The following is a 288,358-nucleotide window of genomic DNA, read 5'->3' as shown; positions in this document are numbered from 1 at the left end:
GCATACTTTTGGCCACAACTTTATTTTCATACAAATTGAGAGTGGTTGCTTAGGCATTGGTTATGACTATCTGTCCCCCCCGCCTTGGGGACAGCGCTGACTCCCGTGAGTCAGCGTGTGGAGGAACAAGACCAGGGACAGCTGGGACTGCGACACAGACCCTCAGCTATTCCCTGCTTGTTCCTTGGGAACTTACACGGCCCGCACCCTGCTCCAAGGGTTTGGACGAAGGGATGGTAAGCCCCAGAATTCCTTTAACGGAATACCCATCAGCAGCAGCATTGGAGGGGCAGGCACAGCCAATCCATACCCCTCCACCAACCAATTTAACCAATGCCTAACCGCCAACCTTACAAGTTGTGACGATTTGCTAAGCAGTAGGCAAAACCCAAAAGGCACACACTAATCAGCCAATTGGAAAAATTCCTACTGGGCCCCCGCACCAAGGCGAACGACCCCATGACAGGCAGAGCAAGGTCAAGGCGCAAGCCCAAGCAAGGGAGGGCGGGCGGGAGATCCGATGTCCACAGCGAAAGAGAAAGAGAAAGCTGTGGACCTTGCTTAAATAACCACTGATCCCACCCCTAAATTGGCAACATCAAATTTACCCCAGTAACACCATCCTCCAATCTGCTCCAGGCCCCTTGAATCTAATACTGCCTGGCAACCAAGTGGAGTTTTGTTCGGCCCCATCCGCAACACGTGCTCTCTTTTAGTGAGAACACGCTTTGCGTGCTGTGGTCCCCCAAAACCCCTACCCCAATAACTCACACATCACACATAATTTTTGTTTAAGGTTTTTGGCATACTTTTGGCCACAACTTTATTTTCATACAAATTGAGAGTGGTTGCTTAGGCATTGGTTATGACTATCTGTCCCCCCCGCCTTGGGGACAGCGCTGACTCCCGTGAGTCAGCGTGTGGAGGAACAAGACCAGGGACAGCTGGGACTGCGACACAGACCCTCAGCTATTCCCTGCTTGTTCCTTGGGAACTTACACGGCCCGCACCCTGCTCCAAGGGTTTGGACGAAGGGATGGTAAGCCCCAGAATTCCTTTAACGGAATACCCATCAGCAGCAGCATTGGAGGGGCAGGCACAGCCAATCCATACCCCTCCACCAACCAATTTAACCAATGCCTAACCGCCACAGAGCCTTAGCTCACCGCCAAACCACTCACAAATGCAACCCTTCCTTCAATCCCAAAGCAACCATAGCCAACCAGGTGTCGTTCCCTATAGGGGAAATATTCACCCTAAAGCTGGCAGCAGCCTTGAAGGTAATCACAGGGTGCAAAATCATGGAACCACCTGAAGCAAAGCCTATTTTACTTTATTATTTTTATTTTATTTTATTATTTTATTTTATTTTATTTTACACTTCCTTATTAACATGCTTCCCGGCCTCTTTGGTGGTAGTTTGTCTAGGCACTGGTTCCTGACTAGCTGCACCTGACCTCAGCAGGGCAGCACTGACGACTGGGCCCCACCATATCGTCAGTACCAGCAACATTGTGGGGGAGCAATGAATCCCAAGGCAATTGCATCCCGCCAGGTGTCGTTCCCCATAGGGGAAAGATGCAGCCCCCATCTGCCCCAAAGAGGGGAACAGTCTTGAAGAAAATAGCAGGGTGCAATATCACAGAATCACCTAAAGCAAGGACCTATTTTATTTTATTTGTTATTTTATTTTATATGTTATTTATTTGATTTGATTTACTTTATTTATTTTATTTTCCACCGCCATATTAACATGCTTTCTGGCCTGCTCGGTGGTAGTTTGTCTAGGCATTGGTTCCCGACTAGCTGCACCTGACCTCAGCAGGGCAGCACTGACGACTGGGCCCCACCATATCGTCAGTACAAGTAAACGGCGTGGGGGAGCAATGAACCAGGATCAGACTCAAGCTCACCCCAAATGCTCCCAGGGACTCTTGCGTGGCCCTACCCCTCAAAAGGGGTTGACAAAGCATGGCAAATCCTTGGTTTCCTTTAATGGAATATATTTGCGCATTGGAGGGGACAGGTGCTCCAACCCCCCCTCCAGACCACCTTGAACCAAATGCCTTAAATTATTTTGAGTCCAGGGAGAGCTGCCATCAACTCAATCCAAGCCCTCTTGCATGCAGGAATGCAAACTTATGCTGGAGGAAGACAGCAAATCATTCTTGCCCAGCTGTACCACCAGCCCTGCGGGAGGACCTGCACAGGTCACACTCGACCGCACCAAAGGAAGGACCTCCTCCCAAGCATTCCCCATCTGGACATCCAGTATATGTCCACATGGGCAGGAAGACTGAGATGGCGCCCCAGTCCAGACTTGTCAGCGCGCTTGCCAGCCCAGTGTACAATGCTGTGGCCCAAATGTGCACCGCTGCTCCTATGAGAAAAGGAAATAACAGACAAGCATCAGCACAGACATCATTGTGACACTTCCTGATATAACCCTTGTCAGCGTCAGACTTCCAATGACCCGTATTCACAATCCTGTCTACAGACAGGCCCTCAGTGTGCAGCCGTTGCAGCAGCCCTATTCGGAAGGAATGAGGCGTGTTCAGTGGTAGGCAAGCCGCAGGCCGTAATAACTGGTGCACGGCGTAAGCACATTAATGCCTGGCTAACGGGAACCCATTTTCATGCACTAGGAGTGGGCCAGCCCCCAGGGGAATGAAAAGCCAATTTTTTCTGGTATCCATAACCGTGCAAGGGCCCTCCTCATCTGTAATGGGAAGCCTGATTGTGGCACTCCTGCCCACTAAGTCTGTTTTAGAGTTCCCAACTCTAATGACAAGCTCCAAAGCAGATAAGGAAAAGTCCTGAAGCAATAAGCCTCCAGACTCTCAGCCCTGTGCTGGCTCCAACAACCATTTCCCCAACCCTCAGTGCCCAAAATGCAATGGAATACTGAAAGGAGTCTCGCCTTGATCTTTTACCAGCAGAAAAGTTTTAACTTGTTGCAGATCCTGCATAGGTAAAATTGACCGACTTCCTGCCCACTGTCCTATGAGGTTGGAGCCTATTCCAACCTTCCAAGGCCCTGCACATTACAAACTTTATGCAAGGGTCTCTGAAAAATAAAGCTTCAGTATAACAGACATTGCAGCGGACTGAATTCTTATAGTTATAACAGGACGCCCAATCTGCGGCAGGTGGACCAAATACTGCAGGATCTGCTCAGAGGATGGGGGCCAGTTCATCTGAATGGCCGAGGACTGCCAGCTTAAGGCTAAGAAATCCATCCAGGCCTTCCCATAAGAGCTAAAAGCAAAAGGGGAAATGGAAGCTGCTGCTCTCTGTAATTACTAATTGTTGTCAAAATGCCACAGGTGGTCTGGAAAAGTCTGGCAATAGCTGAGTCTGGAGCCCAGGATCTGAAGCGCTCCATCTGAAAATGGGATAGAGTGTCAGAGACATCATTAGAGGATCCCGTAATCAGGAGAGCAGAAAGCACAATATTAAACCTTAAGCGGTGCAGCTCAAAAGCATGAGCGGAGGGGCGGAGACTCTGCTGGAGCGTGAGGACTGTTTAGCCAAGACGCTCACCACTACCTGGTTATCAGACCAAAAGCAGATCCGATGGTCACTGAACTCCTCGGGCCACATGTGAACTGCTACTACAATGGGGAAAACTCAAAAGTTAGGTCACATGATTGCCTCACCATACCGGGCTTGAGGCCATGGCTTTGCACACCAGCAGCCCCTGAAATAAAAAACCAAAGGGCAAAGATCCAGCAGCATCAGCATGAACCTGAAAAATCCCTGTGCAAGTATCCTGCCATGGCCAACTACTATTGCATACATATAGGAATTGCAACCGTTGCATGAGATCCCATTGCATGAGAAAGGTAAGGGGACCTCAGGCCGCAGGCAGCCTGGCCTAGTGGGAAGGGAAGGGGCGGCCTGGGGCAACCACTCTGCATGCAAGATTAATTAAGTGACCCAGCAAGATCGGATCTGATGAAGCATCACTTGCTACAGAGGAAGTATTACAAAATAACTTCCTTCAAGGCAGACAGCTTCTCCATAGGCAAGTGGTATGTTTTAGCAACGATATCCAACTGGATCCCTAAATACAATGGGAATATGGGCAAAAAGTATTGAGGTATTGCTTGCCAGCTTCCAGCCCCGCTTGGGCAGGGGGCATCTTGTGCTGCCATCATAATACGTAAATTTACAGGGCCGACGCTGGCCAGAACCGCTAAAAAAAAGTCCCGACAAAACTGCCGCCGAGCCAGCTTCCTTTTCAGACATACACTGTGCAATGCAAAAACACACTCCGTGCAGTGCTCACACAGTCCATGCAATGCAACTATACTCCGTGCGATGCAGCTACACACTCCGTTCAATGCAACTACACACTCAGTGCAAAAACGCACTCTGTGCAATGCAAAAACGCACTCTATGCAATGCAACTACCCTCCATGCAATGCAACTACCCACTCTGTGCAATGCAACTACACACTCCATGCAATGCAACTACACACTCCATGCAATGCAACTACACACTCCGTTCAATGCAACTACACACTCCGTGCAATGCAAAAACGCACTCCGTGCAATGCAACTACCCTCCATGCAATGCAACTACACACTCCGTGCACTGCACACACCCTCTGTTCAATGCAACTACACACTCCGTGCAATGCACTCTCTGTGCAATGCAAAAAAAAAACAAAAACAAAAAACCACACACACTCTGTGCAAATGCCACTACACCCTCCGTGCAATGCACACACACTCTGTGCAATGCACACACACCCTCTGTGCAATGCACTCACACCCTCTGTGCAATGCGCACAACCTCTGTGCAATGCAAATGCAAATCTCTCACGCAATGCAATGCAAATGCAGCCCGTGCAGCGCTGTGCCCTGCAACGCACAGAGCAAACTGCAGTGCGGGCACACAAAGGTGCTTTCTCCCGCTTGCATATTGCAAACGTGGCGCCTGTTACATCCCTCGCAGTGAGGGAACCACCAAAAGGCCCTCGACACTGGACCTAAGTGTCCAGGTAGAGCAATGGGGGAGCATGCAGCTGTCCCATATAGGGACCAATCCTGCAACCTAGGCATTACCGGCACTATGCGCTGACCAGCTGAGCTATCCAGGATGATCCCTAAAGACCCGGGACAGCCTCACCCTGACCCCTGTAGAGGTCCAAGGTGATGTCTGAATCATGATCCCTGCTCCTCTTTGCCCTCCTCCTGGATTGCAGCCTTCGAAGATGCTTCCTTCTGGAAGAAGACACCTGGGGCGTCCACAAGTCATCCCCTGCAGGAGAGGCAAGCTCTTGAAGCATTTGCAAAAGCCCAGTCATAGTCCACAAAAACTAAACAATGTAAGGAACTGGTGAAACCAATGCTTCATGGACCACATGGGGACACTATTCAGGCCGGAAACGCTTCCAGGCCATCGAATTCTAGGGCAAAGCCCTAGGATCACCTGCCAGGCCAGGCATAAATGTTTCCAATGAAATAGCAGAGTTGAGGCAGCCCACAGCTTGTCCAGGTACCCCTGCTTGCCCTTTTAGAGGGAAGCACCCCTTCAAGAAACCCAAAGTTCTTTTATCACAAATGGGCCGAACTACCCAGCAACAGAATAGCCCAAAAGGAGCAGTTTGTTTTGTTTTGTTATAACAATGGCTAAGAGGGGGATATGAACCCTGTCTCCCAGGTCCTAGTCCTACACTTTAGCCACTAAATCACAATGGCTCGCCTCTAAAATGGCAGTCGCCACTATCAGGGCAAAACAAACTTAAAGAAAATAAACTTGTTCAGAAACAGCATAGTTCAAGAGCATATACAGAGTGCTCATAGTCATTGGAGGCACACAGAGCCTCTGCCGCCCTCTGACTGCCTCAGATATACATTAGCAGCAGCTGAGCCTGGAAGCAGGTACATTCTTATAGAGAGGTCAGAGACTTAACAATTAACTGCTACCTGTAGCATACTTAGGCTCGGAAGTTATGCCCAGGCCGAATAGGGCTCCATGCCTCTGCTCTTGAGAATCTTAGTCTCATAGCAATATTAAAGGAACTCAAAATAGTGCTCCCGCCCAAGGCTAGATTAAAATTTGGCCAACAGCGCTGCACACACTCAAATAAAGCCAACCTTCGGGGGTGCTATAAACGAAAGTGATTCCAGCTAAGCTGGGAACAGCCCTGACTAGCCCCACAATTTACAACAGGAGAAATGGGGGAAACCTTTTTGCGAAAGAAAGGCAAGCCACAGATACAGGGAGAATCTTCCCACAGGGCAGGGTAAGGGGTGGGGTGGGAAATTGAACAGGAAAAAGGGGAATTAAATTATTTAAGGGACTAAAGAGGATTAAAAGAAGGGGGAAATAAAGAAATGTAACCAGACAATGAGAAGTTTGCATCACTGTCCTCCAGACAGTCCAAGTGCTCCATGTGATCCGATGTCCACAGCGAAAGAGAAAGAGAAAGCTGTGGACCTTGCTTAAATAACCACTGATCCCACCCCTAAATTGGCAACATCAAATTTACCCCAGTAACACCATCCTCCAATCTGCTCCAGGCCCCTTGAATCTAATACTGCCTGGCAACCAAGTGGAGTTTTGTTCGGCCCCATCCGCAACACGTGCTCTCTTTTAGTGAGAACACGCTTCCTCCAAAGAATTCTCTTTGGCATCCTCAACTTCACTTAATCTGCTTCAGCAACTTTTACTAAAGTAAAACAGACACATCAGATGGCTCCTTGAAACTACTATTTCAAAGTAATCATTAATATGCGATACAATGGTTTCCAAGTACTGTAAATTGTTTTTTGGATTTCCACAGGAGGTGCATGGATTTATCTTGTCAGTGGCACTGGCAGTGGTTTGTGATTGGTAGCTGATAACCAGCCATGGATTAGAAAATCCTCTACTATAGTTATAACAAGAAGAGGACTTTGCATAAGGCAAAGGCACTAATTTAGTTTGTTTAACCCTGAGTGTTTTGTCAAAGGCAAAAAGGGTTCTTTGTTAAGGGTCTCTGATGCAAACTCAAAACACAAATAGTGAAGGAAGTCTGGAATTTATTGAGCAGCAGATTTCTCATACACAAGGATACGTAATCCCTCCTTTGCTCAAGAATAGGCACAAGAATACCAGGCCCTGCTTTACACAAGGATACCAGGCAAACAACAAAGCCTCTTTTACACATGGATACAATGCCTCCTTTACACAAGGATACTAGGCAAACAAATGTCTCATTTACACAAAGATAGAATACTAACCCAATCCCACTGCTGCCACACCGCTGCCAAGCAATTTCTGTTTTCATCCTGAAGCAAAGTTCTTAACCCGAGGTACTATTTCTGGGTTAGCGGTGTCTGTAACCTAAAGCGTCAGTAACCTGAAGAGTCTGTAACCTGAGGTACCACTGTATTCTTGTTGATTTCTGCTGCCACATGCATGATTGTACTACTGAAGACAGGAGAACACTATATCTACCCCCTGCCCTTTAATGTGGATATGACCTTTGAAAAGAACCCATTTTCTGGCATCTTAAAAAAAACAACAACCTGTTGCTGCTTATATAAATATGAAAAGCTTCTCTGTGAATTCTTCCTCTTTGTCTTCAAGAGCATCTCAGAGACACAAAATGAAAGATGTTAAGGCCTCAGCTTTCAAGTGTTTGCTTTGCTCAAACGTCTTATACGAGGTTGGAGTATTATGTTGCTGAAACTTTCCTGCAGCCCTATGGGAAAATCTTCTAACAATGCATTTCAATTAGACAATCTAAATGAGGCCAAGTATCTTTCAGAAGTGTCCTCCCAAAGGAAAGGAAGTGAAATCCTACCATCATTGTATTGTATTTTATTGTATGAGTATTAGCATGGAAAGGGCTGGGGGATAACACAGTAGAGACACTGTGTGTGTGTGTGTGTGTGTGTGTGTGTGTGCGCGCGCGCGCGCACGTGCGCACGGGCGCAAGAGACAGAAAGAACTTGGTTGACACTGAACATAAATGTGTTTGCACTGCATTGAGCTCAAGAAATGTCTAAGGCAGGTTTGGGGAGCCTGGTGCCCATCACATGTTCTGGACTTCAGCTCCTGTCATCCCTGACCACTGAACTTGCTGGCTGGAGCTGATGGGGGTTGCAGTCCACGGCATCTGGAGGGCTACCCTGAACTACAAAGGTCCATATTGTTAAAGTTATGGTTTTCCCAGTAGTGATGTATGGAAGTGAGAGCTGGACCATAAGGAAGGCTGATTGCCGAAGAATTGATGCTTTTGAATTATGGTGCTGGAGGAGACTCTTGAGAGTCCCATGGACTGCAAGAAGATCAAACCTATCCATTTTTAAGGAAATTAGCCCTGAGTGCTCACTGGAAGGACAGATCCTGAAGCTGAGACTCCAATACTTTGGCCACATCATGAGAAGAGAAGACTCCCTGGAAAAGACCCTGATGTTGGGACGACAGAGGACGAGATGGCTGGACAGTGTTCTCAAAGCTACCAACATGAGTTTGACCAAACTGCGGGAGGCAGTGTAAGACAGGAGTGCCTGGCGTGCTCTGGTCCATCGGGTCACGAAGAGTTGGACATGACTAAACAACTAAACAACAATGGCATAATCACCCAGCCAAATTTAAAGCTTTTAAAGCTCTGGTTTCAGTGAGATTGTTTTAAGGTAGCCTATACAATGATGCATGAAAAAAAAGCTTTGTATGAATTGTGTGGATAATATAGATTCTGAAGGTTTAAAGAGCCCTTCTGGGCCATTTTCACTCCATTTTAAAATGCATTATTGATTCAGATGCATCATTCCTTTCACTCTTAGAAACATTTTTTTAAAAAAATAAAATAAAGCTGTCCATCGTTGAAATCATTAAAGCAGATTGTGGCTCATTCGAAAGCTTTCTATGGAAGTAACAGTCTTCCTTTTTGAAGAAGGTTTCAATAACATTCTGTAAAACTTAATATTGATCTGTTTTGTTCATTTTCTCATAGATTGCTTCTTTTGGTCTCCCAGTGGAATTTTTATTTTTTACTCTTCCTAATTGAATATTGAGGAAAAGTTTTATTCTTCAGATTTCCTAGATTTTCCGCCTCCTCCCTGTTTTGGACATATCAACGTATTTCTATTGCTTTAAAATAGCCATGTGTGTGTTGAAACTTATGTGCTCCTATTTAACCAGATACGTACAATTTTGTGGAGGGATAGCCACCCCTCCAAAAAAAAAATCTTTGGTCAAATGACCAAAGCTACAACATCAGTTCATAGTGATTCTGGAAGATCTGCTCCTTCTTGAAGTCTACCAGTTCTGATTCCATATTAATTTGTAAATAAAACAAGTATTTAAAAAGCAGCTTGGGGAAGCGTTGCATCTGGGGGAAACCCAGCCAGATGGGCGTGGTATATTATTATTGTTATTGTTATTGTTATTGTTATTGTCAATCTGAACCACAGCTGGAGGAGCAGAGTCCCCATCTATTGTGTTTTGAATGCTACTCACTTCCCTGAAGCTGTTGTTGTTTAGTCGTTTAGTCGTGTCCGACTCTTCGTGACCCCATGGACCAGAGCACGCCAGGCACCCCTGTCCTCCACCGCCTCCCGCAGCTTGGTCAAACTCATGCTGGTAGCCTCAAGAACACCGCCCAACCATCTCGTCCTCTGTCATCCCCTTCTCCTTGTGCTCTCTATCCCTGAAGCTAGGTAAAGGTAAAGGTACCCCTGCCCGTCCTGCCAGTCGTGTCCGACTCTAGGGTTGTGCACCCATCTCACTTAAGAGGCCGGGGGCCAGCGCTGTCCGGAGACACTTCCGGGTCACGTGGCCAGCGTGACAAAGCTGCTCTGGCGAGCCAGCACCAGCGCAGCCGTTTACCTTCCCGCTAGAAAGCGGTACCTATTTATCTACTTGCACCTAGGGGTGCTTTTGAACTGCTAGGTGGGCAGGAGCTGGGACCGAAAGACGGGAGCTCACTCCACCATGGGGATTTGAACCGCCGACCATACAATCGGCAAGTCCTAGGCACTGAGGTTTTACCCACAGCGCCACTCGCGTCCCATCCCTGAAGCTACTTACATGTTAATCAATTTCTAAAAGGCAAAAGCTAATACTCTTAACATGCCTACCTTTTCAAACTCTAGAAAAATAAATAATAACAAGTATTCTGTGGCCAAATAGGTTGTGGCTTCTTCACTTGTAAGTATCATAAAAATGTGAACATTGTTGTATATTTTTCCCACTTCTTCTTAAGCATTCTACCACCTGATATACAAATACAGAGCCTGATACAAAGAATGTGTAAATCTAACCCAGAACTTATTAACATTCAGAAAAAGCTTTTTGATTCTACAATAATACATTAAGCTGCTTTGGTTCCTCTCATTTGAAAGGCCAGACAGTTTAATTTAGTTGGAAATAGGGAAATAAAAAGCAGTATCTCATTTAATTTTGAAAACCAAAATCCTTGTTTGTTTTTCCTTTAGTTAAACTAATACTAATATGCTGTGTTTCTTTGGCATTAATGCAAAAGCATAACAAACAAGGATTTACAGTTATTTTCATGAATGTATATATTTACAGTTCATCAGTTTAACCAGCAAAATGTAAATTATGTTGACAACATTTATTACATAGCTTTTCAACAATCGATGCTTGTAGGCAGCGTGCCGGAGCGGGGGGAGACTCTGCACCAACCATTCCTAATATTATACAAATGTTAGCCTGGTTCAGATCATGTACAATATGAAGTCTCCATTTGCGGATCACATAACCACAGAAGGGATAGCTGTAGCTTGAGAAATTCTACTAATCACAACTTTTCCTGTAAAGTATGCCAACTGCACACTCCTACTGCTCCTACACCTATTCCTGCAATTTCTCAAAAAAAGGAAGAAAACCTTCATACTATTATTGCTCCATAATATTGTTGCCCCAGAAAGGAAGCAAATGAAATGAGGAAAAATTGATGGTGGATTGAAGAAGACTGAACACGTGTTACACTCGCTAGAGGGCAATGACTTGTTCTCTAATGCTGATTGTGTGTGTGTGTGTGTGTGTGTGTGTGTGTGTGTGTGTGTGTGTAAAGTAGGAAATTGCCCAGAAATCTAACATAATCACACATAATTTTGAAAGAACACACAGCTTTTTAAAAAAGGAAGATGAGATATATCAAAAAGAAATTGAACAGGCATGTTATGAAGGCCAAATTTCCATGCATGGGTAGTATGGTATGTATCATACAGAATTCCAAAGAGCATAACTGGCCCTAAAAATGGAATTCTTTATTTATTTATGTAATTAAAAAGAATACATCTAAAGGTAAAGGGACCCCTGACCATTAGGTCTAGTCATGGCCAACTCTGGGGTTGCGGCGCTCATCTTGCTTTATTGGCCAAGGGAGCCGGCATACAGCTTTTGGGTCATGTGGCCAGCATGACTAAGCCATTTCTGGTGAACCAGAGCAGCGAACGGAAACGCCATTTACCTTCCTGCTGGAGTAATACCTATTTATTTACTTGCACTTTGACGTGCTTTCAAACTGCTAGGTTGGCAGAAGCTGGGACCGAACAATGGGAGCTCACCCCATTGCAGGGATTCGAACCACTAATGAAAAGTAGGCCCAAATTCAAGGTCCAGAAATGTGGCAAGCAAAGCTGAAGCCACCAGACCAATAATGCTGGGTAATCACCACCCTGACAACCAATAAGCAGGGGTGGGAAATCAGCTGATTTCAAAGTTCTCACCATATGTGGATAAAACAAAGCAGAGAAGGCAACACCACAAGATGTTATCCCATGCTCTGCTCCAGAAAAAATCACCACCTCAACAATGGAGCCTCTTCTGTTCCAAGAAGGCTGAAGCAGAGTCCAGGTAAGCAGCACAAACTGGTGTGATGAGATAATGGGTAGTGGAGGGATCTATTTTTTATGATGCTGCTTTTCAAATGCATCAGTTGTCCTTAACCTTCTGCTGTAAAAGAAAGTGAGATACTCATGAATGCACTTTGCTGTGGAAATTGAATTTTTTCATGCTGTTAGCAGTGTCCTTAACATTAGCCATGAGTCCTGGTTAATTTAGCACACATAAAAGACTGCAGTCCTTTCTTTCATATCTAGCCTTTTAAACCTGCAATTGAATTTGAAGTTTATTTACAACTGGAAGGAAGTATCCCAGGAACACATTTCAGTTTTCGTAGCCTAATGAAAGCAACTTGCTTTGATTAATCAAACCACAGGTGAGCAAGCTGTGGCCCCCAGTCTCATTTTGTGTGTGTGTTTCTCTACCACTCCTGCCTTGTTCTTCTTTTCCACCAGAGTTCGTTCCTTCCTTCCTTCCTTCCTTCCTTCCTTCCTTCCTTCCTTCCTTCCTTCCTTCCTTTTCATTTCCTCTTCATTCTTCCTGCTGGCCTGGGCTCTTATGTTCTGATGGACTCAAAGTAGTGAAAACTGTTGCAGGGAGGTCCAGATCAGTTAATCCATAGCAACCTTTGTCATCAGTCCTGGTTTCAACCACAGTCACCATATGCTGCCCTCTCAAAGGAATGCAGCCATCAACAGGTAAAAAAGGTTTATCACTCCTGCATTAGACCAATGAGAAAGCATGCTGCCTCCGTAACAACAGACAAATATCTGAAACCACTCAATCTATTCTAATTAGTTTCCAGTTCAGCGACCGTAATCCTGAAATTTGGACAGGTGGAAGTTTTGTATTTCAGAAAGTCAAATGCACATTGATTTTTCATGATGCACTTAGAGTCTCTCCTATGCATACAAAATAACAAGAAGCTCCTTTGCATTCAAAGAATGCATATTATAGTCGCTGGATTTCAGCTAGCAAATTTTCAGTTCCACTTAGCTCCTATATATTTTTCTACTATTATTCATTTTCATACAACGTGGTTCCAGTATAAATTAATTGCTATAAAATACCTCGTTTCTTCAGGAACCTCTTGGATAACAGAGCACATCCTCCTCCTCTTTCCTTAATGCACTGCCATAACATTAGTGAAAAGGAACTGAATTTGTTCAATTCCACCCTCTTATACATTTCCTAAATTTAATCCTTAAAAAGCCGCAACCTAGAACTGCACTCTCCACTGTAATGCTTAAATCTCACACACTCTATATCATTTTTATTATTATTAATTTGACATTAGTCACTTTTCTTTTAGAAAAGGTAACACAAATAGTGTAAAGATCTAATTCTAAAACAAAAGCAGACTAAAAACCTAACAGTCATACATATCAATGAAAGGTCTGACACATCCCACCCACTGAAAGAAGCCACAAATTTCTAAAACCTTCCAAACAAAGACCAAAATCCTGAGCAAAGAGAAACATTGTTGCCTGGCACCTAAAAGTAGATAGTGATGATGCCAAGTGTACCTACCTCCTTGAAGGGAGCATTGCATTATCAGGGAGCCATTACAAAAAGGCCCCTTCTCATGCTGCCACCCACCAAACTTCCCTCGGCGGAGTCACATGGAGAAGGACCTCGGGTGCCAAACACAGGTTCCAGATGCAGGGAGAAACAGTCCTTGAGGTATTGGGGTCCTGACCTGCATAAGAACTGATAGGTCAAAACAAGCGCCTTGAAAACTACTGCATTTGCCCGAATCTAATGCACCATCAAATCTAATGTGCACCTCAATTTTCAGAACCTTGAAACCAAAAAAGTATTTGCTAGGTCAGTGGTGTTTTTCAAGTTTGCAGATGAATCTTATGCACCATCAAATCTATTACGTGTTGAGGTCCCCAAGACACCCCTACACCAATAACTCACACATCACACAGAATTTTTGTTTAAGGTTTTTGGCATAATTTTGGCCACAACTTTATTAACATACATGGATATGAGTGGTTGCTTAGGCATTGGTTAGGACTATCTGTCCCCCCGCCTTGGGGACAGAACTGACTTCTGGATTCCAGCGAAAGTCAGTGAGGGGAAACAATATTAGGGAGAACTGGAGCTGCGACACAGGCCCTCAGCTTCTCCCCGCATGCTCCCAGGGGCTTACGCGGCCCAAACCCGATTCCAGGGGTTTGGACGAAAGGATGGCAAGCCCCTGAATTCCTTTAACAGAATTCCCTTGCAGCAGCAGCAGCATTGGAGGGGCATGCCCAGCCAATCCTTACCCCTCCTCCAACCAATTTTATCCAATGCCTAACCGCAACCGCAACGATTTGCTACACAGTAGGCAAAAATCAAATGGCACCAGCCAATCAACCAAATGGACAAAATTCCTACCAGGCCCCTGCCCCAATGGCAGACGACCCCATGGCAGGCATAGCAAGGTCAACGCATAAGACCCAAATCAAGGGAGGGTGGGCGCACACAGCGAAACAGAAAGCAGATCGCTATGTGCACTGCTTAAAAAACCTCTGTTCCCACCCCCAAATTGGCAACATCAAAATTACCCCAGCAACTCAGGCTATCAATCCCTGCCAGGGCCAACCATCTCAAACATGCCTAGCAACAGTGGGGTGTCTTGTCTGGCCCCCTCCGCAACGCGTGCTCTCTTTTAATGAGAACACACTATGTGCACCCTAAATTTCATGACATAATTTGGCCAAAAAAGGTGTGCATTACATTCAAGTGAATACGGTAATTGGTAGTCAGTGCAGTCTTGCCAGAATTGGTTTTATATGCTCAGACCATCTTTTCTTGGTCGCAATCTGACTGCTGAATTCTAAACTGGCTGCAGTTTCTGAACTGTTTTCAGAGGCAGCCCCACTTACAACACATTGCAGTAATCTAGCCTGGTGGTAACCACAGCATAGATGACAGGTGTCAGGCTGATCAGATGCCTCAAAACATGGATAAGTCAAGGGGTTTATCCTTCTCTGCAGCTGAGACCAGAAGTGTTCCCTTCATAACACTACCCATTATACTGTCATCTCCTTCAATGCCTAACTATGGTTGCCTCCCTAGCAGATCTTCACTTGCAGTGCTTGAGTCTTCAAGGTGCACTTGTCCATAAGAGTGCTCACTCTTTCTCCATGGATTCGCCCCCCGCCTCCATTTGACAAATCCCTTCCCACTCTTCAGTTCTGTGATTCTATGACTCTAGCAGGGACTCATACAGAGAGGCAGCATAGTGTTTTGTTTTTCTGGGGCACGATGGTCCAGAAGGTTGGTGATTCAAGCCCACTCAGGGATGGCTGTGGGCAGGATTCCTGCATTGCAGCGGGGTCAGACTAGATAACTCTCAGGGTCCCTTCCAACTCTATATTTCTATGATTCTAATACCTATACATCTATGCAAAAGGTTGCTAGATGACTATTAACCTTTCTCCTGTATATGAATCTTCATTTCGTCAAACGTCTTTGTACTCAGAACACAGTTTACAAAAACAAACCAGACCACCTGCATGCAGCTTGACTCTCAATAACTTTCAACACTGGATGGATATAGGCAACAATTTCCTATGTGAGGTGCAGAACTGAGGGGCAAAAACTGCTGCCAATTTGTCCCTGGGGCAGTGAGAAGCCCTGCTTTCAAAATAGTGCAAACCTATGGCTGCTTGTATGCATAGTTCTTCCCTGTATGGCTGTGTCCCTTCCTTGGAACCCGGCTCATTAATTTTTATTACCATTGTTAAGTGCAACTTTCTTTTTAGGCACAAACATCTACATTTGCTTTTATTGCAGTATCTGCAGCAAGGCTGTGATTGCATGTCTGCGACTCGCTTTTTCGCTTTCTGCCAAACACGTTCTGACAGTCTGGTCCATCTTTCTTCATTAGATTTTTATTAGAAGCTTGAAAATATTCCTCCTACCAAGCCTTCCTTCTCCAGCTGATGAGAAGTGATGTCCTGCTCTTCTTTCTGTGAGTTCAGTGTTAAAAAGAGGGTTTTTATAAACTTTTTTTAAAAAAAATCAGTCGTAGCGTTAACTCTCTTTAACATATTTTAATTGTGAAAAGAAAAGAAAAATCAAAGAAGAAAAACATCAAATCAGTATGAGAGAAGCAAAGGCCAAGAAATGTACTTTACTGAGATTTGGGAGAAAGAACAGATGTGTATTCCTTTATTTATTTTGATTTGTTGTCTACCCTTTATTTCTAAAGTACTGAGGGCAAGTTGGAGGAGAAAAATACAGTCTTGTTCTTAAAGGGCTCACAATCCAATTAATGGTAGAATGAAGGGCAAACCAAAAGAGGTAATTTATATTATTTATTTATAATCATTGCCTGATTTATGAACCACCTTTACATGCATCTCGAGGTGATTTACAAACACTCCATAAAAAGCTACAGAAAGAGTTTTAAAAACTGTACAAAATAAGTACAATTTTTAAAGCAATAGAAAACGAACACCTAATGCAGAGACTTCTTCACCTACCTAGCTGGAAAAGCTACTTGAAGCAAAGATGTCTCCAGCTGTTTCCAGAAAGTACGGATTAGGAGATACCTGTCAGATCTCAATGGTAATTCTCTTGTTTCCACAAAACAGAAAAGCCACACTGAAATCTCTGCTCTGACTTACCATGGGGCAGGAGTCTAATGCTTTGGGGACTGTTCTGGTATTTTCGGGACCTGAGGAAGAAACCCCTCCAATACAGAAATATGGAAGGAAAACAAATCCATCTGTTAGCCACCTACCTACATTTTATCCCTGCTTTTATTGTGAGGATAAGGAGGTATATGCAGAGGTGGTTTTCATTGGCCACCTCTGAGATGCTGTGGACTCTGGTTTGATCCAGTATGGCATGTTCTTCTTATGTTTATTTACTTCTTTAAAAAAATAGACTTTGAGTTTTAAACATAAGTTAAGCCTCCAAAGTATAAAATCTCAAGAATTTAAAATCTAAAATAATAATAATAATGTTGATCTTCCAGTTTTCTTAATCCTTTTCTCCAAGAATTGGTAATGCTATTGAAAATGCTTTCTTTTTTTCCTTTCAAATACATCCAGAATTTGTTAATCTCAAATATATTTCATCAATCTATTTGAGGAACCAACTTCAAGCAGTTGAAACTTTGGTTCAAGCCAATTATAGCTGTGCCATGCAAAGGAGTACAATCATTCAGCAGTTTTAAATCATTAGCAGTTCTGATTATGTTAAATAAACAGACACTGCGGGGAGAGAAAGTACTGCATTTTGAGATAAATGATAGATGTGAGTAGTGAGGGTTCATTATCTTTAATAAGATAAAGAAAATCTTCTCACCCACAGCCACCTTAGATCAGACACACACAAAAATATCTTTTGTTGGAAAAGACCATTTCAGTCAGAGCTATTGAACTGACTTGAAAAACAGTCTAGATACCAATTAGTGTTCAATTCCTACATTAACAGTAGTGAGAATCACTCATTTCCCATTATCTGATAATTAGGCCTGTAAGGTAGCTATAACTAACTTGCTATAAAAGACATTACTGTGCAATGCCCTTGTTACAGAAAGCACTGTAAACTTCGCTAATGAGTCCCATGTTTTATCAGGTTAAGGATTGTAAGCAGGTAATTTACTGTATTTAATATTTGTACCCAGGAAGAAAAATGCAGGCCCTGCGTACTACTCACATTACCATTTCAAAATTATTTCAGAGCCTGCCATCAAAAGACAATGAGAGAAAGAATTGAGATACTTTGTCTAGCCATTAGTCTGCTATTAGCTACTACTTCAGTGCTGTTGTATTGCAGGCCAGAGCCAATTTTTGGATCATGTCACAATGCTGTTGTATGGCACTACGTCTAATTGTTGTAAACTGATCTGAATTTTTAATGCATAGCACTATATAAATATTTTTTATAAATAAACAAGATGCCAACATTTTACCACATCTCCTCTTGAAAACCTTTTTTTAAAAAATCTATTTTTATTACTTGCAGACAGCTATGCCTAATTATTTGTCGTTGGTGCTGCTCATTTCTCTTGAGCAATATTGATGTGGTTGTTCTTTTAATATAATGGGTTCTCAATTGAAGTTGTCAGCTGCTTTGGGTGACTCTATTGTGGAGCTGAAATGAAAGACAGACATGTTTCTTTAAATTTATGAATTATAAATAAACACCATTAGCACTGGGTGCATTATTTAAAATGTTGTTTATTATTATGGAAAACTAATGTTCTTTTATTCAAAGACACTTCTCATTTGTGTATTTTGTGGCTTACTTAAGCCACAGTTCTTCTGATCCTGGTAAATAAATGAAGACCCAGTTTTTAACACACAAACCCTCTCTCTGCATATGTTCTAGTCTTTCTTCTTCTCTGTTTCCCTCAGGACATGGAATGGTGAGAAGCCTGCTCTTGGTCTTTCAGAGCTATGCCATCTACTACAAATCGCCAGTCAAATTGCAGGCTGGCTGAGCAACAAGAATAACCCATCACATGCCAGTTCTTGAGGCGCTTTTGCCAGTAGCTACCTCTTGAGGTAAATATGTTTCCTGTTACTTTGCTCTCTGAAAATGCCCCCAATTAGTAAACTTCAAAGTCAAAATGTATACCCTGACAGTTCAGATCACTTCCTAGGCATTTATGAGCTGGTCAATACACCTTGGGTTTTCTTCACAAAGTTGTTCTTTTTGGCATTTTCAAATCCCCATAAACAACCATATTGTCAACAAAGCATACAATTTTTGAGAATTTACCTCTTCCATTCAAGTCCCTATGATTTGCAACCAGCTCAGGATCTGAATTTATTGCTGTACACAGAGTGATTTTCAGCAGAACTATAAAACATCTAGCTTAAAGCACAACAGGAAAATGGTCATTCATTTAAAGGAATCAAATTGAGAAAGCATACTTGAAGACTTGTCACATGGCAGAGGACAAAGATTTGTTCTAATAGACTTAAGTTACAGGAAGGCAGAGTTTGGTTGAAGATTGGGGGGGGGGGAATGACACATTTTTTTACCAATAAGAGCAGTTTGATAAGGGAACCAAGTACCTAAAGGAGCGGAGACTGACAAGCCAGGGTTAGCAGCAGCTATGCCCAGCCAGGATTTTAAGGGCCTTTGGCTGTGGCCCTCCACTCAGCCATGAAACAAACCTAGGAATTTGTCTGACAGTTGCCCTGGGTCTGGCACAAACCTTCTCATTCCCAAGCAAGGTGGGGAGTGGTCCCAGGCCATAGCACAGTGGTAAAGTGCTTTCTTTGCATGCAGAAGGTACTAGATTCACTCCCCCAACATCTCCAAATAGGGTTGGAAAAGACCACTGCCCCAAACTCCTGAGATATGCTCTCAAACAGTGAGGTCAGTTCTGAGGTAGATAGAATAAGTTGGGACACTTTCAAGGCACTTCCAAGGCAGCTTTCTTGTTCCTGTATTCCCATTCATTCCTGTGTTTCTTTGAGATCATTGCCCACTACTAAGGCTTCAAGGTTTCACATATTTACCGTGTCGGTACCTTCCAAGAAGACGATGCGTCCAAAATTCAGGGTTGGGGGGGGGGCGTTGGAGGAAGCCACCCCATTCTCATTCCAGAACCAGATAGGAGGAAAGAGCTCTCCCCTCCTCAGAAGTGGGCACCACAGTCAGGACTAACCTGGGCAGTACAGCTATCCTGCAGACCTTGCTTCAATTCCCTGAGAGGACAGGGCAGATGGCTATGGCTAGGACTCAAAACCCCATACTTCCAGGTGTTGAGGTGGCAAGAAAATGACAGTTGTGGTCTGGTCACAATCATTCTCCTGTTCCCTGGGAAGTGACCTTTGTGTCTACTGCACAATTTCTTGTCATAGTTCCCTATGCAAATTCAATAAATATTGTGGTAGTAGTAATAATAAGAATAACCAGGAAACCCTTAATCTTGGCATGACCTCTCACACTTCTAGTCTTTGTTACTTCCTTTCTTCCTAGTTGTAAACAAGAACCAGAATGGATAAAATAAAGACTTGGGGCAATATCTATACTCAGAGTATAGTCTAGTCTGAAAAAGTCAATGAACTTTTCTCAGATACATATACTGTATTAATTTCTGAAATGGAATTTTGCCCCTTATAGCAAAGTACAGTGAAATGTAGACAAAGGGCTAGGGCAAAATTCTCAGGACTTTATATGAAATATTCATGCATGCATTTTTTATTTGTCTGAGTTATACAAATAGGACATATTTTGTATGTTGCATAGAGGAAACTATTGTACTAGCAGCATTGCTCGTAATCTTCTGTTGTAGGAATTGCAACAGTATTTAATGTGGTAGCTTCCAGCTGTGGCCATGAAAGCAGTGCAGTAAAACTATGGCAACCTCTAAAGTTGGTGTTACAGCAGCACATACACTGTCAAAATATAAGACATCTGATTGTTTGCATTTTCCTTCTCAAATGCATCCTGCTGGCAACCATCTTTTGAACAGATATTGCCAACATCATCCTGGTGCTGCTATTGTCAGCAGCTGAGCCATCAGTAGAGAACCTGGGGTAGTGCCTTTAGTGGTGGGTGGTGGAGTGGATAACGTAAGCCAAACTGAAGCAAAGTACTTTCATCCTGTTTCTCTACATGGTTCAAAGCTGCTAATTAGCAACAGATATGTTCCAGATGAAAGCAACATAGAGGGCACTTGGATAACATGGCAATGATCACTTTTTAATTCCTAGGGACAGACAGCTGATCCACTGGTTCAAATTATGTATTCACATTTCCACTACATAGTCTCTTTTTCTGTACCACAGTGAAAATCTCAGACTAAATTAAGGTTAGGAGTTATTGGGGGAGGGACCCTGTTCTGAGTCTATTTGAGGGATGTGAAACAGCCCTCAGAATTGGCAGTCGGGGTTTCTTTGGGGTGCCATTTGAGCAGATGTTGGAACCCCTCTTACAATCCTTCAAGTATGCTACTTTGCAGCCAGTTTTGCTAATGAGAAGAAAACAGCAGTGTGGCATTCTAGCAGTAGAATTTATATACCACATAATGCCAAAATAGGCTTCTAAGCCGTTTTATGCCTTGTTAAAACCAGTTACATAAACAATGGAAGATAAACGGCCATAACTAAAATACACTAGAAAACAATCCCATTAAAACAGGAGAATTGGGTCAAGCGAATGCCAGTATAAACAGATGTGTCATCAAAAGTTTGTGAACTACCACTACAGATGATATCTGAAGATGGACTACCAATACAGATGATATCTGGTATCTGAAGAAGTGTGCATGCACATGAAAGCTCATACCAAGAACAAACTTAGTTGGTCTCTAAGGTGCTACTGGACAAATATATATATATTTCTACTGCATCAGATCAACACGGCTACCTGAATCTAGTACCAATACAGATGAGCCTCTTCATGGGTGAAGGAGGCATGACATACTACAGATTGTCATCAGTGTGCTTCTTGATCCCTTCAGAGATCTAGTCTTATTGATAAGTTATGTTTGTTGTTTCTGCTTATATTGCTAACTCTGTTTCAAAATAGAATTGCACAAGAGGTAAGCAGGGAATTGGCATCAACTGATTAACGCCCTTGAGAAGGTGAGAGCCCAAGGTGAGGTGCAGCTTAGCAGAGAGAAGAGTATATGGGCTTAGACGCTCGGAGGCCCACAGACTTATTCTGTTGTCTAGGGCTTCTAAGTTATTCCTCTTTCCAAGCCATCCCCAGAGGCTTCTTCCATGCACCATCCTAGCAGAGAAGACTCCTCTCTGTGATCTATTATTTATTTTAAAAAATATTCTATATTATAATCTAGACGCTAATGATTTGGTAATATCTCATTTGATGTCTTGGATCCAAATGCAAAGAACTCGCAAGAGAACAACTTTCACTGAAGGCTATCAGCCACTGACTCCTTACAGAAACAGGAGCATGAATACACTTCTCAGTGTTTCCACACTTGCATTCCTGTTCAGGAACAGTTTGCCAAGTTCTACCACTGAAGTGAATGCAGAAATTTACACAAGGAACCTTTCGGATGGTATCAAATCCTGCATGGAAATAGAGCCAGTGTGGTGTAGTGGTTAAGAGCGGTAGACTCATAATCTGGGGAACCGGGTTCGCGTCTCCGCTCCTCCACATGCAGCTGCTGGGTGACCTTGGGCCAGTCACACTTCTTTGAAGTCTCTCAGCCCCACTCACCTCACAGAGTGTTTGTTGTGGGGGGAGGAAGGGAAAGGAGAATGTTAGCCGCATTGAGGCTCCTTTGGGTAGTGATAAAGTGGGATATCAAATCCAAACTCTTCTCTTCTTCTTCTGGAAAGATTTAGAGCACAGTCCAGACAGAGCAAGAGTAATTTGATGCTCATAGTACTGGAGGGGAAAAGAAGGTGTGGGATTATCACAAGGGACGTGCCCACTGGCTTCCCCTTCTAGATATTGGCCAGTGTGCTGTGATCCACCTGTGTCTGAGGAGGGTTAGGAAGGAAAATAATCATTTGCCTTATCATAACCCAACCACTCCATGGGCATCCCTTGATTATTATATTTATTAATTTCACATGAGCAAGTTTAAAAATACCATTTTTAATATTGTGTATTCTTTTTTCCTATAGGACCAAAAAAATGTTTATTTTGTAGGACACACCATAGCATAATACTCTTTTGTATTAAAGTTACATCAGAGAATTATTTTACAAACTCAAATAAGAAGCATTGAGATAAAGTTGAAAAACCCTATAGTGTTAAAATGCATCTTTCCCTATTTAAGCTACTTCAAAAGCAGTTAATAATTCTTTAACCTCTAAGGAAACTATCACATCCTAAGTTCCTCTGTCCCAAGATGCAAGTGTATTCTGTTCCTTATGGAAAGAGAAAGACCCACCTTCTAATATCAATTCAGCTGTTACCAATTATGCTTTAATTAGATAATAGACCTAAGGATTTTATGTTATAATCATACCCTAGGGATACTTAGTACTAAAAGCAAGAGTGTTGCTATCTCATTTTAATGGGAATTATCAGGTGCTTTTCTATTTGATACTCAAAAGTATCTATTAGCATGGCATTTATTCTGCTGTTCTAGAAGCACGGAGGGGGGGGGGAGTGAAGATCAAAACATGCACATTTAGGATGTTTCCCTTTTGACCACTTATTCATAGCAAGGTACCACAGCAGAAATCTGTTCGGGCAGCTGCTTTGTCAGTGCAAGCTGCAAAGGAACTCCCTCCAGCTAAACAGGAACAGATGTGGTTCACTCCAATTGACTAAACACACACACAAACAATTTTCTCTATTTCTTTTTAAAGATAGCTACAGTCTTAAAGAGAGCATTTCCTGTAAAGAGGGAATGGACAGATTCCTTTTAATTTGCCTTACTGACGGTCTAGTGCAAATGTTACACTCCCAGCAGAGAATCCTTTCTATTCAGGAAGATTTCTGCAAAGTTGGGGCCACCACAGACTGGGCCAATTTTATTAGCCGCATTAGCGCATGTGCGTGCTCCAAGCACAAAATGTTTTGATGCCAGTTGTTGGGAATGCTGTTCCCCAGAATTATTCATTTATTTTAGGGCATCTGCTAGCGTGCCCAGTCAACAAAGTCCTCTGGGCAGTTCACATAGAGTTGGAGCAATATGCAATTTAAATACTAAAATATTAAAACATCAATGGAAATAACTTTAAATACGAATCGTTCAGTTTCCTGCCTGAAAGCCAGTGCAAGGGGCATAATAGCATTTAAACCACAGCATTGCTCTAGGGACAAAAATTATTATTCTAAGAAGCCTGGGAAAATAAACAGATCTTCATCTGATGCCAAAAGGCTCTTAATGTCCAGTTTGTTTGGGAGAGCATTCTATAGTCGGGGCGCCACCACTAAAAAGATCCTCTCCTCACCTCTTTAAGAGCCATTGTGGGGATCCCATCCCTCCTCCAATACTATTTACTTACTTAGCCTTTCTGGAGGGGTGTCTTCCACTTTACTGTATTCTTAAAGGATACTATATTTGTATTTTTACATATACAATAACCTCTTGCTCCTTTTTCAAGTCCTTTTGCCACACCAACCCTGTACAGTGGAACCTCAGGTTGCAGACGTAATCCGTGACTGAGGCACGTCCACAACCCGCAGTGTTCTCATCTTGAAGCGCCGCGTCTGCGCAGGTGCGATTCGGCACTTCTGCGCATGCACAAAGTGCAATTTAGTGCTTCTGTGCATGCGTGAGCGGCGAAACCCGGAAGTTAACCTGTTCTGGTACTTCCGGGTTTCCCGCAGCCCGTAACCCGAAAACACGTAACCTGAAGCATCCGTAACATGAGGTATGACTGTATCTAAATACCAGATCAATTTTATGCTTCAGTTTCCCTACAAGGAGGTATGGCTAACTGAGACAAAGCAGCACAGACTCAACTTCAAAGTGAAAAGCATAGTGAATTACATTTTATTTTACAGTATCATAAAACAGTGATGTTCACTTATGTGGTTACTATATGTTGAACTTCACTTGGTTACTGTTTCTTTGACTCAGAATGGTTACAATTTATTTAAGAAGACAGTTTCAAAGGATTCAGTTTATTCTCCTGTACATCTATTGCCATCTTCCCTAAACTACTCCTACCCAGGTAACTCTCATCCAGCTGACACACCAAGGTGTTGTGACACAGTGCTTGGAAAGCTCTGAGCTAGGGACTGAGGGCCACACTTGTATTCTTTTCTCAGTTATAGTCTGACCTCTTCCCTCTGCAAACTGCCAGGCTTCTATCAGGACCTCTGCTGCCTCAAGCACTCAGGAACCACGCTTACTCCTGATTGCTAAGCTCAAAGGTTCTTGTAAGCCTCCTCAGCTTCAGCCAATGATTTCAGTTCTGCAGTGCCTCAATACCATCTGTTTGGCTCCAGCTGTTCCTTCAGCTGACTATTTCCTCCTCCTCCCATCCTCTTCTTCATGCACTGACCAATACACACTACTGCCTGTGGAGCCTCTATTTCCAAACAATTACAGTAGTACCTCTGGTTGCAAATGGGATCCGTTCCAGAGGCCCATTCACAACATGAGCAGAACGCAACCCACGTCTGTGCGTCTGTGCATGCGTGGGTCGCGATTCGCCACTTCTTCACATGCACGTGATGTCATTTTGCGAGTCTGTGCATGTGCGAGCAGTGAAACCCGGAAGTAACCCTTTCCGGTACTTCCGGGTCGCCGTGGGATGCAATCTGAAAACGCTCAACCTGAAGCAAACACAACACGAGGTATGACTGTATGTATCTTGGAATGCTCTGGGCTGCTACAGAAGCTCTGTGTGGACCACAGTGGAATAATAAGACAGCAAAACACATGGTCAAGTAGATAAGTCAACTCTATAAACTCGAAAAAGCACTGTGCTCATTCTGCAAGCCCTTGCAGAATTGTGCCTTTCCCACTATGTGCAGAAAAGTCAATGAAGGTGTGGGGGTCAGAAGCAAAGTCTACTGCAATGATCCTGCCCAACCACAGTCTTTCCTGTTTCATTTGGTGAAAAGGGCAACCATCTCCAAGAGATGCCTCTTAACATAACATAATGCTCTTACAATGAGAAACAAGTTTGGTTTCTTTAGAAATAACTATAGATATATTGTGTCTTTGGGGCAAAATAACTTGTTTTAAAATGCTGATTTTATATGCTTTTTGGGAAAGCATTTACCTTGAGGGTAGAAATTTCACTGTTCTAGTTAATGCTATAAAGTGATTAATTAACATTTTGCTCTGAGCAATTAGCAAGACCCAGAAAACATCATTATATAAACAAATTTAAACCATAATTGCGTGCTTCGAATTATTTTGGGGCTCATTATTTTCTTCAGTTGTCTACTTTTCGTCCTATGTACCTCTCAAATAGTATTCCAGCACTGATCTGTCAGCCTGAGAAAGACTAATGCTCAGCTTCACATTACCCACAAAAATAGTTAAAGTTGACAGGTTTTGTGTTTGATCATCACATCCCAAGTTAGGAAAATGCAAAACAGCCATCAATTATAGTTTTCAGCTTGTGGCTAATGTACAGAAAACCTTATATATAGCGTATAATAACAGTATAAATTACTACCCTTAGAATATGTGAACAAATTCATTATTAAAGTCATCAAAAATCTTATGACCCAGAATTAGGTGTCCTGACAATTTTTTTTTTTGCAAAAAGACAAATTCATGACATGTACGTAAGACATGAAGCAGGCCCCCAGACCAGAGAGGATGAGTAAGGCTATGATCCTCAGCTTACAGAGTTGGAAGGAAATCTTTTGAAATCTGTAGGAATTGCTTCCAAAAGCATGCATTTAGAATCAGGTTGAGCATATTGACATGACAGTTAATGCCATTGAAATTAATGGCCTTGGGTTTATTTCTCACAAAGAGCAGGTGCAGCCTTTGTATGAGCTGTACCATATAAGATTGTCAGAGAGAGAGAGAGAGAGAGAGAGAGAGAGAGAGAGAGAGAGAGCACTGCAGAGACTGTCTTGGGGGGTGGAGGGGCTATCTTTTTCTAGATGTATTTAAACATAGAGATGAATGGTCATCTATCATGTTGCAGTTGCAAGATTTCTCCCGGGGTTTGTTGTTGTTCTCCATCAGTGAAGGAAAAAAGAAATTGTATTAGAAAATTATTAAAGGGGAGAGGATTTTTTGGTGAAGGGTTCTGTGGTTGCCAAGGAGTGTTTGTGAAAGCCCTTGGTTTCATTCTACCAATCATCTAACTAGCAATGTGTATGCAAATACACACATTCATATCTTTAATACAAATTAAAGGGTTAAATACTGAGATTCCAAGATCACAACAGTAGGTCATTCCACCCTTTATTATAGCTAGTGGGTTAGTGCTCCCCACCCCAACCCCCCCAAAAATCTATCTTGAGGAAGCCCTAATAAACTTCTGAAGAACCTATACTTGCCCAGGAAACCTTTCGAAAACTGTTTACATATCTTAATTGACAAGGCTTAATATTTGTAGTATTTAATATCTGACAGTAATTAATAAATAACACCCAACAGTCTTTGGCATGTGACAAGTTTTTGATAGGTAACATACAATGCTATTTAGTATTTTACAATAACCTTTTGAAAATTCATATTTCAAGTTTTGATTCTGGTAATCTTTCCATGAAAGCATTCAAATTTCAGCTATTTTGAAATAAAACATTTGCACTCAAACTATGAATGTGAAACTTGTTCAAAACTATAATCCAGGGTTTTTTGGTTGTTTGTTTCAAGTCCCACTTTAACTTCCCCCTGCCCAGCCTGCAATGAATATGCATTAAACTGGACTATTACACAGACATCAGTCTAGCCCCCAGCAGGAGGCAGATTTAAGATACCTTTACTGAGTCCTTAAGGTTTAATTTCACCATTAAAAGTAACTTTCTATAAAGGTATCCCCCTCCTATTTTAAATCAGTAGAGTAGAAAATTGTAAGCGCTTAAACTTTTATGAGTAAAGATGTAGGGTCCCTATGGTTTCATAAAATATTCATGGCATGCAACATATTGTTTTAAACTCTCCTTATAGTGCCCACTGTGCTTTGTTCAAGGACAGCAGAAGTACTTATTTTTGCACAGGAGAAAATACTTTATCATATATGTAACCATGCCATGCTTGCATAAGACACACACCCCTGTGAAAACCTGAATCAATTTCTGTGTTCAAAAGATAACTCCTTGGGAATGTCTAGGGTGTGTTGTCTTCCTCCTCTGTTCTCAACCCTAATCCTGTTACTGCCAGTTCTGAGATCTGAACTAGAAATTAGCATGAATTGCAAATTAGCTAAGTGAGAATAAGACTAGGTCTTTGATCTGGATATTGGAGCATCTTCATAGGATTCTGAAGAAGGCAAAGAAGGCCCATGACTTCAAATGGCTTTCTGGGTTATCTCAGAAGATGGAGGAGATTGGGGTGGCAATAGGCTCCAGCCAAAGTCAGTTGGGTAGTTGTACCTAAGTGAGAAAGAGAAACAGTGGACATAACATAAGAAGAGCTCTGCTGGAACAGGCCAAAGGCCCTTCTAATCCAGTCATCCATTTTGACAGTAGCCTACAAGCAGGACCTGAATGCAACAGTATTTTCCACATTTGTGACACCTAGCAACCAGTATACAGTGACATACTGTCTTCAGCTGTGAAGATAGAACATAGCATCATAGTTTCCAGTCATATCCTTCACCAGTGTTGCAATAGGAGTGGGTCTTGGGGGCAAATCCAGGGCCCCACACCTGACCACCCAGAGAGTGGCAGATGATGAGGACAGTAATAAACAAGTCTCACATCAGCACCTGGACCAACATGGACATGTTAGGGCTTACTAGAAATGATGGTGTTGTCTTGAAACCTTCATCCAAATATTTTATAGTTAAGGTGGCAGCTTCCAGGCATATACATGGTTACACCTGCTCATTTTATTGTTTTCACTTTACAAACACATCATCTTTCCCCCCCAACAAAATACTTATTTTAAAGTAAATGTGTTTAGCATCAGGGCAACAGATGCAAACTCCTTTTTATTTGTATAGATCTGATGGAGTTGAGATCATTTTAGTGATTTTAAAATGTGAAACTCCACATACATAAGTATTTCTTTTTTAAAAAATACTGGTGGCAAGCTGGTTTTGGTTTGCTGTTTTGCTCTGTGTTAGGAATTCAGAAGTTGTAAAACATGCATTTTGCAATTGGGCAGGCAGGGAGAGAGAAAGAAGAGAGAAGAAATGTTGATTTTGTGTTTCACATCGGAGGCAAAACACATGACTATCTAAAGGGAGGCCCCTGTAAGACAATTAAGTCCAGGTTCTATAATTACTTAGCTGCATCAGTGGAGAGAAGGGGTTTTATTGCCTGTCATTTATCTGCTAAGACAATTAAAGCAAGGGACAGGGAGAGAAATTGTCAGTGGCAGGATAAAGATTGAAAGTGATGGGGAAGCCAGGCAGTTCCAGAGCTTTTTGCTGGGCAACAACATATGTAGCATAGCTGTAAGGGTCAGCATCAAAGCCACTGGCTTCAAGCAACAAGGCAGGCAGAGGGTCTGCCTAGGACTACTCCCAGAAAGTACACACAACAGTCCAGAAAAAGAGGGGAACCAGGCACTCCTATGCAGCAACATAGGTTCTGTTGGGCAGAACCAAGAGGATCAAGATGCCAAACAAGAGTCAGGCTAGGTGCTTCAAAAGAGAGTTGTGAGCAATGTCGATGCCAGCAGGGTCATACTTCAAAAAGCACTCTGCCTGAAGGTGCACTGAGTTCAGGGGTCCAAAAGTAATTGTTGTATTAGGAAACAGAAGCTAGGGTGGAAATGTTATGGCCAGCTTCTAAAAGAGGGGCAATAGTTGCTGAACTGGTAGGTTTTGTTTGTTTGCTTGCTTGCTTGCTTGCTTGCTTCCTTTTTTTTTTTTTTTTTTGGTGCAAAATCACAAAGGCATTCAAGGCTGTTGATGCTGTCAATCAAAGAGTGGTAGATGGTGTCCCCTGGACCATGCAGGATTGTTAGGAAGTCATGGAGATATGGCCAATGAGGCTGAAGAAATTCTAACCTAAGGTTGCCAGATTTTTTTCAATGAATCCGGGGACACTTTTCAACTTCAATGGATTTTGTATGAAGACTCATTTGTAAATCCAGGGACTGTCCCCAGGAAACGGGGGCATCTGGTAACCTTAGTCTAACCATTCAGAGGCATCCTTGCAGCCTCAGCTGTTTCTCTGCTCAGATAAAAGTTGTGTGGCCTCCCCCTGTTCTGAGTCTTTCCCTATCCTCTCCCTTTGCAAAGAAACAGTGGACACCTTCAACACTGCAGGTGTCTAAATACTTAACACCTGACCTCAGCTGAGATTTGCTGTCACAATTTCTCGGGAGTGTTCCTGCCAAATAAACTTTCACACACACACACACATGATAAAATGTCAATATACAACATGTTAGAAATACTATTTTTAAATAGCTATTTTTTTAAAAAGGTGGAAGCAACAGAAACGCTAGCAAAATTTCATGCTATAACTATGCTAAGAAAATATTTAGGATAGTTAAACAGTATTACCTGTGCTAGAAGATTCACCATGGGGCAGGGCAGAGGAGAAGACTAGGACTTCTTTGATATGTGTAAACATCTGCTACAGCAGCCTAATGAGGTAATTTAATATAAGTTGCATCTCAGCCCCTGAATTAAATGTCTAATCATTTCATTGATTTTCACGGATTGCTGATAGAACTCTAGGTGAGATTTTGTAATATTATGCAAGCACCTGGAATGAAGGGTATTAATTCATCATGGTAGCAAGGTCATTGCAGATCAGTGTCTTATATCAATCAAATGTGTGGTTTTTGAAAGCAAGAATAAAGGGCTTTTTGGTACACCGAAACATCAAAGGTATTTAAAAGCAAAAACCTTTCTCCTCTTGTTCCTTCATGGTGCAGAAAGTATCTTTTCCATGCTAATTTAATTCCACCCTCATAGGCAAATAAAATTTTGTGCTGCTCATTCTAACACATTTATCAGTGTAGGGAAGCAAAAATCCCACTATAATCAGTATTCAGCACAGTAACAAATGGGGTCCTTTGTAGGCTTGGAAAGATGATTGGGCTCAGGAGTGGACTGGTTCTTGGTGATGCTGCCAGAGTGATCATGTTTCAGTCAAACTAGAAAGAGATGCTCATAGCTTGTTCGGTCTGAAAAAAATATTACTCATTGATAAGGTTATTTTCAGCTCTAAATCAAGTGCCACCCCAACCCTTCGCAGCAGATTTTACAGGGTGGGGAAAGCAGGAAAACTGGAGGTAGAAGACAAGACATAAATGAAAATTCTGATCATATGAGCTGAACATAGTCCCATTCCAAAAAAAATGTTTGTGTCCAAGTAGGATTTATGTTTCTACTGTTGGGGGTTGCCTTCACGGTATTTGGTATTTTAACTTATGTAAGCTTGGACCCAAAGCCTTGTTTTCGGCCACTCTGACCTAAGGATTTTGGAAGGAGATTATATGTGTGTGTGAGAGAGAGAGTCTACACAATAATGGAGAAAAACTGGCAATCTTTTGCAGACTTGGTAAAGAATTTCATATATCATCCAGGCAAAGCCACACTTCTGTTGTACTCCTGCATCCTAGAGTCTCATACCACAAATAACAACATATTGTCATCGATTAAGATTATTCTTTTATATAACAGTTATCTCATTGGTTTATGTGCTATGTTAATTTATTTTATTTGACTGTCCCACTTTTCAGTTGATATATTTTCAAACTGCCTAGCCAACTAAATTAAGGTTACCAGATATTTTTCAATGAATCCAGGAACACTTTTCACCTTCAATGGATTTTGTATGGGGACTGATTTGTAAATCCTGGGGACTGTCCCCGGGAAACGGGGACATCTGGTAACCTTAAACTAAACACTCTTATTACTTGCCTCTTATAGTGTGATTTGTTTTATTTTCTAAGTTTTGGAGTGGGCAGTGACTGTGCTCTGCATGTTTAAACTTCCTTTTAAAAATGTGGAGATGACCTTAAATAGTTTTTGAACTATGTCTTGAAGTTTCATATCATACTTAAATGTTGCAGGATATTTCCAACAAAAAGGATATTTCCTGCCAAACAGGTTGTTTCAACCAACAAGCTAGAAACAATAGCATTCTGGAGGAGCCATGGATTTCTATTGAATGCTCTGATCATGAATAATCTCTTTCCATTTCTTGATCAATTTGTGGTGTATTTATAACATTAAGCTGAACATATGAAATATCAGGAATTGTCATTGAAGAAATGGCAGCTCTTCTTCAAAGAAGCATGTGGCAATATAGTTGGATATAAATGCAACATTTGTTCTGGAACATTATATTCTTCTGTAACATTTCCCCAAAGAAACTATTTCCATATTCACCCAACACACATAGAAAGTATAAATAGTACTGTTCATTTTCTCTCTTCATTATTGCAAAGCTTTCCAACGTTTATTTTATTAATTTCTTTATGACTAGCGGCTTGGTATAAATTTCTGCTTTTCCATCACCACTTTCTTTGCTATAACAATTTACAGTCATCATCCCTATTAATCCAAGGAATGTGAACTTTAGGCAGATTTTGTATTTCTTACTGCAGACAAGAGTCCTTGTTCCTTGACCTCCCAACCTTGTATTGGAAGAACATGCAAAGTTGTTGTTTTTTTTTAAGAGTATCCAATTCTGGCACAGAGTTTGCTGAATTTCCAACTAAGTCTTGAATAGCAATGCTAAATGGTCTTATTCCTGTTAATGATGCTGTCAGTGCAGAAGCTAGGGGCAATGAATATTGCTGAGACAAGGACAATTGCGACACTTAGCAAATTATGTCAAACAGTGATCTGCCTTTCTGTTTCAGCTCTATGCTGAAACAGTGGTGCACCGACTTGGTTGTTACATGCTGGCTGATGGTGATTATAATGATGGTGGTGGTGATAGAACACATATAACCTTACATCAGAATGGCTTTTCTACTGGCACACAGTGCACAGAGAGGGAGCCATGAGGAAGCAATAACAGTGGTTGAATGTGCGCTAAACATAGCCACAACATTAATTGATTACAGATTGGGGTTTAGGCGAGGATCCATCCACTCTAGCCTGATATCTATTTTTAAAATAATATTTATTAAAAGTTTAAAGATTACAGAAAGAAGTAAAAAAAGAGAAAAAGTAAACAATACAAATCAATATATTACAATACATAAAAAAACAAAAGACACAATACATCAAAACAAAAACAAAAGCAAAAACAATTAAAAACACATCCAATATTTCCGTATCTTTGTCTTTCATTAACTTGTTTCATCGACCTCCTCACACCTCCCTTTTTTGTATTCTAGTTATTAATTATTTCAGCAAATCCTTTCCATCTTTCACTGTTTTCTGTCATTTAATTGTCTTGATTTATTTTAACCTTATCTTACCATTAAAACCCTAAAACTTATTGAAACTTAACTCCTTATAACGTTTCTACTAAAGCCATGTAATTTCATTCCAACATTTTTCTAACACTCATTAATTTTACAATATTTCTCTAAATAAATTTTAAACTTTTTTCCAATCTTCTTTCACCGTCTCTTCTCCCTGGTCTCAGATTCTGTCAGTCCTTTCTATCAATTCCATATGGTCCATCAACCTGGTGATCTTCTGTCTGAGGCTCTTAACTCTTTTCCATGTCCCTTCTGCAGATCTTCTTCATATTTATACATGCACTTATCTTCTGCTGATCTTGTTCTTAATTTCCTTCCTTTGGCGCTGAGGAGTAGATCTCAGGGAAACTCCAACCTAACAATGTCTTTATTCCTTCTCGACAGGTCAGCCCATTCTCCATAGTCAAAACTAAAGTCCATAAGATATTTCAGAGCGTGTTTCAAAATCCCTCCGAAGCTAAAGGCCCCCACAACTCCAATCTCCCCCTGACCCAAATCCAGATCCCAAAAGCCAGAGCATCCCTGCATAAGGGGATCTATCCAACTTTCCTTCTCCAATCCAAGCAGGACTCCATCCCTCCAAATCTGGCTTTCTCTAAATTCAATCGTAGAAGGCAACAGCTTATATTCATCAAATTGCCTCTGAACGGCTGGGGCTCTCTCCACTTGTATTACTTGAGGTTCAACAACAGCTTTCTCCCTCGTCTTCTCCACAACTTGCCATGTCAAAGTGGATTCCTGAATCGATTCCTGAGTAGTTTCTGTATAGGTATTCACTTTTTGTCCCAAATCAGTCATTTTTTGTCCCAAATTATCAATTTTAGTAGTCATCACATCCGTCTTCTCATGAAGCTGTTCCAATAAAGCACTTATTTTGCAAAATGCAATCACTAAGGCTTCTTCTGTCGACATTCTTGTCCAAGGTCAATCTCTGATTCTCACGGTCTTTAATCTCTGCAGCTGGAAAATTCCCCAAATCCACTCCTGCAACAGTTTTAAAAGCTCCCTCTAGATGAAACAATTTCTATTTGTATCCGTCCTTTTAAACGCAGATCCAGCAACAAAATTAGTTTCAATTTTCAGCTACTTTTGCTCCTTTTTAAGTGCAAAAGGAAACAATGGAAACAATATATTTCTCTTATTTAACTGTCTGTCAACATACGTTTTATTCACAGTCAATGAACTTTCCCAAAACGTCGATCTTACTGGCAGCCCGTTCCCAGGTTCAAAACAGTGGTAATTTATCTTTCTTCACTCTCTCTCCTGCAGGCTTAGGCAATCTAAAATTTCCCCCCTCTTCTCCTGCTTCCAAGGGGGGGTTAGTAGTTTTAACCGATGGAAATTTAATCCTTTAGAAGAGGCTTTCCAAGACTTTAGCTTGCAGCGCCTTTGCTTCAATCTATTTACAAAAGAGGAACTTCCTGTTTGAAACCTTCCCGTTTCGGTGCCAAATTAAGATGTTTAAAGATCCGATTTTTCATTCTACTCACGGGTAGTTGTTTAAAGTCCAATTGTCCACAGGAAAAAGTCAGCGCTCTCTGGCAACAGCAATGCGGCTTCACTCCGTGAAAGAAGCAGTCGATTCGAAGCACCGCGTCGCTCACCCCACGTCACTCCGGATCCCCGAAACCAGGTTTCCCCGCGAGTAGGGGAGGCGCAAAAGGTGCCAGCCGAATCCCACGTCCACAGGCTTCTCCCACCTGTGGTTTTTAGTGGGTCTCCGCCTCGCCGTGGCGGTCCAGACCCAGATTTCCACAGAGCGGATTCCTCCCAATCAGAGGAAATCCGCCATTGCCGGAGGCGCTAACCCAGAAGTCCTCCACTCTAGCCTGATATCTAGACCCAGCTGATCTACTGAGTAAGCTGAATAAATTGTGAACAAGAAGCTCCCATGATAGTACAGGCTACTCTGGTGGGTCCTGAAGCAATCTGGGTATGAGGCATCTCGTCCTCTGAACTAAGACTTACCATGCTCAACCCAATACATTTTATGAGGATCCACTCTAATGGATGTCTTCCCTGGCAAAGGGGCAAAAGGGGGGGGGGGAGAGAACTGTCATATAAATCCAGCCTTGCTATGAGGGAGGCAAGGACCTCATTGTCCCAGGCTAGTTTGGACCATGAGTAAAAATCTTTTTCTGGTCCCATTAACAAGCAACCGTCACCCATCCACAGCAAAGGTGAAACTAAACTTTGTTGGCTGTTTGGCTTGCCATTGGGGGTTTCAGTCATTTTGGAAGGGCAATACCAAATAATACAAAAAGGCTAGCTACAATATTCCTTTTCCTAGACAAAATTCACCAGTTAACTTCCCCTCTTTCCCCCCAATTGATTCCTACAGAGGTTCACCAGTCTTAGTAGGTCTAAATAGCTTGTAAATCATCCACATCCCTGGGGATGCATGTGCTATTAATGTTCCACTGAGACCAAATCAAACTCAAGAGTCAGATAAACATCAGAGTGGGCAGTAATCAATGACTGAAAATATTCTACAGCAGTTCTTGATTTTCAGCAGTAACTGCCGATATGAGAGACTAAACTTTATGAGACTGTGTATTTTTGTTTTGTTTTGCATGGTTTTTTGGTTTGTTTGTTTTTAAAAAAATCTAAGTGTCATTAAATCACTTTTACAAAACCCACATTAATTGAATTACTGTCACCTTTAAATGTCAGTCCTTATTAGCTGTAATTGGGCTTAGGTGGGTTTTCTTCAAGATGTCATCATTAAGTGGATTTCCTGATAAAGTACTTTACCATTAAGATGAACAGAGTGCACTTTAACATTCTCTCCTCTCCACAAAAAGAAAAGAAAGAAAACAAAAGAAAGCCTCATATTTCAGGCAGGAGGAAAAGTGGAGCCAAGCTCTTTTGCTCTTGCATTTTTTTCTGGGGTTATTTCGCCCTCCCACTCAAAACAATGAAAGAAGGAAATAAACTACACCAGCACCTGGGCTCATATAGTCTCCTTCCCAATTTGGGGTGTGTGGGTGTTGACACTGGGAAAAGCATTGGACACACCCTTTACGTACCCCTAGCTCACACACACTCATCTGACCATAATAGACACCTTTTTGGCTCTTCTGGCTTCGGTGCTCCATCATTGGTAGGGCAAGACTGCTGAAGTTTTCGTGGTAGGAAGGAAGAATCTGATATTTGATACCTGTCTCCAATCTGTTGCATCCTTTGGTCCCAGGCTGGGGATGTCAGAAGCCACCAGTTTTCATTCTGACCCTTGTTTGTTGCATGCAGTGCTGTTTCCAGTCTGCTGCAGTTCATCCACTGCGGTGGAAGTTTACATAATAAATTAATTAGGTCATTATTACCTTATTCCACCTCCCTTATTTAGTGCAAAGGTAACATCACGCAAACAGAAATTACTGAAAACCAAAGCAGTGAATACAGATTGCTGATGTCTACTTATTCATTCCATGCCTAGAGTGCAATCTCCACACCCCTTTCCATTTCCACTGGAATTCTCCAGCAACTGAAGGTTTCGGATCGCAAAGTACATAAGGAAACTACTGGTGTCTGAATGCTGCTTTTAAAATGAATAATTTTAGGACATTATTGTGGCAGGAATTTAATCTCAGAAGGCAAATGGGAAGGGATTGAAAAGCAACATATACAAAGCACCAAAGGGAAATTCATTATTTCTAAACTGCCTTGGGGAATATGTGCTTAATAATGCTAATATTTTCATGGGAGTCATTCAGCTATGAAAATTTGCCAATCCCCACAGTCCTCCTTAAATGACAAATGAATGTTTTATTAAATCTGCAAAGGCTGCTCCAGTTTTGGAAGGGATTAACTGATCTATCAGGTAAACGATTTGCGCTTTTTTGTTGTTGCTCATGATCTAAGAATAAACAAACAACAAGCAGCTCCAGCTTATTAAAATCAAGAAAATCAGAACAGGTAAAAATAATCCTGGAGTTTTAGATTGCTGCCTTCTAATGCATTATTTGAAAAGTTATTCTAATGCTTCTATAAAGTAATAAGGAATTGGTTCTAGTTCAAGACATTGTGTGAATTATTTCTTTCAGGGCACCTTATTTGGTTGCCCATGGCAGTTTTAGCTTAAGAAATAGCTGTGATGAGCCAAAAAAACAAACAACTTTGCTGTTTTTATGTATTTATTAATTATATATTATTTATATAATGTGGTTTTTTTCCCTTTTAAAGTGGTTTTTAGTATTTCCAATACTGTTTTTAATAGTTACTTATTTTACTGGTTTTAATATTTATATTGATAGTGTGTTTTAGCTTTGTTTGCCTTAATTCCTGCTGTGAGCCTCCTTGGGTCCTGACTTGGAGAAAGGCGGGATATAATATAAAATAATTAAATAAGCCAAGATATATAAATAAATAAGCCCTTTATCTGTCATCTCCTTAGGTTGCTAATAGCCCCTTTTCTATCATCTCCTTAGGTTACTAAGCATGCTCTAGTAATATATGCAGCAAACTAAACTTTCTATCTCCCTTGTTACTGTATATTCGCATATACATATGTAAACACATATATGGATGGGGGGAGAGAAGTAGAAAAATCACAGACAGTTCATGCCATTTTCACCCAGCTTTTTCCTTCCTTGATGGCTGTCTAATACTAGTATCTCAGTCTTTTAGCACATTCTACCACAACAGCTTGGGGGATGCGGGTGGTGCTGTGAGTTAAACCACAGAGCCTAGGACTTGCCAATCAGAAGGTCGGTGGTTCAAATCCTCGCAACGGGGTGAGCTCCCATTGCTCGGTCCCTGCTCCTGCCAACCTAGCAGTTCGAAAGCACATCAAAGTGCAAGTAGATAAATAGGTACCACTCTGGCGGGAAGGTAAACGGCGTTTCTGTGCGCTGCTCTGGTTCGCCAGAAGTGGCTTAGTCATGCTGGCCAAATGACCCGGAAGCTGTACGCCGGCTCCCTCAGCCAATAAAGCGAGACGAGCGCCACAACCCCAGAGTCGGTCACAACTGGACCTAATGGTCAGGGGTCCCTTTACCTTTACCACAACAGCTACCACCGCTTCTCATATAAATGGGAAAGTGTGTAGAAGCCCGACTGGGATTCCTTTGCAGAGCACCATGCTTACCTTGTGTGTCATCTGGAGCAATTACTCAGCTGGTGATCACAGCATCGTTTATATCCCTTTTGCAATTCATCATGGCCAAGTTAGCATGTAACTGTGGAATGGTAGATAGCAGTGAATGAAGGCAGAAGCTTAATCAAACAATAAAATAGACTGGAGGTCAACGAACCTTTCTGCATGTCTGCCTATAAATCACTGTGCTGTATTGGACTTGGATAAAGAGATAATTGATGTGGTTATTGCGCTGGTGTTAATTCACTGCTAGCTAACTTATGTATACCACAGAAATTGCAAACAGGTTGCTGTGCTTTTTGTATCCCTTTCAACCCAGCAAAAACGCTGGCAGTGCACACCCAGGGAGTCCAGATGGTGTCAAGTAGTACAATCCTATGCAACTCTACTCAGAAGTAAATCTAATTGAATGGCAGAGGTCTTGGGAAACCAGTGCAATTTACAGTGGTGTAAATTCCAAACTCTAAATGCACATTTAAAAACAGAGTTCGACTTACACCAAACCTTTTTGTCAGTGTAACTTCCGCTGGGTTGCTAGATCACGTGACTGAGAAGAACAAAATATGGAACAGGAGTCAGTCTTCCTCTGCCTCTTCCCACCCCTGCCATGACACACCATGCTCCTTTCCCAAACTCCACTCATCCCACAGATCATGGGTTTGGATTGCTCCTTAAGTGTGTGTAAGATGTGAGTCTAACTTCACAATGTTATACATGCCTAATCAGAAGTAAGTCCCCCCTAACTGAATTCAACTGGCCTTAAGTAAAAGGTAAAGGTAAAGGACCCCTGGACGGTTATGTCCAGTCAAAGGCAGCTATGGGGTTGCAGCGCTCATCTCACTTTCAGAGCGAGGGAGCCGGCAGGGGCGAACAAAGGTTAACCCACACCTTGGGTGGGGCAAACCGCCAGCTGCGCATGCGTGGCACCACTACGTACAATGCATGTGCGGCAGCACTACGTATGACACGTGCCTTACGCAGCGATGCCGCACATGTGCCGTACATAGTGGTTTGCTGCTGGCGCCGCTCAAGCGCCGTACGGACGGTGGCAGAATCCTCTGCTCACAGCTGCAGCGATGGTGGAGGAATCCTCCGCTTGCGGCTGTAGTGGCACCAGTAGATCCCACTACTGTCCGTATGGCGCTTGAGTGGCACCGGCGGCAAACAGTGCATGTGCGACGTTGCTATGTACACCTCATACGTGCAACACCGCACGTGCGTTGTACATAGCAGTTTGCCGCCCGCGCTGCTTGAGCGCCATGTGGACGGTGGCAGGATCCTCTGCTTGCAGTTGCAGCTGTGAACAGAGGTTCCTCCACATGCGGCTGCAGCGGCGCAATGGCTACTCGTGCTGCCGCACCCAGGAACAGCGGGATGAGTACTCCATGGGGTGCCTTCTTGCCACCACCCCCAGACATGTCACCCAGGGCACACACACCGCACACCCCCTGTGATGCCACTGGGAGCTGGCATCTGTCCACAGACAGCTGTCCGGGACATGTGGCCAGCATGACTAAACCGCTTCTGGCAGGACACCATAATGGAAACCAGAGCGCACGGAAATGCTGTTTACCTTCCCACTGCAGCAGTACCTATTTATCTACTTGCACTGGCATGCTTTTGAACTGCTAAGTTGGCAGGAGCTGGGACGGAGCAATGGGAGCTCACCCCGTCCTGGAGATTCGAACCGCCGACCTTCTGATCGGCAAGCCCAAGAGGCTCAGTGGTTTAGACCACAGTGCCCTTACTCCTGTGTTGATATGTATAGGAATTTCAGCCTTATTCCTACTGAATTGCTAAACACTTGTCAATGAAACCCAGCTGGTCAATATTTCTATTATGTTTGCATTACAAATAATGCTGTTGTGCACTTGGGGACAGATTAGTGTAAAATCAAACACTGGTTATGGAAGATGCAGCCCTATGATGAGCAAATCATAAAAAAGTGTCCCCAAACATCCTGATTCGAATCTTAAAGAGTGTAGTGTTTTATCTTTAAAATAGCACTGAAGGCTAAATCCATACGATAGCTTTGATATATTTACTAGAATTTCATCAGGGATTAATTTAGCCTTATGGCTGTGCCTTCTTTTTCCGCTCACTGTAGAAAATGTGAAAATACAAATACATTTTGAAAAGCAAATAAGAGTTAAAAGAGAGGTTCCCATTGTGCACCTTTTCAAGGTCTTATCAATTATGCTAAAAAGCGGGTGGCGGAAGGAGGGGGCTAATTAAACATTCTCCCATGAAGACTCTGGGATAGATAAATTTGTATGAAATGCAAATTATCAAATGAAGTGCTAAGTTAACAAGAAACCAAATAGCCGACAGATTTTGATTGTTAAGATAAAATGTAACATGTTGCAGTCACAAGCATCATGTAACTATTGACATTCCTTCCAGCGATTCTAATATTCCTTCCACATCTGGCTTTTTAAAAAACTTCATCGGAAGTTAAAGATGTTTAATAATTTAGAATACCAGTTCAAGCATTAGATGCCAGCAACAAATCTAATAGTAGTAGCCTAATCTCACAGGATATAACATAAACTAGGGGAGGGATAGTAGTCTGCTGTTGCTGCAACTGCTCCATGGGATAACTGCCTAGCCGTTAGATTAGTATGCATAAGTTTCCAGAGTTATACAAGTGACTGTAAGTGTTATCTGTGAGGATAAATACTTAACTATCTGCTGTGTGCATTCCTTTGGCTGGGAAACGCCCTTGACATTCGCATAGAAACAAGGCGATCTTTCAAAGAGGCTTTGAAGTCACTCTCCCTTAGAGTTACATAATATTGATATTCGGGCTTCAGCCCACATTCAATGCAAATGAGTCTCTTGATCTGGGCTTGATATTTTCCCCTCAGATCTAAAGTCTTTGCTGGCTAGTTTAGATTATTAGTGATTTTACCGAATTGCTTCAGGTCACTTTCAAACATTTCCCACAGTTTAGAATTACATATGGTTTGGTCACAACAATTGGTTGCTTATGGCTGAGACACAAAAGAGCTGTTTTATTCATATATCTATCTGATATATCCCACCTTTCTAGGATAAAACCACATGGTGACTAACAAATAAAAATATAAATCACAATAAAACAGTTTTTAAAAGTAGGCAGGCCCAATAGCACAGTCATGGAATTATATTTATCCTTTAAAACAAGAAATTCAGGACCTTTCGCCTGTATGAAAAAATGCTTTTGAAACTCCTCATTACATAAATCCCACCATGTTCAATAGGGCTTAGTCCCTAATAACTTGGTTTAGAATGGCAGCAGAATCCTACAGATGTCTACTGAGAAGTAAATCTCATTGAGTTGTATGCAGTACTGCAAGGCTGGGAAACCTTTCTTAGCCTGCGGTTAATGCTCCTCCTTAATTTTTAGCTGAAACAATCATATAGGCCTAAGTGATCTGGTTATTAGACACCCCCCAAAAAAACACACTGGAGCTGGGGGGGGGTTGCTTAAGTTGATATAGAAAATTCTCTCCTTTCAACCTGCCTGCAGTCCATTTATAGTCAATTGCTGCACAACGATCAATCAAGTTCTGTTTTTGAAGGAAGCCTGTTTGAACCAATTTTCTGCACAAGCATCAATTTTTGACAGCATGAAAGCTGTGGCAGCCTCCTTTTGTGATTGGTCTGTAACTCAGACGTCTGTCAAGATAAATCTTCCTGTGTCCTGGCAAGTGCCTTTAAATAATGGAGTAAAGAAACCATGGTGTGAAAAGTGCCAAAAAGGCCAACAATGCTTGAATGTAGTCATGACAAAACAACACTATTGCAAAATGATATTACACCTCAGAAATAGCAAATGAAGAGTGAGTCTCAGCTTCAGTTGCTCACAGATCTATAGTTGTAGTGATGGTCATTCTCTTACACAGCTTTTAAAAGCCAGGATGGAGGAACCTATGGTCCCTCCAGATGCTGTTGAACTGGAATTGCCATCTTCCCTGGGTGAGGCTGATGGAAGTTGAACCCCAGCAACATTTCAAGGCCCATTGGTTCCCCATCGCTCATTTAAAACACAAGTCTATGCGGAAAAGAGTTGGAAGCGACCTCAAGGATCATCTGGTCCAACTCCCTGAAAGGTCTGTCCATGGTTATTTGGCATGATAATTAAATGGAACATCCATGTTTAGGAGTGGAATATCTCCAGATACCAATGCTGAAGACATAGAACAGAGTTGGGATGTTGCCTTCTTATTATGCTAAGGCCAAAATCAAACCATACATATAAAGCACTATGATACCACTTTAAACAGTCCTAACGTCTCTGAAAGAACTTTGGGAACTGTTATTTGTGGGGAGGCCCCTATTCTCCTCATTGAGCAACAACTTCCAGAGTTCCCCAGGAGGAGAGATTGATTGTTAAACCCCTCCCAGAATTCCTAGGAGAAAGCCCTTTTTCAAGTGGTACCTTGGTGCTGTAAAGGTAGGTATGAAAGTGGCCAGAGTGCGGAAATAGTGGCACCCTTGGTTTGCTCTCATAGGAGTAGAGCTCCTTGTGTCTTGTTTTTCTTCAGGTAAAGCCATCAGTCTAAGGTTCAATACTGACCCTCTGCATGTCACATTTGCAGCAGATATGGTTTGTGAGCAGGGGATAAGTAACAATGTGTGCATGTGTAATCTCGCTTTATTTTTCCACAGGAAAAAAATAATGTGAAAGAAAATAAAACAACTATGCACATTTATATTAGAAGAGAAGAAGAGGAGTTTGGATTTGATATCCCGCCTTTCACTCCCCTTCAGGAGTCTCAAAGCGGCTAACATTCTCCTTTCCCTTCCTCCCCCACAACAGACACTCTGTGAGGTGAGTGGGGCTGAGAGACTTCAGAGAAGTGTGACTGGCCCAAGGTCACCCAGCAGCTGCATGTGGAGGAGCGGAGACACGAACCCGGTTTCCCAGATTACGTGACTACCGCTCTTAACCACTAGAGCACGGAGCAGAAACACACCATCTTGTTTTTCTTTAAAATCCCCAGTCTCAGTACTTACTCACTCATCTTCATATGGAAGGGCTGTGTGTGCAGCACATGCATTGCATCCTAATGGTCCCAGGTTGAGTCTCTGGCATCTCCAGGTAGGTTGGAAAATATCCCCGTCCGGAAGCTTGCAGAGCTGCTGCCCAGCATAGACAACCTGAATTAGATGGACCCAATGGCCTGACTCAGAATGAAGTGGGTCTCTTTGCTCCAGTTTTCAGAATGCTAATATGTTAAGTGATAAGAAGCTGTTTCCTAGTTCGAGTAGCTGGAAATGGTGCACCTAAGCACATCAAAGGCTCACTGTCGCTCAGAGGCAGTCAGTGTTTGTTTATTGGCATCCATCCTGAAAACTGAAGACAATGTTGCTTGTGGATGAATGTACATGGACTTGGCTAATAATAATAATATTACTTATACCCCACCCATCTGGCTGGGTTTCCCCAGCCGCTCTGGGCAGCTCCCAACAGAATACGATAAAACATCAAACATTAAGAACTTCCTTAAACAGGGCTGCCTTCAGATGTCTTCTAAAAGCAGATAGTTGTTTATTTCCTTGGCGTTTGATGGGAAGGTGTTCCACAGGGCGGGCGCCACTACCGAGAAGGCCCTCTGCCTGGTTCCCTGTAGCTTTATGTCTCACAGTGAGGGAACTGCCCTGTAGCTTTATGTCTCACAGTGAGGGAACTGCCCTCCGAGCTGGACCTCAGTGTCTGAGCTGAATGATGGGGGTGGAGACACTCCTTCAGGTATACTGGGCTGAGACCACTTAGGGCTTTAAAGGCACACACACAAACACTTCCTTGATTTCACTGAGAGTTTTGTCAGTGAAAGAATCAAAGCTATTAAACTGAGTGTGGACTGATTTTAGTAATTTCATAATGCATCTCCTTTTTGTTCAAACTACTTCAGCTGGGTTATTTCATAGGGTTCCTGAAGTTTTTAATGCTTTAACTGCAGGGAAAAACACACACACAAATGGATTCCATTAACCATAACAATAAATTTCTGCTATTTGTTGTGACTGCGGCATGCTGTGTTACAAGGGAAAATGTGAAATTTGGAGCAAAGCTCTACTCATAGCAGAAGCATACAGGCGCTCAAAACTATTTCTGTTTTCTTCCACAAACAAATTACCCTTCTTTTCCTGGGTGAGATTACATGTCACTGTTGCTCTAAAGAGGATTCTAATCTCCAGCATGGAAGTTTTGGCTCCCAGCACATTTCCACTTGACTATTTTTCTTACCGACAACATCTACAAAACACATTTCCTGGTTTCTATGCATAGGATTTGCTTGCATCTCTTTCTGATATTGCTATGCCTGTCCTAAGTAAAAAAAATAAAATAAATGAAAGTGCCAAGGAGAGCAGTTTCCCTTAGCTTGAAATAAATAAACTATTTCTCCCCTAAAGCTTTTCGGCGATACAGTCTCTGGCCTAGTATAGATATCGATCAAGTACTCAAGAACATCATTATATTTGTAGAGTTTGCAGCTGTCAGAATGGGAGCAGTTTGTTTCTAAAAATGGAAACAGGCGCTTTGGTCTACAGTAACTGCTACAACAACAAGAACAACAAATGGACAAAAGTCTTTGCTATTGCTTTTTCTAAGCATTTTTAACATTCGCTCCATCTCATTTAGCTTTAGAGGTGGCCTTGGGGGAGAGCTGCTGAGAAGGCAGCAGATTCGGCCTCCGAGGAGTGCGCCACAGCCTTCACTGCCATGGCAGCAGCGGCAGAAGGCAAGGCATTCCTTGAAGGCGAGATTGATGCCCCTGTGGATCTTGCTGCCAGAAGTGGTTCCCTCACCTTGCCTCATGAGTGGGCCATCCCTGGTCATTAAGAACTGAACATTATCTCACACATTTCAGTGGGCTCTTCTTCTTTGTTTAAGTACTAAGCTTCTAGATCTCATGGTTGCAAGAAAAACAATATTTCAAATGTGTTCCATTTTTGGATGGTGGGATATTCTACTCTTGTGGTTTTTTATTCCACCCCAACAAGTTCCACAGTTTGGACATCATATCCTTGTTAGGTTCTAAATTTTGTCATATGGATCACTTAACAGCAAGAAAAAAATTGTGCCAGATTTTTATATCAGGTCATTCTAAAGGATAGTTGCTGAAGGGGAAAGCTTTCCATGGGTAAGAGATAATTTCTGGCTTGACATCTATTAAAATTATGTTTTTGACAGAAATAAGGAAAGGAGCTATGTGCAGAATGGCTGGCTATGCCCTTGCAAATGTCACCCAATGCATTACACTGGTCAACAACAAATTTGTTGTCTGCGTTTTTTCAGTTGATTTGGGACGAATCTGATGCACTGAATCCAAAAATCACATTGGTTTTGCTCAATCAGATCAAGTTTTTGAGCTATGGCCACATGTCGTTTTTTTACGTTTTTGTTCACATGTACGCTTGTGTGGAGCATTTTAGAAGAAGTTGGTGGGGGTAAAATGCCATGTCAAATAATTGTTTTGATTGAAAATGATTATTTTAATGACAAGAAGTATTCAGGTCCGATAGTTCTGGGTGATTATGTCGAAAAGGGATCAGTTTGAAGTCATAAAACCTCGAAATCTTCCATAAATTGGTGTGGCAAAGCATAAAGTTGCTTACCATGCTTATTTGGTATTAAACTTGGTGACCAGGATAAAGCTTGGGCACCACACATGGTGTGCAAGCCATGCACCGAGACTCTACGTGGGTGGACCAATGGCAAGAGGAATCTGAACTTTGGAATTCCCATGGTTTGGAGGGAGCCGACAAACCACGTCACTGACTGCTACTTCTGCGCTGTTGATGTGACTGGGATCAACAGAAAGAACCGGAGCAGCCTCAAGTATCCTGATCTTCAATCAGCACGTTGTCCTGTAGCTCATTGTGATGAAATTCCAGTGCCTATCTTCGGAGAACTTCCTGACATTAGTGATGAAGATGCCTCCAGTGTTGAAGGACATGAAGAAGAAGAAGTGGTTCTTGAAGATGATGCTCCACATCCATTTCCCCAAAAGGAGTTGAATGATCTAGTTCGCGACCTCAGCTTGTCAAAGGACTCTGCTGAACTGTTGGCATCCAGATTGAAGGGAAAAAACCTCCTCTCTGACAGTGCTCGCATCAGCTTCTTCCGCAACAGGCATCAAGAATACCTCTGTTTTTTCTCGGAAGAGAAGGACTTGGTGTACTGTGCAGATATTGCGCAGCTTCTGCTCAAGCTTGGAGTGCCACAGTACGAACCCAAAGATTGGAGACTGTTCATTGACAGCAGCAAGCGATCATTGAAATGTGTTCTGCTACACAATGGCAACCAGTTTGCCTCTATACCCCTGGCTCACTCGACTACACTGAAGGAGAACTATGAAGTGGTGAAGTATGTGCTGGAGAAAATTGGTTATGATCAGCATAAGTGGTTTATTTGTATTGACCTGAAGATGGTAAACTTTTTGTTGGGACAACAGTCTGGCTTCACCAAGTACCCATGTTTTCTGTGCATGTGGGATAGTAGGGACCGTGCTCAGCATTATACGAAGAAGGACTGGCCTGTGTGGGAGGAATTGGTGCCTTGCAACGAAAGGAACGTCATCAACGACCCTCTGGTGGACAGAGACAGAATACTCTTCCCACCGCTGCATATCAAGCTCGGCTTAATCAAGCAGTTCACCAAGGCTCTGGACAAGGATGGTGACTGCTTCACTTACTTGTGCCAGGCTTTTCCAGGATTGACCATGGAGAAGTTGAAAGCTGGCATCTTTGATGGTCCTCAGATCCGTCAGCTCATCAGAGATCCAGAGTTCGGAAACTCAATGAAGAAGTGGAACTGGAAGCATGGAAGGCATTTGTTCTGGTAGTGAAGAACTTTCTTGGCAACAATAAGGCCAGAAACTACGCAGAACTTGTCAACAACATGCTGACTGCTTTCAGAAACCTGGGCTGCAACATGAGCGTCAAGATACACTACCTATTTTCACATATGGACCGGTTTCCTGAGAACCTGGGTTCAATGAGTGACGAGCAGGGGGAGAGATTCCATCAGGACATGAAAGAGATGACGACCAGGTATCAGGGTCGCTGGGACGCAGTCATGATGGCTGACTACTGTTGGACTCTGAAGAGAGACCTCCCTGCCGCTAAGCGTTCCAGGAGTTCCAAGAAACAGAAGTTCAAGCCCTGAAGTTTGAAAAATGGTGAAGCAACATGCAATTTACGTGTACTTACCTTTATCAATGCCCACCATTCAGTTTACAGTAATCAATGTTTCTATCAGGTAATCAATATATGTTGTTGGAAAAACAATTTTTTCTCTTAAAAACATATTTAGGATGATATGTGTTGACAAAAATCAGCTGATAATGCCACAAAAATGTAATCGATTTTGTCACAAGATCTGATTTTTTTCAAATCAACATAGCACAAAAACCTGAGCTGATGGAGAGAAACAGATGCCATTTCCTGATTCAGCAGTGCAAAAATACCCTAAATCAGTTGTAGAAATCTAGACAACATTCAAAAAGTAAAAAATTGTTGCCCAGTGTTATCAAAGTGCTACTGAGGGTCAGAAGTAAAGCCATGAATTTCTGCTTTGCGATCAGAGAGTTACTTTACTCCTTTCCGTGAACTTATTGTGTTGCTATGTGTGTTGTTGTTGTTGTTGTCTGCATTTTTAAATCTATTTCAGAAATAAAATTAAATTCTGGGAAAAACCATAATATCATTTTCTCTCAAACATCAAACGAAAGGATTGCTCATAGACCAAACATCAATGTAAATGTTGGTCTGGTGGACAAACCAGTATATTTAACGTCTAGCAATATCTATAGAGCCTGCTATGACCTAAAGCTGTTTGTGGACAAATGCCAGCTCCCTCAGCCTGAAAGCAAGATGAGCCCCACACCCCATAGTCGCCTTTGACTGGACATAACCGTCCAGGGGTCCTTTACCTTACCTTTTTATCTTAAAGCTAGGCCAACAGGAAAGCCCTGTCCTGATTCATTCAGGTTTATTTTCTATAACATACAGGAAGAAACTAATAATCATAGTAATCCTAATTGTATTGGATGTTACTTGATTTGGCTATGCAGTTTTCAAATGCTCATCAAGGTATTTGCTCATTATTTTAGTGCTAAGCTGCATGCTTTAAAACAGGGGTGGGGAATCTGGCTCTCTGAATGTTGCTGGACTACAGTTCCCATCATCCCTCACCATTGACCATGCTGGCTGGTACCAATGGGAGCTGGAGTCCAACAACATGAACACTTCCTCCCACGATTGCCTTATGAACTATGTAGCAGAAGAAAGCAAACAACAAGATGAATACTTCACTGTTGAAAATTCATCATCCTTAAGCTTGTAATTGTTTTTTTCTTGACATCTGTGAGCTGGTTCATAACATCCGTTATATCAGACATATTCCTGCAGATGTTATTGATTGATAGCCCCTTCACACAACCAAGAACACCAGAATTTATTTCACATTTTTAGTGATAAACAGTGCCATTCTGTACACGTCTGCTCAGAAGTAAGTTCCATTGAAGTGGGTATAAGATTGCAGCCTAACAGAAGGAAGTCTCACTGAACTCAATGGAATTTACTTCTGAGTAGACATGTCTAGAATTATGCTGTTAATCAGCTATTTCTAAGAGAAGAATCTTGACTGCCATCCTTGACTTGTCACTGCTAGCACAGATCTTCCTGTGCTCATTTGTCATCTGGTGGAATAGGGGAAACATGGTACATCTAAGATTAGGAAGAGAGCAGACAGGAATTTAAGAATGAAAGAGATGGCAATAAAGCCTTTGTTCTCTTGATGAGCTGCTTGTGCTGTTCGTTTTTGAAAAAATATACTTCAAGACTTTGCTGTTAATGTACATATGTTTCTCTCTTCATTAGTTGCATTAAATGTTCATCATCATAGAGTTGGAAAGGACCCTGAGGATCATCTAGTCCAACCCCCTGCAAGGCAGAAATATGCAGCTGTCCCATACGGGGATTGAACCTGAAACCTTGGCATTATCAGCACCACACACAAACTAATTGCTTTTTAAAAATGTTTGTTGTTCTCATACTCCTGTTAATATTGTAGGTCTTTATACGATACTCAGGGGCATAGGAAAGGGGGGCAGGGCAGTCCACCCTGGGTGCCCTCACTGAGGGGGGTGACATTCGGTGCACTGCCTTCCCATGACTCCCAAGCCTACCCCAAGCCATCGGCGTAAGGGGGGAGCTGTGCCACGTTGCTGGTGGTATTCCCACCCCCTTCCCCCTTTGTTTTGACAGCCTGGCATAGGCTTGGAAGTCACGGGCATGCAGCGTGCCAAATGTCCACCATTGGCAGCTTGCTCCGCCCCCATGAGCAGCTCACTCCGTCCCTGTGGGCATGTGTGCCACTCTGGGCACCTGATTGGCTATCCCGTGCCTGGGAGGGCACACTCCATGCCACGCCCCCCCCTTGGGAGCGCGCCCGCCCTGGGCAGCGCGGGCATATGCTCCGCCACTGACGATACTACAGTGGTACCTCAGGTTACAGACGCTTCAGGTTACAGACTCCACTAACCCAGAAATAGTGCTTCAGGTTAAGAACTTTGCTTCAGGATGAGAACAGAAATCATGCAGCGGCAGCGCGGCAGCAGCAGGAGGCCCCATTAGCTAAAGTGGTGCTTCAAGTTAAGAACAGTTTCAGGTTAAGAACGGACCTCCGGAACGAATTAAGTACTTAACCCGAGGTACCACTGTATATGGTTTTATGATTGTGCTGAATAGTGCTCTGGATATTTTTAGTAGAAGAGGATAGTATAAATCATTTATGTATTCATCTATTACAGATCTATCTCATTTCCAGTCGATTTCCCACTCCACCCAGCACCCCCCATCCTACAATAACTATTGTAGGATGACCTCTTCTAGCCTTGCCAAAAAATAGGGATGGTTACATTCGGTTTCTTAATTAGAGTTGATCCCAGTATTCACAAGAGCACATCGTGTGGTCCTTCAGATGGGCATGTTGGTGAAAAACCCTTAATCTCAGGGTCGTGGGTTCAAGCCCCACATTGGGCAAAAGAGTCCTGCACTGCAGAGGGTTGGACCAGATGAACCTCATGGTCTCTTTCACCTCTACAACTCTATGATTCTATTAATCATATCTGTTGATCTACTCACTTTTGCCTTTGGCCCTACCCACCACTCACATGTGGTTCCCTGGGAGGCTGCCCATGAAGTCTTGTGGTCCTCTAGCTAAAAAAAATTCCCCTTTCACCCAGTGTATACAATTGCAGCCTAAATTTGAACATTTTCAGGTTAAATATTTCATCAGCTGCAGTTTGTATGAATTAAGGGTAAAAATTAAATTTTCATACCTTCCAACATTTCTCTGATGAAAATAGGGACGTCCTATTCTATTATTATTATTGTTATTATTATTATTGTTATTATTATTATTATTACGTGCCCATCTGACTGCATTCCCACAGCCACTCTAGGTGGCTTCCAACATATATAAAAGCATAATAAAACAATAAACATTGAAAATCTCCCTATACAAGACTGCTTTCAGATGGCTCAGGGGTCGAATAACTCCGTACCCTCCAACATTTCTCCGATGAAAATAGGGACATCCTACCATACCCTCCACCATTTCTCCAATGAAGATATATATGTTCTAAGGGAAAGTGGGACATTCTGGGGTCAAATCAGAAACTGGGATGGCTTCTGTAAATCTGTTACATTGTATACCCGCCCCACAAAATTTGTATGAACAAGTCAGAATGAATGCTCAGAAAAAGGTCATCAAGAAGGGAATAGTATTTTCAAAATTATATTCTTTCAAGCAAGCCATTATTATCTATAAATCTTTTAGATATATTCAATCCACTTCTGTTAGTTCTTTTAGGAAAAAGACTTGGTGATAGTTTGCTATAGGTTCTTCATTGCCTTATGGGTCTTTCAAGAAAGAACTACTTGACATGATTGTCTCCAACAAATTGCTATGTAAGAAAGACTGTCACTGACATCAAACTTTACTTGAAGAAAGTGATCGATAGTAGACACTGGAAGGAAAATTCTCCTTATGCATGTGTTTGCCTATAAATATAATGCAGAAAGCTGAGTGACTATACAGAAATTATTTTAATAGGGGGAAATGCTTATAAATTTAAAGTTTATATTTAGTTTCACATACCACTCTGTTGTGAAGTCCTAACGTAAGAATATACTATAGGTCAGAGTCCCAGCTGATACATGATCCTGTCAAAACATTCCCTGATAATGGCAATTCTAAACTATGATGTTCTGAACATTAGCCAGAAATGTTATAAATATGTATGACTCGAAGATCTAATACCATTTGAAATTTTGTTTACATATCTCTCAGAACCAGAGAGAGTAAATTAGCACTGCATACTTTATATATTATATGTCTGAGAGTCAAGACATTATAAAACACATGGGAAAGAAGATACAGAAAACACAGTGACAGGAAACTATTTTATTTAGTTGAAAGCGGCAGTTACATTCTTATCTTTTCACTCTTTGGAAGAGCAATTGTTAGAGAGTTGATTAAAATGGAAGAAAAATCTATTTCAAGGTAAGTAGGCTTTAAGTGGTGACTAGCTGAACTTCCAGTCAGCAAATAATTTTGCTAGTTTAAAATGACTTGTTTTCTTTCTCCTGCAAACATTATTCTCCAGTGAGATGTTAGTAGAAGAGAACTGCAAATTTGGTTTCTGAGTAGGTCTGAAGCTAACTGAATACTGCTTCAATATTAGATTTCAATTCCAGGAGGCAATTGTTCTGTTCAGCTCATTTAAAAGAAAACAGGTGGGTCCTGAAGGCAGAAACAGTCAGGTGTAGAGATGAGAAAATTGAGAAAGACAAAGAGGTAGAGTCAGAGGAAGGATGGAGAAGTAAGGAAACAAGATAACCAATTCTGCTCTGTCTCAAAATTGCCATGTCAAATTACCAGTCCATACCAAGGTACCATAAAGAAAAAGGAAGCAAGAATTGGTTGTGCAATATAGTTACTTAAACATTTTAATCTATGAACTCTCAAGACAGCTAATTTTAGTTGACAGGTTTAGATAGAGCTGCAACAAATGTATTTAAGGAAGTGAACAATTTTTGAGAAGGACTTTCTGGACAGGGCAAAATGTTCACCTAGTTTCTTCCTCCTTGTGGTCCCCCCCCTTTGTTGCCTGTTTGCTTCTCTGAGCAATTATGTTTTTAAGAAGCAAAGCAATATAAAATTGTTGCTGAAATAAATGGTCCCAGCCAATCAGGATGCATGTTGTGAATGTTGCCATGTAGCCCTTCAGATTTGTCTTGCATCTGAGTAGAATATCTAACCTAACCATTTTCCTCCCTTGTTTGCAAATTTCAAAAAACAACAACAAACAAGCTACTTGAAGGAAAACAAGATAACACTTCAATTTTCCCTCTTTCCTCATTTGTGCCCCTCTTAATGTTAGACACAAACAGCTGAAGATATCAAAGATTAGTACAACCCTGCTTATTCATAGCAGATTCATGCTCGCCAATCACAAATGCCTAACCATTTGTACTTATTTCCCAATCATTCCTTTCATCCACATTTCTAAATACTTCTCAGAGCGAAAACTTCTCTATAGTACAGTTATATTGCAAGTGGGGTGAAAGTGTGGTGGGAATGTGGACTATGCAGCAGTGCTAAAGGCCCCCAAAATGGGATTGGGTCCCACTCGAGGATAAGTAGATTTCCTATACCAACCTCGCAGTGCCTGTGTAAGATTGAGTTGCAAAATAATAATAATAAATAATATATCGGTCCAGTATATCTGAAGGAGCGTCTCCTCCCCCATCGTTCTGCCCAGACACTGAGGTCCAGCTCCGAGGGCCTTCTGGCTGTTCCCTCACTGCGAGAGGCCAAGTTACAGGGAACCAGGCAAAGGGCCTTCTCGGTAGTGGCGCCCGCCCTGTGGAACGCCCTCCCATCAGATGTCAAAGCGATAAACATCTACCTGACATTCAGAAGACACCTGAAGGCAGCCCTGTTCAGGGAAGTTTTTAATATGTGACATTTTAGTGTATCTTTCATCTTTGTTGGAAGCCGCCCAGAGTGGCTGGGGAAACCCAGCCAGATGGGCGGGGTACAAATAAATTATTATTATTATTATTATTATTAGTAGTAGTAGTAGTAGTATTGTTATATCTAATATGCTGCCATATAGAGACTCTGAGATGCCAATGGTTAAGTAAGAAAAGAATATAAAAGATATTTACAGATGGAATTCATTTCCTGTGTTTGTGTGAAATAATAGCAGGCTCTGCTAAAAATAGGGTAGTGGGTGGAAGGCTTATTATTGACTAGGATGTCTAACATAAGCCAGAAAATGAACACATGGACATTTCTCACCTTGAAAGGGCCTTTCAAAACTGGAGTGTATTATTTAAATGTTGGTCTTTTGTAACCTCTACATTCATTTTAATTGCTCTTCTTAGGGAGTCAATCATTCCTCTTGTACAGCATGGCAGAGACGCATGCTATGAAACAACCATCTGAGGGACTCACAAGTAATATGGACACTGATGTGTGCTACATATATCATTGACAGAAGCCTAGGGAAATGAGAGGAGAGAGAATGAGCAGAGAATGAGCTTATATTGGAATGATGACTTGCATAGGATGATATGGGAAATGTACAAGTTTCAAAGCTGACATTTAGTTCCAACTAAATCATAGTCTCAGCATGTGATGTAGAAGAAAGACATTTTGCAAGAAAGTGGAATTTTACCAGTGGTGGTGTTCTTTCAGGGAAGAAAACTTCACAGTCCCTAGAAAAGCACATTTACCGTATTTTTTGCTCTATAAGATGCACCAAACCACAAGACGCACCTAGTTTTTGGAGGAGGGAAACAAGAAAAAAAAATCTGAATTTCAGAACCCAGAACAGCAAGAGGGATCGCTGCACAGTGAAAGCAGCAATCCCTCTTGCTGTTCTGGCTTCTGGGATAGCTGCGCAGCCTGCATTCGCTCCATAATACACACACACATTTCCCCTTACTTTTTAGGAGGGAAAAAGTGAGTCTTATAGAGCAAAAAATACGGTAATAATGGTAAGTGAACTACATCACAGCCCTCTTCTTGACACCATGTTGATGGTCTCATGCTCCTTACCCCAGAAGTGTTGGACCTATGACCGAGTTAAATACAGATCCTATGAGCCTCATTATATAAAAGACAGCCTCTTGACTTGGCAAAAGGCTGGCAATAGGTGAAATTGGAAATGGCAATTGGAAAGATGGCAGTAGTGTATGATGATCATATGGAATGATGATTTCAGAAGTGCCTTTGGCATGTGGGAGAGAGCAGTCTTTGAGCAAGTTGGGCAGGTACAAAAGATAAAAAGTGCTGAAATCTACCAGTGGGGAACCTGCAAGCAGGACCTGAATGCAACAGAAGTCTCCCATCTTGCAGTTTGCAGCAACTGCTGTTCAGCAGTGTCTAGACAATGCAGCGTTGTGATGTTGACCACAATCCTTGCAGAAATGCATAATGCTAGTGCAGGGAGGGAAGTTAGGGCTAAGGAGATGCATAAAAACAGTAGCAAAATATGCCATGTTATTCTTATGCCCCATGGCGCTCATGAAAACTACTCAAGTTCTATCTATAGAGAAATATGTTTGCTGTATATATTAGTGCAGAACAAAATAAAGGCCTCATGGTACCCAGCAATCCACAAGCTATTTACCATTCCTAAAATATATATTTTTAAGTTTTCATCTAGAAAGTTCTGTTCCATTAAAACAAGTAAGCAAAACTACTTTTCTTCCCCAGCATTTCTCATGTTTACAGGCTACTGACGCAAACATAACCTCCTTTGCCCTTATCTCTAGCAAATGTATAACCTCTAGACCTGTTACAGAACGTGAACAAGGTTATAAAACCAGAACGCATGAAACGGTCCATCAATCTCTGTCTCGCTGCTTGCTCTGTACATGCCCCCTTTCCAATCCAAAATAACTATTGCTCACCTAAAAACAGTTGTCAGAATATAGAAATGGGAATTAGACAGAGGCAAGTGATACTGAACAATGACAGAATGTGGATTAGCAGTAATGCATACCAGACATGCTTGAAGCCCATCTGCTTCAATGAAACTTAAGCAGCCTCTTTGAGACTGCAGCCTTAATACTACCTGCATTATTAGAAGTTAAGGGTGGGATTCACCCAACAAGCACCATCAGCCGAAACCTTGTGCAAGGACTTTCATTTGCACAATATTGCTTTGCCCCCCCCCCGTCCTTTTCCTGCATGCTCCCATGGCCCCCTTCATGGGGAAGGTCAGAGGAACCCCCAGAACAGTGCATAGGGGGATCATTGCATTTAGTGAGCTGTTCATCTTAGAGCAATGTTGAATTTCATTCTAAGTAGATTTGTGCTTGTGTCTTACCCTTATAGGTTAGCAGCTCATAGGCACAGGCATGTGATCAGCCCTGCCATGATAAACTTTGTCCACAAATCCCATTCACTGCAATAGGGTTTGACTGGGAGATCATCCCGGTGGCTTGCGCCCATTGCTTATGTTCTTTGCCTGTGTCATAAGTGTGGGGAGGGAAGTGTATAATTGACAGTGAGGTACAATCCCTTGTTCTGTATGGCCTCATTAGGTTAATAGCAAAATGCACTTTCTCCAGGGTGATCGCAGACATGGCTCAGCCAGTCGCTACTTTCTCATTATAGCTCAGATTAATAACAATTTGACTGATGCCTTTGGGTGATTATAAATGGGTTTGTTATCTCACAGTTTCTTTTTCAAGGATGAAGACATCTGGGACATTTAATAATTCCCTGGGGTGGCTGTGGTTCAGGAGCTAGGTGGGGAAAGGAATTAGTCTGTATGTATTCAACTCAAGGGCCAAAACAGTGAATATGAAGAGTGCCTGGTCTACAGATTCTTTAGTAAGCTGCTGAAGCAGAACTACACACTTGGCAAGGAGAATCAGGAAGCTCCTGTGACCAACTTTGCATTCTTAGGGATGGGGAAGAAATCCAGTTTGATTCACATTTTGATACAAGACTCCCTAATTCACATTTCTGGAACCAATGCCTGTACTGAAATGTAGCTTTCCTTCAAAATTCACACTTCTCTAAATTTTGTAATGCAGTCCTCCAACCAATTTTTTTAAACAAAAATGTGTATATTAGGGGAAAGTGTGCATTAAAATGCATCTATTACTGAAAATAACAAACAAAAATACAGTATACCTACAAAATTGCCTGGAAAAATTGTATAAGTATCAAACAAATGCATACAAAATGTGCATATTAGAAGAAATTCATTCTGAAATGCGGATGAATTTTTGTGAGGACTTTTTAGAAAACCAGTGCAAATATTTGTAGACATACAGGGAACTAAACTTAAAATTGCAACTGTGGGAAACAGAGAGAAACTGAAATTGCTGGATTTGTCTATCTCTAAGTACAATTAAGTTGTAATGCACAGAGGCATACATATGAGCCACAATTCAGCTTCACTTTTATGCAGGTGAAAGTGCAAGCCATTTTTAGTTCTTCCAAAGACACAGAATTGAATGAATTTGCCCAAAGCACTGACCTTTCTCAACCTTGACCGATCCCTTATGAATAGAAAGACTTTGAGAAATAGATACAGAGGCTGATACATAGCATCTAACAAAAATGCCCTTAACAGATCCAAGAAATCTAGCTGCATAACAACAAACTCTATTGTGAATCAGGAATCTCAGCCTTCTATTCATAAAGTTTTTCTTTCACCATGGTCAACAATCTCTATAGCTAAAAGAAAGAGGTTTCTGAAATTATACAAAATTCTGCAGAATCGTTTACCAGGGACAAAAGTGAATCAACATACCTGTAGCAATTCTTCTTCGAAATCAGCCTCGACTCTCTTGGTACTGCATGGGTGGGGAAGCTATTGTCTGACCACAGCTTAGCGCAGAATCTTAGGCCCAACCAGATGATGTATTCATGCCACAACCCTACACACTCTTACCACGGAATAACCCTCCATTGAAAATAATAGGACATACTTCTGAATTGACATAAAAGGATCAGAAGCAGCCTGAGCTATTTCAAACCCCGACGTGAAATGCTGTGGGACAGCAAAGCTAGGTGGCAGAACACCTCCCCTCTCACTGACTTGATGTGTTCTTCAGTGCTTTGCCACCCATCCCTCTCTGTCCCAATGAGTGGAAGAGAAGCTGTGCAGTGGAACGCTCTGCTGCTACCGCTGCCCCCCTTGTTTGACTTGCTGTGGCAGCTGTGGTGGGGCAGGCAGCTCACCCTTGGGGACACCACCTCTTTTGTTCCTGCTGCCTGAGGCAGCTGCTTCACCTTGCCTCATGGGGGTGCCGGATCTGGATAGGATTGTGCTGTGAATGCATAGAACATATCTCACGGATGTTACTTACAGTGCAATCCTAACCACAGGTTGTATCCAGCCCTGCTGTTCTGCTCACAGAGCATACTTCCACTTGTGCATCAATTCCCCTACGTCCCCTCCCGATGCCACCCCATGTGCCCTCAAAATTTAATCCAGAGGACTGGTGGACCCTCTGGAGAAGGTTTTTGGGGCACATGATGGTGGGGGAGAGGAAGGGGATGCAGCAATGGCTACGTGCCTTTCTCTACTCAGATACAAGTCTCAGAGAATTCAGTGGGGAGCACTCCCAGGTATGTGGGGCTGGGAGTGCAACCTTATACAGCAGAATCGGGACAACAATGTATGGCTGAAACCTCTCCCATGTGCTGTAGTCCTTACAAAAACCTCCCCTTATATAGTATTTGCCCCAGGAAAGAAGCTAAAACTAGCACCAATTGCAGTCATCATTCCATTGGAAATAGCAGCTTTGAGGGGGGTTTTGGGGGGAGGGGATTGCCGCATCCAGTACAGACAGTAAATCTCCCTCCCCAAGCAGTGTTCTGCAAGTTTTCTTCCCTTGTGCTGCATCCAGTACCCAAAGCATTTCCTTCAGCAGAAAAGGTTTACTTTGATGAAACTAGCAAAGACCATGAATTTTCATTTCTTTAGTACATGTCTCTCCCACCTTTTCCCATCAGGGAACTCATACATGGCATACATGGTAGTTCCCAGTTGGTCTCCTATCTAACCACTGGCCAGACTCAGACCTCTTTTCAAATGTAACTCATGCACTGAAGAAGTGAAATTTATTCATCCCCAGAACTCTGTGATCTGCTAGTGGTACAGTACATAGAGTTTTATTTCATGACCAATATGTTTCTTCTGTTGCATATTAATAGGCTTTTTAATGCAAGATATCAGCATTATTGATGCTGAGATGGCTTCTGTGTAACTGTGTCCTATTAACAATCCCATAGGAGACAATTAGCATTGTTATGGCACTGCATAATAAGCCAATAAAATTTACTGACGACGTAAGATACCATGATTGACTTTTTTTTTTAATGCTCAGCTATTTAAGCAGCCTGTGCATATTTTTCTTGCTGTTAACTCATATTTCAAACCATACCATGCTATCATGCTAGAGGTATATAGGATTTGCAGAAGAAACAGAACTGCGGAGTGCCTGTTCGCTAATGACCATACACACATCACAATTCCAGGATCAGGGGAAGTCTATGTGTGTTGAGGTCTATGGAGATGCCTTCAGGTGCCTATGCTACTGTGAGGACAGTAGGGCTGGAGTGTGGACAGGGCGCTGAGCATCACTGAGGGGCCTGCAGCATCTTTCAACTCCACATTGTCCATTCATGAAAGAAATGTATGAAAAGGGATTCACCAGGTTGTTGTAAAGACTGAATTGGGTGCTGAAGGAGAATCCTGAGACCCTTGGAGGTCTAAATGAAATAATTTATTTATTTCTCTCTCTTTTTGTTGGCTGTTCAGTATCTAAAGATTCTGTCTCTATCTCTGTTTCTATTTTCCTCCAATTCAGCAGCAGTATGAAATACACAAGAAAACCCCTACAGACAAATGTTTGGTTCTGCTTCTTGCCAATAATGAATTCTCATGAGAATACGCAAATGCTTACTGACAGTGGTTTGCAGGAGCTGCACACAAACAGTTCAGTTAAAAAATTCTCTCCAGTTTAGATGGGATAAAAGAAAACCCACAGAGCCTTTACACCAATCTACTGTGCACAAAGTCATAAAAGTATATTCCACCAATGCACTAGCTGACCCTGGATGCTGTTAAAAGATGCTTAATCCCAGCAAGAGATCTCCAGGTACTTGAACAATCTGCACCTGCCAGCTCCAATGTGAATGGGGTGTTGAGAGTTGGATCCTAAACTGGTCGTTGGATATACACAACTAGCTGGCAGGGAGCAAGAAGGATTTACATGTGATCCGTGTCTCTCCACCCCACCTTAATAGATATTAGATACAGTGGTACCTCGGGTTACATACGCTTCAGGTTACAGACTCTGTTAACCCAGAAATAGTGCTTCAGGTTAAGCACTTTGCTTCAGGATGAGAACAGAGATCATGCTCTGGCGGCACGGCAGCAGCAGGAGGCCCCATTAGCTAAAGTGGTGCTTCAGGTTAAGAACAGTTTCAGGTTAAGTACAGCCATCCGGAATGAATTAAGTACTTAACCTGAGGTACCACTGTATTCCATCACGTTCATATGAATGGGCCCTATATTTTGGAGAACATCAATCCCCCAGCTAGCTTTATTAAAAATGGAGTTGTTCTTGACTGGCACACATTGGAATACATTTCTTATTGGAACCTGTCACTGAGTAGCACACAACAGTCTTTCAGCCTGATTCCCTATGCTACTAAATAATACTGTATGAGCAGGAACCTTCTTTTGACACTTTAGGGCTCTGTATAAACCTGTGAATGGTGGCAGCCAGTGGCAGCTTTTCTCCCCATCATTCCTACATTAAAGTAAACTTCTGTAACCTGCACCCACCTGTACAAATATCCAGTGTGCAGGCCAGGCTTCAGACAGTCAAGAACCCCCTCAAAATCAGATGTCCCCAAAGCACAGGCACATTGCAAGCCTGTGTTTCATTGTACAGAGAGTAGAACCTACCATTGCCCATCGTCTGCGTATTCATTTTTCATTTGGAAATGATTCCTAAGAGGTGAGGAGGCTTTATGCTTCTGCTTATAGAAATGGCATCCTTGTAGCAACCTCAACACACACACACACCCTGTTAGAATTCCTGATCCATGATTGCAGTCATGGGACTGTTGTCTATCACGTGACGCTATATGTTTTGACTCCACAGAGTGGGAAGTGACAAAGACAGGATGATTGTGTTACTGTGTTCCATGGAGTGGAACTATTGTCCTTTGTTATTTTTCTCTTTGCTGTCAGATGCTAGAGAGAGAGGGAGCCATGTTGCAGTGCTCCATGTGTGTTTATATGTAAATAAAGTAGATTAGCCAAAATGCTGAGTTGCTGAGGTCTGTCACACGAGATGCGAAAACTCTGCCAATCCCTAAGTGTGCTGGTGTCGGTTGGATTCGGTTGCTGTGATGTTCGGGCTGAAGAAAGCTTATGAAGCTCCCGAACGACTGACCAGAAGGAGAGAACATGCCAGTCTAGCATGTGTCTCTTCTGGGGTCCTACTCGAGTGTAGGCTGAGCTCCTGGCACACCCCTCATCCTGGAATACCAATCACTTAGATTTGCAGGAACTGGGAAAGTTATGTGCATGGGTTGTGGGGCCAAGTAGCATCATATGTGGTCAGGATCAGACCAGAGGAACAGCCAGACAACACCTTTGTACCCATGCTGCCACTTTAGGCACTGGAGCAAATGCCCCAAGATCACTCAGTGAGCTCCCCAATTCCAATCCAATAGTCACCACTGCAGCACACCAAAAGAATATCTGAAAGCTCTCTGCAAATATGGAGGATAGCAACACCATGGCACTTACTGAGCACCTCAGCTCACATGCCCTGTGCTGCCAAAATGTTATGAGTCTGGCAGGCATTATAATTGGGATAATTTTTAAAGATTTTTTAAACTTTTTTTAAAAAAATAAATGAATGGCAAGCTCAATCAATACAGCTGTGTGAAAGCCCTGATGAGAATTGCACTAATTCGATAAGCAGTCTTTTCACTTACTGTAGTTCAAAATATTTGTTTCAAATCTTACTGTAGGCAAAATTTGTCTGCAGCTCTACCAAATGCCTTTCAGGCTATCAATAAAGGCCACCCTTCCAGGAAAAAATTGTTACAGCGATCACAAAAAAGTGGAAAAAATAACAATCCAATTGATTTTTCTCCCTCCAGCATACCAAAAAAAGCCACATTATGATTCTCTTACCTATAATGATGGTCAAACGCATTTAATTTAAATAATACTTATTTTCACTGAAGGTTCTGAAGATCAGATGCCTCTCTTTGGGGAACCAAGAAAAATGACGCGCAAACAAATAGTGTCTCCTAGCAACTAGAATTGATTGGCAGTTTCTTTTCTATCCTTTTTTTCAGTTTCTTCAAGAAGCATTTGTTCCTTGATTTTAAGATGTTTCCCACAGACACAAACAAAAATAAATGTGTAAAACATGTATAAAGGCAAAGGTAAAGGTACCCCTGCCCATACGGGCCAGTTGTGACCGACTCTAGGGTTGCGCGCTCATCTCGCTCAAGAGGCCGGGAGCCAGCGCTGTCCGGAGACACTTCTGGGTCACGTGGCCAGCGTGACGAAGCTGCTCTGGCGTTCCAGCACCAGTGCCACACACGGAAACACCGTTTACCTTCCCACTATAAAGCGGTACCTATTTATCTACTTGCACTTAGGGGTGCTTTTGAACTGCTAGGTGGGCAGGAGCTGGGACCGAAAGACGGGAGCTCACCCTGCCGTGGGGATTCGAACCGCCGGCCTTACGATCAGCAAGTCCTAGGCACTGATATTTTACCCACAGCGCCACCCGCGTCCCAAAAACATGTATAGTATGCTTTAAAACTTCATTTATAAAGTATTAAAACACCAAAATAAACATGGATTCAGATTATTACACTTTAAAAGCAGTGGAAATGAAACACTATCTGCAGAATAATAGGAATATTATTCATTTATTGGCAATATGGCCACCATTTAGAAATTCTGACATATGTACACAGAAAGTATTCCCATGTTTAACAGAAGCCAGAGTTTCACAAGTCTTTGTACAACAGTGCAAAGAAAGGTGGATTTTCTGTGTCTGTAATAATTGTGCCAGGGCTGTCAACCAACTAGGAGGAAATGGTCTATTTAGGCTGTTGCAGAGTATTTGAAGAAAAGCACCAGTAGTGCCCAGGGTCATCATCAAGCAAGGTACTCTGATCTCTTAGGAGTGCAGATCATCTGACACTTCTGTTTTTGTTTAAAAATACAAAAATGAAAGATATCTAGCATACTGGGCACTACAACTGACAAGGGAGGACTGTTAGGTGGCTGCTGGGTGCTCTCTGGTTGGCACTGACCTATGAAAGGGCCTTCTCACTCCTACTTAAATATATCTCTTCCAAGTCATGCCTGTTTTCCCCCTCACTTAAAGTAATGTTGAAAGAATAAGGTGATTGCTTTTTATTTAATTAGTATTATTCTTATTATTTATCCATCTATGGTCATTTTCAGAGTTCTGTAAATAAATAATAGGTAAGAACTTAAAACACACATGACTGCCAGTTGAAATAAATATGGAGTTCTATAAAATTCTATATTAATATTTACTCAAATACATAGAGGAAATTATTTCTGTATCCATAACGTATGGATGTTCCTTTCACTGCATCCTTGTCTGCTTTTAGCTACAGAAGGTTTGAACAGGGCAGTTCCAATGTACGTTTTCCAGTATTATAAAAAACAAAAAACCAACAGCATATTTCTCCTGACAAATCTCCTACGGCAATATACACGCTGATTATATGTTGTAGAAATCATTACTTTTGTTAGTTCTAAAAATTGCGGTCCTGTAATTTGCTTTAAAAGAATTGCTCAGAAAAGCCATCAGCCAAAGTAATGTAACCGATACCAGCAGGAGCCTCAACGGAGAACAAAGAAGTGGAAAAAAGACTCCTGGCTTTAGAGAACCGCAAGTGCAGCAGAACGTTTTGTATCTATTGGTGCACGTACAGAACCCCCTTTTGGGAGGGGCTGTGGCTCTGTGATAGAGCACATGGCTTACATGCAAAAGCACATGGCTTACATGCAAAAGGAACCTAGCATCTCCAGGTAGTGATGGGAAAGGCTGCTGCCTGAAGCCTAGAGAGGCACTGTAGTGGATGGCCAATCAAGGCCAGACCAAGACATTTAGCCATCTGATGCAAGGGACAAGGTGGCACCCACACATCCTTAGTCCATAAGTCAACAAGACTGCCCATTTACTTATTTCTTTTGGTTATTTGTTTCATTTATGTGTCACTTCCCTCAGGACAGATTCCAAAACAATTGTTCATTTAAAAATCATAAGCAATAAAAGCCCATGTGAAAACCATTTCAAATTCAGATACATAGTAGGATAAGAATCCCCACTTACATGGCCTATTGAAGAAAGAAGGTCCTCAGTAGGCACCAAAAAGACAATAGTTCAAACAGCACTGATTTGTAATGGGTGGAAGTTCCAAAGAGTATACACAGTCATGCTAAAGACCCAATCCATGCATCATAAGACCTCCTATTGAGAAGGTGTCTGCAGGTAGCCCTCTCCAGTGGACTATGGTAATTGGTTGAGTATATAATGGGTAAGGCTATTACCATTACCCCCCAATGAGCCTCTCCATGAATCAAGGCCAGTTTTGCTTGCATTTTAGAGTTATGCAGAACACAAACTACTGCTATATGTCATGACTTCTGACATCATTTGTACTTGAAGTCAGCAGTTCACCATGATTCATAATTTTTGCATGGCAAACATCTTCTAAAACATACCTTGCAGCACGCTGTATGCCCACGATATCAGACTTGTTTCTGATATATTTTGGTGAGAGTCATTGCCTTGTAATGATATTTTGAAACCTGAGAGGGACATGATGTTAATGCAGATATATGGCTCTAATCTGGGAAAGTGAGTAACTTCTAGTAATGAAAGTGACTAACTGGAAACCAGTGGTGTGGAATGTGTGAGATGAAAAAATATTTGCTAGTCATGTGAAGCTTTAGAAACCTTATCCTCATTGCTGTGAAGGTAGTGACATGATTACAAGTGCATGAACACTTCAGAGTCAATCAAATACGGCTGCTGCTTTTCCATTTTCTTCTACATTTTCCTGAGTGCTAAAGTCATTTTTGCAAGGTACAAAAATCAAAGAACCAGCACCTAAATGCATAAGGTGTAATAGTAAACAAAAAGTGAGTGGTTACAATCACTAGGCTGGCAGTAACATTCACAAAGACGAATGTAGAAAGCACTGTGATCCTTGCAAATATATTTGAGAAATTATTTGTATTTGTTGCTGCACTCAAGCTCTAGGGCATTAAGGCCTGGAATAAATAAGCAGAAGGCATAACAACAGCAGCAGCAGCAATAATAATTTTATTATTTATACCCCACCCATCTGGCCTGGCTTCCCCAGCCACTCTGGGCGGCTTACAACATAGCTAAAAACATAATACAGTGGTACCTCGGGTTAAGTACTTAATTTGTTCCGGAGGTCCGTTCTTAACCTGAAACTGTTCTTAACCTGAAGCACCACTTTAGCTAATGGGGCCTCCTGCTGCTGCCGCGCCGCCGGAGCCCGATTTCTGTTCTTATCCTGAAGCAAAGTTCTTAACCTGAAGCACTATTTCTGGATTAGCGGAGTGTGTAACCTGAAGCATATGTAACCTGAAGCGTTTGTAACCCGAGGTACCACTGTAAAAGCATCATTCCTTAAAAACTTCCCTAAACAGGGCTGCCTTCAGATGTCTTCTGAAAGTAAGATAGTTGTTTATTTCCTTGACATCTGAAGGGTCTGACATTTCACAGGGAGGGAGCTACTACCTAGAAGGCCCACTGCCTGGTTCCTGTAACTTCGCTTCTCACAGTGAGGGAACCAACAGAATACCCTCGGAGGAGGACCTCAGTGTCCAGGCTGAGCGATGGGGGTAGAGACACTCCTTCACCTCCTTCAACTGGGCCAAGGCCATTTAGGGCTTTAAAGATCAGCACCAACACTTTGAATTGTGCTCGGAAACATACTGGCAATGGTGGGGGGAGGGGGGCGGTACACCCCGGGTGCCATCCCTGAGGTGGGGTGACATCACCATGCTGCCCCCCAATGTTTGCCACCACCCCGGACGCTTGCCATGCTGGCAGCTAGCAGCGCCCCCCCCCAATTCTCGCTGCATGAGCGGCAGATGGCTAGGGACACTCACCGCACAGACAGCTAGGAGTGCCCCCATGCTAGGCCCCCCCACGCCAGCCCCAGCCCCATGCCACTCCAGGTGCTGGAGCAGGTAGCTCTGCCTCTGCATACCGGGAGCCAATGTAGGTCTTTCAGGACCGCTGTTATATGGTCTCAGCAGCCACTCCCAGTCACCAGTCTAGCTGCCACATTCTGGATTAGTCTCAGTTTCTGGGTCACTTTCAAAGGTAGCCCCACGCAGAGCACATTGCAGTAGTCCGAGTGGGAGAAAACTAGAGCATGCACCACTCTGGCGAGACAGTCCACAGGCAGGTAGGGTCTCAGCCTGCGTAACAGATGGAGATAGTAGACAGCTGTCCTACAGAATTGACCTGCGCCTCCATGGACAGCTGTGAGTCCAAAATGACTTCCAGGTTGTGCACCTGGTCCTTCAGGGGCAGAGTTACCCCATTCAGGACCAAGGAGTCCCCCCACACCCACCCGGCCCCTGTCCCCAAAGAACAGTATTTCTGTCTTGTCAGGATTCAACCTCAATCTGTTAGCCACCATCCATCCACCAACCGCCTCCAGACACTCACACTGGACCTTTACCACCCTCACTGGTTCTGATTTGAAGGAGAGGTAGAGGTGCATACTGGTGGACACCCAGCCCAATAACCATGATCATTGATTGGTGGCAAGGATTTTGACCAAAAATTCATTTGTTATAAACTTCTCTACCCATGCGCAGAAACTCTTTCTTTTTCTTGCAAGCTGGAGAGCACTCACAGTGATAATTGCTCCCTTGCATTTGAGGTCAGTATTATGAAATGCCAAGATTCATATTTCTAAGTTGGGATATGCAAAGCTCAGTGACATCTTTAAATAGCATACTTCTCTGAAAGCAAAAAGGAGGTGAGAACTGGTAAAGAAGGAAGTTTTCTCCCTAACTTTCATGAACACCATGCTCCAGCTTCTGACAAAGAGACAAACCAATGTGTATCTAGCCAACACATCAACATGAACTTTGAATTTGTGTTTGCTCCTTTTGTGAGATGTTTTGGGCTTCATTCATCTCTCTGATGTTCAACTTTGGTCTGGATATGTGAGATTGGGACTTTTGCTCCAATATGAATCACTTTACACTTTCTTACATTAAACTGCATTTGCCATTTGTGTGCCATTTGAATTAGAGTTTTCCACCCAAAGCTGTTTGCTATCCCATTTTGGTTTTGCCAATCTAAATACTGTATTTTTCGCTCTATAAGACACACTTTCCCCCTCCTAAAAAGTAAGGGGAGATGTGTGTGCGTCTTATGGAGTGAATGCTCAGCGCTCCCTTTAAAGAGCTGCGTGGAGCATGTGTGCGGCTCTTTAAAGGAAGCGTGGCTCTTGGGGGAGCCTTAGCCGTGTGCAGCCTCTCCTGGGCAAGGGATGAAGGCTCTCCTTGCCAGGGAGAGGCTGTGCGCAGCTATCCCATAAGCCACGACAGCCAGCGGGATCACAGCGATCCCTACTTGCTTAGCTGCACAGCCTCCCCGGCCGGGAGAGTCTGCATGCAGCTATCCCATAAGCCAGGACAGCAAGCGGAATCGCTGTGCAACGATCCCGCTTGCTGTCCTGGCTTCTGGGATTCAGAAAATCCCAGAAATATCTTTTTTCTTGATTTCCTCTTCCAAAAACTAAGTGCGTCTTATGGTCTGGTGCGTCTTATAGGGCGAAAAATACGGTACTTTGATGTCAGGAAATCTGACCAGCTCACTGATCACCCCTATCAATCCTTCTTCACAGGAAACACTGAGAATTGTAGCTCTTTGAGGAGAATGTCCCCTAACAACTTTCAGCACTCCCAGGATTACTGGGGGGAAGTCATTACTGTTTATAGTGGTACTGCTTAAATGTATAGTACAGATGTTGTTGTTGTTGTTGATGTTGTTGTTTATTTATACCCCAGCCACTCTGGGTGGCTTACAGCACATAAAAAATTGTAAAACATTAGACATTAAAAACTTCCCTAAACAGAGCTGCCTTCAGATGTCTTCTAAAAGTCAGGTAGTTGTTTATTTCCTTGACATATGATGGAAGGGCATTCCACAGGGTGAGCGCCAATACCGAGAAGGCCTTCTGCCTGGTTCCCTGTAACCTCACCTCTCACAGCGAAGGAACCACCAGAAGGCCCTCGAAGCTGGATCTCAGTATCTAGCTGAGATCAGTGCTAGCTCCACAAGCCACAGAGCTCTATTCCTTTCTACACTTCCATCAGTCCCAGAGGAGTAATACCAACGGGAGTGCAGGAAGTTGTGAGAATGTTAGGAACCAAGTTACATTTTTCATATTAACTGATTATAACTGTGGAGATTGAATAAGAAAGAAAGAATCACACTCAGAAAGATATTACCTTTTTGTACCTTATCTGTTAATATTTGTTTCCTTGTTTATATTTGGGTTGTTGAGGGGAAATGGCAAACTATGTTTCATTCACATAAAGAAAAATAATAATGTAAGAACCATTCCTATTGTCAAAAATAAATAAATATGGCACTCCGTTCCTATCAGCTAGTTTGATTATTCTGGACATTTTTCAAAAAGAACTTTTCTGATTGCTGAACAATTGCTTTAAGTAAATATCACCATCAAGATATTTTCTTTGAATATGGAACATGATGTGTGCCAAGAAGCTCAGCTCTAGCAGGTAAGATTCATTCTTGGCTCTCTCCCTTGACCCAACTACACTATGTAAATACTATTTTCTCATTATGGAATTTTAACTAAACACAGACTGGCACCTTGGCCAGTCAGTGGTGGATCCTGGAATGTTGGCATAATGGTCCTGAAACAGCTATTTAACATTATGATCCAAGGGCTGAAAGGTTTTAGTCATGAAAATCAGAAAGAAAAGCACAAGGTGTTGAAAGAAATGTGCAGAAGAAAACAGGCTCTGCTTGGTGCTCAAAAATACCACTGGGACAGGTGAATCCATTTACACTGGATGTGACACCATGTGCCCTGACTAGGTGGGATCCCAGGATGTCACTTAATCCATTCAACACACTCTGTGTAAGCATACTACAGCAGTACCTAGGGTTACAAACACCTTGGGTTACAAATGCTTCGGGTTACAGACTCCGCTAACACGGAAGCAGTACCTTGGGTTAAGAACTTTACCTCAGGATGAGAACAGAAATTGTGCAGCGATGGTGTGGCAGCAGTGGGAGGCCCCATTAGCTAAAGTGGTACCTCAGGTTAAGAACAGTTTCAGGTTAAGAACGGACCTCCGGAATGGATTAAGTTCATAACTAGAGGTACCACTGTACTAAGTAGCCAACTGAAACAGTAGGTCTTATATACATGCATGCATACATGCATGCATACACAGTCATCCCAAAAACTATTTATCCTGTCCACTGAATATGATAACATTTGGATGGAAAATGCCTCCAGGTCCCTTTATTCAACATGAACAAACATAAAGAAAAAACATCTCATTCATCAACACTGGTTGAGCAATAATAGTCGAAAAGCACATTCTTGTCCGGCAAAATGCTCAAGGAGGGCAGGGCACTCAGTGAAGTAGGACTTGAGAGGGACATAGCTGAAGGGAAGCGAGGCCCCAAATGGCCACTGGAAAGTGCGCCCACCCAGTCACCTGTGTGAGGAGGAGCCCTGCCAATGTCTTCCCCACCAGCTCTGCCTGCCCAGAAGTGTGGCATAAGGATAGAGGTCTGAAATAGCTGATAAATAAATATTTTCTGGTCATTCTCATAAATAACACAATAAAATAATACATAAAAATGTTTTCAACTGTCCTCCACCACCACAAAGAAAACTCTTAAGGCAAGCAAACCAAATCAACGAAAAGTACAGGCAGGTGAAGAATTTATCTAATTCTGGTAGGCAAGCATCTCTCAAGACCCCTGGGCTTGTGATACAGGCACAGGCTATGGCTCTCCAGTAAAGGAAGGGGAGGAAATTACTCTCTCCTTGCTAGATGAGCCTTTGTTATGAACCCAACACACACACACCAAGGCCCCAAATGCATTCAACCAAAATGTGCATGCCATGCCTAAAGGGAACCCCTGCAAGTCCCACTGTGGTACAGATCCCTAATGGGTGTCCTTAACCCAATAATGCCTCAGTACCTAAAGTTGCTCTCCTCAACTTCCTCACTTGTCTGGGCTCAATACCTCAAAGAGCAACTCAACCAATCCACTCAAAAATGCAAATCTAATTTAATCCAACAGTGTGAAGTAGGAAGGGCTTATACAGCCAATTAAGACCTCTCTCAAGAAACAGTCCTACTCAGCCCCTTCTAACAGGCAACTAGCAAGGAGGGGAGAGTACAGCAAAAAAGCACATGTAAGAAAGAAGAGCTCAGCGGAGGAGCAGGCTTACAAAGCCGCACTCTTCCCACCAGCCATCAGGCCCCCCACATTGTCCTTCTCTCCACCTCTCCCTCTAAGATTTGAACTCCTGAATCTTCTTACACGAAATGTGCTCCTGCTACGAGAATGGGAACAATAGTATCTCGTCATTGTATTTATAATAATCTGTGCTACAATGGATGACATGGTATTATCTATCCAATAATAATAATAATAATAATAATAATAATAATAATAATAATAATAATAATTTATTATTTGTACCCCGCCCATCTGGCTGGCTTTCAACAGCCACTCTGGGCAGCTTCCAACAAAAATTAAAAATACATTAAAATGTCAGACGTTAAAAACTTCCCTAAACAGGGCTGCCTTCAGATGTCTTCTAAATGTCAGGTAGTTGTTTATCTCTTTGACACCTGAAGAGAGGGCGTTCCACAGGGCGGGTGCCACTACCGAGAAGGCCCTTTGCCTGGTTCCCTGTAGCTTTGCTTCTCGCAGTGAGAAAACTGCCAGAAGGCCCTTGGAGCTGGACCTCAGTGTCCAGGCTGAACGGTGGGGGTGGTAGAGCTCCTTCAGGTATACTGGGCCGAGGCCGTTTAGGGCTTTAAAGGTCAGCACCAAAACTTTGAATTGTGCTCGGAAACGTACTGGGAGCCAATGTAGGTGCACCACTCTGGCAAGACAGTCCGAGGGCAGGTAGGGTCTCAGCCTGCGTACCAGGTGGAGCTGGTACAGCCTGCGGACCTGGATACAGAATTGACCTGCACCTCCATGGACAGCTGTGAGTCCAAAATGACTCCCAGGCTGTGTACCTGGTCCTTCAGGGGCACAGTTACCCCATTCAGAACCAGGGAGTTCTCCACACCAGCCCGCCCCCTGTCTCCCAAGAACAGTACTTCTGTCTTGTCAGGATTCAATCGCAATCCATTAACCACCATCCATCTTCCAACCGCCTCCAGGCACTCACAAAGGACATTCACTGCCTTCACTGGTTCTGATTTAAAAGAGAGGTAGAGCTGGGTATCATCAGCATATTGATGGACACCCAGCCCAAACCCGCTGATGATCTCTCCCAGCGGCTTCATGTAGATGTTAAAAAGCATGTGGGAGAGGACGGAACCCCACAAGTGAGAGCCCAGGGGTCTGAATACTCATCCCCCACCACCACTTTCTGGACACGTCCCAGGAGGAAGGAGCAGAACCACTGTATAACAGTGCCCCCAGCTCCTAGCTCCTGCAGATGGTCCAGAAGGATGTTATGGTCGATTGCAGACAACATGTGTTCAGTAAATTGAGTAGCATTTCTAATTACCAAAATTATTTTGCTTTCTGCCCTCCCCCCACTATAAAATGAAAGTTTGTTTTATAATCCAGTGTTCTTTATTTGTTCCTTGAAATGCTAACACTTAACTTTGAATGTCATGTAATGTGCACCGTTGAGCTTAATGAATTGCCTTTATTGCACTCACACCCACACACTCACAAAAAGCCTCTGCAAAAAAAAACACATTAAATTTTATAGGAACATATGTTGGCTTCAAACGTTCTTTTCTTCTATTTGATTTGCTTTCAGTTTTCAGTCAACTCTTTATGGCATCCCAAGGATGCTGTTAAGCTGTAGTTACCAGTTGTATAATCATTGCTTTCAAACTCTGTAAAGTGACTTGAGTGAAATGAGGATCCTGTTCAAATACAGGAATAAGTGTGTACATATCTGTTGATGGCTGAGGTATGTATATAATAGCACATGATGGACATGCATAAAAATATGTATTTCTGCATCAGTGGATGGTGAAAGATAAGAAAGACTTGTAAAAAAAATAAATCTATTGTAATGGAACAGAAAATACCAGGAATGAAATTGCAAATAAATGTCAGGATGGATTGAGGCAAGTTTGTCCATCATATAGTGTTAAACCATTCATGAAACTAACTCACACCTATATCAGAAAAGTTGGTTCTGACTCATACATATGTTGAAGTTCTTTTGACCTACTGAAGCAATCTGCTGCAGTCTAGCCTTTTTGGCAAAAGTGCTGTGGAATTACAGATTGTGTTTGTTTTCTAAAGCCAGCAAGATATATGTAGGTAATGAATCCTTCATCTTGACATAGATGAATGTAAATCTTCACACTGAAGCTCCATGGATAGTTCAATGCTGCTCAATTTTTCTTTAGTGACAAGTACATTGTTTTGTGTGGAATGCATAATATTCTTGTCAAACACAATGTGGAACTGCACATACATTGTGCAAAAGCTTCCCTACTTTGAAAGTTAATGTGGAAGAAGGCAAAGGAAAGTCTGTGCTCTTTTACACTTCAGATAAGTAGCATATCAAAATGATATGCTGGTGCCATTATTGTTATGGCACATTGTCTATCATCTTCACAATTCGTTACGCCATATAGCAGGAAATGTTTATGTTTATTTTTCTCATACAACACAACTGGTAAAGTTGATGAAGAGAGATATTACTCAGTTTCTCAATGCAGCAGTTATGGTCCAAAACTAATGTGAACACACAGACTCAGTTCAGGCAGCACCTCAGGCCACAGTTAACAAAGATTCACTATGGTTTAGTGTGGGGCCTCAACAAATATTGACATGAAATCAGTCAGCAAACCAGATCTAGGTACACTGTATTGAAGCAGGGTTGTAAACCATGGTTTAGCATAATGTCTGAATTGACAAATAATCAAGTCCAGTGTTCCACTTCCAGTGGCCACCACTCTTAGATACTGGAGTGGTGAGCAGATGGGAAATTAACAAGCAGCTTTTAGCAATGGTTTGCTTGTATATTTGGAAATTCAAACCAAGGCTGGAGATCTAAACTATGGAGAATGCAAACCACACCTTACAATTAGGTTAAACGACTGGTTGGTGTAGCTAGCTGGAGATGATGGCAGTTATAGTCAAACATCTGGAGACTCAAGACTGAAGAATCCTGACTGGCACAATGACTGGCAGTGTATTTCCTGGGTTTCAGACAGTGGATGTTTCCAGCCTCACCAGCAGCTCATTGAACCTGAAACCTCTGCATCCGAAGCATGTGCTCTATTCCTGAGCTGTGGTCCTTCCTAATGCTGCACAATAGAGGAAGAAAGAGTAGACATGTCTTCCAGGTTCCACCATGGTTCTGTCCTCCTGGATACTGTTGATTCCTTCTAATCTGACCTGACTAGAAAGGTGAAGGCTTGGTCCTGGTCAACAGTCACTTTTCAGCTTTGTGTAGCTTCCTAGTCTTCCTGTCTTCATTCTGTCCCTTTCTTCCTGCCTGCCTACCTTCCAGCTTGCTACTTCCTTCATCCCTTTCCAGGCTACCTTGGCTTGGACCCTGACCTGTATGACCAATTGCCTCCAGATTGCCTCTGTTTTTGAGCCACTGATCTACAGGATCTGTCCCAATGGTCCACCTCCATCTGAAATCCACTCCCAATCCTGCTGAGATGCATGCTTTGAGCTGTCCACCACCCAGTGCTGATGCTTGGTCAAAATACATTGATGTAAACTTCCCTAACATTTGGTAATGACCTTTTAAATTCAGATTACAACTGATAGGCAGAATAGCATTGTGGATTTCCCAAGCATGCAGTGCCCAGCTATGCATGATTACAACAAAAGGGATCCATAGGATCCAGATGTGGGGTTTGGAATTGTAAACTGCCTGAAGCAAAGTCATTTTGACTGATAATGAGCCAACTAATATCTGTGTTGTCTCCTCTCTGGCCAGGTAAATTGCAGCCTCTTTCAAACATTTCACTAGATGGCTTATTATTCTGCAAAGAGAAGCATATTGTATGCATTATTCATAAGAGATGGCAAATCTTCCATGTAACCACAGAGTATGCACTATCAAGCTCTACTTAAAATTCTTTGCCTCCTTCCTCCATTTCTGCTAACTTCAGCTAAGGTTTAATCTCCATGTATAATGTAAAATCTCTGTCTAATCTCCGTCTAAATCAGGTATTGCTATGCAGAAGGAAAAAGACGCGATCTATCTTGCAACAACTGTGAAGAGATAAGTTTTTTTTATTTCCATGTTTGCATTTTAAGTACATGCCTGTGTCTTTTTGCTGAACATGTTACTGATATGCTTTGTTTTTGACAGGCACTTCTGATTTCTCAAATCTCAGGCTGTCTCCAATACTTATTTAAATGTATGTGTTTCATATCTCTAATTAGCTAGCGTGTGAAACTCCAGGAACATTTGAAAGTTTCCTTTGTTCCCTCTTTCTAATACAAATGCAGGTTGAGATCTCTTTACAAGATGACATGTATCATTTATATCCTGCCTTTCATCACAGGACTCCAGGGAAGGATACAGCAAGTAAAATGCAGAACACATAAACTAGTTAAAAGTTAAAAACACAATCCACAGTTCAGTAAAAACCATTCCATCTGGGCAATTTCCCCAAAATATTCAAAAGGGCTAGGCAGAGCACTGAGTGGAGTGCTCCTTGTGAGCCATCTTTAATTATTCAACTCTGAAGACTAGGGGAATCCAACTGGCTGCCAGCCTTACTATTATCACCAGTATGATAAATCAATGGAATAAAAATGTTTCTCAAAGTCTTGACAAAGTTTCACCTAGATGCCACCTCTACCCAGTAATGACTTCTTAGTTTTCTCTATGACTCTGATATACGGATGAAGTTGCAGGTAAGGATGAGGTAGAAATTTGATTCAGTTTGCACTGAGGGGCAAACCTGTCAAATTCACACTTTTTGAAACATTATGTGAACTAAAACACAGCTATCCTTCAAAATTCTCAATTCTTTTCATTTTGCAATGCAGTTCTCTAGCCAAGTGATGTGTGCAAAAATGCATATACAGTATAAGCAAAATTATATTACATATGGGAAAATTACATGTTCATCCGTTGAAATTACATACTGAAATGTTTATTGGGAGAAATTTGCACCAAAATGCTGACAATTTTTCATTAAGATTTTTTTTAATGCAAATAACCCCATTATCATGGAAAACTGAGACACTTAGAGAACCAAAATGGTCAAATTTGTACATTCCCTAGTCACAGGGAAGTTATCTGGAGTGCAGGTGGGAGCAATTGGGGCAAATCTTGTTGAGCAGAGCTTAGGACAGAGATTGGAAACCTGTGACCCTCAAGATGTTGATGGACTACAGCTCTCATCACCCTTGACCACTGGTCATGCTGACTGGAACTGATGAGGTTCCAACAACTGAAGGTTGCCCATCCCTGGCTGAGGGGAAGGGCATGTGTATTGCATGCAGAAATTCCCAGGTCCAATCCCTGCCGTCTCCATATAGGGTTGGAAATGATTCCTGTCAGAAACTCTGGAGTCAATGGAGGTTATACGGATCTAGATGCACCAATGGTTTGATTTGGTTTTCAAAATGTCATGGTTTGTTCAGTTGTAAAATTTGTAAGATTGCCAGTATAGAAGTTGTCACCAGAATTTCAGTCCCAAGAATTACTTGGGAAAATGATAGTCATACCAGCTTCATGACTCATTAATACCAATAAAATGCACTGTGCAAGCCAATATTCAGTTCCTCGGTGAAAAGAAAATCCATATCCCAAGTAATTAAAAATATAATAATGCAGTATTCTAAAGTCATTCAAGTAAAACAAAAATATTGACTTGTCAAAGGCTTGAACAAAGTGAACATAAACTAATGTCAGTTTTGTCTGTAGCTTACACAAAAAAAGTCAAGAAACCCGGAGACGTTATCAAATATGAAGCTGTAGATCTGATGAAATTGACCTCAGTGGCTCATAATAAGTCTCAATTCAGCTCAGTCGTCTTGCTAGCAGAAGCAAGGACTCCTACTAGTGTAAGGGGATTTCCCCCATCTTCTCCCCCTGCATGTCCACTATGCCTTCCCCAAATCCACTCTGGAGAGCAGACGGAATGGCTTCAACAGTATGCAGGGGGTGGGGAGAGAGAGTTTCACCTGGCAAGCAGAAATGCTGGTGCACGTGGAATGAGCATCATAGTGTGGACATTGAATTCCACCTTATAACTAATCAGGCCAGTGGTCCATCTTGCTCAATATGGTCTTCACTGATTGGCAGCAGTTCTCTGGACTTGCAGACAGATGGCATTCCCAACTCTTCCTGCAGTTGCCAGGGATTGAACCCGGGACCTCTGCATGCAAAGCAGATACCCTACCACTAAGCTATTGCCCTTCTCCATAGAACCAGCTCCCGTCCATTGCACATTAGTCAGTAGTAGAAATACAAGAGTAAGCCAAAGACAAGTCTTGCCTAATGTCAGTTTGTGAACTGAACACATTTGCTGCTCTCATTCAGCAGATACATTTAGCAAGAAACTCTTGTGAGCCTCTTTAGATCCCATTATAAAGTTAATTGCCTCAGAGATGAACCAGGCATTAAATCAATCTTCAGGTCCAGTTGTTGTTGTTTTTTAAGAATAAATTAAAAACCCTGAATAAATTTGTCCATTCTACCCCTGGCCCATTCATGCTATTGAAATCTTCCCCAAGAAATTGTTGTTGTTTCCCCCCACTTCCAGAGTTTGGGACTTTCTATTTATATAGTTAATGGGAGGGGTCTGTGGGAAAGTAGAGTTCAGAAACAAAATCCATGGGGTGGTGGAGGCGGGAGTCAGGATCACAGATGCAAAGGGCCTCCACCTAGTCTCAGAAAGATACCTGCCAACCTGCCCCCAACCTGGTGCCCACCACGGCCTGGGGATGATGGGAGGTTGTAGCCCAAAACATTTGGAGGTGGGAACTGCATTACAGTATATCTTTTTTCCAGAACTCTGCATTTAAATATATTCACCCCTTACTTTTTGTTGAAATGTAGATCACTGCATGAGACAGGATCAAGGGTGAAAACACACAATAAGGAAGGTGTCCAAGCGTATTGTGAATTTCAATCTCCTTGCAGGCCCCCTAACTTCACATGACATAAAAAGGCCACTCCTCAAATTGAGTTCTGTCAGCATTCTGTCAGCATAAGACCTTTAGTACTATATCTAAGAAGAACAAGGCACAGTTCAGCATTTGTTCCATTAGGATCATGTTACATTCATTGCATTTCTACTATTTTTTGTCTCTTTGCATTCATTTTTTTAAGATTACAGTGGCACCTCGGGTTAAGAACTTAATTCGTTCTGGAGATGCATAACTTCAAGCTCTCCTGAACAGGGCTCAGGAACTCCGAATTGGGTGGAGACAGAGTCACATGTTTGCCTCCCTCTAAGAAAAGGGTGAGATTGTGAATTCTACACAGCTGAGTAGTGACTTGGATCACCCAGTTCACAAGTATTGTGATCATACAGTGGTACCTTGGGTTAAGAACTTAATTCGTTCCGGAGGTCCGTTCTTAACCTGAAACTGTTCTTAACCTGAGGTACCACTTTAGCTAATGGGGCCTCCTGCTGCCACCACACCGCTGGCGTGCGATTTCTGTTCTCATCTTGAAGCAAAGTTCTTAACCCGAGGTACTATTTCTGGGTTAGTGGAGTCTGTAACCTGAAGCATATGTAACCTGAAGTGTCTGTAACCTGAGGTACCACTGTATATGTGATAATATCCTCAAGGCCTCATACAATCTACTCCTGGCATGTCATAGCAAGTGGCTCCCTTAATGTGAATTTTCATGGCCTTCAAAGTCAGTAGAGGCTCCACTCACAAACACCCTGGGTGATTGAAGAGGCTCTAAACAAATAATATTCTTAAAGACCATCTTTATTTTTCTTTAAATCTGTTACTAAGTCATTGATTTTATTGCGAGCTAAGTATACGAGATACTTCATAACTGACTGAAGCAAATGGTGCATATGAAAGAGTCTTGTGAATTACATAAAAGCATGCCAGACAAGAGAGGATAGAAAACTGTCAGATAAAAAAAGCTAAAGGTGATGTAAGTTTCCAGCACAGTTTTTTTTTAAAAAAGGCTGTTTTATCAAGGTATTTAAAAATGCAAAAATATGCACTCTGAAAAAATAAGATTACAAAATGATCCGCTCTAAAAGGACAAAACGCCAAAAATAATAAACTATATCTCATAATCTGTACAATATTCAACCATTGTGGGTGTGGCTATATTTAATCACATCACAGTCATAACTTAAAAGTTGGAGCTGTTACTAGGTGTCTTGAAATTCAGCTTAGGTCAAAACAGCTGAGTTAATGGAGAACTTATGTCCTGTTGGGATGGTTATATATTAGTTTGCTTAGCTGAGTTGAAAAAGAAGCTGTTTCAAAGATTAATTTAAAGAATCATTGGCAAGATCCAACTGGGGGCCAACTTTGGTAATATGGCGTGCTGAGCGAGGTCAAAATTGTCCTATTATACAAGCTTCTTTTGTGCCAGTGGGCAGACATAATTGAATATGATATCTCACCCATTAGGTGTAGTTAGTGTTATCATAAAAGTGGGAAAACCTGCTATCTACCACTATTTGAAACATAGCAATCCATGGAAAACCCAATTGCCATTTGTTCTGATTAAGTGGTAAACAGTGGATTTTCCCAAAGAAAGTGGTAGGATAAAACAGCAGCAGCAGCAACACTGAGACACAGACCTCAAAAGCCCAGACCTGTGCCTGAAAGCGTGGATGTCTGGTTGAGCCCTTAAGAAGTTAGCTACCCTAGCCACTTCTTCACAATCCCTAAAACAAGAAAAGAACATTTTTCTTTTAAAAAACCAACTTTCCAAATTGACTATTCCAGCAGTTGCAAGGTAGATGGCTGAACTCTGAAGTACATTGAATAAATTTTATATCCTTCTTGTTCTCAGAAAAGGGCATATGCATTTATAAAATGTCAAACCACTTACATATTAATTGTGCAAAATCAAAGGTAAGTCTGGGCTAATATCTGATAAATATTACATCTTGCTTAATACTAGATAAGAACACACTAGAGTCATGACAAAGGCAGTATTTTGTTATCCCCCTTTGTTTAAAAGTAAGTGGAAGCTGAAGCGGTAATAGCATACTTTTTCCAACCTGAACTACATCAGTGTGTGGATACCTTCAGATTGAATTTTCTAAGTGGCTTTCTACAGTGGGCATAAGTCAGTTTTAGAAAGCTGTATTTTTTATTCATGCACAAATGCATACTGTCTCCTGAGCTGTTATGTTATGGGTGCAAAATGAATGAAGGTCTGCAGCAAATTTAATACATGTTCCGCTTTTGCCCTGTTCAATCCTATGGCGATGAGGTGCATTTGTATGGCTGTACACATGGCCTTATTTTAACTCCACAAGCATAAATAGTGATAAATTGCCATAATAGGCAACTCACAATCGAGAATCATCTTCAGTGTCAATCACTGCATGATGATCCATCTATTTTATTTGACACAATACCTGAATGTCATCGAGCGTAGAAATAAGGTAGAGCAAATACAGGGAGGAAGATCCAGTCAGCTGTGGGGACAGAAGCCATACATGGAGGATTCCCATAGGCTCAACAGAGCCCTAGATACCCTTCACTCAGTTATAAATAATTCACCAGAGGGACAAGCCCCTAGTAGCCATTGGAGGTCTATGCATATTTCCTATGTCCCCATTCTCCCTTCTCTGTCACCCCAGTACAAACAGGCAGGACAGACAGACAACATGGTTCTATTCTAGATAGGGGAGTAAACACCACATGCACCCACCTCTCTACTGTTGTCTGATTGGTCATCCAGATTGGTTCATGTGATGCTAATCACTCTTCTATTGCATCAAATGGATTGTATATACAGGGATGCGGGTGGCGCTGTCGTCTAAACCACTGAGCCTCTTGGGTTTGCCGATCGGAAGTTGGTTCGAATCCATGCGACAGGGTAAGCTCCTGTTGCTCTGTCCCAGCTTCTGCCAACCTAGCAGTTTGAAAGCACACCAGTGCAAGTAGATAAACAGGTATCACTGCAGTGGGAAGGTAAGCAACATTTCCGTGCACTCTGGCTTCCATCACGGTGTTCCATTGTGCCAGAAGTGGTTTAGTCATGCTGGCCACATGACCCACAAAGCTGTCTGTGGACAAACGGTGGCTCCCTCGCCTGAAAAGCAAAATGAGTGCTGCACCCTATAGTCACCTTTGACTGGACTTAATCATTCAAGGATCCCTGCACGATATACAGTAGTTGGGGCGGAGAGAGAAGGAGGTTGGTAGATAAAGAATAAGGTACTCATATATACTCATATTTTGATAAAAGTGTCATGGGTGCCAGAACAAAATGGCTGCCAGGGAACAGCAACAACTCTCCTCCTCCTCCTCATTCCTGCCCATAGCAGTGAGTACTGTCACACACAGAAATGGCCCTGACAGTACAGTAGATGGGTAGGGGATGTGCAAGTGAGATGGGGAAAGAGGCACACCTGTGATGATATTCTATAGATGATGGTGGCTACATGCAAACATTCTACTCATGTGCCACTAGGCTTGGCAGTGGGAATCAATTTATTGGGTTCAGATTATTAGAATAATAAATTGGATTTCTTAGGAATGTTGCAAGTCAATGCATATTACAATTAGAAGATGATTTTCTTTTTTTAAAAAAAAGTAACTGGGGAGAGGGAGAGAGTGCATAGAGGAAGGTGCATGATTAAAAGCTCACTGGGCAATGGAAAGGATTAAGCATCAGTATGGGCAAAATGATGGTGAAGTGAAAAGAAAATTAGATGAAAGCATTTAAATGAAATAACCTCCGCTGGAATATATTTATAACTTTAAGACTATACAGTGGTAGTTTCTAGCCCACCTACTGACTGAACGTGTACAACTGTATGAATAGCTCTGCTCCGAGCTCTGGGGTAGATGTTCTTTCATTAATGGAAGTTTTGATGAAGAGCTTTTCATTGCTTAGTTAACTAGGGCTCTGAATAGAACCCCACACTGCAGCCGTTACAGTCAGAGGTAATGTTCCATAATTTTATAGCACAAGATTAAGCAGAATGTGGCAGAAAGTATAGACTTAATTAAGCCACACTTGACAAATAAGCAAACATGGTGATGTATAAATTATATACTCCTTGCATCTAACTGTTCATTAGTGTCTCAGAGAGTCTGAAAATTTGCAGAACAATATCTTTGATGGAGTTTCCTGCCAGAATGCTTTGCTTCCTAGACACTTTGCATGAGCAAACACTTAACTGTGCACAGAGATATATGCCGCACTCAGCACTGGAGAAACTGCATCATGGTGCTAATCGGGGGGGAAAGAAATCAGGTTATTGTTTTGCATAAACAGTGCAAAAGAATGGGACATGCTATGAATTTATGTCAATTGGTTGTCAAATAATGTATATTGATCAGGTTAATGAATGCACTGTATGGAAACTTACTTGTGATGACATTTGGCCCAACAGCAGGACCTTCAACAAATATTTCAAAAGATCTATCACATTAATGTTAGACAAACTGCACAAAGCCAATACATTCATCAACCTTAACCAAGTCTCTCTTCTAATGGCTACTAGATATCATTGTTGTGCCTTCTGAAGGAGTCTTTGCACAACTTGTTTCCTAACTCTGAGGGCCAAACTAAATGTGACCTCATTTATTAAATTAGCAGTTCCATGGGGAGGGATTAGTTTTTAACTGTAAACCTTCTAATCTCTGCCACCAAATATCTACACTTTGCTGTTTACTAATTTAGTGGCTGTTGTAGTACTTTAAACATGGCACAAAAACAGCCAGACACATATTATAAGTAATTAAAAATAACAACATGTTCTTTATTATTAACTATAAAGGTAAAATGAGGTTAATATTATCCTTAAATTTGTTACTGTTTCATTAGGATTTATGCTTGCTTTTATAAGATTATTGGGTTTTTTATTTACTTATTTTCCTACCATATTTCTAGTTTTCCTTTCACCCAAATATCACAGGGCAGAGATATATGCAATTAAAAGCAAAGTTATACATGAATATTCAGACAGGCCCACATAAATTCCATTCTGAGAGTTACCATCTTTCAGAATGGTCAAATGAAGCATTTATCAACAAATAAGTTATAAGATTATTGTTATTATAAATGGCAATTGCTACCAAATACAGTAACTTAAATACATAACACTGTAAAGTGTAAAAAATAGTCCAGTAGCACCTTTTTAAATTTTTTATTTCGACTGTGTCGACCAATACGACTACCTACCTGACTGTAAAGCGTAGTTCATATTCCATATTTATATGCCACTTATTATTAGCCATTGCAGGGTAGCAGTGGAGGAAGAGGCGGAATGGGGTTTTGGGTGCCATTTTCTGTTTTGCCTTAGGTGGCAAAATGTCTTGGGCCAGCCTGCCCTTCATCCAATCAGATTTGAGTGGTATATAATTCTCCTCCATCACTCTGCTTTCTCCATCCAATGAGTGACCAAGAATTGCTATCCAGCAACCCAACTGGAAGTGAAATTTTACACTCCTCTAACTTAGTATAAAAATAACCCAGTTTTTCCCTGACCAGTCTTATGCAACTAAGTAACAGCCAATTGCCAGCCAGCAAGGGATACTTAGTATTTTCAGCTTAACATTTTACATAACCCCACATACACAGTTAACTCTCATAAACTGTATACAAAGCAAACATTTTAAAAGCTGATTCCTCCGTAATCTTAGGGTGAGTGGAGCTGAAACAAAAAGATAAAGTAGAAGATTCAGACCTAAATAAGACACAGGGTAAGACTCCTGGAGAAGAGTTGTATCTGAATGGACAAAGCTATGCTGTGCCTTGAGCTGGTCTCATTCAGTTCAAAAGGATTTGCTCAAGAGAACTTAGGTTTTCCCTTGCTTTCTTCATACAGAAGCTCAAAGAACAAGTACATTCCTTACTTTGCCACTGTAAGACACACACAAACGCATAAACAAATAGTAGAATTTATTGCTGTTTCAGACACATGAAAGCTTTGCAATAAAGTAAAAAACAAACTAATAAGTAGTGATCGATTCACCATCTCACTGTGCCCAAGGCCAAAAGATACATCAACAACAACAGCTCCAAACTCATAATTTTTAGTTCAGGAGAGCATGGTATAAAATGTTTTATTAAAATTTCTTTTCGATTAGATCTCCTGAAGTTATATTTGGATGTGTGGGTGTGTGGGTATGTGGGTGTGATATTTAGGGAGAAGAATCTTCAAACATATTAGAAAAAGTATATAATCATTACTGGATGTTATCTAACTAACATTTATAATGTGACTCTACAGCCACATACCCAGGAATAAGCCCTATTGAACTTAATGGGACTCACTTCTGAGTAGATATGTCATCTTAGGTACTTCACTTTTCACACTGAATCAGGTCAAAAGATGATCCAGTCCAGTATTATGTTTTCAACACTGGAAGCAGATGCCCCTGAAAGCACGAAAGTGATAGCTATGATTCATTATATGTATTACCAATATCATTTATGCCATTTCTAACTTTCCCTTCCTTTCAAAGAAACAAGGCAATGCAATTAAAAATAAAACCATTCCATCCATCTCTTTGCTATTTTATTGGAACCTCCCTTCTAGAACTGCGGTAAAACATGCAAAAAAAAAACAAAACCCCATTAAGAACATTTAAAAGCAGCTGCATATCTTCACATCTAATAATTTTGAAGTTGCTGGGAACAGTATCTTTCAGTCATCAAATTCATATTGTGATTGCCAAAAGCTACCAGAGCAGCCCTCTCTTTGCATTAAACGTTCAAGGACCACCTCTCCCCATATGAACTGACCTAGACCCTGCAATCATTAAATGACACTCTTCTTTGTGTGCCTTCTCTATGAGAGGGCAGTAACACAACAGTAGGCCTTTTCTGCAGTGACTCCCCGCTGCTGCAATGCTCTCCACAGGGACGTTACTTACCTTAAGGTGCCAGGTGAAACATTCCTCTCCTCCCAGGCCTTTTAAACTGTGGGTGGGTTATTGATTTTGTTTGTTTCTATACTATGTATTTTGGGGTTTTTTGATTGTAAACTGCCTTGTGATCCTTGGATGAAAGGCAGTATAGAAATTCAATTCATAAAAATAATTAAAATTAAATTAAGATGTAAACAAAGATTCGGGGTGGGGAGTAACATGCTAACTCCATCCATGTCATCATTTCCATCACCATTACATTCTTTTTTTTAAAAAAATATTTTTATTAAGTTTATTTTACAATGCATACACACACACTCTTAAAACTAAACATAAAAGTAATAATACACAATCAAAAAACAAAAAACAAAGAAATACAAATAAAACATAATAACATACGGAAACTTACACAGATCAAATAGTCAACAATATATATATATATATATATATATATATATATATATATATATATATGCTTTCGTAGATTTTCACGGGTACAGGAATGCAGGTTTTGGTGTCTTCGGGTGTCTTCCCGTGTAAGAGTTGGGGTGTCTAGGCGACGTTTCGACGAGGTCTCACTCGTCATCTTCAGGCTGGTGCTTTCGGCTTCTTGTTACTGGAACAGAGCAGGATCTCAGTGTTTGAGTTCCTATAAATACTGTTGAGGGGGTGTGGTGTATAGCCTCCAACGTTCTGGGCAGAGAGGAAGTTCCCAGGTTAGTGTGTCTTTTCTTCTTTTGTTCATTAATTACTTGAGGGATGTCTTGAGTGATTTCTTGAGTGATATTCTGAGTACCACTTAGGAGGGTCATTAGGTGTGGATTAGTTGCTAAAGCTTTCGTGTCTTGACCTCTTGAGCTAGTGAAGAGTTTTTTCTGAGAAGATGGCTGTACTGCACTTAGTTGTGCTCTGGCTTGGCTTCGTGTATAGGGGCGAGCTGTGGTTTTGTGCCCTGTGCCAGCCAGATCTGTGTAGGGATTGCAGGGGGGTGCAGCATCCGGAGGTGCCACTATGGTTTGGCTGCTGGATGGTGTCTGTAATTTATCTGTGGAGAGGGTCTGGGTTTGGGTCTGGTGTGGTTGATTGGAGATGGCGTTCTGTGTGCCTCTGGTTCTGGTGTCGGTTTTTGTGGGGAGGGCTATTTTCCAGATGTCTGGCAGGCGGGACGTATCGTCACGCTTGTTCATGTTGTGAGGGTGTTTCTCTATCTCGATGGCTTCCATGATTATTCTCTTGTGGTGGTGTTCCATGTTAAAGAGCAATTTGGAATCTGAAAAATTAATTTCGTGTCCTGTTTCTTTCATGTGTTGGTAAAGAGAGGAAGTTTTTTCTTCTTTTTTGACGGCATTCTTGTGTTCTGCGATACGTGCATTTATTCGTCTGTTTGTTTGTCCAATGTACGTGGCTGGGCAGACTTTGCAGGGTATTTCATAGACCCCTTGGTTTTCTAACTGGATTTTATCTTTGGGGTTTCTGAGGATATTGGCTATTTTTTGGTTGGTGCAAAAGGCTGTTTTGATATTGTGTTTATGGAGGATTTTGCTAATTTTATCAGATTGTGATAAATTGCTAATTTTATAGATTGTGATTTTGCTAATTTTATCAGATTTATTGTGTTTATGGAGGATTTTGCTAATTTTATCAGATAAAATTAGCAAAATCCTCCATAAACACAATATCAAAACAGCCTTTTGCACCAACCAAAAAATAGCCAATATCCTCAGAAACCCCAAAGATAAAATCCAGTTAGAAAACCAAGGGGTCTATGAAATACCCTGCAAAGTCTGCCCAGCCACGTACATTGGACAAACAAACAGACGAATAAATGCACGTATCGCAGAACACAAGAATGCCGTCAAAAAAGAAGAAAAAACTTCCTCTCTTTACCAACACATGAAAGAAACAGGACACGAAATTAATTTTTCAGATTCCAAATTGCTCTTTAACATGGAACACCACCACAAGAGAATAATCATGGAAGCCATCGAGATAGAGAAACACCCTCACAACATGAACAAGCGTGACGATACGTCCCGCCTGCCAGACATCTGGAAAATAGCCCTCCCCACAAAAACCGACACCAGAACCAGAGGCACACAGAACGCCATCTCCAATCAACCACACCAGACCCAAACCCAGACCCTCTCCACAGATAAATTACAGACACCATCCAGCAGCCAAACCATAGTGGCACCTCCGGATGCTGCACCCCCCTGCAATCCCTACACAGATCTGGCTGGCACAGGGCACAAAACCACAGCTCGCCCCTATACACGAAGCCAAGCCAGAGCACAACTAAGTGCAGTACAGCCATCTTCTCAGAAAAAACTCTTCACTAGCTCAAGAGGTCAAGACACGAAAGCTTTAGCAACTAATCCACACCTAATGACCCTCCTAAGTGGTACTCAGAATATCACTCAAGAAATCACTCAAGACATCCCTCAAGTAATTAATGAACAAAAGAAGAAAAGACACACTAACCTGGGAACTTCCTCTCTGCCCAGAACGTTGGAGGCTATACACCACACCCCCTCAACAGTATTTATAGGAACTCAAACACTGAGATCCTGCTCTGTTCCAGTAACAAGAAGCCGAAAGCACCAGCCTGAAGATGACGAGTGAGACCTCGCCGAAACGTCGCCTAGACACCCCAACTCTTACACGGGAAGACACCCGAAGACACCAAAACCTGCATTCCTGTACCCGTGAAAATCTACGAAAGCAAATATATATATATATATATATATATATATATATATATATATATATATATATAATATTTCAATTCTTTTCTTCCAATTGACTTCCTTCATCCTCAACACGGTTCTCTTTTCATTTTTGGTAAACTGCCTCCTCCTTAGTTCATTATTACCCCATTTTCTTTCTGTTTTTAACTTTTATACCATAATTTATTTCGCAGAAATTAATTGAAACAAGTCCAAGTATTATTTTGAGGGCACTGCTTTTTATCTATATTTCCCCCATTCTTTTTGAAATTTTTGCTTGGGCTGACCCCTAATGGCTTCTGTCAATCTAGCCAAATAATTTATCTTGCCACTCCATCACCATCACATTATTGTAAAGCAGGGAATTTAGTGGAGACTCCCAGTCTGCTTTACAACACTGATTTTACAGGGTTCTCAAATGCTCATCTAAGTAATTGAGGACTATACGTTTTGAGAGTTTAATGAAGAATGTGTGTAAAAACAGCTACCGGGCAATGTGGGAAATATGGACATATAAAGAACATAACACAGAATTTTGAACACTGCGTACTCAACATGCATTAGAATAATAGAATTGTAGGAATTGTGGTGTTAGAAGGGACCACAGGCCTCATATAGTCCAACCCCTGCAATGTGGGAATCTTTTGCCCAACTTGGGGCTTGAACCCACAACCCTGAGATTAAGAGTCTTGTGCCCTAGCAACTGAGCTATGAGCAGTCACACTGTTTTCCTCAGATAGGGAATGTGCACAATTTCCTGGGATAAGTGGGATCTTTCATAGAAAGTGCCCATCCCTGTGCATCTTCTCTATTTGGACACTGCGTACATTCACGCATGTGTGAAATACACACATCCTCCACTATCGCATATTGTTGAACTGTGTTCCTGCTATTAATTTTCACAGTCTCCATGCCTCATGACGTCCCATTGGTGGTGGACATTACAGTAATAGCACCGATTTAAATCCCATTAAAATTGGATTACACAAATTCGTGGAAAGGGTCAGAATTTGAGGCACCATGCCTCTGAATACCAGTCACAGCAGAACGCTGGGAGAGGGTGATTTCTTCATGTCCTGCTCATGGATGTCTCAGACACACCTGTTTAGTCACTGTGGTGAACAGGATGTTGAACTCAATGGGCCTTTGGCCTGGTTCAACAGGGTCCTTCTTTATGCCTGGTGCTTTTTCACATTTTCTGTCCAACCCACATGAGCCACAACATATTGTTGTTGTTGTTTAGTCATTTAATCGTGTCCGACTCTTCGTGACCCCATGGACCAGAGCATGCCAGGCACTTCTGTCTTCCACTGTCTTCTGCAGTTTGGTCAAACTCATGCTGGTAGCTTTGAGAACACTGTCCAACCATCTCGTCCTCTGTCGTCCCCTTCTCTTTGAGCCCTCCATCTTTCCCAACATCAGGGTCTTTCCCAGGGAGTCTTCTCTTCTCATGAGGTGGCCAAAGTATTGGAGCCTCAGCTTCAGGATCTGTCCTTCCAGTGAGCACTCAGGGCTGATTTCCTTAAGAATGGAGAGGTTTGATCTTCTTGCAGTCCATGGGACTCTCAAGAGTCTCCACAAATCTATACTATGGATGAAATTCATATTTTTTGCCATTAATTGCAGTCATATGGGAACTGCATCATACCTCACATAATAACATGTACGTTACGAATTCGCAGAGGCTCTTGCTCCTCACAGCAGGCTTATGATGACATCTTGTGGCCATTGTGCACTACACTGATCAGCCATGGCGAATTAAGTCTTGTTATGCAAGTTGTTTGTTTTAAAATTGAAATAGAGAAAATGATGCTTAGGGGAGAGGCTAACCCTTCCAGAGCCGCGACTCTTCAAAAATTCTTCATTGCCTCCACTCCAAAACCTAAACCAAATAGTCCTTATGCTCATCACATCCTAAACTTTGTATAGCCACAAATCTCATTTTGTTGTAAACAAGAGTCTTGTGTACACGTGTGCACAATTCATATTTTCCTTTTCTTCTTGATCAAAAGAGTTGGAGTCTTAACCCACATTGATTATGGCACAAACTTTCATAGGTCAGAGCCTATTCCAATAACATCTGGAGAAATCATATTGGCAACTCCAGGTTTATGTCATAATAATTCTTTTTAGTCCTTAAGGTGTCCCAAGGCTCTTTTGTCTTTGCTGCAGTGGACTAAGGTAGGTATCAGTGCAAATTGCTCAATGGGCATTTAAATGATCAGGCTCTGGTTTACACGGAATGTTACATATATGGTGCGAGAGAGCATTGAAAGAAAGATTCTTTCTTTCTTTTGAAGGCTTGGCAAATTTGCAACAACAACAAAATCACATGGCAACTCTCTCATGGACCTTTTATTGGAACGACACTCGGATGAATAATTATTCAGGGATGTGTAGCTAAATAAAATAGTGCTTACCACAGGAGGGTGCTATGGCCCTCAAGATATTGCTGAACTATAAGTGCAGGGGAATGGGATATTGTAAGGCTTATTTAGCTAACTGCTGAGCTCCACTGTGTTTCAAGCATGTCTTTATTCAGTTCTATACCTCCAGCATCCATTTTCCCTCTCAGGTCGCACTATTTCTCCACACTGCCCCTTTCAACCTTTGCTTGCACTGTCACTCAGCCAATACTATCCCAGAGCATTCTTCTTTCTTTTGCTCACCTTCTTCCCGTCAGTAATGTATTTGCAATATCTTCCTGTTATATTGCAATAGTTTTTCACAGACCTAGAGATGGGGACCCTTTTTCAGTTTGAGGGCCAAATACCTTTATGGCAACTCTCCAAGAGCCAGTAGGGGACTAGACTGCAGTGGGTAGTGCAAAAAATAAAAATAAAATGTACATTTTACCTTTTTACACTGCACTAGTTTCTACACACTCTGCTCTCCATCTAGGCAAGCAAGACACATTAGAGTTCAAGGATGCATCCCTGCCTAGCAAAAGTATTTGAGAAGATATGCAAGACTAGTGAGGGGTACACCCTGGTGAGCATTCTGGGGGCCAGACAGAGAGACCTGGGGGACCATATTGAGCCCCCAGACCTGAGTTATTTCCTCAACATTTCAGGGTTTTGTTTATTTCCCCTTTTGATCTTGTTCACCTTTATGTCTTTTCCTTCAGGCTCCTGCTTTTACTTCTGGTGACTCATCATAAACCACCTGGCCCCTGAGCTCCTTCCTTGCTAATTTCCCATCATTTCCCAGCTCCTGACCCGGAGCGCAGTCGGAAAGGACACAAGGCCACCAACTTGCTGAAGTTAAACAGGCCTAGGTCTGCTCAAGGCCTGGATGCGTGATTGCCTGGAAACCACATGCATGACACCTTGGAAGAAAGGTGGGGCACAAATGTAAGAATATAAATAAATACACACATTTTAGAACTGTGTCTCTCCTTAGCACCTCCTGTTCCAAAGCTTCTGGGAGGACTTTTCCCAGCCAAGAAAAATTTTGCTTCCTTTGCTGAAGATGCGATTTTTCATTGAGAGCTTCAAAGGCCATAGCCAAAAGTAAACACTTCTTTGCACAGCACATAGTTAAACTATGGAATTTGATCCCAAAGGATATAGTGATTCAGATTACTTTAGAAGTGGGTTAGAGAAATACATGGAGGATGGTCTATCAATAGCTATATATCGGTTTTGGGGAATCTCAAGTAGGGAGAGTGCTATTGGGCTGAGGTCCTGCTTGCAGGCTTCTCATTATTAATGTTTAAAGGGGTGTTTTTAAGGCCAAAATTAAACTAAAAGTCTCAGTTTGCTCACTAGTAATTTTTTTTATATACCCCCCCCCCCAGTTATATAGAAGTAATGTCTTTGACTGGGCCATCAATAGTTTGATCCTAGATATGCTTACTTCAGTGTCCCAGTGTGTGCAGTTTAAGTTATTAAAAATGTTTTACACATACAGTGCACCCTCATCTGACACCACCATCTCTGATTTCTGGGGGGGGGGGGGAAGAGATTCTGTAGTCCATAAAACAGGTTGTAACATACTATAAGCAAGCATGATTGAATTTTACATCCTTTATTTTAGCTCAGAGCAAAAATAAAAGAAGCTGCCGCTACATTCCTCTGCTGCTATGATTTGAACGAATCTGTTCTTCAGGGAAAAAAGGCAGCAGGACGGCAAAGCACATTTTGCTAATTAGGTTATAATTAGGCTTTGCTCAAAGAACATAGGGTGAAGAAGTCAGATACAAAGCTGTGCATGAAAAATATTGACTGTTGAAACATCGCAACACACCAGCACGTCTCATCAAAGCTATGTAAGTCTTAGGACAGGCAAGACAAAATAGTTCAAATATTAGAAAAAGTGGAGACGGATTTTGGTGTCTTACTAGGTACAGTGTCAATTCAGTTCAACCCAATTGATTACGTAATCCACCAAGGTATTCCCTAAATCCATGCTTGAATTTGTGATCCACGTTTGTGGTCACTAGATGTCAGTATTTTGCAAGTTTCAAAGAAGCATGTCCCTCCCAGTCTTCCTCTTCTGCTTCATTCTGTTGTTCAGCCATTTTCCCGTCTTCATTAAAATTCAGAAAATCAGGCTCTATGGAGACAGGAAGAGTGCATCCTTTCTTCAGTAGGTTTGAGATTCTTTCAGACTAAATGCCCCTCTTTACTGATTAAGCACCACAGCTATCTAGCATTTTAGTAAAGCCTTTCTGCAGTGACTTATATCCAGGAAGGCTTGGAAACACACACATTCACTTCTGCTAGCTTTTCTTCCCAAAAGAGAAAGCCAACACAGAATAAATTTGCAGGCAAAACATGTCCTGAATGATAATTAAAACCCAGACGAGCATCACTCACACAACAGGCTGAGGATCTCAGTTTATCAGACCCAATTGGCAATTTAATGCTGCAGAGGACACAATAGCATTTCTCCCCACTTAGGTAAGAGAGAAACACATTTGGTACATGGTATCTATAAACAACTATATGCTGTGGGCTGAAATGTTATTTTGGCTGCTATAAATACATTGACTCTAACGAGCACGTTCTTCAGTTGTAAACCGTTGCTGTGACAATAGAAAGAAACTGAATTCAAGCTCTGGGCCTGATCCTCACACAGGGGCAAAGATAATCCACAAAAGTTAAGGATGTCTATTTCAGTGGATGACTTCAGCATTTGCTTAACTCTCACCCACTGAAAACCAATTTAACTGCTATGCATGATTGGCGGGGAGGCAGTTTGTAGCATTAGCTCTAGAGAAAGGGAAAGGAAGGAGAATTCAAGAAGGGATTCAAGTTATTCCAGAATTCTACCACAGAGGAAATCCAAGGAGATGGAACAGAACCAACAACACTGCAGTGCAGTTTGACCTCTTCAGAAATGTGCCCATTGCACCTTGCATGACCTGTGGATGGTTTAAACATCACCAGAGGCTTGAGCATGAGAGAGGACCTTCTATGGATGGCCCGGGACATCCTTGAGCTGTGCTAGGACTCAGGTGTTCCAACCCCAGCAGATACTAGGGCTGCATAAAAGCATGCCTTAGTTGTTTGAAGGCACCACCTTCAGGTTACACCAAATGCTATCATTCCAGGCACCAGGTGGCATCCCAAAACACCTCAGAGGTGCTTCTCCATTTCATGTGCTCTGAGCTGTGGAGGTTCCAAGAGACTGGAATGGATTTTGGAATCTCTTCCAGACTCTGCAACCCATTTCAGAATTTTGTTGAAGTAAAAGATGGATCCATCTCATTCTCTGCCAAACCTTTGGTTTCACATATCCTTAGAAGGGGTTCGGTTTACTCACAGCAGGCTAAATGCTGCTGTGTTGGTCGTTCTTATAGTATAGAGGGTTTTGGAAGCAGGCATCCAGTTGTCTGGTTTCCTCGGGAAAATATTTTTTCTAAGTAAAATATTAAAAGGTAATTAGTTTGGGTGGGGGCAGGTACTAGTCTGGTCAGAAGAAACATGACTTCCTTGAGTACTTCTGCCAATTCATTTTGTCTTTGTTTCTTAGATTCAACTCTCCCACATGCAGGTGCACAGCACTCTCACCCCCATTGCAGTGCCGGATAGAGAAGAGAGGTTTCAAGAATACTCATTGCAAAGTATTGGAAGACACAAGATCTACCCACTCTGGAAGAATGGCAGATGAAGGTGATTGACTATATGGAACTGGCGGAAATGACTGGCAGAATCCGAGACCAGGGAGAAGAGCTGGTGGAAGAAGATTGGAAGAAATTTAAAGACTATTTGCGTGCTGAGGTCCCCCAAAACACCCCTACCCCAATAACTCACACATCACTCATAAATTTTTGTTTAAGGTTTTTGGCATAATTTTGGCCACAACTTTATTAAACATACAAATTGTGAGTGGTTGCTTAGGCATTGGTTATGACTAGCTGTCCCCCCCGCCTTGGGGGACAGCACTGACTCCCGGATTCCAGCGAGAGTCAGTGTGGAGGAACAAGATCAGGGCAACTGGGGCTGCGACACAGACCCATCAGTTCCTCCCTGCTTGCTCCTTGGGGTCTTACGCGGCCCGCACCCGATTCCAGGGGTTTGGACAAGGGGATGGTAAGCCCCAGAATTCCTTTAACGGAATTCCCATGCAGCAGCAGCATTGGAGGGGCAGGCACAGCCAATCCATACCCCTCCACCAACCAATTTAAACCAATGCCTAACCGCCAACCTTACAAGTTGTGACGATTTGCTACGCAGTAGGCAAAAACCAAATGGCACACACTAATCAGCCAAATGGAAAAATTCCTACCAGGCCCCCGCACCAAGGCGGACGACCCCATGACAGGCATAGCAAGGTCAAAGCACAAGCCCAAAAGGGAGGGCGGGCGGGTGATCCGGTTCCCATATCGAAAGAGAAAGCAGCTTGCTGTGAACCTTGTTTAAATAACCTCTGTTCCCACCCCCAAATTGGCAACATCAATTTTACCCCAGCAACACAAACAGCCAATCCTTGCCTGGCCCCTCTATCTTATCCTGCCTGGCAACTATGGGGTGTCTTACTAGGCCCCATCCGCAACACGTGCTCTCCTTTAGTGAGAACACGCTTTGCGTGCTGAGGTCCCCCAAAACACCCCTACCCCAATAACTCACACATCACTCATAAATTTTTGTTTAAGGTTTTTGGCATAATTTTGGCCACAACTTTATTAAACATACAAATTGTGAGTGGTTGCTTAGGCATTGGTTATGACTAGCTGTCCCCCCCGCCTTGGGGGACAGCACTGACTCCCGGATTCCAGCGAGAGTCAGTGTGGAGGAACAAGATCAGGGCAACTGGGGCTGCGACACAGACCCATCAGTTCCTCCCTGCTTGCTCCTTGGGGTCTTACGCGGCCCGCACCCGATTCCAGGGGTTTGGACAAGGGGATGGTAAGCCCCAGAATTCCTTTAACGGAATTCCCATGCAGCAGCAGCATTGGAGGGGCAGGCACAGCCAATCCATACCCCTCCACCAACCAATTTAAACCAATGCCTAACCGCCACAGAGCCTTAGCTCACCGCCAAACCACTCACAAATGCAACCCTTCCTTCAATCCCAAAGCAACCGTAGCCAACCAGGTGTCGTTCCCTATAGGGGAAAGATACACCCTAAAAGGGGCAGCAGCCTTGAAGGTAATCACAGGGTGCAAAATCACGGAACCACCTGAAGCAAGGACCTATTTTAATTTACTTTATTATTTTTTATTTTATTTATTTTATTTTATTTAATTTTCCGCCTTATTAACATGCTTTCAGGTCTCCTCGGTGGTAGTTTGTATAGGCATTGGTTCCCGACTAGCTGCACCTGACCTCAGCAGGGCAGCACTGACGACTGGGCCCCAGCATATCGTCAGTACCAGTAAACAGCATGGGGGGCATGAATTTGCCCACAACTTTATTCAAATACACACACGTGAGTGGTTGCTTCCTTCAATCCCAAAGCAACCGTAGCCAACCAGGTGTCATTCCCTATAGGGGAAAGATGCACCCCATCAGCCCTAAAGAGGGCAGCAGCCTTGAAGGTAATCACAGGGTGCAAAATCACGGAACCACCTAAAGCAAGGACCTATTTTATTTTATTATTATTTTATTTATTTTATTTTATTTTATCTTCCACCTTCCTTATTAACATGCTTTCTGGCCTCCTCGGTGGTAGTTTGTCTAGGCATTGGTTCCCGACTAGCTGCACCTGACCTCAGCAGGGCAGCACTGACGACTGGGCACCAGCATATCGTCAGTACCAGTAAACAGCATGGGGGAGCAATGAACCAGGATCAGACTCAAGCTCACCCCAAATGCTCCCAGGGACTCCTGCGTGGCCCTACCCCTTGTAAGGGGTCGACAAAAGCATGGTGAATCCTTGAATTCCTTTAATGGAATATCTTTGCGCATTGGAGGGGACAGGTGCTCCAACCCCCCCTCCAGACCACCTTGAACCAATGCCTTAAATTATTTTGAGTCCAGGGAGAGCTGCCATCAACTCAATCCAAGCCCTCTTGCATGCAGGAATGCAAACTTATGCTGGAGGAAGACAGCAAATAATTCTCGCCCAGCTGTACCACCAGCACTGCGGGAGGACCTGCACAGGTCACACTCGACCGCACCAAAGGAAGGATCTCTTCCCAAAGCATTCCCCATCTGGACATCCAGTATATGTTCACATGGGCAGGAAGACTGAGATGGCGCCCCAGTCCAGACTCGTCAGCGCGCTTGCCAGCCCAGTGTACAATGCTGTGGCCCAAATGTGCACAGCTGCTCCTATGAGAAAAGGAAATAACAGACAAGCATCAGCACAGACATCATTGTGACACTTCCTGATATAGCCCTTGTCAGTGTCAGACTTCCAATGACCCGTATTCACAATCCTGTCTACTGACAGGCCCCCAGTGTGCATCCTTTGCAGCACCACCTATTCGGAAGGAATGAGGTGTGTTCAGCGGTAGGCAAGCCGCAGGCCGTAATAACTGGTGCACGACGTAAGCACAGCAATGCCTGGCTAACGGGAAGCCTGATTGTGGCACTCCTGCCCACTAAGTCTGTTTTAGAGTTCCCAACTCTAATGACAAGCTCCAAAGCAGATAAGGAAAAAAAACCTGAAGCAATAAGCCTCCAGACTCTCAGCCCTGTGCTGGCTCCAACAACCATTTCCCCAACCCTCAGTGCCCATAATGCAATGGAATACTGAAAGGAGTATCGCATTGATCTTTTACCAGCAGACAAGTTTTAACTTGTTGCAGATACTGCATAGGTAAAATTGACCGACTTCCTGCCCACTGTCCTATGAGGTAGGAGCCTATTCCAACCTTCTAAGGCCCTGCGCATTACAAACTTTACGCAAGGGTCTCTGAAAAATAAGCTTCAGTATAACAGACATTGCAGCGGACTGAATTCTTATAGTTATAACAGCATGCCCAATCTGCAGCAGGTGGACCAAATACTGCAGGATCTGCTCAGAGGATGGGGGCCAGTTCATCTGAATGGCCAAGGACTGCCAGCTTAAGAAATCCACCCAGGCCTTAAGAAATCCATCCAGGCCTTCCCATAAGAGCTAAAAGCAGAAGGGGAAATGGAAGATGCTGCTCTCTGTAATTACTAATTGTTGTCAAAATGCCACAGGTGGTCTGGAAAAGTCTGGCAGTAGCTGAGTGTCTGGAGCCCAGGATCCGAAGCGCTCCATCTGAAAATGGGATAGAGTGTCAGTGACATCATTAGAGGATCCTGTAATCAGGAGAGCAGAAAGCACAATATTAAACCTTAAGCGGCGCAGCTCCAACGCGTGAGCGGAGGGGCGGAGACTCTGCTGGAGCATGAGGACTGTTTAGCCAAGACGCTCACCACTACCTGGTTATCAGACCAAAAGCAGATCCGATAGTCACTGAACACCTCGGGCCACATGTGAACTGCTGCTACAATGGGGAAAACTCAAAAGTTAGGTCACATAATTACCTCACCATACCGGGCTTGAGGCCATGGCTTTGCACACCAGCAGCCCCTGAAATAAAAAACCAAAGGGCAAAGATCCAGCAGCATCAGCATGAACCTGAAAAATCCCTGTGCAAGTATCCTGCCATGGCCAACTACTATTGCATACATTTAGGAATTGCAACCATTGCATGAGATCTCATTGCATGAGAAAGGTAAGGGGACCTCAACATTTAGGAATTGCAACCATTGCATGAAAGGTAAGGGGACCTCCGGCCGCAGGCAGCCTGGCCTAGTGGGAAGGGAAGGGGCGGCCTGGGGCAACCACGCTGCATGCAAGATTAATTAAGTGACCCAACAAGATCGGATCTGGTGAAGCATCACTTGCTACAGAGGAAGTATAACAAAATAACTTCCTGCAAGGCAGATAGCTTCTCCATAGGCAAGTGGTATGTTTTAGCAACGATATCCATCTGGATCCCTAAATAAAATGGGAATATGGGCAAAAAGTATTGAGGTATTGCTTGCCAGCTTCCAGCCCCCGCTTGGGCAGGGGGCATCTTGTGCTGCCATCATAATACGTAAATTTACAGGGCCAACGCTGGCCAGAACCCCTAAAAAAGTCCCGACAAAGCTGCCGCCGAGCCAGCTTCCTTTTCAGACACACACTCTGTGCAATGCAAAAACACACTCCGTGCAGTGCACACACACTCCCTGGAATGCCACTACACTCTGTGCAATGCACTACACACTCCGTACAATGCAACTACACACTCAGTGCAATGCAAAAAAGCACTCCATGCAATGCAACTACACACTCCGTGCAATGCAACTACACACTCCATGCACTGCACACACCCTCTGTTCAATGCAACTACACACTTCATGCAATGCACCCTCTGTGCAATGCAAAAAGCACACTCCGTGCAATGCAACTACACACTCCGTGCACTGCACACACCCTCTGTTCAATGCAAATACACACTCCATGCAATGTACACTCTGTGCAATGCAAAAAACACACTCCGTGCAATGCAACTACCCTCCATGCAATGCAACTACACACTCCGTTCAATGCAACTACACACTCCATGCACTGCACACACCCTCTGTTCAATGCAACTACACACTTCATGCAATGCACACTCTGTGCAATGCAAAAAACACACTCTGTGCAATGCAACTACACACTCCATGCACTGCACACACCCTCTGTTCAATGCAACTACACACTTCATGCAATGCACACTCTGTGCAATGCAAAAAACACACTCTGTGCAATGCAACTACACCCTCCGTGCAATGGACACACACTCTGTGATATGTACACACCCTCTGTGAAATGCACACATACCCTCCGTGCAATGCACACAACCTCCGTGCAATGCAAATGCAAATCTCTCATGCAATGCAATGCAAATGCAGCCTGTGCAGCGCTGTGCCCTGCAACGCACAGAGCAAACTGCAGTGCGGGCACACAAAGGTGCTTTCTCCCGCTTGCATATTGCAAATGTGGCGCCTCTTACATCCCCCGCAGTGAGGGAATCACTAAAAGGCCCTCGACACTGGACCTAAGTGTCCAGGTAGAGCAATGGGGGAGCATGCAGCTGTCCCATATAGGGACCAATCCTGCAACCTAGGCATTACCGGCACTATGCGCTGACCAGCTGAGCTATCCAGGATGATCCCTAAAGACTCAGGACAGCCTCACCCTGACCCCTGTAGAGGTCCAAGGTGATGTCTGAATCATCACCCCTGCTCCTCTTTGCCCTCCTCCTGGATTGCAGCCTTCAAAGATGTTTCCCTCTGGAAGAAGACACCTGGGAAGTCCACAAGTCATCCCCTGCAGGAGAGGCAAGCTCTTGAGGCATCTGCAAAAGCCCTGTCATAGTCCGCAAAAACTAAACAATGTAAGGAACCGGTGAAACCAATGCTTCATGGACCACATGGGGACACTATTTAGGCCGGAAACGCTTCCAGGCCATCGAATTATAGGGCAAAGCCCTAGGATCACCTGCTAGGCCAGGCATAAATGTTTCCAGTGAAATAGCAGAGTTGAGGTAGCCCACAGCTTGTCCAGGTACCCCTGCTTGCCCTTTTAGAGGGAAGCACCCCTTCAAGAAACCCAAAGTTCTTTTATCACAAATGGGCCGAACTACCCAGCAACAGAATAGCCCAAAAGGAGCAGTTTGTTTTGTTTTGATAACCGGCTAAGAGGGGGATATGAACCCTGTCTCCCAGGTCCGAGTCCTACACTTTGCCACTAAGCCACAATGGTTCATCTCTAAAATGGCAGTCACCACTATCAGGGCAAAACAAACTTAAAGAAAATAAACTTGTTCAGAAACAGCATAGTTCAAGAGCATATACAGAGTGCTCATAGTCATTGGAGGCACAGAGAGCCTCTGCCGCCCTCTGTCTGCCTCAGATATACATTAGCAGCAACTGAGCCTGCAAGCAGGTACATTCTTATAGAGAGGTCAGAGACTTAACAATTAACTGCTACCTGTAGCAGACTTAGGCTTGGAAGTTATGCGCAGGCTGAATAGGCCTCCATGCCTCTGCTCTTGAGAATCTTAGTCTCATAGCAATATTAAAGGAACTCAAAATAGTGCTCCCGCCCAAGGCTGGATTAAAATTTGGCCAACAGCGCTGCACACACTCAAATAAAGCCAACCTTCGGGGGTGCTATAAACGAAAGTGATTCCAGCTAAGCTGGGAACAGCCCTGACTAGCCCCACAATTTACAACAGGAGAAATGGGGGAAACCTTTTTGCGAAAGAAAGGCAAGCCACAGATACAGGGAGAATCTTCCCACAGGGCAGGGTAAGGGGTGGGGTGGAAAATTGAACAGGAAAAAGGGGAATTAAATTATTTAAGGGATTAAAAGAAGGGGGAAATAAAGAAATGTAACCAGACAATTAGAAGATTGCATCACTGTCCTCCAGACAGTCCAAGTGCTCCATGTGATCCGGTTCCCATATCGAAAGAGAAAGCAGCTTGCTGTGAACCTTGTTTAAATAACCTCTGTTCCCACCCCCAAATTGGCAACATCAATTTTACCCCAGCAACACAAACAGCCAATCCTTGCCTGGCCCCTCTATCTTATCCTGCCTGGCAACTATGGGGTGTCTTACTAGGCCCCATCCGCAACACGTGCTCTCCTTTAGTGAGAACACGCTTTACAGAAATATTGTAAAATTAATGAATGTTAGAACGATGTTGGATAGAAACTAAGTGGTTTTTAGCTGCAATACTATAAGGGAATATGAAAAATGGATTACTAATAGGTAAAGATTTAATGTTACAATATTTTAAGATTAAAGATTAGGATAAACAAAGAGGGGAAGGATTTGCTGAACCAACAAACTGAATTGGAATACAAAAAAGGGAGGTGTGAGGTGGTCCGGGAAACAAGCTAATGAAAAATAAGTAATGGAAAGATTGAGTTGTTTTTAATTATTTTTATTTTGTATTTTTCTTTTTTCTATTTTTATTTTGTAATATTTTGAAAATCTTAATAAATATCTTATAAAAAAAAGAGAGAAGAGAGGTTTCATCTCCACCCATCCAGTGCTATGATGGCAATCCAAATTGCTGCTTCACAGCAGTAGGTTAGGTGAAGTTTAAACCCCTTCTCTCAGCCCAGTGCTGCCATGGAGTGGTTTACCCATCACAATCATTGGCTGGAAAAGGAACCTCTGCTCAGCACTGTGATGGGTAGGAGAAGGGCTTATGGGCTACTTAAAATGGCTTGGTGGACCTGTTCCAGCCTGTGGGCTCACCATCCCCATTCTCAAACAAAGTCTGTTATTTTGAGGCTTTCCTAAGAGTGGTTTTTCAAGTCCAGCATTTAATTTGGTGTCTTAACTCCCTACAGCCATAATGTGGACATGAGCATGGAGTAGTTACTTTCTTCTGCATTTTATTTTATTTTTGTGATTCCTTTGAAAGAGGAGAGGTGGGCAGATGGAAGCCATGTCCAACATCAGAATGCCTAGAATGGTTGCTCAAAGTCACCCAATTTTAAGAAAAAACCATTATGAGTGTCACAGCTGGGCAGAGTATTCCAGAACATTGCAACTCCACAAAACAAAATAAAGACCTGTTTTTCTAGGATGGCACAGGAGAGAGCATTTTATTCAGGACTTCTCTCAATAGAATGCATTGCTGCTATAGTTTCACCATAGCCCTACAGTGTTCTTGTGATATTTGGATATTAGAAGTTTTATGGCTCATGGTAGGGAGAGAGGAGGAGGTTGCTTCAAAAGGAATGTAAAGGGGATTGATAAACAAGTTCCAAAAAGACCTGAATGAGAATGAAAGTGTTTGCAAACATTCATTGATGAAAAAATACTTCCCTGTTTAGATAAATGCTGCTTGACTTTTCTGCCTTGTAGAAACAGAAATCTCTATAGTAATTTGAAAAGCAGCAATTTGAAAACAACATAAAAATGACAAATTAAACTGTGTTTAACTTTCTCCATTTGTGGAATATTAAAATATCTTTTTCTATACAGTAACAGCCTTAAAAAACAAAAAGTCCTCCCACTCTTCTGAAAGTTGCTTAAGAGTAGAAAGTTTCAAAAGTTTGGGATGGTCCTTAAGCACAGTTGGGGTCTGAACTGGTGGTGGCTGATGAGGAATGAGATATTGAAGTCATAACAGACAGTTCAAAAAAGAGATTGACCCAGTGCATGGAAGCTGTAAAAAAAAAGGCAATGATGGAATGCTGAGAAAGGAACTGGAAATCAGACTATCAACATCATAATGCCATTATACAAATCTATGGTGTAACTGCATTATTTATTTATTTACTACCTGCCCCTCACGTAAGCCTCTGGAATACTGTTTAAAGTTCTGGTTGCCTTGCGTTAAAGAGAATATTGTAGAGTTGGAAAAGTGTTGCTTCTTCTCTCGTAACACACATGGACATTTAATGAAGCTGAATGTTGGAAGATTCCAGACAGATAAAAGAAGGTACTTTTTCACACAGCACAAAACTATTGAACTCACTCTCACAGGAGGCAATGGTGACCACCAGCTTGGATGACTTTAAAAAGAGGATTTGACAAATTCATGGAGGAGACAACAATCGACTTTCTGTATGGATGGTCCAGAGGTTGCAGTTAGCGCAGAATGCCCTGGCCTGAGCATTGAGTACCACATAAGGGATCTCCATTGGCTGCCAATTAGGCACTGAGCCAGAGTTAAGGTCTTGTTATTTCCATATAAGGCCCTGAAAAACTCTGGACAAGCTTACCTGCAAAACCAACTTCCCCTCTGTTGCCCAGTAACGACATTAAAATCAATAAATGGAACCCAGTTAGTCTGACCTCAGTTTGGCGAGTATCAGCGTGTAGTGACCCATAGATGGACTTTTTCCACTGATGCTACCAGTGTGGTGGAATGCACTCCCTGATGAAACGAGAGAGATCCCATGTGGACTGGCATCCCGTCAGCTTTTGTAGGTGCACCTGTTTACACCAGCTCTTCCCCTGATCTTTCAACTTGACTCTCCTGTCTTAATTGCTGAGTTGTTTTAATGAGATCGCTTTATTGCATATTTTAATTATGGACACCCATGTTTTAATGTCTTAATGGGATTGTTTCCTTGTGTATTTCAATTATGGTGCATTTTTAATTATTGACTACAGGAACATTGTTCTATAATTGCTTTCTATGTTTTGCAAACTGCTTAGGAGCCTTTTTCTTACTATAGTCTTTAATAGGCCTAGGCAAACTCAGCCCTCCAGATGTTTTGGGACTACAACTCCCACCTATCCCTAGCTAACAGGACCAGTGGTCAGGAATGATGGGAGTTGTAGTCCAAAAACATCTGGAGGGCTGGATTTGCCTGTGCCTGGTCTTTAATAACATGGGAATGCATCAATTGTGAGCAATGTAGCAGCGAATAGACACTGAAACATCTACCAATTAACTGAAAGCATAATCAGCTATCTCACAGGCATGCATCCTCCAATAGATTGCCAACAAGGACACATGGCCCCCAGGCTGGAAGAGGCTCCCTACTTCTGCCTTAAAGAACCAGGTTCTCAGTGCTCATTGATTCGTCTTGGCTACTGGATGTGTATGCTGTCTCTCTGGAGTGCTTGTCTGCAGTTTCGGCTGGTATGCCAGATACAGCTTTCTCTGAGCAAGGAGAGCCTTGCTTGAGATGTTGCTGCCCAGATAACTTCATTCTTGGACTACTGCAATGCATTGTGAATGGGGTAACTTTGAAAATGGTCCAAGAACTTCAGTTAATTCAAACTAAGGCTGCAAGATTGCTAAGAAGGGCTCACTTATGTGAGTGCACCATGCTGGTGTTTCACACTTTCCATTAGCTCCAGACCGTTCCAGGTCAAATGCAAAATTCTGGTTTTGACTTTTAATTATGTCCCTTCAATTTTTGGAACCAGGGGACCTGAAAGATCACCTCCCTACACATGTGCCTACTCAGACCTTTGATCTTTGATCAGATCTTTGAAGCTGTTTCTCCAAATGCACCCAACAAATGAGATACAGCAGGCATAGGCAAACTCAGCCATCCAGGTGTCTTGGGACTACAACTCCCATCATCCCTAGCTAACAGGACAAGTGGTCAGGGATGATGGGAGTTGTAGTCCCAAAAAATATCTGGAGGGCTGAGTTTGCCTATGCATGAGATACAGCAAGGGCCTTTTCAGTCATGATTCCCAAGCTGTGGCTTATCTGGGCTAATTTCAGTGCCAGGCAATTTTTAAAATTTTCCATGAACTTTTAATCTGTTTTAGCTTTAATCTATCTCTGTGTGACTGATGCTGCTCCATGTCTGTCTATGTGTGTGTGACAGAGAGAAAGAAAGAGATTACACTTTAATTTTTTTTATTTCTTCTTATGTCCACACTGAGGCTTTCTTATAGGATAGTCTTTACTGTATAAATACTCTAAATAAGTTAATAAATTTATATGTGAATCTTGTGAACAACACTCACTAAGCATCCACTAAAATGAAATAAAAATGATTCCCTCTGAACGAAATGAACTGAACTCAGAAGTATTAGCTTTAAAACAATGATTATTAGCCACAATTACATTAACAAATAGAGTATTCGTGTGGTCCTACATTGGGAACACGCTTGCCTACGTCCAGCGCACTAAGCTTAACTACCATCACTTTCCCAAGGACTGATTAATGAAATGCTTTCTCCCATTTTATATATAACACATTTCCTGTATTCCATTTCCTTTTATATTATGCAAACTTAAATAACAAATGGGCTTATTTTCTTGCAATGCTAATATAATTTCTTAGCTTCTGTCAAAATAAGCCTTTCCAAGTCAGGAAATCCTTTGCCATTACTAGTAAACATTCTCCTAGCTAGCTTTGACTAATGTGCAAAGCTAGGACATGCACTATTAATCCTTGAATAGCTTTGACTGCACTCCCATTACTTCAAGCTGTCTGAGAGCTGGAAGGTAACAAGGCAAATACCTTTTAGAAGAGCTAATAAGTTTCTATGCATGCCTTGCATCTTACTTAACTGCAGCTCATAGGTCATCAATGAAGCACCCATGGGTGCACATGCACCCACAGCCTCCCCCCCCCCACTGTCCTCCAGCTGCAATTTAGCTTGAAAGAAGTCTTCTATTCAACCCTAATTGTGACATGGGAGAAAATCTGGGGGTTTGCAACTAGAAAGAGGAAAGTTAACTCTTCATTTCCCCACTGTGACTCCCACTTCCAAAAAATACCCTTGTACCACAATTAGATTCCAAAGAAGACTTTTCTTAGCACCCTTAAAGCCCAATTTCAACTAAGGAGAGGCAATTTCAGGGAAGAACAGTCAATGCGGGAAAGGGAAATGTTGTCCCTCTCACCTACAGCTGTGAACTCTAACAGCACCTGACACTGTAATTAGGTTTCAAAAGAGTCTTCTACTTTCTCCGGGACAAGGATTTGAAAGCTTAATTGTTGAGGAAGGGACTGATCTTCCTGGAGATTGCAGTTAGAGAGGGAAGACCAAGCGTGCAGGATTCCATCCAACACTGTGGGTGCTCAGCACGTGTGTGTGACATCATATGTAGTACATGCCACATGTCGCCGCTGCAGTGGGAGGGCCCAACAGAGCCCCCTCTACAGTGCTTTGGGTCGCTTGGCCAAGCACCCACACTGAAAATTTTGTGGGTGCCCAACCATCCAGGGCCCCCTGGATTTGGTGTCTATGAGAAAAGCTGTTAAGCTTGGGGTGGGTTGGGATAATCAAAAACACTTATTTCAAGCCTAATTGCTGGCTGAAGCTATGGGAGGAACAAGAGACACTATTGGGGTGTCTCTTATGCCTAAAGTTAGGTGTAAATATGTGTAATTAAATCATATTTCTTAGAGACCCTACAGTCTCCACCATGCCTCATTCCAAAGGAACACAATCCCTGGTTAAGTGCCAAGACCCCTGGAATCTTGCTCCTGTTTGGTGGAGATTGGGGTGGCCTGTAACAACATTAATGAACAGTAGAGGCTGATGCATTGGGGCAGATGGGACATTGCCCCACCAAGCTCAGTCTGTCCTCAGCCAGCCCCACCTGCCTGCCTCCTTGCTTGCATCCAGTCCAGTGGGTGGCAGTGGCTGTCAGACTTCTCCTCCTTAATCTCAGGGTTGCCTTTGTAAAACTCAGCTGGGGCGAGGACAGACACAATAAGCTCTGTCCATCATTGCTTCTAGCTCCTTTCATTGGATCTGGCTACTGTTGACCTCCCTGCCTTCTACCCTACCAATTCCAAGGAAAAAACCATCCAATTGTTAACAAATATTGTGGATTCAAGTCTCGTTTGATTCACCACCAAAGGACTGTTTACAAGAGAGAGACAGCGAGTAGAGCAAATGAAATCTTGTGTGTGTGACATGACAGAAATGGCTTTTGCTGCCCAACTCCCCATATGACTCTGCCCATGATCTAAGTCCATGATCGGTCAGAGAAAAATGGATGGAGACCGGATCCAGTGAAAAGCAAGGCTGATTATTTATTTGTCTGTTTGGCAGCAAAAGCCAAACCCCAATTTTTACATCAGTTTTCAAAAGTAAGTCCCACTGAGTGAGGCTTACTCCCAGATAAGCAGGTATAGGACAGCATTCAAAAAAGCTCAGATGAATAGTGGTCCAATCAACCTGAACGCACAGAATATATCAACAATATGGTGGTGGAAAAACTGTTGAAATAATGATACTCATTTCTACCTTTCTTTAGGACTGAGGATACACAGTAGCCATAGATTGCTCATAAAAAATTAAGATAGCTTTGCAGTCATACATTCAGTATAAACTGTATTATCATATGTGCATAATCATCCAACTATATGGTTATCAGTAACACCCAAGGCTAAGAACTAATGAGACACTGTCATTCCAATTTCTTGATCTTTTCAGCAAAGAAGATACCCACTCCAAAATAATGTTTATTTATGGCATAAGAAATAGAATATCAATTATCTTTGATCTGATGTTATTCTGAACCAAGGTCTATTCTTATATTGTGGGCTTCTGACACATAAGACAGCTTTTAGAGAATCCATGACAGATTCATAAAATAATAAATTGACTCCAAAGGCAAGGTGCTGAAAAATGTTCCTTTAAAAAAAGAATCATTTTCAAATACTGCATCTCACATTTTCTAGAAAACAATGCTCCTATTAGCCAATCACTGACAAACAGACAAAAGTGTAACATGATAGAAGTACATGTTGTAATTAGAATACGGATTCCTTCCTCAAGCACTTCTGTAGGTGCCCTGTATTTCTGATGTTTGGGCTGTGAGTGCTATTGCTTATGAAACCAAAATGATACTAGCCATGTGCAAAAGGCAGGTATCAAGAGGTTTGTGGGGTCCCCAAGGTTAACAGAAGTAACAAACAAAATATTTTTGAAAAAAATTGTAAGTGGAGAAAATGCCCACAACACCCCCAAAACGATTGAGAATACTCAGTGGTCAAAGATTGCTCAGTGCCTATTGGGGTGGCTGGTAGATGGAATGGAGTGTTCTGAATGAAGGCATGGCTGGCAGGCTGGGAGCCTGCCACAGTAAACAAGAGCACTGCATACTATGGCAGCATTTTGTTGCAGGTCTACTTGTACACCCAATATCTGAACTTACCAGAACAATTTTAAGGTTCCTGCTGGAGTCTCAAAGATTCCACTCATTGCTCAGAGGAAGCTGCTTATTCTGTCAGTGCGCTAAAATAAATCATGAGATGTTTCAAAACTTGCACACACAGCCCATAAAATGACGAGAGGGAAATATAACTGCCAAAGCTTTGATTTTAGCTTATTGAAAAGAGCCTGTTTGTATTCTCAGTATTCCCTGCTGAAACAAATATGAAGCATTCCAATGCGAGGAAGGGTAGAATTGGAGCTGACAGTTAGGATTTATGTCACATGACAAAGCGCTGAGAACCCAGCCACAACCCATTGAAAAGGAAATACCTAAATACAAGAGAAGAGTCCTGATTGGTCAGGCTAAAGGCCCATCTAGTCCACCCTCCTGTTTCACAGTGACCTATGGAAGGTGTAGGAAACCTGTGGTCCTCCAGAAGTTTCTGAACTACAACTCCCATCAGTCCCAACAAACATAGACAATGTCCAGGGATGATGGGAGCTGTAGTTCTGAAAGAACTGGAGGGCCAAAGGTCCCCCCCATAGGAAATCTGAAAGCAGGACCTGAGTACAACAACACTCCCCCACTTGCAGTTCAAAGCAACTGGTTAAGAGGTATCTCAGCCAAAGACAGATTCCTCTGAAGGACTTGACATAGTTGCTTGGCATGGCCTACAGGCTGGCACTATAAGCACAGCCATTAGGTGGGATGAGGCCACTGCCTCAGGGAGCAGAAGCCTCCAAGGTGGCACCCACACCTGCCCCACTGCCTCTGCCACAGGCAGAGAAATGTCACCAGCATTAATACTGATTTCCAATGAGATCTCACCAAAATCGTGTGAGATCTTGCGGAGCGTGCGAAATTTCACCAGCTTCTCTGCAGCTGGCAGAGGTGGTGGCAGAGGCAGGGGAGCATTGCCCGTTTTGCCTCAAATGGTGAAACAGGATGTTCTGCCCCAACTACAAGTGCCTGAGATAAGTAGGAAGGAAGAATGCAGGAACAACACAATCCCAACTCAAAGGTGATACTTTAGGATCCTAAGTTCTCTCCTAAGTCCTGTGGAATCTCTCCTGAGGATGTACATGCAAAGTTGTCCCTGATATTAAAGTGAATGGTGGAAACCTGACCAGTACTGGAGCTCTGACGAAGCTCCATTAAAACCTTAAAGCAAAGCCTTTAGATTTAATACACTCTTGACAGAACAATCAGGTTGGGAAATGTTCCTTCTGAAAAACAAGAAAACAGTAACTTATCAAGAGCACGTTTAATAACATTTCCCCTCTGAAATTTCCAATACATAAAATTTTATATCAAAAGGTGAAAAATGAAGCATGGACAACTAATAAGTACACAAAGTACACAAGTGTATTTATTACATTTTTGCAAGCACTTGGTTCTACATTTCAAAAACGCCACCATCAAGCTGTTGGCACATTTATGTACAAAACAGATTAATTGTAATGCCTGCTACAAAGCATTCTTTGTGAAAATACAAACTCTAATACCAGAGAAAAGCCAAAAGCATCAACATCATTACAGGAGTTTAAAAGACACTGTTTTAAAAATCATCACACTGTTTTAAGACACAAAACTGAAACACTACAATATAGAATTGAAAGAGGTTCATAATAGTTTCTGCAGAACTGTAAATACTGGTACTGCACATATCAGAAAATGTTGACCCCGTAAGACAGTAAAGTGTAAAAAAAAATGTTAAAAAATTATAATTAAAAAAAATCAAAATTAACTAATACTACTTGATGCATAAACATGCCACAAGTAACTATAGTATTACCCTCTACCTACTACAAGAATTGTTAAAAATTACTGATGATGCATGACTAGTAATAGTACAAAGAAGAGTTTTACTCAAGAACTTTTATTAGAAATGCACTTACACTGAGAGAGAATTCACAATGGTCCAATAAGTGCACAAAACTAGCTAGGATTTTTTTTAACGCTGACAAAAATGTCTTGTCAGGATACATCACTTTAAAAGACACTTTACAGCATTCTTGTAGCATTAGAAATAGGCAAAAGAAAAAAGAAAATTAAAAACACCAATTCTGGTCCAATAATACTGATGTCCCCCCTTTTTTTGTATGGTTTTTCTTTTTTTCTTTTTAATACAGGTACTTCTTTCAGATTAACATTACTGACTTTTCTCTTAATATTTTCTTACTCAAAATAAAGGTTCAAATATATTACTAACACTTCCAAACAATAGGTCCAGTAGCAGCCATTAACCTCACTTTAACATAAGACAGGTAAACCAGTATGTGTGTAGGAAAGCTACAAGCCAAGCTATTACATTTATGGAAGCCTCCTTTAAATATATCACATACAGTATATGTATAGTTCAGACAGGTGCAATCCACTTAAATTTTTAAAGCAGGTAAAAAGACTTCTGACTCTTTAAGAGGTTGCTGTATTATAGATATATCACTTTCATAAATGTAGCTAAGCAGCGATTGCTCACATCGGCACATGAACAGCTTCAATTCAGCATAACCATTGTGGGGTTACAGCGATCATTCTGCAGAAACCTACGCATAGCTGTATGTAACATTGGTTCTATACACTGCGACTCTTGGAAGGTAACCGCGGAAGGTAATACGCTTTGAAAAAGACAAATGGCCATGCATTACAAGCACCACGGTCTGCATGCTCACAATATAAACATGAATAGCCACCAATGGAACTTTGATAAGAGAGAAGAATACTCTGTTAAGTACATGAAGAAGAATCATACAATGTTAACAAAGATAAGAAGCACTTCTTTTTGTTTTGTTTTTTACCTACTCTTACAAATTTAGAAATTGCACCTTTGATTGTTTAAAATGTTCTCAGGACCCCTCTGTCAAGATGCCCACCGGTCCACCTGGCGAGATTTCCAAATCTGAAGGAATGTCAGCAGTGTGCCTCCTCTAGAAATTGTACGTGATGTACCGTGGTCCCTTTGAAGTATACCTGTAGTTAAAGTACTTACCAAAATCCAAACTAAAAAGTATAAAAAGCTTTTTTTTTCCTTTTCAAAAACATATAAGAAACAATGCAAAAAGGTGTTATGCATAACACATACAAAGTGATTTAAAAAAAATCAAACACATCTCCGTATTTGACAGTAGTTAGTATTCTTGATCTAACAGAAAATAATCACTTTAGGATTTGGGAAAGGGCTGTTTCGGGAGCTTTGTAGTAGAGACTGATCACACAAGCTATTAACTAATTAGGAAAACCAAGTGCTAGACAACCAAGAATTGTACAGGGGTGATGTAGATGTCACCCTAGCTATCTTTTGTGAGAAGCACTTTTCATTTTGTTTTGTTTTCTTAATGGATAGATGGATGGCCTTTAGTTAAACAACAAATCATTCAATGGTAGAAAGTAAGACAAGGTTTTTTCTTATGTGTATGCATTGAGTCGCTCTTTAGAGCGGGTAGAATGAATGTCGTGGAGCTCTTGCTCTTCCTTTGACTTAATATCCTCATATTTCTGCATTCTGCAAGCATCTTTCACATAGGCCCAGTTGGCGGAAAGAACCATAAGGTAGTGAACCTGAGAGAGGGAGAGGGAGAGGGAGAGGGAGAGGGAGAGGGAGAGGGAGAGGGAGAGGGAGAGAGAGAGAGAGAGAGAGAGAGAGAGAGAGAGAGAGAGACCATGGAATTTCATCACATTTTTTTCACATTTCATTACACCAAGCCAGATTCTATTGGACTCTGCCACATTCCAGCCCTTACCTAAAAAGAGAAGAATTGGCTAGAACAGCCTTTGCCAACTCGTTGCCTTCCTGATACCTACAAAACTTCTCTGGCTGGCTGGGGCTGATGAGAGTTGAAAGGCTGGGCTGGGACAATGGTATTCACCAGGCAAAATGATATTGCAGGCAGAAGAGAAGCTGGAGGCATTGACCATGCTTTATTTTGTGCTTGTTTGCACAAGTCTCTGTTTTCTGTGACTTCTTGCAAATACATTCAATCTGTTTCCATGTTGTTTACCAGTGTCCTTCTTTGCCTCCACTATGCTCACCCTCATTTGCACACCTTTCTTTGATTCAAATGGCTGTGGTTATCCAAACAATTTTGCTCATGATGTCACAGCGCTACAACAGACAATATCTGTTCATCTGGTCATTATAGCCAGTTGGACAAAAAAAGTCAAGGAAGAGGAGGAAGAAGCTGCTGTAGGCACAATCAGATTTCAAAAAGCAGCCGAACAGCATTAATCTTTGGCAAGGTAATTTATTTTCAGCATGCTACTTCCAACTATTTCATGCAGCCCTAGTCATCGTCTTTCTGCTTCCCATAATGGTATCCCTTGCCATTTCTCCTCATTTCTTATCCCTGCTCTTATTGAAAAGTCTACCCTCCTGCTTGACAGAAGTTAAAACAATGCCAAGGCATTTTGAAAAGATGCTTATATGCTGAATGACATCCATCTAGTGTACATGTGGTTTCATGAAGGAAGGTGATGCTCCACAAGCCAGGCACATAATCAAGGCAACTTTATCCTACTATGTAGACTTATTCTCATATCTACACTAATTAGTTCTGAAATGACTGTCAATTTCAGGATGATGGTAAGCCCATGTGCAGAAGATTGAGCTCTCCTTTTCTTTCAAGCAGGTAGTTTGAGGTTTGTGGGGTTTTCTCTTCCATCTGTTAACAATTCACTGGACAACACCGTCAGTAAAAGGCTCCTGTGTAATTGAATTTTACACTTTTATGAGCAGCTTGCCCTAAAGCTTAAGTGTGTCATGTCAAGGCTTTCTGGATATATACAAGGCACTTTTCCTTATTTTTAGACATTGTTGATTCCTGAGTTTTGTTTTTTTTGTATGAGAAACTGATTTAATCTTCTGGGCTAGTAGAATTTGAGTCTAAGTCACTTCCCACAGCATTCTTTTCTCTACTTGCATGACTACAAGTGTTAAAAGTCTGTAGAGTGTTTGTACACAAAAACCTGCCATGTACCAGAAGGCAGGCTCTGTCACTCAAAGGAGGCATGCAGGACACAAATTAGAACTGAATTGGGTGGGTTTCAGTTTCCATGCTGAAATCTGCACATTGGATTTTATTTTATTTTCCATTAAATTTGTATGCGGTCCTATACCCATATATCTCAGGGCAGTTCAGTGCATAAATCCAAAAGTTAATCAAACTGCAAAAAACCATCATAGGGTTTCATTGCTTTGTTGTCAAAGTCCAAATAAGTAACTCCTCCTAAGCTTTGGAAACCAGCAAGCTCTGCAGCTCTTGAGCCTTTCCAACAAAGTTCAGGATGCTGTCCTACCTGACTGAGATAAAACCTGTTATGGAGTCACTGGGCATGTTGACTAAGGCTGATGGGAATTAGATCCCAACAACATCAGGACGACCAAAGGTACTCCATCCTTGTGGTATAAACTCCCACACAGTGTGACAGGAGTTGTGTGACAGTGACAGTCCTGTCTTATCAGTGTCCCTGGCACTGCTTCTTTATGCGGGGTGATAAGAAAGGCTATATGAAAGGGACTCTGCTTTTTTCTGGAGGATCATGAAGCCACCTCAACCTTTGTTAGATAAGGTCAAGGTAGCTGCCTTCTGTGATGGCTTAGCTGCTTTTCTGAGTTGCGGCCTGTTGCTTAGTTCAAGCACTGCATAGCTCCACAGACATATGTTTATTAATTTAAATGGGTCTGCTCTGAGTAGGCATAACATTGGATACAAACCAAAATATTCATTTTTAATGCAGCCTTTGGAAATTACTTGCAATTGGCAAGTCTCTGTACTCACAGTCAGCTGAACGATTTGGAATATTTCTCTGTGCCAAAGTACTTGTTGAGAGAACATACTTTGATAAATTAAACAGTGAAAATGTTGTCTTATATTTCAGGGTTTATGGTGTATTGACCAGCCTTGCTTTTGGGAGAGCCAAGAGGAAATGAATTAAATATATCATATAATGGATAGAAGAATTTGCACAGCTTTGCACATTCAAAGAAGGAGCTGCTTTGAAGTGTTAATTAATCTTTGTTCTGGTCTGCAGAGGTAGCTAAATCAAGTATGGAGACTTGAGCAAGAAAGATTAATGTGTGTTCCAAAGCTCCAGGTTCTGTCCAACCAACCATGCTGCTGTCTATTTGCTGTCTAAACAATGACCGAGACACATTCAACAGCCAGAGAACAGGAAGACAGCCATTTTTGACAAGAGGACACTGAAAAACCAATCTTATCACTATGGAAACTAAAGAACTGGACAAGTTCAGATTTATATAAAACATGCAAGAGCTTTATCACTATATTTTGGAAAATGAAAGATAGTTCTGGTGCATTTGTTGCAGGGGCATAACACAGCACCGCTTTGCTTCACAACAGACCCCACATTATTTCACTGTTAGAAGAAGCGATTTCAGAAATTAAACTGAATCCAGATATAATCTATGTACAGTTGGCAGATGAACAATTGGAGATTGATATTAATGAATTAATTAATTAGAGCATTTGTATCCCCACCTTTCAGCCAAAAAGGCTCCCAGAGCGGCTTACATGAAATCAAAACAAGACACTCCCTATCCACAGGCTTGCACTGAAACAAATAAACAAACAACACACAATGGAAAAGGGAAAAAGTGGGAAGACAGAAAAAAACCCCCCTCAAAACTCAGGGTTTCACAGCATGTGCGAATTTGGAGCCCTCCAGACATTTTGGACTACAATTCCCATCAGCCATTCCCATATACTGCCTGGAATAGATGAGGGTTGTAGTCAAAGTGCCTGGAGTGAACCAGGTTGGGTATGGCTGACCTATAAGATACCACAACCACATCATAACACATTAAGTTTAATAGAGCTAGCAGTGAGCTGGGGACCTCTGGTTCCACTAGGAACATGTCCTTCCTATATTGGTTTTTCTTCTTATTCCAGACTTGTTATTTCAATACAACAAGGGCTGTACAAATGCTGATAACCATTATGTTTCCCAGGTTGAAAAAAGTCAGAAGTCTTTTGGTTTCTATTCCTGTACCAAACAATAGCCATGCACTTCTGCAAAACTATAAGCATGCCTAACTTCTTCTTTTTAATGGTTACATTTTGGCAGTATTAAAATGGTGTGAGGTACCAAATTGGAATTTGTTTGTCAGTCATCAGAACAGATTTTTCATATTTTATTTTGTACATCTGTTACCCTTGTATTTTTGTTTGCTTGTTTGTTCAGAAAAATGCAAGAGGGTCCATATGCATACTGAAGAAGAGATACTACAGATGATCTCTGAATTCCAAAAAGCCATAGAAATTTAGCAGATCAGAGTGTCCCACTAGGACCAAAGTGACGGGTTCAAATCCCTACTTAGCCATGAAGCTTATTGGATCAAGTTGGGTCAGTTATGCTTTCATCCTAAGCTACTTCACATGTTGTTGTGAGGATAAAATGAGGTGGGATATGCTCTTCGCTTTCAAAAAATACTTGGATGATAGGACTTAAAGCTCTTGCACATTGCATTTAATATTATTTGATTTAGAGAACAAGCATCTCTTATATTCATTGTGACTTTTACCACCAAGGGAAAGGTTTCTATATCTTACCATAGCGATGACTGCGGCTCCAGCCCCAGCAAGTGCCACAATAAACAAATGGAATGTCATGTTCAGCTGCAAATGGAACAAGGGAAACAAGTTGCAAATTGAGGATGCTAATAATAAAGCCCAGGTTCTGCTGCACTGCCATGCATGGATTAAGCAGCCCAATATTCATTCATTCATTCATTCATTCATTCATTCATTCATTCATTCATTTTATTTCTGTGCCACTCCATGACCGTTGCTCTAGGGGTGACGTTCAAATAATACCAATAGTAAGGTCACATTTTGCAAGTACCACTGTGCAAGTACCATCTCAGTATTTATTTATCTGTTAATTATCTCCCTGTGTCGTCCCATACTTGCCGTTCGCTGGGCAACTTTTAAAACAATATAAAACCACAAAGTTGAGAACGATACAATTAAATACCACAGTGCTAAAACATCAGGATAAAACAGAGAGGAGAGCTACAAGATCATAAAAACAATAAATAAAGGAGGGAAACCCTATGTAGAAGTTCCAGGAAGACCAGCCACATCAAGCCATTAAAAAGGATGTGAGGGTAAAAGGTATTTGCTTGGTGCTAGAAATGTATTAATGGAGGTGCTAGACAGGCCTTGCTGGGGAGAGCATTTCTTAACTGAGAGGCCACTGCTGAGATGGCTCTTTCTTGCTTGGTCAACCTATCTCAGCTTGTGAGGGAACTTGGAAAAGAGCCTCCATTGATTACCTCAGGGCTCAGGTAGGTACATATGGGAAGAGGTGGTCTTTCAGGTATTTATTTATTATTGATATTTATAACCCACACTTCATCTTCTAGGATTCCCAGGGCAGTGAACACACATAATAGGACAAGGACGTTGATCATTGTAATCATATTAAACTGTTTTATTTAAATAAAAAATCCACCCAGAAGCAGGGTCAAAAATGGCCATTCCCACTCATAGACCTCTTCCAAATGCCTGTTTCATCATTTTGAGCTGCCATTTCCTTCACAGGAAGGAAGCTACAAGGTCATTCCAAATCATTGAAGAGCTTTAAGGGTCAAAAAAAACCTTTTTGAATTGGGCCTGGAAACAGACTGTCACCAATGAAGGTGATGAAGTATTGGCCTCCAATGCTAATAGCATTCAATGCCAGTTAGTACACCTGCAGCCAAATTCTGTATACAGACTACAGTTTCTTTTTTCTGAGGCAGCACCATGCATTACATGTTAAAGTAATGTAAATTATTTTCTTGATATTGGTATTCTGAAGAAATCAACTGGACTTCTATGAATGGAGCAATGGTGGTATCTGTGAACCTTAAACTGCTATAAACTGCAAGTAAACTAGGCTCATGACAAGAGAGCATTCCAGATTAAAGCATGAAATTATTCCCTTAAAGTGTGAAAGGAGTGGAAATGTGTGAGCTCCTTCTTTCCACAATGACCAAACTTTTCATACTTTCGCTTACCTCAGTAGATTCACACATCCTGAGGAAATTTTCAGACATTGTGCAAATCTTCTTTTCTTCTCCAATTGTTACAATTCCTGTAATGGATTAAAGACTTGGTGAGCTGTTGACACACATTTAATGCACTCAGACATGGGCTCAGATTGTTTTTAAGATGAAAGGATAATCAGCTACTTGGTAACATGGAACTATGAGAACAATTCAGAGTCAGCTTTTTTCTGTGCCCTTAAATTGGGTGCCCTTGGCTCCAGCAAGCCTAAATACATTTTTTATGTATCATAGGCACACAATACGGGTTTGTAAACACATTTATTTATGGTATTTTAGGCCATTCTGTAATGAAGTTGTCAGAATGGCTCACAACAAGGATGCCTTTGCTTGGTATCGTAATCACAGCAACCTAAGTACCAGACCAGCGTCTTTCTTGAGCAGATTGCACAGGTGGACTACTCTTGCTAAAAAGGCTCTGCTTCCCAAAGCCACCCAGCACACCTTGCTTTGAGAAGATCTTATGGTCCCTGTCATGAAACATATAAGCACACAGGTCAAAACCAGAACTTCAAACTGGACCTGGAAATAGGCTAAGAGCCAGTGAAGATGGTGAGGCAGCAGTATGATGTGCGCATATAACACCACTCCCTCAGTCACTCAGACATAATAAAAACTTACTTGATCTTTGGGGGCTGTTTTCAAAGGCAGTGCCATGTACAACCCATTACAGTAGTCTGAACATGAGATTACCCTGGCAAAGATAACTGAAGCAAGGCAAACTCTCTCCAGATAGGGTCATAGCTGGTGCCCCAGTGTGATGGGATGATGAGCTGCTTGTGCGTAAAATCGTAGTCCCTCAGAGTTTGTTCAAGTCCACAAACCTCTGTCTGTGACGGAGCCCCTCAGACATGGCTGCTTTAGTCACTTGCAGATTCCGACAGTGGCTGCTTTCGGAATCGCTTCCAACATAAAAGCTCCTTAACGGAAACACGTCTTCTGGACTCACGGCGTGACAGTTTCCGGCGAGGAGTGGGTCTCCCTATGGGAGGTCCCGAAACCTCCCCACTGTTCTTGCTGGACGTGTCCCTGAGCCCTCCCTCTTGCTCGCTTTCCCTCAGAGACCCACCTCTCCCCCTGCTGGTTCCTGCTTCCGCTGCTGGGTCTCTCCCAGCCTCCGTGAGCCCTTCCACCACCTGTCCCTCCGATGGCAGTTCCCTGACACCCAGCCTTTGCTAATAAAATGGCTAAACAATTAACCAGCAATATAAAATAATGCATTAATATCTAAAATATTATGAAACATTATATGAGCTTAGCTTAACTCTCACCACTAAAAGTCAGCCCAGCCAGGCTCAGATTTTGATGGTTCATTAGCCGGAAGCAAGTATAATAGTTGGGAGGAAGCCATCATGCATGTCTCTCCACATACTAATCAAACTCACCATGTGGTCTCACTTTCTCTAAAGGATGCACTTGAACATGAGGAAGAACATAGACTATATGTATGGCTCAAGCCATTTGGACTTGGGAAATGAAAAACAGCATTATCAGGAATTATGTCCAGAAGACACCAAGTCAGTACCAAGATAAGAATGAGAAGATGAAGAAGTGGGTATCATCAGTGGTGGCCAAACCACCACTACCAATCTGGGACCATCCAGCTTTGTGTCCTTCATGAATGATGCACTAATAATCTCAGCTAATAAAGGGCTCGACCATAATTGTCTGGCACCCACTAGTTAGAAAGATTGTGGCCCAGTTTGGCTGTAAGACTAAATCATGACTTAGTGTTATGTGTACAAGCAAGAACAAGCCTTGGATTCATGTACTCCTCCCCTCCTGCCGCTGCACTGCTGTGACCGTGGGCAAGATATTAGAAGTTTTAAAACTCTCATTAAACTATGGTTTGTTTGGATGTAAAAAGAAGCTGTAGCTCATTTAAAACTGCAATAAATTTTAAGTTTATCCTTGCACAGTAAGAGAAGATAGGGAGCATGCAAGCTCAAGGCTCATTGCTACTAATGCACATAGTGCTACAATTTGGCTTAGCATGAAATCTGAAAAGGGACTATGTGTACAATTTACAAGCTGTCATCATCATGTCCACAAATACTATCTCCTGCACCTGCAAGCAAGGATGACTAAAATGTGTTCATTTTATTCATTGACATTTGTTGACTAGATGTTTGATCTAGTATTTCTAAAAGTGACGCAAGCATTTTCATGAGGTTTGGGGGGAAAATTGATAAAACTAATCCACAAGTCATTCACTTACCAAATTGACGGAGGTCCAAGCAGAGGTTTGCCCCTTCCACTAGGGTGGTGTTTTTGCAAATAGTCCACATGTTGAAGTACATGTAAACAGGCAGAGAGGTGAACGCTGTAACACCCAGCCAGGCCAGCATGAAGATATATGTCAGCATGATAAACTGTAACAAATAAGAAAAGAGTGAGACAGAAACCTGAAGAATATTTTAGACTATTTTCTTTCCCAAAAGAACCTGCCAGTCATAGAACAAGGAATTTTTTTTATAATTTATTTGTTTTAATCTCACATATTTATTTATTTATTTGTAAGTAAAAACTTTCCAATACGGTTCACAATGAAAGGATCTGCACAAATTACTTCAATATAAATGGATCAGGTGGAATGAAGCTCATCAGCTTTTATAAGAGAAAAACACGACCTGAAGCCAAATGTATCCACAATATAACCTACGCTGGCAGAACGGCAGATAAGCCATGGCCAACACATATATCCTGGCAGAACACCACAGATATACTGGCAAAGGGGCTGGAATGGGGTGGAGTAATGGGAAGGATGTGGGCAGCAAAGTGGAGGACAGGGTCACTGACCTGCCTCCCACAATGAGGGGGCCCAAGGTCACAAGATACATCTCACCCCTGCCTAGTGCGTGTGCGCTCTCCCAGCAGTGGCAGGACATGGTGGCCCCCTCAATATTGGGGGTGCTTGGCTCTCTGCACACACATATTGAGGGAACCAAAACCCCTTCCACCTCCTATACTTGACACCCCGGTGGAGGAACACATCCTGTGCGCCTTCAATCCACAGAGATACCTTCCATTGATGGCACCAAGAATTTCCCTCCCAATAATTTCAATGAGAGAAGAGGAGAAATAGCACTGGTGCTAATTTTGCCATGATGGAGCAGATGAAACGGTGGAACTCAGCACCCAATTACAGCACACCACAGCCATTATTCACAGAGGGACTATAACACAGGTTACAGGTTCTTGCTTACCTTGGAAGAGCCACTGCTACTCAGTGTTGACAAAACTGGGTTAAATGGCCCAATGGTCTCACTCAGTACAAGGAAGTTTCCTATGTTCATCATTTGTGCTCAGCCCTCCCTCCATGCACCTCCCCACCACCACCTGCCAAATTGTGTTTAGCTTCCTCCTCTTCTCTTGGACCTCCACCACCTCCTTCCTACCCCTTGCAATTGCTCCCTTCCTTTACCTTCTTCCCGTCATCCCACCCATTGACTCCACCACCAACCACTGTTAACCTTCATTCTGCCTCTTCTCCTTACCGTGGCTCCAGCCACAGTGGGCAAAAGGACACAGGCAGCAGTCATTGCCTTAGATTGGGTGTGGAGAACCTTTGGTTCTTCGGATGTTGCTAAAGTACGACTCCCATCAACCCCAGCAAGCATGGCAAATGGCTAGGGGTGATGAGAGTTGTTGTTCAGCAACATCTGGAGGGCCAAAGTTCCCCACACCCACTGTAGGCCACAGAACAGCTACCCTGTAGACATTCCTATTGCCCAATGGCTCCCTTCACAGTTTAAAGACCCTTGGCAGGGGGGAATAATAATAATAATAATAATAATAATAATAATAATAATAATAATAATAATAATAATAATTTATTATTTATACCCCGCCCATCTGGCTGGGCCTCCCCAGCCACTCTGGGCGGCTTCCATAAAAACCAAAAATACAATAAAATATCACACGTTAAAAACTTCCCTGAACAGGGCTGCCTTAAGATGTCTCCTGAATGTCAGGTAGTTGTTTATCGCTTTGACATCTGGTGGAAGGGCGTTCCACAGGGTGGGCGCCACTACCGAGAAGGCCCTCTGCCTGGTTCCCTGTAGCTTTACTTCTCGCAATGAGGGAACCGCCAGAAGGCCCTCGGCGCTGGACCTCAGCGTCCGGGCAGAATGATGGGGGTGGAGACGCTCCTTCAGGTATACTGGACCGAGGCCGTTTAGGGCTTTAAAGGTCAGCACCAACACTGAAGGGGAGGACTGAGGTCAGAGCAAGCACATATTTTCAAATAACAGTTGGCTTCCCATCTGAACTCCCTCTCTGCCTCAGGTTCCAGCTGAAGGAAAGTGGTTTATTCATTATAAAGTTATTCCACAAATTAGGAAAGGATACATCAGAAAAGGAGATGAGATGGCAATTGAGACATGAATAATTTCTTCATTTTTATTGTCTGAAATTTGAACATGTGGGATCCATGCAGAAGTTGGTTTTCTAATGGATCTACCACAACATGAAATATAATGTGTATGTGTATGCATGCACACGTGTGCCTAATATTTATTGAAGTATAAAATATCACAATAAACAAACAATACACACACTCATTTCAAGTCTACAAGTTTTACAACAATAAATAAATGGCAGCATTAATGTTATATGGTCCAGTCAGGAACACCAACTGCAAACTCATTTTGCACTAGCAAATCATTGCAAAGGGATATTTGAGATGCCGCAGTATGTGTTACATCCTTATGCTGCTTAACATATGTAATGAAAGGAAAGCATGTCTCAGAAAATATATCCTCCCGAGTTTCACCACTAGCTGTGGAAAAGCCCTCCTTCACCTCAGCTTGTTTTGAGTGCTTTTTTCCTACACCTATTTGCTAATAGTCTGGAGTTTTCCCTTCCATACTCATATAAGCGTTGTTTAGAGTATAAAATGTTGATCATTGTTTTCTTGATTTCTAGGGAGTCTAGTTCTCTCCTTTTTTGTTCTATAAGTAGTTTTATAGATCCTGTTTGTTTGTAGTGCAATGTGAGGGCCGTGATGTCTTGTTCTATTTTGCTAACTTTTGAGGAGGTTTGTTTTTTCCATATGGGCTGCTACTAGTGGCATTACAGAAGGGTTTGTATGAATTATGTTCTTATTAAATCCCTTGCAAAGAGTGAGTAGAGCTAACACTGAGGGTTGTGCTGGTTGCTGAGGAACATCACAATATGCACAGAGCACATATTAGGCAGGAAGAATTAATTCTGTTTTCTGAAAGGCTGGTAATGCTGGATTTCATTCTACATATTAAGCATTTCAGGGCACTCTCATTCCATGTAGACCCCGCTGTGTTTTAATTGACAACCACAGGATTGGAAAATAACTTGCTTAAAATAACCCTGAATTCCTCAACTTTCTTCATCTTAATTTGTTATGTAGAACAAGATTACCATCATTTGGATTAAGAAAACAAGTATGGCAGCAATCTTATGCACCATTACTTGGAAGTGAGTCTCACTGAAATCGGTGGGGCTTACTTTTGAGTAGGTATGCATAGCATTGTGCAGCATGAGAAATATATTGGTGGGTAGGATCTTTTAACAAATAAAAGCAAACCCACTTTTTTAAAAAACAAAAAACAAAACCCTATTACCTTTTACGTCTTGTCATTTCCTCCCCTTTCTGTTTTATAGCTCTGTGCCTCACCAATATTACTTAAGCAGATGAGACATCTCTGCCAACCCCAGGCACTCTAACTGAAGAAATTACTTGGAAGCACAGAGTCATTTAAGAATATCAAATTGTAGGCTAAAAATAAAAGGTTGGTCTTCAATTCCTCTCCGACTAAATGTTTTTGTTTCTGCAACCATTTAAACTAATTCTGGGTGCAATGAAAAGATCCCCAAAGTATAGTTAATTATATATTACTCTGCAATTTGTAAAGACTAAAAACACTCCCATTTTGGTGATCCTGTAGGCTTCCATGGTTTGATTCAGAGGACTGAAAACAACATGCTTTTACCATGTGATGCCTGTAACATGAGGAAGCAGACGGGTGGTAACATAGGGTTTAATCACATAATGAGAAGCTACCTTCCCATGTCATCCCAGGCACAACACAATAAGTCTTTATGCTCCTTGTATCCTGCTCTACTATTCTAAACCATGAACTGAAAAATCAGCAGCCCTTTAAGGCTCCATTAAAAGCTGCCTAATATTAGAATAAGGTAAGGTATGCCAAAGCAGTAATGGCTTAGTGGCTATTCATGTTGCATCTTCCATTCATCTTGATCAGCAATAGACTTTGGGCTCTTCCTGATGAACTGTTTGTTCAGCATTCATCCTGTTTCAGATAATGTCCATTTTTTATTGAGTATGGATTCATCCTGATTTGCTTGCAGGGTGTTTATAGGTCTTCCTGTTAATCATTTGTTCATCCCTCACTTTTAAATGCCTTTCCCTGTTGCTTTCCAAAATGAAAAAAAAAAATGGATTTATTGTGTTAGGGTGACAGACCACTTTCAGTTTCAAAAACCCAAAGTTCTGGTATCTACTTGATTCATTCCTGCAAAATACTGACAGTCTGAAGGCACCCTTTTTTGAACGCCACAGATAATTACAAAGCAAAACAGCAGTTTTGAGCTGCCAACCAGGGATACTCAAAGGATCATATGGGCTACATTGCCAGCAGCTGAACCCAGGCAGTTGAACGTAAGGATTTGTATTCAGACATGGATGTTCAACGCATAACTTTCGTCTGAGCAGAGGGACCAGCAGCACAATGCAAGTATCTAGCAGAATGGGCCCTCACATCCTGAGACCTACTTTGAAGAATGATGTAAAAACCAGCAAGTTAATTGGATCAGGGCCCTGCTGATGCTTTAGGAAAGGGTGGGGCAGCTATAAGGACGATGAGTTGGTGCCAAGCTAATGCTGATACAAAATGTCACTCTGCTCAGCACCCAGATCTGTGGCATTTCTTGGTTGGACAGCTCACGCCTTGACTCTGCTGGACAGCTCCCCGGCTTTGCTGGTAAGGTAGAAAGTAGCAGTGGAAATGGGGCAGACATGTGGGATAGGGCAAGTGGGGAGTGGATGCAAGGGAAGCAACCATGTCACTCCTCTAACATAAAAACTGGCCCCTAGGGTCCTATGTGGGACTAGCAATCTAGACTCTGTTTGAGGAAAGGGTTAATTCCATTAAGTATGTTTCAACCTTGATGCCATTTCAATGCCAGGTAAAGACCACTTTATACTCTCAGGCATGTTTTATCTCCTGTCTGGTGTTCTGCTGCATTCTTATCTGCTGCTGTTCCTATTGTCACTGTTGTTTTATGCTGCTTTAGATTACGACTGTTGCATACTTGCACCTGTACATTTATACTGTAAGCCATCTGAGGAAAGTTTTGTGATGAGTACAGCATAAATGGGTTAAATCAATAAACAGAGGTTTTTTTGACATGCTGGTTACCCGGTGTATCTACAGTGGTACCTCAGGTTAAGAACTTAATTCATTCCAGAGGTCTGTTCTTAACCTGAAACTGTTCTTAACCTGAGGTACCACTTTAGCTAATGGGGCCTCCCGCTATCACCGCGCCGCCGGAGCACGATTTCTGTTCTCATCCTGAAGCAAAGTTCTTAACCTGAGGTACTATTTCTGGGTTATCAGAATCTGTGACCTGAAGTGTCTGTAACCTGAAGCGTCTGTAACCTGAGATACCACTGTAGTGCAATCCCATACTTACCATAAAGCTGGCTGAGGGGTCTTGAGAGCAGTGTAAGTGATACTTCATGACAGAGACAGATATACTGGTGGGACAACACTTATATTACCCAAAGTCCCTATGTACACTGGCACAGCTGTTCTGTTGATGATTCGCTGCCAGTGAAGAAGCGTGTATGTCAGGGAGGGCATGCATATGGTGCATTCAAAGCCAACTCACTTCCCTGACATGTCCTAGAATCTGGTGCAAATGTACCCCCACCCCGGTTCCGGCATAGGTAATTCCCTTTCCTTCCCACTTCAGTCAATGGGAGGGGAAAGGAAGAAGCTTCCTCCCAGCCTGCCAACAGTGAAATGGATCTGGATGTTGCTTTGCTAGTGGATTTCCCCACCCCACCTCTGCTACCATGAAATTATAATGAATGAATGCTGCATACCACAATGCACTGCATTTTGTGCAACTGTCCTCCCATAATTAGGACTATGCTGCCAGTGTCCACCCTCCTGATCTGCCATCTAGATTAGCAGGGATCAGTCACAGAGATTGGCAAAATCATGGCATGGCTTTTAGGTATGCCGAACTGGTGTGCATGAAAACTTCCACCTAAAAAAGTTGCGGAAAAAATATAGAACTTATATTGCAGGGTTTTAAAGTGAGGTTTTTTTAAAAAGAAAGTATGATTGGATGCTTGCTTCTTAGAATGAGGTGATAGTTGCAGAACTGCCTACTTACATAAAAGGGGAAAAATAACAATGGTTTTTGGATATGCTTCAGGGCTGAATACAAGTGGAATCTGATTTATCTCAGTCAGTATCCTAAATTAAGAAGACTCGAAGAATTATGTCTGCAGACTAAATTAATTTGTGATTGTTTATTTCTTCAGTGTTAAAGCAATCTTATACACACATATCTGGCAGTACATTTCACTGAACTTAAAATGACTTACTTCTGAGTAGACATGACTAGAACTGCACAGATAATATAAGTCTCATTTTATTTCTAATTTTAGTTTCATGCTTGCTCTGGTTTTGAGTCAAGAAAAATCCCTCTTCTACATGATGACAATTATTATTAGGTCATTATTATTAGAATACCAGCTAATACTGCCATGTAAAACATAGTTATAATGAAATATGTGAAATGACAGCAATTTCTTCTATTGAATTCACCGAGGCTAAATTTGTTTAATATCGTGTTGAAAGGGAAAGAAAGCTGAAGAAAGTTACCAGATTCTAGGTCAAAGGATCTACATAGCCACTGTTTTAGCCAAGCAACAATTTGCCTAGTAATATACCGTAAGTCTTATGCACTGTAAACTGCATTATAGTCAACCTAATTATGGACAGACACTTCTCGGAGGATATTCATGAAGGAACTGATATTCAGAAGCTTAAGGCTTGCAACAGTGGAGGCAGAACCTACCAATCATAGCTATTAGCCACTAACAATCCTATCCTCCAACTCCAAGTGTCTTCTGAGTAGATATTCACAGGACTGTACTGTCAGCCAACCTTTAGTTTTTGAAAAAGGATTTTGTTATGTCTCCTGGGGGCAGTAGTCTGATTTAGGGGTCCTACACAGCTTTGTCCTCCAACACCTCATTATCTTTTCCCTCCACCCAAAGCACCTGCCACCTGAGGAGGTTGCCTCTCTCTGCCTAATGGTAGGGTTGGCCCTGCAGATGAGTTTGTGCCTATACAGATGCACATTTCAATCTTCATTTAAACCATTATAAATTGCATCAAGATCTAACTACCACCACCATAACCTGAACTGCATTCCAATTTTACAAGGTATCTCCTTGTGGGTTGTTGTTGTTGTTTTAAAAAGACAATTTCATTTTATTTCTTGTTACACTATATATTAAGAACCTGATAGACATTTTGGGGAGGAGGCTGGGTATACAGCCAGTGTGCTGGCCTGCTGCCATCCACATTGTTTCCTTTCTTCATTCCCAATTGTCTCTTCCCTGTCGGTCAGCATAATAGTCACTCAGGGTTCTTCCACTGGTACTTCTATTCTCCACCCCTTTTTAACTTTAGGCCAGAGGTCCTCCGGACGTTAGATGCCAACTCCAGCAAACCTGGCCAATGGTCAGCTTTGATGCGAGTTACAATCCAACATCTCAAAGCATCTCAAGGGCCACAGGTTCCTCATCCCTGCTTTAGGATTCATTTCCCTTACTCGTTTTCTATTTGCAAAGATGAAGCATATACAGCAGGGGGTGTAAAGCACCCTGAGTCACAGCTTCTAAATTAGTCCTTCCTTCTTCTTGAAATGCTCATATATTCCCTTCTGCATTATTAATTGAAGTCAATGTGATTGATTCTTCCAGGTTTACTTTCCTGCCTCCAACTGTTTTTCATGAGGAAGAAAATGAGAACGATGTGTGGAATGCTCTATTAATAATGAATCAATACGTAGTAATTTATCATACTTCAGTAATATTTGTAATTAAATCTATACAATGAAGCCTATGTGAACATGATATGGAAAAAATAATGTTATGGGAAGAAAAATATATCTGAGACAGTTCAAGTGCCTGCTGCACAATCAATTACCAACTTCTGACAGCATAAGGTTATTGAAAGTTGGGCTTCTGTTCTCTTGAATTAGCTATTTAGAACTTGTTAAACTCCAGCCCAAGCATTTGTGTGGGTAGGTCTGCCTACAATGCCACTGCAATGCTGTTTTGTTTTGCGACAAGAGCCTAATTATTAGCACATCCCACAATAAGCATGCATATATTTGACTTAGGGCTCAATCCCAACCCCCTTTGTCCAGGGCTGGGATGACAGTGGAATGCCTCAGTCTAGCTCTGCCAGCCTTCACTTGCAGAGTGACATCAAATGCAAGGACATGACACAGCCCACATCTGCTAAATGCACCCAGATCTCTATTTCAAAACGCTGGTGAATAGTCCTTAACGGAGATGTGCAACGTTGCCACAGCAACAAGAAAAATGGTTACTATGCTCACATGAGAGATGTTGCATGCCACAAAAGAGGCAAACGAACTCTCTATCTTGTAATCTCTCGATCCTGTTAAGGTAGAGAGATGCAGACCCAGTCCTAGGATTCAGTCACAGGTAAATGAAATATTGCTTATGGGTAAATTCTCAGCTGAAAAGGAATGAAAGAATCAGACACGGCAGTCAACAATTTAATTATCATGATGAACCAGAGGGAAGAATGGAATATTTGGTAATTGAATTAGATCCCTTTAGAAAGGACATAAATGGAATGGCAAAGAGAGTGCCTACTACGTAGTTGCAATTACTATATACAAGCAGCTGGGCCTGCGATAGTGCAGTCTACTTATTATAAAGCTAAGTAGCAGTCAAGGTGATGAATAGCCCACTACTAGCATAAAAATAAACCTGCCAGCTGTGAGTGAATGTGTAGAATTATACATTCATCTTATGAACAATGGAGATTCTTCTCAAACTGCTAGCAGTGGAGGATTTGGAAGGAAATGTCTGACAGTTGACATCGGAGTCAGCATAACTGTGAAAAGGTAAATCCAAATAAAGCATAGCATAATTCTCTTTGGAAAGTATTCATATTGCATTCTAATTGTTAATGAAAGCAGCCTGGGCAGTCTTAGTGTTGGCTACAAGTTTTGGTGGGCCCTGGGAGAAGAGACCTTCCATGAGCTCCCTTAGTTGAAATTCCTATATTGCAGAGGGTTGGACTAGATGGCCCTTGGGGTTCCTTCCAGCTCTACAATTCTATGATTCCAAGCTTAGAGAGTCTACCTCCTCACTACCATTATCACCTGCTACTCTTCTTCTTCATCACTTCTATCAGCTCCTTGCTTGCCAAGCAGAAAACCAATGAACAAGCTACCAGTGGCTTCTACTGGGACTGCCAGGTTTTATGAAAATAAATCACTCATTCTTCATATTCCTCCTACCCACTTGGAATATCTAGTTCTACTTATTCCTTTCGTGCCATCATTATGATGCATCTTCCCAATCTCCCACCTGTGCTACAAATCACTGTGCCATGTAGGGATAACTAAAAGCATCAGGTCAGAGAATAAATAGAATCAGAAGCTATGGACTGGGGTGGGTAGTGATTTTTGATAGCAGTCCTGTTTTTTATAGTTCTGCCATTATTCAGTTGGCAACATGCAGTACATATGCTCATTTGTAGCAAGCTATCGTGCTTGTTTCAATCCACACATGCAAACACATTACATAAACATTCCATATAAACAAGATGGACGCATTCAAAGCATGTCTCTTTTTCTTCTGGGAAGAAAAATCTCTTCCAAGAACCATTAAATACCATTAAGTGAGAATGTGAAAGAGTACATAAGCAGAACTATGGAAAACCAGAACATTATGTAATTGTGTTTACTTCCCAGCCTGCATATGCAAATAATAATGCTGAGGCATGTATCACTAGGATAATGACATGATTTTTCCATTCAACTTAGCTGATTACAAAATCCCTCAAATTCTGGCAGTCAATATCCATTATCGCCCATATAAAGTTAAGCCAATATGAGCACAACTATGTTAAATATTAAATACATTTCATTCTGTACTCCAAATTTATCTCATATTAAATTTATTGGACTAGATTGTACCTTAAGAAAGGATGTTAATTTTGCTCTACACAAATGAAGCTGAACCCAAACTCTGTGTCCACAGATAGGACTCTAAACTTTTAGAGAAACAGCACTGAAAAACATGTTTGCGCTAGGGTAAGACTTAGCTGGGCTATTTTTCCATCTTTGATTTCAACACAAATGGCTTGCTTTCTTTTCTTTTCTTTGTATGTCATTTCAGTATGAGTGATTGGCATAGGAATGTAAGCCTTCTGTGTATCATTCTTACATGGCAGTCTGACTGACCTTGTAGGTAGTGGGTTCATTTAAATCACCTGGGATATGGGAAGGGCAATGTAAACATAAATAGCAATAGAGATGCCCAAGTGAGTTGTTGGATCAGCAGATTAACTTGGAGCTGCTTCTTCCAGAGGGCAAGAAAGAGAACTATCAAAGGAGATGGAAGCTGATCAATTATGTGATGAGTAGTAATGCATGAGTGTATTAGAAGTCTGTTAAGGCATGCAGTGGTCAGAAAAAGAACCACAATAGATAATAAATGTTGTGGTCCCTTGGAGTGCATACAAAAGTAGACTTAAATCTAGATTCACTACATTGTTTTTCTCCTACAGCATGAGAGTGGCTTACTCCCATCTTCACAATGTACTGGTGAACAAATTGACTGCTGATTCAGTAGTCTGGCTTGCCCCAGCCCCATGCTTCAGGCATATTGTGCTGAATGTACATTTCCCCCCAGTTAAATGTACATTTGCCCTCCTTAAAGCAGGGTGGGAGGACCACTGAAAAGCTACCTTAGGGGAGAGGTGTATTAGTGACAACTTTAGTTTATTGTTTATTTTACTTAAACAATTTATATACTGCTTATCTACAATCGGTGCTCTTTTTCTAGAAAAAGAGGTGCTGGAGCTTAGAGTTTATTGTAGACAGGGCTTTCTTTTTTCCAGCTGGAACTCACCGGAACTCAGTTCTGGCACTTCTCAGGTGGGCGCCAGATATGAGAACAAGGGAGGTGTTCAAGGAAAGCCCTGTCTACAAGAAACTCTAAGCTGTGTAAAAGAAATACAATACAGAAAGGGTAAAAAATCAGTTAAAACTTTTAAAAAATCAGACTTGAAGTAAAATGCTTGCTGGAATAAAAAAGAAAGAAAGGCTTTAGTATTTGCTGGAAGTTCAATAGGTAGAGGGCTTGTCTGACCTCAACTGTGAGGGATTTGCACAAAATTGGCCCCACCATCTAACCTCATGGCTCCTAGTGGATGTGAGCCATGCACCCAAGGCATGGGTGTCTCTGACAGTCACTCCCACAAAGACCTCAGTGCTCAAGCAGTAATTTAATGGATTACGCAGTCCTTGAGGTAACTTGGACCCAAGCTGTTAATAGCCAGACAATCAGGGCTGTTCAGCTTCAGCCACTGCTGTAAAGCCACAGAACCAGCTTCCTTTGCACTCGATCTGGAAGAGAAAGTTCTATGTTTTACAAAATTTAGTGAGTGCACTTCCCCAGGGGGCTCACTGCACAACTTAAGTACACCTGTGCACACCTTTTGGCTTTGGAGAGCCCAAAGTTTTAAATGTTAAGTAGCAAGTATGCGAAGAACAGTTTTATACCCAAACCCCTAAAACCCATTCACAGAATTTAGGAATCAAAGCCACACCCTATGGTATTAGAACTATCTGTTCAACTTTTATCTGCTGTGACAGCCTTGCTAATAATTGAGATTTGCATACTGCACTTTATCTGAAGAGCACAGGGCTGTTCACAACATTAAAATACAATAAAGGACACAAAATGCATAATATAAGGAAAAGCAAAAACAAACCAATCACCCACAAACACATTTCAAAGAACATAGAATGTTAATCAGCCAAAGTCCTGGCTTCCCATTCTGAGCATTTGTAAGGTCTTTTTTCTTCAATGTGCATTCTTTTATGTTTAATAAGTTTGAACTTAGAAGTAAAGACCTCGTCATGGTCTGAGCATTTTTATGTACCCAGGAAAGGCATCAGGTATAACTCTCTGGCTATTCTTGGTGGAGTACAAATTTCCCTAGTATAAAATGCAGTGCATTGCATTTGTCTGCAATACATTTATGATATTACAGTATGCATACAGAAGGCATTGAAAACATTAGTGCATGTGATAAAAAGACACATCTGCGAGTGCAAAGCCTATTGTTGTTGTTGTTGTTGTTAAACCTGCCTTTCACCATGCATAATTTTGGGGTGCATACATAATATTTTAAAATAAAACAGTAACATATGAATACCATGCAACAATACATCAAATCATCGTCGTAGTTATTTCCATCTTTGTTTTCATTTCCTGTTCACAGTTGTTCTGTCTTTTTGCACCGTCTCATTCTGAGAATGTTATGTTATCAACAATTACTCAACAGATACAGTTATTGAAGAGTTCAATTCCATCGTAGAAGTAGGTGTTCCAAATAATTTGTCCAAGCAATATTCAAATACAGGTCCAAGACCTCTCTTAAAATGGGATTACTTCTCATTGTTGTACTGAATCCAAAAGGAAAATCATCCACTATTGAAATACAAGCCATTTCTGCTTCTATTCATCAAACTGTTGGTTAATATCCCTTAAGCACCACAAAAATAGTACTAAAAGATACCAGCTTATCACGTTAAATTGATGTGAATACCTCAAAGGAAGATTTATGTGGCTGATAGAAAGCTATTCTACAGACAGAGATTGAAATCTTATTAATGATTAAGAATTTCTGCAAGCATATGTGCAAAAAGATAATAAATAACTTCGCAGTAATGGCAAAGCAACTGCAAGAGTGAGAATGTTACACAGCCATTGTCATTTTGGGAACATCAATCACAAGAAGATGGTCAGTTACCAGCAGAGAAATCCAAAGTGTTTATTTTGCAAGCTGTTCCTGGACTAATCACAATGAGTTATGTACTGTGAAAAGTATGCTAGTAAACAACAGCAGAATCCTGAACTCCTTGAAGAAGTGCTGATAAAAATATTTATTTGTTTTATGGTTATTAATTTATGAGATTTATATCCCATACTTCATGAGATGACCTCTGGGTGTGTAGCAATATATAAACCTAAAGCATAAAACACCATATACAATTCAATCTAGAATTTCAATCAAACAAGCCATCTGTTAAAATAAATAAGAAGAAGAAGAAGAGTTTGGATTTGATATCCCGCCTTTCACTCCCCTTCAGGAGTCTCAAAGCGGCTAACATTCTCCTTTCCCTTCCTCCCCCACAACAAACACTCTGTGAGGTGAGTACACAGGCGAATATCTCAAAACTCAAAAGGAAGAAGAAGGGTTTCAGCTGGCACTAAAAGATGGAAAGTGTTGGCACCAGTCAAACTTCAGTGGGGAGGTTATTCCACAACCAGGGCATCATTGCCAAAAAGGCCCCCCCGTGAGCCACAGATCACGAACCTCTCTCTTTAATGGTTTTATCAGCAGTGCCTCTGGCTGGTCCCAGATTCCAGACAGTCCATATGCTTTCAAGCATCTTTCTGTGTCCTTGGGCCTCAGCAACTAAAGCAGATCCAAACCTAGTCTAGATGGTGCTCTAGATACATCCACCAGAGCTGTAATAACTGTGATGTCAAGGTTGGCCTTCAAGAGACTTTGCCTTCAAAGTGACTTACAAACTTGACACAGCAGTTGGATTCTAGGTTACTTCCCTTTATAGGAAGATCCCACAAGATGTGATTGTGTGCTTGGTCACTTACGTTATACAGGCACACCTCATTTTATTGTGCTTGCTTTAATGCACTTCTCAGATATTATGTAAAAAAAAATGAAGGTCTGGAGGAGCTTCTGCTGCTGCATTGGGAGATGAAGCTACAGGAGCAGTGACTCCTGCTGCTCCTTATCAGAATACAGGTGTAGCCACAGCTGCTTCCAGGGGAAGGAAGCCCCCACTGCCCCTTTTCTGGCCATGGGATTGGAGATGGCTGGGCTGAAGCCAGGGTTTTCCACTCCCACCCCTGCAGCCAGGGAGGCTAAGCATGCTTTCTCAGGGGGGACCATTGAGCTTCCCTCCGCCTTTTCTGTGGGAGTTTGAGGCAGGCCATTTTGTGAGAGTCATACAGCACGGCAGTGGGGAAGGAAGCAAAAGGGAACTGGCTTGGCTGCTGCTTCTCCTCTGCTCCTTCCTCCCCACCATCTCTCTCCCTCTTCTTAGCCCTCCCTATTCCCTGAGACACAAAAATATTGATATTAGGCCAATTAATAACCCTACAATGGCCTCTAGGTGTTGAAGTGAAAGGAAGAGTCAATGCAAGACCATTCATCAGCCCAAAGATTATGACTTGCTGAAGACTCAGTTGAAGGTTAGCATTTTTACAAAGTTTTTTTCAATTGAATAATGTACATTGTCTTTTAAAACATTATGCTGTTGCACACTTAAAACACTACAATATAATATAAGCATAACTTTTATATGCAGTGAAGGGGGGGTTCGCTTTATTGCAGTAGTCTGGAACTGAACCCATAATATTTCTGATGTATGCCTGCACTTGTACTCCATTTGCTTTAACTGTCATCCAGCCTTTTTTTTTTAATCTATTGGAGTTCTCCCAGATACCAAGTAGCCATCTGAAATCCACTGTGCATATTGCCATTCCACAATAAGACTAGTGCCTCAGCAGGGCTGCCAGCCATTCTAACTGGACACACACCTAAAGCTTTCAGGTGTCCATTGGATGCCATAACTCTCAGAGGGTGGACTATCTTAATTAGTCATTTATCCCTGCAAGGGGCAACTGCTACCATCCATCCATGACAACTGGATAATCTTAACTTAACCCATCAAAACATCATTTAGTCGCCCAGTCAAAACTAATATATTAAGGGTATGATCAGCCTAATGTCCAGAGAAACCCTAAGAAGTTGGTTTTGTAATCAGACTTGCCTTTAAATTTGTCAGATAGGCAAAATGCTTTATACACCAACTAAATTAACTTTATGTTCATACCCAGTTAAAAACAAACTATTTTTTGTAGGGATTACAAATGGGTGGATTGGAACTTAACTTATCCACAACTTACACATTTCTCAAAAGTTTCCAAATGATTAAAAGAAATCCCAATACAATTAAAATGCATATTGTGGGAGAAAATACAAGTTAAAATAAACGCACATTTTCTGCAAATAATAATAATAATAATAATGCGGGCGAATGCAGAAACAGAAAAGGATGGAATTTTACGTGGACACGTGAAAGTGGCGTGGGATAGAACAGGCTTCATACATTATTATCTATGCATTGAGAGCATAGCTTAATTCTCACTTGGCATCCAAGAAAGCTTGAACATGGTTGCAACCGAATATCCTTGTCTGAAGCACATCTACTTGGAAGAATGTTTCACCAAAATCAATTGAATTTATTTCCAAATAAATGCATTTGGATCAGAAAGTATGAAATTGAAATGGAGAAAGACAAACATATTGTGATGCACCATCTTTATTGAGGATAGACTGTTCTTCATTTCTACTCTTAAATTTGTGAGTCCCAGTCTTATTTCTTTACAAAAACTTGGATGTTCATGTCTTGGTATCATTCTCACTTATAATCAATAGTGCCATTGTTTCATTAACAGCCTTTATTTTATCTCACTGCATTTACTTTACTATGTGATGCACAGCCTTTCAAACTGTTGCACTTCAGATTACAAATTGTTACCCAGCTATGAAATTCATCTGCATTAAGCTACCAGGGAACTGAGGAGTATATCAACTTACTTCCTACGAAAGTCAGTTTAATATTAGGCATTAGCATCTGTGTTTAATAACCACATTTCTTTTCACATACAGAAAGATGTGTGCACAAACAGATTAGACAGATTAACTGAGATACTTATTTTCTCAGATAGCACAAGAAACACTTCTCTGAATATAACTACTCTTTCATTCTAGCTTCCTTTATTGAACCACATTGCCCCCTCTGACGTTTAATATTCTGATGGTTTGAATTCCTAGAACTATTTTATTTTTATAATAGCACAAGTGAATGGGGGTGGTGGGAATCTCATGTGTGCACTGGGCTTATTTTCTCTCTGCATGAATCAGTTTTCCATGGAGGTGGGCTCTGAACATTTCAAGATGTGCATGCTTGGTCAAATGCAACTGCAAGACAGACTGTGAATCATTCCTTTGGGAGCTCCCCTTTTGACATCACTGTTGAAGAACAAAAACTGGAAGGCTTCTTATAATGTCCAAAGGCAATCTCACAGAAAGGGGCATATTGAAGGCAGATGTACCATAATTAGTTTTAGAAGCACATCTCTGCACACTCTTGATCAACCGAAAGAGCCTATCGTGTCTTGATACAATAATACAACATACAAGTAATTGCCTCTGTAAGATGCTGTAACTCCTGAAGTACATTTACAGCTCTGATTTTTAAAACATCTATGAGAATTTGTCACAGAGGGCTGTAAATCACTCTCCTGGTGGAAAACCTTTATCATATTTCAGAATATTAAGCTTGAGTTTTGGGTGGAATCCTTAAATATAAGAAGATGATGTGTTCTGCTCCACATACATACCTAGAGACACACTTTCTAGTCCACTGAGTTTGCTAACTTAGTATAGATTAATTAAAATACTCTAATGCAACTGAAATTAGCATGAGTAATCAAGGCTGTCATATTAACATACCCAAGCACTGACACATCTGCCGCAGGTGGTGATTTTGAAATCCCCATAGAGATCCTTGATGGCACCAGTTGTAAAAAATCCTTCCACCATCAGCAAAATGCCATAGACAAAGAAGGCAGCTGCTACCCCGTAGATCACATATTTGAAGATGTCAATCCTGTAATTAAAAGGTATCTGTGTTAGTTAATGTTTTAATGGTGATTCTTTTTTAAAAAAAGAAAGATTCCTTTTTCTCCACATGCAGTATACAATAATAATGCCTTTGTTGTTTCTATATTTTGACATCAATCTTAGGACCAGTGATATGTTAAGGAAAGAACTACAGACTCCTTTCATTGAAAATAAACTGAACATTTCACACTGATGGATGCAATTCTGCTCTGCAAAAGCAAAGGACTCCCAGTGCCCACAGTGACATTCACAAGATGGGAAACACCTTCCATTGCTAAAATATCTACACCTAGCAGAGGCACAATGCACGTGACACACTCACACAGCTGAGCATAGGGTTGTCACATGGAGGAGTGGGTGGGCAGATTATCAATTCTTGTGAAAGTGTTAGGATTGTTCAACCAAGGCCATTTCCAAATCAATTATTTGCTGTTAGCAATTCTACATTATAATTGTTACAGAATTCCTATTTTTCTCACTTTCCACTCTCACTGGTAGTCTTCACCCTCAATTTTTTTAAAAAATACTTTGGAAACTGTAAGTCAATGCAACATGTATATACAGATGGGTGGGGTATAAATAAATTATTATTATTATTATTATTATTATTATTATTATTATTTTAAATATAATGCTTACATTGATATTAGGAGGTATTTATCAATAGCCCAGATGAAGGTTGCAGACAAAGGTTCCTCAAAAAGCTTTTTTTATCATATTATCTTAACTAATTAAAGGAATGTCAATTCATTGTTCATAAAATGGCAGTATTCCATACCTTCTACTACAGTCAATGAAGTTTTGCCAGATTATCAAGAATGTATCTTGTCTACCTGCTTTCTTTCCATTTAAGAATGCATGAAAGTTTAGCCATAGCCACAAACTCCCACACCTTGTCTATCTATTATTTTAATGTTTGGTGTCATTAATATCCATTTTTTTTGGAAGGGTATTCTAGCAGTCTGGGGACACATGGTGAATATGTGCATGGAAATCAGGGTACATGCATACCACCCCACATCTCTCACATTATGGCAATCAGGGACATGCTGCTAATCCTTCACTTCGTATACAGTGTTACAGTATACAGTACTCCAAAGAAGCCAGAAATGCTTCTATAATTAAAACTGAATTTCACACAGTTGACATTAATCCTGAATTGATGCACTAAAAGTCTGTTCTCAATTTTGTTCATATATCTATGGTCCTAAATATGAATCAAGAGGTCGTGTAACTGTAGGCAATAACTTCAAAATCACATGGTTTGAAGATGTCACTGTCATCTGGCTGCAGCCATTCCATCAGGCTGCAGAAGAGGAAGGAATAAAAGGGATGTGGGGCTGCTTTCTCTTTTCTCAAGTTTAAACATTTAAGGCAGCTGAGGAATCTTAGAGGGAGTGTATGGTCACATCAGTGCTCAGCTACTTCCATTTTTGCTATGCCGGATGAAAGGGTGAAGGAATCCTGAATCTATTGTGTGGTGTAGACTTACATTGTTGTACTTTATGGGTATTGAAAAATTAAAAATCAGACAGCATGAAATTAGAAAGTTTCCTACGAAAGCTGCATTATGGTGATTGAGAACATACCATATTCTAAACAGAGAAACAGATGGTTTGTCAAAGAAAATGCATACAACCTTACCCAGCCACCCATTACAAAATTCTAATTGTTAAGAGGAAACAATAACACTCCTGAAGCGTCATAGGCTCCCACACTGTGATGTGCAAGAAAGAGATGGCAAATTTGAACGAGAGAGGTACTAAACAAAGTTCTCACTGAAGTGATAAATCTGTCAATGGGTTCCACCACTTCAGATTGAAGGTGGGGGTCTGTGTGACTGAACATTCCTCCATAAATAAATTTTAAAAATCCTTGCACACACAAAACTAGGTGTCATAGAGAATGCTAAAACTATAGCCCTTCTCACAAATAAATAGTGGAGGAAATCGGGGGGGGGGGCATGTAGGAACATTCAGTTAGTGAAAGTGCAACGTATCATAATGATCCCGAGACACCCACAAAGTTGCTTTACCTCCTATGGCAATGTTTCTCAGAGATTATTATCTTTTTGTTATTATTTATTAAATTTATGTAAATCATAGGTGCTGGGTGAACCCTCCTAAACATACTCACTTATAGCATGAAGTCACTCTAATAGAACTTCTTACTGAGACACTATCACAAAGTTACATAACAACATTGGATGAGCCTGACTGGATCAGACCAAGGGCCCATTTAGTCCAGCATCCTCTTCTCACAGAGGTCTTCCAGACTGCTGAACAACTAAGGAAGTCTCTGTTACACATTGAACTGCCAGTCTGGCCACTTTCTGGGAGTAGCACTAAACTATTAGACAGGCAGACTTCCCAACTGGGAAGCTCCAGAACTTGAATAGATGTTACTGAACGTACTCAGAGGCATTATCTCTTGCCAGAAATGCTTAGAAAAAACAATATGGTTTGTGAGCTGAGAAGTGGGTGGCTTACACATCCCTGACCATTTGAATCTTCTACCCAAACCATGATAAATCTTTCATGTAAAGATTGAACTTCAGGTTATATTGAGATAAATGTGCCAATAAATGCTAGAGAAGCCATAAGCATGATTAAATATAATTTACCACAATTAGTTCCAAAATCAGTTCTGTAGTCCTGGCAGGAGGTGTGTGTGTTAGACAATGATGATAAAGACATGTTATGCGACCCTGATTTATTGTTTTATTGGATTGATTCACACATCTTGGGAAACTATAATGAATGGTTTACTATGACTTTCACCTGCTTATAATAATAATAATAATTTTATTATTTATACCCCATCCATCTTGCTGGGTTTCCAGCAAGCTTACAGTATATCTAAAAACATAAAGCATCAAATGTTAAAAACCTTCCAATGCCTTCTGATGTCTTCTACAAGTTGTGTAATTCTTCGTCTCCTTGACATCTAAAGAGAGGGCATTCCACAGGGAGGGAGCCACTACCGAGAAGGCCCTCTGCCTGGTTCCCTGTAACTTCATTTCTTACAGTGAGAAAACCAAGAGATGACCCTTGGAGGAGGACCTCAGTATCCAGGCTAAGTGATGGGGGTAGAGAGGCTCCTGCAGGTATACTGGGCCAAGGCCATTTAGGGCCTTAAAGGTCAGCACCAACACTTTGAAATGTACTGGGAGCCAGTGAAGATTATTTAGGACTGGTGTCATATAGTCCCAGCGGCCACTCCTAGTCACCAGTCTAGCTGCCACATTCTGGATTAGTTGTAGTTTTCCGGTCATCTTCAAAGATAGCCCCACGTAGAGTGTATTGCAGTAGTCCAAGCGGGAGATAATCAGGGCATACACCACTCTAGTGAGACAGTCTGTGGGCAGATAGGGTCTCAGCCTGCGTACCAGATGGAGCTGGTAGACAGCTGCCCTGGACACAGAATTGACCTGCACCTCCATGGACAGCTGTGAGTCCAAAATGTATTGCAGGGGAAATGCAGAATTCCCAAGGAATGGAAGTAATCTTCAGGCATCAATTGTATTTTAAAATGAACAAATTAATTGATAAATACTTTATCATTGTTTCTGAATTCTTTGTATATAACTATGTTTCTTGACTGATGTTTCATGTACAGCTCTGACAGAGCAGACCTGGATAATTTGTGAAAAGCTTAATGCATTGATTTACTATGTTTCTGCAATAACAGCTACCCAGAGACTCATTAAGTTAAAGTCTAGAAAAACGGGTTAGCTTTCATTCAGTAATAAACCAGAGACTGAGCTGTGAAGCCAGCTTTGTAAACATTATTCTAAATGCAATTCTAAAAATATAACCGAATTTAAGAAGAGCAATATAAGCAATATTAATGAGCACCAATCATAAAGCAATCAAGCTAAAATATGTGAATTCTCCATCACCAGCCACACACACACAGCGCCACATTAAGTATTTCCTATTCCTGGAAAGTGAAGTGTATCCTTCGGGACTTTCTCAATTCCTCCCTTCAGCCCCCTGTATGTCCCCAAAATCTGCTCTGGAGCTTCCAACACTCCCTGCTTGGGGAATTGCATGGGAACGAATAGAAGATCCAAGTTCTGTTGTGTGAGTGGAAGTCCATTGCACTTGCACACAAGCAGTGTTGAAAACAACCCTCTCTTCCTACTAGGTGGCCATGTTCTCCTTGCCACCGCTCAACCTGCTAACACTTAACAAGTCCTGCCAGTGGAAGCCTTGTGCAAGGATTTGCAATTCTGCAATGGGGCTTTCCCCTCTCTCCTTCTCCTGTGTCCCTCTCCCAAACAGCTCTGGTCAGGTGAACCCCCAGAACATTAAATAGGAGGATGGAGGGGAAATGCATGTATGGTCAGAACACTTGTAACAGCCTGACACTTAATACCACCAAGTGTCCATTTCTGCACCCACTAAAGCACCCACCTACCTTCACATTTCCTTAGAAACCAGCATGGATAGTCCACACAGACTGAATGCAGCCCACAGCTAGATTTCATCCAACCCTAGATTTCATTTTTTTATGATATTGAAATGTACACTCATTTTGCAGGATGAAAAACTATCAATAGAAATATTTATATAGTGAGAAATATTTTATATCCTTATGCTGTGAAATAGATTTAGAAGAAATTCAAGCAAATGTTTTCTGTTCACTTGGCTGCATAATGCCTGACACAGGGAGGGTTAGTAATTACATCTTGTATTGCAGTGGTATAAATGCAAAGGTTAAGCTGAGACTTACATGGTAAAGACATCAATAGTGTCCCCAGGAGCTCTTGCCATCTCAAAGTAGGTCTGAAGAATGTTGACAGTTCCCGAGAGTGCTTCATGACCACAGCCACAGAAGAGGGCAACCCCAGCATACAGCAGGATGGTGGCAATCAAGGAGGCGTAGGGAATGCCCCCCAAGCACTTGATGCAGCATTCAAAGCACCCTGGACAAAACAGAAGAAAAGACTATTCTTAACACATTTTAATTTTCCTCTGCCTCAAAGCCAACCCACGTTTTCTTTTTCTTATTTCAGGACAGTATTTGCAGTCATGTGTTGCCTATACACTCTGCTGGGAGTCTGAGTATGCAAATACCCTGAGGGTATATTCTAAAATAAAATTTCTAAGAGACACCAGTGTTCTCTTTTCTTTCTAGTACCAAAGCACCCTGAAAAAAATAGTGATGCAGCTAGGTGATCTGGAAGACCCAACCCTTGCTGCCAGATAGGAAATAAGCCCTTGAACCTAAAGGCTAGCCACAATTAGGAAAGTAGAGAAAAGGAGTGAAAATGGAAGCCTGCAGATCCAATATGCAGGGTAAACCTCCTGATTTTGAGTCTTGGTCAGAGAGAAGACTCATGCACACGGCATGCCTTTCACTTATCACTGTCAGCTGAGGACCACACTTTTGCGCACCTGATAATGTGGACATTAGTCTATGACAGCTTATGCCACAATACATTTCATGGTGTTTAAGGTGCTACGTGATTCTTTGTTTACATCAAGAAAAAACAACAAATACATTACTTTTCTGGGAACTATCCAAAACATCCTACCTGTGGCTGAAGCTCCTGACATTATGAATTAGTTTACATGTCTGAATAACAGCAAACACTCACACACAAGCATTATGGATTAACATAGATCCATGGTTTCAGATTCTTCAAAGAGGAAGTTATGAAGTGCTTAGGGAGGAAATAATATCAAGAGAAAGATAGTGAAGAACACTAGTGACTTGAAGAAATCCAGTCATGCCACATATTCAACATTATATGTATACACGCAAGGAATGTGGTATAAGCACAAGACCATTTTCATTTTAACATTCTTTGCTTTTTATTGGCTCCTGCAGCCCCCTCATTCTTCATGCTTCACATCTACTTGGACCAGCGACTTCCCTTGCATGATGATGGCTCAAGTCTGCCATTGATAATGTTAGATTTCTGGATACCTGGCTGAAAGTTGTGTGGCCAACAAGAAACCTGGGCTAGAATTGCTGTGGTTGTTCAAATCACCTGCAACAATGCAAAAGTCCTTTTGCACTCAACTTTAAGGACCTTAATCCCAAGATACATGTGGTTTTAATGCCCATATCTCCCCAGAGGCTGTAATTATTATTGATGATTTTAATACAGATGATTTAATACAGGGGAGAGTGAAGATGCTAAGAATGAGTCACATTGTTATTGTCACATTGTCACTATTTTTAGCTGAACCAGCAGTGTATTTGTAAACCTCCATACCATTCTAGCATGCAAGGGCAAAGGCTTCCATGCTTTGATTAACCTAGCAGAGGTTGGGATAAAAGTATATCCAGAGATGAGAACATGGTTCTCCTGCACTAACCAAACAGCACAAACAGTGCAGATAATGACCTGCCTTAACAAAGGAAGAACATATTCCAGATGTCCCCTTCTCTCCCGTTTCTTATATGGAATTAGTCTACTGGTCCATTTTGGTCCAAAGACACCAAACATTGTCTACTCTGTGATATGAATCTGGGACCTTATGTATGCAAACCTTGTATTATACCACTGAGCTATGGCCTCTCCGCATAGGTACAGAGCAAGGGTGGGAAACCTGTTTCCTTCCAGATGTTGAACTCCAACTTAAATCAGCCCCAGCAAGAATGAGTAAGAGTTAGGGATGAGAAGAGTTGTAGTCCAGCAACAGTCAAAGGGCTACATCTTCCCCAGAAGTTGGTTGATTCCAATTCTTTTCAACTTTAGTCCAACTGTGGTCCAGAACATCTGGAATGCCACAGGTTCCCCAACTCTAGGGGAGCTTGATCTCTCTTCATAACAAACTACAAACTGGGAAACTACAGCACTACTATTTCATGCCAGAAATCACAGATCTCTAGACCATAGTTTCCCCTGGCACTGCTATACTGTTCTTGAAACAAAGATATCCCCCCTTCCATTTTGCTATGCTTTTGTGTCATGCCTCTAAGACTGCAGCAAGAGTTTCCCATCTATATGTACAACACCTAGTTTTTATTAAGTGCACTAGACTCCTATGTACAACTCAGCAAGGTGAAAGAAAGTTCATTGCTATTCTCCTTGCACACTCTCACACAAAATCTCTGGTGCCTAATCTGACTAACTTTAGCTTTTTCTTCACATGATCTGACAGTAATTTTTCTCTTCCCTGGAGAATAACTGCCAACTGGACTGTCTATTTAATCTGTGTGGATCTTTCCTTTTTCTTCTTTGCTTCAAAGCACAGGGAATGTAGAAATATGTTTTTAACTCAAGGAAGAAAATAAGTGTTCCAACACTTTTGGAGGTCATTCAATCTGGGATACGTATGTGTTACCTGTTGAAGGGTTATGTCTCAATTACACCTGCTGAAATTTAGGTTGCAACATAAATTTAATATCAAAATAATTTCCTTGTAAAGCAGATGTTCTATTAGTATTTTGACTTATTAGTCACATACTATGGGAAAGTACTGGTATCTAAGCAACTTACAAAAAGGTTTAAAATCAACAAAGTCTAATATTTTAAAAATACATTTTATGGCATAATAATAATATCATATTCCTCCATCGGGAGTGTTAATGTGTCATTAATTTACCCAGTTCAAGGCAAGACCCATTCATATTTAATCACAAGGCTCAAATAATAATACTTGAGTTTATGCATTTCAGTGAGCATATCTCAGAATGTTATATATTGGAAATGCATTTCCATATCAAAATCATAAAATGAAAAGACTTTAGGACATGTGATATATGTAAAATGAAAATAGTTTACTTTGCTTTTTATTTTAAAGTAAATGTGCTTGGTTTTGCGAGGATCTTGCATCAAAAAAGAGCCATTCTTTAAGGTCATCCTCTTTTTACATATCTAATTCTCTCAATAAAATCAATTTCCATATAGAATATGGCTACTTGGGCAGTTGACAAATTCTAACCATTTCTGCTTTCCTGGGTGAATGGTGCCAATGAGTGAACTATGTTCATAAAGTAGATTATATGTAGTTATCCACTTATATCTGGGTATCATTTCAGTTTTCAGTGAGAGGGAGGTGGTCAGTAAGGTGTGCAAGAGAGAGAGAGAGAGAGAGCAGTTTTGAATCTGAATAGAATGAGACAGAGAATATTTCAGAGTTGTAAACTAGCTGTAGAGGAAGCACCCTGAGGAGCAAAGATTAAGACACTCTCTAGGGATTTGTTGCCTGCTGAAAGAATGCCTATTTGCTTGCAGGATGCTCTGCTTGCACATTTGCAATCCAAAAGAAACCCAACTTGGTAACATTGCCCCTAGCATGTTCCACTGCTCAGGAAGTTGGGAGGGGGCACCTAATGATATGACTCATGTTAAATTACAGCTTCAAAGGAAAAGAATGGTTTTCTTTGATGTTGGTTGAAAATACGGAACTTTATCGTAAATGCATTTTTAAAATGCAGGATATATCTTCAGTTGAAATAGTGCATGTCCTTATGTTACTAGAATCCTTTTTAAAACAATCAGTACATTCCTCCCACTGCCTTTATAAAAAGGATGAGGTGGGTTGGGCATGATCAAAATAATTCTGCCTCTGGGCTTCCATTTGAAAGCTCAGGAATGAAAAACCCAGCCTCCTTTCACACTTCTCATGTACAGCAAAACTCATCCTATACAAGATGAAAGTGCTAGGCATGCACAAACAAATGTCCTCATGGCAATAAGAGAGATCACTTATTTTAAACATTAGCCTGGTAGCAATAGGAGATTGGAAATTCCATGCATGAGAGGGATGAAGCAGGAAGACTAGGGTGATCTTTCCCTCCTCTGTGTCCAGCACTGAAAGCAATCACTGATAGAGGAGGAAAGCCCCTTCCTCCGCATTCAGCACAGAAATGCATCTCTCTGTCTATACCTTGCCAGCCCATAGCAAGTTTCTTTTAAAAAATGCAATCTAGTAAATTTGGGGGCATACTTACAAGGCTATTTTAGGTATAGGTGTTTGTTCCTAAAAATGCACACAGCAAAAGTGCTAAGCTGACATTTGTATGTGTATGTGTGAGTTTCTTGAACAGTTTTGCATCCACCAAAATTCAATATGCCTAAGAGGGCATGTGAATGATGTAAGAATGGTCACAGGGGGGAGAGCGGGGATGTGCGAGCCCATTGCCAAGGCAACTGTGCTTCATGACTTGTTGCTCTGTGCTGACTTCACGATGAACTGCCAGTACAATGTGGCAAGATTTGGCCCTGTTCCCTTGGCACTGACTCAAGGTGTGTCTTCTACCAAGTGCTGTGGATATTAGAGGAAAAAACAGATTGATACTGTGATCCCAGAAGTCTCTTCTCTAGTGCTCAGTGCATTATTTCACTTGGTAAGAAAGGAACCTGTAAATTATCACTGCTTAAACTGCTTGCTTAATTATTATTTGGCGAATTATTCGACAATCTCTCATAGAAATATTGAGGGGGAAATGAAAAGATGAGTAACGCTAGAAACTCACTATACCTTTTACCTTTGAACTCTTAGCTCAGTGTTTTGGAACCAGTATCTGCCAAACAAAAGTATCTCATCCTGTGGGGCAGAGTCACAGCAAGAGCCTCCCATGAGTGGAGTCATTGCCACTTACTTGCGAGGGGCAAGATGGCAGCCAAGTCAGGTCTGCATGAACAACTGGTAGAAATGCTAGATTAGTTCTGCCAATGTACTGAAAGGGCATAAGAGGAAGGAACTCTTCCTTGACTTTGCACAAGGCAACCTCCACCTGACTTCTCATCTTCTCTATTGGGACAGTTCAGATATATTATCTCTGCAGCATTTGTAATGAAAGGCTATCTCAGTTGCCTAGAATTCTTAGTAAGCATTTGAAATTTGAACTGTGTTTTTTGATAGATATAATAATAATAATAATAATAATAATAATAATAATAATAATAATAATAATTTATTATTTGTACCCTGCCCATCTGGCTGGGTTTCCCCAGCCACTCTGGGCGGCTTCCATAGAAACCAAAAAAACACTAAAATATCATACATTAAAAACTTCCCTGAACAGGGCTGCCTTAAGATGTATTCTGAATGTCAGGTAGTTGTTTATCGTTTTGACATCTGATGGGAGGGCGTTCCACAGGGCGGGTGCCACTACCGAAAAGGCCCTCTGCCTGGTTCCCTGTAGCTTTGCTTCTCGCAATGAGGGAACCGCCAGAAGGCCCTCGGCGCTGGACCTCAGCATCTGGGCAGAACGATGGGGGTGGAGACGCTCCTTCAGGTATACTGGGCCGAGGCCGTTTAGGGCTTTAAAGGTGAACACCAGCACTTTGAATTCTGCTCGGAAACGTACTGGGAGCCAATGTAGGTCTTTCAAGACCGGTGTTATGTGGTCTCGGCGGCTGCCCCCAGTCACCAGTCTAGCTGCTGCATTCTGGATTAGCTGTAGTTTCCGAGTCACCTTCAAAGGTAGCCCCACGTAGAGCGCATTGCAGTAGTCCAAGCGGGAGATAACTAGAGCATGCACCACTCTGGCGAGACAGTCCACGGGCAGGTAGGGTCTCAGCCTGCGTACCAGGTGGAGTTGGTAGACAGCTGCCCTGGATACAGAATTAACCTGCGCCTCCATGGACAGCTGTGAGTCCAAAATGACTCCCAGGCTACGCACCTGGTCCTTCAGGGGCACAGTTACCCCATTCAGGACCAGTGAGTCCTCCACACCAGCCCGCCCCCTGTCCCCCAAGAACAGTACTTCTGTCTTGTCAGGATTCAACTTCAATCCATTAGCCGCCATCCATCCTCCAACCGCCTCCAGGCACTCACACAGGACCTTCACCGCCTTCACTGGTTCTGATTTGAAAGAGAGGTAGAGCTGGGTATCATCTGCATATTGATGGACACCCAGTCCAAACCCCCTGATGATCTCTCCCAGCGGCTTCATATAGATGTTAAAAAGCATGGGGGAGAGGACGGAACCCTGAGGCACCCCACAAGTGAGGGCCCAAGGGTCTGAACACTCATCCCCCACCACCACTTTCCCAGGAGGAAGGAGCGAAACCACTGTATAACAGTGCCCCCAGCTCCCAACCCCTCTAGACGGTCCAGAAGGATGTTATGGTCGATTGTATCAAAGGCCGCTGAGAGATCCAGCAGAACTAGGAAACAACTCTCACCTTTGTCCCTAGCTCGCCGGAGATCATCAACCAGTGCGACCAAGGCAGTTTCAGTCCCATGATGAGGCCTGAACCCCGATTGGAAGGGATCCAAATGGTCCGCATCCTCCAGGCGTGCCTGGAGTTGTTCAGCAAGATAGATAGATAGACAGACAGACAGACAGACAGACAGACAGACAGACAGATAGATATAGATAGAGATGATAGATAGATAGATGATAGATAGCTAGATAGATAGATAGATAGATAGATAGATGATAGATAGATTAGATAGATAGATAGATAGATAGATAGATAGATAGATGATAGATAGATGATAGATGATAGATAGATGATAGATAGATAGATAGATAGATAGATAGATAGATAGATAGATGATAGATGATAGATAGATAGATAGATAGATAGATAGATAGATAGATAGATAGAGATAGATAGATAGATAGATAGATAGATAGATAGATAGATAGATGATAGATAGATGATAGATATGATAGATGATAGATAGATAGATAGATAGATAGATAGATAGATGATAGATAGATAGATAGATAGATAGATAGATAGATAGATAGATGATAGATAGATGATAGATACAAACACACAGTTATCTAAATAACTTAGTTGTGGGGATGAAACTCTCCTAAGAGAGGCAGAAATGTTCAGTGTTCTGAAACAAACCTTTTAAGTGGAGATCTGTATCCCAGCTGCATCTCTACTAAAACTATTTTCTTTTGTTTTTATTTGTGGAATTATTTTTAAATGCTTTGTAATTATTTTATGGATGGATGGAGCTGTTTCATTTGTTTTATAATTGTATATATTATTGTTGTAACCTGCCCTGTGACCCTGTAGTCAAGGGCAGGTGAGAAATCTAAGAAAATAAATGAATATAAACAAAAAGCTCAGTTGATAGAGTGTGGTGCTGATAATGCCAAGGTTGCAGGTTCAATCCCCGTATGAGACAGCTGCATATCCCTGCATTGCAGGGGGTTGGACCAGAAGGTCCTCAGGGTCCCTTCCAATTCTTCAATTCTATGATTCTGTGAAATAAATAAACAGTAGGCCAACCCATTGGAATTTAGACACTGGCATTTCCAGTTAAAATAGGTCTCCATCCTCAGACAAATTCAAGTCAATCTAATGGTAGACATGAAGAAGGGCGGTCCCCAGCCTACACCAAAAGAACAAGGCTTGGGGAAGTACCACCTTCTAGCTCAACAATTCAGCCCCATTCATTTTTAGTAGAAGCTCTTCTCCCAGCAGATGACACTGTCAGTGCCCTTGCCTACATTACACTTCTAAATGTACTAGCTCAACCTTGGGAGAAGAAGAAGGGGAAACTATATGGAATCTAGTTGGAGCAGGAGGAAAGTAGTCGAGCAGACAAAACCATGTGCAGATCAAGTCTGGAGGAGCCACTGATTCACTGGTGGCTGCATGACATACATGTCAGCCTGGAAAGTACAGGGATGCACCCTCTGATATTCCAGGAGGAAGACATGGACTTAGTATCAAGACTTCTGTTTCTCATTCTCCACACACACCCCCAACCATGTACTTTTGAAACTGCCTTAATCAGTTGCCAAAGTCTAAACACTCATGAAAGTATCTCTACATGCCCAGCAAGGATTTTACTTAGGTTTGTTCAAACATTGCAACACACAGCAGATTATTTCTGAAACATAGGAACTCTTGAGGGTTGAGGGTTGGGGCTTTCTCAGTGAAGCAAAGCTCGGCTGACTGGATGGGTATACAAAAGCAAAAGGAGCTCTCTGGATTATGGCCAACATGTATATTTTTAGCCCATTTGAGACTTAATCTATGCCCAAACTGATACAGACTCAGTAGTTTCTAAAGTAGTGGAAGTTGTTTCTATAAAGACCTCTCAGTGTGCCTATTTATGGTTTTTAAAGCATACAATATGCCCAAAGCACACAAAGACTGGAAATAAATTAATCAATATATCCAACAACTTAATTGCACTTCATATATTTCATTAAACTGAGAACTCTCATTTATGGGACATTAATGGTTATGAAAATACAGAGGAAAATTGTGTTGTGATTAGCTTTTATGTGTTTTCAGTACATTAAGTTTATTGCAATATAAATGAGTTATCCTACTCCCACAGCTAATAGACATGTAAGATATGGACATTTAGCAGTGCCTGCATGTAAGGTAAATTAGTCAGGCACATTGCAAACAGACCCTCTCATCCAAAAACTTACCAAATGTGTTGGTCCACTTTGTCCATCTGCCTTACTTAACATAATCACAAAGTTGTAAAATAAAAAGGGCACAACTGCATCTATCTTCCCATTCTACAACAAAGGTGGTGGTCTTCGCAAATCAGCTAATAATTTTATTATCATTGGTTTGGCTCCTAACTTTTCTTCTGTGAATGGGATTTATGGAAAGGGACCTCCCCTTCCCATCGTAGGCTACTGCGCCTTCTGAAAATCTGTTCCTGGAGGTTGAGGGACTCTTGGGAATAGTGTCATGGGTTCAAAACCCACGATGGGCAAAATATTGCAAGGAGTTGGATTAGGTGACCCTCATGGTCCCGTCCAACTCTATGATTCTATTATTGTTCCAAAAATATTTTGCACAACTTTGATTGGTCACTGCAGTGTCCACTACTTGGCAGCTAATTTGTGGACACACCCTTATAGAACCTCACCCCACAGGCTTGTATTGAACATAAACATTGTTTTTTTCTTTATTACTTGAAACATAAAAATGGGATTCCTGTGCCTTTATGAATAAAAATTAAATTCATTTTATTCATGAGAACTAGAATGAAACATTAAATTTTCAAAATGGTATTCCATAGATGCTCATGGGAGAATTCCCACAATGTATTTTTCCTTAGGTTTGCATTGTTATGGACAAGATAATTCGGTTTCCATGGGCTGAGGCAGCTGGGGAAAGTGCCACTGCAATCATAGGAATTGTTACCAGCCATATCCCGCAACTGCTCATTTCACACATTCTGTTTCCCATCTGGACATGCATCAGCTCATATGTCATGAAAATTGTATAACCAAATAAAACTCTCTGTTGCTGGGATTGCTGCAGAGGTCGTTATCTATGGTGCCTAACAGTAATCTAACAGTTGTCTACCTGTATCTGTTTTCTCATAGTAGCAACATATAAACTGCAGTGTACACACACACAGTTCTACACAAACTCTTGGCCTAGCTGGATATAAGGTCAGTAAGAATAACAGCATACCATGCCAGAGGCGACAGAGAGCACTGATCTTGGTCCTAACTTAAGTATGGGATCTGACATTTTTGCAACGATGTAGCATATTGTGAGCAAGATATTGTGCAACTAGATATCTGCTATGATATGGTAACCTAAATGGCTGTAAGGAATGTCTCCTTCACAGTTAGTATTTAAAGCTGGGAAGGTGGGAACTTCTCCCATGAAAGTTACGTTTGGCCTGATCAGTACCACTGCATCCCTGGCTCAATTAAGACAGAAGAATACGATTTTTCCACTATGAAATGTATTGTTGTTATAATTATTAATTTGAATTTGTATTACACTCTTTAATTCAAAGGTTGCCAGGGCAGTAAAGAAATCTATCTGGCACTATTTCCTCTTACTGATACAGGGCTGTCCCATGATGCATCAAGTGTTATCAGCAGCAGTGATTGCCAGCCAAATACATGCATGTGTGTGTGCGCACGCACACATGTGTACCCCCCCCCCATTTTCTTTTCTTACATTTCTAAGCAGGCAACAACAAAAAACCCAAAATATTAATCAAGCCATTGAGCCACCACACAGAAATGTTAAGCTCAGTTAAACATGGCGGGTCACAAATGGTTCTGGCCCCAATAGAAGCTCTCAAAACCAGGTATAGAAGAGAGTCATAAAAAGAAGGAAAAAATACCAACAGCATGGAAATCCCAGGACAGCCCTGGTGTTACCACTCTATGGAGAGTAGGGAGGAAACCTCAGTTATCCAAACTTGTGACGATCGGTCAAAGATAGTAAGTAAATGTTAGAAATTTCTCAATATTCTGCCTCTTAAAGCAGAGGTTTTCAACCTTTTTGAGTCCACGGCTCATTTGACCAACTACAATCTTTCTGCAGCACCCCTGTGGGGCTCAGGAGCCCTGTTACTATGTCACCCCTTGCCTGCAGAACTTGCAGCCTCTCACCCTTTTTCGAACACCGTCCCTTGCGGAGTGTTCCCTCAGCCGCCTCTCCTCCCCTCTCCTTGGGAGTCCTCCAGGCAGCCGCTGCTGCCACCCCTGGTCTTTGAGCTGCTTCCTGCCCCCAAAAGAGGTGCCTCCTCACACTGCCCCACAGGGATCTGGGCAGAGGATGCCCCCAGCCTTAGTGGCCCAACGGAGACTGGCCAAAGGTGAACATGAGGCCAGCACCTTACCTAGGGAGGCAGCAGTGGCGGCAGCAGGGCTGCAGCAACAAACAGCTGTGGAAGCCTTTAGAAGGCAGAGATGCAAGAGGGCATTAGAGGAGGGTGGGAAGGAAAGGGGGACAGAGGCCAGTGTTGCCTGTGGCACCCCTGGCCATCATTCAAGGCACCCCAGGGTGGCATTGCACACTGGTTGAAAACCTCTGTCTTAAAGAGTTCTTTTATGATTCCTGTTTATGAACTGCATAATTTAGATTACAATCCTGTGCGCAGTTATCTTTGTTTAATGTATGTGTGTATGTATATATATATATATGCTGGAAGCCGCCCAGAGCAGCTGGGGCAATCCCAGTCAGATGAGCAAGGTACAAATATTATTATTTGTAATAACTATCTGGGAGTAAACCCTGCTGATCACATGGGAATTACAGGCTTGTGATATAAGTTTATGTTTTACGGATAATTTTCTGGGGGAAAATGATTTTTAAAAATAAAAAAAAACTTTTGTTTTCTGATTCAGCTATGGAAATATAATTCCAAGGTCTCTGATAAGAAGGGAGCAGGAAGAGGATAATGCCTTTCATTGTACCAGGGGCCCCTTTATGTGTAAGCAGACATCAGGACCTCCCCACAAAACACTGTGCATTGAATGTGCCAGCCGCCTCCCTTCCTCTGCTGCAAGGAGTGGAACCTGTGGACCACCAGAGGCTGTTGGACTTTGGCTCTCATCAGCACCAGCCAGAACACACAATGAGATGATGAGAATTGGAATCCAGCACCCTATGGAGGGCCATAGACTCCACAGGTTTCTTCTGCCGCCTCCTCTCTGCATGCAATCAGTGAGAAACAATGGTGTACATAGTTTATCTGTGTCAGTCTATACCTGTATCTGTACTGAACCTGAAATTGTTTCACATCAGCTTTTATTGTTGATTTTTTTTTTTTAAAAAAAATGTGAATCACTTTTGGATGTTTTATGGGAAAGAATAGTGATGTGCCAATGACAGCAATTCCCCCTGCAGCTGCACACCTGCAGCTCCATAGCTGTCAGTAAAGCATATTGAAAGCCATTTGTTACAACCCCTTGCCCCCTATTTTATTCATTTATTTGAAATAGCCCTATGCTGCCCTTCCTCCTATTTAGGATTTCAAGGTTGTCTGTAGCCAGCTGTACCCTGCACTTCTGGCTCTGAAGCATGAGTGAAAAGACCACAATGGAAATACAGAGCTTCAACTAACAATGAAACAAGCTACAGGGGAAAAAATGTAAAGTCAAGTGATTGTGGCCAGTTTTTAAATGGAATTTTCCCTTCTTCATTTCATGATAATGGCAGCCGCCTATGTGGGTATTCAAAGCCTTACACAACTGATAGGATTCAGCTGTGCAACAAAAGGAAGGAAGCATTAGGGAAGCCTCACAGTTCCGTGGCCAAGGCCCTCTGTAAATGAACAAAGAAGCTACAGATACTAGGGCAACCCATGCCCTGCTGTTAACACTGGGAATGGCAGAAGCAAATTATACATCCCATCAAGCTATCTTTTTATCTGGGGCTGCTCTTTAAGCATCCACAGTTTGCATTAATTCTCTATGTGAGAGATTTTAAGTAGGTGCTGAAGATACATACAGAGGGACAGAATCGTCAGGAATCTGGACTATTTTATTCCCCCACCTTGAAGAAGATGGAATGTTATACTGCTTTCTGATATTGGAACACACAGAACACATAAGGCACATAAAGACATAATCTCGGGGAGAGAATGATTCTCAATGCAAATAAATGAAGATGAGCTCGTTTATATTAGCAAGAGATCTGCGACACTCTTTGTTTCACCCACCCACACAGCGTACATTTATTTCTCTTTTTTCCCCTGTGACTGCTGTGAGATATATGCTTGGAACAGGGCAGACCCAATGGAATACGAAGAGAACATCAGCAGTTCTCTTCATTCTCTAAGATGCAGTAAAAGCCCAAAACTTTTTTCTGGCTGAGATAGAGCAGCAAATGATGCCCACCTCTCAATACCAAACAATTTGCAGTAGTACCTAAGGCTAGTCAGTGTATTTTGGCACCTGAACCAGAAAATCTCAAACGTGCCTCTTCCCCTCCCTTGGGGTGTGTGTGTGTGTGTGTGTGTGTGTGTGTACATACACACAACAACAATAATAATAAATAGCTAACTAGTTTCTTGAATGCCACTTAAAATCAGCTACCTAATATGGCCACCCCACTCTACCAAATAGTAAGACCGGCCTTGATAAGATGGTTCTTCCATAAACCCAGTAAAACATAGATTCATTTTTTAAAGAATACTGCTGAGCAATTTTCATAACTTAGGCTGCACTCCTGTAGCCATTTATCTGGAATAAAGCTCCACTGAATTCATTAGGACTTAATTCTGAGTAGTATAGAGGTGCACTGTGCCCACAAGCAGGATAAGTTTCAAAAAGGGAAGAATCAGGGATAAGGGTTGGTGCATTAAGCCAGTATGAGCTGGGTCTAAACTTCAGGAGGCTTTGGGGCTCAATTTATGATGGGTTTTCTGACCTGGAGGGAGTTCATTTCTGACTACACCCCATTTCCATTCAGAATCTGAGTGCCCTTGCCATGAGTACCAGGTAACCTCAGTGATTGTTACTGATTTCCAATGAAATAATTCTGGATTCCAAGGTTTCCTCTCTCACTGTCAGTCAAGCAAGGAATCAGAGCATGAATTTAGAACCTTTTGTTTTGTTTTGTTTTATTTTGTTTGTTTTAGAAGAGGAATGAGTCTCTATGAAGAGCATGGAAACTAATGCAAGTCCATGCAAAATCCATCTGTACAACAGATGTTGTTCTTATATAGGAGCACAAAAGAGTAACAATGCATTGCAACTGCATTTTTAATGATATGATCAACAATGTACTAAAAGGCCCATTTTCTTGCAGCACAGACATGCCCCCAAGGCTGTCTTTTGCTAAGTACTTCAGAGAGATCCTGCTGACATGGTACCACTAATGTAAAGAAACACTGTCACTTCCAGAGAATGCATGTACTTCAACAGTTCTAAAAGTTTCTATCAAATCACAAGCATCACATGCTGAAGTCAACTTGACCTGATCTTTCCAGTGGATTTGCATTAACTGAAGCAGTATACCAGACAGATGAGTTAGAGCAGACCCAAAGATATAAATGAAATATACATGCATATAAACACAAACATATATGAAGGGTGTAAAGACTTACAACAGCATGTAGGAAAATGCCCCATACAGAGCCAGGAAGGTGCACTCAGAATTTAATAACTAATTCCTGGGCCATTTTGATGCCTTTGTCACGGGGAATTGTTCAGTCGTTTAAATAGAGCAGCTCTTCTAGCAGTGGAATGCTAGAAAGAGCTGCAATTTCATGTCTATCTAAACTGCTGAATATTTCCCCTGCTGAAGATATGAGACACAGTGGGAGCTATTTATTAAATCACAACTGGATCTCAATTGGCTTTCCCTGCTGCATTTTTCCCTTTATCAGAAGAGCTCTTTATTTTTGCTTGTTACAAATACTATGGAAATTTGTGTATACAGTACAGTACATATATTGTACAGACAACTAACCTTTGTTTCCCCTTTATGCCCTACAAGAAGAAAATAGTAGCAGAGGCAAAACGGCAAATGGAATAAGGACAGCAATAAATTATACCCGATACAGTAAAAGACAGTTATGTCATGCCAATGGCAAGGAAGTAAGTTTAGTGAGGGGAATGGACAACAAAAACAACCAACCCTGATATTTGCCAAATATAGCTGCACAGTGATTTCTGTGGTTATCAGCATAACAACAAAAACAGATTTGCAAATAATGGCTTTTCCATGACTTTCAATAGTTTATAGTTTGCTAAAAGCTGGGTAAACCTTAAGGGTGCTACCTTAACTTGGAACGTCAGCTCAGCAAAGTAGGCACTAGAAAACTTTCCAGTAAAGTCTAACTTTAAAGCCAGTGTGGTGTAGTGGTTAAGAGCGGCAGTCTCATAATCTGGGAAACCGGGTTTGCGTCTCCGCTCCTCCATATGCAGCTGCTGGGTGACCTTGGGCCAGCCACACTTCTTTGAAGTCTCTCAGCCCCACTCACTTCACAGAGTGTTTGTTGTGGGGGAGGAAGGGAAAGGAGAATGTTAGCCACTTTGAGACTCCTTAAAGGGAGTGAAAGGCGGGATATCAAATCCAAACTCTTCTTCTCTTCTTCTTCTTCTAACTTCCAAAGAAAAGGACATCTGGAGAATGACCACAGTAGAGTGGACTACTATTTTTAGACATCTATGCCAACAATACTCCAACTTCAATCCCTAACTGTTCCTTAGGCTTTGGGCTCTGTAAAAGCCCATTGTGCCTTGTTTAGGCTATTTTATAGCACCTAGGCTGTGTTTTCATGTAGCACTAAACCATAAATTAATGTTATATGCATGCATCTCAGGCTCCTGGACTCATCCTCCTTTCTCCTCTTCAGTATTTCTTTCCACCTTCAACTAACCAAGGTTTGTAGTTATATATCTGAACCTGCATAAGCTGTGGTTCACTTTAATTATGACATGCCCAAATAAACCAAATTCAAACCGCAGTTAATTACCCTAGCATGCTTGGCCAAACCATCATTAATGCTAACTGAAAATCCCAGTTTGGGCATGACAACAATCTTCAGCTAACTGAAAATGGAAGTAGATGCTTCTGATCTCCTCACAGCCATGCTGGAGATAAAACAGAAGTACACAGGACTAAGGTTCATGCACATGATGAACCAGAACCTAAAGAGCAATCAGAACAGCTTTCATTTTCTGAAAATAGTTTAAAAGATTCAGCTAAATGTTTACAAGTACAGAATAATATATGCTGAAGACAATTTCAACACTGGCCCAATATTCCAAATATTTTTTAAAGGGTCTTACTTAGGCAAAAATGGTTTGCAGTATTTGTAACACTGGAAGCTTGAGCTGTTATAACATGACTGAGGACGAGAGAAAAGGCTTAAATCCAATTTCATAAAGACCACTTTATGTTTGAACTGATAATGTTTTTTTATTAGTCCCCAATGCACAGAGTTGCCCTCAAAAGCAGCCAGTAGCAAGCTCCTTCAATTGTCTGATCCGAGTTTTCCCTCCAAAGCTGCTTCACAAGGAATATTGCTCACTTTTGGGACTCTCACAATACTCTCAGCTTCATCATTGCCACAACAGAGGCAAACAAATTCAACACCAGATTCAGTGTGTTAAGAGAATAGACCCTTAGAAGATCAGCTATGTGAATACCATTACAATTACTGTCAGGACATCCAGGGAATACCTGTAATGTAGTTGCCTTGCAGCAGATGATCTGTGGACAAAAAGAGCTGACATCATATCCCATTGCTATCTGCATGCTAAAATCAAAATACACAGAGAAATCCCTCACGTGGGAAAAGAGATCAAGCAAATAAACTAAGGAAATATTAGCATACTTCGGCCTTTATTTGAAAAGACTCCCTTATAATGTTACCTATCCCCAATCCATGCAAAAAAATAGCTACATGCAAAACTAATAAAACAATAATAGCTCCATGAAATAAATATCATAGATCAAATCAGTATGTTACTGAAGGCAATTGGTACTGGAAGTGGACTGGAGATTTTAAATAGCCAAATAAAGATTTCCATGTCAAAGGGTGAACCACAAGAGCTATAAAGCTCAAATAAGAGTCATTTAATCATTTCTGGACAAAATAATAATAATAATTGTAAGGTAAAGGTAAAGGGACCCCTGACCGTTAGGTCCAATCGTGGCCGACTCTGGAGTTGCGGCGCTCATCTCGCTTTTTTGGCCGAGGGAGCCGGTGTACAGCTTCTGGGTCATGTGGCCAGCATGACTAAGCATGGCGAACCAGAGCAGCACACGGAAACACCGTTTACCTTCCCGCCGAAGCGGTACCTATTTGTCTACTTGCACTTTGACATGCTTTTGAACTGTAAATCCTTTAAGTGCATAGACAGCTGTCAGTTAAGAGGGGTTAATCAGGTTACGCTCCATACTCAGGCATAGATACCGGCATGTAATATACATAAATAGCAGTTCTACAGGGAAAGGGATGTATTCGTGTAACAACAGCTACAATGCGAAATTTTAATAATGGCATTTCAACAGTTGTTTGCTCTTGATTAAATTATCATGATTCATTACATGAGGCATCCTGCTCTGGGATCAACAATGATGAAATGATAGATAGAAATAAAGAAATAAGAATCAGATGAAGGTCAAGCCTCCAGTCTCATGTATTTTAAGGAAAACCAAGCTACTTCTACATGCATAAACTTGCCCCAGCTGATGTATTACGTGTATGTTTTGCAGTCATAAACCGACTCAAATGTGAAGTTTGTCTGTCTACATCTTAGGTGGCCATTGCCTTTAAAAATTCCATATACAGAAACCATGTAGGGAAAATGTCTCCTAGACTGCTGTTTAGGCTTGTTGTCAGTTTTTCAATTGCCCTTTTGTGGTCACCTTTTCTATTGCCAGTCAACAGCAATAGAAAATGTGTCCATTCTTCCTTAGCAGGGGATGGTTAGGGTCATGAGTTTCACGTAACATTTAGTAAAGCCGCACACTAGGGTGAATTCCTAAAGCATTAAAGGGTAGACTCAATCCAACACAGAGCTGATACTGTGTGCTGGAAAAGTTAGATACAACTGCACCATAAATGGAAGCAATTTCTCTCTTACTCATAAAAACCAAAGAGTCTTGTGTCACCTGAAAGACTAACAAATTTATAAGCTCCAATAGATGAAAGTTCACTTCATCAGATGTATGAAGTGTCATCGTAAATTTGCAGGCTTATATACACACATTGAGGAGTGAGGATGGAGAGGAATAAGGTAAGAAGAAAATGCAATGCTAAAAGGACAGAGGTGATTAGCAAATAATGTAGCAAAATGGCTACAGTGACAATTAACGGAGCCAAGTTGATATATGTGGCTTAAATCTGTAAAGCATCCTATAGAGTTTTGATTCTTTAATGCAAGGTCAGGAATAATAATGTATGCATAAGTCAGTGACTGCTATAAAGTTCTGGATTCTAAAATAATACAAATTTAAGAGGTGAAAAATAAGATAATTCCTATTGCTTTTGTAGATTTGTCCCCATTAGGGCGTGCCTCATTTTAATAAATCACACATTACAATGCCCTCTCTTCTTTTGCCTCCGTGTAGGATTTCCCTAGGGTTGTTTACAAATCCATTTTTTAAAAAAGAACTAAATAAGCATCTATTGGAGTGTTCTGGAGTAGGAAAGGCAAATCTGTCAAATTCAATTTCTCTTGGTTGCTCATCAGTTCTCCACATTTCCACATCAGTTTGTGATTAAAAAAAACAACTCATGAAAATTAACCAGAATCTTAGTGCTGTCTCTTAGTATGCACATTGGTGTTCAATTTTGCCAAATATACTCATTTTTACAAAGCAATGTTCCCAAATAATATGCATATTTGTATAATATTTTCACTAATACATGCATTTCATCGGGGGGGGGGGTTCAGCTGGATCTCACTGGAACTCAGTTCCAGCACCTCTCAGGTGGGCACCATTGTCATTATAAAAGAACAATGGAGGCATTGCTGGTGAGTTCCGGCAGCTCTTTTCTTGAAAAATAGCATTGTATTTCATGGACACTTTACCCTTGTGCATACATTTCCCTATACATTACTAGGCTGGACAAGTGCCCTGCAAAATTCAAAGAAGTATAAAGAAGAGCAGTGGAAAGGACTGCTGGACCTAAGAGCTTGGACTACTGCAATGCGCTCTACGTGGGGCTACCTTTGAAGGTGACTCGGAAACTACAACTAATCCAGAATGCGGCAGCTAGACTGGTGACTGGGAGCGGCCGCCGAGACCATATAACACCGGTCTTGAAAGACCTGCATTGGCTCCCAGTATGTTTCTGAGCACAATTCAAAGTGTTGGTGCTGACCTTTAAAGCCCTAAACGGCCTCGGTCCAGTATACCTGAAGGAGCGTCTCCACCCCCATCATTCTGCCCGGACGCTGAGGTCCAGCGCCGAGGGCCTTCTGGCGGTTCCCTCATTGCGAGAAGCAAAGCTACAGGGAACCAGGCAGAGGGCCTTCTCGGTAGTGGCGCCCGCCCTGTGGAACGCCCTTCCAGCAGATGTCAAAGCGATAAACAACTACCTGACATTCAGGAGACATCTTAAGGCAGCCCTGTTCAGGGAAGTTTTTAACGTGTGATATTTTATTGTATTTTTGGTTTTTATGGAAGCCGCCCAGAGTGGCTGGGGAGGCCCAGCCAGATGGGCGGGGTATAAATAATAAATTATTATTATTATTATTATTATTATTATTATTATTATTATTATTATATTCTTTCATTTAAGGGGACATATAATACATATAACAGGGGAGTGCCTGCTTCTTGGGAGAAAAGCAATGACAAACCTAGACAGCATCTTAAAAAGCAGAGACATAACCTTGCCGACAAAGGTCCAAATAGTTAAAGCTATGGTTTTCCCAGTAGTGATGTATGGAAGTGAGAGCTGGACCATAAAGAAGGCTGATTGCCGACGAATTGATACTTTTGAATTATGGTGCTGGAGGAGACTCTTGAGAGGCCCATGGACTACAAGAAGATCAAACCTATCCATTCTTAAGGAAATCAGCCCTGAGTGCTCACTGGAATGACAGATCCTAAAGCTGAGGCTCCAATACTTTGGCCACCTCATGAGAAGAGAAGACTCCCTGGAAAAGACCCTGATATTGGGAAAGATTGGGGGCATAAGGAGAGGGGGACAACAGAGGACAAGGTGGTTGGACAGTGTTCTCGAAGCTACAAATATGAGTTTGACCAAACTGCGGGAGGCAGTGGAAGACAGGAGGGCCTGGCGTGCTCTGGTCCATGGGGTCACGAAGAGTCAGACATGACTAAATGACTAAACAACAACGTAACAGGGGAGCAGGTTGTCAGACAGGGAAAGTAGATGGAATTATGGCAAACACAGATAATTTCCTTACTATTATGCTGGCAATCTCGCTCATCTTCCCACAAACAAATCCTTCTTGTGGCCCCACAATCCTTAGGGCCACCCCTTTGCTTTAAATACCACCCCCTCAGGCAAGTTCTTGAATCATTACACTTTGCCAAGAGTAAGACCTTGAAATTTATTTTATTTATTCACTGTATAAATATGTCATACAGATTGCTTTCTGAAACAAGGACTGAGAAGTCAAGTCAGATTACTTTTGTGGCACACTTACATAATCCATTATAGAGTCGCTTTCCTTGCTCCTGGCTCCACTGCATTTAAAGCATTCCTGCTTCTAAAGCTTCTCCTTTAGGCCAAAGTAATGAAAGCTACTGAATTACCTATGTTTAATAACCCTCTCAGAGGAAACAGAGATTAGCATCATCAAAATAAATGGAAATGCATTTTACCACACTAGCAGGTAACTTATAAAACAGTTACTACTCTCCAGTGTGCAATCATAATAACAGCACAATCTGGCCAACATTTGCTTTATTCAACAATCTTTTTATTATTATTTTTAAAAAAAGGCATGCTCAGTGCTCACACGTTCGCTAGCCAAGAAACAAACTATAGTGGAAGTCCTAACCACCTAAATTATATTTGAAAAATAAAATAAATGAAATGACTTATACAAAGACTTGTAAAGCACACGTTTCCCAACAACTGCTACCTTCTTATACTACAAAGGCATGGGGGAAATATATTACTGTATATGCTGTCTCCAGTCACTATTAGATTAAACCAATTACAGTGGTACCTCAGGTTACAAATGATTCGGGTTACAAACACCTCGGGTTACAAACTCCGCTAACTTGGAAGTAGTACCTAGGGTTGAGAACTTTGGTCCAGATGAGAATGGAAATTGCTTGCCGGCAGCTCAGCGGCAGCGGGAGGCCCCATTAGTGTAAGCGCACCTCAGATTAAGAACGGTTTTGGGTTAAGAACGGACCTCTGGAATGAATTAAGTTCGTAACCTGAGGTACCACTGTATCTGGATCCATGCAAATCTGACACGAGGCCTGGGTTCAACATCAAAACTGCCTTGGCTGGGTTGTCTTGGTGGATATCTCATGTAATCCTGCTAATTATTCTGGACACTTCAGCTTTGGTGTCATTGATCATAGAAACTACTGAATGTGATTCTTGGAGGTTGGGCATTATGCTTCAATAGTTCCTGGATGGTTGATTCTAGGAGATTGTCCTGAAAGTCTACTGTACTATCTATTTACATTAGATAGGAGTCTATCTTGTATTCCATGCTATACAACTTCCACATCACACTGAGTGAGGTCATCCAGGGATTTGGGAGTGGAAGCACAGAAATGGTGCTTTGGATCAGTAAAGGACTTGATGAGGACAAATAAAATGAAGCTCAATCTGAAAACAGCAATATTGCTAATGGGGTGGTTTGTCTAATCTGGGTGGAGGTTTTCATTCTATACTGGATGGGTAGACACCCATCTTAAAGCAGGGGTAGCCACCGTGATGCCCTCCAGATGTCTTGGCCAGGGATGATGGACATTATAGTGCAACAAATCTAGAGGGCACCATGTTGGCCACCTCTGTCCTAAAGTGCCAGGCTCACAGTCTGCACATGCTAATAGACCTCTGGTTACCCAGATCAATCTAAGTGTCATCCATGAAACCTTCACCAGATACAGCTGTTATACCAGCTGTGGCCTCTCCAGAGCAGAGATAACCTCTATAGGTGATCCTTGCCCTGATAACCACCAGGCTAGACCAGTGTTTCCCAACCGGTGTTCCGCAGCACACTAGTGTGCCGTGAGAAGTTGGCTGGTGTGCCGTGGGAGGGAGGCGGGCGAGTCGGGCGGTGAGAGGCGGCGGCGGCGGCGAGGATCCGCGTCGAGCCGGGGGCGGCTCCGCGGTGGTGGTGCCGAGGTTTCTCTCTCCATTCTCCCCTCACACACACACACAGGAAATAACACAGGTTCAGCTGACAGGACCCAGCCAATGGGGCGGCGGCGGGGCAGCGCGTGCAAAAGGGAGGAGCGCGAGACAGCGGACGAGGAGGAGGCCGGCATGTCCGGGCAGCAGCAGCAACAGCAGCAGCAGCAACTCCCGGCGACGGCTCCTCAAGCCCCGGGCAACCCTACTCCCTCACCAGCCTCGGCCACCCTCCTGCTCCACCCGCCGCCGCCTCCCCCGCCGCCGCCGGCCACCTCGGCCCCGCCACCACCCCCTCCTCCGCCCGCTATCGCCGCCACCACAACAACAGCCGCCGCCGCCTCAGCTGCCGCCGTCCCTCAGTCCCTCGCTTTGCTGCCTCCTCCCCCCCCCCACCCCCAAAGCTTGGAGGTTCCCCGGCAAGGGGGAGGGGAAAAAATTGAAAACTTTCACTTTCGTGCGTCCCTCCCGGCGTGACGCTGCACGCTGACGTCACGGGGCTGTAATGGTGGTGTGCCGCGAGATTTTTTTCCTCAAACAAGTGTGCCTTTGCCCAAAAAAGGTTGGGAAACACTGGGCTAGACTACTGCAGTGCATGTGAAGTTTAGGAACACAGCAAACTGCAATTGGTCCATGTAGTTCAGTATGGCCAACACTGACTAGTAGTGGTTCTCCAGAGTTTCAGAAAAGATATTTTCCCTGATCCTCCTGGAGATGAGGATTGAATTTAAGACCTGCTGTACTCATAAGCTCTACTAACTACAGCCCTTCCCTTCTTGGAAACTTCAACTGGTTCTCAACACAGCTGCTGGGACCAGCTTGCTCTCAAAATAACAACACTGGTTACCAGCCTGCTTCCAGGTAAATTCAATGTGCAGATACCTTAAGGCCCTAAATGTTTTGGGACCTGGGTGTCTAAGGAACTACCACTGCTCATATGAACCTACTAAATGTTATTATGCTTTTTCTGACTCCCTGTCTTCCTGAAGTTAGGTGGATAATGACCAGAGAAAAGCTTTTCCACTGCAGTACCCTAAATATGGTACTTGCCAGGTGCAGAACCTGATGTCTTTTTTGCACAAGGTACAGATCTTTTAATTTGGTGATAAACAGCATGTTACCTAGGTGTTTTAACAAACACTTTGTGTGTCTTTTATTGGTCCTGCTGCTCGTTTTATTTTTATCCTGGTTTTCTCCTTGTTTGTTCTTATGGACTGGTGTTTAGAAGCCCTGGGACCTTTTCTTAAACTAAAGGAAAACATCCAAATATTAATTAATTGTGTTTGAAGTCAAGAGGCATTTGAGCCTTTAAAATTTGTTGAATTCTGAGTTAAATATCTATCCAGAGGGATATTTACAAATGGGTTCCATTTGTTCTCAAAACTGTCCATTTCGAGAATTGCTTTTCTTAGTTTTATGGCTGAAGAACATTTGCAGATCTAAAACTTTTCTCAGTCATGTCCACATTGTTGGAACTTTGATCATTTTCAATGCTAGAATTCAAAATTCAATGCAAATATTCATTTCATGTGATTATTATTTTTTCTAAGCAGAAGAGTAAAACTGTAGTTCATTTGAGTTCTTCCTTGTTTTAGTCTTGCCTGTAGCCTTTAAAGATAATGTCACAAGGTATAAACACCTGCTTCCTCGGGGAGCAAGGTTATGGTAGCAGTAATGTGCAAGAAAGTACTGGAGTGGTCCTAAAACCTGGTCAGTGGAGCAAATTGGAATGGCAGAACACATCCCAAATCCTGACACTCCTATTAGCCAGGTGGGAAGGTGGTTTTTTGAGAAGGGCTTTCTTCAGCTGCATCAGCTCCAGGTAGCTTCCCACCCTGCTGTGTATAGAAGGGGCCTCTGTAGCAATGGAAGCCTCCCGACTGACAGAGCTTGATGGAATCCAGTGAAGGCTCCTCTTTGCAGCACAGATTCAGGGTTTAGGATTGCACTCCCACTTTATAGCAAGCATAAATACCTTGGATGTCTTCATTCCATCCAATTCAGAAATAATTTGGACAAACTTATGCAGACATCCACATTAAGTTTGAATTTTGGACTTTTAAAATAAGAGGCAGTGACATAATTGACATTCATCAGGACCCTGTGTGTAATTCCGCTGCAACACTCATGCTACTTATAGGGAAAATTGCATTGTTCCCCTCCTCCTCAGTTTATATTACTTAATGAGAGTTCAAAGAGGTTGTAAGTAAGTCACAATTCATGGCATGGTGATCTCAAGCATCCTGGAGGCAACTGATGTCTCCCTGCATGTGCAGGAGACTATGACTTTTACACCATGAAGTGACTCTTCCTGCCCATCAGTTCCAACTTCACTAAGCAACATGAAGAATGTATGTGTGTTGGTATGCGTATATGCATGCACATATACATTTGTGGAAGCTATAACTGTCCTGTTTGTGGGTGTGGAGGATGTAGCCATCCTGGTGAGCTTCTGGTGATTTGAACTACAGCTCCCATTAGTCTCAGCCATGATGGCCAATAATCAGAAATGATGAGAGCCATATTTCTACTACTGCCCAGGGGCCTAATCCAGTCCTGTTTTGGACCAGATGTCGAACATGGAAATTCAGAATCTGATGCATATAGCTCCAAATCCACTGATTTCTAGTTTATTCTTTCCACACAGTCAATTTTTTAGTTGTATGTGTTTCCAAAGCATTTCATTTCAGATATTAAAAAACAAACAAACACCCAACCCTGGGTGCAAGAGCACAAAAAAAAGGTGGATGCATTGATCTATCAATCTGATGTACATCTCCAGTCTCTGAATTTTAGCCAAATTATATGCACGTTAGGTCTTGGAAAAATGGAAGAGGGGGTGATTTTCCCTTCTCTGTGGCAACTATCATGAATAAATGATTCTTCTATTTATATTTAAAACATATTTTTGACAATCTCAGTGAGTAGTCAGCCAGTAACTCTGTAGTTTAATGACACACGTCTCCTGTATTTTTAGTAATACAACAATTTTACTTTGGGATTTCAGATTATCTTAAACCATTACACAATATAAGATTTCAGCTAACATATATCTTTATGTGAACTTCATTCAAGATACACACAAACAATTTGCATCATATGTAATTGATAAAAATAAAATTTTCCACACACTATATTTAAAAACCGATTCAAGCATCATGAACATATTATTGATATAAAATAGGGAATAACTTTGAGCTTCTGATGAGCAAAAGTGCCAGAGGTTTTTAAACAAAGAGAAACAAGCACAAGACCACAGTCTCTACCTTCATTGAAATTCTTAAGGTGTTTCCAACACAGCAGGCCTGAAATAATCAGGTAAAATTACTGAAATTCTATCCTATATATTACAAGGTCACCTTTGTGGAGAGATTCATTCTGGGACTCAACAACTGAACCAAAGGAAGTAGACAGATAGGTGAATTATATTGGAAGGACTCAAACAGCAGGAAATCATATTGAATCTGTTTCTGAGTTAAGTGAGGAGCTTGGTCTTATACAATAACAACTATGTGACTGGACCTACGGTTGCACCAATTTTTTATCGGAGCTGGAGTTTAGTCGGAGCTGGAGTTTTAGAAAACCCAAAGACTATAGCTGTATTCACCTTGCATTTTAAACTCTTTTCTCCTCTCCTATTAGAAACATATTGTGGCCTAAAATATGCAGTACATAATATCTTATGAGTGTCTGAATAATGGATGGGGCAAGAATTCAAAGTAGGAATGCTCAACCATGTAAATTCTACTGAGCAGTATCAAGGTGGGCATAATTTGCATTTGGGTCAGGACTCCATTATTTTCAATGGGATGAGAAATTGGATCCATGAGAAACCCCAGTGAATCCACTGTTGGTCAAAACTGCAAGTATGTAGCTCAGGCCTGGATCAGAGAATGTCTCAACCAAGATTAGTCACAAACAAAACAGACTCTCTTTTTTGGCTTGGAAAACTCAGCAGCTTGGTCCAACTGCTTTCTAAAAGAAGAGGGCTGCTTACTTTACTTTCAGCAAAATATGAAATAATGGTCTTAATGTCTCAGTGCAGTAGTTTGAGTCAAGGCAAAGGGACTAGACAAAGATCCCTTTATACGGCTAATTTAATCAAATGGCCAACAAAGCATCTTACACAACAGCCATTTACTATGTGACTATGGCCAGTATGTTTAGGTGTATCTCTGACTCTGGTTCAGCCAACGCTATACATATTGGAAACCCACTGGGAAAGTTCTTTTAAAAAGTTCTTACATCTTTCCCATTTAAAGGAATGGAAAACTTAATATTAACTGGATCCTATTTCTAGACACCTGCTCACCAGTAGAAGATATTACTGAAGCAAAGTGAATATGCAATTCTGCATCATCACCATGTTTCAACAATCCTCAAACTATATATGAGGTGGTTACTGAAAATGCATTATTGCATAACTGGTTGATTTATTGTTCATGTGTTTTTCCTTTTCATTCATAGGGGTCTGGGGCATCTCACTTACTGCTAAAAATCCTCTACAGATTGGTACTAATCTTTAGTACAGATTGGTACTAAGTTCTTCCAGGAATCATAATAATAAAACAAATTTTCATTACATGCTGTTTAAGCAAGTCTTTTCTTGTGGCCTTTCTCTCAGAGCTGGCTGACAATGCTTATGTGCCAAGCCTTGAATTTGATGCACTGATTTAATTAGCATTTAAGGGAACAAGAAATCAACAACATTAAGATCTTAATTTTGGTACTGTTTTCTACATTCACCCACAGCGTTGCATGGGAGTGTTTAATCCTAAACACAATTAAATGGAAAAATAATGATTTAGATAAATTAATGGGATTAATGCCCAAATTATCATGTTAGGTATTGGTGGGGAAATAATGTACACTGCATAATCTGAGCCAGTCATGGCCAGATAGTGAGCCCGTTACTAAGACAAACATGTATCTGTTGTCTCTCCTCAGATAGTCTATCTCAGGGGTAGGCAACCCGAGGCCTGGGGGCTGGATCTGGCCCAATCACCTTCCAAATCCGGCCTGCGGACGGTCTGGGAATCAGTGTGTTTCTACATGAGTAGAATGTGTCCTTTTATTTAAAATGCATCTCTGGCTTATTTGTGGGGCCTGCCTGGTGTTTTTACATGAGTAGGATGTGTGCTTCTATTTAAAATGCATCTCTGGGTTATTTGTGGAGCATAGGAATTCGTTCATTCCCCCCCCCCCCGAAAAATAGTCCAGCCCCTCACAAGGTCTGAGGGATAGTGGACCAGCCCATGTCTGGAAAGGGTTGCTGACCCCTGTTCTATCTTGTGTGGGTCAAGGAGCCATGGTGCCAGTACCTCATCATTTCTGTTCACATAGTATTATTCCTCAGGAACACCAAGATGTTTATTAGGTGACATGCAAAGTAACCACAACAAGCACACTTAAAATGTACCAGCTGTTTTGTTTTTTTTCAATTTTGCAGTTTAATCCTGAATACAACCAAGAGGAAACATATATTTGGACCATATTGTGAATTTTTGCATCTCCAGTCCCTCTCAAATCTTTCTCTCCCTTGCTGAAATCTGGAATGCACTTCCTGTACAAGCATGTGATCCCAAATATAAATCCTTGCTTTTCAGATTAGCTTTTCAAAGGTTTATCACTTAATTTATGGGCACTAGCAGCTGATGCTTAAAGGCTCCACCCAGTTTCCCTAATCATTCCCACTGGCACCTAGGTTCCCAGAGCCTAACAAACTGTACATGCTTCTTATAGCTGATTGCCCATTGTATGAAACTGTTTAGAATTTGTTGTTCAAAAGAAACACTAGGGCAATATCAGTTGCATTAGTTTCTTTGTAATGATATCCTAATTTATTCAGACCAGAAATCAACAGTGGAGTCCATCATGTGTGCATGCATGTGAGTTGCAGTAGAGGAATGAAGGCAGACAAAACATTGCTCCTACTTTATGTAGAGTTGAGCAGATGCAAACAAGTCACTGTGGTGTATGTAATATTGCATTGTTTGTTAGGTGGAATCCAAAGGATATGTTTATAAACTTATGTGAAATATGGCCCAAAAAAGTGGGATATAACTCCATTACAGGCCAATTCCATTCCTTCCTTAAAAGTTAAATACTCCTGCTGTCTCCAACCATCATATTACCAGCAATATGGGGCTTCCAAATAGAGAAGCACACACACACCCCTTCTGCAATGATTTATTTGATGCTGAACCAGATTGCAGGTTTTGGTATCTCAGCTACTGATTTGCTCTAGAGCAATAACTTGAATTATATGAAGGATAACGGACTGGCTGTGCTGTTGTTGCAACTAAAGAAAACTAACATCCTCCCACCAGGCTACTACCAGAGCTCAAAGTGGAAGTCATTGGCTTTCTGTGCAACTGTCATGTGTGGTGAGCTACTGAACAGTAGTGCATTGCTTTTTAGTCCTTGCTTCTGGCTTGTTCCTTCTTGATGCTACTTCCTGATTTATCCTTTGGTCCTGGTTTTGCTCCTTGGTACTCACTACTGACTTCATCCAATAATTTATGCCTCAGCCCTGACAGCTACAAAAGCCCCAGCAGGGATATATGATTAGACTGTTTCTCTGCTCCCTACCAATATGCACAGTCTTGACACATTCTAATGCATCTCCTTCAAATGTGGGATTCAGAACTAGGTAACATTGCAAAGGGCCAATGAATCTTAACATGATGTCCCTATCAAACAAAAATATTGAAGGGGGTGAGGGAAGACACTAGAAAGGTTGCTGTATTGAGTCATGAAGCCAAAATAATGCTTTCAACATTACCAAAAGCAATTCTGTAACAGCTTGAAAATCTTGACATTGTGGCTGCTTGGGCTTCACTCAATCGATAAAAAGTTGGGGGTTATTCTACCAATTAATTAAATGAAATAATAATAATGGATCATAAATATGACATTAAATATTAACATTTCTGATGCTTTTGCAGAAGCCATTAAAAAGAATCCCTGGATGATTAAGTTAAAAAAACCACATTTATTTATTTCTAGGAAATGCCAAGTTCATAATCATGAAACTATGTTCAGACCTTACAGGACCAGGGAGACTTCCCAAAGGAAGCAGGCATTAACTTAAAAGACTCCACAGTGTAATGAAAAAACAGCCATTGTTAATGTGAATCTTAATTGTATTTTTATAAATATATAATTTTTAAAAGCAAATGAGGGGCAATTAGATGTAATGTGTGCATCCATTATCATTTCCGGTGATGAGAAGAGAAATTTAAACTTCCCCAACCAGAAAGGTCTGAGCAGAAAACTACACGTTACAAACACGCATAAAAAAAAATAACAGCCCACTGTGTCATATCTAGTTTGACTCACTCACTATCCTGGCATTGCTCCTGTCAGCAAATCATCTCATATCAATTGGAGGTTCAAAAATACTAGTGCTGTGCAGCAGCTCTATGTGGGGGCCAAATAACGAATCAAATCATCCCAGGTTCAAGCCACAGCATACCCAGGCAGGGTTGGGAATGTCTCCTAAGTAAAATCCTAGAGAACCAATTCTAGTCATTGTAGGCAATACTGAGTTAAATGGACCAATGGCCTGATTAGGAATAAGGCAGCTTCCTATGTCACTAAGGGAGTTGACACAGAGCTGCTGTTTTTTGGTAGCAGTCCCATGTTGGTTTTAGATTTGGCTCCCACTCTGAAACGCTTCTCCCAAGTTTGCAGTTTGTTAACTTTTCTTCCTCATAATTGTTTTCAATGAGTTGCCCCTTGACCTCAGGTCTGGTAGATTCACTGGCTAGATATCCTCTGGGGCAGGTGATTCTGGCTTGGAGTTACATCAGAAGTGTCAGAGAGATCCAGGACCTACTATCCGAACAGTCATACACTTGCAGAACCACACACAGTTACTCTAACAATCACACCATCTCCTGCATATTTACAATCACATATAAACACTACTCTTTTGCATACACAAAGTAACATATGCATCTACAAATTACTCCCAAACCCACAAACTTGCAAGGACTCTAAAACATTGTGGCAGTCAAGATGATGATGAAAGGACAGAGGTAAGCAAGCTGTCATTTTCAACAAAATAAAAAGAGCCAGCCCTATACTTACTGGTTATGTGAAACCGTCCTTATCCCCATTTGAAGAGAACACAACTTGATTACTCTTTGACCAGGAAAGGGGGCAAGCACCTGATTAAGGATCAATCTCAAGATTACTCCGACACTTTTGAGTCGTTATTATGCTCATATTTCTTCCCTATTAATAGACCCACTTACACCGTTCCCTTGGTACATCTTTGAAAGCCCTTGTCATTTTCCTTTAACTCTTTTACTACCATTCATTCTGCTTCTCTCTCTCCTAATTTAACCTGATATTCCCATGATCATTAGCAGCTGTCCACCCCCTGCCTCTCTACTCATATGTAAGCTGACAGACTAAACCCTATTAAATGATCTTGGCATTTCAAAGTTTCAGTGTATTATGTGAAGACTGTGAAAAAAACCTTCATGCTAGACTTTTATGTTGTTCTACTTTCCTGCTGGTTTATACAGTAAGCACTTCCTTTGAAATCCTTTAATTACTCTCAACTACTTCTTACTTTAAGGGGAAAAAACTCCCAATATAATTCCCGTGCTCTCAAAATATTGCAGTTGAGAGAGTAATCAAATGCAAATAAAAGTAAGACCATGCACATTATATATATATATATATATATATATATATATATATATATATATATATATATATATATATGCAGGTTTTGGTGTCTACGGGTGTCTTCCCGTGTAAGAGTTGGGGTGTCTAGGCGACGTTTTGACGAGGTCTCACTCGTCATCTTCAGGCTGGTGCTTTCGGCTTCTTGTTACTAGAACAGAGGGCTCTGTTCTAGTAACAAGAAGCCGAAAGCACCAGCCTGAAGATGACGAGTGAGACCTCGTCGAAACGTCGCCTAGACACCCCAACTCTTACACGGGAAGACACCCGTAGACACCAAAACCTGCATTCCTGTACCCGTGAAAATCTACGAAAGCATATATATATATATATATATATGTCACACACAGCTTATAAATATGCCAAGATTCTAATAAGAAAATAGATGAGAAACACGGGTTTGATTCTGAGCCAAACCATGAAACCCCTTCTCAAGCAACAATGCTGACAGCTTTAGTAAAAACTTTTGCTAGAGGAGGAATTAATGCAGGATTATTTTCAGCTGGAAAAAAATAAATGCACACCCAGGGGAACAGAGAAAGTGAACATGCACTGTAGATACCCAACAGCAGGTCAGTATGTCTCTCCTCTTTGTCTCTCCTCTTGTCTCTGCAGCAGATGACAATGTATACATGACTGGACTGCTTGAACAGCTGTGATCTGTCCATGAAGTTCATGCCTTACTCCCCCCTCATAGAAAAATATGATTACCAACAGTAAGAATGGATTTTGAGACTCTCCCAAGACAATGTATCATTGTTGGCGTTGGGGAAGCATGCAACATCAGAACATGGTCAGTAGTGCAATCCTGTTCTCCTTCATGGAAGGAGCCCTCTACATGTGGATAACATGAAGGAGGCTTTTATGAGCAGCTTTACATATTACAGATATAATTCTCATGTAACTTACATATCTCTTGCGAGGAGAGGTACATGAGCTGGCTGAACATTGATAGCAAGCATCCACATGCATCCATGGAGAAAACGTGCAAATTTCAGGAGTGGATAAAAGAGAAAGAAAACACAACTGCACTTCCCAGTTGTGACACTTCCCAGTTCCATGCAAAGCTGTCCCACAACTCAACAGAAGAGTCAAATTCCTACCATTATATTCTACCACTGGAGGAAACAGCATGGAATTTATTTCCTGTATAATGCATGAATGGAAGGAAAGAGGTGACAGCAGCCCAGGTTGGCACAAGAAACAAGGTGGGGGGAAAGATTTAGGATGGACAGATGATGTCTTAAGCTGATGTTGGTATTAGCACGAGAAGCATAAGGCCATGTGTATTTTTCAGCAGGGGTGCTTCTGGTATATGTGCTTATATTATTGACTCAACATGAACTGCATACACTGTATAAGCTGTGTGCTCATTTCAGCTATAGGTAGGAGTATTTGGCAGGTGCATTTCACTAAACCCAAAGGTACCTAGTGAACCTTGTTAATACATAAAACTTTTGTTTCACTATCAACATGAACTCAGTGATATGAAGCTATTTGTTTGGATCTAGAAAATGCAAGCTGTGCATGGTTGAACAAGTGAAAGAATGCTAAACCATCTCTAAAACTAGGAACATAAATATAGACCATCAAATACAATGGAATTCCATAACTATAGTCTCTCTATCAACAAGTTCAGTAAGAGCTGCCCTGCTTTGCTGCCAATGCCACACCACCACACCTGCCTTCACAGTGTCCACTTTTAGTACAGACAGACCAGGCAAGGAAGTAGAGCACGTGACTCCTGCACTGACATCTCACATCAGCACTGTGACATAATAACCTTAAGGGGGCAACATGTCAGGAAGCAATGGAGGTGGGAGCTTTTTTCACTTATTGAATGCTTTGGCTAGAGGTTTTGGTAACCTTCATACAGTTCTTTTCTTAACTTCTCAAAGAGGCACACACTGAATTAATGCCAGGCTTTGTACAGCTTTTGAAACAGGTAGCACCTGTGTAACAAATGTGGTAAAAATCTTTCTCACATAGGAAAAGATGAAAGACCTTTGCACTGTGCATCTGTTAGCTAGACCAGTGTTTCCCAACCACTGTTCCGCGGCACACTAGTGTGCCGCGAGATGTTGCCTGGTGTGCCGCGAGATGTTGCCTGGAGGGAGGCGGGCGAGTCGGGCGGCGAGAGGCGGGGCGGCGGCGGCGAGGAGAGGCTGCCCAGCACGGGGCTCTCGCCGTCTGGCTGCCTGGCTGCCTGCGAGCTCGGTGGGCAGCGCCTCCGTCCGCAGTGCCCGCCTCGCGGCTCTCATTCCCTGCCCCTGCCAAAGCTCACCCAGCCAAGCCGCGCTCTCCTTCCTGCCTCGCTTTGCTGCCTCCTCCCCCCCCCACCCCCAAAGCTTGGAGGTTCCCCGGCAAGGGGGAGGGAAAACAATTGAAACTTACACTTTCGTGCGTCCCTCCCGGCGTGACGCTGCGCGCTGACGTCACGGGGCTGTAATGGTGGTGTGCCTCAAGATTTTTTTCATCAAACAAGTGTGCCTTTGCCCAAAAAAGGTTGGGAAACACTGAGCTAGACACCTCCTCATGCACAACTGAGTTCAAGGGCTTTATTCAATGTTTTACTATAAGATGTGTAGATACATATTCCAGATCAAGGAACTTGGACTATCATAATGACAAACTACAAGCGGTAAAGGTTAAGGATCATATTCTGGCCAAAGGCTTCCCAGGATAGAGATTAGCATGTCTTGAAAAACAGATCACTGCTGCTCTCAGCATGTGGCTCAGCATGGTAGACAGCATGTATCTTTAGTTTTCCAGATCATAATGAAATATAACATCTCTTTCTCCATTCTGCATTTATTTTCATCTCCCTCGTTTTAAGGCAACTTGTGTTATCTCTTGCACTCAAAAAGGAGAATAAAAATTAATACTGGTTACTGTGCTGCACGTTAACAGCAGTATATGGAGGAAAATATGAATACCACATTTAGGTATGAGCACCAAATATACAATTTTAAAATGCTGACCATTCTAAAATGCAGTATTCTAATTGTAGAAATACTACTGCTGCGGAAGCTCCGTTTCAATTGTTGCTGAATGTTGAAGCATCAATAAAGGAATCAAAAAGTTGTATTAAATATTGTTTCAATGTGGGGGTAACTAACATGTGCTTTCCAGAAGTTGCTGAACCATAACTTTCATCAGACCCAGCCAGCATGGCTAGTGGTGAGGGACAGTGTCGACTGCAGTCTCTACGAAATCTGGAGGCTGTCACCTTGGCTACACTTGAAATACCTCCCTTTTCTGAGGAGTCCAAATTCTCAGCCGTTCGACAAGACATCAAAAGAAGACACATCATACATATGCTTTGCTGGCAAAGCAAATTGCAATGTGCTTAATTTCTTTGGTGCAGGCAAGTGTTTGCACATCTGCTTTATTGCTGTGGGAAGCATTACCTAATAAAATGCAACAAGAAACATTTGACTGAATCTTCAGAACATATCCAAATGAGCCTAGTTTGGGAAACCATTCAAAAACAATGAAGTCATAAACAAGGACCGGGGCCAGGTGGTCCTCATCCTTCCTATCCCATTGCCTGGTTTGTTACCAGACTTTAAGCTAGAGCTCTCAAATTCCACTGTAACAGCCAAATCTGGCTTCACACAAGCCAGGATCTATGTGCCAACCCGACATACAGTGGGAGCAGAGAAGAGGAAAGGCAAGGGAGAAGTGCTTGTCCCCAAAGCTTATTCCTCACTTCATAAACATGGTTTATGAATCCTCATATGAACTGGGCCACTGAGTCACAAGCCACCAACATTTGTTCAGACTTAGTTCACACATTGCCTTTCTAACATGGAAGTGCATGGGCTGGATTAGTCCTCTTGTCTTGTTCTGATGAAAGGCAGAGGTAGCTTAGAACCAGCAGTGCCACCCAGACACACATTTAAAGTCCTGCCGCACAACTTCCTTCCAGATGTGTTGCTAGGGCACCATAAAGGTAGACTGGGCTGCCAGTTGTGTTCATGCCAAATAAATCACACACAAGCAGAATTCAACCCACATTCTTACCACCCCATAATCATTACGTAAGGCTGATTCACATGACCATCTGTGCGCATGGGAGCTGTGAGGAAATGCTGGCTGCTCATAGATTATTTCAAAAATCACTTTTTGAGAAATGATGATGGCATGCAAAAAGCTGGATCCAGCATGCAGCAATTGATGCACACAGCCAATTCACTATAATCTGTAAACCAACATGGAAAGGCTTTTCAAAGGTTCTTGCCACTGACCCAATGGTGGTTTGAATTAGGCTTTAATCATTCTTAAATGTTGTCAAACCTGTAATATTCATAACCTGCACCATTTAATAAAACAGATTAAAATTGTTTCACAATATATTTTTCTGATCATTAACCTTCTGTGTACATATAAAAACTGTATATAATCCACAGTGCTTAAAAAATGTAAAAACATAATAAAACAAAGCTAACACTAATACAAAATGGATGTGCTCTCGCCCATAAATAATGAACATTCACAGAGAGGGAGCTGTACTCTTCTAACAACAAGCTCTACTGTCTGAGCTTATTTTCTGAATGACTTTTAGTTGCCAAAACTGGAAATGAACCCACCCTTATATAATCCCCTTCACAAAGGGCTTTGGACTGCATATAGAGGCAGCTCTACATAAAGGCAACTGCTAATCTTCTCTTGAATGAAAAGAATTAGATTTGTAAAACATAATTCATCAGTTGGTATTTCTGTGGAGTCCCTAGAGAGTTATTTTTAGACTTTAAAAAAAAATGTTCCCTGCAGCAGTGGAATCCCTTCTCCAAATCTTCCACTGGTTTAATTGAATTACATCCCCACAAGGTAGATAACCAACCCTCAACTTTAGTAGGCACCACATAAGTGTGTGAGAATTTATTATTAGTATTCGTATTAGTATTGCTTTTTCAGGGGGTATTGTGATTGTTTTGTTGTTGTTGTTACGATTTATTAACCACCTTCTAAACAATCAACTCACTGTGATTTATGCATACATTAATTAAAAACAGTTATAAACACAAAACTACAGGTGCATTTAAGACAAAACTAAAAACTTAGTTTTTAAGTATAAAACTATAAATATTGCTAGAAAAAACTTTAACACCACATCTAATTCTTTGGTGACCTTCAGTCCTGCAAAATAAGACATCTTGACAAGCATTACTGCAAGATAACTGTCATTAAAGACCTATGGGAATTTGCCCCATCAAAAAGTTGCTCTGTCTCAAATATATGTGCCTAATAAGTGATAAGAAATTTCATAGGAAATTACATATCAAAAGCGATAAGAAGCCAGTTTAGACAAATTACCTGAATGCTCATTAAACAATAGATAGAAAAGTTTCAGTGGCTGAGCTAGTCTCCTACCCTCAAACAGGATATCCATTATCTAAAACATCTCTGACAAGGTACCACCTACCAGTTATAATCATTGCCTTCAGTACATAGATGCCATGTCACGTTCTGCATCTGTCAACAATCCTTCAGTGACAAACTCATGAAGTATGTCACAATCAAATTATGAAGGCATAGGAGTATTTCTCATTGAGGCTGTAAACCTGTTTACAGCCTTACATGATGTACTGTTTCATCATGAAAAAAGATTATTTCAGAGATAACTGCCATTGCAGGGGGATGCATATGCTAAAACCCTTCTCCCTGGGAACAATTTGTGGATGAATATTCAACTACGTCACCAAGATTTACCATTTCCATGATAACTAGTCTAGAAACAAGACAGCAAGTTCCCTTGCTCTCAGGGATGGGGAACCTCCGGCCCATGGGCCAATCTTGGCCTGTGATGCCGTTTTCCCCAACCCACACCCATTTGTCAATCAACTGATGTCACCGGATGATGTCAACTAGGGAACTCACTGCAGGCAATGCACTGCTGAAGCAAACCACTGCAAAGAGGAGGACTGAATCCTCTCCTCACCAGCTGGTGAGTGGAAAATTCAATCCTTCTGGGTACTGTTTGCCAAAGTGTTCCCCACAGGGAATGTCAGATGATGTCAGATGAATGACAGGTGGGTAGCTGTTCGTTCATGGGGTGGGGAGATAAAGATCTCATAGTTCCCTTGCTTGGTTATTTACTTCCAAGGAGTCCTACAATCTTTTCATGCCATGAATAGTGCTAATCTCTACAGGAACAAATCACAAAGAAATCTTACCTTTGCCTCTATGTTGAATAATCCCCTTTTCTAAAGGAAAGCATTTTTAAAAGGGCTTTGCAGGGGTGCTTGTGAAATTCAGCTTCTGTGACTTCCTCCACCTCTCACACAGCCCCAACTAAAATAATGCTCCAGAGAGATGGAGGATTCCCTGGAGCAGATTTTGGCAGTGTACATGGAGAAGACCAAAAGCTAAATGCATTTTAAAAGGGAAAAAAATGTGTAAATAGAGATAAAGTTGTCTATAAATACCATTTTGTTTTAATGAAATACTATTTAAATGTGAACTTTTGTGCAGATTTTTTTATTAAATGCAAACAAAAGTGGAAATGGGAGAGAACAATTTTATTCATTTTTATTTATTAACTTTGTATCCTGCCCTTCTTCACAAAGGAGCCCAGGGAAGCAAACATCAAAATTATGAATGTGAAATGTGAAATTGACAGAAACTGGAAATAGGTTGGTCTAAACATCCCTATATAAACATTTGCTTCTACTTCTTCTGTTGCAGTATCTGAAAAGCAGCTCACATATTTTACTTGTGAGTAGGGCTCATGAACTCAAAACATTTACCTGATGTTCACAGATCTTACCATGAATAAGATTCACAAGCCCCACTTCATGTATTATGTGCAGAATCCCCCCACACTGGATAGCTCAGTTGGTTAAAGTGTGGTGCTGATAACGCCAAGGTTGCAGGTTCAGTCCCTGTATTGGACAACTGCATATTTCTGCATTGCAAGGTCTTGGATTAGATGATTCTCAGTGTACCTTTCAACTCAGCAATTCCATGATTCTGCTGCCTGGTGTTTAAAGTGGTTCTTAGAAGAGCTTCAAAACAATTTGCAGTGCAGGTTGGGTGGGTCATTGGGTTACAGCTGCCGCCTTTTGACCAGGCAAATTATAGACGGTTCAGGGGGACAAGGAAGGTGCATAATATTATGTTATATGATCACAATATAATCATGGGTATCTAATCACATCATTTTAATTAGCTGACTTAGTAAGTACTGTGCTACCACAGTATTAAGTACTGCCCAATTGTGTTATCCTACCTAGCAATTCTAGAATTTTCAGAACGAATATGATCAAAACAAAAATATTAGCATGTGCTGCCAATTGGATTAAAAAAACACACACTTTCCTTTATAATATCTTTAAAGTATACTTGCTACAGCTCTTTGTAATCCATGCCCCCACCTGAAGAAACACACATTTCTGAAACCAAAGACAAGACAAATTTCTGCCTTAACAAAGGTAAAGGTAAAGGACCCTTGACAGTTAAGTCCAGTTGCGAACGACTCTGGGGTTGCAGTGCTCATCTCGCTTTACTGGCCGAGAGAGCCAACGTTTGTCTGCAGACAGTTTTTCAGGGTCATGTGGCCAGCATGACTAAGCCGCTTCTGGCAAAACCAGAGCAGCACACGGAAATGCAGTTTACCTTCCGGCTGGAGCAGTACCTATTTATCTACTTGCACTCTGACGTGCTTTTGAACTGCTAGGTTGGCAGGAGCTGGGACCTCACCCCGTCGCAGGGATTCGAACCACCGACCTTCTGATTGGCAAGCCCTAGGCTCAGTTGTTTAGACCACAGCGCCACCCGGGTCCCATTGCCTTAACAAAATGCATGGACAAATTCTGTGGTGGTGGTGTGTGTGAATGATTTCCACTTACGGTGGGCAGATCCTTGAAATATGAGCAATCTCCTTTTAAAATTATTAATGGGTAGCATTCCTTTAAAACTGCTGGCCCTCCCTTCATCAAGTAGCCATTAAGTCAAAATGAACGATGAAGATCAAGCATTTTCTCCTGACCTGGCCATATATTTAACTTCATTTATATTACACTAGATTGTATTTGTGTGTAACTACCAGCAACAGGAAGCTGTAGCCCTAAGCCCCAGGGAAGACACTTTTTGCTTGCTATTATGCTTTTTACAAGCAGCAGTGGGCAATTCCATTTTGTACCTATGTCTTTTAGGGAGCTCTGTATTTCTACAAATCACATGGGTTCTTTGTATACCACAGTGCAGGCATTGCACCTGTGAGAATTTCATATATAATCCCTCTCATAATGTATACCAGAATTATTTTTAAAATGAGGAAGATTAGAGCAAAGTATAAGGTACACAATTAATATTATTGTCTAACGCTGTGGTCTGAATTTAGAACAGTGTAAGATTGGGATGCTAGCAGGACATGGTTTCTATAGCAACTGAACCAGAGATAGAGAGGTGCTATTAACTGGGTGCATGTAAGCAAAGCTGAGTTCATCTTTAGCTGATAAAAACAAAAAAAAACCCAGTGTTTTCCAAGTATCGTTAAGGTTTAGGAAATATGTACATTTTAAAGGACAGACAAGAAGAAGAAGAAGAAGAGTTTGGATTTGATATCCCGCCTTTCACTCCCCTTCAGGAGTCTCAAAGCGGCTAACATTCTCCTTTCCCTTCCTCCCCCACAACAAACACTCTGTGAGGTGAGTGGGGCTGAGAGACTTCACAGAAGTGTGGCTGGCCCAAGGTCACCCAGCAGCTGCATGTGGAGGAGCGGAGACACAAACCCGTTTTCCCAGATTACGTGACTACCGCTCTTAACCACTACACCACACTGGTTTATGCTTAAAGGTTGCTTTTTTAAAAAGGTTACTTCAGGATTGTGCCTCAAATGATTATACCTAGGATGCTTTGGCCAAGGTAAGAAGAAACCAAAGGAATGACCTTGCCCAAATATCCCTGCCTAGCAACTGTGATCCTCAGGTGGGGCACAACTAAGAAAACCACAGGTCCAAGAAGTGCTCTTAGTATGCACTAGAATCCAGGGTTTTAGTGTTGCAACTGCAGCCCTCTGGAATCAGTTACCACTTGAAATTAGACAAGTACCTAGTGTTTCAATATTTATGTGGCTACTAAATACATTTTTGTTTAATGAAGCTTTCCTTGAAGTATGACCCTGTTATTTCATGCAATAATAATTGTAGGATGGTAGAAATGGTAGTAAGATGGTAGTCTGATGATTTTTTGCAGGCATACATTGGAGATATTGTAGGTTCCGTTCCAGACCACCACAATAAGAAGATCTATTTATTTTTGTTTGTTTCCCAGTCCATCAAAAAGTTATGTTTACTGTAGTAACATACTATAGTATGCTAAGCCCTGGCTGCAGGGGTGGGAGAGGGAAAATCCAACTGCAGGAAAAACCCTGTGTTTATGCAAAACATAAAATCAACATGACATTCTATTTTTAGTTTTGCTTACTAAAATATGTTAATTCAATTCCCAATAAATTTAGGGCAAAATATCAGAAAGCCCACATTGCTGACTGCAGTAGCTTATTTCTGCTAGTGATGGGATTATATATTTCTGACATCTCGCAGTGCAAAAAATTAGTCTTTAGGTTAATGCACATCAAGAAATTAAGGGTAGTGACTTCTATATATGCCACTCTATAATATGTAAGCTATCCTCCACCCATATTCCTCTGCCCGATTCCACAGTAAAATTATTTATATTTGTAATTTCTCTCCCTACCACCCTTTGTTTTGAACTGGGCTTGGTTTTCTGCAAAGGAGTTCCACAGTCACACATTTGGTTTTTTTTACAAACAGATGGCATCCTCCATTCTGTATCCATAGTACAGCCACCTGCTGCTCTGCCCTTAATCATTGCTGTGCCTCCAATGATGGCATCTTCCTCTATGTGTGCAATTACCAAACAAAATCACAGTGTTTTAAGACCAACACAACAGCAGAACAGAAATTGGCCAAATCTTAGTTGCAACTGAAGCATACTAGCTAGGGCTGTGATTTATAATTTATTTAACAGCAATAACTAGAAGAGTGCTGTAAAGATTGTTGAAAGGCACTGTCACAAAATTATAGCACATTTTCATGAGTCCTAAATCAGTGCATCTCACACGCAGCATGGACCCCTCCATGTGAAAGAAAGACAGACAGACAGACAGGCTCTCATGGAGGTTTAGTTAAACCCTGGCCAGCTTTAATCGAAGGGCTTCATTGAGGAGGAACATAATTAATTGTTTTCCACGTTTCTAGCTTATATCTTGGTTTGAAGTACATGCAACAGCTTCAAATTTTACAAGCATAAACTCCCAGGAAAGAAAAGATTCATAGCAATGATTAGCAAACTGATTAGCACACTCTTCTTGCTCAAGAAGCATATGCATCACGTGTTGACAAAATAATATTTAAATGAAAATATTGTTCAAAAGCAGTGTTAGAAACTGAGATATGAAAGCTAGGAGCTAAATGGCACCTTAAACCTAGGTTATGGGCACCCCAACGGAGTGTCTAGGCACGGTGCTTTTTTTAATAACAAGAATAGAAAGCTGAAAATGAATGAACTACAGCTAAAATCTTATGTTCATTTTTCACATGGTCTAGTCCTCATCTGAAGACTGCAAAAAACAAATCCATACTTCCCCTGCCTTCCTCCCTAATATTCTTTTGAGGGTCCCTTCTCCAGTCATCAGAGAGTGGCTGGAAGTGGGGAGGCAGAAAAGGTCCTCCTTTTCTTCCAGCAGTGGCAGTTTTAATCTGAAATCTTAGGTGCAGTACTGCACCCAGAGCTCAGAAACTGCTCACACTGATGAAACTCCCTGTCACAAAATGCACCTAGAGCAATGGGAGTTTTGAACGCTGTTCAAAAGTTGAGAGTTCTGAATTGCTCCTATTAGGAGCAGCGACCTCTGGGTTCAGTTATTTTCCAGGAAGCATCCCAGTTTCTCAACCAGTTATTTCACTATGAATAGCCAAGGCAAATCATGTCAGTGTTCCTTGGAAGGCACAGGACTACTATGTTTACTCCTCTGCCCTCCTCTTCCTGTTATCTAACTCTTCCAGAAGTCAAACTCCCACTCTTTTGCAGTGTTTCTCACCTGTGGTTGATGTACAGAGTCTCTATCCCATGTATTGTAGCCAATTATGTTAAATGAGCAGCTAAAATGAGCATAGCAATATGAAGTTGTAAGGCCAATGGTTCAGTTGCACATTCAGGGTCAGTTTATGTTCCAACTTCAATCCTTTTTATGTAATAATTTTTTTCAGCTGAACGGTTAAAGGTGGTATTCAATGAAAGTTTCCTGTCTGGAACCCTGGAGAGCTACTGTCAGTCAATTTAGACAATAATGGGCTAGATAGACCAATGGTCTGACTTGGTATAACACAGATTCCTATATTCCGATCCATGATCTACTATGGTGACACCCAGCAGTTGTCCTTTGCAGAAGTCTTTCCCTGCCCTGCAACCTGAGCTCCCTTTTTAACTGAGGGTGCCAGGAATTGAACTTGAGACCCTTCATGTGCAAAGCATGGATCTCTGATTGAGCTATGCTCCCATTCCCACAATATGTGGCAAAAGTTTATAAATCTAGATCCACACTCCACAACCGTCAAATAACGTTTCGTTCCTTCAATTAGCTATCCGGTAAATGTCTCTATGACACTACACTAAAGAACACTTTTCAGTCACTGAAAAAGTTGTGTGCTAAATGTAGTGCAGTGTGTCCTCAGCGTGCCCTTTTAATACTATGATATGATTAAACAAATATCTAAAGACATCTTTGCGTCCACGGGAGAGAAAGCTGGGCTAAGTTTTCTTCTATTAAGAAAAGAGAACACTTGATAAGGTACAGCCCTCCAGCAAGTTTGTAGAACAATGGTGGCTGAGTAAGAAGAACAATGGCCATTTACCACCATGAGGCAGAATGAGGCATCCACCTCAGGGGGCAAATGCTGAGGGTAGAAAGTGGATATCACTGCTAACCTGCTGCCCTTAAGGTACAATGGCAGATTCTGCCCCAAACTGCCCAGTCTGGCCAGCTTTTGAACATGGAATAAAGGGTGGTGGCATCTTGTATTTTGCTTAAGGTGACAAAATATATTGGGCTTGCGCTGGTTATTGGACACAGTCTACTGGAAAATATAGCACATCAAAATTAACAGGAACAGTGCAGCAGGAACACAGGCTTTCACAATTCCCTTTCATTTCAGTGGGACATGCAGAGGGGAACTTCTCAGTATTATTATTGTTGTTGTCGTAGTTGTTGTTAAAAGTTGTATACCACCCTTCATCTGCATTTCTCAGGGGGGTTCACAGCATAACAATACAAGATAAAAACACAAAAGACCTAATAAAAAGAAGAAGAAAATGAAACAATAATAACCCCTTCCACCCTCTCCCATGAAACATTTAAAATGATATAGGATGTTAGCCAAAGGCTTGGTTGAAGAGGAACACTTTCACCTAGCACTTAAAGCTGCATATTGAGGCACCAAAGGATCTCCTACATCATGGGTAAACAAACAAAGGCCCGGGGGCCAAACACCTTCTTTATCCGGCCCGTGTACAGTCTGGGAATCAGCGTGATTTTACATGAGTAGAATGTGTCCTTTTACAGTGGTGCCTCGCAAGACGAAATTAATCCGTTCCGCGAGCCCATTCGTCTAGCGGTTTTTTCATCTTGCGAAGCAACCCTATTAGCGGCTTAGCGCTATTAGCGGTTTAGCGGCTATTAAAGGCTTAGCGGCTATTAAAGGCTTAGCGGCTATTAAAGGCTTAGCGGATTAGCGGCTAAAAGGCTATTAGCGGCTATTAAAGGCTTAGCGGATTAGCGGCTAAAAGGCTATTAGCGGCTTAGCGGCTTAGAAAAAGGGGGGAAAGCGGGGAAAAATTGGAACACTTGCAAGACGTTTTCATCTTGCAAAGCAAGCCCATAGGGAAAATTGTCTTGCGAAGCAGCTCAAAAATGGAAAACCCTTTCGTCTAGCGGGTTTTCCGTCTTGCGAGGCATTCGTCTTGCGGGGCACCACTGTATTTAAAATGCATCTCTGGGTTATTTGTGGGGCCTGCCTGGTGTTTTTAAATAAGTAGAATGTGTGCTTTTATTTAAAATGCATCTCTGGGTTATTTGTGGGGCATAGGGATTCGTTCATTTTTTTTCTTTTTCAAAATATAGTCCTGCCCCCCACAAGGTCTGAGGGACAGTGGACCAGCCCCCTGCTGAAAAAGTTTGCTGACTCCTGTACCTGCATGCTAAAAATTCAAAGACTCAAACAGTTTCATGATAGAATAGTATACTGCTAACTGCCTAATTTTCACTCCATTTTGTATGGCTGTGCAAGTTCCCATCTTATCCTTACAGTAACTAGAAAGGAGAATGAAACCTGATACAACAGCCTACTGCAAATGATGGGTAAAGGGCTTTTTAAATGGTCTATTGGGGGCTACCAAATGATTTAAGGGTGCATTTGCTTCCTTCATTTTGTCCTTAAGACTGTGCCATTACCAAACTTTCTGCAAAAAGTAGAGTTAGACATGGGGCCAGTCACTGTGGCAATACAGTGGTACCTCGCAAGACGAATGCCTCGCAAGACGGAAAACCCGCAAGACGAAAGGGTTTTCTGTTTTGGAGGTGCTTCGCAAGACGAATTTCCCTATGGGCTTGCTTCGCAAGACGAAAGCCCATAGGGAAATCTCCGGGGACCTCTTTTAAATGCTGGTGGTGGGGAGCAAAGCCTTTCCCCCCCTCCGGCCTTCAGAAGAGGTCCAGGAAGGCCGGCGGGGGCCGAAAGGCTTTGCTCCCCACCGCCAGCATTTTAAAAGCAGTCCGGGATAGCGGGAAGCACTTCCCGCTATCGCGGACGGCTTTTGAAGGCGGGCGGGGGGCAAAAGTCTTTGCTCCCCCCCGCCTGCCTTCCCGGGAGAGCGGAGAAAGGCAGCGCGTTTCTCCGCTGTCCCGGACGGCTTTGGAAGGCAGGCAGGGGGGGGAAGACTGGACCTCTTCTGAAGGCCGGCGGGGGGCAAAAGTCTTTGCTCCCCCCGCCTGCCTTCCCGGGACAGCGGAGACTTCTCCGCTGTCCCGGGCGATCTTAAAATGCTGGCGGGCGGCAGCGAAGCCTTCGCTGCCGACCCCCAGCATTTTAAAATCGCCCCGGGACAGCGGGGGCTTTTAAAATGCTGGCGGTTGGCAGCAAAGCGCTCCTGTCCCCGGAGCTTGCGGGGCGAGAGGTGGGGAGAAGGGCTTTTCTTCCCACCGCCAGCCTTCAGAACAGCCTTCTGAAGGCTGGCGGTGGGAAGAAAAGCCCTTGTCCCCCCCCCCCCAGCCTTCAGAAGAGGTCGGGGGACAGACTGTCCCCGGACCTGGTCTGAAGGCGGTTTCCATAGGAACGCATTAATTGATTTTCAATGCATTCCTATGGGAAACTGTGCATCGCAAGACGAAAAACTCGCAAGAAGGCACCACTGTACAGGGGATGGCTGGGATGGGGGTGGGGTCACAGTCAGCCCTGCTAAGCAACAGTGTAAAGCAACCTGATTCAGGCAATGCATGGAATAGATGGAGACATGAATTAGTGGCTCAATGGCATGTTTGCTCCAATTGGCACTTCTTTAGAAAAATATAGGTAGGTAGGTAGGTAGGTAGGTAGCTGTGTTGGTCTGCCGTGGTCGAAACAAAATATGTAAAAAAATTCCTTCCAGTAGCACCTTAGAGACCAACTAAGTTTGTTATTGGTATGAGCTTTTGTGTTTAAAAAAAATATATTAGACTGGCACTGACATTCATAATTGGCTTTATATATAACCAACAAATCTTCATTGGTTAGGTGTCTGAGAGAAAGCCAGGGGGGAAGGGAGAGAGAGAGAGAGAGAGAGAGAGAGAGAGAGAGAGAGAGAGAGAGATATGTACTGGTCACAAAATTGGAAGTATATACAGAAAACATGCATATGCAGGAGCGAGATCTTGGCAGCAAGTCCCATACCCATCTATATGTATTTACTGTACAGTTTCTCTGTGTGTATGAAATGTACACACAGGCAAGCGTGGTTTTTCAGAGCAGTTGGGTACCTAGTTTCTGCATGGCTTTCACCTACCCATAAAGCAAGTGCATAAAGACTGTACAGGTGATACAGCCAACATGCAAAGGTCACCACAATCCCACACCTTCCTTCATGTTTGTTTTATTCAGTTGCATGAATAGGACTATAGAGAGTGTGGGTGTGTGATTGAGAGCCTGTGTATTTCAGAGATCACTATGCAATTATAGGACTAAAGCACACATAGTTGCGTACTGCGTCATTGGATAGTTTCAGATGTTTCAGCAGAAAAATCTGTGCCATCACAAAGGTTCAAGATGCAAAACCCACCTGAAAAGCATATTGTCATAATTTTGACAGTGGCATATATGAAAAAGGAGGTGGGAGGAACAATGTCAACAAGGGTTGAATTTAAGCAAATGCAGTAACAACTTGGACTCGTGAGAATAAGGAATAATTCCAAAGATTTCATAAAGGAGAAACGTTTTAAATTAAAAAGATTGTGAAGTCACTGTCCTACACTTCAAACAGTTTTATTTCTTGCTTAATGTAAATATTAAATAGCAGTTGTAAGTTTTGTTTTACTATACTTTTAGAAATTGTTCGAGTTTATAATACTAGTGCTTAAAGACGTGTGTATATGCCACATGTATGTGTATATGCACACACACGCATAAGTTTTATCCCAGCGCTAAGAGATATTAGCCAACATTACAACAACTCCAATTGCATGCAAATACATTCTAACAACATCTTGCAGAAAATACATGTCCCTTTCCCTCCTTCTCGAAGTATGAGTGATTAAAACACATAGGATCTAAGGCATAGTAGCCAACTCCTAAGGGCCAAGGTCCCCTCAACCTCCCTAATGAAATATTTGAGGGGGCTGGGGATCCCCAAAGTTGATGAACATTGCCACTCTTGTGACTGATTGAGCGAAGTGGGGCTTACCGTGACACCCCTGGTACTAAGACCAAACAGAATGAATTCTTTTCTCATGGGTAGCACCACTGAACTCAGCAGTGCTGAAATAGTGCTACTGAAAGGAGATGCAGGCCAGTCATCATGAAAGCTATTCTCAAAAGCAACCAAAAAGGCCATGATCGGTATAACACACTGTAAATCAACATGCAACAAAATCAATCGAAGCATTACATGGTCAGTGCATCTACCAATTTACAGCAAACTAAGGCAAATCAAAAATATGGATGGCAAAGTACTGCAATAAGGAATCAATAACATGACTGAGGAAATATGTATGTCAAATAGGTCTTGACATTTTAGAGCAGCAAAGCAATCCCTGTGTTTGTAAAATGAAGAATTGTCCTGCACCCAACATGGGTTTTACTGTTGTACAAACCCTTCTAAAATACTGTTTCAGATACAAGAAGTCATCTACAAATTAAAATTGGACAAGCAGAAGAAGATCTTATAAACACGTCTTTGGGAAGCCTTTTCTACCTCTGGCTTTATTTCCCTCACATAGATTTGCTGCAGGAACATTGGAGTCTTCAGGGTACAGTGGTACCTCGGGTTACATACGCTTCAGGTTACAGACTCCGCTAACCCAGAAATAGTGCTTCAGGTTAAGAACTTTGCTTCAGGATGAGAACAGAAATCGTGCTCTGGCAGCACAGCAGCAGCAGGAGGCCCCATTAGCTAAAGTAGTGCTTCAGGTTATGAACAGTTTCAGGTTAAGTACAGACCTCCGGAATGAATTAAGAACTTAACCCAAGGTACCACTGTATATTCAAGACTCCCCTATCTTCTTCAAGAGGAGACAGTTCTCTATGGAAACATAGGAACTCTGTGCGTGACTGGAGTGCACCCAGAATCAAGGTGACATTTTTCAGCATAAGGCTTAACTAGTGTATTTTTGTATTTAAGATCCCAAAGCACCTGAACTAGTTTCATTTATAAGATTAGGCCAATATGTGTAGTGACACTTTTTGTGAAGTGACACCCAAACAAACAATGAACTGAGTGATCTTATTAGAATCTACCAATGAATAGCTGGCTGAGTTTAGGATCAATGCTGGGACTTCAGTATCCTCGGGCTCAAGAAATAAATTAATTCTTAACAGGAAACATGGAGCAAAAGAAAGGGGAAGAGCAAATCACAGATCTTCATTAGCTCTTACCATCAAATAAAGCTGCCTTGAGGGCATTCTACTGAATGAAGCATTGCACATTTGACTCGGCCATGAACATTATATAGGATCAAAGGAATCAAGGCATTTGCTTAGAATACCCAACACACAAGTCACAGACTTTTATAGGTGTTTTAGTGAATTCTTCTTTCCAAGAGCAACCAAGCTATATTTATTGATAGTTAAACCAGTATTTTCATAGGTTTAGAACCTTTTAAAGTGATGAAAAAATCTGACTTCTATTCTTTTCCTTCACCGCCTGAGCCAAGTCATATTCTTTAAGCCCTCCTCCATGAAGTATGGTAACTTGTCCTGAACATGACCAATAATGTCAAACATTGTTGATTTCTTACTAACTTTTAAGTATTTTGTTTTTAGAAGAACCACATAACAGAATTCCATTTGTGCTTTGATGATGAAGACTTAATTTGAGTCTTTCAATTTTTAGCATCTAGACTTGTCCTTCAAAAAATGTGAAATGCGGGATTTTTTTCTGCTCTTCTACAAAACTAGAATCTCTGAAATTTGCCATGTAAAATTGCTAGCAACTAGCAGAATGGCCAGGAGACATTGAAGTGATGCCAGTCCACTCAGTAGTACAGCACTCATTAAGTTCCCCAGGTCTGAGCTATTCATTGAGAGACCGGGTTCACCCTACTCATGTGATCTAAACTTTAACTTCATTAGACATTGCAACAGCACAGAAGATATAGGGGATCGTGGATGACTGACTAGAACAGGGGTCGGCAAAATTTTTTAGCTGCGGACCAGTCCACTGTCCCTCAGACCTTGTGGCGGGCCGGAGAAGCGGGACTGGGGGGGGGAGCTGAAAAAAGAGGTGAGGGGGGCAAGTAGTCCTCCTCCCCACCCCCAGCCACTGTGCTTACCTTCCCTGGGGCTGCTGCTTCTCAGGGGTAGGCAGAATGAGCTCGTCCGCTCCGCTCTCTGGCCCACAGGAGCACCAGGGCAGGGGCAGGAAGATGAGTGGAGCGAAAGGGCTGGCTCTGGAGAGGGGCTGCTTAAAATGGTGTTCAGCCAGGCCAGGCCAGCCCCCTTCCTCCTCTAGGCAGGATGGGGAGAAGCCAGGAGGAGGGAGGGAGGAGGCGCCACAGCGGTGTGGGAGGGGACAGAATGGCGCAGGAAAAAATGGGGCAGAATCCCCATGCTGATCCACGGGCAGTCTGTGGGCCGGATCCTGAAGGCAATTGGGCCTGAACCGGCCCGCTGACCTTAGTTTGCCGACCCCTGGACTAGAAGCTATCTACATGCTTCTTTCTTATTCCCTTTCTCCCACTACGCTCTGCGCCAAAAAGAAAAAAAGGGAGGGAGAGTTAAAATCAGGCAGTAAGAAGACACCTGAAAAGCTACAACAGTGGTGGCATTAGCAATGGCAGTTGCTGTCACCGTATTTGGCCAGCCAGTGGCTTCCCGTTGTCATCCTCTATCCAAATGTCTTTTCCAGACACATGCTGATACTATTTTACAAAACTAAAATGATCATTATGATCTGCAGGACTGCAGGAGCGGAGACGCGAACCCGGTTCCCCAGATTACGAGACTACCGCTCTTAACCACTACACCACACTGGCTCCTAACATGTCTGCTATTGAAAATACACACACACACACACAGTAGGCAGTTGCATATATATGTGTGTGTGTGTTTGTGTTTATATGTGTCACTGTGAATACCTCTACAGCAAGACATCAAGGAGGTTATATAAGCTCTGACAACTCTAATGTTGGTCATGAAAACCCATGAATTGGAAGTGGTCTTTTCTTCCAATGTCCCTCCACTCTGGAAAAATAAAATCTGAATTTTCTCTGTTTCCAACTTATGAAAATAGGAAGGGAGGGAGAGAGAAGATCTTCAATAAGCGGATTCCTTCTTATGTCACTGTCCTACTTTCAAGCTGCATCACATGAAAGCAATTTTGCATGCACTTAAATGTGGTTACACATAGTACTTCCATTACCCACATTATACACTCAGAATTTAAACAGAAGACAGTTTCTATATTTTATCATATCTGTTGAATAAATTATTCACATCTCATTTATGAATGCTCCATTTAATAGCACAATATAAATAAATCACTTTCAGCCAATGCATTCCCAAAGGATTTCAAATGAAGAATTTTGATCTTCTACTTTGTTTCTCTGACTCTTTGTTCACAAATAATTTGTCAGTGCAGCCTTCTTTGAATTGATTATAAATGTCTACTATCTGTTATCTGGAAATTCTTTATTGACACTGTTTGGAGATTATTTTCATAAGCAATTGAAGGAAGGAAGCTTGAAGAGGCTGACAGTGTACAATCCTCACCTTTTCAAAATTATGAAAAGAGTCTGGGAGAGAAACTCATCTGAGTGGTTGTGTGCTTTGTGGAGAACTGGGTGACATGGCAACTCATTCTAGCTGACCTCAAGCCACAAAGAACCAGAAGCTGTAACCAGTCTACTAAGCAGAGTATTGAATCTCAGACTCCAAAATGACTGTCAGATGAGAGAGAGTTTAACAAGGCTTGCATGATGTGTAGGGAAAGCAGACCATGGGGAAAATAGTGTAGGCACTTCTCCATGAGTGGTGGTGGGATTTAGAACTGAACTATGTAGCCACTAAGAACCCTAAAGATTCGAACTTCCCTCTGTTTGCTGCTAGTAGAGGTTTACATAGTAGTGGTAAGGATTGGAAACCATTTCCCAGAATAAGTTTGAGTGGGAAGGCAGAATCCAAGTGACAGAACTTGGCTAGACTATAGAACAGGGCTTGCCAACCCAATGCCCACAGGTGCTGTAGAATTCACAAAGGCTTTGACTGGCACCCCTGGGCAAATGCGCTAGGCACTGGGCTTTCATATTTTTTTTTTAAAAAAAGGTACGATTCTAGACTTCCTGGGGCAGTAAGTTATGAGATAAGATGTGCAGGTATCTTTTAAGCAATTTCTTTGAAATGGCAGTAAGTGTGATGTGACTACCTTGTATCTTTTTACTGGTACTGAGGCATGCTCCTTGCTATTAAACAGCAACAGCAACAGCAACAGTGTGTGTGTGTGTGTGTGTGTGTGTAAGAGAGAGAGAGAGAGAGAGAGAGAGAGAGAGAGAGAGAGAGAGGAGCAGAGATCACAAAATACTCATTCTGCACAATCAGGACTTGCCATGGTAACCACAAGGCTGTCTGGGGTAGCTGTCTCTCTAATTTTGTGTTATGCCACACTTTGCATGGCAGCCATTTCGTGTTAGGTCATGCTTACCCCAGAGCAGCTATTTTGTGACTGGCACCCCCAACATCCTCTCTAAATTGTAAATGTGCCCACTGGTCCAATAAAGTTGGCAACCCCTGTTCCAGGAGATGCTGACCTTAGTCAGGGAATTGAAGTTTGATGTGCTGCTGCAGCAAAATGCTGTCTCTTACAAAATTCTGTTTTGTAAGAGCTAGAAAGCATGTGGCTGATTCAGATGATGTTCTTCAGGCCTAGTGGTGATGCTGCCAAGATTAGCTCTTCCATATTGTACAGGGACAGAGATAACCAGGCTAGCAAGTCACTCATCCTTGGGTATTCATTCTGCAATGGTAGTGAAGCAACAGCAAATATACCTAGAGCAGAGATGGGAAACCTCAGGCCTTTCTAACTGGTCTTCAGGAATTCCCCTAGGCCATACCCCAGGTCACACCCCTCACCAGCCCCACTGAACTCCTTTGTTGAGTGCTTACGTAATTGTGACAAAGCCTCTTGCTTGCCTGGGTGCATTGGTTGATGTGTGCATGTCTAAAAATCACTAGGATGTACTCTACTGCACAAAGGCGAAAGTGGCATTCATTGCTCCCCCCACTTTTTCTTCAAGACTTGCTTATGCAGCCCCCAGAAGGTTGCCCATAAGGGAATGTGGCCCTTGGACTAAAAAGGGTTCCACCCTTGGCCTAGAGACTGGGAGAAGCCAGGTATAATCATGCCTCTTGTGCATATGTTGCAGACCAGTAAGTGCATAGCACATTCAGTGCCCAACAGTTCCATATCAGAAAGATCTACAAAGTAACGTAAGTTTATACTCGCTTCTGATAATCTGCTTGCTTTTTCCACATCGTCCTAGGTCCAGTCTTTACTCTGCAGTGCTGTCCAAGAGGGAATCCTTGTGGAGTGGGCCAATTTTTGAGGAAGAACTAAAATAGCAAATGTACAGCTTACCTAAACGATGACAAGTGAGGTGCATGTTAACCAAGCAGATTTCTTCCTCTCTCCCTGTCCTACTGCCCATATCTGAAAGGTGTAAACACCAAGTAGGCAGAAAAAAAATTAAGTATATGACTAATGCAGTCAAATGAAATAAACATGGGAAATGCATGGTTTGATATGGGAGCAGTTTCCTGAATCTGTGGAACATTCTTCTCTCTTAGCAGTTGAGTGTAAGGACCATCATTGGGGCAGAGAGCAATGCAGTCTGCTATTCACAATGTGGGGGGGGGGGGCTTGAAAGTCAGTTATTTTTAGCTACTGCATTGTGTCTCAAAATCACATAAACAGTGAATGTCCTGCCAGCCTCAGCCGTGTTTCATCTAAATGCACTACTGTGGACAAACACAGCATAGTAAGTTGAAATTTCCTCTAGATCACTGGCCTGGTGCCCTCCAGGCATTTTGGACTACAATTCTGACCATCCTTGACCATTAGTCATGATGCCCAAAGCTGATGGGAGATGTAGTTCAGAACAATCCTCCAGGTAACAGAGGATTCTCTCTGCTAACACAAATAAGGAAGAGCTGTGTGATGCTGATTTTCCTTCACCTCTCTGCTATTACTCTCCACAGGTTCAGGAACACTTTAAAAATAACACATGACACCAACATCAAGACATTTATGACATGGTTTAGATGCAATCGTAAGTGGGTGGGAATCGAGCCATGAGAAAACTTGTTAAATGATAGTGTGATCTGGAAAGCTGCAACCCGCAGCAAACATGCACATTGCAATTCATGCAGTTTGTATAAACAGGCCAAAGGCAAAACCAAAGTTGATACAACAACTATGACATATGTACTCCAGTTAGTTAATTTGACATCAAGCAGATCAAAAATAATGAAAAAGACTGAGTAAAATATAATGACTTGGATCCTTAGATGCATAAGGAGAAGGACGTTCACATTTTTTAACAAAAGTTTGCTCTCCCCTTGTCCCCTCTGCAGCTGCTGGTAACCCTGAAAGGCATTTCTGGAACAACAGGGACCCTTCTGAACAATATGGGATAAGGAAGGGGCATTTAGGAGGGGTGAAGAGCCCCAAATAGGCAGGTGTCAATCACCACCTCCAACTACAGCATCCTCTACCTCATCCTACATGATTCAGGAGGGCCTCTCAACCCTCAGAGGGTGAATGTAGGCAGCTGTAGGAAAGAAAAAGAACGGCAAACTTCCATGCTGCAAATTTCCTCCCATTTGTTTATCTTACAATTCAAGCCAATGATTCAAAAACTCACTTAGCATGTTCTCTGCTTTGACATATACAGCAAATATATTTTTAACATTAACATTTCTACAACCATGGGCACTTTTCAAAAACAAAAAAAGCAGCTATTACAATGTGATTCTCATATTCTCAACATGGGCTCTCCAAAGTAATGTCAGTGGGCACCAGAGCACTCTCAGCCACACATACCCTTGACCCTCAGACCTCCTGCCACCGCCATTAAGCTTTTAAAATTGATAGGTTTGGGGAACTTTTTGAGTTGAATGATTGACAGGTTGACTATTTAGGAGGGTTCCTACTTATTTGCTTGTGTTTCATTTGGGTGGGGGGGGGATTCTGAGAATTGGGCATTTTTGTGGTACCCATGGTAGTTTATTAGATTTCTAAATGGGCTTCCAGGTCAAAAATGTTGGGGACCCCAGGTCTGAACTATGCAAAAAGTGCCGGGGGGGGGGATGTTCTGGTTTTGCCATTTTAAATGTGCAACTTCAGTTCAGAAGCTCCTTCCAAATGAAGCAGCTCTGATAAACACACAGAAGTTCCTGCAGTGGCTTTCTCTGCCAAGATCATCCCCTAGTGATGTATCTAACAGACAGAACAAAACAAAAATGTCTGCTTGCTTCTAATGCAACCAAATCAGCCTTGACTTCATAGTTTATACACACTTTGCTGATTGCAAGCGGGTCCTTTTCGCACTGGTTAAGGCAAAATGTGTCACCAGATATTAAATGTCTGAGCACTAAAGGATTCTATTCCTCCTGTGCGTACATTATCCAAAACAAGTAGAGGGAAGTGGGAGAGACAAGACTGGACACAGCTGTTTACAAACAACTACTGAAACCTGCTGAAAAACAACAATAAATAAATAAAAGATGGAGCAATCCATATACAGAAACTGCAAGAGATAAGATAAAGTGTGCAGTGATATCTTCCTATTTTTCTAAGTGTTCAAAAAGAAAGAAGAGGAACAACTACATTGCGACATGAAAATGAAGTAAACATGCACAGCTGCCAGATTTTCATGCACACAACATGCACATTTCTTCACAGCCATACCAAACTAACTCCAGTTTTTCTCCACGAAACAACCCTCTCCTTTTTTATAGTTTGTTGTAGGTATGTATGCTAATATCTAATAAAGGAAGTGGTTTTGGAAAATATAATGGAACGAATAAGCAGTTCTTGTCTTTTATAGGTATGTTGCTCTTCCACAGATATCAAATTGCCTTATAAAAATTCATGAACCAAACACCACACCAACACAGCAAATGCAGCACCATCATAATTATTTTGTTTTCTGTACATAGTGAGTCAACCAAAAAGGTATTGACAGGGCTGAGAACGCTATCATCATCTGTGGATGCATAATCTGTGGAAATGCTGCAGAAGCCTACATTTTCTTCTGACCATAATTCTAAGCCTTAAATCTTGAACAAGATAAGAAGACCCAAGTGAATGGGCCATGGTTGAATGGACAGTGTAAGGCCTTAAGGCCTTATTGGCCTTTCCCTTTGGTTCCAGAAATACTGCTTACTAAGGTGGTCCATTTGGATGACACCCAACATCACACCAACAGACATGACTTCCCCTTCTCCTTCCCTCCTACAGCTCCCCAACACTGTTAGCATAAGCAGGACACTCCAACTGGATATCAATTATTAGATTTTCCACACAAATACTTCTTGAGTGTCAAGGCATCCTTCCATAATGTTTTTATTTAGTCCAGACAATTATTTGATCTTACAGTGTGGATAGAGAAATATACAAATTATCTTCTCCTATGAATTTCTTTTCCTAGTTGCATATCCTTGTTCCTCCCCAGCCTCTTTTAAGTTCACACTGAGGGCCACATAAGTTTACAACACTTTAAAATAACCAGACTAACTCAGTAACTTTTCATTTAAATCAAAAGCAAGATTCGAGCCTGATGTCAGATATGCAAAATGTTCTTTCCTAATAATATTTAATAAAAATATGTCTGAAACTATATTCTGGTAAAACTCCATTCAAAGCTGCAATCTAATGGTAAACACCACTGGAATACTAAGTAGTCTGGTTTCAAGTCAACCACTTTATGCTACTGCATGGAAATTATAATATAAGAGAACATCAAAATGGTAGAACAGTACAGGCACAAACATATTGATATAGCATTTCTTCTTCTTGCTCACTGATACTCTTTGCTAACTGAAAAAGCAACACATGGAAGATAAATGAACAATGCTGTGTTTTGAAGCATTTGTAAAATGACCTCTTAAATTACAAAGCAAATCTCAAGAGTACTTCTAAGCAAACTAGATCCTGTGGATGCAGTGCATATATAAAATAGGTTCAAATTACTGTTACTATTTAAATGAGATTTCTGCAAGACCATTTTGTGTTTCCTCAATATATTGGGAAACATTCTTTATTTTAAGCATTATTTGCAGTTTACTGCAAAATTCTGCAGGGGATACAATACATAATAATCCCCACAATGTAACAAATTTGTGAGTCTGGTCTGAATTATACCACTTCATGTCAATATAGAAGTCAGCTCAGATTACTTGAGTTACTAACAATTAATACCAAGGAATGACCTCAGGGTGTACATGTAACCACCAGCATATGGCCAAATTTCCTTATCCGCACACACTATTCAAAGCAGAAGAGGTCACATTTAACAATTTAATTAACTGCAGTATCTTATACTCACATTGTGTTGCTTGTTTGTTTTGGAGTAGGGGAAAGACTGGCACAGAGATCTTCTGCCTGTTCACATATTTCCATTTTATTCTACATAAAAACTTTCATCTGCACTCATATTGGTTTATGTTGTTGCAAACTATGCAGATAAGTAGCGGTCCCATGAGCTAGTCTTGCATCTTTACTCTGCTACACTATCAGTTGCTGAACCAAAATAAGCACCAAATCACTGTATACAAGGTGCAACGTGCTACATTTATTATATTATCTTACAATGTTAACAACAGAGGTAAATAGCTAATCTGAAAAGAGCCAGTTCTCTCATTAACCACATGGTTTCTTTTTATTAAAGACCCATAATAGCAATTTAACTCATTTGTTAGCACTGTTGTCTGCTTTCATCAGCGTGAGCCAATCCACAGGCAGATATATTAAACTATGACATCATGATGCTTGAATGAGAGATACAAAACCATTTGTTATTTCTCCTCTGTATACTTATTGCAAAAACCCAAGTACATTTACACTTTTAAATAACTACGGAAATGATAGACCTATTTTCATACATGACCAGTGAAGAAAGAAACCTAACATACTAGAAATTTGTTTTAGTTAGTTGTTATTACATTTTCCTCAAAGGAGCTCGAGGTGGCATAAATGGTTTTCCCCTTTGTCATGTTATCACCCACTGAACTTCATGGCCAATGGGGATTGTGAACACTGGTATCCCAGGTCCCAGTACAGCTCTCTAAGCTAAGGTTACCAGATTTTGTTCAATGAATCCGGGAACACTTTTCAACGTCCTACTAAATAGATGGATTTTGTCAGGGGATTTATTTGTAAATCCAGGGACTGTCCCCAGGAAACGGGGACATCTGGTAACCTTACTGTAAGCACTACACCACATTAGCTCCCATGATTCTAGTCAGGGTTGTCCCAAAACCATGGGGCTGCCCCAACCAGTTGTGTTAAGGAATCCAAGGTGTGTCCCATTACCACTAGATATGTTGCAGAGGCAAGGTATGCTTGGCATCTTCTCTGACACCGCAAATGATTCTAATATGCATCTCTGACTGCATGTTTTACTGATGCCCCTTAAAATGTGGCTATCCCAAGCAAGATATCAAGTTGCTTGTGCCTGTCCCTGAGTCTTGTCTGATACAATGCCTACCTCTGAAAAACAGAGTGCTCTTTTTCATAACACACGGGGTGTTTGTGTGTAGAACACTAAAGGCCCCCAATTCCGTATTGTACAAAACAGAAATCATGAGAAGAGGCCCACACCTTCCCAGAGATTGACTGGGTACATAAGGGGTGAAACAATCTTTCGGGTATCCTGGTCCCAAACTGCATGCACCAAAAAACAGCCCCTTAGCCTGGTAGCTAACTGGCAGCCAACACAATTATTTCAACAGGGAGGTGAAGTGTTAGCAATATACTTCCCCAGGAAGCAGCTGAGCTGCTACATTTTGCACCTGCTGCAGCTTCCAAACCAACCTCAAGGACATAGAGTGCATTGCAGTCATTCAGCCTTCAGGCTACCTGTGCATGGATGACTGTGGTCAGGTGATCCAGGTCCATAAATGCCTGTAATTCTCATACCAGCCTTAGCTGATAGAAGACACTCCAAGCTGCTGAAGTCACCTGATATTCCAGAGGCAAAGATGGGTCAAGGAACACCCCCGGACTACAAACCTGCTCTTTCAGAGGGGGTACAGCCCCATCCAAAGCAGGCAATTGACCAATTATCAAGACTCGGGAACCATCTACCCCACAGAATCACCATCTTGTCAGGATTCAGAGTCAGTTTATTGGCCCTCTTCCAGCCCACCACCAACTTCAGGTCCAAGTCTAGCGCCTACATGGCCTATCCCAATTCAGATGCTACAGAGAAGTAGAGCTGGGCATCATCAGTGTATTGATGACCTCACCCCAAATCTCTTAATGACTGTTCTCAATGGCTTCGTGTAGATGTCAAATGGCATTGGGGACAAGATGGTATTCTAAGGCATCCCACTGATAAGGAGACAATCACCCAATTCTATTCTCTGGAACCTAACCTGGAAATAGGATCAGAACCACTGGGAAACAATGCCTTCACCAATACCCATCCTAAAAAGCTGTTGAGATATCATGTAAGAATAACAGGATCATATTCACCCTGGCCTTCTCCTGATAGCCTCTTAAATCACTTTCCCTAAAGGGGGAGGGTTAATTGTGACCAGGTGGTAGTTGTCACATACCAATGGGAGTGACTGGATCACCGCCCACAAAGATGCATTGATCCTAGACCCACTTGGGGAGATACATGGCTGGCCCTGTTGTCACAAGGACCCTGCCTATGACATCAGGCCGCCTCAGGCAAAACTGATCGAAAGAAGTTGCAGCAAATGCCACACTGGACACCTCACTGGACACTGCAGTAAGTGTAGATGTGGTATTGAAACTGCTACGAAGGCAATATTACCTTTGAAGTGCATTGCAAACAATTCACATCGGTGTAAACATACTGACCCAATGACATCTACATGCAGTGGAGTTGATCTGCATGGAGATTGGTCATTTCTGTTTGTTTCATAACTTGGTTTTGAACTGCACTCAGCAGAGCATAAGAAATTATCTTTTCTTTCCCCTGCAGACATTGACTTTGTCAAATGATTTTAATTTTCTTTTTGCGATGATTCATTATTCATTGGGGGGTGCTTTAAGTTTCAGATTCAATGAAACATAGTCAGGCTTTAATTGTCTTTCTGTCTCGTTTCAGTTTGCACAATCTCCCCCCTGCCCTTTTTTTTTAACAAACAACAGATGCCACTGGAATTCTCTGCCTATGTATTCTTTAAAGGAACATTCTTTAACATTTCTACCCTCTCTTTTTTGCAGTATCTGAGAACCACAGGCTGCTGACTCCTCTCTGCGCATGTTTAATCGACCACTATGGTTGTCATGCCAACCAGCAAAGAGAATTCTAAGCCTACACTTGGTATTTCAATGCAGTGACCCAATTACTGTCTGTCAACAAATTCACTGGGACAATAGCAAGTGTAACACATTATTGAGATTAAATCCCAGAGACTGAACTATAAAATGTCTGGAACCAAAATCTTAAATCAGTTTCACAAGGCAAAACACTATAAACAGAGTTAGCGGTAATGCCTTCTAATCCTTCAAATGTAATAGTTGCTCTTAAACAGCTTTTTAAAAAAAATCAAATAATGATCTCTGCCCTGTGTGCTCAAAAAAACCCATCCCACAACTCAAATTTTGTAGTATTTATGTGGCCATTATGGTTTGAAATTTGGAAATATTTAATATATTTTAATATACATTTGTAAAAAGGAAATATTTAAACGACACAAATTTTCCTCCATGAAAACAGTAGTTGAAGATACACATTAAATGTTTCAGTTTTGCACAATGTAGCTGTGAGGATGAGCACTGCAGAAATGAAATCACAGACACTGTGTCTTCATGCTTGGTAAGAAAAAACTAAATGAGCACTATGGATAATTATAACAACTGTTTTCTACAGTGTTCTGAAACAAATAAGAGCAAAGGAGATTTTTCAAGCTGAAGCACTCTCTACTTTTCATTTAACAACCTCTTCAGCATCAATGTGCTGTCCTACACTTCCATTGTTAACATCTGCAGATGGATTGTTCTGATATAAATAATTCAGCTGAAAAACATCATAGTGGAACATGAACTCGACACTGGCATAAAGCCAATCCCACAATCATATGAATAAAATATATTAACATATCACTGTTTCGACGCACAGCCATAACATCAGAAACCCTGGCGATACCTCCTACCAATCCAGAAAGATATATTTCACACATTATATGCAATTATACACAGAGCAGTCAGTGTGGTATAGTGGTTAAGAGTATGAGCTTAGAATCACCAGTCCAATTCCAACCTCAGCTGTGAACTCACTGGGTTGCTGTAGGCAAAGCACTATCTCTCAGCTGCAAGATAGGTCAGGATTATCAACCCTATCTTACCAAAGTGTGATAAGGATAACTGACTTAATGCATATGAAGTTCACAAACTCAGTCTGTGGCACCTCTGGTCAAAAAGGCTCCAATAATAGGTGATGGGAAAGACCTGTCTCTGCCAGAGTCTCTGAAAAACAACTGCCAGTAATGTTGAGCAAGATGAACAAATAGTCTGACCAGGCATTCCTATGCTATATAAAAGGTTATTATTAGTAACTATCACTGATATTCCCAATCTCTGTGTATTATTAGGTGGCAAAAGCTGAACTCTTACAAATATGATGGTAGAAAAGAAAGTTATTTTATTTTATTTTTGTCCAATCATTCTTTTCAATGAAAGTAGTTCTTACTGCAGGATCACTCAACCAGGAAATCAACCAATTAACATTCTAAGGAACTTGTGGTAGCAAAATGAATTAAGTAGCACTCTGCCTCATCATCACTTTCTCCTGGTAGGCGGGGAAAAAATAGACGTTAAATTGCTTTGATTAAAACCCAGGGGGAAAAGGTGTGTCATGCCCAGGAAAATGTAGCATACAGGTCGAAGAACATAGCCACTGGCAGAAATCAATTAAAGTGCAAAGCATTAACATGTGAGATAAATCTCTCACTTGTCTGTAATGTATTTGTTGGTGGACAATGAAGGAAGCTGAGCAATATGTAAAACTAAATATAAAAGTGAATTCCAATACGAATATTCCCAAAATTGGAAACAATTAGCATGAGTGTTGTTAAATCAGCACAAGAGGCTAGGTAATATGTTTTAAAGATGCACCCATGTGGAAGGCGCAGCATTATTTGCTTTTATTTATTTTAAAAACAGATAAATCACCCATAATCCAAAACAGATTTCAGGGCAAATAATGCAAATAAATTTTAGATTACAAAAACACTATCACACAAACCAACAACACAATCAGATTATAGGATTTTTGTTTCACTTAGCAAATCCAAATAAAGCAGCTCAATGAACAACAATAAAAGTGATGCAAGCGGAACACAAGCAGACGTGTGGTGGCTCTCCACATGTGTCTGCTAGGTAGAAGTCCTGGAAGTGTGCACAATACAATTAGTTCCTGGGGGAACATGTTCTGAGAGGACAAGTTCACTTCTCTGATGGCAATCTAGTTGTCCTGGAGATTCTGAGAGAGTCAAAGAGGTTGGGGGATCAGGCCTTCATGGACATGTTAGCATCATCAAACTCCTAGGGTGAAATCTCCTCTGTTTTCATAGAGAAGGAGGGTAATGGGCAAAGAGGGTGTCCCTCTCTGAAAAGAGGAAGAAGCAAATGATCACTTAGAAAGGACTCAGTCTTTGGAGAAAGGGGCAAAGAGATGTTCTCTCATGCTGAGGATAATCCCAGGGGATTTCCTGGTAGTAGTTGATTTGATAATAAGGGACATAGCTAGATTTGTGATGGGCATGGTGACTGCTTGGTGCAGAAGTTGTGGGTGTCATGCATCATCTAGATAGCCTATTAGATGAATCTGGGCTGGAGTCAGGGGTTGTGGTGCATGTTGGCACCAAAGACATGAAGAGATGTAGTCTTGCAGTCCTGGAAGCAAACTTTAGATTGCGAAATAGAAGGTTTAAAGACAGGTGATTTATGGTTAGCGCTCTCTCTCTCTCTCTCTCTCTCTCTCTGTTTTGCTGATGTTGTTCTTATATTCATTACCCGCCCTGTACCAGCAGGTCCCAGGGCAGGCTACAAAAAGTCTGTATTAAAAACAGACAAAGCAGATGACTACAGTTCAATACCCTAGACAGGTAGGCAAAGCTGAGGAGCCCTAGTACTTGGCTGGGAGAGTGCTGTTGGGAGGAAGAGTTTCAGAACAAACTGAGCCTGGACAAAAGGGTCAGACACCACTTGAACCAGAGTGGAATTAGATTGTGGGTGCTTAAAATCAAGAAGGTAGCAGAACAGCAGTTAAAGTGATCCCTGGAAGAAAGCCAACAAGAGCTGAGGAGCATTCAGTTCAGGATGAATCATCCCAAAGGAATGAGAGTGAAAATTATCAACATCATTATTTACTACTACTACTACTAAATCACCCTCCCTCCAGAGCTTGCAGGGCAGTATAAAAATACAATAAAAATCTAAACATCTTAAAAATTAAAATCTGTTATATTCCATTAACTAATCAGCACACTCAGTTTCAAAGTACCAAACCATTGGCAGCACTACTACCAAAGCCTCCCATATTGATTTCAGGGCCTGGGAAGGGGCATACTAAACAAGACACTCCATCGGGTTTCTCAAGCTAGGGGTAAACTGCAAGGAGGCAAACTTTGCTGCTGACACAAAATTCCTTGGGATGGCAAAAACAAACCAGGATTATGAGAAGGTCCAAAATGATTTCCAAAATGGCTGAAAGTGAATTAAAATGACAAACGCAGTTCATTGCAATCAAGAGTGCACATTGAGGCCAAATAAAATATTGTTATGAGTTTGGGGGTGCCAGCCTCCCTTAAATTCCTAGATCTGGTAAGTGCTAGAATTTAATCAAGCCTCCTGAGCCCCTGGATCCAGCAAGGGTTAAAATATAAGCTCAGCCAGTTCCCTGATGAGGCAATCCCCTGTGAGATGAGCCATTAAGAAAGCAAAGGAAAGGTAATAACCTATTGAGAAAGCCAAGGAGAGGGGGCTCTGTGCCTGATGGCAAAAGGGTGGGGTCCTTCCTCCAGCTCAGAGTTTGTTAGGAAGGGGTTAGATGTGATGTGATTTAAAGGGGGAAAGGTTGCAGTTTGGTAAGGGCAGCAAACTAGACAGAGAGGCAGAGCACGTTGGATTATTTCTGTTTAAATCCAAGGCTGCAGCTATAGGGAAAACAAGATCCTCTTGGGGTGCTTGTCCCCCCCCTCCATTGTACGCTCAGGTTGTACATATGTGTAAATAAACCATATATCATAGACATCACAGTCTTCGCTGTGCCTCATTTCCTAAAGGAAACCTGGGTAAGTACCTGGAACCCCTGGAATCTCAAACCGCTTGGAGACTGGGGTGGCATGCAACAATACTAACTTGTATTTGAACTGATGCTTGACCGACCAAGAAAGACAGAGCAGCTGTGACTTTGCTCTCATTTCTATTGTCCTTCTTCCTTGTTTTGCTTTTCCTTTCGCCAGTGATAAATCTGTACAGATGTACTACCTGTTATCAAGCTATTATGTTACTAATCATTTATTGAGCACTCTTAATGTGGAATGTGCTCTACCGGCTTGAGTTTGTTTCCATAGAAACTCAGTAAGTTTTACTGCTATACATATTTCACAGGCAGGAAATAGAAAAAGCTAAGGTGTACCCAAAGCCACCAGATCCAATTCATGGCCAAGCAGGGATCTGAATTCAGGTTCAAGTTGAACCGTTTTCCCCCTTGGTTACTGTTCAATCTGCCTGCCCCACTTGCACCTAGCTGAAGCCACGTTCCCTTGGTCAACAACATATTGTTAACACTAAGCAACTATTTACATGTTGCATTAATAACATGATAAACAACCATATCGGTACTGTATTTATTTATTTTTACAATTGCAGTATCAGGCATAGTGGGGAAGCAATTTTCATTAGTAAATGACCTAAAGAAATGCAATTAAAATGAATGAAAATGTGAAATATAGATGGCTATGCAATTGTTTCCAGCCTAATCTATGATTTAGTTTTACTAAACAAAGCTAGGTTTTAACATATTTAATACTAATAACTTCAAATACAGACAGAAAAAGACTTAAACCCAGCTACTTTGGTTTAACAAATTTTCTATTTGGGTTATTTCTGTTATTGTGCATTTAGCAAAATAAACAATGCATTGTTTTTCAGCTCACTTTAACTTGACTCCTGTTGGAAAGCTGTCTTGCTATCTGACTCCAACCACAGTTCGAGATAAATCTGCAAGAAAGCGTCTAAAAAGCATTGCCGGGGGCTAGTTGTGTTCAGAGAGGGTTCAAAGGTTGCAGAGGCATGAGGATTAAAATATATGCCATCCCCAATTCTCTTTTAATATTTATGAAGCCTTCATAGAACAGAAATGCAACCTAATTGCTTAATTCTTAGTGACAACAGTCATTCAGGCAGCCTGATCAGTTGCAGGCTCAAAGACTACAGAGATCTGCCAAAGAATGGTCACAGCTCCAGCAGATGGCTCTGCTATAAACTGCTTGTTCTTCTCCCACACATGAAGTGGGGTGGGGGATGCTCTGTGATATCAGCATGTCAGTCAATTTGCTTAGCCCAAGTTTGAACTTAACCTCATGAATAGTGGAATTAGGGCATTTGTGCTCTGTTGCCCAAACGACAAGCAGCCAAAGTAACTCTTTACAACCCTGTGTCTCAGATAGCACACTCATGTTTGTGTACAAATCAACAAACTGTACTTTTTAAAAGCCTTTTTTTGTCATCCGCCACAGGATAACAATGGAGGAGCAGAGGATTAGATTAGGGAAATGTGCTTTTTTAGATTATCCATTTTTAGAGAATGCTACAACATGTAGCTTTTCCCCCCGCTTGAGAATTCTATCCAAGCCTGGTTGATTGTGATATAAGCATTTGCAGCCGTTACTGTCTAATATTTATTTGTGGTGGAGAGTTTAAAGTTTAAACAGTAGTTGTTGCACTGATCCTGTACATGCTCCCTAACATGTCACATCTTAATGTGGCATATGGGGAAGATCCAATGACTGCTTTTTCAACTGCTAACAAGTGCCAGGTTTTATTCACAGTCAATAGCCTTATTCAGACATTCAAAGAATACATGGCATTGCGGGGCGCTCCCCATATACAACAGGGTTAGCACTGCCTTTCCTATGATCTTTCTGAAACCCACAAACCACCACTGCTATAACCCAGTTTTCTCATGTCCCCCAAACTCGTATTCAATATATCACCTCTTATTTAGAGACTCCACAACATCTCCAGAACTGACCAATCATCTCTGGACAGCACAGCTAATCACATTAATCAGGGTGAAATCATATTTTAAATAGAAAACTGAAAAACCTTTCCAGTACATGTTACATGGCTCAGGGCTAGACAGCTTTGCGCCTCCTCTTTTTGTGTGTGTGTTCTCCTCCTCCCCCTTTTCCTATTGGGGGTCCCTCAGGAATGCACTGAAAGGACTATAGAGTTTGGGCAGAGTCATGTACAACCCCTTTAGCCAGTCAGGTGCATGTATTTACACCTGAGCTGGCTCTTCTTTTCTGGGGCTGTGTTGGTTATTCCCAGTGGCACAGCCTTTCCTTCAGCCAGCCATCTGTAAGTGTGCATAGGATTGCAGCCTTACACTGCAGTCTTCATCATGTCTCCTGACATTCTTTGAATGTGTGACTAGAGCTAAAGGAGGAGCAGGTTTCAAACAAAGTAGCTCTCGTGCAATTCCAAATATAATATTTAAAAGCTAGATGAGCATGGGAGGTGTGGAGAGAGATTGGAAGCTTTTTTATGTGATTCCTTTACAAAGATGCTACCTAAAATGGGCTCATACCCACACAACAATGTGCGCATTTAATAAGCCTCAAGAGAGAAACAATAGCTTGCTTCTGTGTTTATGGAGAGGTGGTTCCATTATATTAGCTGCATGTAAGTGTGTCTTGTCCCATTTGCTGGGTTAATTTATTATTGAATTTATGACTCTCCAATTTCAGGAAGCTTTATTGCACTAGTCCGAAGAGCCAAGTTATTAGTTTTCACTCTATTGTAAGATAAACTTTAATGTGCTAAACTGAATTACCTAAAAGTTACTGATCTAACCCCCCGCCCCCACACAAAAAAACTAGTCGTCTAAGATGTTAAGAATCTTTTCTGTCATTTATATTAATGACTGGGATACTTCTCTTTCTTGTTACATCCGGGCCATTCCACAATTCATTGTCCCAGAAGGACTAGAAAACAGGCTTGTAAAATTATCTCTTTGGCAGTAAAGCCAAGCAGTCTTGGTCTACAGCAGCACCTTATTCCTTTGCCCCCTTGCCAAGGTATGAAAGACCAAGAATGGCAAGATTGTGACCTTTTTGAGTTGCAATGCCTGCAGATAATATGAAGAAATAAATATGCCCTGCTTAACAACCACAGGCAGGGGTGGGCCAGGGAATTTTGCTGCATGAGGCGAAGGGCAAGATGGTGCACAAATGCATTCCTTGTACAAACGTCTCTTAGATTAGCACCTGAGTCTTACTTCAACGCTGGTGATGGAACAGCTCCTGCTACACTTCAGAGCAGCAGGCTAGCTTTGGGGGTATGGGCCATATCAATGTGGCACATACAGAGCTGCCTGAGTTGGCTGTCTAAAGATAGCATTAGTGGCCAGCAGGGCAGTGCGGATGAGGCTCCCCACTACTTTGCCCCTCCTCTTCTCAATAACTGGTAGGGATGCACACCACTGGGGATGCAGGTGAGCAATGGCATGCTGCCACAGTGGCTGCTACTGAAAGGTAGGGCTGTTCTGGCAAAAGGTAAGGCCATACCGTAATGATGAAATATTATGAGGGCAGGAACACAGAGGGTAAATAAACCAAAAGCAAGGTGTACAACTCAGAAAGAGAGATGCTGTTAAATCAAATACTAAAGTTATATCTCACCTCTGTGTGGCTAACACACAAGCCACATTAAAATCCTGGGCAAGGTCCCCCCCACCCACCCACAGGCTATGCAGCCTCACACAGTCCTCATGTGATGACTCATTGATACATTATTCATTGATTGGTGGGGCTTCTAGGGAAAAGGCTGTGATGAGATAAATGCATCCTGCATTCATATGTCCTGCAGGAGTGCCAGCTTGGCCCCACAACTGTGGGTGCCTGGGGCCATGGGAGCCATGGCCCTTTCATGGGGAATTTTGTGGGTGCTCAGCCACCCAGGGCCCCAGGGAGTTGGCACCTATGGCATCCTGTCCACACTGCCCTGTCTCTCTTGCAATGTCCATGTGGGATTTGGGACAGACCCACCTCATACATTTAAAGCACATCCAATGCACATTTAAAGCATGTAACTTCCCCCATAGAATTCTGGGGACTGTGGTTTGTTAAGGGTGCTGGGAATTGCAGCTCTGTGAGGGAGAAACTACACTCCCCAATATTCTTAGGGCGAGTCATGTGCTTTAAATGTGTGTTAGATGTACCATACTTTAAATGTACGGTGTGGATCTGATTGGTTAGAGATTCTTGATGGTTAAGCAGAGGTAGTTTTTACATTATGTGTGTGTTTTTACAGGTTTGATGCACACAGATTAGTAATGTGTAAATAAGGCAGATTTCTTTGTTAGTATAAGCCTGAAAGCAATGATGCAGTCAATGGTTACAATTATATGAGATTTGAGAAAGGGGGAGGATGTGCGACAATAATGGAAGGTGATATGTTGGAAACACAGGCGATGCAGATGGCAGACAGTAGTGCACAGCTGTTTAACAGAGGGTGGGGGAACACCCTGCATCCAAACAAGGAAAAAGGTCTGGGAAATAATACTCCAAATGTCCACAGCAGCTTCCCTGGTGCCTTTATTTTTTAATGACTGGGATGGGAGAGAAAGATCTATCCTGATTGACCTAATAATAATAATAATAATAATAATAATAATAATAATAATAATACAATAAATGCAGCTGACCTAAAGGGCTTGCTTGCTATTCAGTTCTAATCATATAACTGCTGACTAGCAAAACAGTTCCATAAACTCAACACAGATTATGGAAGAAATGAGCATTCTTTTGTTTTAAAAATACTACAAAAACTAGTGAAAGGAGGATCCATATTTAGATCTCCATATAATAGGTAATGCAAGGTATGTTATGCAAGATAGTTCATATCCTGACCTCCTATTTTAGAAGAAGAAGAAGAAGAAGAAGAAGAAGAAGAAGAAGAAGAAGAAGAAGAAGAAGAAGAAGAAGAAGGAGCAGCAGCAGCAGCAACCATAGAGGCTAGGTTCGACAGTAACAGTGGGATAACACCATGCTCTGGTCCATGGGGTCACGAAGAGTCGGATACGACTAAACAACGAAATAACAACAACAACCTTCACAGATATAGGATTCTGGGTATCTCTAGTTGAAGGATCAAACCAGTAAAGGTGCTTAAGTCCTTCTTTAAGAGGTTTTTAAGGAGAGAATGGATAGTTACCAAACAGGGATATTGCAGTGGTGAATTCCTTGCACTGTCAAGGGGTTGGACTACATGATCTCAGAGGTGCTTTCCACCTCTATAACAGAGACTAGGGCTTGCCAATCAGAAGGTCGGTGGTTCAAATCCCAGCAACGGGGTGAGCTCCCATTGCTCAGTCCCTGCTCCTGCCCACCTAGCAGTTTGAAAGCACGTCAAAGTGCAAGTAGATAAATAGGTACTGCTCTGGTGGGAAGGTAAACAGTGTTTCTGTGCGCTGCTCTGGTTCGCCAGAAATGGCTTAGTCATGCTGGCCACATGACCCGGAAGCTGTACGCCGACTCTTCAGCCAGTAAAGCAAGATGAGCGCCGCAACCCCAGAGTTGTTCGCGACTGGACCTAATGGTCAGGGGTTCCTTTACCTTTACTTAAGCCAGTAAAAAATAGGCATGTTTAAATCCAATTTATGGATCATTTAACCCTCCATATATGAACAGTGTTAAGAGCAAGCAGCTAATGAGTGCTTCTTTAAATTAGCACTATTTGCAATAGTTGTAATATTTTGCAGGGTCCTTCTCCCATACCTTAGCAGGTTTGGGGTTTGTTGAAGCCCGGCATCAAATCTGGCTACTGGCAGTCTAATTATAAAAACATTTCAGCCCTAGTCTTCATTCATTTGATTCACCAGCTTCTCGGGCATCTAGAGATGGTATTGAAATTCTTTATTTGTTTGCATGCAAAATGTACCATTCTGCAAAAGGCTATAAAACAAAGTAATGTTCCAAATTTTATATACAAGCTTTGAAATTTCACAGCATTTTACAAATAGATTCTTGTTTGTCCATATCTCAACAAAGCATGGAGAGTTTAGGAACAAGTGATTAATGAGCCTATTTACTTCTATGAACTGAGCTGTAATAGAGTCATATCATTCAATACCAGGTGACAGCTTATCAAATGGAATAACTTTAATGTGAAATTGGGCATCAGGAGTATCTACTTCCCTAGTGGAAAAAGACACCACCTTTCTTTCTATATTCTAAGCACAGAATCATTGGGGCAGAGTGTTGTTAATGGAATGGAGACATTATTTTGTACAAGTCTGTGTTGCAAAATTCTAAGAATGAAAACCATGTGTTGATGATTTCTTCTACTCAAAGAAAAATTGTTCCAAGCTGATTGTAAGGTAGATCAGGTGAGAGACACAGAGGAGCAACACACAGAGAGAAATGAAGGCTGGTTCATGCATGGTGCCAGCATCCAGGTAGCATATGTCCTGCTTTTGTGTCCCTTCCCCTTTCATGTGTAAAACCTTTAATGTGAATCAGGGCCTACACATGTCAATACCAATACAAGTAGGCCCTGCCCACATGGTCTATCTGCTGCAAAAAAGGGGGGATGAATGGGAGTGGGGCCTTCTGACATGGATGTTTCAATACAGGCATCCTGGATTGTACTGTTGGCTCTGCATGGAGGTGCTGGAAGGCCCATGAACCTGGAACCCTCTCCTCAGCCCAACCATGTGTTACACATACACATTTAAAACAACATCCAATATGAGGTGGATACAAGGTGAAATAAGTTGGCTGCAAGACATTACAATTATGCAACATTTGTTGTTGTTGCTGTTGGAGCATATGAAGTGCACACAGAAACATCTCAGTTCATTTCTATGGGGATTGCATGAATGTAGTACGTTGAGTTCAATTATTGACAACCCATTAACTTTTGTGTTTCATAACCATTCAAGTTCTCTCTCATCTGTATGGCAATGGAACTTTTAGGTAGAGGCATTTGAACACAGAGATCTGTTGCTTCCACAGAGCACCATTGTGGTATATCACAGTACAGTGGTACCTCGAGTTACAAACGCCTCAGGTTACAATCGCTTCAGGTTACAAACTCCGCTAACCTGGAAGAGTTACGAGTTGAGTATTTTGTCCCAGGATGAGAACAGAAATCATGTGCTGGTGGCGCAGCAGCAGCAAGAAGCCCCATTAATGAAAGCCCGCCTCCAGTTAAGAACAGTTTCAGGTTAAGAACAGACTTCCAGAATGAATTAAGTTCATAACTAGAGATACCACTGTATCTAGAATTTTGTTAGCTGGAAAGCCAACAATGGAAATTTCACAATGGGACCTACAAATAGCCACAGAGGGAACAAAACTTGGGAAGAGAAGATTCTGTAAGGCTTCCCCATCTCCTGTCTCTGCTGCCCCTCTGCTTACAGAGTGAGAAAAGGAGACAAAAGAGTAGAATTTGTCAGCCATCAGGGGGTGAGGGGACATCACTGCAGCAATGACAACAGAGGTAAGGAAGAGGCCGGGTTTGCATAGGTCTAGGGACTGTGGTGGTTATAGGAAGGAAAGGGGTGTGAACATGCAAAAGCCAATATATTTGCTGGGGACATTTGGGATGACATGCAATTAAGGGATTTGCGGTTACCTAGAAGGGAATGTAAGTGTTTGTGGTGCAGAAGCACCCAGAACTGGCTGGTTGTGCCATGTGCCTTGGTATTAGCACTCACCTTACAGCTAAAGACATGAACTTGTATGAAATGTTCTTAGAATGCATAAGAATATTTCACCCACATAATATGGTTAGAATAATTCCATTTGTTGCACCATGGTGTTAATAAGAACAGAATTTATACCATTCTGTTGCCAAGAAAATGGCAGCTTTTTAATGCCTAATGGGGAAAATGCTAAATATGTTTAAAAGGGGGAAATGAATCAAGTTAATATTGTCTAAACAAAATAAAAATGCTTTCATACTCCCATAAACTGAATACACAATGGGGGCAAAAATCTATACCCATTCATGTGGAAAATGGAGACAAATGAGGGGAAGTGTGGTCCCCTATGAAAAATTAATCTGGTCAGGGTAATCATGAAGTTACTGAGTGTTTTCCCACCTGCTACTCAAATGCATAAACAAGTAGATATAAAAGCAATACTGTATTCTCATCCTACTGCCTTGATTTCAGAACACTGAAATCAAGAACAGTATCTGGATAAATATATAAAAGGATTAAAATTGTTTTGTTTAATTCTGAACCTGTAAACTATTAAAAGTGATCCCAGTTTATTCAAACCACATTTTGGTAGATAACTAGTTTTATAGTTCCTGTCATTAAGCATTTCCCATATAAAGACAGAAGTGATTATGTTACCACCTACAACTTGTAATTTATGCTTTATCTAAGGGATAGACTTTCTAACTACAGACAATGGATATGCCTTTGCCTACAACAGTTTACAGCAGAGTAATATTACCAATGGCAGCCTTCTGGAGGCCATGTGGCAAAGTAGGTGTAACTGAAGTGCAAAAGTGGGTGTGGTTGAAGCAGAAAAGCGGATCATAGCAAAACCCAAAATTTCTTGCCGTTATCTTTATTTCTATCCCTTTGCCCCTCCTAATTAATTTCCTCTTATCCTTACTAACTTCCATCCTCAGCCCCGATGTTATTAATTTCTATCCTTTCCTTCCTAATATATATGGCTTTTTGCCCCAACCACCATGGACATTTCAGTCTCTCAATGCTACTCCACAAAGTCTTGTAAAGAATTCGTTTTTAAAAAATTAAAATTCAAAATAAATCATATAAATGATAGTATTTACCAGTCTAAGGTTGCAGTCCAATCTACACACACTTATCTAGCAGCATGCCCATCTGAGCATGGCAGGAATTACTCCTGAATGGGCATGGAAAAAAGGAAGCACTGTAAGTGCATCAATATTTTTATTTCAAGCAGAAGACTTACAATATGCCTGTAGTTTTTCATCATTACAGTTTGCAAGGCTGCTTGAGCAAATGTGATAGATAGAAAGACAGAAAGTCACACACTTATAATTTTCGAGATGTCAGCCAGTCTAGCCTCAAATTAAATTTTATTTTCAAGTGGTGCAAAATATTAAGAATTGAAATTAAATTTTGTGCTGGGTTTTGTCCTCCACTGTAACCTGCGGTACAGTTAACTGTATCTCCCTGAGATTGTTTTATGAATCTCATACTTGGTCCCATTGACATTTTTGGCATGGCATACCTGGCTGTTATCATGAGGCTGTTTTAAGTATTTACAAAGGCTTGGTCTTGTGCACTGAGGGGTTCTATTAACACTTTTTTGTTGTCTTTGAACACCAAACACCCAACTGCAATTGCTTCTTTGACAATTAGATGGAAACAGATTTAAAATGAAGGTTTCAGTTAACACTTTAATGTTATAAAGTACTATATTATCCAGCAATGTCCTTCCCAATGGCCAAGATCCTTCAGCCAAAGTCCTCCAGGACATAAAGTTCATAGCTTGCCATTTTTATCACTTCATGTTGGTTCCTGCTGGAAAATAGTGATGAAATGAATTTTAATTGCTGGTTTCTTTTCATTCTCTCCCCCTCCCCTTTATTTGATTTAATTATATAAAAAATAAAAAATAGTAATGACAAGTATTCTGTAATTAAAGCCTCTGGAGCATTTCAATAGAAACAAAAATTTATAGAGGACAATTCAGAATGGTAAAGGACCCCTAGACTGTTAAGGTCAGTCAAAGGCGACCATGGTGTGCAGCAGTCATCTCGCTTTCAGGCTGAGGGAGCCGGTGTTTGTCTACAGCTTTCCGGGTCATGCAGCCAGCATAACTAAACCGCTTCTGGCACAATGGGACACCATGATGGAAGCCAGAGTGCACAGAAATGCTGTTTACCTTCCCACCGCAATGGTACCTATTTATCTACTTGCACTGGTGTGCTTTTGAACTGCTAACTCCAGCAGGAGCTGGGAGAGAGCACTGGGAGCTCACTTTCTATTGGCAACCCCAAGATGCTCAGTGGTTTAGACCACAGCACCACCTGCTCCCTTATTCAGAATGGTCATTCAAGGGACAAGTTATCACTAATCCTGCTGCCCATATCAATAGGAAACAATAAAATGGGTGGAACGTGTAATGAGTGTTTCCTTTTAAGAGCACTGGTTCCCTGAAAAACCCCAATAACTCTTTGTCTGTCAGCACTGGACAGGAAAGTGCAGCAGTTGTGTTTTATTATAAATACATAACTACAAATCAGGTCTGAGAAAACACGGAAGAAGAACTCAGAAAATACTGGCCTGCAACAGCTTGATGATGTCATGTAAATTGAATAGGAATTCCAAAGAAAAGGGCAGCTGCTCATATCAAATTTCTTTTGAAACGCAACTTACGTAAGTTTCAAATATCACTTTCCATGTAACAATGGAGTTGCTATTAAGTCCAAAGTCCCCACGTGAATGCAGAACTAGCTGTGCAGTCCTTTGGATCTTTGCCTCTATCCAGGATTCTATGAACCTATTTATGTGGAGATTCCTCTGTCTCAAAACACAGAAGATTGGACAAGATGGCCTGCAGGTATCTTGCTGTTTTACACTTCTATTAATAGAGTTTGCATCATCTGGTATCCTGTTTGGAGCCTGTGCCAAACTGATAACTCTCTTAATAATTGTCAACGGAATTCCATTTCCACCCACTCTAGCTCAATCAACACTGAATAACTTAAGCAGCAAATTGGGAGCCGTTCCACTTGATCTTTACACACAAAAATAATAGCTGGTGAATGTGTCATTGATGGGACAAACTGCAAATCATTCAGGAATAATGCATGCACATTTTTCTCACTGTAAATGAAACAGAAAATTATAGACCAGTAATACTCAATAAATTCCATAAGGAATATATAGGGATATAGTAAGTTGACTTCTTTGAAGTTTGATCTATCTACATTATGACTGACATTACACTGGCAGCAGCTCTCCAGGTTCTTTGACAGGAGTCTATTCCCAGTCTTACTTGCACATGCTGGGTATTGAACATGGGACATAATACTATATGCTACATCTATAGCTTTAAACTGGCATATATTATTTAGGTAAAAGAACGACACATATTTTAAATAATTAAATTGGCTTCCCCACTGAATCCTGTTTTGCCTTTCTCTTTATCCAAAATGGCATTAGGCAGATACCTAGTTGAGGTATTTCATCAGCTGCTAAAACATCACTTCATTGAATGTTTAATTTTTACTATAGCAGAATAGATAATTGATCTGGCAGGGAACCTCTCTGCCCTCAAGCAGTGCATTAAACTAACAAGAACCATCCTTGTGCTGTTTAATGTTGAACTCAAACAATGCTGTTGTGCCCAAGTCCAAACCTAGCCAAGTGATGAAAAAGAACCTCATTAAATTCATTCATCATTTGGTAAGGAAACAGAGGGTTGTATCCAGAGAAGCTTCCTCTGATGGAGTAAGCTTTTCTGCTGGATGAAGAGTCTTCTTCTACTGGGGGGAAGCTTCTCTGGAGCCAAACCAGAATGTAGTCTATAGAAAAGTATATATGAACTAAGCACGAATCTAAAATTAAAGTTTCTGAGGACCACATGACATGTATATTTCCACCAATTTTCTTTTTCTTTTAAAGCTACAGCAACCATGGAAATGGGATTAAGCAGATCTCAGCACCACCAGAAATATGCACAAACACACAGCTTTGCACAGTTGCTTTTTCTTTAGAAAGCAAGAACCAAGTTAGAGGGAAGTGACATGCAACTGAGTTTAACATCTAGCTCAGCCTCAAATAACACAAAACTGGTCTAATTCCAATGCTCCAAAAGACCAGACAGAACAGTTAAGTACTTAATTGCCATTCCAGACATCAAGAAAGGCGAATCTGGGCTTGCCAACAAGTGTATGCTCAACAGGGAGCTCTCGAGTGTGCTGTCATGAGGCATTTGTCACTAAACATGTGATGGTCACATTCACACTTATAGCAAGTGTGTAAGTGTACACTTAAAATAAAATAACACATAAAAAGATAATACCCACAAAGTCCCCTGAATTAATGAATATAAACTATTTCATTCTTGCTGCACAATACACACCTCCCATTGGAAGCAACAGAAGCAGCTGGAAGCAATGGGAAGTAAAGAAGGAAAAGTATACACTAGTAGCCAACAGTTGCAGGGAGGTCAGGCAGGACAAAGCTCAGGCTTGCAAGAGAGGTTAGAATTAATAAAAGAGGTTTCTTCAGCTATGTTCAAAGCAAGAGGCAAAACAAGCAAGTAGTAGGTCCTCTGGGTGGAGAAGACAAAGAAATTCTAATGGGTGACAGAGTGAATGTGGAACTGCTCAACACCTTCTTTGCCTCTGTCTTCACCCAAAAGGAAAGCAGTGCCCAACCAGGGGATAACAGAATAAACAACGTGAGGAGGGACCTGCAGCCCAAGATAGGAAAAGAGATTGTACAGGAATTAAATGGATTCAAATATGCAGGACCCTATGAGCTGCACTCAAGGGTTCTAAAGAACATTGCAGATGTAATCTCAGAGCCTTTTGTCTATAATCTTTGAGACTTCTTGGAGAACAGGTGAGGGCCCTGCAGACTGGGGGCAGGCAAATGTTGCCCCCACCTCCAACAAAAAGGGGGGAACCCAGGTAACTACCAACTGGTCATCTTAACATCAATACCAAGGTCCTAGAACAGATAATTAAACAGTTGGTCTGAAAGCATTTAGGAAATGATGCTGTGATTACTGACCCATAAAGGGTTCCTTAGAAACAAGCCTTTCCAGCCAAATCTCATTCTTTTTTTGAGAGAGTTTTGTTTTCTCCTGCACTGGTAGGTATGATCCAAACTAATGGCTTCAAGTTATAAGAAAGGAGATTCCAACCAAACTCCAGTAAGAACTTTCTGGGAGTAAGAGCTGTTTGACAGTGAAACGGACTCCCTCGAAAGGTAGTGGTCTCTCCTTCCCTGGAGGTTTCTAAGCAGAGGTTGGATGGCCATCTGTCATGGATGCTTTAGTTGAGATCCCTGCATTGCAGGGGGTTGGGCTAGATGATCCTCAAGGTCCCTTCCAACTTTACAAATCTATGAACAGTAACTGCTTACTGTTACTGTATAAAGCCCTAACCACTTGGGCCCAGGATATCCGAGACCTCCTTTGCCCATTCACTGTGGTTATCTGTGGGAGAACCTCTTGTAGTATCTCATGCACCAGAGGATCATTTCATGGCAACTTGGACCACATCCTTCAGTGCAGTGGCACCCATCTTGTAAAACAAGCTCATCATTATATACATTTTGTTGGATGCTGAAAATTCCAGGGAGGAATTCAACTCCACACTGTTCCTATTGTTCCATCAGTGCAAGCATTTCGTTTTTCATGATAGAATGACCTCCCCTCTTCTTTGCCCTGATCAATACTCCGGGGGTTCTCCAAACCCCCAAAAGCTAATTTTGGAGCAGGGGCGGGGGGCTGTTCCATTGCATTACCAGCACTCATTGAATCTAGCCCTCCATTTCCCACAGGCTTCCAAGAAGGATGAATTGACTTATAGACAGTTATCAGAACTGTTACTATCTAGCCTATTCAATCTAAATTTATTGTTATATATGGTTATGTTTGCTCATGTTTAGCTGCCTATATGTTTTCCAAATAAATAAATGATTCCAGGAACAGAGGCAGCATGCCTCTGAATACCAATTGCTATTAAACACTGGGAGAGGGATATTCCCTTCCTGCCCTGCTTTTGGATTCCCATAGACACCTAACTGGCCACTGTAGGAAACAGAATGCTGGCGAAGGCAAGGCTTCTTATGGTTTTCTGTTTGCATCTGCTTTCAGAGTTGGAAGGGTCATCTAGACCAACCCTCTGCTATGCAGGAATATGCAGCTGGGATTGAACCTGCAACCTTGGCATTATCAATACCATGTTTTAGCCAGCTGATCTTAGGATAGCTCAGGCTTTCAGTTCTGAAAAACCTACCACCATCCCAAATAGGCCAAAAAATATCATCAAATATTCCCTTTTGCTAAGAAAAATTGCTGCTAGCAATAAGAAAACTTGCCTAATTTTACATACTTCGAGTTTAGCAGCCTGTTTTTATTACTATGCTTGTTACCCCTTGCAAAATTTCATATCACCTGCAGGAGATTATGAACACTATAGTTGGTTTTCTAATTAGGTAATATCTTATATATTTGTTTGTTTGGTTTACAGTGAATGTCCAAAATACTGAGACATAAGGGAATGTTGACAATTCCACACACATTTAGGGGTTTCTGAAAATACATAATATACAGTAGAATTAACGTTTCAGGTACCAACTGTCTCAATGAGATTTGGGATTTATGAGATTTGTGCTTCCCACAGACATCTGGTTGGCCACTGTGAGAAGAGGATGCTGGACTTGATGGGCCATGGGCCTGATCCAACAGGTGCTTCTTATATTATTGTGGAAACAGAAGATTCAAATCTATGTCCGGACTGGAGGACCTGACAATTACTGGGCTTTTTCCAACTCTCTCTTTTGCTTACAGGATTTTTCAGGCTCCCCTAAACTTGGTCCTCCATTAGGCCAGAGATAGACATAAGATAAAGAATGAGTTCAAAGTGTAATTCTAGTATTTGGATCCCGCTTTTCAACCTGAACTCAGCAAATCAAATGATGGCAGAAGCCTTTCAATCTTGCTTTCTTCTCTTCAAACTGGAAAAGCACCCCACAGCTAGAGAAGGAATCAGAAATGGGGAGGAGGCAGTGGCAGCAACAGCAAGTGGCAGAGCCAGCAGGGAACAGCAAGCAAAACTCAAGGGGCTTGAGCCAGAATTTAATTTGCTGGTATCTCTGACAGTTCGGCTTTGAAGTCTGGCTTGGAGCAATGTGAATAGGCTCTGAGCTCACTTTTTAGCTTGTGCCTGATTCAGTGTCCAGCTCCTGAATATTCTGCTAGTGATACATTAAGCATATACATGCTTCTCTGCTACAATTCAATGTTTCTTTTTCACTCCTGGCTCTCATCCTCTATTTCCTCCTCGCCTTACTGCAAAGCCCTGTACAATGTGTTATCAGCCAGAACTAACACTACCCACCAGGAGCTCAGTAAGCCTCCTATTTTTATTTTCTATTTTTTAAAAAATAAAGGAATCATTTGAGACTGAAAAACAGGATGCTTCTACTTGAGATTGCATTTGATGTTTGCTTTAAGCCAACACAAGAAAGTCACCAGACGGGAAGACTCTGGGATGCCACCTTCATGTCCCAAGAGTTTCTGGCACCCAGACGGGGTGGCTCAAGATATTTTGCTGCTTGAAACAACAGATAAGATAACACCCCTCTCACATACACACACATCCTACATACAGACACTAACCAGACCGACAGCTGCATCTTGCTTCAACACTGATTGCAGGATAGCATCCTCCACCACATCTGAGGACAGCAAGCTGACTTAAAGTGTTCATGGCAGGCTGTGTAGCATACACAACTTTGGTGTCTAGCACCTTACTGGCACCACCCTCCCCTAGCAACAGCTGCCTAAGGCAAATGTCTCTCTCTGCCTAATAGTAGAGCTGACTGTGTACTCTGGATATTCTTGATTCCCTGGACCCTCTGGACAATAAGAAGCATACTGGCTGCCCTGTGCTTTGGAAAGGATCCTGTAGCACTAGATCCCCATTTAGCCCTCTGGTTCCTCCCCTCCTTCACCACTCCTAAAAAGAGGAAGGCTTTGAGGAAAAACACCCTCCAACCCATTTCATATGTACACATACACCTGTTGGCAGCAAAAGAATGAGCAGCCCTTTGGCACCCACCTGAGATCCAAAGTAGACAATGCAATAAATGCATGACCACATTTACATTATGTTTAAATCTTCAAAAGCAAACACAGCAGTTGCATGCAAGAGGATTCTGATTGGGACTGCAGTGTTGAAGGCAGGGTGTCATGTTAACCCTTTTGCCCTTGCCATCTTCCTGATGAAAATTGACACCACCTAAAGCTGCTTGATTGTCCTGGAAGGGAAGCTGCTATTTTCACCCATAGTAGCTTCCCTCCCCTGTGTTGGGAGTTCTGAAAATGGATCAGAAGCTTCTGTAGCTGCAATATAGATAAGTTAAATAAATAAATGAAGATTACCAGATGCAGCCATGCATTTGATGTACCATTTACTTTGACCCAGAGTCTTGGAAAATGTGTTCCACTTGATACAATCTGAACCCTAGTATGAATAATGGCAAAAAATATTTATCTCACTTCATCCTCACTCCATCAATGTCCCCTCCAAAATTCCATTCATGCTTGAGCCAATATTCTTAATGAGCTTGCAAGTGAACTGGGAGCTGCAGCCAGAATTCTACCTAGTGGCTTCTTCTCTGCTGTGGCTTAAGAGAAAGAGGGAGAAATGCGGCCCAGAAAGAAAAGTGTTTTTCCCTAATTTGAGTACTGAAGAGACCGATGTTTATTCAGATGGCTTGGAGAAGATCCAAAACAGCTGGATAATCAATCAGCTAGATTATAACATTATTCATGTATGGCTTCATGGACACAGGGCTTGACAGAAAGGTCTGCAAACTTAGATAATCAAGAATTTCATAGAAGTGGGAAATAGAGGCCAACTGTAAACGCTGCCAGAGTTAGCACTTACACAACAATCTTTCTTTTTGGCATTCATACACACTGTGCTAGAATTTGTTGAATGAATGTTCAATGAATAGCATCCTGCAAATCAGATTTGAACTATTTCCATTTTTCAAGTACAAAATAAGCCAGGATTCAAACAAGAGTTTCTAATTTAAAGCCCTGTGTTATTGGCTTAATCCAGTGCTACTTGCTCCACTTGAAGTTCAAAAAGTCACAGCAACTAACATCGAATTCTAGCAGAACACTAATAGAATAATAATAATTAAAAAAAATATTATTTATGTAGCATCTCCAAGTGTTGAAAGCATTTCACATGTATTATCTAGTTGCATTTGTTACAACAACCCTGGAAAGCAGGCATTAAACAACAGTTGTGTCCTTCAGATGTTGTGAGACTACAACTCCCATCACCCATCCACTAGCCATGCTGGCTAGGACTGATAACAGCTGGTGTCCAACAACAATTTTGAGGGCAGCATATTGGCTACTCCTTCCATAAGGTAAGTTTTATTATCTCCCAGTTTTGAGGGCACCGGATCCGAGTGACGTCATAGCATAGGCAAGACCTGAACTGGGGATTTGGAGCCTCTTAGCCACTACCATGGAGTAGATTGTTACATTTCTGCCATTAGTTACAAACAGTATTTTCAATAGGAGGGCTACATATGCAAGCAGTGGCCCCAAACTGAATTTAGAAATAGCACTGTCTATCTCACTAAATTCCAAATCTTCTACAGTACTTTTGTATGGGTGGTGATGTACCAATAAAATGATTGTTGAATAAATAAAATGCTATCTACTGCAACTATTTGCATTGTATCTGCAAAATACATCAGCATGAAACTATGCATTTTCATCATGGCTGCTAGCAACTTGCAGTGCTGTGTGCTATGCTATGCTGTGAAGAAGAGGCTCAAAGCATTCAGCTGGTGTGAAGAATTGAGGACTTTGTAGGCAGTGACACAATGTATGCTTCAATCGATTTTTGGGAAAGAGGAAGAGGGACAGTGAAGAAACAAACAATTCCAGTCAAGATGGCAGCATATATATATATATATATATATATATATATATATATATATATATATGACACTTGTGTGATTCCATCACAATTAACATCATGGAGCACTTTCTTAGGAAAAGCAACATATAGTCAAACCACAAGAGGTATATCATGCAAGATCAGGAATGTAGAAACAAACATGCACATACTGCTGTACAAAAACAGCTATTGAGCAAGGGTACAATGCTATTGCCTCTTTCAAGGCAAAGGAATAGCCCTTAAATGATATGTAGAGACCAGAGGAACATAGACTGTATTTGACTGCCATTTAAACATCTTCCCAATTCAGACCACAATTTTCATCTCCTTCCTCGGGATTCTGACTGCTGGTCAAGCAAAAAATTATAAGGACTGGACAAAGAGTTCCCCTGCCTTGCTCCCCAAACAACAGCCAGAGTAATGACCATCTTATTCTGCCTTCCAGATAGAATGAAATGAAATGTAACCTGTCAGTGTTTGTGATCACAGCTGAGCTCCGCTAGAGAGAAAAGGCTTCTCTCACACATGGCATATTGTGCATGGAAAACATGTTAGATGTGACAATCACACTATTAATTACAGCATTTTGAGTGCCCACTGGCTATTTCAAATGGCTGTCATTGGAATAAAGACACAGACTTGTCTATGCCAACCTGTTAAAAGAATCCATTAACCGATACATATCTTGTTAATTATAAACATCTTCAGGTGTTGTTATGTTTTATGGAGATGTTCCCAGTTCTGGTTTCTACTGCTTGCCTAGGCTTTCCATAAGTTTAGGTGGAACCTTTTTCACTGATTTTTCTCTCTCTCAAGAACAATAACCATATGCTAGTTGGCTACGTGAAAAATACTTTCCATAGGAGGACTTCATATGCAAGCAATGACCACAAAACAATTGCCTCAGAAAATGGCATTTATTGTGCCCACGCATGCACACACAAATGTTAATACGTTTTTTCATGCTGAGCTTCTGATTTTTCATTAACGTACTTCATATGCAGATGATTACATTGCTTAAGCTTAAAGAGTAAGCAACCACGTATGCATCTACATTTAGCATCTGTAGTAGCTTTCAAAAGCATACTGTGATTTAGAAAAACATATGAATTCATACGAGATATTACTGATAGAAATAAGCATCTTTGCACACACATCCATTGCAATTAACTGTCTGGAGAGTTAGTAAACACTGGAAGGCTGTACACAGTCTAAGTGGGTCAGTTCTAATGAGAAAAGCATGACATCTACATGTAGCAAGGCAGATGGAACACAGACCAGAGAACTGGAACATGGAAACAACTGAGATATTATTTGTTTGCATGGAATTCGTAAACAAAAAAACAAAACAAAACAAAAAACCATTGTAATCAGCTCCCAGAACCATCTTCAGCTATGGAAAAACTATTTTAAGATCTGTTATGCCTGTAAAGTACAGTGGGATTAGATGTGTTTGCATTATTATTCCACTGGTTATAACAAGTATCCTCTGATGTGCCTAAGTAATTCCAGAATGCTCAGAGCAACATAAAAAACACTGATGTAACAGCACAGGACTAAGGATGAGATGGTGGGGGAAAGAGGCTCTAAACAGTGGGAAAATGCAGAACTATCACCTGGCAATAAGAATAGTGTGTCCATTTAGAAAGGTGGCACATACTGAAGTCTGCAACAACATGCAATGTGCACAAGAGATTATACATAAAATAAGACAAATACACAGCTCTGTTTTATTCAGAAACAAAAGAAGATGCACTATACATAATCAGAAATAAAAGAAACGTCAACCTGCAATCTTTCACATTTACAACCATTTTTCTCACTATACATCACAAAACAGAGGTCTTCCAACAGATAGCAAAAGAAAAGGGAGGGAAATATAGGCAGCACTATCCGAAATTTACAAAATATACGCAGAGTCTTTGTTCAGACTGGAAACCCATTCAAAGGTGTAAATAATGGTCACTTTGTTAGATTTCTAAATACAACTAGCTGCAAATGTCTGTGAGTGGCTCTCTCATAGTTCACACTGGGCTCCCTTGACCCAGCTAGACAACCGTGAAAACACGAAATAAATGAAGGTTAACAAAGACTGGTCTGGGAAGCAGTTAACATTAAATGCTGGCAGTGTTAGTATTTTACATATAGGGCTGCACTGTGCATTCCTTATGCGTGAAATATCTGTGAAATATTTGGAAAAAATCTTTACCACCTATCTTGTCACAACAACAAAAATGGCTTTTAAAAATGGAAGGGGGGGATCTTTCCAACCATCTACACAAGAATTTTAATTACCATGCAGAGATAGAGAGAACAGAAAGACAACATCCCACTCTCACACACACAAACACCCAAGCAACTAGTTTATCACAATACCTTTTTGTGTCTGTCCCTCTTCCATATTTTCTTCCATGGCTACCTTTCTTCACTAGATACTGCTGCACAGGTTTAATCAAAAGCCTCCCTCAAATATAGGGAAAACTGTAGATTTATTTTTCCTGGGAAGCTCCAACAGCACTGGCTTATGCAGGTCTTCGGAGCTTAGCTAAGGCTCCCCTCACTCTCCTTCCTTGCTTGGAGACAGGCTGTCAAGTGTAATTTCATTCAAATTACTCTCCCGTGAAGATTATCAATTTTTCTTCTCAAAGCTGTCCATTGTATACCACTGTAAGCAGGTATTCAAATGAAAAGCCTGTGAATTTTTTTGGGGGGGATTTTGGTTGGGGTCCCAGTAGCAGTGTCACTGTGATTCGTAAGGCTCACTTTGCATATAAAACAGGGGGGGAGAGAAATTGATGTTTGCATTGAAATCTGTGCTTTAAATTGGAAACAGGCTGCACTGCGAACAGATGGAGGGGTGTCTTCCTAACATGAAGCAGACCACGAACCTATAATTCCCCCTATTTGCTACCAAAGTGGGAAAGCCCAGATGCCTGTAGCTGTGGATGCTGCAATACTGCGATACTTACTTCTCCCTCACATACACTACCATGTATTTGGCTTAAAAGGATTTCTAAACACATAATCACAATTCAGTTCAGAAACAGTGATAGGAACCTTGCAGCTGCATGTGTGAGTGCACATACACACACGTATACAAGAGAACACAAAGGTATCTATGAAATCTAACATTTCAGTTTTCACCAAATCTGCTCTCTGAATATATTACAAATTTACCAGCTGGATAAAAAAGGACCAAAATGTGAAAAGATGAATACAGTTTTTGGAATTAAAATGGTACTTGTGGATTATTTCAATGCAAAGCTAACACATAAATACATTAAAAATATTTAAATCCTTCAAATCTCTTATCCAATACACAGAGACATAATATTAGCTGTATGTTACACCACCCCATGCAACAACAACAAAAAAAGGATGCTGAAAGGGGGAAACAAATATGTTGTGTTGTGGACTGGTTAGGGAATGCAGAGGTTAAGTACATCATGAAGACACCTGCTTGTTTGGGGAGATCTGCAATCTGATTTTGAATACCAGCTTGATTGAATACTGCAGTCTAGAGGTGAAACTGCATTCCTGTGCCTTACATCATTGGGTGGCACAGAATAAATTTGGAGTTCCAACACTCTGCATGGGTGTCAAAGGAAAAAACTCTAAATCCGTATTTTATGAAACCTTCCTGTTTCTGTTTCTCCAATTCTATCATCAGAGAGCAATAATGTTTCGTTATGAAGAACATTTAACAAATATACATAAGGTATTAAATCTGACACAGAGAACAGGCAGCATCTTACTCTATTGCCTTATGTACTCTGTCCTAGGGAAAACTGATTATAGCTTCAGTGGACTGCCATAGTAGTACAGCAAGAAGCATCCACCTATCTAGGTGCTTTAGTGAATATAAGCCATGGGTGACCACAGGAGGAGGGGGCAGTACTCCCCCCCCATTGGATGAACAATGGGTTCATATCCATAGCTTTTCTTTTCTTTTTTTTAAAGTACCGTATTTTTCGCACCATAGGGCGCACCCAGTTTTTAGGGCGGGAATTCAAGAAAAAAAATCTTTTTTTTCCCCCCGCAGCCCCAAAGAGCAGCGTACAGGCTGCACACAACCTCTCCCTGCCGGAGGGGTTGCGTGCAGCTATGGATCAAGCCAAGGCAGCGAGCGGGATGGATCCCGCTCGCTGTTTTGGCTTCCCCTTTAGCCCCGTGCAGCCTCTCCTTGGCGGAGGGGCTGCACAGGGCTTTCCTGGCTTTACTGGGAGGTGGGGGGATTCCCTCACCTCTCCCCAAAGCCCGCAGAAGCCGTGCAAACCCTTTAAAGAGATCACGGCTTCTCCTGGCTTTCCTGGGAGGCGGGGGGATTCCCCCACCTCCCGCAAAACCGGCAGAAGCCACACGCCTTTTAAAAGGGCTGCACGGCTTCTCCTGGCTTTCCTGGGAGGCGGGGGGATTCCCCCGCCTCCCGCAAAACCAGGCTCCCCCCCCCAGCCTTCTAACCAAGTCGGGGGACAGCGGCAAAGGCGCGCTGCGCCCCTGCCGCTGTCCCCCGAGTTTGCGGGGCTGGCGACGGGGAGGAGCAGGCTTCTCCCCCCGCCAGCCTTCTAGACAAGTCGGGGGACAGCGGCAAAGGCGCGCTGCGCCTCTCCCGCTGTCTCCCGAGTTTGCGGGGCTGGCGACTGGGAGGAGCAGGCTTCTCCCCCCGCCAGCCTTCTAGACAAATCGGGGGACAGCGGCAAAGGCGCGCTGCGCCCCTGCCACTGTCCCCCGAGTTTGCGGGGCTGGCGACGGGGAGGAGCAGGCTTCTCCCCCCGCCAGCCTTCTAGCCAAGTCGGGGGACAGCGGCAAAGGCGCGCTGCGCCCCTGCCGCTGTCCCGCGAGTTTGCGGGGCTGGCGACAGGGAGGAGCAGGCTTCTCCCCCCGCCAGCCTTCTAGACAAATCGGGGGACAGCGGCAAAGGCGCGCTGCGCCTCTCCCGCTGTCTCCCGAGTTTGCGGGGCTGGCGACGGGGAGGAGCAGGCTTCTCCCCCCGCCAGCCTTCTAGCCAAGTCGGGGGACAGCGGGAATGGCGCGCTGCGCCTCTCCCGCTGTCTCCCGAGTTTGCGGGGCTGGCGAGGGGGAGGAGCAGGCTCCCCCCCCGCCAGCCTTCTAACCAAGTCGGGGGACAGCGGCAAAGGCGCGCTGCGCCCCTGCCGCTGTCCCCCGAGTTTGTGGGGCTGGCGGTGGGGCTCTCCTGAAGCCTGGAGAGCGAGAGGGGTCGGTGCGCACCGACCCCTCTCGCTCTCCAGGCTTCAGCGAAAGCCTGCATTCGCACCATAGGACGCACACACATTTCCCCTTCATTTTTGGAGGGGGAAAAGTACGTCCTATAGTGCGAAAAATACGGTAAGTTTCTAGTTTTTTAGAACCTGAGTTAAGAAGCAAAATGTGCATGTACTAATTCTGCCTTTTGTGTGGTGATAAACTAACCAGCTTACTATTTCAGTGTTTAACATTCCTCCCTTCCTCCAGAAATAAATAAATAAATTATGTGGATGCCCACCACAATATCAACATTAAATTCAATACTAAACAAGTAACTGATTTTAGCTTTTTACAAACCAATGTACAAGCATTGCCATCTGCCTCCAAATCACTGTTAACCTGCAGAATGGCAGAACCAACGATTATTCATGATGCAGCACAACCCTTTGCACTATAAATAGCTGAAGAAGCCACCCAAAAAGGCACGATCATGCGCCACCATGGGCCCACAGCGAGGGAAACATGTGGCATGAATGTCTCTGCCTTGCTTATCATGTAAAAAAATGTTTCCTAACCATGTTGTCCTATTAATGTTTACTCCGAAGTAAGTTCCATTGTATTGAATGGGGTTCACCCTTTTGTTAACACCTTTAGAATTTCAACCCAAGTCAATAAAGTGACTTATGCTCAAAGTGAACTCACTGAAATAAATGACCACCAGTAACTTGTCCATTGCTTGCAATGGGTCTACACTGAATATGACTTAGTTGGAGGCATCCTGTGACTTCACATATCATGTGGAAACCAAACAGAACCAATCATCCGATGAGTTTCTAAATGTATTCTGCATGAGCTGGAATCTGTTGCAAATAAAAAGCCCTGCAAACAGAAAGCACACAGACAAACTACTCTGTGAAGTAAAGGAATGGTCTTTACATGTTCCATTACTATTCTGTCTGAATCTCCTGAACAGTAGCTATGAGCTATTGAGCCATCTAGAACCTGTATTCTGCACATAATACTCCAAAGTTTGGACTCCTGGTCCCCTAATTTAGGGCAAGTAGGCCATCTAGTTTACTTAGTCTTAACACCAGCCATGGACACCACTAATCCAGGATACAGGCAGCCCCCCCCCCATTTGAAACCCATTGGAAAAGCCTGCGAACACCCAATTCTGCCCCCGTTCCACCCCACTCCAGCCCCACTGTACCCTTTCAGTGACATTTCAGTGGTGTCTTTGTGATGTTTCTGGGTCACTTCCAGGTTCAGTGTGATGCATATATGCGCGGCCATGCATACTGAACAGGTGTAAATGGGGGGCTGCCTGTACAATCGTTAGCTGTATAAAAAGGTAAAGGTAAAGGACCCCTGACAGTTAAGTCCAGTCATAGACAACTCTGGGGTTGCGGCACTCATCTCGCTTTACTGGCCGAGGGAGCCGACGTTTGTCCGCAGACAATTTTTCTGGGTCATTTGGCCAGTATGACTAAGCCACTTCTGGCAAAACCAGAGCAGCGCACAGAAACGCCATTTACCTTCCCACCGGAGCAGTACCTATTTATCTACTTGCACTTTGACATGCTTTTGAACTGCTAGGTTGGCAGGAGGTGGGACCAAGCAACGGGAACTCACCCCGTCGAAGAGATTTGAACTGCCGACCTTCTGATTGGCAAGCCCTAGGCTCAGTGGTTTAGACCACAGCGCCACCCACGTCCCGATTAGCTGTATAAAATACTTCAAAAGATATGTGGGATGATTCTGAAATTCTCTTCTGCTTTACTTCTGCTTTGGCAGTGAAGAAACCATGGAATCTATGAGCATACAACCGTACACCTGCTTTTCGTAGGCATAACGGGCTCAAGAGTAAACCAACACACACTATGGTTCATTAGTGGCTATTACTCAAGAGAAACAGATATGCAGCTACATACGTATCAGTTTTCCCTGGGTAATAGTCATTAAATGAACCATGAAGATGACTCACTCTCATAACCCACATATAGGACTGAACTTTTTAATTCTTCACTAATCGGTCGAAAATCCACATGAGTGTGTAAGCATTTTTTACTTTTGATATTTCTTTTAAACCTTCTTTTAAGGTTTAAATAAAGAATCTGCTTGCTCATTTCACCAAATATTTGAGCAAGCGAGCTACACAGTCCAGCTAGCAATCTTGATGTGCATGGTAAAAAGGTCCCAATACAGGTTCTGGCATTGCTCAACTGATAAAGAGTTGGGCACTGAGCTAGGAGACCTAAGTTGAAGTCCGAGTGGAGTCGGAGAGCTGAAAATAGTGCCAATATATTTCACATCTGGCAATCAATGTGCCCCTTTGGTTTCAGATAGTACATGGTTAAAGGTAAAGGGATCCCTGACCATAAGGTCCAGTCGTGGCCGACTCTGGGGTTGCGGCGCTCATCTCGTTTATTGGCCGAGGGAGCCGGCGTACAGCTTCTGGGTCATGTGGCCAGCATGACTAAGCTGCTTCTGGCAAACCAGAGCAGTGCACAGAAACACCGTTTACTGCCAGAGCGGTACCTATTTATCTACTTGCACTTTGAGGTGCTTTCGAACTGCTAGGTTGGCAGGAGCAGGGACTGAGCAACGGGAGCTCACCCCATCGCAGGGATAAGAACTGCCGACCTTCTGATCGGCAAGCCCTAGGCTCTGTGGTTTAGACCACAGCGCCACCCATGTCCCTTATACATGGGTACATGGCTAGGTGAGTCTAAAAAGCCCTATGAGGGAGGCTTAGTTTGGTTGGAATTAAGGATACACTTCCAGAGTTATTGCTAAATACATTATTCCTGGTAAATGATCCACCATAGCCACTAGAGAGCTGTGAAAATTTGTGACCTGGGCTTTTTACACTCATCTACCCATGTACTATCTGAAACCAAAGGGGCGCATTGGTTGCCAGGTGGGATTCCCCCCCCCCCCGCCCCAGCTTTTCTACCCCACTATCCTACTTCATGTGGTCTTGGACTATCACTGCCTTTAATAACTGTGTTTATTAACCATTATTATGTTAATTATTAATTAAACTCAATGTGAAGTGCTTTATGTTTTTTTTTAAAGTAAACAGTCGTATGCAGTGTAAATTGATGAGGAGTCGGAGGCAAGAGCAGCAGATAGTTTTTCATCAGCATATTTTCATGTGGACTTACAGAAAATGACAGTGTTGCTGGTGAACCACTAAAAAGACCAAAAAGAAGACGCAATAGCCGGTGTGTGAGAATGTGGTTTGGAGAGATGTTAACCTGTCTGTCATGTTTACTGTCAGTGCTGCAACTTACAACAAATCAAATGATTTCTCTTTCCAGTTCAAATGCTACTCTGACCAGCCTAAGGTTTGCAAGGGCAATTTCAAAGACTTTCGGAACTACCAACTTTACACCACCTGTCAATCCGGCCAAGGTCTGAAATTACACAACCACATTTCAAGTGTATTACAGCAGTGCGCATGATCTGAAGAGGCTGCCCAGCTCTGGAAACCGCCCAGCACTAGATAAAAGAAGAATGCTGAACTGGAAGTATGGAAACTGTAGTGCTACAAAAGAACTTGGTATAATTAAAGTGAGTGCATGTGTCTTCCTGTTTGGTAAAATCACAGTGCTGTGGCTTCCAGTACTAAGAAATGATGCACCACTGCAGGTGCTGAGACAAGTGATTTGGCAACTAAAATACAGTATATCCAGACAGAGACTGTGGTAAAACAATATCGTCAGGGTGCAGCACAGGATGCAAAGGAACCTGGTTGCACCTGACTTCCTGTTTCTGCCCATTTAAGAGGACAGAAGAAAGAAAAATGTTACCGTTCCCTACTCACTGCAACACTCATTGAAAATTATGGTTTTAAAAAGGAGACGGGGGTGGGGGAGAGAGACTGTTCCATGTCCCTTTCCTATCAAGTCTTTCATATTTATGAAGTATGAAAGGACGGGGAGGGGGTTTCCCAACCATATGTGTTGGGAGTCTATGTATCAATTACATTATGCATCAGGTGAGACAAGACATCTGGAAACTATTAACTCCACATATATTAGACCTGGGGTGCCAACTTGAATAAAATATTGGGGGCCCAGGTAAGCCCTGCCCCACATAATCAATCACAAGACATGGCACACACATACACCATTTGAATGACAACACCCATCAACTGGGGAGGGCAGCCCCTTCAAATATTTTAGGGGTGGCGAAGGAACCTCAGCCCCCAGGAGTTGACTCCTATCTACGTATTAGACTGCTGCATAGCTGTAAATAAAAGGCAACATCCTTCGGGTAGTGGGTGTTTAACCTCAACCTGAAATGCATCACCTAAGAAAATCTCAGTGCTCTGGCTAAGCTGATAACAGTAACAAAAGTTAGGCAGGCTCCTATTTAGAGACAAGAGGGGGATGGAGATGCTGAAAAACTTGGCCCATTCAGTGTTCAATTATTTAGTTCACTGAGCTTTCCAATATAGCCTAATTCTTTTCTGAACGGAGCTGCAACCATTTCATCTTTATCCAAGCACTGATCCCAGCCAGATAGTGTGCAGAGCAATCAGCCATGTTAGCAGGCTTGATGAAACAGTGTCACGGAATTGACACACTGACACAGTAATCTGCAATCAGAGTGGAAAGAACTTGCTATCATGTGCTAATTCTGTTTGTACATACTAACATTCTGACTAAAGTTCGTGTAACAAGTCAAACTAGTTTTCCCTTCTTTGTCATGATCCTTTCATTACTTTTTTTTGTTATTAAAAATAAAATAAAGTAAAATAAAAAATTCCTTCCAGTAGCACCTTAGAGACCAACTAAGTTAGTTATTGGTATGAGCTTTTGTGTGCATGCACACTTCTTCAGATACTTTTACTTTTTACTTCTACATTTTACTTTTACTTTTTATTACTTCACCATAAGTAAACCTTCAAAGACATATATACATCTATGCTCCCGTTTAAATCTGATGGCATTATTTTCATTTTGGCATACCAAGGAACAGAAAGAGCCAAAGCTCATTTCCAGGAGTTCCTGCAAGGGTTGTTGGATTGTTTGAACGACAAAAAAAGTTATCACTTATTAAGCCTAGTGGAACTGCCCATCTCCTCTCTCCATGGTCACCATAATACAATGTCCAAAATTGCTGCCGTTTACTAAAGCTCCACAGTCAACTGACTTCTCATGTGAAATGACTTGCATTCTCCTTCCTCTACTCAACTGTTTTGCTCTACTATACCCAGAAGGTGTTTTCAAATAATAAAACAACACAAAATCTAAAAAACAGTTCAAAGAAAAAAGCCGATGCCACATACAGCTTTTTTAAAAAGTAACAGATTAAGACTCTGTTATTTCTCCATTGCTGAATTTTGTTGTGGTTTAGCCGTTTAGTCGTGTCCAACTCTTCATGACCCCATGGACCAGAGCACGCCAGGCACTCCTGTCTTCCACTGCCTCCCCCAGTTTAGTCAAACTCATGTTAGTAGCTTCGAGAACACTGTCCAACCATCTCGTCCTGTCGCCCCCTTCTCCTTGTGCCCTCCAACTTTCCCAACATCAGGGTCTTTTCCAGGGAGTTTCTCTTCTCATGAGGTGGCCAAAGTATTGGAGCCTCAGCTTCACGATCTGTCCTTCCAGTGAGCACTCAGGGCTGATTTCCTTAAGAATGGATAGGTTTGATCTTCTTGCAGTCCATGGGACTCTCAAGAGTCTCCTCCAGCACCAAAATTCAAAAGCATCAATTCTTTGGCGATCAGCATAGGCGCCGACTCCATGGGGCTTGAGGGGGCTCGAGCCCCCTCAAAAAAAATTGGGGGGGGGGCTCAGCCCCCCCAATAATCTCGGGCGGGCGCCCTTCCAGCAGAGCGCCGCCGCCGTCCCCCGCCTCCTCCTTCGCCAGCCAGCCAGCCGCGCGCCCTAATCGGAGAGCCCCGGCCGGAAAACCCGCGAGAACAGGGGAATCCCGACTGGCCACACCTCCCAGCCAGCCAATCGGCTGGCTGGGGGGGCGTGGCTTGCCCTATTTAGGGCCGGAGCCACTTTATTTGCATATTCATGAGCTTATTTATTATTCATGAGCTTTCCCGGGCCCCCCCAATATTTTTTCTAAGTCCGCGTCCCTGGCGATCAGCCTTCTTTATGGTCCAGCTCTCACTTCCATACATCACTACTGGGAAAACCATGGCTTTAACTATACAGACCTTTGTTGGCAAGGTGATGTCTCTGCTTTTTAAGATGCTGTCTAGGTTTGTCATCGCTTTTCTCCCAAGAAGCAGGCACCTTTTAATTTTGTGACTGCTGTCACCATGTGCAGTGATCATGGAGCCCAAGAAAGTAAAACCTCTCACTGCCTCCATTTCTTCCCTTTCTCTTTGCCAGGAGGTGATGGGACCGTGGCCATGATCTTCCTTTTTTGATGTTGAGCTTCAGACCATATTTTGCACTTTCCTCTTTCACCCTCATTAAGAGGTTCTTTAATTCCTCCTCACTTTCTGCCACCAAAGTTGTGTCTGCATATCTGAGGCTGTTGCTATTTCTTCCAGCAATCTTAATTCCTTTGCTGCACAAAGTAAAGCTACTCTCACTAGAAAAGGGGCAGCTTGCCTGCTTCTTGAAGACCAACCATGAGCTAAGCAGTGCGAACTTCACAGAGAAAAGCATTCAGCAGCTGAGGAGTTAAACCAGTCAATCCAGAGCCAGTGTGTTTAGACTGGTCTTTGGGTTCAGAAAACCAAACTAAGATCTGGGTTTCCCTAAGATGTACCTTTGCTGTAGTAAACAGTAGAAATTTTATATTTCTAATTAAAGCACTGGTATTCCCAGAATAAATGCAGAATCATTTCCAAATTATGTGCAAGAAATCACAGAGGGAAACTGTTCAATACATTTATATGCTGCACTCATTTTCTGCTCTACTGGAGGCAATAAGGATCCACCCTATTAAACTGTCCACTACAGACTGCAAAGTCTCTTGTGTTTTGTCTCCCAAAAGGTTCAGGGGCAGCACAGATTTCTCTCCTCTTTGGGTCTGAGTCTAGAAACCACACAGTTGCACTGTGAATATAATTCTTTATTGGCCTTACCCTTCCTTGTTGGCTCATCCATCCAAATGGAATTCATCCCATCTTTTCACCAGGGGACAAGAAAACATTTTAAAATGAACACAAAAGAGGAAGCTAAAGGCAACAGGGTATAAAGATCACTGCACAAAAGGCTTCTGCCTGAGCTGCTCCCAGGAGGGCTAAGAAGATTTACAAACCAACACAGTCCATAAATGTTAAACAATTTTGAAAGTCAGCATTAGCTGATTGTGATTACAAATCCTTAGTTGTAGAGAAGTTGTAAAAATCAAGCTGTATTCATAGCAATTTACCACCAGTTATTTTATACATTCTGGTACTGCTGAAAGGACAGTTTATCTCTGTCTGTGAACTGGTCTGCTAATGACAAATGAAAGATGCGCGGAAATGCAGTACTGGCTCTATTCTCTCAGAATGTAAATTAATTCACTCGAAAAGGAGGGGTGTGCATATTATTGAGGTCTGTATCCTGGCCTATCACTTCGCACTTCAGCTGAAATTGTACATAATAAAGCTAGATATCCAAATTTGATGAAAATGACAACTGTTCATTATTAGGAGATTTAACCTTACAAAGCATTCCACTAAAATGAAAACCAAAAAGGTTTTAAGATCTGTGAATGAAATGGAGCCTCAGATGAACTGAGTTAAGGAAAAATCACACTGATCAGATCTGCACATCATGGTAAGCCAACGCTCGCCTTGCATATGCCAACTGCACCCACTTTGGGCTAGTGCGTGAAATAAATAAGTCATGAAACCGATCTCTAAATGATACATCCGAACCGAGGTTCATGCTTTGTTTCACTCAAACAAGCCATGAGTGGGTAATCCAGGAACAGACATTGACTTGTCATTATGATTTGTTTCTCCCCCTATTAGTGCATTTGCAGAAAAGCATTGTCTATGATTTACCAGGCCAGCAAACTGGGCAACTAAATGCAGCATGGGAATGTACAAAACTCTCTTCTTCAACTAAAGTTTGGAAAGACGGAGATCTAAAAGCTGTAATTCAAAGTGACCACATTATCAGAGAATACAAAAGAGCAGTTTATCAATATAATTCATAGGAAACTGTAACACTTTTTAAAAAAAGTGTTTGTTCCTTAGTATCTTTGAATGAAGCAAAATGGTTTACAATAACCTAACAGCAACATCATTCATAAGTTTGGAGGCACTGACTGTGAAAAGAGGCCAAGAATTACCATAGTACATTTTGGGAGGTATCCAAGCTCTGTTCCCTTTATAAACTCAAATTAGAAATCTCTTAGTACAATGTGATTAGAAGATCGTCTTAATCTGCAAAACCAAATCACATAAATGGATATCAGAACAGTTTTCAAATGGCAAAATCTCCTAGTACACGTGGAGACGTACAACCATGGAAAACAGCTGGTTAAAAATGGCATTTCCTTGCAACTTGGGCTATCTAAACTGTTGACTTCAGTATAATACCAATTCCATGATAAACTGTAGCATTTTAGATTTTAAAATAGTAACATCATTCCTTCTTCCTAGCCACCAGCAGTTTACATTAAATTTCATCTGAAACACTGCAGCCCAAATATAGAACTTCCCTTAATCCTTGGATAAACTAATAATGTTAAAAGCCTACGTTTGCTCAGATTTATAATAAAGCTTTCTTAGACACACTAAATAAATGTAGAAAGCAATACAAGCCTGCATTCAAAAGGCATGGTACTTACTGCCCATTATTAAATAAATCAAATTTGGTATCTACAATCCAAGAAGGATTTGTGGTAACAACACCTGTGTGACTAGTTTAGGGACATGGGATGGGCCATTCCAGATAAGCCAACATAGCTACAAAATCCTCTTCTAGAGGTCAATGTAAGGTGAACCCTCCCCTCCACACACAATTTAGCCAACCAGTTGTGAAAATGCAAGATAAAAGACCTCCTTTGTTCCTACTGAAGTCAAGATGCACCAAGTATTAAAACATTTCAGCATCCCCTGAAAAGCATCCCCTCTTTGCAGGTGTTATTTCCCCAGGAACCACTCAAAGGAGTATTAAAGTTTTCACAGAGAAGAGAGGATTCATCTCCGTTGCCTTAGCAACTGAGCTGACACTCCCTGTTTTGCTATGCTAGGCAAAAAGGAGGCATCACCCTGATGCTTCTTGGAAGGGCATCCGAATGTAGATCTGAATGTGGATTTTGTAATGGAATCCCTGGCTGGCTGGGTTCACATAGTAAAAAAGAAACAAGATTCCCCCTCCCCCTTTTTTTTTAAAGCAAAGCAGCAGATCGTTAGTAAGAAAGAGAAAAGTGCCACTTGAAAGCACACTCAAAAGTGTTCTCGGCAAAAGAATAGTGGCACAACTCTAGTTAATACTTATCACTTACCAAAGGTTTACATAAATATATATCAGTATTATATGCATGTACATATGGATACATAACAAAAGTATGCTTAACATACAATTCTAAGAGAAAGGCCTCTTGAACATGATTGCTGTCAAGTCTGAGGCTGTAGAACTTGCATGGCTTCCTGGTACTCTAGAAAGCTGCAGGTGATGAATCAATATGGCTAGAGCACAAGCTACATAAATCTCAAGGTAAATCCAACTGAACATAGGTGAAAGCAGATTACTGCACCTATGACATGGCAGTGACTCCAGTGAATCAGAACTACTCTTTGCTTCTGTTGCACCATCTAGTAGCCATCCAGCAGAGCATTTCCAGGTGACAAAGAGGCTTTTGAAATTTGGCTAGGAGGAGGAATGATGAACCTACTGGAGACAAGTTTGCCAGGCACGTTTAGATACCCTCAGGGCTAGTCCTGTAGAAGAGGTAGAAGAGTCCAGAGCACCATTGGGTCCCTTTCAATTATTGCATCCTCAGGATGCAGACAAGTCGTTTCAAGGAGTTTAGCCCTTTATATGCATTATCAGTCCTTGCCCCTTGTGTGCCCCATGGGCAAGATCTCCTTCTCCCATGTTCCTGGTGATTCCCAACAGGCAGACAGCAAGGTAAATATGGCTGTACCCCCTGGTGCTTAAACTCATATTGGATGGCCATGGACTCATCATATGTTCTAAGATAAACAGAACGCTCTTGGCTCTTCAAGAAGCTAAGAGCACAGGGAGAGCAGGCCAATTGTCCAGGATCCTGTGTTTACAGTGTCCAACCAAATGCCTGTTGCCAGGGGCGACCTCCTGCTCCCACCACCATGATGCCCCACCCTCCACTTCCACACCCACTTCTGCTACCAGAACTCCCGGGCTTTTGATGAACCCTGCGAGAGCTGGGCCATTTCTCTTAACATTGCCACTTGGCTTCTCCACCTCGGGGTGGGAGATGAGTGGACACCACTGTGCAGTAGAATGCCTCCCCTTCACCGCCAGCGGTAGAAGTGGTGGGGTGGCCCAAGCATGGCCTCTTGCACTTTTACCACCTGAGGCAGGCACTTTACCCCACCTCATGGGCCTATGGCAAGCCCACAAGCAGAACCTGAGTGTAACAGCACTCTCTGCACCTGCAATATTCAGCAATGGGTATTCAGAGGCATACTGCCTCAAAACAAGAGGTGTCAGAACATAGCCATTGTGACTGGCAGCCATTGATAACTTTATCTTCCATGAATTTGTCTAATCTTCTTTTTAAACCATTCAAGTTAGAAGCCATCACTGCATCTTGGGGGAACAAAATCTATAGTACAGTGGTACCTCAAGTTAAGTACTTAATTCGTTCCGGAGGTCCGTACTTAACCTGAAACTGTTCTTAACCTAAAGCACCACTTTAGCTAATGGGGCCTCCTGCTGCTGCCGCACCGCCGGAGCCCGATTTCTGTTCTTATCCTAAAGCAAAGTTCTTAACCTGAAGCACTATTTCTAGGTTAGCGGAGTGTGTAACCTGAAGCATATGTAATCTGAAGTGTATGTAACCCGAGGTACCACTGTATGTGCTGTGTGAAGAAATGCTCCCCCCCCCCCATTTTACATCCTCCAACATTCAGCTTCATTGGGTTACAAGTTCTTGCAAGGACAGCCAGAGAAAAAGTTTCTCCACCCACCTTCTCCACACCATGAATAATTTTATACAGTTCTATCATTTGCTATTTATCTAGAGTAAAAAGCCCCAGATGTTGCATCTTTTTCCTCATAGGGAAGTAGCTCCAACCACTTGGTCCTTTTTGGTATGGTGTCAGCAGGCAAGGAAAAGCTAGGATCTTGTCTGCCAACTGCTAGGACATAACAACAGCTAGCAGAGTTTAGGAACCAGACCAAACACTACATTCTCATATAACATGATGAAAGCTGTATGCCAATGGTTGGTAAAACCAAATCCAAATGGGTTGGGGCCAATTCTCAATATGGGTGTTGCAAAGGCCACACATTCCTTGTGTTCACACACATCCACAGATTTTTCATCTGTTGATGAGAGGAGAGGTGGGTCAGATGGGGAGGGCTGGTAAGCTGGATTCAGCTCACAAGCCAGAGGGTCCTCACCCTTGATCTAGAGCATAAAGCAAACAAGGGCCTTGGCAGCATCTGGCTAGAAAGTGAAAACCCGGGCCAATATAAAGAGAAATATCAGTCGGCCAAGCCTTTTATTTGTATGCCACCTTTCCAAAGTTAAAACTATGCTCAAGGTGGTTTACAATGTATAAAAAAATACATAACTACAAACCTAAAAGCAGTTATAAATAATAAATGAAATTTCAAAAAGTACACAACCAATTTGAACAAATTCCACATAAATCCAAAATAAAGATACAAAAAATTAGTATCAACAGCAGCAATACCCTTCCAACAAAAGCCCCTCACAATGTCCCAACCCAAGTCGAATAAATAAGCTGTTAGCATGCATCTGTTTGCATGCATATTTGAAAGCACCTCAAATTGCACATTCCGTACAAAACATTGTGGTACTGATAGATGGGGTCCTTATTCAGAGGTGCATTTATGTCCACGGTTTGCCATCCTAGTAATGCATGCATACAAGATACAGATCTCCTTCATGGGATCAGGGTGACTGAATGCAGATGTTGCTGAACATCTAGAACTCCCACCAGCCCCAGCAAGCATGGCCAAAAGCCAGGCATGATGCGAGATGTGGCTCCACAACATCTGGTGGGTCAATGTTTCCCCATGCACAAGAACTGCTTCAAGCAACTTTTTGGAAACTATCATAAGCTGACAATGGTGCTCTCATCCCTGTTGTTCCTTATCTCTATGTAACCCTGTTTTTTTGCAAAGGAAATATCTTTTTTTCTGGGTTAAGTCCCCTAAACCCCAGCCAGTATGATGAGGAGAGTATGGGATGAGGAGAGGGAGCCCAATAAGCATCTGGAGGGCCAAACGATCTCCACCACCATCATCACCAATGAGGTGCACAACATAATTTACATTCGACGCCTGGGTCTTTATTTCCAAATATGCAGAATATTTGGGGCTATGATTTAAAATACATCATTAGTAACATATACTAAAGTGACTGTGAAAAATTTGAGAAAGACAAAATGGGGGGAATTAATTAAAACAAAGGAAAAGTTGGGGTGGTGAGGTTAAAAGAGTAGCTGCTGCTGTTCTAACCATTCATTTTCTTCCCTTTCACATTCAAAGCTGGCCACAAAATCAATACAATATTGAACAGACCTCTTTAAAATCTATCCCCTGAATCTCATCCATCTATATACCACCCAACTGTCAGTAACTGTGCTGATAGTCAGATTAAGTACTCCCTCTGGGTGAAGGTAGTTAATTCACGGACTGATGAAATCTTCATGCTTAGGTTTGCAGAAAACTAGATTTGGGGCAAAATAATATCAATTCAGAGTGGGGGGAGAACTTTAAAAGATTCAGACTCTCCAGAACTAATGGCACCAGCATGTACCTTCCAATCATCACATGCCCATGTTGATGAACAAGCAGAGGGGGCTATGTTTATCATTTCACGATTGCACCGGACTGGGTGAAGTTTAGATCTTAAAAGGTTTGTGAATATCTAGAAACTGGCTTTGAAAAGTGGGGGGTTTAAAATTAGTTATTCAGTATATTTCCATAATGATTTCCCTCCTCCTGGAGATATTCTCACATTGATTCATATATTTCTTTTAATAGCTTGCAAGACGCCATGTAACCATATAATAGCAAGAGATTATTGTTGTAATAAATAATGTTGTCCTGTGTCTTATTTCTTGCCGCTAGAGACCACAAAGTTTATGCCAGCATGGGCTAGAATTTGTTCCTAAGGGCATTATCCACAGCTGTTGAAACAAACGTCATATGACCCTTGTCTGCCCTGATAAATATCACACTCAGTGTTATTTCTACAGCTTTAAGTGATAAATCTTTAGCTAAACCTAGACAATAAGAACCAATGCAAGGAAATTTCACAGAGATTGCCTATCTTTGTAGTTTTCCTTTCCCTCTTGTACGGAAACCCATAAAATGCAAGGTTTCATCCAGTATGCTTTTTCACAGATAAGAGGGCTGCTTCTCCTGTTATATAATTTGTACATACAGATTCATACGCTGTATAGGGAAATATTTATTTCGTAATGTCCAAATGACAGCACTGATCTATTTTTTCCATTCAAACAAACATATGAGGAAGCAGATGCAGTCTCACTTCCCTTGGCTTGAAGCATGCTTTTAAAAAAAAAAATGCAACCATACCCAGACAACAGAATACATACAACATAATTCAGGGGTATGGATCAGTAAGTACAAAAAATAATAATAAAGAAAATCTTCTCAGCACTGTAAATGCAACTGCCAGTAAAAGGTGAAAACAACGGTGGTGCAGAAATACCTGTGGGCAATCAAAAGTGAAACCAAGCAGCCTACCTTCTGCAATAATTAGCATTGTAGGCATAATAATAATTAGCATTATAGACTAGGGACAGCTGGCAGTGATAACCCAGGTTTACAGTCTTGCCATGTTGCTGAGTGCACCACCAAGCCTGGATCTCCATAAGGCAGTAGCAGCCAAAAAAATGCTCATCATAAATAGCTGAGAAATCAATGTGAAGGCCTTCGGATTTGCAGTCTGCTTTATCTCTAGAATGGAGTAAATCAATGCAGTGCATGTTGAGTTGCCTTTTAAGACTAAGGTTCCAGCTGCTGCACAATGAAGCACAAAACCTCCTGACTGAAGTGAGTTTCTGAGGTCACACTACAATCTGAATGCTCTTCCCCAAATGACCAAGTTCCAAACGTTGAATTGGTATGGATATTTCTTAAGCTGCATTTATATGTAGGCGTTTTGCAGATTTTATCTGCAATCATACTGTGCCATGTTGCTAGATACTTGACCTGAGCCAAAGGAACGTGCAAGGTGCTATTTATAAGCACATAATTTATTTTTATTTATTTTAAAGTCCAAGCAGTTTATTTAAAATAGATTACTCATAAAACAGTGATAAAACCAACAAACATTCAAAACAACCCTACATCCTAGGCTTACTGAAACAAAACAAAAAAATGTTCCTAGCAAATGTCACAAACAATACAGTACAATGAAGGTGCCTTCCTGATGCAAATAGGCAGATAGTTTTATGGCAACGGCTTTAGCTCCGTAGTATACAGAGTTGCTCAAGTTCACAGAATGAGTTTCTGGTAGAAATGGAGCATTTAAACCCAAGTCTCCGAAGTCCAACACTTTATGCAATTACACAGTTGAATGGAGTGACTACAACCATTTTCATTATTGCCAGTTTGGTATCTTTTATATCATGTGACAAACACAACAGCTCAATACACAAAAGCACTGTTAAGATCTTGTCCTGTATGTGGTGGGGATGGGGAAAAAGAATTACACCGGATGGCAAAACACCTACACACACTTGATGTAACTTCTGAAAGAGCCTATATGAAGTTTCCTGATCACATGGAGGGGGCCTGTTCACGTGCAGGTTATGAGTGAGTAGGCTCTTTCACACAGTATGCCAGATACACAAGGGGCAAAGTCAATGACCACAAGCATGCAGAGTCCTATTTCCCCACTATGTGCATTCTGATGACCATTTAAACAGAGCTTAAATTTTGTGCATCTGAAGAAGAAAAGGAAATAATTTTACTTTCCAAATTTGCATCTACTGAAACACTGCAGTCATGTGTTGGAAATCAGTTGTACCTCGAGTTACAAATGCCTCAGGTTACAAACTTCGCTAACCTGGAAGAGTTACCTTGAGTCGAGAACTTTGCCCCAGGATGAGAACAGAAATCGTATGCCAGTGGTGCAGCGGCAGCAAGAGGCCCCATTAGCAAAAGCAAGCCTCTAGTTAAGAACAGTTTCAGGTTAAGAACGGACTTCCAGAATGAATTAAGTTCATAAGTAGAGGTACCTTGGGTTACAGACGCTTCAGGTTACAGACTCCGCTATCCCAGAAATAGTACCTCAGGTTAAGAACTTTGCTTCAGGATGAGAATAGAAATTGCATGGCAGTAGAGCGCGGCAGCGGGAGGCCCCATTAGCTAAAGTGGTACCTCAGGTTAAGAACAGTTTCAGGTTAAGAACGGACCTCTAGAATGAACCAAGTTCTTAACCCAAGGTACCACTGTACTTGATCATCACCCATTAATCATATACTGTGATTCTGTATGTAATATGTTTAAATCTATAAAACAGAGTGTTGTGTGTGCGTGTTTTTGTTTGTTTTTTTACGAAACAGCAAGGTCCTGCATAATGAAACATTAAGTGGGTTTAAAAATGAAACACCTGCATGGATGTTCCCATTCAATGTGACTCTTCAGGATGGGATTTTCAATTGTGACTGTTTTGGCTTGAATTTAAAAGTTTGATTTTTTAAAAAAGACACGTCCATAAAATTAGATCATGTTTTTCTTTATCCTAGGGTAAGCATTGTCAAATTATGTTCCTGACACATTAAGATCTAATATGTACTGTATTTCCCCAGCCCAACCCCACTCCAATTTTTTTAAGAAACCACCATCAAATCCTAATGGACATCAAATAGAAACAAATAAAAGCTAAAATGAAGAATTCCTATTCTCCTTGAAGTGCAATGATGCTGTCTAAAGTGAACTTACAATGAGAGCCTATAAAAGGCTTATATAAAAAGCAAAGCACAGCAGATCAACCTACTTGAAAATCTCCATTGCCATGACAACAGAAGCACAGCATTAAAGGGCCAGTGAACCTTTACAAAACCTGTTTGTGAAAATGTAGCATCTGCTGTTTTCAGGCATTTTTATATTAAAAGAGGACTTCTAATGACATATTATTTTGTTAGATCATTGAACAAAAAGAGCACACGACACATAGCCTTTAAAAACATTTTTTAAACAAAATCTAGCACATTATGCAGCAACGCAATTCATGTGGTGAACTGAGAAGAAACAGAGTTCTACCTACGAACTGGTTAATACACTTATTGTGTGAGGGGGAAATGAGGACTTGAAAATGAGTTATTTTTAAAGCTGTATACCTAAAGACAAAAAACAATATCTGTATACTATTTGTTGCTACTTAACTTTCTGAAACATATACATAAGTTATTATTTATGTTGTTGTTGTTATATTAAGTTATTATTATTTATTAATACAGGTACATTACCTATTGTAACATATACATGCTTACATACAGTAAGTAGCTAGCTAGAAAACTAGATTATACATACAACACACACACTAGTTAATGTGTGAGAGAAAGAAAACTTGCAATCCACATACATGTGAAATATTCAACAATTTCCCCAACTGTTCTGCTTTGGTGAATTCATCACCTGTTCTCACTGTTTCTGGTGCCATATGTATTGCTTGGTTTCTGTTGCAAGTGCAATTGCAGGTGTGCAATTTTATATTGGGAGTTGAATTTAGCATCCTGAGAATCACAGCTTTCTAGCACTTATGGATACAAAAAGAAACACAAATTATATATTATCCACACTGCTTCCCCAAACCTATTTAGTAAGCCTTTGCAGGTGAATAAGAAGCAAAGCGAGAATTTGTCCAAGGCCACAGAATATACCGTATTTTTCGCCCTATAAGACGCACCGGCCCATAGGACGCACCTAGTTTTCAGGGGGGGAAATCAAGGAAAAAAATATGATTTTCCCCCCGCAGCTCTGGGAGCAGCGGACAGGCTGCACGCAGCCTGTGCGCTACTCCAAGACCTTCTCCCTGCTTTTGCGGGAGGTGGCGGAATTCCCCCACCTCCCGCCAAAGCCCACAGGAGCCCCGCGTGACTCCTGCGGGCTTTTGGACCAGGAGGGAGAAGGGACTGAAAGGGCCAGTCAGTCCCTTCTCCCTCCTCGGGGAAAAGCCCCCAAGAGTGGCGCGCTCTTTAAAGGGTGCGCGGCTCCTGCGGGCTTTTCTAGGAGGTGGGGGAATTCCCCCACCTCCTAGAAAAGCCTGCAGAAGCCGCGGAGCCCCTTTAAAGAGCGCACGGCTTTTGCCTGCTTTTGCGGGAGGTGGGGGAATTCCCCCATCTCCCGCAAAAGCCCGCAGGAGGGAGAAGGGACTGATTCGGCCAGTCAGTCCCTTCTCCCTCCTTGGGGAAAAGCCCCCAAGAGCCGCTCGCACTTTAAAGGGTGTGCGGCTCCTGCGGGCTATTCTAGGAGGTGGGGGAATTCCCCCCCCCTCGTAGAAAAGCCAGCAGAAGCCGCGGAGCCCCTTTAAAGAGCGCGGCTTTTGCCTGCTTTTGCGGGAGGTGGGGGAATTTCCCCATCTCCCGCAAAAGCCCAAAGGAGGGTTGGAGAGTAGCGGCAAGGCGTCGCGCGCCTTCCCGCTGCCCCCCATCCTCTGGGGCTGGCGATGGGGGAAGCGCTGCTTTCCCCACCGCCAGCCTCAGACCCGGGTTGGAGAGCAGCGGCAAGGCGTCGCGCGCCTTCCTGCTGCCCCCCATCCTCTGGGGCTGGCGATGGGGGAAGCGCTGCTTTCCCCACCGCCAGCCTCAAACCCGGGTTGGAGAGCAGCGGCAAGGCGTCGCGCGCCTTCCTGCTGCCCCCCATCCTCTGGGGCTGGCGATGGGGGAAGCGCTGCTTTCCCCACCGCCAGCCTCAAACCCGGGTTGGAGAGCAGCGGCAAGGCGTTGCGTGCCTTCCTGCTGCCCCCCATCCTCTGGGGCTGGCGATGGGGGAAGCGCTGCTTTCCCCACCGCCAGCCTCAAACCCGGGTTGGAGAGCAGCGGCAAGGCGTCGCGCGCCTTCCTGCTGCCCCCCATCCTCTGGGGCTGGCGATGGGGGAAGTGCTGCTTTCCCCACCGCCAGCCTCAAACCCGGGTTGGAGAGCAGCGGCAAGGCGTCGCGCGCCTTCCTGCTGCCCCCCATCCTCTGGGGCTGGCGATGGGGGAAGTGCTGCTTTCCCCACCGCCAGCCTCAAACCCGGGTTGGAGAGCAGCGGCAAGGCGTCGCGCGCCTTCCTGCTGCCCCCCATCCTCTGGGGCTGGCGATGGGGGAAGCGCTGCTTTCCTCCACCGCCAGCCTCAAACAGCAGACTCTCCTGGCTTCAGCGGAAGCAACGCGAAGCCTCTGGAGCGCAGGCTTCAGAGGCTTCGTGTTGCTATCGCTGAAGCCAAGGAGTCTGCATTCGCCCCATAAGACGCACCCACATTTCCCCTTCATTTTTGGAGGGGAAAAAGTGCGTCTTATAGGGCGAAAAATACGGTATCCCTTGGGCCTTGAACCCAAGTCTCCTATATCACAGTGTAACTCATTAGCCAACAGGCCACAATGACTCTTCTATTGTAACAGAAATCATTTTGCTTGGATTTGTTTCTATGACCAGGGGACACAGAAGCAAACTAAAATGAGGTAATTTAATCCCCAAATAACCAGGACATTTTCCCTGTTGACATCTCAGGATAACACAAGATGCCTCTGTACAGTGGTACCTTGGGTTAAGCATTTAATTCGTTCTGGAGGTCTGTTCTTAACCTGAAACTGTTCTTAGCCTGAAGCACCACTTTAGCTAATGGGGCCTCCCGCTGCCGCTGCACCGATGCTGCATGATTTCTGTTCTCATCCTGAAGCAAAGTTCTTAACCCGAGGTAATATTTCTGGGTTAGCAGAGTCTGTAACCTGAAGCATATGTAACCTGAAGCGTATGTAGAAGAAGAAGAAGAAGAAGAAGAGTTTGGATTTGATATCCCGCCTTTCACTCCCCTTCAGGCGTCTCAAAGCGGCTAACATTCTCCTTTCCCTTCCTCCCCCACAACAAACACTCTGTGAGGTGAGTGGGGCTGAGAGACTTCACAGAAGTGTGACTGGCCCAAGGTCACCCAGCAGCTGCATGTGGAGGAGCGGAGACGCGAACCCGGTTTCCCAGATTACGTGACTACCGCTCTTAACCACTACACCACACTGGCTCCCCGCTTCCCGCTGCCCCCGGAGCTCTTTTGAAGCAAGGGGTGGTGGGGAGAAGCGATCTCCCCGTGCTCCGAAGCCGGGCGGGGGGGTGGGAACACCTGCCCCAGCCACCCCGCTTCGGAACGCTGCTCCGAAGCGGGGTGGGGGGCGGGAGCACCTGCCCCAGCCGCCGGGCTTCGTAGCGCTGCTGCGAAGCCGGGCGGGGGGTGGGAACACCTGCCCCAGCCACCCCGCTTCGGAACGCTGCTCCGAAGCGGGGTGGGGGGCGCGGGAGACCTGCCCCAGCCGCCCGGCTTCGTAGCGCTGCTGCGAAGCCGGGCGGGGGGTGGGAACACCTGCCCCAGCCACCCCGCTTCGGAACGCTGCTCCGAAGCGGGGTGGGGGGCGCGGGAGCACCTCCCCCAGCCGCCGGGCTTCGTAGCGCTGCTGCGAAGCCGGGCGGGGGGTGGGAACACCTGCCCCAGCCACCCCGCTTCGGAACGCTGCTCCGAAGCGGGGTGGGGGGGCGGGAGCCCCTGCCCCAGCCGCCGGGCTTCGTAGCGCTGCTGCGAAGCTGGAGGGGTGGGAACACCTTCTGAAGGCGGGCGGGGGGCGAAAGTCTTTGTCCCCCCCCTGCCTGCCTTCCCAGGGGCTTTTAAATCGCCCCGGACAGCGGAGAAGCCCTCCGCTGTCCGGGGCGATTTTAAAATGCCGCCCGCCAGCATTTTAAGATCGCCCGGACAGCGGAGAAGTCCTCCGCTGTCCCAGGGTTTTTTAAAATGCTGGGGGTGAGAAGAAAAGCCCTTGTCCTCCCCCCCCCCAGCCTTCAGATGAGGTCCGGGGACAGACTGTCCCCGGACCTGGTCTGAAGGCGGTTTCCCTAGGAACGCATTAATTGATTTTCAATGCATTCCTATGGGAAACCGTGCATCGCAAGACGAAAAAACCGCAAGACGAAGAGACTTGCGGAACGAATTAATTTCGTCTTGCGAGGCACCACTGTATTAATACAGTGGTACCTTGGGTTACATACGCTTCAGGTTACAGACACTTCAGGTTACAGACTCCGCTAACCCAGAAACAGTATCTCGGGTTAAGAACTTTGCTTCAGGATGAGAACAGAAATCGTGCTCAGGTGGCGCGGCAGCAGCAGGAGGCCCCATTAGCTAAAGTGGTGCTTCAGGTTAAGAACAGTTTCAGGTTAAGAACAGACCTCCGGGACGAATTAAGTACTTAACCCAAGGTACCACTGTAGGCCTAAAGAACTGGAATAGCCATGTTACCTCTTATCTTCCTATCTTTCTCAACTCAGCTAGTGTGAAGGATGACATTCATACAAGAAGAAGCAAGGGGGGTGGTAATTTGCTTATTTGTGTGAGGTACACTTCCTAGCAGTGTACACTGCTAGAGAGAAGGAAATGGGATTATGTACACTTAGACCTCCATTCCCTCTATAATACAGATTCATTTACTATTTTCACCCTATCATTTATCCTGCTTTTCTGTTATTACAGGAGTAATCAAAATAGCATAAAATAATAGTGAAGAAACAACTGAATTTAATGTCCAGTTCAAAAGTTTCAGAAGAAGCCTACATGAATACAGGGCATTATTTTATTCAGTGAACCAGCATATTTAGCAGAAAATCCTATCCATTTATCCTATCCAAGGAGATGGAACACATACTTTCTTTCTTCCTTTTATCCTCACAGCAACCCTGAAAGCTAGGTGAGGCTAAGAGTGGCTGGTGGCCAAAGGTCACACAAGGAACCTCATGAATTAGTGAGGCTTTAAACCTGGACCTCTATGTCCTAGGTGGACAACGCTGTAATCACTATATCACACTGGCTCTTTTAAAAGGAAGACATATTCCAGGGGTTATCTATATTAGCTTAGGTCATGGACCACGGTCTTTACTTTGGAGGCTACTTCAATTATTTATTTATTTCATTCAGTCTAATCCTGTTCGTGAATCCTGTAATTACTATTTAAATCATGGAATTTATTGTGTATCATTTAATATTGCAACTTGTGGGCACCATCCATCCTAAAACTGCAGTTATATAGCAACTGTATTGAAACCCACTTGTGGTTTAGTAAATAAAATTCACTTCTCCCATGTATCCTATCCGGATCTCTAGGTATCACGTTATTTTTTCCTAAATGTTTTCAGGAGAGATAGTTTCAGTTTACGGTCATAGATCCAAATTTCAGGAAAGATGGGAATGCCATGTTTAATATTACAGACTTGAGAGGTGGGAGAGTGGTGGTAATCAGAGGGCAATGTAGGAAGCAGATGGAACATCTAATTTGAGATATACCACCGGGGGTGGGGGGAGTGCAAGCCTGGTAGGATAAAAGATGGGGAACACATACTTCCCAATTGCAAAAACACTAATTATTAAGTGTCAGGCGGTAGGTACCACTGAATGCCAGACTGATATCCCCCCACACACCCCAGCTTTTAAACACCCTGCTTTGCACCATATGAGTTGCAATTGCCAAGTGAAAATTACTTTTCTAATTTCTGACTAGCAAGTATTTTTCAATTTGACACTCAGCTGCATTTTCCCATTAATTAGATGCTTGTCTGCATTATTAACAGTGGATGTTTTGAAATCCCAAAACATCAGCATTGATAATAAGCAGGCTAATTAAAATAAGACCTTTTATGCCAGAATTGTATGCTATATTTTTCAGATGAAAGTCACCTATTTTTTTAAAAAAAATGGGCTTTCTGAATTAACTTTTTTTAAAAAGCCCAATACGCTTCTTGAATTAAAGCTTTTAAAAAATTATTAATAATAATATTACCATCAATTAACCCTGTTGAATGTCTTCCTCTGTCAATTTTCAGCATGAGTTGTGAGCTTTTGGGAAGTGGGGTCATACATCGCTTCAAGAAGGACTGCTTCTGAGGTTTTCCTTTTTACAACTCTGTTTACAGCAATTGCTCCCCTTAATCTGCTGCTTCAGTGCCAGTCCAACCCATGCCCACCCTCCTTACTCTTTCTCCTGCCCAGCCAATCTGGGATCATGCAACATGATGATGTCATGGTGTTACATAGTTGATTGGATCTGACTACATGACTGAGAATATGTGAAACACATTGAGAGTGAAGATCATACTTCCTCCACTGGTCACTAATAGGAACAATGTTTGCCCTCACTTCTGAATTGGCAAAACACTTTTTCTCTTTCATCTCAGCCCATGGAAACAAACACCAAGAAGTGAACCACCACCCTATTTAGCTCACAGAAAGAGAGAATATGAAATACACTACAAATCCATTCACATAATCACACAACAGCCGATAGGTTGGCTTCTAAATGCCAAATAACTGTGATGAGAAAGGGCCCATTCATAATAACTAATTGACAATAGTTTTTCATGCAACCAAGGTAGCAGACAATGGATGCAGTTGCTATGTGAGAAACATGGGCATACAGATCCACTCACAAGGTGAGATCACTAACATATGAAACACTTACTCCTAAGTTGGAATCAGGTTTAGTCATACTTTGAGGAGGCCCATTAAATTCAATGACTAACTTATGTCCCTTTGAGTTCAATGAATCTGTTTGAATAATAACTAAGAATGGAGCTAATTCTTCGTTTTCTTCATTTTTGATTGGTTGCCTTTGTTTGATGTGCAGAGTGATTCACGGCCTGATACCATGGCTGTAGTATCAGTCAGATTCCTGGGTGATAATGGCATGTGAACTTGCATCATTCATTGGCTCACAAGTTAGTTGGAATAGTTTTCTTCCAGGACTAAAAAATTAAGGGCAGAATTTAGCCATCAAAGAAACACCTGTTATTGTTTTCAGTGAGAGATATTTAGGGTGTAAGCTAAAACTTATTTACTTAGAAATGTTATTGAATTAAATTTTTACTCCCAGGTTAATGGAGTTAGGATTGGAGCCTTAAGCACATTGCGCTAAAAACGAATTAACAAGTTTTGTTTGGCTTCATTTTTAAGGGCAAACAGGATGAAGGCTATTTCTTTCTAATCAACCAATTATATTTTTGACCCATTCCAAGAATATTTGGTTCTTATTACAGTCATACCTCCACGAACATCCGCCCCCTCGATCATCCATTTCGGTGGACATCTGCGGCAAACCTGGAAGTATCAGAATGGGTTGCTTCCGGGTTTGCCGCTTTGCACATACACAGAAGCACAAAACCGCTCCATGCGCACGCACAGAGCGATGCTCTGTCAAGCGTCTCTTTCATCAGAACGGATCCTGGATGCTCGACGAGGTACCACTGTATATGACAATGATGAATAACCTGTGACTCTCCAGATGTAGTTGGAATATAGTTCTCATCATCCCATATCATTGGTCATATTAGCCAGGGCTGGAGTCCAGAAGCATTTGGAAGGCCACAGGTTAGCTACCTGTGTATGAGAGCACAACGAATTTTTATGGCATCATTGAAATGGAAGCCCACAGAGGCATGTTGAATATACAAAAGGGATATTTCTCAAAAGGCAAAATGTATGTTTCATGGACACCAAGACACCAAAAAGCCGTCTGAAAATAAATCCATGTGTTACTTTTGACAACGGTACAAAATAAGATGAAACTGCAACAGCTTATGCTGATGCCGAAATATATATCCTCTGTTTCATTTGACATGCTTCCATTTCACCTCAGCTTGAGATAGTGCTCACCTATGAATTTTGTTTCCATATATAATGCACCTAGTCTAATTTAATGCAGACTACAGAAATGAAATAATTTATATCCCTCAAACCCTTCAAAACTCAAGAATGGTTCACAACTAAAGCAATAGTCTAGTCAATGTTTCCCTATATAAATATTGATGATCAGATAAATGTGGCTGAATTTGCCATGGGGGGGAAAGCCTGTGACTACCATAGAGATGTCTTCCTGATATTCAGATGTTCTAGACAGGTCCTGGTCCACCTGCTGTGATCTTTACTCTTGTATGAAATGTATCCCAAAATGTACACTATGGTGACAACCCAAGCCATGTCTTCTCAATGATAATATGTACTGCCATTGATTTCAACAAGACATGGTTGCACTGACTCAATTAAGCTATTACAAGAACAAGAACAAAATCATTTAAAAGATCTTTGAACAAACTTGGAAAATAAATGTGTCAAAAGGTTAATGCAAATGATGCAGTGAAAAAGGTGCAGACAGATGTTGTAATGTTCCTGTGATAACTCAGGTTCTAAAATTGACACTATTACGAGGCAGTAGTTTCAGTACTCTGTTGCCTTGTTTGTAATGTTATTTATTGACTAAACCTTAAAAATTATTTCTATAATGAAAATGAATAACGATGTAGTATTGAACAACACATTCCTTGACTAAGAGTTCCCACCCATCCACCCAATCCTTGTATTCCTTTGACAAAGAAGTTTAGAATCAGTGTTCTTTTCCAGTAAAATGAAATTAAATATAGATACCAGTCTCCTCTTGTGTACACTAACAGCAGATCTCAGAACACTTGAACTTATAAACTTAAAAAACATGCATGCCAAGAAATACAAATAAGTAAATAAATCAGATTTTAATCTATTTAGCTATATTTTGTTTTTATTGCAACTCATCAAGCATATTAAAAACCTTATTAGCCAAAACCTGATTGTTAAGCCAAGTGCACAGTGCTCTTTCTCTAGGTACTTGATAACCATCACCAACCTGCTAAGAGTAGAAAGAAAGGCACCAAATATAGATATAAGACTAAAGCATGAGTATTATGCTTAAGCTCCACAGTACACTGCTGCCACCGCTACAGTCATGGTCCAGTTTCTCCCTGAGAAGGCGAGGTGTCCTGCCTAAGGTAGTTTGTTATGAAGGAGAAGGCATTTTTGGTGGGATATAACGCTCCCTCCTGGACAGACTCTCCCAGCAACCACACAATTGTCCTTTTGACACCAGCTGTCCTTTCTATTTTAATGGTAGCGGGGTGCAAAATTTTGAGGAACTTTTAATGTTTTAAGTTTTATATGGTTTGCTGGTGGTGGGTTTGTCTCTTCTGTTTTTTATTAGGATTATTTATTTTTGCTTGTTTTGTTTGTTAAAAATATGACTTCTAAACAGAATTGTTTACCACCCTCAAACCATTAGTTGGCAGTATAAAAATGTTGTTTGTAATAGATGAATATATAGCAGTCTTTAGAGTTCTTTTAAAAAAAAATGTTACATAGAATATTTTTCTGCCTTCAGAAATGTATCTTTAGCCACACACACACACACACACACACACACACACTTTACACCATTCTAATATTGAGATTTTCAATACACAAGTTGCTGTTGTTTTAAGTGTTATGAATATGAATATTTTCCATTATAGGGAAATCAATGTCAGCTATCCCCACACAAATCAAAGAAATACTAAGAATGTAAATATCTTGTCTGTTCTAATTTCTTTTTCAACTGGGAGAAACAGCTGGCATGGATTAGTGTTTTCATTCATTCTGTGGCTTATTTTAAGAGGCACATGCATTTAGTAAGCAGGCAGAGCTATACATTATTACTTTAGGTGCAATTCACCAAGAACTGCTGCTGCGTTAGCTCCTGGGTACAACCCATTAACATTTATGGAACTTGGGAAGCAGTAGAGCCTGGTGCATTGTCCTGAGTCTATCACTGTCTTCCAGGTGTCATGTGGATGCCATTCCCCCCCCCTCTCCATATCCTCGATCCAGGGATTGAATCTGGAGGTTTTGGGGTGTACAGCATGCACTTCATTGCTGAACTGTGGCCATGGATGAGTTGCCCCTAAGTGAAATGCATTCTATAATCACCAATCAATCAGGCAGGACCTGTCCATATTTAAAATGGCAATACATTTTGGAATTGGAGGAGCTTCATCTTGGCTATCCACTACCACATTTCCAAAAGCCACAAAAGAGAATCTAAATGGAGGCTTTTATGTCACTTCCAGACAAATGATCACCCCGGGAGGGCAGATATGCAGCAGGATAAATGCTTCCTTTCATTTTCCACTTTGTTGCAATGCTGTTGGTTTTGCTTTATTGTGTGGCATTCGCTCTATTGGACTTTAATTGTTTTGACCTGTCCTGGGAGCCAAATTCTGGTTGAAAAGCAGGATTCCCCCCCCCCAAAGTAAATTCCTTTCTTGTGTGCTTGCAAACTGTTTCCAGAACATCTCTTCAAAATGCCCTAGCCTCCTTTTTAAAAAAATAAAAATAAAAAGCAAAGATTATGGATTCCTATCAGTGTGAAGACTACACACAGTCTGCAGTACAGGTACCTCAGGTTAGGTACTTAATTCATTCCGGAGGTCCATTCTTAACCTGAAACTGTTCTTAACCTGAAGCACCACTTTAGCTAATGGGCCCTCCTGCTGCCGCCACGCCGCCGGAGCACGATTTCTGTTCTCATCCTGAAGCAAAGTTCTTATCCCGAGGTACTATTTCTGGGTTAGCGGTGTCTGTAACCTGAAGCGTATGTAACCTGAGGTACCACTGTATTGTCAAACTTAGTCCCTGGGGTTGATAACAATCTGGTCTGCTAGCAAAATCCAGTTCCCACCCCTGATCTACACTTTGGAGGTAAATCACTTTCCAACTGCTTCTATGTGTGGATGAAGAGACAGGTAGATAATATACAGTACAGCACTCAGTCATGTTGAGTCTCTACCTATAAACTGAAGTGATACAAATCAGATTTAGGTCTACCATCTGAAGATCTCAGGGCATTTTACACCATCAAAATACAGAATAAGACCACAAAGCATACAACAACAACAACAACAACAACAACAACAACAACAACAACAACAACAACAACAATAATAATACAGTGGTACCTCAGGTTAAGAACTTAATTCGTTCAGGTCTGTTCTTAACCTGAAACTGTTCTTAACCTGAGGTACCACTTTGGGGCCTCCCGCTGCCGCCACATGATTTTTGTTCTCATCCTGAAGCAAAGCTCTTAACCCGAGGTACTGTTTCTGGGTTAGTGGAGTCTGTAACCTGAAGCATCTGTAACCCGAGGTACCACTGTAATACCAAACCAATAACACACACAGAGAGAGATTTAGAAGGACATAGACTATTAATTAGCCCAAGGCCTCTTTGAAGAGCTAGGCTCTCACTGTGGTACGTTGTACCACCACACCAAGCTTTATTGCTTTGTTTTCCTTTCAAAACAGCTGCACACGTCCTGCATGTTTATTTTTCAGGCTTTTTAAGCATGGGCCCAATTTATTTATTTTAAGAATTACAATGAATTTATAGAGAAAGGGGGGGGGGAACAACATACAATGAACTCTTGAAATGTGTAATATAAATGTTAAGTGTTATTACTGTTGGTGTAAAAAACCCCAGATTTCCAATGCTCATGATTCCATGCAAACACATTCAATTAATACTGCCCTAAAGGCCAAATTAACTGGTGCACCCAGCTGATAAGTAAAAGTTATGCATGCCAAATCCCAGACTATGAAGTCCCAGATATACCAACATTAATAAGGTTGCTCTAAAATGGATAAATTTTTGATAAGCATTGGAGTTTAATATTCATCCTGATATAAATTAATTAGTGTCTGTGTCCAGTTTAATTTGTGACAGAGGCAATTTCAATTCATTATTCTACATTCTTGGGAACACTCGCTTTTAAGTACTGAAGTACATTGAAATATCTTGTTTCTGAAACATCTTGAATGCTTTATTTGCTGAATTTATCTATCAGAAATATAATATGTTTACCAAATAATTAGATTGTTAACTCCATAACGATTATTTCCATTACCTTTACAAATGGCAATCATTTAAACATAATTTTACAATGCATCATTGATTGAATTTCAAATTCTATCACAAAACTTCAATTTCTTGATTGCTAATATTGAACCAAGATTATCAGTCCTGTTTCTTTGTCCTGTTTGGAACATTGGATGACATGAGGTAAAGGAAGAAGACTCACACTGCTCAGAGTAGCTGTACCATCGTATGATTCTTACATGAATCATTGTCTTATTTTCAGCATTTTCCCTACCTAATTCATAAATGCCTACATTTCATCTTACGTACTGTAGATTATGAACATCCGGAACTTAGAAAGGCCTTTTCAGCAAGCTGGTCTAGATCAGATCCAGGTCATCATATAACCAGGTCAACTGTGTATTGTAAATTTAAACATAACCTGAACTGAACTTACGTTTAACTAGTAGTCTCATCATTTAAACTGCAAGCTTGCACCTATCACTTATCACTAAATTAACAGAAGAAAGTTGCATGTATAGATGGCTATTGTGAACATGTTTGCCCCAGTTTGTCCTCTTCAGTTCATGGTAAGAATGTTACACATACAGGAAAAACTCCACATGCACAGTGCATAAACAGCAAAAGCATACTCAATATGCTGCTCTATAATTCTCTTAAGTGATCCTGCAGCATATTCACAGAATGGCTCTGCAGAGATCTTTCCGGATTCATAAGATGTACAGTAAGTATTGCAAATGTCCTCCCAGAACTATCTGTATGAGGTGAGAGTATGTATCTGTATTAAAGTACCATATGTGGTACTTATCATGCACTTTGCCTTCTTCACACAGAAAACTGGATCAAGTCCAGAACTTTAAACCAGACATTTTTTAATAATATCCTGTGGTGTGGAAGACGCCTAAAAATATGGAGAAGAAATGATCAAGAAATCTAACACTTTAAGAATTTTTAAGAAAACACATCACCGATAAGGTCTTCCTGACAAAAATCTAATAGTTCTAAATGGAATATTATGCTTATGTGAATCCACCAAATATTTCTAAAATTATTTAGGAAATAATGCATTATAATCATGACTTTCTGGAAACCTTGGTGATATAAGTTGACTGTGCAACCTGTCAGCAAAAGATGTTATCCATCTAGGAGTGTGACATAAAGAATATAGCTGGAATTGTATGGAAGGTATTATGTTTCCTGCTTGGCAGGGGGTTGGACTCGATGGCCCTTGTGGTCTATTCCAACTCTATGATTCTATGGTTAGGGTTGCCATATTTCAGAGTGCTGCCTTTCTCAAATTCTCCCTGGATATCAATTCTGCCTCTGAAATGCCACTAATGTCTGGGAAAACTGGATGTATGGCAGCCCTAGTATTATATGCCCAGAATAAGAATCCAGACTAATGTGTATCTGAAGAAGTGTGCATGCACACGAAAGCTCATACCAAGAACTAACTTAGTTGGTCTTTAAGGTGCTACTGGAAGGATTTTTTTTAATCCAGACTAAAGATAATCTGAATATACTTATATTTATTAACCCTTTTGTGTTTCATGGCATAACAGTTACTACATTATGTATGATGAAAGCATCACAAATCAATGTCAGTAGCAAATGATCTCAAGAACAACTAGCCATAGGAAAAAGTAATCTCTATGTCATGGGTTTCTGGCTAGACACTATATGTGGCAATCAAAACAATGTGTAATCTGCAGTGCACTCTGAATAACTCTGAATAAGTGCCAATGAACAGCTCTGTCCCACTAAGTGGTTTCCTTAACTGGCAGCTAGTAAAAATGTCTGCCAAGCTATCATTTAAATTTAAAGATAGCCTAGAGGACCAAATAGATGAAATAAGGGATGATCAAAAGGCAGGAAGTGCAGAAGAAGCAGTAATTAGACACAGACTACAAACTGCAATGTCATTCGAAAAATAGGAGGCAGCACCCAAATCCAATACAAACAGGAACTTTTTCAGGCTCGGCAGCTTAGGTCCAGCCCTTTCCAAATTATTGAACCAGTCTCTATATGCTGGGAAGCATATTAAATGAACGTATACTCCCATAAGGACTGGCCCACAGCAGTAATAAACCAAGTTTCATCAGATGGCAAATCAGTTAAACAGAAAGAGAAACAAAGTGTTTAGGTTTCCAATAACAAGTTTAGGTCTTCTCTGATCAACATGAATGTCAACCAGTTATTTCAGGGTTCCAGTTGTTTACAAGAGGCAACTGGATAACAAATTCCAGAGGACTATTCTGTTACAGAAAACACACTCTATTGCTGACCTGAAAGTCTCTGTTCTTCATTCAAGAACTTCAAAGGGATTCTCCAGAATGAAACTCTAGAATAAGAATTTATCAGCAAATTTGCTTAAATTTGTTTAGGATTCAGCCAAATTTGTTTTCTCTCCCATCACAGGCAAGCATAGCAAGGTTGGGAAGACAGTTTAATTACCTTTTTTAAAAAAAAACCATAATATATTTTTAAGGTTACGTATATAGACTTCTACAAAATACAACTTTATCAAAAGGATCTGATGACAATCTACATAATTCATATATATTTATAGATCACTATTGTGTAATTACCAATTGTTAGTGTAATCCGTGAGTTGCACATTGTAAGAACTGTAAAAATGTGAGTTTTCACATTGTGAAAAGTTATTTACATAAACATGCTCTCATTCCATAGCTTCTTAATTTCTCCATCTGGTTTTCCATGCTGCTAAACCTATTTTAAATGGTAGCAGTAGGTGTGCAAATAGGGGGTGAAACCTACTGAATTTGCCTAGTTTAAAAATGGATGTACTTTGCAATGCCTGTCATTCTCATACAGAGTTTCTGAGGCCACAATGCACCAAAGTAGGAGTGAATTTGTTTGCTGGGTTAACATCCTAGATTGGGGTAGATGAAATTGACTATAAATCTGCCTTGTCATGATATTGCCATGATACATACAGTCCATGTTCTGATGTTTGTAACTGCAAACTGAAAAGGACATCACAGCTGAAGATTTCCACGCAAAGTGAAACGAGACCAATTGTGATAATTAATTAATTTGGCAGCACTGTATTGTAAATAGTTCTTCAGCTGAGGGAGGGAAATTGCCTTATGCTGGGAAATAGGGCAGCACCCTTATTCTGTTTAAAGAATATTTGCAAGTACTTTTTAATATTCTCATTCGCAAGCTGCCATCTGTCTCATCCTAATCCAGCAATGCAGCTACATAAGGCAGCTAGTGTATGATGACCCTGTTCCTGGAAAGGGTAAGGCCTTTAGGCTCAGTAGCCCAGCTGCTAGAACTCCAGTCATGTGAGAAAGCGTTAGTTTGCCATATGCCAAGACAGCTTTGTCTGAAGGGAGCGGGGCAAGAGCAGGAAAGTGTTCTTTTGAGCTTTGCAACCTATGCAACTTTTAAGAGTCTGCACTGATTAGGTTAACATCGAGTAATAAAGGCATTTTATTAAACCTGCTGTTTGGGGAGCGTGGTTACAGAACTAAGATTTAATGAAGACACATATACCCTAGCAGGGAAGTATGAGAAATCGCGTAAAAGAATGAAATAAATTCCCAGGAGGCTGAATGTAATTTTGTTGCACAGAGTACAAGCCACTGAAGGCTGAAAGCATTATTTCACACTATAGAAACCAAAACATGTATAGCACAGAATAAGGAGGAAGATCGGCTCTTTCCACCATTTTATTCATCAGAAGACAACTTTCTACAGTCATCAAGCAATGAAAAACTAGACACGGTTTTATGGCTTTGTAAATGGTTCAGGTTGCAGTTTTTAAGGATCACTGAGACATCCTAAAGCATTCTCCCCCCCCAAAAAAAAAATGCTTCAGTACATTAGAAAAAATAAAAGCATTTATAAAATCCCATTTGGACAAGCCTGTTATTCTTTGAATGATTCAGACACATGTAGAGTTGCAGCCAGTGATGAAGTCCTCTTTCCAATGGAAACTAACAATAGATTCCATAGAACACAATGAATTTCAAATCAGATGGTAATGTTGGAAGCATTTCTTCAGGTACAGCAAGTATCCATGCAAAACACCAAAGATCGATGCCATAAGCTACAAATTACCGGTACTTTGAGACATTTTTTGTACAACATGACTAAGGTGGAACCTACACACATGTTAAAAACGTTGTGAAAACGCTTTTTACATCGTTTTGAAAAAATACATTGAATTTGCAATAGCTCACAGTCCCCATCTAGTGTCACAACTGTATATTGCCCTTTACAACACATTCAAAATGTTTTATTTGCAGTTGTATAGCTGAGTCCATAGAAATGTAATAATATAATGAAGAAGAAGCCTATATCCACCTATCTGGGAATAAATAAACTCCACTGAACTCAGTGAGAGTTCCCCCCTGCTACGCACCTGGAAATAAAAACTTGCTAGCTATACTAGATCATCTAAAAGGTGGAATAGCCCTAAATTAAAACAAAAAGCCAAAAAGTGTATGCTGACGAACAAATAGAACATTCTTTAATAGTCACTGGTGAAATAGAATGTAAACATACAGATACTTTTCAGTGGCATTAGCCCCAACTTAGGGAGCCTAGAATAAAACTGGAGAGTTTATGCCTTCTCTGTCTCAGTGCTGGCAATGAGTTCTCTGAACATGCGACGTTAAGCACATTTTAAAATAATAATAGAAAACCTCATTGCAAAATCTCTCTCTCTCTTTGGTTACAAAAGCACCCTTGCATTTAGCCATCCTGCAAATTGTATAATTTACTGCCTAAATGCTGTTTTCCACCATCCAAGGACCCTGTGCATTTTGCCTAAAGTTGGAGACAGACCTCAGTTTTCAATGGGGAAATCAGCCATGTCTATGCTTCTTGTTCCCAGCAGGCCTTGGTATAACCTGGTGCATGCATAGTACCTAAACAGCCACATTTGAGTGTCTTCTACCTTCTCCCCCCATCCTGTCTTAAGACTATGACCAGATGCAGACTTCCTGGCTTCAACAGCAGTAACAACAACAACAACAACTTATTCCTCCATCCCAGCTGTTGTTCTGTTTATCATCTATGCTGGAAAATGTGGCTGCTTGCATGCTACTTTGTGATATTCTTGACCTAATAAGGAGGTGTTGTCCTAATATGGACTTTGGAATTCCCTAAACATTAACATGTTCAGAAATTTTAAATGCACAAAACACTAAAAAGACTGAAATCAGGCAGTCAGTATAGAAGCTCCAGTGTTAAGTGTGAACTAAAGTCAGTACACACCAGCAGCTGGCACATACTGAGATAAAGATGGGAAACCCTGCCTTCCAAATACTATACTAATTATGTATTAATTAAAGCTGGAGCGCCTGTACCATGCATTTGGTGGGAAGGTAATAGATACATAAAAATGGTTGTGATATACACTTGGTGGCCATTTCAGCCAGAAAAATTATCTGGCGAAAGATTTTTTTATTTTATTTTTAAGCAACTGAAGAAAAAGCAGAGAAGTTTATGTGCTCTCCTCCACAAATTTGTTCAAAACAGTTAGCAGACTTTTAATGAGATTACTGTTCCCAATATGAGACTAAAAATCCCTCTGAAGCGCTAAGGGATCAACTGAACAAGGCCTTTCCAATTTACACCTCTGAAAGCCAGAATGGCTAGATTGCAAGTGATATAAATTCATGTGAATGTTTTATCCTTGAAGCATTATTATAATTTTCTGCCTCATCTGTGTCTTCCAAAGATGATCCTGAGCAGCTCACAGGAATAAGCAAAAGCAAACACGGTATCAAAATAGCAATCAATGTTACAATATAAGCAGAAAAAATGAGGTCTAATAATATACAAAAGCAGCATTGGCAATAATAATACAAGTCATACAATCACAATCAAAAGTAGGCACAGCACCACTGCACAGAATGCTGAGGCGAATGATGGCAGCCTATGACTGTTGACTCCTATGAGTGGAGGGGATTTCACCTGGGGAAAAGTCTCAGTGATGTGCCTTCCCCTTAAGGATTGTATATTGAGCTGTTTTCGTCTAGTTTATGGAGCCATCAACATCTTCCTGACATTATCAGCTATTCTACTTGTTCTTTACTGAAGTTCTCACCCTGGGCCAGCAGGGGGATACTGTAGATAGTTATGCAAATGAAGGATCGAAAGTGACGTTCAGTGATTGGCTAGTTACAGAATATGGTTACTGTTGCATTCTAGTGGAGCTCTATATAAGCAGGCTGACTGAGCTCCTCAGTTCAGTTCTGTTTCAGCTTACAAATAAAGAGCTGCTTTGGAAGAATCACTGTGTCATCTGATATGTTCGCCCACAACTTAACACTACTGATCCTCACACTCATCTCAAATCTATCTGCATGTCTACCAATTGACACTTTATAATAAGGGGCAAAGAGTACTTTGTTTAGTAACTCTGGAAGCAAAGGGCCGAGTATGAACTTGGGTAGACAAAGGCTGTATTCAGACATGGGATTAAACTGTCTTAGTTGAACTGGTCACAATGCTTATGCTTCTGTGCCCATTTCCATCACTCCTTTTACACTTCAATATCTGTTGTGTTATGGAACTGTACTTTTTTTATCAATATATTGCCACATCACACTAAATTTTAAACAGGGGAAAAGAACTGTATGCCAGGATAAGCCCAATTTGATCATATGCCATTTCAGTGCAAAATGCCTGCGATTTTTTTCTGGAAACAATTAACACAACTGCTGAACTCCTGCTAGATTCCACTAGATTCCCAGAAGTGGCTTTTAATGCCGCATGAAATATCACATAAAATGCAGAAATTAACAGGTAAGGAAACATTGGGGAGAGAGAATAAAGTGCCGTCTGAATACAGTGGAAGATAATAGCCAGCACAGCTAATCCATATACCAGGAATGGTAAACATGGTCCCCTCCAGATGTTGTTCAACTCCAATTCCCATCATCCCTGAACATTGGCCTTGGGCTAAATGGAAATGAAACTGGGAAGGAACCATTCTGGCTCCCTCTGCCACATAGGTAAAGGTAAAGGGACCCCTGACCATTAGTTCCAGTCATTGTGGCGCTCATCTCGCTTTATTGGCCGAGGGAGCCAGTGTACAGCTTCTGGGTCATGTGGCCAGCATGACTAAGCCGCTTCTGGCGAACCAGAGCAGCGCAAGGAAACGCCGTTTACCTTCCCGCCGGAGCGGTACCTATTTATCTACTTGCACTTTGACGCGTTTTCAAACTGCTAGGTTGGCAGGAGAAGGACCGAGCAACGGGAGCTCACCCCATTCGATCAGCAAATCCTAGGGTCTGTGGTCTAACCCACAGCGCCACCCGCGTCCCTTCCCTCTGCCACATACTTTCATGCTATTTCTCTAGTTTACTATTATCTGGACCTTTGTAAATAGATTGCATTCCTTTACAGCAGTTTCACAAGTATTTGTTATAATCCATAGTACCACATCCAATTTTTTTATGTGTACACAAGGATCTTTAGGTCTCCACTGCCTGAGAAGGTCACAAGCCGTAAAAAATAGTGCAAAGGAAAACCACCATAAAGAACTACTGTAGTCATCCCCCAATGTCTGCAAGGCTCTCTGAATCCCAACAATTACTGCCAACTCTACTTGGAAAAGCAAGAATGGGCATCCCAGCTCATTCTTCTTCAGAGGTTTATATTTTAATGTTAAGATAAACTATGGAAGCCATAACTGCTTAGAAGTACTGCCGTACTGTACAGTGGTACCTCAGGTTACAGACGCTTCAGGTTACAGACTCCGCTAACCCAGAAATAGTACCTCAGGTTAAGAACTTTGCTTCAGGATGAGAACAGCAATTGCACGGCAGCGGCATGGTGACAGCAGGAGGCCCCATTAGCTAAAGTGGTACCTCAGGTTAGTAACAATTTCATGTTAAGAACGGACCTCCAGAACGAATTAAGTTCTTAACCCGAGGTACCACTGTATTTACTTTTATTCAGAAAAGTAGGTCTTATAGTGAAAGGGGTGTCAATGTTTACAGTCATACTGTAATTCTGAAGAAATTCTGACTGAAAAGCAGGCAAACATTCAGTTTTTTTAAAAAAAATCCTGCTTTTGTTCCAGGGATCCAAAGTGTTACAATAATTAATAAAACAGGCTACTCTGGTGCTGGCCATAAAAACAAATTGTTTCCTTCATAAATCTCCACATTTATAGAGGCCTGAGGGTGAGGGGAAAAAATTGTTTGTAAAAAGAGAAAGAGAGAGGCTGGTGCATGAAAAGATATAAAATAGACTGTGCAAAAAGAATAACTCTGCACTTTTAGTCAATGGCGGCTTTTGTGTCTGCTGAACCTTGGCAGGGTGAGTACTTTGAATCTACAGTACTATTTAAGTGACAAGAATAATAAGCTTCAACACTTCCGCTGGAAAAATAAAGTGTTTCTCAGGACTGTTATAACTTTCCTGGGATCCTTTTTAAAACAAAAATAAAAAAGCATTAAAAATAGCTCAGAAAACCTACATCAAAGGCTGTGCCAGTAAACAAATGTTGATATCTCTTTTCCATTTGAACCACAATGTAGGAAAGCCTTCTACAAAGATATTTCACTGCAAAAGAATAAAATGCCCCTAGTGTAGAATTTTTATACTAAGAACTTTGCACCCGTTGCATTTTTAAATTGTTTTGAATCACTAATGCGTGAACATTTAAGGATAATACAATAATTTCTTACAATATTATATTTCTTATGAGATGCTTTTTATTCTAAGAACAATATGCACGTTGGCCTTGCTTGGTGTACTTTTAATTCAAGTAATGGGATTACAACCACTGAACAACTTTAACTCCAGCTACACGGAACTTAAAATGTGCTGGGGTGGTAGTTTCAATAAATGTGTGAAATGGCAAAATATACAGCAACTACATAAACAAAAGGATATCCTGGGAAATCAGATCAACTTTCCAGACCAGAGTTCCTAAATAGTGGTGCAGTGTTCTTTTAAAATGTAAACAGGAGAAATGAAGTACTGTGGTACCTCGGGTTAAGTACATAATTCGTTCCGGAGGTCCGTTCTTAACCTGAAACTGTTCTTAACCTGAAGCACCACTTTAGCTAATGGGGCCTCCTGCTGCTGCCACGCCGCCAGAGCACGATTTCTGTTCTCATCCTGAAGCAAAGTTCTTAACCCGAGGTACTATTTCTGGGTTAGTGGAGTCTGTAACCTGAAGCGTACGTAACCTGAAGCGTATGTAACCCAAGGTACCTGAAACTGTTCTTAACCTGAAGCACCACTTTAGCTAATGGGGCCTCCTGCTGCTGCCACACCGCCAGAGCACGATTTCTGTTCTCATCCTGAAGCAAAGTTCTTAACCCGAGGTACTATTTCTGGGTTAGTGGAGTCTGTAACCTGAAGCGTACGTAACCTGAAGTGTATGTAACCCAAGGTACCACTGTAAAGCTGTAAGGTTAGGGAAGACTAATACTTTAAAACTTACCCTAGTTTGCAGTTTTCTTCCTCTCCTGTTTGACTCAACTAAATCAAGGACTGTTATAGCATTATGGTGTCGCATAGCCAATTATAATGGGTACCCCATGGGTAAATTGCATTTCCTGCCATATGAAAAGGTGCTGCAGGGAAATGAAGCTCACCATCACCACTGCCAAGAGAACTGAACTGATTCTCCCTGTCTCTCCACTGCAGCCATTTCATTGCCCACACTTGATGTGTGTCAAGGCCCAGTGTGTCAAGACTGGCTTGGCAATGTGGCCACAGTTGCTTCCTACTCCCGTTCAACGTAAAAGTTGCTCTGCACACAAAAAGCAAGCCTTTTCATACTCTTTGTTGCATGCCACCCCCACCCAAAAAAAAAAAAATATTACTGAATGGGTGACACTTTTCTCAGAAGATCAAAGTTCTCGTGAAAAATGCCCCACTATTTGTTTCTACAATAATCACAAGGCTATGACTTAGAATAAAAGAAATGGAAGGTATCCTGAGGATCATGTAGTCTAAACCCCTGCAATGCAGTGATATTGTCCCATATGGGGTTAAACCTGCCATCTTGGCATTATCAGCACCATGCTCTAACCAACTGAGCTAGCCACTTGGACTTGTGGCTATGATCATTTTAGGATTTTGACAGTTCAGTCAAACATACTACACCAGGGGTCGCCAATCTTTTTTGAAGTTGTGGGCACATTTGCAAACAGGAGTACCTGTTGTTGGCTCCACAAGTGCCCCACAACCCACCCACCCCCTTTATTGGCTACAATATAATGCTTCTTTTGCGCTTAACAGGACCCTGTCGGTGCCAGGGAAAGCTTCTGTGGGCAGATGTATGTCCATGACAACCCCGGCACCAAACATAGAAACTTGCCTTGTATAAACTGTTTGTTCGCTTGTTTGTTGCTTTTCATTGTGACGCAGAACTGGGTACCAGTAAAAGAGTACATCTTAAGGAAGCAGAAGTCACCTAAAACACTGACAAGATTTGAATTAAACACAGCGAAAGGCCTTAATGTCATTAAAATATGTTTTCTGTGCTTCATAATGGGACAGTCCCCTTTAAAAAGTAGGGAGAGAGAAGGAAAGGAAGCTAGACCGATAGTGCACAGGCACACACAGGTGTGTGACAAAATGTAAGAAAACGTCAGCTTCAGTGTGGGAAAATACTAACACAGAAGTTGTACCCTAAAGAATGTCTATCCTCCCTGTATTGCAATAAACATTGTTTTCCTCCAGGAAATAAATCACCTTTATACCACTCAAATGTACCCCACCCTAATTAGATGACTGCATCTAGTTATTCAAACAGTCCTTTGAACAAGAAAGAAAGGAAATCTTGCATGAATGGAACCCACAGACACTTTAATTGAAAGCAGCAAAATCACACCAAGTTTCTACTACTGTTTTAGCATTACTAACATGCTACTTGAGAATAGCCCCGTGAACACCTGCCAGTTGCCATTATCATGTAGGCAACACCTCTTTATAAACAGAATATAAACAAAGGCATATGGGGATACAAGAGGATACAGTTTCTATAAATGGTAAGAAAGAATGACATACAAAATCACAATACCATACCTGATCCAGAACCAGCTGGGCCCAGAAATCAAAACATGCTAGTTCAACTGCAGCTGCAAGATGACAACCTGGTCCATATTTTAGTAAAAAGAGTCAATTATGTAGACTGCTCATACAAAAGGGAATCAGGATTTGGGTACTGATGGTGGTTTTCTTCGTTGAATTGTTTGTATATAAAGATAGCAGCATGAAATATTTGCCTCTAGAGATACAGAGTGAGTCTTTTAAAAGAGGCCCCGTGGAACACGTATACAGTGGTACCTCAGGTTACAGACACTTCAGGTTACAGACTCTGCTAATCCAGAAATAGTACCTCAAGTTAAGAACTTTGCATCAGGATGAGAACAGAAATTGTGTGGTAGCGGTGTGGCAGCAGTGGGAGGCCCCATTAGCTAAAGTGGTACCTCAGGTTAAGAACAGTTTCAGGTTAAGAACAGACCTCCAGAACATACTAAGTTCTTAACCCAAGGTACCACTGTACTCTGTATCCACAGGGCCTCTTTTAAAGGATTCACCCTGTATTAAGCATTACAAACTATAACTCCATTAAATATATGACTCCCAATGAAAGAAGACAAGATAGCTGCCAATTTGGCTGGTGGTCAAATATTTATTTCAAGAATCACAATTCATTCTCTAGACTGCTTCATGCACAACCCTAAATGAATGAGCAAGCATGTGGGTACGCAGAATGAAAACTGTGGCCACTTCACATCTCCCCATGGCCTGCTGCACCACTCAGGGCTAAGCCATGGTTTGTCTTAGCATTGTGTGCAAACATGGACTTATGGTTTGTCTTACTCCAAACAAACCAGAGCTGTAGCCAAGGTTTGCTCCTGGCCCACTGCTCACAGTTTGATGGAAGAAAGAAATCATGAGCCCAGCTTGTAGAGATTCATTTTCAGGTACCATGACAATGCCACCACCTGATGAGGAGCAGTCGCATGTCCCATATCAGGCCAGACCCAGGTGGGCAAGAATCCACAGCAAGGTTCACAAGCAGTCCAGGAACTAGACACACAGCTAGCAGTTCAGACAAGGGCACAAGCCAAATCATGGTGGTCTGAATAAGGAAGCATGGGGTGCACAACAAAAATTATGGTGTCATGCCCACACTAGAAGACTCCTTTACCAAGGAGGATTTAGCCGAGGATGACCTGGAGCCCCCAGAAATTGTAAGCACTCAGGAACAGCCCAGAACAATAGTTGAGGAGGACTCAGGACTCTTGCAGAAAGGGGCTTGGCCTCCAAAGCAGAGGCAGATTGAGATCCTCGCTGTGAGGAGAAGTGGCTGGTTGCTCTTGAGTAAAGGCTACTCATGAGTGGGGCAGTCCTCACAAAGAAGACTTTCTGCAGAAACCTCTTAAGGCTCAGTCTCCCATAGAAAGGCCCAGTTAGCAGGGAACAAAAAGTTCAGGTAAACAAAAAGGTTATTTATATTCTTGCACTCACCAATATTGAGAGAAATAGATAAATATTGGAAAGTTCATAATTTTTAGCATGATATCTGAATTACAGAAATATTGTTTAAAGGGCCCATATACATAAGAAAAGTTTTCAGTAAAAAGGAGTGGTGATATTATTTTCAATGTTTTGTTGTACCTATTAACTGTTCGAGACTAGTGGTAGAATTTGTTGCAATCCTGAATATTTTCCAGCCTACTAATGCTGAAGGGTTGGGTATTTCATCTCCTCTACAAGGCCATGGAGACTTCCTTTCATTCTGGCATCCTTGCTTAAACTAGCTATACACTAGAAGAAACTGAGTTAAGATGTAAAATATAATCTCACAATTTAGTGGGAATATTGAACTGACATTTGACTTCAGACATGCTGAAGAGGCTGCATTTTAACCGGTGGATTGATCTGTATGACCACATGGATACAGCTTCTATGAGAAAATACTGTTAATTATTTATTTATTTTAAAGAAAAATAGTTTCCCATTAAAATTACAAAATGCAACCCAAGCAAAAAAGCATCTGCAAAGCACAGGCATTATGCTGAAGCCTCTGAGTTAGCAAAAAAAAAAAAAAATTCTTCTTGGATCAGTGTCAAAATATTCCATTAACAGTCAAAAATGCAAATTTCACATTTTAATTAGGCATTCTATTATCAGCTAGTAAACCATAGTATGAAGCCCCCTTGCTATGTTCATTATTGTTTACAATTTGAATCCTGATTTTAAAACAAGGAAATATTTTTAAGATCTAGCATAATTTATTGAAACAATAAATTATCTGCATTTCCTAGACATACCTATATTTTATTTCAGTTACAAGTTACAACATAGAACAGGGATCAGCAACTTTTTTCAGCCGTGGGCCGGTCCACCGTCCCTCAGACCATGTGGTGGGCCAGACTATATTTTTTTTTGGGGGGATGAACAAATTCCTATGCCCCACAATAACCCAGGGATGCATTTTAAATAAAAGACACATTCTACTCATGTAAAAACACACTGATTCCCGGACCATCCGTGGGCCGGATTGAGGTGGTGATTGGGCCACATCCAGCCCCCAGGCCTTAGGCTGCCTACCCCTGACATAAAATGAAACTTTGTATGAGGTATCTCAATCAATGGTTTCTGACCTTCCTGCCTCTGTGCCATGTCCATGTTTAATTCTTGGAATGTTTTAGTCATCATTGATCCTTGGCTAAACCCAAATTATTATTTATTCACCAAACTGGCAGCATATTAATATAATATTTGTGGCTTAGGTATTCTCATTTTACTTGCCAACATCAGACTTCATATTTTGTAATATTCATATTTTGAAGGACAATAATGCAAACAAAATGCACATCAACCTGCCCTTAAAAAAGAAGATATTTAGGCTGCAATTCTGTACTCATCTACCTGGGAGTAAACTAAAGGGGACTTGAGTTCTGAGCAGGCATGCATAGGATTGCATTGTGAGGGCAACTCCCTCTCCCAGAAGCTATAAAGATTCACAAGAAGGCACTAGCATCCCCAGTACCTTCAAGTAGCAACAGGACTGTGTCAGAATCAAATAAGTATTGACTGCTGCTAGTTCAAATGTGTACAATCAGCATGGGTAGCATAGAGATGACAACACCAAGTAAGCCGCTTTAGTGCCAAAGACTTGTTCTAGGATTTCAGGTACTCCAACTTCCTGGGTTACGCTTGTTGCATAAAGCACTATTTTGAAATGTCTTACAGTAAAATATAATCAATAACACTGGTCAACAACAAATTTGTTGTCTGCATTTTTTCAGTTGATTTGGGACGAATCTGATGCGCTGAATCAAAAAATCACATTGGTTTTGCTCAATCAGGTCAAGTTTTTGAGCTATGGCCACATGTCGTTTTTTTACGTTTTTGTTCACATGTACGCTTGTGTGGAGCATTTTAGAAGAAGTTGGTGGGGGTGAAATGCCATGTCGAATAATTGTTTTGATTGGAAATGATTATTTTAATGACAAGAAGTATTCAGGTCCGATAGTTCTGGGTGATTATGTCAAAAAGGGATCAGTTTGAAGTCATAAAACCTCGAAATCTTCCATAAATTGGTTCGGCAAAGCATAAAGTTGCTTACCATGCTTATTTTGGTATTAAACTTGGTGACCAGGATAAAGCTTGGGCGCCACACATGGTGTGCAAGCCATGCACCAAGACTCTACATGGGTGGACCAATGGCAAGAGGAGTCTGAACTTTGGAATTCCCATGGTTTGGAGGGAGCCGACAAACCATGTCACTGACTGCTACTTCTGCGCTGTTGATGTGACTGGGATCAACAGAAAGAACCGGAGCAGCCTCAAGTATCCTGATCTTCAATCAGCACGTTGTCCTGTAGCTCATTGTGATGAAATTCCAGTGTCTATCTTCGGAGAACTTCCGTCATCAACGACCCTCTGGTGGACAGAGACAGAATACTCTTCCCACCGCTGCACATCAAGCTCGGCTTAATCAAGCAGTTCACCAAGGCTCTGGACAAGGATGGTGACTGCTTCACTTACTGGTGCCAGGGTTTTCCAGGATTGACCATGGAGAAGTTGAAAGCTGGCATCTTTGATGGTCCTCAGATCCGTCAGCTCATCAGAGATCCAGAGTTCGGAAACTCAGTGAACGAAGTGGAACTGGAAGCGTGGAAAGCATTTGTTCTGGTAGTGAAGAACTTTCATGGCAACAATAAGGCCAGAAACTACGCAGAACTTGTCAACAACATGCTGATTGCTTTCAGAAACCTGGGCTGCAACATGAGCGTCAAGATACACTACCTATTTTCACATATGGACCGGTTTCCTGAGAACCTGGGTTCAATGAGTGACAAGCAGGGGGAGAGATTCCATCAGGACATGAAAGAGATGGAGACCAGGTATCAGGGTCGCTGGGACGCAGTCATGATGGCTGACTACTGTTGGACTCTGAAGAGAGACCTCCCTGCCACTGAGCATTCCAGGAGTTCCAAGAAACAGAAGTTCAAGCCCTGAAGTTTGAAAAATGGTGAAGCAACATGCAATTTACGTGTACTTACCTTTATCAATGCCCACCATTCAGTTTACAGTAATCGATGTTTCTATCAGGTAATCAATATATGTTGTTGGAAAAACATTTTTTTCTCTTAAAAACATATTTAGGATGATATGTGTTGACAAAAATCAGCTGATAATGCCACAAAAATGTAATCGATTTTGTCACAAGATCTGATTTTTTTCAAATCAACATAGCACAAAAACCTGACCTGATGGAGAGAAACGGATGCCATTTCCTGATTCAGCAGTGCAAAAATACCCTAAACCAGTTGTAGAAGTCTAGACAACATTCAAAAAGTAAAAAAATGTTGCCCAGTGTAATTAAACCAAAATGGAGGCGCCTGCCTCCCAACTACTAAATCCACTAATTCTATGCTTCTTTTACACCCCAAAATCCCAGTGTGGTACTCCACCAGTAAGAAGTGGAAATAATAATGGCAATGATTTACCGTATTTTTCCATGTACAGTGGTACCTCGGGTTAAGAACTTAATTCGTTTCGGAGGTCCGTTCTTAACCTGAAGCACCACTTTAGCTAATGGGGCCTCCTGCTGCCGCCGCGCTGCCACCACACGATTTCTGTTTTCCTCCTGAAGTAAAGTTCTTAACCCGAGGTACTATTTCTGGGTTAGCAGAGTCTGTAACCTGAAGCGTTTGTAACCTGAGGTACCACTGTATAAGACAATCTTTTTTGTGATAAGTTGAGGGTTGTCTTATACACGGGTTAATATGCTAAGTAAGCAAGGGCTGGTGCTGTGGTGGTAGCAGGGAAATGTTGGAGAGGAGGCTGTTTACCCACTGTTTCCAGTTTAGGAAGAGGATTTGGTGAGTGCCAGTATGCAGTGTATTACGGCACCAGTTCCGTCAGCCAAAGTGGGGGATTGTCGAAAAGCTGCTCAACAGCTCAGTGAACTTACAAAAGAAGCTCAGCAACTGTTGAGGGCTCCCAAAAATAGGGGCCGTCTTATACATGGGGTCGTGTTATGCACAGAAAAATACGGTATGTTGTCATGGCTGCTCTTCACTTTTCTTTTTTACTTTAGTAAAATACTCAGGGTATTGAGATAAGTAGGCAGTGACTCTTATTTAGAAGACTACATGAGAAGGCCTTACACAACTAAAAACATATAAAGTGGCTTTAATGCAATGCTCTCAAACAAACATGGCTTCCCAGAAGGAAATTTCCCATAATAAGAGCTTTTAAAAAGCAATATATCTCACAGACTAATTTTATTTTCACTAAACCTTTCAGATTAAATGGGATGTGCTAATACATTACTTCAGGATCCATGGTAATAAAATGCCAAAGAACAAGCTACAAGCTGTTTGTGACTTAAGATACTCAAAGAATTAATTTTATGCTGGCATATAGTGTACTGTAATTAGAAATGGCTCTCTGCATTGTGATTAAGCTAGTAACTATGGTAACCAAAGCAGAAGAGAACGAGTAAAAGGAAGACTAGCTGAATAAGCTAATGAAATCCCTGTATTAATCTGTTTATTTAAATGTAAGCAGAGATGGAATTGGAGCTTCATAAAATGGTGAACACAACTGAAATGAAAACTCACGTTATATGATTTATGTTATGTGGCACTGTTCCTGCAAGATGTGCATTAAGGTAACTGCTTCCATTTTTATATCAGAACATGTCAACCCACACAATCTTAAATGCTTTAAAAATACACTGTGCTGCATTTTTAAATTAATTATGTAGGATCTGGTGACACACGCAGCTCTTTATCTTACTCTGGGACTATACATACAGACATTATGCTGAAGTACCTTTTCCAATCTGACACATAGAGCTTGCTGATTCCCTGTAGCAATGGCACTGCATGCAGAGGCGTTGCTACGCTTGCACACAGGGAACCTAAACCCTGAATTCACCTGCTCCAAGTATCATCCAGCTGCCACCACTTGGCATATACCTTGAGCCCACACTTTGCATTTTAGAAGTATCTACCAACCCACTGCTACTGCCCACTGTAATATATTGGGACAAGGGCTCTTTAAAATGTTGCTGCTTCTCCTGAGAGATACTTTGTGGTGCCATTTTCAAAGTGCACAGGCCTGTGTTCCAAGCATGCTATGAAGCCCCATGGCTTTGTTTTAAAGTGAAAACTGGATTTTAAAGCCCTCGTGCCACTTCATATACAGTGGTACCTCAGGTTACAGACGCTTCAGGTTACAGACTCCACTAACCCAGAAATAGAACCTCGGGTTAAGAACTTTACTTCAGGATGAGAACAGAAATTGCGCGGTGGCAGCGGGAGGCCCCATTAGCTAAAGTGGTACCTCAGGTTAAGAACAGTTTCAGGTTAAGAACGGACCTACAAAATGAATTACAAAAGTTCTTAACCTAAGGTACCACTGTACTACTGAATAGTAACAGCCTAATCCTATACATGTCTACTCAGACAGAAGCCAGGCTGAGTTCAGTATGATTTACCCCCACAAGAGCATAGGATTGCAACTGAAGCAAAGTGCAGACCTGAGCTTTGAGTGACTAAAAAGACAGAGAAGCAAGGAAGGAGAAATGGGGGTGTGCACTGGGGGTTGCCCAGCCTGGACTGAGAGTGGGAAATGACAGCAACAAGGAAAGTGAGCTTTGTCAGCATCAGCATAGATTCCAGTTGGCTCCTTCTCTTGGTCGTTGGCCACTGGAGCTAGGCAGGGGTACATTGGAGAAGCTCATCCCTTAGAGGGGATGAGGCATACTCCCCCCAAAAAAGAGGGGAATAAGTGTAGTAACATGCTGCGCTGCTAGTGACACACATTTTCCCCAAGTGATCTTGTTCTGTCTCTCTTTCTCTCCCACAACTATATGTGCCATAATTGGAGAGAAACACAATGTACAAAACCCTGTACTTAAACTGGAATAAGCATCTCTCATTTCCATGTAAACCCCTAAAATACCAATCTCCCTAAAAGTTCCCTTAGAACACATTTCCCCAACCCCTTAGATTCCCATAGAACAGCGATTCCCTCACCCTAGCAGCCATTCAGCAAGGCCTCCTAGAACAGGCATCTCATGGCTCCACATAGGCTGAGAATGACTGTAATTCATGGCACTTAATGAACACTTTGGCTGCTTTTGCAACAATCAGTAGTGGGGATCTTCAGACCACTGTTTCATATTTCATTGTATTTATCCCATCCTTTCTCTGAGGAGCTTAGGGTATCATACATGGGTGTCGTCATTTGATTCTTCAACCACCCTGTGAAGTAGGCTGAAAACAAGACAGAATTTTTTGTAGGCCTACCCAGTTAAACTTTGTGGCTAAGCAGGGTTTTGAAGTCAGGCGTTCCTAATGCAAAGGCAAATATTTTGTCCACCATGCCACAGCCACTTAACATGCAATGGATTTACTGCACAGCCAGTTGGGGTCTGTGCAAATCAGCCCTGCCTTTTCCCATCTGCACAATGTTGACAGAATTACTTTAAGGGTCTGTCGGCTCTTTTCACCGAGTAGGTGAAAATAGTTTTATTTTCAAGCACATGTCGTTACTGAGACACATTTTTCAAATCTGAATGATAACCTGCTGTTTTACCAGATCTTCAATTTAGCTATACAGTAGAAAAAGTTAAACAACAAATGCTATACATTGGTAAAATTAACTCTTAACATTGCTGATGCATGACAATACTTCAAAAGGAGGTCTGGAAACAGTGTACAGTATAGCCATCTTTGTTCTACCTCAAAAGTTGAAAAGATCAATTTAGTGAATCACAGCAAATTTTATTCACTCTGGGAGGACTTGTTGACATCCGTCTGTCTCAAGAGACAATGGTGTGCACTTCTGGGGGTGAAGTCAAACCACTGTGTTTGCAGCACCAAAGTGACCTCCCTGCTGCTCAAACCTGGGCAATGTATATGGAAGTCCAGGACCATCACTGATGTGGTCCAAATGAAGGCAGAGCAATGTGTATAAAGTTCCTGGTGCAGATTTCCAGAAACACATTAGTGTGATGCAAGCTATTCAGTTCAAACCGCATGTATTTCAAGAGTAAGGGTGTGCAGTTTCAGCTATTTCTTGGTCTGAGTGAGAATGTTTACTCTGCTGGTGGTGGTGCAACCATTCCTAAAGAAAACCAGCCCTGGATCCCTTGAATTGGAATAACTTTCAACCAGTCACAAATACCTGCTTTTTGAAAGTTGTGATGGAGCAGCTTCAAGTATTCTTGGATCACATTGATTCTTTCTATCCATTTTGATCTGTGTTCATGCCCGGCCATGGAAATGGGTTGCCCTTGGTCTCCCCGATGAATGGCCCTTACAAAGATTGGATAGTCATTGGATTGTCCAGAACACTTTGTTGCTCAGCGCATGAAGCTTACTGATTCGTGGTCACTGTGGACATGGAAGTTAACCTACTAACAGCTTCAAAAATAAATAAATAAATGAAAATTGACCCAACTGAAAAATTCAGAAACACCATCTTTCAATTTTGGACTGGCAAACTCTAGCAGGTCTCAGAAACTGGAAGTTGGTAAATACCGTATTTTTCGCCCTATAGGACCCCTATCACTTTTCAGGCTTCGCGCAGCTCTCTGCAAGCTAGTGCTGGGCTCCCACGGCTTGCGGCGCCGGGCGCCGGGCTCCCACGGCTTGCGGAGAGTTGCCTGTTCTGGGGGCTGGGGTCGGGGGAAGCTTGGGCTCCCCCCGCCCCAGCCCCATGCCTGGGGGGGAAATAATTTTTTTCCCTTTATTTCCCCCCAAAAAAACTAGGTGCGCCTTATGGGACGGTGCGTCCTATAGGGCGAAAAATACGGTATCTCTCCACTATTTGCACTTGGATGGCCATTTTATATGCAGCAGTTGGACCTAGCACTCTCGCTGATGGCCTCCATTGGTACCTACCTACAATTTCATTTTCAGTCATATATATATTATTTTAACTCTCAGAAGGAAAATATACTATGCTGATCATGGAGAGATTTCAATAACTTAAAAATAAAAGATCAGTCATATCATAGCAGCTGTAGTCATCTCTTCTTTGCTAGCCAAGGCCGGCCGATAGAAGGGCCTAGAATTATGTATCCTGACATTGTTCAAAACAACATTCTATTTGCTATTGCGTTTGGCTGCCAAATGTGGGTTTGCAGTGCAGATGAAAAAGATACTGTAAGTCTTCTTTATAATATGATATATGGGTCTGATTCACCTATAGACCCCAGAACTGTCTATTTCACAGTTCATCCTACATAGTCCTGTTCCTAAATGGACTATAATCAGAGAACAAATGTTCTCTAGAAAGGTGCTTACACAGCAAAATAGCTTGGGATGACTTCTGCAGTGAACCATGCCACATGCTGAGAGAGACTGCTTAAAGGTTAAGCCTTAACCCTTAACCCTCCAAGTCTCTTTTCTTTTTCTTTTTTTCTTTTTTGCAGCTTAAAATCACTCTTCCCAAGCTCCTTCTTCACCCATGGGAAGAAAGATTAGCTTAACATATAGTTTGAGCCTGGTAAAGGCTTTCAGACAACATGGGAATCCAGTACGCATGATATTCAGAAATTAATTTACACTTAATTACACTCATTTAATTTTTGCTGTCTCTGAAAATTCATTATGATCTTCAGGGGATTAAAAAAGAAGCTTCAACATTGCTCATAGTCAATGGATATACATAAATCCATTAACATTGTAAAAAAGAAACATCTTTTGTTAAAATGTCAGAAGAATATAAAGCTGCATCATCGGCTAGTCAAGTCTATCTAGGCCAATATCTTTTATAGCTGCAATCTCATGCAGCCGCTTCTGCAGGAAAGGCACTAACTGAACAGAACATTTCCCTCGTAATCTTTGTACACCACCATTTGTTCTCAGGTGGACATCCTTAAAATGAGTATGTAATTAGCATATGCAATCCCCACAGGAAGTGTAGCATTCATAAATTGCTCATGATATGGAGAGCCCTGGAACTGTCCCTATTCTTGCACAAACTGTATCACACTCACATGCAGACACCCCACAGAAAAGGCAGCCACCCCAACTCCAGCATAGCAAATGGCAGGTTGGTAGGCAAGCAAGCAAGCAGCATGGGTGGCAAGTGGCCTAGACATACTGTTTAACGGAGGGGAAGCACATCATTAAATGTGACTGCAGAGATGTTTGACAGAGGCAGGAAGACACGTCACATACCAAGCCGCCATTATTGGCAGCAGTTTCTAATCAAGCTTGGGTACTCATGAAACTCTCCTAACACCAACAATTCCTTCAGGAAGAGCTTCAAAAGGAAATGTTGTGTGCATTTTTCCCATCTCGGTCAACACTTGCTTTTCCCACATTGCCCCCCCCCACCGGAGATGTGTAAGCTAAAACTACATTGGGAGTGTGTGTATATCTCCATTCAGGGCTAGTCCTACCATTAAGCAGAGTGAGGGGATCACCTCAGGGAGCTGATTTTGAGTTCATGAAAGGACAGCAAAAGTCCTATTTCAGATGAGATTCAGAGGTAGAGAACAAGAAAGCATGAGGGAAATGTCAAGGGTCAAGCAGTAGAAACTGATTGTGCAGACTGAGAGAGTTGGTGGAGCCTGTGATTCCCTTTTGTGAAATTTCTAAGACTATAAAAATTGACAGATAGATATGCAAGAGACCATAGTCCCAAGCAGCTATACCAATCAGGCAATAAAACTATGAAAAGCCTCATTTTCAGTGGATTAAGACAGAAACCTGCCATGATTTTAAAGTATAGTAATGTCTACAAGTTATTTTTACTATGTCTGCTTTTTTCTTCTTCTTCAAAAAAGGGAAGAACAAAATAACAATCAATTTCACACGTAGCTCCAGTTTGCAATATGAAACTAGTACATAAAGATATATTGCCCTCTGCTGGTTGGAATGAATTGTGATACATTGTTTGTTTATTTTTACTGCTGGTTTCCTGCAACAGAAAGGGACTGAATAACAGTATCAAAATAAAAAAACACACACAACTCTTGTCCAGTTTTTTAAGATAAACCATCTAGGTTCATTCTAGGTAACAAAAAAGAAGGCAGGACGAGAAAGCCATCCCATTATTTCCTTCCACTCCAAGCTGCCACAGTCATTATCAACCCTTGTTAGTGCCTAGTTTGATTAAAATCCACCGTTGTCACTGTCATGCTCAAAGTTGCTAACAAAATTACCACTGTACAGAACAGTTACAACAATGCAAAATAAAAGCAGCTTAAGGATCCGCATAAGGAACATGTTGATAGAAAGCTGGGGTGCTAAATTTGGCCACTTTTTCTGCTACTGTCGTGAAAAAGTCCTGCAGAGGCAGCAAGAGTCAGGCCCATGCAGTGGGGCAGCTGGTTACATTTGCCCCACTCCTCAGAGGGCTAAGTCAGCCAGGAGGAGGGGGACACCAGGGGCCTGCCAGGCATATGCTGGTCATGCCAAGAGCACCATGGGCCTCAAACAAGACTCCTGCCTTAGACAAGCTCTGCACGGGTCTGCCAACGGTGCTTTTAAAAAACCAAGAAACTGAGCATGGAATTTGTCACTCCCATCTGCTGCCAATTGTGGTTTTTTGTAGCAGTAGCAGCGAGTGGTAAAAGCCGCACCAAAACGGAGAACTAGCTTCCTCTTTTTGGTGCTGTTAACTGGTACAGTGGTACCTCGGGTTACAAACGCTTCAGGTTACAAACTCCACTCACCTGGAAGTAGTTGCTCCGGGTTGCGAACCTTGCCCCAGGATGAGAACGGAAATTGCACACCAGCGGCACGGCAGCAGCAGGAGACCCCATTAGATAAAGCGCGCCTCAGGTTAAGAACGGTTTCGGGTTAAGAACGGACCTCCGGAACGAATTAAGTTCGTAACCCGAAGTACCACTGTAGTAGCAACAGGAATGCGAAATCACTGCCTTGCATTTTAGGATTCTGTAGTCTCAAAGTAAGTGTCCCAAATTGTGAGTGTTATACTTGGAGTGTTTATGGGCAGGCTCATATAGAGCTTGTTAGGGGCCCGGGTCAGGAGTCTTGTTAGAATACAGTTCTTGGCATGACGGCACAAGTCCAGCAGGCCCTTTGTGGGGGGGCCCGGCTGGTTTAGCTCTCCAAGGCCTGGAGCAAAGCTACCTGGCTGCCCCTTCTCTGCACAGGCCTGTCTACAGGGTCATCAGCATGGCATCTGCTGCTTCCAGGATGCTCACCAGTAGCTCCTATGGCACCTGTAAACTGTGTCAACATGTATTTCCTCAAAAATCCACAATTCATGCGTGAGGGGCAGGCCCACACCTTTCGTGGGTCCTCTTCCCCTGCCTCTCTTTTAGATGTTTCAGTCATGTTATGTTATGCCATAATCCCATAGCAGTCTTTTTGTTATGCCATGCCCCAAACCACATATTTCTGGGTTATGGCCATTTTGTGAGTGGAACCCACAGAACTTACTCAAAATTTCAAATGTGTCCCTTCAGCCCACTGCTTTACATTACAACTTCAAATAATATATTGATGCAAATAAAAGATGGAGATAACCCTTCTATCAAAACTATATATACAGGACTCATCTATACAGCTGCAAATAAAATGTTTTAAAATGTGCTGTGAAGTGTGATATACAAACGTGACACTAGATAGAGACAGTGAGCTATGCCAAATTCAGTGTATTTTTCAAAATGTTTTTATTTAAAAGCATTTGCACATAGATCCCACCACAGTCTGATGAGCATATTTCCATGGTGAAACTTAAGGTCATATTATGTTTCAGACTGCAGAAAGCCTATCTAATAAGTGTACTGGATAAATTATGTGGCAAATTATATTTTGGTTATAAGCAAAGATGGTTCCTGTCCACAAATTCTTCTGATTTGCAGATTTATGTGGTCATTTCAAAAGTGTTACTAAATGCAAGAAATCTGGCAGATTATAAACACACACATTTTTGTGTTATTAAAGTGCCAGTATCTCATTTTGTTTATTGCATGCTAGTTAATTTTAAATAATCTCAACAGCAAAGGAAGTATTACAATTTCTCTGAAGTAGTCTGTTTTTTACAGAGTACTTCAGAGTATTTTACCACTTTGAACAACAGGTTCACATATTTCTACAAATTAACATGCAGATGGATTCTTTTCCGCTGCTTTTTTTAATTTTCAAACATTTTCCCCACAATCCAGTATTGAACTCCTGCAAGTTAATGCACTGTGTACTCAATACTACTTCTATAGCAATGACAACTACGAACAGGTGTAACTTAAGCACATTAAAAGCAAAACTTTTATAAAATTGAAACCAGCTTTCTGCACGCAAGATCCGTCCTACATATCATGTAAATTAACTCCTATTTTTCAGCTGGCTGCTATATTGTTTTTGTGTAATTTGTTTTTACTTAATGGCAAGAGTTTTGTTTCACAAAAGGTTTTCAGAGTGGAAGGAAACCAAAGGCTGAAGGGTATATTTTGCCTGTTGTGAAAGGCATTTTGAGCAGCGGTTCTCAGCCAGGGGATCACTTCCATGCATTATTTGGAGAAAATTAGCTATAAAGACAAAGGACTGGAGCTAAATGGTATGAATCAAAACTAACTGAGTAAAATATATTTGAAAACGTGTGTATGCAATGATGAAAACAGGAAGCAAAAATGCAAAGTTTTGAAAAGTTACACTGCCCAGATTCTCCATGCCCTCTCAGTTTCAAATGGAAACTCTTCAGAACAAGATTGCATGGTAGCAAATGCATGCAGCTAGTTGCCTAAGGAATGCATTTTATTACTGGACATGAATTTCATATGGCAGCCCAAACTTCTAGCTACTTCTAGTCATGCTACATTACAACTAAACTGAATGTGAGAAAACTGGAGGATTTGTTTGCATTTCTGAATGAATTAAAAGTTCCATTCTACTCAAGCACAGAGGTTTTTTTCTATTGATGTTGGGATAACCTTTGCCATGATTTTCAAACTGTGACATATAAAACTTTATTTTATCATCACTGGTGATCCACACACTGATAATCTCAAGACTGGACTAACGTAATGTGTTCTTTGTGGGACTGCCCTTGAACTTCGTTCAGAATCTTGAGTTAGTTCAGAATGTAGTGGCAAGGTTTCTCTCTTGGGTGACTTACTGCAAACATTTAACAGCACATCTTAAAACAGCTACACTGGCTGCCTGTAGTTGCCTGCTTCTAGCTATTTGCATTGACTTACAAAACCCTTTAACTTGAGGCCTGGATACCTGAGAGAACACCTTCTGCTGTACAGACCAAAAATATATTTTAAAAAATGGCTGAGGGAGGCTCTATTAGCTTAGACCTGCTTAATATTTAGCAATATGAAGGAGAGCCTTCTCGGTGGTGGCACTTCAGGTTTTGAACACCCTTCCCTTGAGATATGGCTAGTGCCTACTCTTTTAAACTTTCAATGCCAGGCTTTCTGTGGACTTTAGCACCAATGGCTGTTAGCTGTAAATACCTTTATGTACTTTTATGACATAGCCAGATTTATTTTAATTTGTAACCCACTTTGGAATTGCATTTATTTTATTCATTTATATACTGCTTATATTGCAAAAAAATTGTAATGAATAACACGTGAGATGTGTTTTAAGTAAGGAATGAAAAAAGAAAATAAAAAAATTCCTTCCAGTAGCACCTTAGAGACCAACTAAGTTTGTTATTGGTATGAGCTTTCGTGTGCATGCACACTGTAAAGCCTAACTTGCAGTTTTGGTTAAAAAAAGGAAAAACCTGTCTTTTTTGCATACTCCACTACAAGAAAGAGATAGATTCAGTAATCTGCATTTATCTTCTCTAATAGCCTAGGAAGGCAGCTCAAAATGCAGAAAACAGAGGCTCTGCTGAAGAAAGTACTGCTATTTCAAAGCACTTTTCAGAATCAATCCTTTCTTATTATTTTTAACAAAGGTGGGGGGACTTCACAGGACAAACATATGCAGTGAAATAAGTTCTTTTTGAACTTGGCACACCAGCAAGGTTTCAAAAGCTTTCTAACAAAAGACTGCAAATTGCTCTAAGGGGATTTGATAAGTTAAACACAAAGGAGTCGTGCTTTATGGCATAACTTGTATTTCCTATGCTCTTGAGTACCAGATTCATTTCCAACCAAGGCAACAGCAACATATATTAATTCTGCCAAGGGTGAAGATCTTGCAGCACTTAGTACTCAGGAGCAGACACCAGTTAATATGTTAATTTTCTTCCATGAAGATTTAAATACCAAGCTATGCATAGGCATTACTGTTTGTATATAACTTTTAGTCCTGACACAACATATTTTAATACCCACCAGAGACTTTGCTGAGTTGCAATTGTAAACATATGTCTGGCAGTTTCCAGTTGGTGAAAAAAGGCATGAGTAATATCTCAGAGGAGGGAGCTTTGGATATTGTTGCAACAAGAATTCACTGTGCAAGAGTAAACACAAATTTAAAGGAGACAATTGAAATGTTGCTGTTTATCTTGTCATTTGTAGTGATCTGCATGACAAAGTATAATAAAAGTAACAATAATGAACACTAGTTCTTTCAAAATTTTCAAAACAATTTACATATATTTTCTTGCTATAATACAGTTCTGCAAGGTAGTCTATAATTATATTTTTAATACATAAAGGAAACAATAAAATAACAGTACAGTGGTACCTCAGGTTACAGACGCTTCAGGTTACAGACTCCGCTAACCCAGAAATATTACCTCGGGTTAAGAACTTTGCTTCAGGATGAGAACAGAAATCGTGCTCCGGCGGCGCGGCAGCAGGAGGAGGCCCCATTAGCTAAAGTGGTGCTTCAGGTTATGAACAGTTTCAGGTTAAGAACGGACCTCCGGAACAAATTAAGTACTTAACCCGAGGTACCACTGTAATGGACACAGATTTGCTGAGCTACTCATAATATTACTGCTGGTTACATATGTCTGCCCACCCAAACCAATTGCATAGACAGCCCACATACAGCAGAAAGGGGGCCAAAGACTGGGAGAGGGTGCCCTACCTAAGACCTACAAGCTAGTTCACTGCAAGGGCCAGATTCAAAGTGGGGGTGGCCGAATTTGTAACTCATTCTTTTAGGGACTGTACCACACAACTTATCAGTAAAAGCAATAGTGCGTGCATATTTAACTCTAGTAAAATCCCAACATTTCAGTCTTTTAATATGAATAAAATGTGTGCTTCTTCTGTAAACAAGTTTGTGGTGTTTCTTTGTTTTTTAAAAAAACTTAATTAGAGATCTGCCAACAAACAAAACCCCTTGCATGCACACATACTACATGCTATCGTTATAAGAGATTAGAGTGGTTCAAGAAGAAAAACACAGGAGAGGCAGAAAAGCATGATTTACATGCCACGAAGAGATTGCATTGAATATGCAATCATGTTTAGAGCTGAAAATTAATTCACATAAGAAGCTACTGAGGTTTCAAAGTTAGTACGTCTGGCATCAAAAGCAAACACTGTCTGGATAACACCGGTAATGGTACAATTGATATAGTAAAACATGGAGAGTTCTACGTTGTCAGTTCTTGATTATGTGTTATCTGCACTTTTGTCATTGGAACAATGAAAATACTACACTTCAGTTGCAATGTTATGCCCAAACAGACACAGAATTAAGAGCTTATGTATGGGTCCCCCTGTCCTATACACAAACCACCCCAATGTATGCTTATCCAACTTTAAAATAAAATTGAAACTCCAAGGAAGAATATTATTTTCCTTTCCAAGGTAATTTATTACATTGCTAAACTGATCCCGAAGCTATGATGTTTCTCACTTTCTCTCTTGATGTTTACATTACATCTCCTTTCTATAATCTAAACTCATCACTTCTTTTCCCAGGCTAGTAGACAAGACTAAACAACCAGTTGTCTCCTTTTTCAAATATATAGTAACTTTGTAACTTTCTTCTCTGCGTTTTTTCCCTCTTCCCAGCCTACATGATCCTTTGAGAGCTCTTCCAATTCCTTTGCCAGATTGTCTAAACTTCTCCTGAATCACATGGTGCCGAAATGAATGCTTCTTTAAAGCAAACACAGCCCGCCATGAAGAACTAAACAGGTATAAATTTCATGCATTTTTTCCTACTTTCACTGCATCAGATGTAATCAGCCTTCGGGTTGCTTCTGTTTAAGCCATGGTAACAGACCAGTTAATCATGATTAAATCAAATTATTTAAATGGGTCTACTCTAAGTATGACTTACTCAGAGGCAACACTTTAATTGGAGGTTACATGTTTTAACCATAATAAAATGTATGGCAGCGGGGGAATTTAAAAGGGTGCTTGATATATGCCACACATAAACACATATTTATTCACTAAGATCTGCAACATTTACAACACAGTCCTATACTCTGAGGCAAGTCATATTGAGTTCATTGAGGTTTATTCCCAAGTAAGTGGGGTTGGGACTGCAGTTTTAGACAATCAATTGGACAGGACAGTAATTCTGGAGCAGAGCATCTGTCTTGCATATGGAAGGTCCCAAATTCAATCCTCAGCATCTTCAGGTACAGCTGGCAGAATCCCCTGCCTTGAACTTTGGAAAGCCACTGCCAGCCCGTGTAGACAATATTGAGCTAGATGGAACAACAGTCTCACCTGGTACAATGCAACTTCCTATGTTATCTAACTTAATGGGAAAATAATCTATTGAAAACCTTAATGAGTGTAAAAAGTACTCAAAACCAGAAAGCAGATTTAAATTTACTCTTAATGTGAGTACATACAAAATACATTGATAGCATTTTTCCACGCAAGACAGTTGCTGATGAAGCACGAGTAAAAATTATTTTAAAGTATTTCCCCCCTCCATGCCTATTTTTATGTGAATGCATGAATATTTAATCCAATAATGGATTAAAAGCTATATCAAGTGTGTGTATGTGTGTTGTGTGTTACAGTCGTTTTCCAAGATAAATGACTATAGGATTGTGGTTTTAGGACCATACTATTCATGAGGCAGAACATATGTCATCAAATATCACATGGTTTTTCTTTACTTTGAAGCACTTGTGAAAGGGGGTACTGGTAATTCAAGTCAAGGAACTGCGACTGGGGAAACAGGTTAACCCTTTCCCCCTGTGTTACTCCCTTATCAAAATCACCCCACAAGTTGCTAATAACCACCATCAGGAGAACAGACATCATGTCTGTATTTACACCTTTCCCCACCTGCAGCCAGCTAACTAACTTTGAGAAGGAGGGTTTCTGTAACTCCCCCACATTACTTTAGCACACACCCCTCACCTGGCCAGGGGCTTTGGAGCAAAGGAAAATATGTCAGAAGATCATGCCATGTATCTCCTATGCCAGGCATAAATTCTCCCCTAGGCCTTTTTTTTTAGAGAGAGAGAAAGACACATTTAGGAACTATTGTTCTAGGAAATTTATATATTATGTAGTCAGAATAGTTTTGGCCCAGGAAAAGCTACGGTATCTTCAGAAAATGTATCCTGGCAACGTCTAAGCCACTAAATTTACATGCATGCTGGTATCAAGTACTGGAGACACAGAGGAAAAAAAAGAGGCAAGAATCATTACGAACAAATTGCAGCTGACTTTGTTACCCCTCTCCTTGTCCTTTTTTTATAACTAATACTCTAGATTCCACAGTTTATGGGCACTGTTGCATGAAAAAGTATAATCTGATTTTCTCCTCCAGCGGTACTTGTTGTATCTTGGAACTACATTCAGACCCAAGACATTCTTTGGAAGCAGTGAACTGTTGCCTTGCTTCCAGAGTTGGGATGTTTCCTAGTAGAGGAAAAACAAATCAAAGCAGGCAGAGTGGGGGAAGCCATGGAGAAGAGCCATGCAAGTCATCTTCATTAAAATTAGTTTTATTAACTTAAGGTTTTCCTACTGCAATGGTCAGTAGCGCATTAAATTCATATAAGCATAGGACCTAAGAAGTAGGAAAACTCAGATATCTAGTCCTTGACTATTCACGGACTATCAGCTAATCCGTGGCTATTCTGGTTTTAGCTTTTGTAGCCTAAACCCTAGTTAATCATAGTGGACAACAAATCATAGAACTGTGTGGATGGAAGGGGCCCCAAGGGTCATCTAGTTCAACCCCCTGAAATGCAGGAATCACAGCTAAAGAATCCCTGACAGATGGCTACCTGACCTATGCTTAAAAACCTCCACTGAAGGAGAGTCTACCACCTTCCATAGAATCCATTCTACTATCAGGAAGTTTTTCCTAATGTTTAGTCAGAATACTGCACAGAAACACACCCACACAAGTTGAAGGGGTTTGTTTTTACAAGTAAGGTTAAAGACAGGTCCATATTCTGAAAGCAGAAATGTAATACATGGCTGAACCTCAAAAAACTCCATGCTGACATCCATCCCCAACAGGGCTGCCAACCTGAATAAAATATGGGGGGCGGCAGGTAAGCCCCACCCAGCATAATAAATCACACACACCATTTGAATGGCAATATCCATCAACTTGGGTGGGCAGGCTCCTCAAATATTTTATTGGGGGTGAGGGGCCTCAGCCCCTAGGAGTTGGGTCCTATGTTCCCCAAGACTGCTTGTTCCATTGGCAGAATGCTCTTAATGTAGCATTAATAAAAGAAGATGCCTCTAGTCTAAGTGTTATATATCACTTTTATTGTTCAAATGAGGCCTGCTGCTGGAGGGAAGGTGGGTCATTATTCAAGGGAAGGAAACTGAGTTATGTTTATGAAAGGAAAGGGTTGACATTACTAAGCGCAAGGCAGGGGAGAACAGAGAATATCAGAAACTGGTATTCTGAACCTTTTCCCAGCATGTGGCTACAGCGATTAGTAAAACTTTGCCTACCAACCATGGATGTGTACTGCACATGATATAACTAACTGCAAATTTTCGTATGTTTACAACCACTGACTATGTGTACAGAATGCAGCAACTCAAATAGGAAAATGGAGTAGTATTGTTTTAAAAAGAAACCCACCCCAAATGTTCCCATTATGCAGAATCCCTGCCAAGAGGGGAAAGTTGCCAATCCTACTACAAAACCCTGGCAAACCATTCATTAAGACAATTCTGGCACATTTGTTCACATTCATCACTGAACTATATAACTTCATAGTATCAGGAGAATTCTGGCAAAACACCTAATGCCCTTTTATCAATGGTGGAAACCTAGCCTGTACCAACAGACAGCAAAGTTTAAAAAGCTACTTAGATACAGCAACCCCTAATGGTCTGAGCCTACACCCACAAACCCATTCAGAAAAGTCTTACTGATTGCCTACACAACTACAGTAAATACATTTAGTAAACGCAAGATTTTGGGCTCCTCTCCAAATTTTGGCACATGTCTCACATGACACATCTTAAGTCCAAAGCTTGCCTCACACCTTCTGAGTGAATACCTCAAGTAACCAGGGGTTGTTATGCTGTTCTGTAGTAAACTGTTCTGCAACCTTCTGACAAATGGCAAGATATACATGGCTTACTAAGGGACCCTCCTTCTTAGTGCACATTCATGATTATTGACCTTTGAATTGCACATTCATTATTATTTGCGTTCATGATGCTGCTGGGGTGGTGAGGGTAGGTGTACTCAGTGGCTGTGTGTTTTAAAATATATATACTTTCTGCAGTGATCTAGGGAGGCAAAAAGTGAGTGTCTGCACTGAGCTGAAGGATGGGCCAAGCTGAGCAAGCAAGCCATACATACATACATCTTCTACATACAACTTAGTAACACTGTGAAACTGTAGAGCTACCCAACCTGGGCATGGGGCAACTGGGACAATTTGCTCCAGGCCTGCTACTAATGATTACTGAATGCCACCTAAGATTTTCAGGCGAGGTGCCACCGGAGAGAGATTTTCTGTGGTAGTTATCATAAGAAAATGTATAGGAGTGGTGTGAAGCCAGACCTTAAGAGAGGAAGTCTTCCTGAGTGAGTAGTGGTGAAGGCCAGCAGCAGGCCACAACATGGAGACCTGTGACACAGAGCCCCATGAAGCCAAAGGAAGTTCTGCCAGATGCGGGTTGGAATCTGGAAGAGGCAGTACAACCTTATCCCTATTTCCTTATCCCCATGTAATTATTATTATTATTATTATTTATTTATTTCATATGCTGCCGTTCATCACAAGCTCTTAGGGCAGTTCTCAGAACATAAGAAAAAATGAAGCACATCTATCCATCTGCAAGAATCTGTAGTCCTTGCATGTAACAACATTTGCATGTGGCCACCAACATTGTGCACATATGCATGAGTCTTTGCAGAAGGGAAACAGGAGGGCTGCCAACATCACACCTACTCCAGGCCCCATAACCCTCTGGGTGGCCTTACAATGTTGACCACAGGGGTAAGGGGAACTAAAGGTATGCCTTGCCCTGGGCACTATTTATCCTAGGGACAATTTAAGGACAATTTAAGACATTTTGACACCTGAGGTGAACCACAAAATGGCATTGTTGTCATAGTTCCTGGCACCACCAATGAAGAAATGCACCAAGAACAAAGCTGGAAAATCAAATCAACCCTACCCAACAGATGAACTGGCAATCAAAGGCCAGTGTGGGGCGGGGGGGGGGGGTGGTGTCCACTTTGAATCATGCCAGGCAGGTGCATAGCCCAGTAGACCCCAGAGTGCAGCCCTTCACATTTCCTCCCTAGGGATGGGAAGACACCAGCAGCACCTTCTAGTCATCAGAGGCCCTGCAGAGGCAGCACTGGAGGAGCTGCAAGGGGACAGCAGATCTGGCCTCCAAAGAGCATGCCGCAGCCCTGAATGACACATTGGTAGGCAATGCGTTCATTGGAGGCCAGATCTGCTGCCTCTGTGGATCCTGCTACCTGAGGCAGTGAAGACCTTGCCTAGTGGGTGTGTCGGTTCTGCTAGCAGTAGCAATCCTGCATACTGTTTACACATGGAAAAACTTTGGGGTGGTCACCCTGCTTATTTCCAATCAGTGCATATCCAGTAACTTCCTACAAGAATCCTTTAAACTTTTAAAGTGTCCTGCTTAGTTTTCCTCCGTTTTTTGTTGTAAAGCAATGATGTGGTGGAATCGGGGAAGCCTTGCAGAACCAACTAAAGTGTAAGAAAGCCACTGCTATTGTGCCAGGGGCTATTTTGCCGAATATAGCAAAAGACCACTCTGAGCTAGTAAACAAGTAAACCCCAAGGAAACAAAACAAGCAAAAGGCAGGGCTGTGGTAGCACGAGCAGCTGTAGAGCGGGGCGGGAAGGCTAGCTGGTTATTGTTTTGCCAGGAGAGCTTCTTGGGTCTCCGAAGCGGAGCGAGCTGCTCCTGCCCAAACACTCTCTTTTTCTTCCACTTCTACAACTTCGAGGGACGTGACTGACCCCCATCCTCCATTTCACGGCGGGTCTCCCTAAATGCAGCCGCGACGAGCGCCTTCTGTCGAGTCTTTTAACCTCGCAGCCCATAGACAACCAGTTACAAAAATACACAAAAAATACACAGTGGCGTAGCGTGGGGGGTGCAGGGGGGGGGGGCCGGCCGCACCGGGCGCAACATCTGGGGGTTAGGGTTAGGGGGCGCAAATCTACGGGTTAGGGGGCGCAAATTACTTGCCTTGCCCCGGGTGCACGCTACGCCACTGAAAATACACCTCCCCACCCTCACGCCTCTCCCCTGCCCCGGTCAGGGCGGGGGTCGCTGCAGCCGACTCTGACCCGGGATAGTCCCGCTTCGAGCGAGGCGCCAGGCAGCAACGCCGCTGCTCCGAGGGCGGGAAGTTGCCCAGCCGATGCCAACTCCCGTCGAAGTTTCCCCGGAGCCCCAACTTCGCGCGCCTCTCCGCCCCGAGGGCTCCTCCTTCCTCCCCCCGGGACTAACTCACCCATGTCGCCTCTCTCGGCTCCACGCGGGTCCCCCTGCAGCGCAGCAGCAGCAGCGGCAGCAGCTCCCTCAGCGACCCTCCGGCGCTCTCCCCGAGAGGAGCCGCCGCCTCGCCAGCTGCCCCCACCCCCCGTCCCTCGCCCCGGCGGCGTCAGCGGAGCGGAGGCGGGTCCCCAAGCCCCTCCCCACGCCCACCTGCCTCGTCCCGCGGCCGCCGGGAGGGTCGCCAAGGCGGAGCCCCCGCCTCAGTTTGGGGAACTGCCGACCAACTTCTCTCGGTTGGGCGGGAGAGCAGCGGGACAGCGGACGCGCTGCTGAGGCGCTTCTTCGTCTTTGTCGCCCGGGCGAGAGTAGCCAGGGCAGATAGGCTGCTTTCTGGGTCCCCACACAGCCGAGGGTCGAGCTGTACAAGGAGTTGAGGAAGGCGGGGGGGGGAAGCATGAGGAGCGTGGCCCCTTTTATTTGGAAGGGAAAGCATCGACAGCGGCTGCTGCTGCTAGTAAGGAGACGCGGTGGAACAGCGGGAGCAAACTTTCCTTGCTTCCCATGCTCGCCAGCAGAACCTGGAAAAAGAAGTAGAGAGAGGAGGACTCTCCAACCAGAAAGCCCCCTGGGAAAAGCGCTGAGACATCCTGCGTTGGACTACAACTCCCAGCAGCCGCAGATGTGGCCGATGATGGGGGAGGGTTGGAGATGCAGTTCAACACATCTGGAGGGCACCAGTTTGGGGGAGGCTGTTCTAAGCTTGGGGGTCTGTAATCAAGCAAGAAAAGGGAGTGACTGCTGCTCCTAACTCCTCTCTCTTGCTGACTGTCTCAAGGCACCGAGGCGGCAAGGACTGTACCCAAGTTGCAACCACCTCAGCTTGCTTGCTTGCTTGCTTGCTTTCTCTCTCGCTCGCTCTTTCTCTCTGAGAGGTACAGTGGTACCTCGGGTTACATACGCTTCAGGTTACATACGCTTCAGGTTACAGACTCCGCTAACCCAGAAATAGTGCTTCAGGTTAAGAACTTTGCTTCAGGATGAGAACAGAAATCATGCTCCGGCAGCAGAGCGGCAACGGGAAGCCCCATTAGTTAAAGTGGTGCTTCAGGTTAAGAACCGTTTTAGGTTATGTACGGACCTCCGGAACAAATTAAGTACTTAACCTGAGGTACCACTGTACTGTATATAAGGTTGATGCTAGACCTAGAGGGTCACCTCACCACCGCATTCAGCCTAGTGAACCACACCTGCCCTGCCCTCCAGAGGCAATGTGTGAGGGAGAGAAGGCAGTGGGTTCATTGGACCCAATCCCCATTCCCATGCCACCTACAAGGAGGGTGCAGGTAAACAAATGAGTGCTTTAATCGGCAGCTCCTTCCGTGACTAGCGCACTGCACACTGCGTCATCAAGGCAGAAGGGGCTGCTCACAATACTGTCTCTCTCCAGCCAGCCCCATGGGCCCAATCTTTCCTGCTGTGGTACCCAACAGAGGTGCACGATAGTGGAGGTAGGATCACTGGCCCACCTTAAGGACATTTAATGAGGACTGAGGACTTTTACCATCTCAGTGAAAACTCAAAAGTGTGGAGAGATGGCTGAGCAAGTGAAGAGGTAGAGTTTTGATGATGATGATGATTTGCTTTCCTCTTTTAGA

The 288,358-nt window shown here is 41.9% G+C and overlaps 1 protein-coding gene and 1 long non-coding RNA gene across 4 annotated transcripts; both read right to left on the bottom strand.

Annotated features, from left to right (window-relative positions):
* Nucleotides 1-107,316: 107,316 nt before the first annotated feature.
* GPM6A (glycoprotein M6A) lies at nt 107,317-286,853 on the bottom strand. Of its 3 annotated transcripts, XM_081209079.1 has the most exons (8): nt 221,506-221,995; nt 190,594-190,665; nt 138,857-139,049; nt 133,949-134,105; nt 117,256-117,409; nt 114,990-115,066; nt 113,539-113,604; nt 107,317-109,531 (listed from the first exon to the last, which is right to left on the bottom strand). In XM_081209079.1, exons 1-8 carry the CDS (start codon nt 221,540-221,542, stop codon nt 109,379-109,381), a joined length of 909 nt encoding a protein of 302 aa, XP_081065205.1. In that variant the 5' UTR covers nt 221,543-221,995; the 3' UTR covers nt 107,317-109,378. The 3 variants fall into 3 exon arrangements, with proteins under 3 accessions (XP_081065205.1, XP_081065207.1, XP_081065206.1); XM_081209081.1 differs by lacking the exons at nt 190,594-190,665; nt 221,506-221,995 and adding an exon at nt 286,720-286,853; XM_081209080.1 differs by lacking the exon at nt 190,594-190,665 and having other exon boundaries at nt 221,506-221,989.
* On the bottom strand, nt 120,625-122,435 carry LOC308595310. Its single transcript, XR_014011992.1, has 2 exons — nt 121,806-122,435; nt 120,625-121,775 (listed from the first exon to the last, which is right to left on the bottom strand). It is a non-coding gene; the product is annotated as an uncharacterized lncRNA (long non-coding RNA).
* Nucleotides 286,854-288,358: the final 1,505 nt, after the last annotated feature.

Source organism: Podarcis bocagei (assembly GCF_964188305.1).
Source record: "Podarcis bocagei genome assembly, chromosome: 9".
Classification (NCBI taxonomy): domain Eukaryota; kingdom Metazoa; phylum Chordata; class Lepidosauria; order Squamata; family Lacertidae; genus Podarcis; species Podarcis bocagei.
The sequence above is the reverse complement of the archived record's forward strand: the minus strand, read 5'-3'. Positions and strand labels throughout refer to the sequence as shown.

Bases quoted from the DNA above. Each gene is read 5' to 3' on its own strand.
- GPM6A (XM_081209079.1), bottom strand. From the start codon at position 221,542: ATGGAAGAAAATATGGAAGAGGGACAGACACAAAAAG. The intron at 139,050-190,593 runs GTAAGCTGTACA...TGTTTTGTCCAG, and splicing joins CCTCACTTGTCATCGTTTAG to GGTGCTTTGAATGCTGCATC. The intron at 109,532-113,538 runs GTAAGATATAGA...TCCCTCTCTCAG, and splicing joins GAGCCGCAGTCATCGCTATG to GTTCACTACCTTATGGTTCT.